The sequence below is a fragment of the Crassostrea angulata genome, chromosome 2 (genome assembly GCF_025612915.1).
Source record: "Crassostrea angulata isolate pt1a10 chromosome 2, ASM2561291v2, whole genome shotgun sequence".
In the NCBI taxonomy this organism is placed as follows: Eukaryota; Metazoa; Mollusca; class Bivalvia; order Ostreida; family Ostreidae; genus Magallana; species Magallana angulata.
In genome coordinates, this window is record NC_069112.1 from 54118388 (window position 1) to 54345002 (window position 226615).

General features: G+C 34.1%; 16 protein-coding genes, 1 long non-coding RNA gene and 2 pseudogenes across 25 annotated transcripts; 8 read left to right on the forward strand and 11 right to left on the reverse strand.

Moving 5' to 3' along the window:
• The first annotated feature begins 5582 nt into the window (after positions 1-5582).
• On the forward strand, positions 5583-44309 carry LOC128174503 (uncharacterized). Its single transcript, XM_052840044.1, has 42 exons — positions 5583-5611; positions 5887-5975; positions 8528-8755; positions 9416-9670; positions 10200-10337; positions 11888-12022; positions 12963-13100; positions 15820-15957; positions 19123-19260; positions 19625-19852; positions 23045-23299; positions 23693-23827; positions 24218-24355; positions 24475-24606; positions 25138-25275; positions 26211-26348; positions 26836-26973; positions 27436-27567; positions 28012-28149; positions 29250-29381; positions 29519-29656; positions 29751-29882; positions 30754-30891; positions 31158-31255; positions 31829-31938; positions 32422-32450; positions 32630-32889; positions 33499-33586; positions 33813-33886; positions 35000-35036; positions 35588-35685; positions 36333-36461; positions 36866-37014; positions 37477-37612; positions 38726-38872; positions 39480-39573; positions 39744-39817; positions 40053-40187; positions 40559-40678; positions 40866-41011; positions 41276-41411; positions 42250-44309. The coding sequence occupies exons 1-42, from the start codon at positions 5583-5585 to the stop codon at positions 42325-42327; spliced, it is 5538 nt and encodes a 1845-aa protein (XP_052696004.1). The 3' UTR covers positions 42328-44309.
• Positions 44301-49923, reverse strand: LOC128170560 (U6 snRNA-associated Sm-like protein LSm7). Its single transcript, XM_052836346.1, has 4 exons — positions 49833-49923; positions 49578-49683; positions 47380-47451; positions 44301-46196 (listed from the first exon to the last, which is right to left on the reverse strand). Exons 1-4 carry the CDS (start codon positions 49857-49859, stop codon positions 46060-46062), a joined length of 342 nt encoding a protein of 113 aa, XP_052692306.1. The 5' UTR covers positions 49860-49923; the 3' UTR covers positions 44301-46059.
• Positions 49924-52085: 2162 nt separating this feature from the next.
• On the forward strand, positions 52086-64954 carry LOC128170495 (uncharacterized). Its single transcript, XM_052836270.1, has 5 exons — positions 52086-52988; positions 57454-57510; positions 58178-58367; positions 58716-58888; positions 62624-64954. The coding sequence occupies exons 1-5, from the start codon at positions 52719-52721 to the stop codon at positions 64574-64576; spliced, it is 2643 nt and encodes an 880-aa protein (XP_052692230.1). The 5' UTR covers positions 52086-52718; the 3' UTR covers positions 64577-64954.
• On the reverse strand, positions 59459-61507 carry LOC128170546 (complement C1q-like protein 4). The gene is made up of 3 exons (XM_052836330.1): positions 61175-61507; positions 60111-60350; positions 59459-59838 (listed from the first exon to the last, which is right to left on the reverse strand). The coding sequence occupies exons 1-3, from the start codon at positions 61425-61427 to the stop codon at positions 59657-59659; spliced, it is 675 nt and encodes a 224-aa protein (XP_052692290.1). The 5' UTR covers positions 61428-61507; the 3' UTR covers positions 59459-59656.
• Positions 64955-66658: 1704 nt separating the features above from the next.
• On the forward strand, positions 66659-69997 carry LOC128170496 (RING finger protein 207-like). Its single transcript, XM_052836271.1, has 2 exons — positions 66659-68949; positions 69290-69997. Exons 1-2 carry the CDS (start codon positions 67094-67096, stop codon positions 69546-69548), a joined length of 2115 nt encoding a protein of 704 aa, XP_052692231.1. The 5' UTR covers positions 66659-67093; the 3' UTR covers positions 69549-69997.
• Positions 69998-71464: 1467 nt separating this feature from the next.
• LOC128170556 (filamin-B-like) lies at positions 71465-74111 on the forward strand. Its single transcript, XM_052836343.1, has 4 exons — positions 71465-71675; positions 72110-72314; positions 72598-72768; positions 72915-74111. Exons 2-4 carry the CDS (start codon positions 72167-72169, stop codon positions 73073-73075), a joined length of 480 nt encoding a protein of 159 aa, XP_052692303.1. The 5' UTR covers positions 71465-71675; positions 72110-72166; the 3' UTR covers positions 73076-74111.
• Positions 74112-74993: 882 nt separating this feature from the next.
• LOC128170498 (kelch-like protein 24) lies at positions 74994-82623 on the forward strand. 2 transcript variants are annotated; one of them, XM_052836273.1, is made up of 2 exons: positions 74994-75160; positions 80171-82623. In XM_052836273.1, exon 2 carries the CDS (start codon positions 80267-80269, stop codon positions 82055-82057), a length of 1791 nt encoding a protein of 596 aa, XP_052692233.1. In that variant the 5' UTR covers positions 74994-75160; positions 80171-80266; the 3' UTR covers positions 82058-82623. The 2 variants fall into 2 exon arrangements, with proteins under 2 accessions (XP_052692233.1, XP_052692235.1); XM_052836275.1 differs by lacking the exon at positions 74994-75160 and adding an exon at positions 79856-80009.
• Positions 82624-85592: 2969 nt separating this feature from the next.
• On the forward strand, positions 85593-91485 carry LOC128170491 (slit homolog 2 protein-like). Of its 2 annotated transcripts, none has more exons than XM_052836264.1 (3): positions 85593-85786; positions 86737-87046; positions 87729-91485. In XM_052836264.1, exons 2-3 carry the CDS (start codon positions 86780-86782, stop codon positions 91110-91112), a joined length of 3651 nt encoding a protein of 1216 aa, XP_052692224.1. In that variant the 5' UTR covers positions 85593-85786; positions 86737-86779; the 3' UTR covers positions 91113-91485. The 2 variants fall into 2 exon arrangements, with proteins under 2 accessions (XP_052692224.1, XP_052692225.1); XM_052836265.1 differs by lacking the exon at positions 85593-85786 and adding an exon at positions 85793-85825.
• An 823-nt stretch (positions 91486-92308) lies between these two features.
• Positions 92309-96184, forward strand: LOC128170510 (sodium-dependent glucose transporter 1-like). Its single transcript, XM_052836290.1, has 4 exons — positions 92309-92434; positions 93020-93315; positions 94280-94571; positions 94863-96184. Exons 2-4 carry the CDS (start codon positions 93079-93081, stop codon positions 95888-95890), a joined length of 1557 nt encoding a protein of 518 aa, XP_052692250.1. The 5' UTR covers positions 92309-92434; positions 93020-93078; the 3' UTR covers positions 95891-96184.
• Positions 96185-100364: 4180 nt separating this feature from the next.
• Positions 100365-107170, reverse strand: LOC128170499 (sodium-dependent glucose transporter 1A-like). The gene is made up of 4 exons (XM_052836276.1): positions 107041-107170; positions 102633-103094; positions 101858-102149; positions 100365-101497 (listed from the first exon to the last, which is right to left on the reverse strand). Exons 2-4 carry the CDS (start codon positions 103080-103082, stop codon positions 100452-100454), a joined length of 1788 nt encoding a protein of 595 aa, XP_052692236.1. The 5' UTR covers positions 103083-103094; positions 107041-107170; the 3' UTR covers positions 100365-100451.
• A 4135-nt stretch (positions 107171-111305) lies between these two features.
• Positions 111306-151452, reverse strand: LOC128170549 (COMM domain-containing protein 4-like). Of its 2 annotated transcripts, none has more exons than XM_052836334.1 (9): positions 151445-151452; positions 131601-131672; positions 131086-131151; positions 130603-130642; positions 130085-130204; positions 129264-129344; positions 128907-128968; positions 127628-127742; positions 111306-111471 (listed from the first exon to the last, which is right to left on the reverse strand). In XM_052836334.1, exons 1-9 carry the CDS (start codon positions 151445-151447, stop codon positions 111431-111433), a joined length of 600 nt encoding a protein of 199 aa, XP_052692294.1. In that variant the 5' UTR covers positions 151448-151452; the 3' UTR covers positions 111306-111430. The 2 variants fall into 2 exon arrangements, with proteins under 2 accessions (XP_052692294.1, XP_052692293.1); XM_052836333.1 differs by lacking the exon at positions 151445-151452 and adding an exon at positions 132860-132920.
• LOC128170506 (uncharacterized) lies at positions 139904-162345 on the reverse strand. 5 transcript variants are annotated; one of them, XM_052836283.1, is made up of 3 exons: positions 161974-162345; positions 150902-150953; positions 139904-143323 (listed from the first exon to the last, which is right to left on the reverse strand). In XM_052836283.1, exon 3 carries the CDS (start codon positions 143245-143247, stop codon positions 141562-141564), a length of 1686 nt encoding a protein of 561 aa, XP_052692243.1. In that variant the 5' UTR covers positions 143248-143323; positions 150902-150953; positions 161974-162345; the 3' UTR covers positions 139904-141561. The 5 variants fall into 5 exon arrangements, with proteins under 5 accessions (XP_052692243.1, XP_052692244.1, XP_052692245.1 ...); XM_052836284.1 differs by lacking the exon at positions 161974-162345 and adding an exon at positions 153726-154133; XM_052836285.1 differs by lacking the exons at positions 150902-150953; positions 161974-162345 and adding an exon at positions 148563-149039.
• A 4520-nt stretch (positions 162346-166865) lies between these two features.
• On the reverse strand, positions 166866-169447 carry LOC128170502 (uncharacterized). Its single transcript, XM_052836279.1, has 2 exons — positions 169321-169447; positions 166866-169139 (listed from the first exon to the last, which is right to left on the reverse strand). The coding sequence occupies exon 2, from the start codon at positions 169137-169139 to the stop codon at positions 167382-167384; it is 1758 nt and encodes a 585-aa protein (XP_052692239.1). The 5' UTR covers positions 169321-169447; the 3' UTR covers positions 166866-167381.
• Positions 169448-173801: 4354 nt separating this feature from the next.
• Positions 173802-175249, reverse strand: LOC128170518 (uncharacterized; annotated as a pseudogene).
• An 8635-nt stretch (positions 175250-183884) lies between these two features.
• On the reverse strand, positions 183885-185656 carry LOC128170505 (uncharacterized; annotated as a pseudogene).
• A 4425-nt stretch (positions 185657-190081) lies between these two features.
• On the reverse strand, positions 190082-192639 carry LOC128170501 (uncharacterized). The gene has a single exon (XM_052836278.1). The coding sequence runs from the start codon at positions 192592-192594 to the stop codon at positions 190831-190833; it is 1764 nt and encodes a 587-aa protein (XP_052692238.1). The 5' UTR covers positions 192595-192639; the 3' UTR covers positions 190082-190830.
• A 5362-nt stretch (positions 192640-198001) lies between these two features.
• LOC128170517 (uncharacterized) lies at positions 198002-201005 on the reverse strand. Its single transcript, XM_052836299.1, has 2 exons — positions 200908-201005; positions 198002-199896 (listed from the first exon to the last, which is right to left on the reverse strand). The coding sequence occupies exon 2, from the start codon at positions 199465-199467 to the stop codon at positions 198130-198132; it is 1338 nt and encodes a 445-aa protein (XP_052692259.1). The 5' UTR covers positions 199468-199896; positions 200908-201005; the 3' UTR covers positions 198002-198129.
• Positions 201006-207346: 6341 nt separating this feature from the next.
• Positions 207347-213504, forward strand: LOC128170573 (uncharacterized). Of its 2 annotated transcripts, none has more exons than XR_008241858.1 (3): positions 207347-207361; positions 211540-212195; positions 212592-213504. It is a non-coding gene; the product is annotated as an uncharacterized LOC128170573 (long non-coding RNA). The 2 variants fall into 2 exon arrangements; XR_008241857.1 differs by lacking the exon at positions 207347-207361 and adding an exon at positions 209308-209322.
• A 3412-nt stretch (positions 213505-216916) lies between these two features.
• Positions 216917-218933, reverse strand: LOC128170504 (protein wech-like). The gene has a single exon (XM_052836281.1). It carries the CDS (start codon positions 218931-218933, stop codon positions 217179-217181), a length of 1755 nt encoding a protein of 584 aa, XP_052692241.1. The 3' UTR covers positions 216917-217178.
• Positions 218934-226615: the final 7682 nt, after the last annotated feature.

Here is a 226615-nt window from a genome sequence, read left to right on the forward strand (position 1 = left end):
TTGTCCCGGTTATATCTCTAGATACAACAATTCAAAGTTCTTTATCAATCGAAATATGAAACTGATGAGGCAGAAGTTTAATTGACAGGTCATATGGAGAATTAACTTGAGGAAAATGTGAGTAGAACAATTCTTTTCTTTCTTTATACAGTACGGCGGCGTGTTAGGAGCAGGCTCATAAAATATATTTGTTTGGAGGAATTACAAACTTGTTGCCAGTGATAATGAAGCATTTAAAAGATGATATAATATTTAATTGTTTAATTGTTTTTTTTTTAAAGGCAACTCACCACGATATGATTCATTTTTTCCGATATTATTTTTTTTTCATAGTGTTGTGATTAAAACGATTTCCTATCATCATTGATAGTGATTTAACATTAACCAAGTACTTTCACACCATTAACATTCCGGGGAGATATTATATTAAAATCTGGGATCTACTCAAAGCCACATATATTTTTATCTGCATTTATTAAATTTGTTTCTTTCGTTACGCACAGATGTTCAGGGTTACTTTTGACAATGTGCAAACTCGTTTCGATGTCTTAGAACTAAAAAGTATTTAGTCAGATAAAATAAATATTTTTTTTAACAGAATATTATTACCCGATTACTTATTTTGCGACTCCACTGTTTTGTATTAATCGTGATATATAAAATCGAGAGCACCATTTTTTGTTATAATGTAACTTACTATGGATCAAAACTGTCTAAAAAATAGAAGTAAGATTTTAAAATCTGCGCGGATTGCCTGGATATCAATTCCTCACATTTAATTAGGAATCTTCAGTGCTGAAACAAATAATCTTATCTAATTGTTTGGAAAATGATTTGTGTGGAGGAATTGTGATTTGTTTGGTCATGTTGGATTTCCTTTGGGCGAAATACACACATATCAAGATAAATTTTAATGTCTTATTTTGGACTCAGATCATTATCATGGTAATGCTTTAAGATTTGAAATTAAGTTATGAGATGCCCAAACTAGCTAGGCACCACATGCCAAGGGTTTTTTTTTCAACTTAAGTACGTATTTCTGCACTTATGATGAGATCAATGAGGGATAATATCTGTCTTTTCCTGTGTTACATAATGTTTGTTCTAGTCAAACGAACAAATCAATGAAATGTGGCGATAACGAACACTGTTATAAATTAGAAAGCTAAGTAAGCATTAGATACTTTTGGTTGTCGTCGGTCCTATTACACACCAAACGTTAGTCATGTATGATAGTTTGTCTGCACCGCTTGGTCTGTTTGTTATAGGACCGACGACATCCAAAAAAACCCATTCAATGAATATATTTATATTTTTATACTGATGTCTATTTGTCTGCAATATTGTCTGTCTCACTATAAAGCCATGACATACGCTCTTTCGGGGATATGAAACACATGTAGAACGGCCAAATCAACATGCTATCTAGATCGGTACCGCTAAACGTTTTAAAAAACAATCTTTTATATTGAGGAATATATATGATTTATAGATTATTTTTCTTTAGTACATATCAAATTGGCTACGTAAGTTTGAACGTTAATTATTTTTCCATTTAACATTCACAAAAAGCGTGTTGACGTTTATATATATTTTCCTGGCTCGTGAATTCGCTATGTGTACTCACGGGAAATTGAATGTCGCATATTTCCAAAGCAAGCATAGGTGGAAATATACACTGAATGAAAATATAGGAAAATTACAAAACAGGAGTAGAGCAAATACAGATCTCTACAAAAATTAGAGGTAGGAACTTGTACCATGGAGAGGTAATTATCTCTGCTACATTATCTATTAAAGTGTATGAACATTTAGTCAATTATGATAAAAGAGACGGTAACAATTATTCGCTATGGTAACTAAATTCAGACAAATGTACATGACAGTTGATACACTAAGTTGCATACAGACACATTTCTACGCCCAATAATTTTATTCTGTTTCTGTAACTATTAATATCGCCGAAAAAAATAGTCAATTCGTATGACAAAATATTTTTTTTTTCGTTCAAGCAGTTTTACTAAAGGAAAATTCACATATTATTTGTCATCAACACATAGTTTGTGCAAAAATATAGCTTGTTTGTCCAAAGAGATAAGCAGTGGGACCGAACAGATTGCTCGTTCATCGAAACAGTTAGTTCGTCCAAACAGAACGCAAATCTATCTGAACAAGTATCTGGTTCTTCCGACCAAACAACTAAATCGTCCGAGCAAGCTTTGCGTGTATAAAGTGATTGTTGCGACATTCGAATTCTCAAAATGACGTCACAGTCACCTAAAACAATAACTGATCTCTTATCATCTATTGCGTACCAGTTCTACGTCACTCACTATACAGTTTAGGTGTGCATGTAATGGCTGACTTTGATAGAATTTGACAACATAGGTCACGCTTTCAATTTTTTTTTTCATGCACTTGCTTTATTTGTAATTAATTAAACATATATATCTCATTCCACATATATTTCAGCTGGTAGCATTTTAAATGTGACACTACAAATGATATATAAATATTGTCGGTATACTTAGAAAACTGTCTGGCTGAGCGGGTTATCACTTTTATTTAAACTTTGGTTAATGGTCGTTTTCCGCCAGAAAGAAAAGATTGAGAGACATCTGGTAGCATAAACACAGAAGACATTTTGATTTGAATGAGGAAGCAAGTACATTTTGTTTATAAACAAAATGTACATTTTTATTGATAACACTACATTTTATTTTACATCAGAGAGGAAAAAAATCATGAAATTGAACTCTGAATTTGTTTTTTTTTTTTAAAGAAACTCTTGGGTCGAGAAAACTCTGTCCCGATTTTTTCGATTTATATTATTTGAAAGGTTTTTCAAATTAGCTTTTGAAAGTTTAATGTAGAGTTTTTCATAATAATTTGTAATTCTTTATGTATAACTAACGATGACACAAATGAAAGGTGCTTTATAAAATGTACAATAAACAACGTATTACATGTATCATTGATACGGATTTTGCATATGCACAATTTGTTTTATTGTAATCATTTTGTATGCTTAAAAAAGATATAAAAGAAATATCACATTACTTCTATTTGTTTTTGATAGTTATATGCCTTATTACAATGTAAGTAGTCTGGTTTGTTTACATGCAAGATCGGTGCCCAAATGAGAAAAATTGACACAATTTATAAAGTCAGTGAGAGTGTTTAAGGAAATTTGTGTAGTGATACAGCATCTACTGATAGTCTTGTTCCGGTTTTTAAGAGAGAGAGAGAGAGAGAGAGAGAGAGAGAGAGAGAGAGAGAGAGAGAGAGAGAGAGAGAGAGAGAGAGAGAGAGAGAGAGAGAGAGAGAGAGAAAGAGAGCGAGAGAGAGAGAGAGAGAGAGAGAGAGATAGAGTACCAATTTGTTTTAAAAACACAGCTATAATTGCCTTTTGTCACTCTTTTCTATAACACAATCGGTTTTAAACTATAAATTCTGTACTTAATGAGCAAAACTAATCGCTCTTTACTGTAAAACACCGATAATGAATTTTTTGACAGTGACTCCTAATCAACGATCCACCATAAGTCTAATATAAAAGTTTGTTTGAATAGAGCCACTTCACTATGTACATTTACAAGAGCCACACTTTATATAAGCATGGAGTAGCTCTAAGTGAATGGAGTGGGATACTTTACAGTGTGTAAATAACTTCCTTGTTTTATTTCACAATTAAATACGTGCCTATATTTCTAAAAGGAAACATGCATGCGGATATCGTACGGGTTTTTAAAAAATCTTTTTTCATAGTTTTTTTCATATGTAATTAAACATATGTTTAAAAAGTATAGTTATCAAGACTTTGACGTCATATTTAGAATGATTTAGAATTGATATTTGTATCTAATTAAACATGTATTTAATCACCATGTAGTATTTGCAAGTAGTGTAAAAAAAAATGCTAAACGTATCCTTGATCACGTTTGTCATCTGTATATTGGTCTAGGAACTTTTAAAGAAAATAAAGTTGAGTTTTAGCGGCATTTGAAGAAAATTATACACATAATGACATGGAATAATCATCAAATGTTGATAACAAAAACCGAGTTATATACAGTTAGATTTTCAATTGAACCACACGGTGCTAGGAAGACTAAACTTGGGAAAATGATTAAAATCTGTATGTCTAATTTAAGTTTATGTATCAGTAGCTGTATATGATGTTAGACATCTAAGTCGTCTTTACAGAAACAACTTATATACTTTAATTTTTATATTTATCAAAGTGAATTTTGAACGTTCAGGGAACCTTTGCTTCCATCCTGTAAAGAGAATTTCATTATAACTATGAAATTAATAGTATTTTTTATGAAACTAATACATCAACTATGAAATATATACACATATATCGGAGTTAACAATTTAAGCAACATTTTTTAAAATTAAAAACAGAACACAAGATAGATAACATAGCTTTATTGATAAAGAAAAATAGCGTGTGCTTATTTCACGTGATACGATGTCTATATTTACTGAACAGTGTACATGGCATAAGTACTTTAATATAATGACTCTGTACGTATAAGTGTTATCTTCAATCTTCTTATGACATTAAATCGACAAACCGTCTCTTATATAGGGAAGGTTTACTTATAGTTCTCCCATCTAAGTGTGCTACAACAATGCAATATATTCACAGTGTTTTATTTAATTCGATCACAATCTAGACCTCTATACGGATCAATTATTGCACATCCATGCAACTAGAATTGCATTTCAATATAAAGTACAATATTTTAGACAGGAGGGGAACCGGGATGGATATCGTCAATAATAAGGAATTAAAATTAATCTTTATGATTAAAACTTTTTTTTCTTCAAATTTCAAAAATAGAGATTATAAACTTGACATAAATTTGCAAGAAACACACATGTCATGTAGTTTTTCCTGATAAATTACAAGTAAACATAAATGTAATAAAGTTGAGGGTCCAGCAAAGGAGGAAGAAAATGTTTTACTACGTTGTAATATTGTCATTAATGTAAAAAATGTAATAATGTAATAAAGGAACAATGAAAGTGTAACTTGAGAATGTGTATCTTGAGAAAAGTGTAACTTGTTACTCGTTTGACAAAAAAAAAATTGAATGAATTAAATAAGTTTAAATTTTGAATGAGAAAAAAATCCGATTTGTGTCTTACAGATTATAAGTAGGGAGAAATAAGATGAATAGAGGGCGCAACAGATGAGGAAGAAATCCCGAGTTACGGTGGCTAAAATTAGCATCAAATTATCTAGTTTTCTAAGGATCAGTAAAATAAAACTGAAGTGTTCTTAACCCTACACCAGCAAAGGGGCATTGTTCACACAAGAGGATGAATCGTGGCCCACAATCTAGGTTTGACCAATAGGTTTTCTAAAAAGTAGGTACGTATTGTGCTCAAATTATGTTGTCAATATGAACAGAGTTTGTATATAGTATATTTGAAGGAAATGAGCTTGGGGTTTTGTTTGTAATGTAAGTGTGTCTTTCTCAAAGTTAAATATAACTTCCTTGTTGAGTCTTATGCATTTGTTTCTAGCGGCAGCAAGACATGGCGGCAGTGTTCCTTTGTGTCGTAATATGTCTGTTGACATGTTGTTCCGCTTATGGTAAGTAAAACTTTAACATAAACTGTTTAAAAGCATATTATTGTAGTAATCACCCGGGATGTTGATTTTAAATAAACAAACCCAGAGTATATTGGCTTGCCGTTCACTCTCTAACAGCAGTGATGGTTTAGATTTTGAGTGTGATATCGTTTTCGTATTACGTAAAATATGTGTGTACATATATCCATCATATTATGGTCAATAACAAAGTTAGAAGATATTTGTGTTTAAAATTGACATAAAATGTGACTTTCAACTGAGGGTCTGAACGACAGGACCATTCTATTCAGTAACAGTTTAAAAACCTTTGTGTTTGCTGGTGCTTCATTTTGTAAACTGTTCAAGTTTGACCAAGAAAGAAATGGTACACTCAGCTGTTAAATGGTCGTGCAGTGCATTTATTAGGATATATCAGACAAGGTCTGTTTGCAAACTGCCATTTGTGTCGGGATTGTAAACATAAAGATCTTCTTCTTCCCTAACACATGGTATGCTTGTAATTTGAAACAAGTTTTTGTTATATGCATGACACTGTACCCACATTAATATACATGTAGATAAGAATTATATTTTGTATTAATAGCTTCAATACCCCAACATAATGAGATTCAAAATATACATGTACGGTTTCGCCTTGAAGTGGCATACTCGTATTAGTTAATTCTACAGCTAATGGGCTTGTTGTAATAAGACCGAATAAAATGACAGCATTTTATTTTTAGCACAAAACAAGCTTGGAAAATGCTTTTCGTAAAATGATATGCTGAACTTTTACCTTAATCCTGTTATCTCCAGGTCGACCCTGTCAAAGTAATTAATAAAATAAGGGATAATTTTACAAATGATTTCTTTCCCAATATTGTTACCAAACACCAATGGATAAGAGAGTTTAAATTTCGCTGGGGTTAAAATATTTTCCGAATTTTGAAAATATATTTTTGGTCAAAATCTAAAAACTTTAAATTGGTAAACGTATTTTAATTAAAATGTACTTTTATACACATTATCATTGAAATATATTTCATACCACCTTCACTATTTGTTAACGTAAATAGAGATCAATTTAGCATATTCTGTTATTATGAAACCTGATTCGTTTTCCTTTATAAATAAGATAGTCTAGATAAACACTGTCACAAAAATTTAAACCAGTTATTTCATTTTTATTTATTTTTTCTACATATATATTATCTAGTAAAACTCCTTAATTTATAATGAAAACCTATTTATCATCCATTAAAAAAATTCGTACTCCCATTTAATCTTAACATTCATTATAATGTGAAAGAAATAATCGATGATTCGCACAGTTTCATTTAATAACAAATAACAATATTCAACAGCAAAACTGAATTCAATGGCACGAGTATTAGGTAACGCTGTTTCGTACATTGCAGATATACGTGGTGTTTTTAATGACACTACTTTAAGGACATTTTACATTGACATAAACAACAACAAATGCTTATTAGGACTTCTATTCTATTCTATTAACAGGAACAAAAGGGTTTATATAAACGTATTGTGATTGTACATTCTACGGTCTTCTTTATATGAGTTACTTTCCGCGTTTATAGAAATAGTTTAAGATTGTATGGCTTAATTATTTATTAAGGTTATCAAATAGCAGAACAGATGGGTTGCTATCTATGTTAAATCCGTAACCAGGGAAACAAAACAGCGAAAATTTACAGTTCTGAGTGGGAAGAAGATACGTTCTTCAATTGTTACGTAAAAACATATCGATATGTTTGGGGTAAAGTTTTGTACTTTGTTCATACAATGCTAATTTTATTTCAGATATACATGAATAGAATTTGTTTTGTTTTGGGTGTTTTTTTAATCTTTTTGATATGTTGGCCTGTATGCGAAAAAAAAATGTTGAACTTGAGTACACATGCTGGTACTGTTAAACTTAGAAAAGTACTGGGAAGAAAACACAGTAGTGAGAAACCTCGGCATATTCATTTACTGGCCCAATTTTTTTCTGACGTCACTGAGAAACCTACAAATACTCTTTAAGTGTTGATAAGTGCACTGATTATATTATATTTTGCATTGAAAAATGACAATTTTTTTTCATAGCATATATTCTGAACTTAATATCTTGTTCTTCAGAAAATGTTTATCTAGTGATTTTCTTCACCCAATGTAGAAGGACATATACACAGAGCCGAGTGCGTTCCCCTCGCAGCTTCATAACGTTATCAAACAGGCTCTACCTTTCACCTGTATTTACCTGTAGTGAGGTTTTACCGACCGGTTGAAAAAATTGGGGTCTTTTTATTCGGACAGAATTTATACCCGAGTAATACAAATGTAGTAATCGTTCTCACTAAATATATACTCAAAAAAAGAAAGCATATTTTTTTAATTATCAAAGAAATTTTAAAAATTAGTATTTGCAACAACTATTCACTTTTACATGTATCATTTGATAACCGTTACTGTGACCAATTATAAGATCAACAAGGATATATAAAACCCAAGAGTCCAATTTTTTCGCTTAATTAGCCACCTTTTTAATTTGTAAACAATTCGGTAAATAATCGTGCACATGTCAAACAACTTCACACACTGATAGAATATTTATTTCTGTATTATAATTACCTAGCTAGGATTTTTTTTAAACCCTAACTTCGTCTTTCACCAATAGTTTTTCTAAAAACTATTCGATACTGGCAAATATTCGTTTTTCGGTAAAACGACTGTATTTCATCGCTGTAGCTGAGATGTTTGTCAAGAGCGAAAGATTCTCTGGGTTAAATTGCATGATTTGATTTGGATCATCCTGGTAAATTATTTTTTAGAGAACTGAAGAATTTGTCACTTGTATACAACATACATGCATGATTATTCTTACGTGTATCTCAAAGAGGAACATTAAAATATGCTCCAACTTTATTATCTTAACAGAAAATTTGGCACTACATAAACCAGCTCATGAAGAGAACCCATACAATGCCTTTAATACTGACGCCAGCAATGCTGTTGATGGACAAAAGTCTGATCTGCGAGGTCTTGAAGGACAATGTTCATTATCAGCCTCAAATCAACGTACCTCTACCTGGTGGGTAAATCTGACCAGTACCCGCAGTATCCACGACATCCGGATCTATTACAGGACAGACAATGTACATTGGGGTATGTACCTCAGAAATGTCTAACCAATTAAACCGATTTAATTACGTTAATTTTCATTCATTGCCGAACCTAAAACAAAGCTTGTCTCACTAGCTGTTATAAATAATATTAAGAGAAATAATATAACCTCATTTCATCTGATCATTAGATGTTTCTGTTTTTGAAAATTTTTGTTTTATTTTATTTTATAATATTATTATCAATTTTTTTTGTTTTGTTTTTGTTTTTGTTTTTTTTTTTTTGGGGGGGGGGGGGGTCAAAACTCACGTTTTTGGACGTAAAGTGTTTTGTTAGGATTTTGTTAAATAATTAGATCATTCCTTTCAATTTCTATGTTTTATTTGTGGGCTTTTTTTAATTGTTAATATATTACTAAATTTAAAAAGATATTCTAATATGTAAATAAAAAGAACAACAAAAGTAATTAGAAGAAAAGCTAAAAACATTTGTTATTCATTCAAACTATATGAACAACCGGATTAAATTTAATTTGCCTGCCAGTTTTCTGTGCACAGAAAACGGAAAATAAGATCATTTTTAGTTTTAAAAAAAATATAAAGTTCTAAATTCATCTGGTTACATGCATATTTTATCGTAGAAAACCATACAGAATCGACAAAATTCGTAAATATTGTAAATAAAAATTATTGATTATTTTAGATGCAAAAAACGGATTTACAGAAAGGTTTCTTGGATTTTCAATATACATTTCAAACACAACAAACAAGTCGAAGGGAAAACTTTGCTACAAAGACAACAACTTCACAAAAAGCACGATACCAGCAGTATTTAACACTACCTGCTTTGAACATGGTCAATACGTCATTTACTACAACGAGAGACTAGCAAACGTGACCTATCCTAGTGGTTATTCTGACTACGCCTATAACGACCTCTGTGAAGTAGAAGTCTATGGTAAACAATTTAATGTATACTAGTTTGTATGTAATACAAGCATGTCTATCACACAAAATGTTAGCCTAAACTTAAATGATAAACTCAAGATATGTGAGGTTTCCTCAAATGCAACTCTTGTCATATAAATCTCTCTCATACAAATTACAATGAAAAGTTTACACAGTAGACTACTTTTATCACTAATTAACGTTTTAGATTTTTCAAAAGTAAATGTATGCTTTTGATAATCTGTCGTCTTTTTTTTTCATTTACATGCTAAAGCGAGTGATTAATGTTGAAAAAAAAGACTGTCGTGTTTGCATATTCAAAATTACAATAACATATTCATTGTCGAAAAAGGCCTCTCCTGCCATCATTTTCGGTCAACTAAAATTGAATATACAAACATTACTCTTGCCATCATATTCAGTCGATAATCAAAATACAAACATAACCATTGAAATATTTCAGAGAACTATTTAACTTTATTCATACCCTGTGATTACTCAAATCAAATATTACTTCATATTAAATCATACTTTTGTAGGATGTCCTTCACCTGGTTACTATGGTATCAATTGCACTATCCCCTGTCCTGACGTCAACTGTGGATACTGTCACATCAAGACCGGCACCTGTCAGGGGGGATGTAAACCTGGATACAAGGGACACCAGTGTGAATTGGGTACACAGTTATATTTGAAGTCTCTAAAAATGCCTTCGAAGTTATGTTCAATTATTATTATCATTTTTGAAGGGTTATCATATTTCAAATAGCAAATCATCATCATCATCATCATCATCATCATCATCATCATCATCATTTTATCATCAACGTCATCGCAGGAATTAGAATTAAAGCGATTTTTATTTATTTCTTTGCAATAATGTTGTCATCTGTATTATCGTTAATGTTTTTGTTTTGTAATCAACATTTTCCTTAATCAATACATATGTACTGTTACGACAATCAAACAAAAACATTACTGAGGATCATCACTGCACTTTTCAATGAAAGAAACGTTCAAGCTATTATTATTCATAATATACGGATTAGTGTCGTTCTAAGCATATCCTATAATCGTAAACGACAGAGGAAAGATTGGCCTAGATAAAAAAACAAGATTGAAAACTTTTAGTGAATATTTTAATGAAGGTTTAAACAACAATTAACATATGTTAGTAATCTGTAAGAGTTCTTAGGGGTTTTTTCTGTTTTTTAATCTGTTTACAAAGCTTTTCAATTCAATGTACTCGACAAATGGCAATTACAGCATAGTTGTATATGATTTCTAAACACCTCTTCGTAGAATTGGAAAAAGAGTTAAATTTTAAAGAAGGCTCGAATATTAAATTTTGCAAATTTGTCGATAGTAAGTAACTCAACATCATTAAAAAATATGCCAATAAATTTGTTAAAAATATTTCAAAGATAAAAATGCCATGACATGTTGTGTCAGGAATTGGATATACTGGATTTCAAAGTTTATAAAAAAGACAAAAGGTCAACTTTGCTAACAAATAAATGAGATTTAGTTCTTCATTGGTTTTAAGAACATGGCGAAATTCAATGCGAGGAAAAAAATACAAATTACACATGTACATAGCATTTGGAAGATTGTTAAAACAGCTGAATCATATCTTACACCTTGATATTTCAGAACTGTATGTAAAAATGGGAAATCGATCGGTAATTTAGCTCTTTGGCTCGTTGATACCAGCTGTATTCTAAATCTCGCTGCATTAATTAAATTTAAAATACATAACATATTTAAGCTTTCCGTTTAAGTTTTGCGTTTCGTGTAGAATATATTGTTACTGGTTTCTGCAATAAAGGATGTTATTCTGGATGGAAAGGAAATTATTGCCAATATGGTATGTTTCAAATCGGAGTGAGTTGATACATAGAATGAATGCGTTTTCTGCAGTCAACTGAATGTAAATTGAAAGGTTCCTAAAGTGACTGAATGTGAGAGCATTGCCATTCAGTCACCTTTTAGATATTATTCAATTATTCCTTTCTGACTCTTGTGATTTTCAAAGAAGACATATATAACTTATATTTGATAATATATTTATCAGACTATTTTTAGTAGTAAATGACAATTATAAAACATACCGAATCTTAAATTTTCGTCGCAGTAATCAGTAAACCTTATTTTCCTGTATAACATTACCTGTTGTGGGTTTTTTTTATTCAATCAATACGCATTCTTCTATGAATATAAATTTTAGAGTGTGATGGTAATATGTATGGACAACACTGCAGCAAGACTTGCGGCAACTGTAAGAAAAGTCAATGTCATCACATTAATGGGTCTTGTATAAATGGATGTGAAAAAGGATACCAGGGCTTAACATGCGACAAAGGTATTTCTCAGAAAACAAATTTGCATACGTGTAAAAATAATGGCCCCAAAGCATTTGTTCTTCTAGAATACGTGGATCAGAAATTAAAAATCAGGGATATTACATTATAGGATTAATTCTCTCACAGACATACGAACACATTTGAATTATTTCCTTTCAAAAATGTTCAGCAAAGAACTATTAAAAATTTGATAAAAGTATCGTGAGCGGTTTTGTGAAAATTGAGAGAGTTTCAGACAAAAGCACACATCTTATCAATTCTCAACAAATATAGAAGTGCGTATAATTTGCAGTTACATCAATTTATTGTTTGCATAAAAAACTCTACACTAATGAAAAAATAATGTATAGTTCCACCTGTTGATACATCATATGGCATTTGTACAACACGCATTCTTTTTGTTGGCTTGCACAGCTCAAATAATATAAAATCGAAATGATAACTATTACAAATAGATAAATATCAATTGGAAATTTAGTCATTTACTACATATAATACATACAAAGCACACTCGTTAACAACATTCATTGTTTTATATTATCTTAAATATATTAACAAATATACTGGTAGTCACCCCTTCAAGCAAATAGAAATGGTTTTATATTTGCTCTATTGTTGAATCGTTTTTTTTATAAAATGTTTGAAAGCGCATAAAACACTGGCTCATTCTTGAGACTGCTACTCACTAAATAAAACTTTAAAATTATTCATGACAAATAACGTACGTGTAATTAAGATTTTATCTCAAAATTGATGGCAAATATAATATCCTTTGTAAACAATATTTACTTAAAGTTAAGACAATCCTTAGATAGGAGGGGTACCTGTTTTCCGATCCATTGTTTATATACATGATTAGATGCTTGATTGGTTATATTTGAATATTTTCCACTTGTACATGGGTCACCCTTTTCTTTCTATTTATTTTTTTTAAAATAGAATGTGGCAATAGAACATATGGAGGAGAATGCGAAAAGAAATGTGGACATTGCGTGAACATGACTCAATGTTACCACGTAAACGGGACTTGCTTTGAGGGATGTGATCCGGGATATCGAGGTTCTCGGTGCCATCAAAGTAAGATGTTCACTCGTGCAGATTTATAACTACTCTTTGATCAATATCAAAGAGACTATGTTGACAGTTCTCGTAGCATTTGGTTCCATAGACCAAATGAATCTTTTTTATAATTATGATGTTTAAATATCAACTACAATGAAAAATAGGAAACTAATGGAGTAGTCTGTAAAAGCAGGCGATATGTTTCGTGCATTGTACAGTAAGTTTATTATGCTTTAGTATATAATGTAACTATCAAGAGGACGATATTTACCCTTTCTTTTTACTTTTAGGATGCCCCCTTTTTTTTTACTTTTAGTAAGGCTCTTCATCCGCTGCAATTATACATTTTTTACAGTTTTGTCAATTTATTTCAGCAATATCTTGCTTGCAAAATGAAATAATATCAACATTTAATAACCTTTATGCATTAGACACGAGAGCCTTTATAATCAAAGTTGAGTATTGACTGATTGCTTTCGAAAAATTCGGACCACCTCAAATTATATAAACAAGAGTTGGGGCACATACCCTGCTTTTTGGTTCAAAATTAGAGATATTTAGATATATTTCATCATTCAAAAAGTCTTCTACTGTGAAAGGTCAGTGACCAAAATTTTGAAAACTATGCTCTTAAATTGGTATTATACAACTAAAAGATGATATTAACAAACTGTCGACTATCTCAAAAATCAATAAAACGAAGTACAAATTCAAAGCATAGCAACACGGACCTCTGAAAAGATAGAGGTAGGATCAGGTGCCAAGGAGGAGTAAGTTTCCCCTGCTGACCGGTCACACTCGCCGTGTGCCCAATGTCATATCAGTGAAAATGTCATTATCGGGGAAAATGTCGTAATTTGGGAAAATATCGTGATCGGGAAAAACGGAGAAAATCACCTAATATATTTCAACCGGTGTAAACGTTTTGCTGCTGACCGGTCTGCCTGTCCAGCATAAAAATGGTTAGTCACTTATGTTACAAATAATAAGAATATTCGTTCAATCTGCTGGAATGTAAGTGGCTAGTGACTACACGTGTACTGAACATTACCCTTGCATCTGTAGTGAAAGGTTTTACAAGACAGTTGTTGACTAGGTATAAGGGGAACATATGATTAGTTGGGCATGGTCTTGGGTTTGGGTTTTTTCCCAGAAATCATATTTCCCCTCATACCCAGTCATTAGTTATGTAAAAAAAATTTGCACTGACTTCATATAAAATTACAATAACAGATATATTAAAATGCAAGAACGGATTTTCATAAATATTAATAATAATATAACGGATAAAAGTATGCTGATTATGCTGAGTCTTAAATTTGATAAGATTACAAATGCAAACTTAAAACAAACTAAATAGTATCGTCATATTTCATACATTACATTAAACCACTTAGATCAAATATGTTTGTAATCACGTTGAACTAGAAAATCAACATCATTTTAATTATTTTGTTATACATGTCAACTAGGGATACATGTATATTGACGTTTCTTTTCTTTTAACATGTTAGGGGTGACTACGGAATGAAGATTTTTGTATTTTCATATACTTAATGGTCATTATATTCCCATGTTAACAAGTAAATAAAACAGCTTTGACATCCTCAACAAACATCAGAATTATTTCAAATAACAGCTTAGACTATGTTTTCAATCATAGATTGTACCAATAACAAGTATGGAGATGGATGCCAAACAGACTGCGGACATTGCTTCAACATGATCCAGTGTCACCATATAAATGGAACTTGTTTTGACGGCTGCGATCCTGGATATGATGGCACAAAATGTGATCAGGGTACGTTATTTAAAACATTTGCTTGCAATGCTTTTCTTTTGGGCCATTAATACTTTTGCTAATTGTTATCAAAATGTCGGCTCGATTATTTACCAGTTAATTGTATTAAAATACCCATAAATAAACGAATTTGTTTTTTCTTATCATTTACAAGTAAGCACTTTCATTTTTAAACATAATGTAGAAAAAAAAGTTTGAATTAATTAATCAAAGAAAAGCCTATCAAAGTGGTTAGTCACCTATGTTACAAATAATATGAATATTCGTTCAATCTGTTGGAAAGAAAATAGCCGAAGGATGTGGAACGTAAGTGGCTAGTGACTACACGTGTACTGAACGTTACCCTTGCATCTGTGGTGAAAGGTTTTACAAGACAGTTGTTGACTAGGTATAAGGGAAACATAAGATTGGTTGGGCATGGTCTTGGGTTTGGGTTTTTTCCCAGAAATCATACTTCCCCACTCAAAAAATTGCACTGACTTCATATAAGATTATTATAACAGATATATTAAAATACAAGAACTAATTTTCATAAATATTAATATTAAAATAACGGATAAAAGTATGTTGATTATGCTGAGTCTTAAATTTGATAAGATTACAAATGCAAACTTAAAACAAACTAAATAGTATCGTCATATTTCATACATTACATTAAACCACTTAGATCAAATATGTTTGTAATCACGTTGAACTAGAAAATCAACATCATTTTAATTATTTTGTTATACATGTCAACTAGGGATACATGTATATTGACGTTTCTTTTCTTTTAACATGTTAGGGGTGACTACGGAATGAAGATTTTTGTATTTTCATATACTTAATGGTCATTATATTCCCATGTTAACAAGTAAATAAAACAGCTTTGACATCCTCAACAAACATCAGAATTATTTCAAATAACAGCTTAGACTATGTTTCCAATCATAGATTGTACCAATAACAAGTATGGAGATGGATGCCAAACAGACTGCGGACATTGCTTGAACATGACCCAGTGTCACCATATAAATGGAACTTGTTTTGACGGCTGCGATCCTGGATATGATGGCACAAAATGTGATCAGGGTACGTTATTTAAAACATTTGCTTGCAATGCTTTTCTTTTGGGCCATTAATACTTTTGCTAATTGTTATCAAAATCTCGTCTCGATTATTTACCAGTTAATTGTATTGAAATACCCATAAATAAACGAATTTGTTTTTTTCTTATCATTTACAAGTAAGCACTTTCATTTTTAAACATAATGTAGAAACAAGGTGTTAATTAATCAAAGAAAAGCCTATTAAAGCGGGCAGTTTTATGTCAAATTAACAGCTATATTAAGTAATACCAAGGACAACTCTCCCTTCACACAGTCTCAGTTATAATGTCATGGTTTCCACCTTTTATATCCGACAGCTAAAATGAGCTTTCCTTATCACAATTTAACTTACATGCATACGTTCGTCAGTATTTTTTTTCTCATTCATAAATGTAGTTTCGATATCGTTTTACTATTATTTAATCAAACCTGGCAAAAAGCTTTGTGTCTATTACGCTTTCAGCCATTTTCATATCAAGGATAAAAAAATAAAAACAATAAAATGGTTTATCTTGTGGTTTAAAGTTCTTTTCAAATACCACATTTAAGTTATAAATCACGTTGGCATGTTTTATAAAAAAAAAACAATTTTGTATGAATCATTTTGGTACTTTGAATATTAGAATATCATCAAACAAAATTGCTATGACCCTTTCAAAGACTTTACTATCAATATTGAAATAAATAAAATTTAAGTGTAACTGTTTTTAATATTTCATATAAGAATACAATATACATTGTACATGGTAAGTTAGAATCGAGATTCCTCAAGTTCAAAAGAATGTGTTGGCCATAGGCGATATTTTGATAGTGTTTGGGGGTTTGAGGTTGTAACCTGGTTACATTTTCTACTTCTTCACCAATTATTACTTAACCAGTTTAGACCAACGCATCTACTAATAAAGGATAAAATAAAGTTGATGTATTATATATGTTCTTATCAAGGTTTTGATCAGTAATTAGGCTGCAATCCTAAAACTTCTCATAAACTGCATGAATAAGTTCAAGAAAAACTCACTCACTGGTGTTAAGCCGATATGCGTACCATTTGGTACGCATATCATAAGATGGCGACGATCTCTGCAGGTTCGTAAGTTTACACAACTCTTTTAATCTATTCAGATCGTATTTCAGCGGGTAAAACATCAGTGTTTGAAGAGCTACTGGGTCTTTACATGCAGCAACCTATAAAATAAACCAAAACTGCATATTAATTGATAGTTTCTTCATTAATGAAATTCCCTATGATATGCGTACCTACGGCATGTTTATGTTTTTGGATATACGTACCATATTTTGATGATATGGGTACCAGCTTCTTTCCATTGTGTTTTCATATTTTCATTGAACTGTGCGGTTTTGAGACGTTGAATGCATTTTTATTATATTGTTTTATTATCGTTATCCCCAGAGCATCAGTATGTTGAGAACTTGGACATATATTATTACTTTTTATTATACTTTCATGTAAAATACTGAAATCTCATTGGTTTAGACGCAGTTGATAATCCGTTCTATTACCCTCAGCGTTAGCAACACACTTAGCAACGGGTAACACAACGAATTGTTACATGCGCATAAATTATGCGCGTACGGTTCCCCGTGGAATTCACATCATTTCTATATAAAAGCAGTAAAAAAAACTTCTAAAATAAAGACATTCATTATAATAAAATATATAGTGCCTGTTTTGGAGGATAACAGTTGAAATTGACACCCCTCGAAAACCATTGTCAACTTCCGCTTCGCGTCGGTTGACAATGGTTTCTCGGGGTGTCAATTTCAATTGTTACCCTCTCAAACAGGCACTATTTATATAATAGTAGCGGGAAATAAACATTCAAATTTCCAATAAGTCATACTAATTGATCTCTTGTTTTCAGTCGGTCGGTTCAATCGGTTTTGATAAACTTTTAATAAAAACCTCGATTATGGCAATACATTTTCAGAGAATTCAGAAACGATAATGGATGAATCCCATGTAAGTAGATAATATTCAAATAGTTGTCAAGAAATTATCCTTCTTTTTAATGTCCATTGTTTTTAAAATGATAAATACGCCGAGTATTAATTGTTCCATGCTTTATCATTTGAACAAAATTCATCATTAAACGGTAAAATTTTTAATAAAATATTCTTTTATTTGTTTATTGTTTTATTCGTTCGTATACAATTTCTAATTTTATATTTATAAACAAACTCGTTTTTCAAAATTTGAATAATATTCTTTGAGAAAGAAATTGAAGGACTCTAAATATCTGTATCGTTCGGACTTAAATGTTGAATTTGGACTTACAGTGAGATTTCGGTAATCTGATGATAAAAAATCAGGCAATCTAAATCACCTGTATTTCTTTCTTAAATATTTTTTTTTATAGTTTTCATTTAACAAGTTGTTTTTTTTATACGAAATATAGTTACATAAATTATAAATGTACAATTCCCGTAAAAAAAAATCAATTTTTATATTAGTGGTACGTTTATCTTACCGATGGTACGCATATCCAGAAATTCTAATTTGTTTTATGGTACGCATATCTATTTTTGTAGGTACGCATATCATCGGTATTTTCATTAATGAAGAAAATATCAATTAATATGCAGTTTTGGTTTATTTTATAGGTTGCTGCATGTAAAGACCCAGTAGCTCTTCAAACACTTATGTTTTATCCGCTGAAATACGATCTGAATAAATAAAAAGAGTTGTGTAAACTTACGAACCTGCAGAGGTCGTCGCCATCTTATGATATGCGTTCCAAATGGTACGCATATCGGCTTAACACCAGTGACTCACTGTGGTTCTAATAATCAGGACCAATAAAAGATTCGGTATTTGTTTTCAAATATACAGAAAACAACGTAAATGTATGCTCTTGAAAAACTTCTGAAAAAAACTGTTGTGAGAAATTCATAGATAGGTGATTCAGATTTATCCATTTGTTTTTCATTGACTGCAAAAATTGAGAATGATTGTACGAAGAGGATATAATTTTTTAGTATACTTAGTAACAAGCTAGTTATATCTTTTGGTATTGAGGTTGTGTTGCTCTTGGGAACGATGTTACCATTGTGTTTAAAATATTTTCTTTCAACAACTCTACAAGTTTGCACCAATTGCTTTGTACTTTCATTTTTTTTTCTTTTAAAGAATGTCAAAATACAACATATGGTTACCGATGCCAAAGAAAATGTGGACATTGTTTATACAGCTCCCAATGTGACCACGTTATTGGAACGTGTTTACAGGGATGTGAAGAGGGTTATGGAGGACGCACATGTAACCTAGGTTGTATTTTTAGTTACTTGCCACCTTGTTTTAAGTTCCAAATACGAACAACGTAAAACGGATACCAAATCTCCTTAGAGATATGAATATGTAAAACTGCATGTGTATGATACGATTTAAGGAGAGTAATATGTAAATGTGCGTAACCTTATTATTCTTTTTTATTATTATTTTTTGGTCTAGGTTAGTATCAAATTTTTGTATGATGCATAATAACAATGTTGTTTTATTTTGGAAATTTACAAAAAGCGAGATTTTATATGCGTTCTTAATACTTCTGTGATACGAAATAAGAGTTCAACATTTGTGAGACACTTCGTTTTGCTAAAGAGCTCAAATAGTAATGATCTAAATAATTTTACAGTTAACTTGGCTCTACGCAAACCGGCATATGAGGAGAACATATACAGCCATGCTAACGTCACTGCCGGAAATGCTGTTGATGGACGCAAATCAAACTTGCATGGTACTGGAGGAGAGTGTTCAATATCTAAAAACAATGAACGCACCGCCACCTGGTGGGTTAATCTAGAGAGCATCTATAGCATCCATAACATTCGAATCTATTACAGGACCGAGAATTTAGCCTGGGGTACGTACCAATATATCAGTATTATTGCCTGGGGTACGTACCAATATATCAGTAATATTTTTACTACGTACCAATATATCAGTAATATTTTTACAACGTACCAATATATCAGTTATATTTTTACAATCGTAATTCATTTGCAATAGTTCTTTTTTTATTTTATTTTAATGATACAACTGCTGATATATCATAACTATCGTTTTAGCAGGTAAAATGACCAAAAGAAATAGAAGATATTGCTACAAAAAATGAATAATCATTTAGACAGCGATCATATTTGAATACTATCTGTTTTCCAATTTTTGGTGTAGTGATCACACTTTCAGACGCCATATGCCAAATGCGACGGAATTAATTTTTCTCAAAAAGGGGCAATAAATTGAATTGAATTGTTATGTTATCAGTACACAAAGTGTTTATGCAAAGAATTCAAACGTTAAAAAGCAAGTAAAAAGTGGGGTTTTTTTTAAATGTAAGGGCACACGTTAAATTTTTTGATTAAAAAATGATATCTTAGAGAGCCATCTATACTCGAGGAACAATTTCTGCAGAGAATTACCGACTCACTACTGCAATATTTGTGTAAGCACATGGAACACTTTTAATGATGCCCATAACGCCAACAAATTTGATTTCGAATTGTGCTGATAATAAAATACAATTTTAATATACATGTACTCTATATATACTCACAGTATAACACTCATGTATTATTTCCAGATTTGTTATTACCTGCAAAATAATACGGAACATTGACATAACTAATACAAAACTTATTGCTTGTTAAGTCATTAAGGAAGTCACATTTATAAGTTATTTAACTTATATTTGATGATAAGTCAGGGATTATGGTCAGTTACTCATACTGGTTAATCGATATCATTTTAATATATAAAATTTAGGAGAATTCCTGAAGTTGAATTAAATAAGTTAAACTTTAAAGAAAAACTGAAAAATGGAGGAGGATGCCATTAGGAGTTGGTGGCCTAAGTACATGTACGCATTCTGATATTTGATATGCATTTGTAGTCTGTCCCAAGATATTTATGCTGCACAATTGGACGCTTTTTTAAAAAAAACACATACCTGTAAAAGAAGTTCAATTGAAAATGATAAAAGGGAAAATTATCAAGAAAATTTCATTCACACTTAATAATATTTCACTCGGAAAAATTAACAGGAATGAAAACCAATTTCCTACGGAGAAATATAATAAGGAATCTTTTCTCTATTCGGACGTCTCTCGGAATACCTCGCGCAGTTTGTCAATGTTATCATCCGGGGTTGCTTCAATACAAAATCCCCGTAGACATCACATTTTTAGCCGAGTGTTAAAACCTGATAAGTTAACGGGCGCGTTTCAATCAAGAAGTCTTGGAAATTGTTCATACTCTGGAATGAACATCGTTTGAACCCTGAGGTATTTAAAAATATAGAGCCATTAGGCAAAATGTGAATCGAGGATATCTTGGGACAGAATATAGGTTCGTCTTTAGAATTAAATTTTTGAGAGTATTAAAGAGTGAACGTCTTTTTGTTACACATACTAGATTTGGAAAAAAAACCTGAGGATGTATCAGTACATGAACTGAACTGAACGGAACTTATATTGATATCTCTTGTTGGCATTTATCCCAATCACGTACAAAGGCCTAAATGTTATATTTCTTATGAAAATTATTGCTTCATAAAAATTCATATCATTTTTCAGAAATATGAAAAGTATTTTTTTTTGGCAATATATTAATTACGAAAAGGTTTTTGTATCTTCCTTGCTTTGAAACACCGTAAAGTGGTATGGTACATTTCAATGTTGTGACGTTTAAACAATAAATAAAATGAAGTTTATTTATAGAAGTATTTTTTTTACAAATATTGTCACCTAACAGCGTAGCGCAGTGGGTTAGAGCGTTTACTACAAATCTGTAAGTCATGCGTTCGAATCCCGCTCGGGGTTTTACAATGTTTACCTCTCCATAATTTTTAAAAAGCTGTTTTCGGTAAGATATTGTAAATTTTGAAATTCTAAACCGGTGAAAGTATTTTAATTATTAAGGGCCGCCGGAAGGCGGTCCGTTATTTGATACACATTTAAATATTGTTACTGCGTTTCTGCGGGATAGTTCATTTTTAGTAGAATTAATACTATGCTTATTTTTATGAATTAAAAGTAAATTTGTATGTAGAAATATGTTTTATGCCTTTTAGAAAATATCACATATTTTTGGTCTTACTCGTAAATGAAAAGTAGGTCATACTTAGTAGATTGTCGTATTTGGCGCGTTTTTATCGAGACTATAATCTATTCGGAAAATTTCGGAGTTCTTCATTCTTTTCAAAACGGTATGCAGGACATACTAAAGACCTGAATGTCATTAAATTTTACATAAATGATATATTTTAATTTCTATGTGTCGTGTCAAATGAAATGACTTTTGTATTTATTATATTTCCATGTAAAATGTGGTAGAAAATATCATGAAATGACATTATATTAATTATTTACGCAAGAATAAGACAGAAATGAAAATTTGAATTTACTGGAAAATTTGAACTAATCCATTTTTATTTTATTATGAGGTCCCTTGAAATCATATATTAAGCTAATGCATTAAGTTTTCATTCAATACAATGCAACAACAAAAAACCCAAAATGGTTTGAAATACATAATCTCCAAGAGAAATTTTAAATGATGAGTTGAACTTTGTATTAGAGTAATGTACAAATCATTGTGTTCACCACTACTTCATACTATGGCAATGATCATACAATTTCCGTTAGAAATGCTTACAGTAACGAAATCGATTCTTTGTGATAATAGTAAAATGTTAAACTTCAAAACAAGTTGCTGAAAGTATATTAAAATTGACCATAAAAATTAGTACAACCAATTCTTATTTTCCTCTATGTGGTGTGTTTTTCTGTAAACAACCAATGATTCATACAACAATTATATATTTTGCGGCCCATTTGACGCTTGCGTCAATATGATTTCTTGTAATGTACTTTAATCCACATTAATATCGACATATGTCCCATACCACCTTAAATTTTTTTTCGCAGATTGTTTTGATCTAGCTTGCTAGAAAGTAGTTTTGAAACGAGTGAATAGTTGTTGTTTTTTTTCTTGCTTTTTTTCTGTTTATTCATTATGGTAAGTTTTATGATCAGAAATCATATTTTTATTGAAGTTCCATCAAACGGGCATACAGCGAGATTTCTGGGATTCTCTATATACGTCTCAAACACAACAAACAAGTCGGAGGGAAAACTTTGCTACAAAGACAGAAACTTCACAAGAAGCACGATACCAGCTGTCTTTAACACCACATGCTATGAACATGGTCAGTACGTCATTTACTACAACGAGAGACTAGCAGGAGTTACTTATCCTAGTGGATATTCTAACTACTCCTATAACGAACTCTGTGAAGTGGAAGTCTATGGTAAACATGTTTTTGTTGATAGTTTCGTTGTAGAATGTGAAATTTGCATTTTTAATCAACTTATAAAGATAAAAAAAAATTTAAAAAACACAATTTTATTACACTTGCATGAATTGTTATTAATAGGGTTGTAATAATTTCAGTAATCTCATCTCATTCATTTTTAAATTTGATTAAATTGATCAATTTACAACACTCGTTAAGTTTGAATTCGATTAACCGGAATACTGGTATAATGTATCAAAGTGTTAATAGTGACATGGCATAGTGAAAATGCCGTTTGCTTGTTATTGTCAATTAGCAATTGAAAATACGTTCTCCGCAATGCACATATGAAGACAGTAGACAAAATAATGGAAACGTTGAATGAATACAAGTTACGGTTATACATAGGTTGTCCCAGACCCGGATACTATAGTATTGACTGTAACACAACCTGTCCTGACGTCAACTGTCGGTACTGTCACATCGAAACGGGCGCCTGTCAGGGATGTAAACCTGGATACAAGGGACACCAGTGTGAATTAGGTATAGTATAGCAACACTCAATTCAGAAATATTATAGTTTTCTCCTTTTATTTTAAATAGACCTTCTTTATAAATAATTTATTTTCATCGTCATTTGTTTCTAATATTGTCATTAACTTGTTTCTAATATTGACATCAATTATGATATAGATCAAGATGTAAATAAAAAGAACCGGATATATTTTATCATAAACTAATTTATTATTTATCATATGTCATAGTATAAAGATTGTTTTAATAATGATTGTTATCTCTGACTTCGTAAATATATACATTATCACAATTATTATCACGTGATTGGAAAAAAAGTCATAATTTTGTTTTAAAAAACTTCTGTTATAAATTTTATTTCAAATACATACTACTGCAATTTTATGATTGTGCTCACAGAATGTGACAAAGGTTGGTATGGAGACGGATGCCTAAGACAATGTGGACATTGTATAAATACGACACAATGTGACCACGTGAATGGGACTTGCTCACAGGGGTGTGAAGTGGGATATGAAGGTCAAACGTGTGATCAAGGTCAGTTGATAAACCTTAACACTCTGTTCCGTCTGTATATTTCATTGTTAACTCAGACCAGATTGTTTCTTTAGTTGAATTAGCATGCACAGTTTTATTTTTTTTCTTCATTTTTTTAGAGTGCCAAGACGGATACTTTGGTGAAAACTGTGCTCGAGAATGTCCTGCTAATTGTAACAGCTGTAATAAAAAATCTGGACTTTGTGATCTTGGATGTCATCCGGGATGGAAAGGGGCACATTGTACAGAAAGTATGTATCGCGATAAATCATTAGGTAATAAGAATATTCAAGCATAAAACAATGATATTCATGATTTGGAACTACACATTGATATTATATGTCTAAAGGCACATATATTAATTAATGCATTTTTATTACCATTGTGAGCTCATTTAGTATCAAAAGCTTTTAAACTGATAGACTTGAAATATTTAAGTCAATTTATCGTATTAAACCAAGAATGGCAAGAGAAATTTTTACAATACATAAGATATTGAATTAATATCTGAATTATTTGCAATGTATCTTTAAACTGTTTCTTTGCTCTTTATAAAACGTGTTGTCCGTCTGCTTTACACACAATCTGATTTGGAAGAAAACAACGTTATACTTAGGGTACTTTATTTCGTTCCTTGGATTTAAAGCTGAACATCGGTCGTTTAACACTGTATAAGTTGTATAACATTCATGATATATGATTTGAAACCGCACTATTATGAGCTTTATATATTATCAAATACATTGAGACCCTTTTAATTGGAGTTACTATTTTATCTATAGAATGCGATGGTGGGCTTTTTGGAGCGAACTGTAGCACACCTTGTGGACACTGTCTTAATAACCAACAATGTCATCATCTGAACGGCACATGTGCAAAGGGATGTGACCCAGGGTATATGGGAGACAACTGCACGGAAGGTAGAAATACTTTCTTTTATTATTAAGTTCATTATGGATTACATGAATAACTTTGGAAATTAGGGGAACAAGTGTATGTTTTATGAAAACGAATAACTTCATAACACTTTGTACAAAGCACTTTGATAAACCAATGAAAGAAAAAAAATTTAAAAAATGTTTTAACATGTACTTTTACGCGATCATTTTTTTAGGATAAAATTGAGGGTATTTCTCTCAAAGAATCAGTGACTCTGATTAAAGATCAGGCACTGGAATTAAAAATATCTGTGACGTCTTTAAAGTCTGCAAACCTTATCAATTTAAGAAAATGTAGCACAGGAACCTTAATCTAAATGCACCATTAACGACGTAAAATCTAAGTTTAGCGTTTCGCCTACAAAGTAAGTTTTGAAGGTTTTCGAATGAAAAATGATAAAAACTGGCAGATTAGTTATTGCATAAATGCATAATTATTGCATGAAAAAAGATAAAAAAGATAACACCCAATGTTGGGATAACCAATTTATTTGTGTGCTATTTTCACAAAAATACGAATGTTCATAAAAATTATACTCTGTATCAATTGTTAGTCGAACTATTTATTGTAAATACAGCTAAGTTTAGAAATTTTATCATGTCGCAAATTATATCTTTTAAACTATTTTAATTTTAATATTGCTGAATAAGAATTGATATGAAAAACTTGGCCCGTGATTATAATTGAACTTTCATAAAAAAAATAGTTTTGTAAAATAGAAAAAAACATCATTAAACGTATTCTCAATAAGTCATCACTATCATTTGATGAATTTCATCGTGGCTGCGTGTTTCACAGTATAGATTCTAATTCGTTCCAAGTGAAATAAAGCCGAATTATAAGCCAACAAATGGGATTTAAAGTTCAACACTGTTTAAGTTGACAATTTACAATATTGATTATATATATTTTTCAGAATGCGATGACTATAAGTACGGTAAAAATTGCAGTTTTACATGTGGAAACTGTGATGACAATGAAAAGTGTTATCATATTGATGGAACTTGCACTAATGGATGTGATAAGGGGTATCAAGGCGCCAAATGTGATACAGGTATTCAGATAAACAGTATTGTTACAGATCAAATTTCAGTTACAGTTTATGATATATTTATCGTATACTCTTCAAATAAACATATAGATAATAATTTTTCATAATCAACTGAACAACGCTTATTTTTGAAACAAAACCATGTGAAAGCTTTCTGAAAACGAAGTTATTGTTTTTAGAAAGGGTTTTAATGGATTATGACAACATTAGTGTAGTGATCCGGAAAATCGGACCACAGTTTGTAAAATAAACTATGTAGGGAAAACTATGTATTAAAAATAGGTTATGAGCCTTTGTAGATAAAGAAACTACATGCTTATCCATGAATAAATTTTGCAATTTTCTTTGAAATTTTTTTTACTGTTTTTTTTTAGTAAGACTACAGCTCTTATCTCCAAATTGGGCAACATTGAACCGAAATTTACACATATTTATATTCCTTTATTAAAGTATATTTAACTAGCCGTTTTCATGGCGATTAACATTTCAGAGTGTGATGATTACCGTTTTGGTAAGAATTGCAGCAAGCAATGTGGACACTGTTACAATAATTCATCGTGTCATCACATACATGGAACCTGTGTGGATGGGTGTGACAGAGGGTACCAAGGCACAGAATGCATGCAAAGTATGCAGAGATTATATTCATATTATTTTAACGTATATGTTCTACATGTGCTGGATCGATATTGTAGAGCAATCTCACAAAATGTTTACCTTAAAATTACTCTATCAATAAAAAGTTTGGGCTATTGAAATCAATATTGGTTGTAACAATGTTTATTGAATTTGGCGTATTTTTTAAATGGTATATTTAGAATTATGATGCGGACTTCTTCATCTAAATATTCTAAATATATTTACACAGATGTATATATTTTTTACAGTTTATTTCTGTAAGCAGAAAGTAACAAATTTCTATTCTATGATACACTCATATAACATTTCAACGCTTGCTAAATTAATATAATTTGTTGTTCCTCCTCAGTTTATCAAAAAAATTAAATTCAATAATTTAAACAACAGAGACCATTAAAAATGAACAATTAATATTTTTTAAAAAACATTTGTCGTTTTGATTTTTTTTCAGAGTGCTCAAACAACACTTTTGGTCGTAACTGTCAGGAAAAATGCAACAGGACGTGTATAACCTGTGACATAGTTACTGGAATCTGTGACAGTGGATGTCATCTCGGTTGGAAAGGAGACTATTGTGAAAACGGTATTTTATCAACCCAGATTTCAGTAGAATTGTGTACTGTTGTTTCATAGACAACAGTTGAATATATTCGTATACATGTTCGTAGAATACAAATTTTTATGGATTTCAGTGTCGTTATTATTCATGAAATTGAATAAAGTGCAAATTTTGTTACAAATTGTGATAAAGGATTATTGGTAACAAGTAAAGGTTGCTTTAAAATGGCGAGTTAACATAATATTCTACAGAAGAGTTGCCTGCAAATATCAAGAAAGCACAATAAGAAATTTGATGAATTTCGTTCAGCGTAATCACAATTCTACTTGTTTTCATTATGCAGCAATGCTTAAAGAGCATTGTAATGTGTTTTTTTTTTACAATAAAATGCAAATGTTCTGTGGCATTAGCTGTTTTTCAGGTTTGCTTAAAAATGCATAGCATTAATTTTATTTTTAAAAATCGTAGCATGCGATGGCAATTTCTACGGAGCCAATTGCAGTCTACCATGTGGAAAGTGTAGGAACAATACACAGTGTCACAACGCATACGGAAATTGCACGGGTGGATGCGCCAGTGGGTTCAACGGCACCAAGTGCGACACAGGTATTGTATACGCGGTTATATTAAACAAAATGTTGAAAAAAACATCCTTCAAGAAAGGTAACAACAATATTTTTGAGCTTCCTTGTGATATCACTTTCTTATGTCTGAAAAAGGCCCTGTCACACCAAGTTGCGTTCAACGGCGTATTCACGGCGTTGTAAAATTCATGGCATCGCCGTAGAATCGCAAGGAAAATTCAGGAAAACTTGTACAATTGCCAATGTTCGAGTTTTTGTGGTCTGGATGACAACGCACTAGAAACGCCGTGGGAGTGCGGTACAAACGCTAACAAATGCAGAAGAAACGTAAAGAGAGCGCAATGAACACAGCAACAACTCTTTGGGTCACTGTGTAAACACAGCCAAATAAAACACAACTTGTTCAAACGCTGTGGATGCGCAGTGAGAGCGCGATAGAGACATAGTGAGATCTCAAAGAGCTTGGGGTCTCTGTGCGAATGCAATTGACTTATTTCTACGTCTACACTGCGAATAGCTGCGTTTCTTGAGCGCGCCAACGGAGATTTAGTGGCTCTGTTGGAGACCTTACGGCGCTGTCACGGCAACCCCCTCCGCTTCTACGGCGTGTTTATCAGAACGCAGAGACACGACGCATACTTTGTGCATAATCAAAGTGCGCGCCGTCGCATGGCGTCCTAAAATGTTCTAGGCGATCCCACTGCGACAAACGAAGATGCCGTTGCGTTGTTATGGCGCTGTAGGAGACTCTACTGCGTTTACCTTGGCGTTTTGGCGTTTTATATTATTTAAGGACGCAGCGGGATCGCCGCGAAAAAACACAGCTCCGGTGTGACAGTGGTTTATGTTAACAATAGGACTTCAAACTAGGGTAGATTAACCTAAGTAAGTTTAAATGTTTTTATACAGCCAATCGTTTTACCGTTTTGTTAATACTTAAAAAACAAATGATTCCGTTGCAAAGGGTCATCCACCACTAACTTGTGGAAGTAACACGTACAACACAAGGCCTTTCACTTATTTAATTTGTCCAACAAATATGTATCATTTGAAATTTATATCTATTTTTGAAAAAAATCTGTATCATTTTTTCTACACTAATTTTCCGTTTACTTTTTGTAGAATGCCATGATGGTTATTTTGGTCCAAACTGTCGTGGAGCATGCAACGAAACGTGCAAAAGCTGTAATAAGACCTCGGGTGTCTGTGAATACGGCTGTAAACCAGGATGGAAGGGTGACTTTTGTGAAACAAGTAATAATGATGTTATCTAGATAGTTATGCTTTCATTTTACTGCATGTAAATTTTCTGTGTAACAATATGTTTATAATTAAACTTTTAAACAACAAGACATATTCAAGATAAGTAATTTTGATGATATTCATTTCAGTTTGTGATGAACTTTTTTATGGAGAAAATTGCAGTGTGCCGTGCGGGAATTGTTTAAAAAATGAGCAGTGTCATCACTTGAATGGAACGTGTTTTAATGGGTGCATGAGTGGCTTTATGGGCTCAGAATGCATAGAAGGTAACAATTTTTAATGGTGTTGCTTCCGAGATCTAAACAACAGACAATAATGTTTATTGCCCAAAATGATTGCTTCTTTGTTTTCCTTTTTTAGAGTGCCAGGATGGATATTTTGGAGAAAACTGTATACGGGAATGCCCTGATAAATGCTACAGCTGTAACAAATCTTCTGGTATTTGTGATCTGGGATGTCATCCGGGATATAAAGGGACATACTGTACAGAAGGTAATCAATCATAAGGCCAGTAATTATTCAGGCAAAACACTATCGTAATTAAATTGTGCCGTAAACAGCAAATATGATCATTTTTTTATTTGTTGCAAACGCAAATGCCTACACACATACACACCTTTCCTTTTTTTATTGTTCTTTTTCATTCATATAAATATGAAATGAAAGGTAAAACACGAAATAGGTTATAAATTAAACCACAGATAGCAAGACTATTTATCAGAGGGAAAAAATATTTGAGTTGATAGCTAAATTGTTGTTCGTATAATTGCATTGCGATTAAGATAATCAAATTGATAGGAAATGATGATTAATGATGCTGTTAGATGATTGTTTTCACAATAACGCATTCAGGTCTTTTGTCTGGATGTTTTTAGTTCTAGATTTAAAACCATAATGAATCACTAATACAACTTTGAAGAATACATCATCAAAGTTGTCTTGTTAGTTGTCCGATGATATTCACGGCATGTTTGGCTCGGCTCTATACATGTACATGGTGGCCTTCTGTAAAAAATAAAGTTTTCCGTTAAGATCACGTATGAACAAAATTGTATTTCCTCTACAAACTTATTGTTTATGTGCTAAAAGAAACCATCTATTTTAGAGATGCATCATCATATTTCGCTTGAAAATATTCACGAACATTTCATGTTTTTTGTTTTTGTTTTTTTTTTTAGTTTAATAAATATCAAGAATCTGGCATTTTCGTCAGTACTTTAGTCCGTCGTTCAAGAGAGAGGTCAACCATTGTTTAAGTTGTATAACATTCAGTAAAGATGATTTCAAACCTCACTATCTGTCGCTTTATATCTCTTCAAATAATTTTATACCCTTTAAATTGCATTTATTCTCTTATTGATAGAATGCGATGGTGGACTTTTTGGAGTGAACTGTAGCACACCATGTGGACACTGTCTTAATAACCAACAATGTCATCATATAAACGGAACATGTGCAAAGGGATGTGACCCAGGATTTATGGGTGACAACTGCACGGAAGGTAGAGATAATTTCTTTTATTTTTAAGTTGATCATGGTTTGCAGGTACTTTTGGAATATAGTGGAACAAGTGTTTGTTTTATGAAAACGAATAACTATAGATCACTTTCGGCACATATTATTAGATCATGTTAAAAATCCACTTTTGTTTTCATGCTTTATATTTCAGTAAGATTTATTATCGGAACATACTTAAACAAAAAATTGGTATGCTATAAATAAATCTCAGATTTCTATATATTCATGTATATGTATTTTCTTTTGCAGAGTGTACGAAAGGTCGTTTTGGCCACGACTGTCTTAAAAATTGCAGTTCACTTTGCGTGAACAGAACTTGTGAAAAGAAAGATGGCAGTTGCAAACAGGTCATCAAATCAAAGCATGAGATATTCGTGTGTAAAGTATATTTATGTATCATAAAGTGTATCACTAAAATGGCAATGGAACTTAAACTTATTGTTTTATAAAGAATAAATTTCAATACTTTATCTTTAAAATTTGAACAATCTTTTATACCTTTATATAAACTCATTGTCTAAAAGAGGTAAATATAGCTTTTAAAATGGCCACGACCATCTAGCCATGACTGAATGATATACTGTAAACCAACTTTTATTCGCGACGAGAGTATTTCACAATTTACCGGAAAAAACTAAGGTCACGACAATTCTTCATCCAGACTTGTGTTGTTATAACAACCATACGAAACGGACTGGTTTGCGGCGAGAAATATTCGCGACGATGAGGCTCTCGCAAGCCTCCAGAAAATTTCTCGCAAGCGAAATATAGGTGGTTTACAGTAACTTAGCAGTAACTTAGCAACCAGTCTCTTCTCCAGACCTTTCAGTTAAGTTTGAGTTTACTGTACGGCAGAGTTTTAGCCTATAAAAATTACGTGATTAAAACAAAAACCTATAAACCGTTCTATTTTGTTACAGATTGCAACACAGACAAGTGATTCCAACAACACTTCCCCATTTGTTGGTGTAGGGGTCGGATTGCTCATCTTACTCATTGCTTCGGTTCTCGTGTTTATTGTCGTTAAAAGGTATAGAGCATTATACACTAAACAATTATTCTTATTGAAGTAGATATTGTTTGGTGCATGATATTCAAACCAAGTATGAAATTCAAAAATTCTGTTTTAAAAATGCAAAATTTTTTATAGGCTTATATACCTATTTAAAATGGGATTGTAAAATTATTGTTTCGTTGTTCTAACAATGTTGCATATTAAAAATATCACAAAATTTCTTGTATATTTTGATTTGTACTTTCATTTCTAAAAACATTGGTTATTCTTGTCTTTAAATAGTTTAACAAATAAAATGTTTTTAAAAATGTTTTATCTAAGTTATTATTTATTTAAATGCTATTTGGAAATATTTTATATTCAGATAAATAACCAGTATGTATATACATGTATATTAAAAAATGATGGCTCAAAATGTGTAGTGGTTGTGTTAAGATCTAAGATATTTTTTTTACCAACAAATCTTCATTGCGTTATACAATTTTTTTTTATTTTCAGGCATCGAAAGTCTAGTCCACACGCCCAACGTAAGTATAATAATGCATTTCTTGGAGGTTCATTTCTCTATTCAATAGTAATTTTTAATATTTAGGAAAGGAACGTGTATTATAATGCAGACATGAATTATTATTGGGGTTTAACGACATTTAGGGGGGGGGGGTTGTAACATATCATGTTGTAAATATTCAACAATAATATTTTAAAGCGCTGAACAACAATCGAAGGGATGATGAGATGAAACTTACAGGACAGGGTAACTCGAAAATAAATACTCCAGGTTCAAGCAATGGTCGCCCAGCCATTGAAACAACACCTTTGAGCGAAGGCATGAATGGAATGATAGTCGAGGATCCCGAATATTTTAACGTAACCAAGACGACGCCCGATATAGCTATTGATAAGCTTGAAGCTGCTATTGCTGAGAAGGGAAAAAACGAAAACGAAGGTTTCCGAAAGGAATATGCGGTAAGGGTCAAAGAAAACCGTTTATCACAGAACGTGTTATAAAATAACCCATTAAATGAAAAAAAAAATGTTGCTCAGTCTTCGAGAAATAGTAAGACGGCATCAATGTGAATATCTGTTTAATGTTGAAAGATTGTTAAAATGTGTCTTTTGAAGCAGTAATCTTTTATCAAAAACTTTTGTGTTGATAAATGAAAACTGCTCACTGCTTTTACTAACGTTAATGAAAAGATACTTTAAAAAATTGAAACACTGTACTTTATTGTGGTCTCCTTTTACATCTTAAGAATGCAAAAGTAAACTGAGACTGTTTTGTATCCTTTTTCATTGATTCTATTAATATTTACGAGCCAGTAACTAAAGGAGTCAATATTAAGATAAGAGGTGATTCGAAATTAAGAGGGGGTGACATAAATTTTTCACCCCAAATACATTTTCGATGACTTCAGTATTTACATTTTTGCACTAATATAAAACAGCATTTGGGGAGGGACAATTGTATTTAACTTGACATGAGGTTTGGCTTAAAGCTTAATAAATGATTGACCCGAAAATTCTTGTTATTTGTGATAAAAAAAAGCAACTTTCTAGATAAAAATTGTATTTTAGGCTCTTCCAAGTGGTGAGCTACACACATGTGAATTTGGAAAGAAACCTGAAAATGTTCCTAAGAATAGATATAAAACAACTTTTCCTTGTAAGTTTTTTTTTCATTTAGAATTTTTATTTTGCATGATTTCTATGAATTGTATGTAATTAACCCCATTTATCGCCATTTCATAAAATTTCAAATTTTAGACTGATCGTTACATGTTATTTTAAGCATCAATTGAAATCAAGTGAACATAGTTAACATGGTTTTTTTATCTTTTATTTACATAGTTATGCATTACAAGAGATAAAAAAAATAAATATTGTTTTAGATGACCATTCCCGAGTTGTACTGGACACCCAAGGCGGTGAAAAATCAGATTATATCCATGCGAATTACATAGAGGTTAGTAATACGGTATACAACCTCCATATTATTTTTGCCAATTTTGACCCCGTTGTCAGCGGGCTAATAAAAAACTCGACTTATTTCAATGTCTCGATTCTTTTTATTTAAACACAACTGTGTCCAGCTAATTCAAAACAGGGTGAAATTGTTTGCAAGTGTAAAGGCGAATGTTACATGGGGCAAAAATTCCATGGTGCAAAATACATTTTGTGGTTGTGGTGGTAACTGGGTAACTGTATTTTGGACATCAGCCAGCCCGAAATAAATTATAAAGTATGTAAATATTTGGTACATAGAATAAAAAGCTTTAAAAAATGAAAACTCCTGAGAACTTACTTATGATTCTCGAACGTATAAGATACAAGTAATACAAGTAATATAGTGCTGTTTTAGTTGTAAGGTGAAAAGCACAAAAAACCCAGCGTGATATAAAATTTGTGTATTTCTATCAGCTGGACATGCGTCATCTTGACGTCATATTTTGAACGTTACTGTGCGCCGTTGTAAGTCTTTTGTCAAAAGCTAATTACATGTATATCCATGCTTATTACATAGAGATTATTAAAATCAAACCTCGCCTGAACTTGGTCTTTTACCCAATAATTATTTTGTAGTTGTTGCTGGTGTTGTTTGTTTTTTTAGACTTTATTTAACTTTATTATGATTTTACGCTGGGTACTTGTATTTTAAGCTTGTGTTTATTAAACGACCCTGAAATGCAGTTCTTAAATAAATGTAGATCATCTTTGACACAAATAGCCATAAAATGAACTTGTTTTCAATTATAAACAATTGTGTTTAACAGATTTAAACAATATGTATATGTTTATAAAAGTAGTTCACCAATCTCTTGGTTTTGTACTATCGGTTACAGAACCTATGAACGGTTATAAATATTTCACAGGAATTATTCTGTATTTTCTACAAAAAATGTATATCGCTGTGTATTCTACATTGCAAGCCCTCGCCAATACTTTATATTTTTAAAAATTAAAACTGCGTGTAATGGCTGTGAACAAAAATCTCTGCTCTGAAAACAAGCACGGTTCCCAAACGTGTACTGCGTTTTTGGGGGTTTTTTTTTACATTGTACTTTTGATTTCCTTTTAGGGTCCAAATCGGAAAAAGGAATACATCGCTGCTCAAGGTAATTTATACTAAAAAAAACTTTGGAGGAGTTCTATGAAAGTAGGCAAAAGTAAGAGCAATGTGTAGTAAATTTCGGCAATTGTTTTATATAAATCGTCTTGATTTCGTCAAAGTGCATTTATTTTGCATTTTCATTTTCCGCAATTTTAATGTGTATGTCGGATTAATCATGTAGAACAGAAATAAATAGAGTACTTATATATGGATATAAAACTGAAAAAAAAATCTTATACTCTTTTATACGAAAAGGCTATATGTGTTTTAAAACGTTAGGGTTCTAAGTGCTAGTATATGATGTCCTTACATAATCTATGAAACGCACATTATAATATAAGTTTCAAAAAGTATATTGTGTTCTTTGTTACAATGTATTATACATACAGATTATATTGCCTTTTTGTTGTAAATTCTTAAGAATATCAATCCATGAATGACAATTAAAACATTTTACATGTAACTAGATGAAAACATCTTAAAAACAATATGAAACAATTTTAGAATTGCTGTTTCATGGTTTAAATCGGTATTAGTATTGTTCTTGTTTTAAAGGACCGAAACCAAACACACTTGGGGACTTTTGGCGTATGATCTGGCAAGAACGTGTGACTACCATCGTCATGGTGACAAACCTCAAAGAGGGTGAAAAGGTTCGTTTATTTGCGGCGCATCCATACAAAAACAATGCGGAGAGTGTGACACATTTTATGGTTGGGAACACATCTAAAAGTCTGATATACAGCTAAAAAAGGGACTAGGCGTTAACGGAAAGGAAAAGTTAATTAAAAGTTTTGATACCACTTCATAAGGGATGTTAGAGTCCTTTGTTTAATCAAATTAACTATAGAATTATGATATTCTTTTCTTTAATTTATTTATCGGTGATCATGGGTATGTGTTATATTGTTGTATTTGTATATTGTTTATGTTTTAAAAGAGTGTGTGTTTACGATCAACCATTATTACTGTAAACCAGCTTTTATTCGTGACGACTATATTTCGCGATTTGCCGTCGATAAACTGGTTCGCGACGATTATTTTTTGTGACCTTTCTTTATCCACACTCGTTTTGATATAACACCCATACGTCAAAGACTAGTTCGCGGCGAGAAATATTCGCGACGAAGAGGCTCTCGCAAATCTCGCAAAAATTTCTCGCACGCGAATAAAACTTGATTAGCAGTTTTTGTTTTGCGTGTGTGTATTTATTACCCTTTCATTGTATTCCCCATTTAGGGATATATTGCTAAACAACTCCAAATTTCATAAACATTACATATCTTATTTTACTTTTCAGCTCAAATGCATTAAGTATTGGCCCGACAAAGACAAGCCAGCGACGTATGGACCAGTGCTGGTTACGCTCTTGGAGGAGAAGGAATATGCATTTTACACTACCCGCCAACTCTCCGTGTACAACAAAGAAGTATATATTCATGATTTTTCCTCATTTTTATTTTTTTTTTACTTTAAATGTTTGCTCGTTTTTACATGGATTTCTTTTTATAAGGAGGCTGGGGGTTTCATCTTGGTAACATTTTCCAAAAGCACTCAGTTTCAAACATAAAGATAACACCAGACTTCTCCTATGTTATTTGCATTTTCTCATAAACAGTATTGAGAATCATAATGGCTTCATTGCATCTTTTACTGTTTAAGAAAATAATGATAAACAACAATAATGAAGTTACATTAAATTTTTCCAATACGTTCCTCGTTTTGTTTCAATAGTTCATTGTTTTAGGGTTTTTTTAACCAATGAGATGATTGCAGTATGAATCTATTTAATTAAAGACAATATATTGACTTAAATGTGAGTATACTCTTAAGCTTAAGAACACACGTGTAGTAACACAATATCACTACACTGCCTGGCCGGATCACGGAGTTCCAGAGCCGCTGGGTTTGCTATCATTCCATAGCCACGTCATGAATACATCAGCCAACAATAGTCAAGGTCCCACAACCGTACATTGCAGGTAAACAAAACTATTACTAAAAACCAACAAGGCTTTCTTTCAAATAAACATGCGCAAACTTAGTTGAGGCCGGTGGGGGGGGGGGGGGGTATCTGCCACTGGCCACTGGAAAATTCATGTAACATGTAATTCCTATGGTAAAATTTAAATAAAAAATATCCATAGCCTTTGGATCACTATGTAAGGTATGTAAACTATATACACAGGGTGAAGCTCTGCCATTTAGTCAAATATAGGTTTGACTGAAATGTAGCTAAACAGTGACTGAATGACATAGGAATAATGTAATTTAGTCAACTTTTTAGACCTTCTAATTAACATTCAGTTGACTGAATGGCAGTGCTTTGGTTTGTAATGCTTGACGTTATAAATCATAAGTATCAACGATATATATGATTATGAATAATCCATAAGCGGACTGCTACTTGCTTTTGCCCTTTTTAATATACTTTTTTTACTTAGCGCTGGTGTAGGACGAACGGGGACCTACATTGCTTTGGACGCCCTGTTTCAGATGGGCAAGGGAAAGGGAATAGTAAACGTGGCTGAATTTGTAGCGAAAATGAGACAGAACAGAGTTTCTATGGTGCAAACATACGTAAGTCTGGAATTTAATCAAGTTAAATTGTATCTTAGATATTTTTTAGGGGTACTGCATTTTGTTGTATTTTTTAAGTTTCATCTCAAACTCATTGTTTCGTATCAGATTTGATTTGTTAATGAAATTGTCTGTTAAGGTAATTAAGTATGCATGTACATGTAGAAGTAGGGGAGACGGAGGTTATTAAATATACATGTAGAAGACGGAGAATCAGATACAAAAATGTGCTAAATGTAAAAAAAAAATTGTTTCTATCTGTTTGAGCACGTGATAAATTCAAGTACTTATTTTCAGTGTTGTACGCAAATGATAATTTATAACATATTCCAATATAGCTGCAGGACTGTAGCTCCCGGTCTGAAAAAATTCGGATGGACGACCTGGGAGCTACAGTGCCTCCCATAGTAAAAAACTGCAATTTACGGCGCACAAAAAATTGCGCTAGTTTTGGACTTATTAACCTTATTTTCACACAAATTCTGTAAAAATAATTAGAACCATTAAATTCTTCAGCAAATTTACTACTCCTATCGTCACTTTACTTGCCTCAGACTTTCTCTTAAACATGATAACCGACCTCTGAAAATGAAGTATGTTAATTTACGTCGAGATCGAGAGTCGCCATTTTTAAATGTAAACAAACTTGCACCACTTTAATTTACAGGGCTGGGGATGTTGTTTAAAAGAATATCAGAGGCAAGTGAAGTGACAATATCTTTAGTAAATTGTCCGAGGAATTTTTTGGGATTAAATATTAGTACAGAATGTGATCGAGAATGAGATTAATCAGTCAAAACCTAGCGCACTTTTTTGTGCGCCGTAAATTGCAGTTTTTTACTATGGGATGCACTGTAGCTTCCAGGTCGTCCATCCGAATTTTTTCAGACCGGGAGCTACAGTCCTGCAGCGAATTCCAATATAGTCCTTTATGATCAAATGTTATTGATTTACTAAACAAAATACACAGATTTCTTGAAATGTTTCAAAACAACTGAACAGAGGTTAGTGTTAGTCCCCGCCTAGTGAAAGATACTGATTAATATACTCATATAACTAATGAAGGGTTGTTACACTGACTACACTGATGTATATACATTTCTTTTTATTCAGGAACAATACATCACTATTTTTCTTGCTTTAAACGAAATTTTTAAAGCACCCATTAAGGCGGACAGTATGGCGGAATTTTCTAGTAAAGCAAATAAAGCGGGAACGAATATTCCAGCCAATCAAAATCCAGCTCGCAAAGAATTCCAGGTTTGTTAGACACTTGTATGATGCAAACTATGTTCAAAACTATACTTTGTTTACCCGTCATGTTAAATGAAGTCTAGTTTTAAATTAATAGGATTCATAAACAAATAATATGATTGAAATAATGTTAAACAAATAATCCCAGTTGCATGAGCAATGCTTTGAGTTGTTCTCAAACAGAACAATACAGAATTGAACACAGTTGACACCTGTTCATGCTTGATTAACTCTTTTCTATTCTGTAAATATATTGATGACCAAAATAAAATCAACTTATCCTATCTAAGTTCAGTTACATGCATCTTTGACAGTTTAAACTTCTGAAAATTAGTTATAGAAATTTCATGAATTCGCTAACGCTAACAGTGTTCATAAATTAAAAAAAAAACAGTAATAACAAATAATGCGTAAAATTGTATCATACAGTTTTAGATCTATCGCAAGATTAAGTGTGGTGTTTGAAGGGAAGCATTAAAAAATTCTTTGTAAATGGATTTTGTAAACATCAAATGGAGGTTTTAGTACTAAAATACCATGTAAAGAGAATGTTGTAACGATTGTACCTTATGTGATGATATTGTAGTTATATTCATCTTCAATTACTTTTCAGCTTCTGTCAAAAATTCGGCCAAATTATACAAAGGATGACTACAAATTTGCCATGAATTCTATAGCAGACAAGCAGGGTGGTGAAATTCTGCCTCGTAAGTACGAGTTTCTCAGATAAGGTACTAAGTTTTATTAATAATCATGAAACTGCAACGTTGTCATTGTTCAGATGAAAAATGGTTTAAGATTCCCTTCTAATTGTTAATGTTCGTGTTTTCATGTAGATTGATGAACCAATTGTTTCGTGTAATTTGTTCATTTACAGTTGACAAATACAGTCTGCATCTGTCCACTGGTATTCCAAAACGAGGCAGTTACATCAATGCTATTACCGTGTCGGTAAAGTGTTCAAAACATTCTTATCAGAATTACATCTGTTACTTTTATTTTTTAAAAACATTCTCATCCGGGTTTAGTAATTTTGTCATTTTACCAGTAGAAAATAGCATATTTGTTCTTTTTATCTGTGGTTGAGTGTTAATGTCAAAAGTCAAATTTATAAAACTATAGTTTACATATTGTTGTTCATGTACCTTGATTGCTTCACTGACATTACCATGAACTCTGCTTGTAGTCATTTACCAACTCACAGGGTTTTATTGTGACGAAATATCCAGCACCAGAGGACGCTGTAGACCTTTTGCGCTTGCTAAATGACCATGAATCAGATACAGTCGTTTCTCTGCAACCACTGCGATACATAGAATCGGTATATTTTATAGCTATGTAAAGTTATGTTTTAAAAAGCATACTCCTGCGATTTAAACTCTTTTCAATGAGGTTAAATTCTACAAAACTACATAACATGGTTTATATTATTTTATTTGTTGGTTTTCACTTTTTTTTGTTGCATTCACAGATGTGTAAATGTTTAGATGAAAATTGAAATAGATAAACATGTACTAATAAATGTCATTTTCATGGTATTAAAGCCACTGGGTTTTTTTGTTTTTGTTTTTTTTTTTTTTGAAATTTCGTATTTTTTTTTTTTATGTATTGCTCCCATCAAAAAAACAAAAGATCATAAGTGCATAAAATGTGACACGTGGCTTATTTCTTTAATTTTTGTTTTTGTTTTAGAGTCATGCATGGTTCCCTGCAGTATCTTCTTCCCTGAGGATTCCACCATACTCTGTTACTCATCAATCAAAATCACATACTGATATCACCTCTCACGTGATCCAAATACATAAAGAGGGAGTATGTATGAAGAGCGTATTTAATGTCCATTTATTTTAGCAATTTGAGTGTAAAAGCAAAATTGTAATAAGATTTTTTTTTCAAATTCTTTTGTTTCATCAATGACAGTGATAAATATCTATTTATTAACAGTAATGAACAAAATATTCAAAATGAAAAGACAGTCATGATTCTTACAATTTTTAAGGATGAAGATCATACTGTGACGGTTATTGAACCAGATGCTGAAATACATTGTTCAGGAAAGTCCTCTGTTGACACGTCCCAGCTTCGGAGTCTTGTTTCGGCAGTTCTTAATTTAGAAACCAAAAACCCAATTACCATTTTAAGCAGGTAAAACATGATGCAAAGCCATTGTGATAAGATCTAACTTCTTTTTGCTTCATTCCCATATCCCTGTGGAGCATTCACTGAAATAGTTTTTTAATGAAATCTATTGTCCTTTATTTTCGAAATAGGCATTTTTGAAAGATGTTTTCTTTTAGCCCAGGCAAATTAGGATTGTGTTAATTCTAAAACATTTCACATATCATAAGATGATGACACACTTTCTCTCTCTCTCTCTATCTCTCTCATAAGTTTTCTTTTCATTACCAGTGACGGTGCCTCCCTTTGCGGATTGTTTGTCGCCGTCCATAACGTCATCCAACAGATGAACATGGATGACAGAGTGGACGTATTCACCGCCGTCAGACAGCTGCAGATCAGACGACCGGAGTTTTGTGCCAAATTTGTAAGTTTTCTTTCAAAAGGTGTCCAACATGTATTTGGAATGGGTAAGAGAGGGTATGTTGCAACATTTTTTTTATCAGTTTAAAAGTCAAATGGGTGGGTTTGGGAAAGGAAAAATGATTATGTTTCTCCACCTTGTAAGTCGGGTAAATGTGTGTTTTGTAAAGTGAATAATAACTTCTCCTGGGGGAAGGTTGTCGTTTGGGGGAGATTACTCCAGATTTGAACGTCAGTGATTGGTGTGATCAGAAAGAAAGTAAGAAGGACTAGTCTTGTTTTGTAAGGGAATAAATAAATTGTGCTTGGGAAGGGGGAATGTATAATCCAAATTTCCAAGCCAAGGATTGGTATGTGGCAGATGGGGGCTCCAAACTTTTTTAAGTCAATGAACGTTTTTCTGAGAAAGGGGAGAAAAATGCTACAGAATTGATAGTCAGAGAAGGTGGACGTTTGATTTACGTGTGGGTGACAACGAGGATACTAGAACGTCCGATAATATAATACTCTCTGTATATTAGAAAAGGGATCGGGTGTGTTATTACAAGAATTAAATGAAAAAAAAATTACAAAGTATTACAGTAATGTAATCATTTGGCTTTCTTATAAATGGTACAAATCAATGATTTGGAAACATCATATTTTGCATTTTAACGTATATATTATTTTCAAATCAATATACATTCTTTTCAAACATCTATACCTTGATAGTTTTTCAAAATTATCCACAATCGTAGCTTACTAAGAATTTGATTCTAGCATATCAATATGCATGTGACGTCTAGTATTTCCCAAATTCGTTTCCCTTTTCACTTCTTATTATATTTTTTTCCCTTTCACAGGAGGAATACGAGATGATATACCGTACTGTTTTGGACTACAACCAAAATGAATCGGAAAGCATATATTGTAACCAATAAGAGATATGTCACTATAGCAGCATATATTGTACCCGGGGAGGTACATTTCAATATAACAGTATGTCCCCCCTTAAACCACGAAAAAGATTTTAAGATGGAAGCAGCCGCTACCAAATGTACATGTATCTCTATACTTCCATATAACTTTATTTTTTTTTTCAAAATATAAATAATAAAAAAGATGTTGAAAAAAAATATTTAAAATAATGAAAGTGTCAGTATAGTTAAAATTAATTTTCAAATTCAAACGCATTTTTTTTTTTGTTAAAATTTACAATTTCACCGTTATTTAGGAAAGGATATATCATATTTCTCATTTAATTTCAATGTAGAAAGGTGAAGATTTGTAAAGAATTGAGTAATAATGATAATTGTTTAAGAGAAGCAATGATAAAGCATTTTTTTAAATGCTAAATTGTGTAGAAAGACATAAAAAATTGGAAACACGCCATCATGATGTCAGTATTTAGGTGTTGTAGTCTCTTACTTCCATTTTAACAAAGTAATGGAGGTGAGGTGGGTGGGGGCACGGATCTCATACCGCAGTATTATGTATGATAATGATAAATCAGTTGTTCATTATGTATGATATCTGAGCTACCAAAAGTCATCAATGCAATGAATATGCAATGGAAATTTATACACACTTCCGACTTTGTATTCAAATTATAGATCAATTTTTTGTCAAGCTATAAACGTTTTTATTATAATGATATTCTCATTGGAAGGTTTTTTTTCTACAGATTCACTATTTTTACATTTTTGTTCTACTTGCCAATTGTTATAGTCATTTTTTTTTTATTTCAATAAAATTTTGTTTTTGTTTCATGTACAGATTATTTTAAAATCAACTCTATTTCTTGCACTGGGTATTTTTCTTACGTTGATGTACATGTATGTACATTTAACATTAAATTTATAATGATCATGTTATGTAGACTAAATATTGTTTCTTTTAATAATCAGAAATTCAACTGGATTTTAATGCCGGTACAAATATATTTATGTTAATTTCAATACATGATTTATGATCAGATAACTTGGATGATGTTAACGAAATAGTTTTATAGGAATTATTTTTAGGGGGTGTATAGGGGGGGGGGGGGGGTATTACTCGATGATATCCAAACAATTTTTAACAAACTATAAACGTTTTTATTATAACAATGTTCTCATTTGATGTGGGTTTTTTTTTTTTACAGATTCACCATTTTTATATTTTTGTTCTACTTGCTAATAGTTATAGCAATATTTTTTTATTTCATTGTTTTCGTTTCATGTACAGATTATTATAAATTCAACTCTATTTGTTGAACTGGGTATTTTATCTTGAGTTAATATATTAAATTCATAATGCTCATACTATGTAGACTTGACTTTTTTTATGTTCTTACATTAAATATCTGAAGTTTGTCGAAATAATTGTTAAAGGGTACCTGCAGCCAAATATCTCGAAAACTACTTATGCGATCGCTGTAAAATTTTCAGGATAATGTTTTTATACATAGATCTTCATTATATCAAAAATTGACCGGCACTGCAGGTACCCTTTAAAATAAATAAATTGTCTATAATGTTTTTGTTCAATACATAGCTGTGCATGTTTGGTTTCTTTTTTTAATTTCAATTTTGAATAATAAAACTTTATTACTTTCAATTATCGGAAATTCAACTGGATTTTATTGCAGGTACAGATAATTATGTTAATTTCAATATAGGATTTATGATCAGATAACTTTGATAATGTTAACGAGATAGTTTTATAGGAATTATTTTTAGGGGTAGGGTGATTACTCAATATCTGAACATTTTGAAAATACTAGTACCCCGCAGAAAAATCCAGTAATGTGCTGCATATATGTTTTTTGTTTATATATACTAGTATATTTTTAATTTTCATTTTTTAGTTTTGTTCAATGGAATTTTCTTTTTATGAACACTGTCTTATTTACTGACAAAAGTAAAAAGGGAAATAAAATGGATCTTGTTTTATTTATTACGTCGAAATGAAATACAGTACAACAAATATTGGTACGTGAAAAAAATGGCAAATTTTGTTTCGCATTCTTAACACATGTAGTTCATTATTTTAATATTTATACATGATTAAAATTTCTCTCTAACACCTTTAAGAATATAGCAAAATTTTATAAGTTCAATTTTAAAAGGATTTTTAAAAATTAAAATAACCCTTTTTTAAATGGGAGATAAAGGAATATCGATTTGGTTGAAAGGTATTCAACAACATTTAAGTCGTATTCTACCTCATTACTGCCACAATGGACCACCTCTCCCATTTTTCCATCTTGATTAGGCATGTTGTTGTTTGTGCGAGAAAACACTGAAAAGTTTGATAGAGTGTTAATATAACAAAGTTCTTGAATACCTATCGATGAAAAGTGATAGTTACATCACCACAGACAATCAAAGACAACTAAATTTAGTTTCCACATTTAATTTAATATGCTTTACAATTATATTTTCCCCTAAAATACAGTTATAATTGTCCAATTTATGACATAAAATAAACGTGTTCTAGGAACCTAATGAGCTAAGAGAGGAGAAAAAGGTATATTACATGTGTTATACCTCCAACAAACAAACATTTGCTCAAAACAATAGTTGGTTGCAAGAAAACAAGGTCTTTCCTGTTAACAAGCAGACATTTTAACTTTTTTGTTAATTGATCAGCTGCTAAATGTTGTCTCGTGTGCCATCAAATCTATTGTGCCATATAATGACCAAAATGACCCATTGCTAAAATAATTTTAATAAATATATATTTCCCTTCAAATTAGAAACCTTCATAGTACATGTACCAAGTTATTAAGGTGGTATGGGACACTTTCACGTTGTGACGTACTATTCATCGAAAATAAACAACAAAACCATGTGTAATTTTACAAATAGTTTCTTTTCCCATAATTGTCACCTAACAGATAAGCACAGTGGGTTAGAGGTTTCACTACGAATCTGAAAGTCATGAGTTCGATTCCCCCTGGGCATTTTAAAATTTTTAACCTTTTCAAAAAATCTTAAAACATTTTGTTTAGTGCAATATTGTAAAATTTGAAAATTCTAAACCGGAGAAAGTACTTAAATAATAATGTACTTTAATTAACATTAATATTGACAAATGTCCCATACCACCTCAAAATCAAATAGTCCCAACTTGACGGGTGTGGAAACCAAGAAAAGATGACATATATGTAACATCAATGTAACATTAGTACTATCTGTTTGTTGATTTTGTGAGAATTATCTTTTGCCTGTACTTTTTTCAACATACGTAAAGCACTGTGAAAACAATGAGTATAGATAAGAAGAGACAATGCGCACCAACTAAATTCATACAAATTACACAGTCATAATGTAAAGTGTTACATTGATGGACAAAAAAAAAAATAGTGAATAATTTGGGCGCGTGTATTTGGCCTTCATATAGAAACCGATTTTATCACTGTGTGATCTGAAAACCTTTTACTCTTTTATGCTGTGTCTTGAAAAAATGAAAAAAAAAATAACCTGACAAAATAACCTTTTTCTTACTGTACATGTATGTCTCCCAACAGCATAGAATGAAAGAAAAGTTAACTTTATGACAAGTGTTTGATGACAATATTAACACTTCAAAGTAATTTTTCACGATGTCATCATCTCAACGTTTGCTGCCAAGATTGTACAAAACTGAAAACAACTTGTCCTTGAACTCCTTTTACTTTCACTTTCCCATCACTCTTGTTGAACGAAAGGGTTGGCAATGGCTTCCATTCCGTCGGCTGGACAGATAAGAACTACAGAGGTTCCTCTACATACAACCAATCCCAGAGTTCTTGTGTCCTCAGTCAGTTTGTATGGATCGTCTGGATCTGGAAAAAAAAGATTTAGAAGATAGAATTTGAAGCAACAAATTCCAGAAGTCCTGGTCCTTAATTAGATTATGTGGGTCCAGTGGATCTGATAAAATTGAAAACTTGTAACCAACAAAATCCCTAATTTCATTGATTCTCTGTCAGTTTATATGGAACAAAAAAAAGAGGACAGAAATTCTATTCAACAAATCCCAGAATTTATTGCTCCTTTGTCCATTTACACTTGTTGTCTGGATCTGGCTCTGGGGCCATAAAACTTAGAGGAGCTCACACTTGATCTCAGTCTCACTTTACAACTATATGTTCCATTGGTAAAAGTGAGACTGAGATCAAACATGAGCTTGTCTAAGTTGAATAGCCCGGGGGCCTGGAAACAGTCAAATCTCATGTAAAATTCTTAAAATCACAATCTAAGTTTTCAGTCTCAGTTCGTACATTTTTACAAGGACTATTCTGATCTGAGGAAAAAAATATCGATAATAACAAAGAATACACATGCAAATGTAATACGATACATGCACAATAATTTGATCCAAATTTAGAAAAACAGGGGAAGTACCAAAATTATTTTTTTTTTTATCACCAAACTTTGGTATAGATCATCTAGATCTTAAGATTAGGCAAGAAGTGAAATAGATTTAAATGGAGAACAAATGTCAAGTTGTGAATTTTGATCAATTAGTGTATTTAATATTCTGCTGAATTTGAGAGTTTGTACAAGGTATCAAAGTTTCCATTTATGGTTTTATGGGTTTTTTATGTTTGTAGGCAATTCTTAAAGAAAACCAAAGATAGAGCATAATTATTGTATAAACAATTCAAATATATGTGAGAGAGAAAGAGAGACCCAGAGAGAGAGAGAGAGAGAGAGAGAGAGAGAGAGAGAGAGAGAGAGATCTTATGTTTAAATTAAGGCAAGTCATTAAAGTTTAACTTTGTTATTCACGAGTAAGAAATTCTTGATAAGACCATTGACGACCATTCAATGTAGCAGGTAAGACCATTTTTCATATTATTTGGGTTTGTTTTTATCATAACCAGACAATAAATTGTCTACAAGTAAAAAGAAATATTAAGTTGTTTTTTTTTCACATAAGTCGAAATGTGAGCTGTTAATCGATATAAACACAATTTAAGCCAAACAAATTGCAAGTGACAAAATCAATGGTTATGTACTCACCCCTGAGGTATTCTGTTGTGTCATCCAGTACCAGATTCAACAAAGGGTCATAACCCTTTAACACACCAGCAGCTGTCAAAAATAAATGAACAGGCTTAGAATACTATAAATTATAACATTCAGATTACTCTAAATTAAATAAATTCAAGATTGATTACTGAGATTTGCTTCTTTTGAAATTAAATTTTTGTGTGTTTCTGATTATCATGATTAAATTTTAAAAAAACATTCTTTATCTTTACCACCATGAAGTTATTTTATTTACAAGAAAAGGTCCATGGAAAAAAAAAATCACACAAGTTAACTTGTTCTTTAGTTAAAATCTTACGCCTAAGTAAAAAATACTAGTTTGTTTTCACTTTCCTGACCCACACTATATGTACCGTTGACTACAAAGATTTGTTTTTTAATGGAATTTTACTGAGTGACATCAATTTTCATTTTTATCTGAGGTGGAAAATATTTGACTTTGAACATAAAGGTCTCAAAAACTGTTGTTTTCTTATTAAATTAATGTAGCTCAATTTTTTTGTTTTAAAATGTCTGTACATCTCCATAAGAGCTTGAACATCAGTTTGTTCAATGCTCTCATCAATAGCATTATCTGAAGAAAAATCTGATTAAATTGTTACTTGTTTCTTGTTTCCATTTTGAAATAAATTAAAGTCACCATTTTTTGTACTTTATGAACAAACGAGTTCCCTAAAAAGCTTGACATCAACTCTACTGCATCAAACCTCCAAAAGCTAATTAGGAAAAATATACAAGCCATATAATCGTCAAATAATCAAAATTTAAGTGTAAAAAATGCAAATTTTATTCATTTAAAAAAAGTTTTAGCTGTAAAACTGAGGCTCCCAAGACTTGCAAGAATAACAATTTTAACTGTGGCAAGCAAGTTTTACTATTAATATTTGGTCAAGGACGCAGTACAGTTAAGGCGGCCAATAAAAATATGGGCAAATTTTTGTGATGAAAACACGTATACTTTAGTTAAACTGGCATGTCCTTTTTAAAATCAATAATAGTCACTCAAATGCAATATATTTCTAAAATATATATATAACAGTACAATATTTTATGTTCATAGTGGTCACGTGATATGGCAGTCGCATGGTACAAGCAGATGTATTTGTGGTTTTGAGGTCATTTAAAAAATTCAATATTGCAAGGGCATAATCATGTCAAAATTCACAACTGAATTATGAAATAATTTGATGTTATATCGTAGATTTTGAAAAACGGTGCGAACTTTTTAAGAGAAGAATATTTGTTTACTTAGTAGAAACCGTAATTTATAATGCATATGTTGAATAATTTTTAAGGTCACAGGGTTAATTTCATTAAAAAAAAATTAATTTGTAAGATTTTACAAGGATCGTAGTAGTTTTTAAGTTACATAGCATATTTCAAATTCACATGTAAAAGTTTGTCGGGATCAGGTAAGTGTATGCCCTTGCAATTAAGTGATTTATTTAGGTACTCAGATTTTAGATATATGATATTTTATACAAAACCGAGGTGGCTTCTTTATCCGATGCATACTTTTAACAAAATGAAAATAAGACTATATAGGTAGCATTCTACTAAAAATAATTTTAAACAAAATATTCATTTATACTTTTCCGTTAATGTATGACATTTATTTTTCTTCGCTATAAAACTGCACGATAGCCTTCAATGATTTAACTTAATGCGTCATTTTGAAGCATATGACGTCATATTTTGTAGTACAGCGAGAACGACATCTCGCTTATTTTTCAGTGTGTACGATATAATGGACATCAAAATTGTAAGTAATAGCATTTGTTGTTTTTAATTAAAAGATTAGTATAAGTTAATTTTACTAATAAATAGATTAATAAGTACTTTCGAGGTTTGTAATATACTGTGATGTCATAATGCACATTTCCCGTACTTTTTGTCTGAACGGAGTTTATTGACAGCCTTAACTGTGCTGCGGAGTGAGACAAAATATCAAGTTGACGTAAATCCATAACGAACTTATGCCCCATTCCCCTTATATTTCTGTCCAATTTATTTGAAATTGATTGTTCAAAGAGAAAAATTTACAGGCTTGGTCTTTAACATGGCTGCCAAGAAAAAAAAACTTAGAAGGAAAATACTTCTGTCTTCTGATCAAAAGAAAGCATCCACTGTAAACTGCTCAGTGGAAACATAATCAGGCGAGTACCAACCTTCTCTTCCACCACTAAACTTCACTCTGATCGTCTTGTCGAGGTATTTCGCAAGGTCTAAAATCGTTTCCTTCTTCTTCTTTTCCTTATCTTTGTCTCCTCCTTGCTACAAAAGGAAAGTACATATAAAGAGATGAAAGAGGGTGTCACGTTAACTATGATGAATTTTGACTACAAAGTTGTTTTAAAACATGATAGCATTAGTCAAACTGCAAAAAATAAGATAAAGTACAAAGTGTTGAGTATGAAACAAACCTGAGTTTGCTTTGGAGCCTGTGACATGCTTTTTTGTGGTATTTTTCAGAATCAAAAACGTGCCGGGAGCGTTCACTCAAACCGGAAAAAGATTTTGAAAGGAAATTGCTAAAATGGTTTGAGTAAAGTTACTCTTTCCGGTAAAATTTCGCTCAACCCGAATTTTTCCGGAAAACATTTTGCATGTTAACATATCAAACAGTTGTAATTTTGCTAGCTTGAAAATTATAAATGCATTCTTACGAGACCTATTCTAGGCAATGTTGCTACTTGATCTTTTAAAATTAATGTATGTTTAAATAACCGGGAGGGGGAGGGGGGGGGCACTCTCCCGCATGATCTCACTATAGATCTGCGCATCATGTGATAATTGTTTATAAAAGTTAATGTTATCGTATATGATAGTCATGTATGTATATTCGATATTCGTGTTAAAATTGCTTGATCTCTTTAAGTATAAATTAAAATGAACACACGCCATGTTGTGTGATCATTAAATAAAACATCTATAGGACATGGACACGATTCTCCGAAGATGAAAGGGTCTCGGCATTCAAAATAAACGTGTATGTTACCTATCTGTAGGATCATTTGATGAGGCATTCTTGATTATTGATTAACAACATACATGGATAAAAGCTGTGAAGAAGGAGATGTTATAATATGTGTGTAGTACCACAGATGGTCTAGCTAGTTATCAATAATGCATAAATGTTCGATCTTTTTAGTCTCTTACAGTGTATATATGTTACACAGCTATAGTCAAGATGTTCTCAGGACAGTTTTGCGCTGATTCATTGTACATTTAGATTTGTTTTTATTATGACGATATGACACTTTGAATGATCGCGACGATTTCAGTGAGGATGTGTTAAAGTCTAAAACGTGGCAGGCACCTTTTAAACCAGTAAGTATTTTTTAAAGTTTTATCATTCACTTAGAAAGAGGGAAGGAGATGACGGGAGATGGATGTAGAGGGATTGAACATGTTTATGTTGAGAGAGAGAGAGAGAGAGAGAGAGAGAGAGAGAGAGAGAGAGAGAGAGAGAGAGAGAGAGAGAGAGAGAGAAAGAGAGAGAGAGAGAGAGAGAGATCAACCTTGAGGAAATCAAGAATGCTTAACAAAGTAAAGCCCCCCCCCCCCCCTTCCAAACTCTAGAAACAAATATTTTGACACAGCAAAAAGGGCAAAATTTAAGAAAATCGCTTTGCCATTGAAATAAAAAAAAAATAGAAGTGTACCTACCGGTCCTAACCCCATTCCCAAGGACAAAGAATATTTTAAACTTGCATTGTCGTTGTCGTCGGTATTAAGTTAACTGATGCATATTTATACCTCATCCTTATTACATATTTGATTGTAGTGGGTTTAATTCTTGGAAGGGGGTCTTTTGTAATTATTGGTTAGTTTTTTTTCTGTGATTTGTTTTGTTTGTTTGTTTGATTGTTTGTTTGTTTGTTTGGGGTGGGGAGGGGGGGGGGGGCTTTCAGGTTTAAATGTCAACATGTAGTGTGGTACCCCTCCCTCGTTTTATTGAAAAACGATACGATATGTCTGATCTCTATCAATATTTGGCTACCTAAATCCCTGAATACATGTGATGGGGACTCGTTGGAAGGTTGGGGGTTCACGATTAAGTCATCGTTTATAATGTGTAAAAATCTGTAAAATTATATAGCGTGAATTTGAGATTTATTTAAGGAAAAAGGAATCATTCTTGAATATTATGAGGTGATAATTTCGGTCAGGCCGAATAAAGCCCGAAGTAAAGATATATGTATAGAAACAGGATAACAGTTATGCATACATTTTTTTTCTGTAATTTAGTTTAAGTCATTGTGCATTTTGAAATATGACAGTGATAAAATTTCATTGGATTTTTTAAAATAATTTTGTTGAAGAATTACTTAGGGGTGACCGAGGAGGGGGCATCGAAAAAATCGGTCGGAAGGTTTCTATTATTTTTTTTGAAAAGGGGGGGGGGGGGCAAATAATACTTTTTGACGAACAGGTTCTTTACTGGTATTGCCAGTGTATGTTTGTGTTAGTAGCTTCTGTATTTGACTCAAATTTATCATTAAAATGTGTAACAACATTTATCGGTATATATATAAAATATGAAAGTATCATGGCAAAGCTCAATATTCCGATGCATTTATTTTTGGTTGATAAATTCTTACAAAGGAAACCCCGCCGGGGGCCCCCGAATCGGAAACCGGTGAATTTTAATTTTGTAAACACGATAGGATGGCAGAGCTCTGCACTCCACGTGTAATCTCCCCACACACAAAAGACCACGAAGTTTGCGCTCCGAGGATACAGTTTCAATTTTAAAAGCCAAGTTTTTATACAGAAATGTTTTGTGATATAAAATATCGGCCCACTCGTGAAGGCAACATGTACGTTACTGTTGTGTGAAATAATAACCTCTCCACACTGTTGTTTGCCTGGACCGATATATTTTTATTTTCTCTCGATCGTACATTTTTTTGACACATGGAGTTAGTGTTTCGGAACGCTATGTAGTGAAGAAAAATATATTTCTGGAAGTCAATTATTGCAATTCATGAAATATTTGTTTGATATGTCGTTGAGTTGGAAAATGATGGATTTGGTGAAGTGAACGTTTTAATACATGGCTGAATAATCCTTCAGTTTTTGAATTTATTTGTGAAGTCGACCACTGTAGTTCAGTTTTATTCCACACAAAAGACCGAGAAAAGAAAAGTTTTTAAAAGTGTGCTGAAACTTTAGACCAATGGGTCTTAGTGGTTATTTTTAAGTGATTTTTGGCGAAGCTGGTCATAAGTGAATTGTTTCTCTTATATCAAGTTTAATATCGACGTTTTCCCGGTGATGCCAATGTACATAAATGATGGCTATCTATGGATGTGACGCAACCCAACCACCTGAAAAATGACGTCATCACAGCATATTCGCCTTTTATGATGTCATCAAAATGCTCGGACCTCGGCCCCTCCGATAAGGCCCCGGGCGGAGGGCCATGTGCCCGGAGGCTATGGGTTTTCTTAGTACTCGGGGCCCTGGATATAGTATTTGGACTAGTGACTGTAGGTCTATACTTCAACATTCAGGCTGTCACCACGTCCAACGGACTAACGGAAGTGTTTCCCGGATATATAATATGTCTGGTGGTGAGTAGGTGAAAATAGCCCATTAATAACCATCCCCCACCCCCACCCCGCCATTTTTTAACACTCACTTCGCAAGTTGTCATATTGTGGTAGAGTTGTGTACATAACATGTATATATATCATTAGTGGCATTCCTAATGACTCTGGCTATTAATGTGAGTTAACGTGTGTGCTAAATTTGTATATGTGCTAGAGGACACGCGTCCGAACCACACAGCAGATGCAAAACACTCTAAGTGTCTCTGTTACATTCTGTCCGTATGTACCAAAAGCTGCAAGGTTCTCACTCAATGGCACACGTCATTTGCAATGTGGTCCAAGTGAAAGATCTTCTATGGTATTCGTCTAAAATAAATGCCGATTTCCTTATCATTCAATTACGAGGAACAATTTAAGTGTGCAAAGATTAAGATCCGATTATGACGGAAACCATCTCATCGTATGCTTTTTCCGATGCCTGCTGGTCCTGTCTTTTTTCCCACGACTCTCTCTCTCTCTCTCTCTCTCTCTCTCTCTCTCTCTCTCTCTCTCTCTCTCTCATAGTTCTGGGACATAACGGTGACAATAGTTCGAAATGCCATTAATTTACAGTTTTAATACCACAATGGCTCTATCTCTCTCTCTCTCTCTCTCTCTCTCTCTCTCTCTCTCATAACAACAAAATCCAAACAATGAAAACATTAGCAGATAGCTGTTATCAAAATTCCATCAGATGTTCTCGTCTAGATCTAGGTGAAAACAGATGTAGCTATAATGTTAGTTTGTCACTAACCCCGGAATAATCTCCCCACCTGATCAGACCAGATACACGCACAAGCTGTCTAATACACATTACTTTGGGGCAGTCATGAAAACTGTTCCGTCTTTGTGACTGTGCTGAAAGTGAAATGGATAGATACTGTATATAAAAGCGTAGCAAGAGTCTCTTAGTTTAATAGGTATAGCGCCATGTACAATTTAGACTACTCTCTCTCTCTCTCCGTCTCTCTCTCTCTCTCATTAACGAAGACCACAATGACATTCCGTTACAGTCAAAGAAAAAAAAAGGTCAACCACGCCATTGTGACCATTTGCTGCGTCCGGAGGACTTCATTTATCATCCTGACAAATGCCCCCCTTACAATTCACCCCGGAACTTGGTCACTAATGGTGATCCGTGTCGACAGATTTCGGACACAATAACCTTTGTCGCTCACCGAGCTCTGGAATGTCTCTCCCTCCCCATCTCCATTGTCTACGGTTCCCCCTTCTCTGAGAATTCATCCCCCTTCCCCTTTGTGTCCCGCGCCGGTCTCCCATTGACGCTTTGTCGCAAACCACCTGTCGAATTTTCCACGGTTCGCCGAGCTCCGGAGACGTATATTACGACAATTATACCACAAAATCCCACTGCTTCTATTCATAACGTGGCTTTAGATGTTTGTATACATGTGTGTGAAAGTGTTAAGATGAAGAAAGAAAATTCTATTTCCTAAAATGAAAGATCCCTATCTCAAAGAACGGAAGGGAAATGTATACCAAATGCCACCAAAGTAAAAAGATTTGTGTTGAGTGTGTGTTTGATTATTGGAACCCCCAAATCGTACCCTCCCAATTATAAGGACCCCTGCTTTTCTCCCTCGTTGAAAATTTGCGATTTTCCAACAAAAAAAAAAGGACATTGTGTTTTTAATCCCCAATCGATGCCCTTTTTGTTAAAATTTAATCATATTTTTTTATCATTTATGAATAAAAAATTTAATGGCATTACTATGAATGAAATATAATAATGGTTCAAAGAAGTGAAATATAATAATGGTTCAAAAAGTACATTTCTGCACGTGAATCACATTCAGCATTTGAACTTGTCTGTCTCACAAAGGACACACAATTTGACTAGTTTCTCAAAGTTAAGTTCGGAGATAATATATATAAGTCTCTGGATGTACGTAATTTAGTCTTGTTACATAGATGCCAATACAGACGCATGTCAATTTATCCTCCCCGCCCTATCTTTTAACCCCCTCCCCATGATTATAATACAATGTATTAATTAGCGAATACGACTACTATAGTATTACAAATAATTTCAGGATTAAAAGTTGTGTCTATTACTATGCAAAAACCAGTACACATGCAGTCTACATATGTAGTTAAATTCATTAGACTGGTACATATGTGAAATTGAATATATATGTATAACATACCCCCCCCCCCTCCATCCTCTGGCTGTTTCTAGTGTCCTTTCTGACATATTTCATTTTATCAAATAAAGTAGTCATGTTGTATATTTTATTTGATAAAATGAAATATATCAGAAAGGACATTAGGCTTGATTCTAATCCAGTGTTTTAATACAACTGCTATATAAAATAATTGTATGACCAAAAAGCTGTGTCTTACACTATATATATATATGCGGAAATCATCAGACTGGTATACACGTACATGTAACGACCTCCTGCCCCCCCCCCCCCCTTCACGTGGCCGCTTCCTGGCTGACACACAATGCCGACTTTTTTGTGCTGATCTCTATCAGTAACCACCATGAGAATAAGAGCGGTTCCATCGCTTTGTCGCTTGTGAAGATTTTATAAGTGCCAGACTCATAATTTCAACAGCCACCGATATTACGCGTAAACGTTCCACCGACCTTTTTCTACAGAGACCGTGGGAAAATCGCATGCACGCGCGGCGCTCTCAATTTTTCACCGGGGTTAACAGTGTACGTTGGAATTTGGAAAACAAATAGGAAAAAACAATGGTTGGGCGTCATAAATCTGAATAAATTGTTCATTCTTATAATATCATACTTGTTGCACTACAACAGTAAAAAGACATGATGGGCTATGTATTACATTCTACATATTCAGTTGATAGTTTTTTGCCATCATCTGAAGCAACGAAACGACCGAACTTTATTAGAAGAGATGTACTTGACCAACTGTTTTCTCTGCATGATAAAACTTTACCACCACCCCACCCCCTCCCAACCCCCAACCCCCAACCCCGAATACACGTATATATACTACATATACATGCAGGTATTACTAGACTAAGTAATAGTCTCTAGCCTAAGGTCTGTTTACTAGATTATGTGTGTAAAAAACTCAAAAACAGTCGAAATGTTATATACATGTAGGCCTACATAAACATGTATTATCTACTACTGTAAACGACATTCTTTCATGAAGATGTTTGCACATTTTGCTCTAACAACCAAGCTCATTTTTGTAATGAAACTCTAAGAGTCATTTGGCTGATACCGCGCTGATTAAGACTGAGGCTCCATTTGTACAACTTCCTCGTTACTCCCGGTGCCCGCTGATGAAGTGGGAAGAAAAAAGAGTGACATGATAAATTCGACATCTGTTTTAAGTTTAATTTAATAAACAACCTTCGATGGTCCGGCAGATAAAAACAACACGTGGGAACCGCTATCGGGGGCCCACCGAAGGGAGGGGAAAAGTGAAAGTTGAACAAGTTGATAACAGTACAGCACGTGCAAAATAATCACGTGTGGTTTGGGTTTTTTTATATATATAAAGATTGGTTAATCAAGATAACGCCAGGAAGTCATATCTTTATTTTTAGAACGAGAATTATTTGATCTTTCATTCTTAATCTCAATCTAGAAAAAGAAATTTTAACCTTCTGTTCTGGATCACAATTCTAAGACGTATTTACTCTAAATATATTCTACAGAAAGAATTCGATATCAACCTGTGAAGGAATTTATGCAAATAATCTCAGCATGCACGACCTCTTTCCCCCGACACTCGTGTGTTTAATCAGGCGTGGCCATTGTCGCCTTTTATACACACTTTTCGTCACGGTTGGATGATCAGACACGGGGTTTATCGCGTGGAGAGCATTCATTTTCGTCGCAATTCAAGCGCATCTGAGCCAATTAAAATACTTGATCTTAAAGAAATTTTTTTTCGTCAACCATCAAACATGAAGAGTGAAAAGATAACGATAATTGTAGTGGTTTAATACTCTACACCATTATTTGGGGGCACCAAAGGAAACTCGAATACATTTATAGAGTGCCTAAACAGGGTTGTAGGGTACTACTATATGGTAAAAAAGTTAAAGACTCAAATGTATCAATTAAAGGAATCACTTACATGTATCTATTCTGCTTTATATTTTCGTCACATACCATATTATACCCCCCCCCCTCCCCTTTAACAAGTTTATCGGATTAAGTAATTAAAAATTTTACACATATAAAAGTATAATATCACAAAACGATAAAGTATTCCGATCATTATACATTTTAAAGAAGAGAAAAAATATGAGGAGGAATTTTTTTTTTTCATGTAAAGGAGTGTCATGAAATTAAAAATATAAAACGAAATGTTAAATAAATCAATAGAGGTAATCGTGGAATGTTAATAAAACTGATTTAATTCGTTATATTAGAAAATTTTAAAAGTGTCACATACATGTGTATATTGAATCATTTGTTTTTTAATTACAGGTGCTTATAAAAGGTGCTATTGTCCTCGTTCTATTTTGGTGGCGGCCATCTTGTCTGGTAAGGGCATTTTGTGATTTTTATAATTTTTCATCTGTGATATATTTTTAAAATATCTGGATTTTTTGCTGTTGTTGTATTCATAGAGATTGTCTATACAGAAAATTATACAAATTGTAATAAAACGACATTCTTTTAAAAGTGGAACGATTTCTCATTTTTTTTTACACTATAGGTACAAATGAAAGGAAGAACCTAGCGATCTACTATCCATCTTTCATATTTTTTCAAGCATCCGTCAATTAAACAATAAATTAATCAAACTATCGCTCTAAAATATAATCACATAATATGCCAGTCAAATGATTACTCCATTGTCGAATCAATAATATAAATCAAAACAATCAATAATCAATCAATCTGTCTTTTATTAATTTTCAATCTAAAGTTGAAAATGATTACATGACAAATTTGTCATGGAGAAAAACTTACAGTTTTTCAATATACTTATTCATCTCTGAAATATGTATTTAGATTTAATAATTCAAACAGTTAAAATTTCATTTCTTTGAAATATATTTTAACTGTTTGAATTATTAAATTTAAATACATATTTCAGAGATGAATAAGTATATTGAAAAACTGGAAGTTTTTCTCCATGACAAATCCATCCATCCATCCATCCATCCATCCAATAATCAATCAATAATCGATTTATCTATTGTAGATCTTCGTGTGTCTGTCCGTGGCCGTGGGGTGCGGACTGCTGTGTGTGGTCTCGGTTATCTTGTGCGCCACTCACGTGCTCTCCCCCATCAAGAACATCGACTCGTGCACGTACCGGAAGCAGGAGTCGGTGTGTGAATGTCAGACTTCCTACAGGCGGGACGGTCTCAGCATCGAGTTTCTCCCCTCGGGTAAGTTTTTCAGATAAGTCTTTAATCAAAGTACTGAAAGTACTCAGCTGCACAAAATCTATGGTCTTCAGATTCCTTTCATTATTTCTAAAATATTTGACTATAAGTCGAGTTGACAGAAATATGTTTTTGTATGAATAGGAATTTATGAATTTTTACAACAAACAGACAAATGCGAGTTCATTCGTTTTATACGGATTAAATACTTAAGTTACTCTTAGAGATCTCAGTAGACTTTTAACTTTAAATAGTTGATACATGTAGTGAGCATAAAAAGCCATTAATATAATATTAGCCTAAGCTAAATATTGTTACATTTTAAATGTAGTTATTTTTTCATCTTTTCAGAAAAAGTGAAAATTGAATTTGAGAGAACAAACAGCTGTGACGTAATCGAATCTATACTTCCGGTGCTGCTTTATGCGGAGTGCGCCCTCTATCTGTCAATATTCATCGTGTGTACAATTGTTGCTGTGCTTACATTCCTCATCATAAAGTTGGAGAAAAGAAAAATTTTAAGAGTAAGACTCTCTCTCTCTCTCTCTCTCTCTCTCTCTCTCTCTCTCTCTCTCTCTCTCTCTCTCTCTCTCTCTCTCTCTCTCTCTCTCTCTCTCTCTCCCTCTCTCTTACACACATTAAACACAGATCACCACGGATGATTATTAAGGTATTCTGTTTTATGCACCTTTTTAATGCAGCTGTTAATTTAAACGTTTTATCGGGATAATAGTATCGTGTAGCAATTATTTAAATCGTATTAATTTTCTCATTTAAATTATGAGTATCGCAAAACCATATTAGCATAAAAGAGGAACTGTTTTAAAAAAATTGTAATAGCGTAAATATGACAAAAGATCACATTTCAATGATGAATGCCACCCAACACTTGCTAATGGGATAGATCATATGGCAAGTAAACAGATGCTACACCTTTTCATGTTGACTGTAACTACTGTTGTTTTTTAAGTCGGTTAACTCTAAACCAGATTGCGTCCAACCCATAAACATCTATTTCTCGCTCCAGTACTTTGATTATTTAACCAAACCAAAAAAAAACCAATACAAAACAAAACAAAGACCAACAGCGATAATTTTCTGTAATAGTACATGTATTTTAATTCCTGTCAACTAATTTTATAAAAGAACCGGTTAGAGACTTATTGCTAGCATTCAGATATCACACCGTACAACATTTCCACAACGAATAAACTTAACTAAACTAAAACCTGCCATTCTTGTTAAAATGCAGAGAAAATTCGAACTGGCAGTAAAAAAAAAATGAAGTTCATTTAGTAGAGCTGGAATCCGGAAAAGGAAGTTCGGTGCGTGTTTGAGCTGAGAACACTCCCGTGTATGGTGACCTTGGGGTTTGAGCGCACCTTGACCACGTCCCCCTGGCTGAGTTGGGCCACCACCATCCCTGTGGTGGTGTGGTACTCATTGTTTTCCTGACTGTCTGAGATTACATTGCCTGTAAGAGAGGGGGCGTGGTCATGATTAAATATTCTTCCTTTTTATGTAAATGTCAATCGATAGAATGAAAGCTTATAGCCTAATAAGTTCCTATGGTTGACGTTGGTAGAAATTTGATGCTGTAATGAACAATTCAAACAGAAGTGAATACTTTTAATTGCTGATTATAAATAAGTATACCCCAAAAATGTATGTCATCCTCAATTTGCATGTGTTCTTTGTATAACGTAAAACATGTGAATAAGAAATTGCGTGAAAGTATTAACTCACCCATCGCCACGTTGTTAACGGCGAGTTCCGAGAAGACAAACGAGGTGGAATCCACGACCACAGTCCAAGCGAACACGAACGTTCCAGCATGGGGAGCAGTGAAAAGTCCCGTGGAGTTACTGTACCCGGAACCTACGTTTGTACGGACGGTATCGAAAACGAAAGTGCGATCCGGATGGGGATACTGTAGATTTGTGCTCATGTAGGCGTAGAATGCGTTATGATTGGAATTTCCTTGACCTAGACAAAAAGTTTAAATCTGACATTTAGAAAAAATTCTATTATGGACTGCGCAAAACAAAGTTTGGCTGTTATACCTCATGTCTTAAACTGTGGCTTAAACAATTGCAAAGTTGACCTTTGATAACCGAAGGGTCGTATTATATAAATAGTGCCTGTTTGGGAGGGTAACAGTTGAAATTGACACCCCGAGAAAACCATTGTCAACCGACGCGAAGCGGAGGTTGACAATGGTTTTCGAGGGGTGTCAATTTCAACTGTTATCCTCCCAAACAGGCACTATTTATTTTGTTATACTGAATGTCTTTTTTAAAATTTTTAAGAAAATTTTACTGCTTTTATATAGGAATAACGTGAATTCTACAGCGAACCGTACGCGCAGAATTTTCGCGCATGTAACATTTTTTAATGTTACCCGTTGCCAAGTGCGTTGCTGGGTAATAGAAAATATTATTAACTGCGTCTTAACCAATCAGATTTCAGTATTTAACATGAAAGTATAACAATTTTTAATGTTACCCGTTGCTAAGTGCGTTGCTAACGCTGAGGGTAATAGAAAATATTATTAACTGCGTCTTAACCAATCAGATTTCAGTATTTAACATGAAAGTATAACAATCTAAAATATTGTATATGAATATGTATATGACTTCTATTTTCATATCAGTCATATCATGCGACAAAAAATAGAAAGTTGTACACTATACTATGAATGATCCTCTATGTTGAGGAGATAAAGTTCATGTATATTAATTAAGTAACAATTAAAACCTATTTTTGCTGGGAAGGGAAAAAATACGATTAATAAAAATGTTTGAATTTACGTTTGGCTATTCCTGAGTGTTCTGTATCACACTTTTCCGACAAATCTTCGATTCTTGCCCGCATTTCCTCCCTCTCTTTCTGCCCATAGATGGCGCTGGTTTCCAGTTCTTTCACACGACTTTCCAGCCTCTGAATCGTATCCATCAATCGACCAATCAGATCCCCGCTTTGTTGATGCGCGGCTTCATTACAGTTAACGTAACTTACTAAACAGAAACATACAAGGGAAGCTAGGATGACATGCGACTCCATGTTGTAAAATGGCTGACTGCAGTGGAATTGGCCTTATCGGAGTTTTAAAAATGACCTACCGGGGACTCTGTCTGCATAACGTCCCACTATTGTACAGATTATATAGAGTAAAACGTCATCAAGTTCAGTGTCAAAGATAAGAGTCTACACTAGTATGCCCGCTATAGTACTTAGTATTCTACAAAAATAGGTAAGAAGTAGTTGTCGTCTGCTGAACGAAAAATGATTTGTGACGTCAGGTTCATATAATGCACTTGATATCAACACGCACATCCGATGAACTGTACCCAAGGATCCGGGTTGAAAGAAGGAAAGGGTTACAAGGATTTTTTTTCCCTAATAGTTACTTCGCAATTGACAAGAACCTTTGGGATATTGTTTTGTTTTTGACCCCTCCTCCTTTTAAAAAAAGTTATTGAGTATGGTCGTTAATTTTATTCTTTCATCATTAAGTTTGGATTTTGTTCGTTTTGTACGTATTCAACTCTGGGGGGGGGGGGTTTACCACGTGATAATGCATTTCGAGAGACAAACATATAAGACGTTCTGAAATATCCGACCGATATGGGGTTTTTGTTTAAATTTCTGAAAACTAGTAATTACGTTAAATACTGTTATGTTTGCAGTTTGTGTTGTAATTTTAAAATAATTTAATATATTTTAACAAAAGAGATACACTTACAATTTACTTATTCAACACTGTTCCGGATAATTATGCCAGTGCCAAGGTGGCATTTTGCACCCGCTTAAGATGCAATTTGATTCAGACAGGTAGTTTTACCATAGGAACTTTAGATTATTTTACTGTTGGATTTTAAAACCCTGTGGTTGTTTTGTTTATATCCTATCGGAATTTTATTCCTATAGGTAGTTCTTTTATTCCAGTAAGAAAATCAAAATATTTTATAGAAAAATTATTTTCCTGTAAAAATTAATTTATTAAAGGTAAATATCTCACCTGACAGGTGCGATACATTAACAACAAAGATGTTTATGAACTTCTTAAGCACTGGTCTATCATGTGGTGTTATTGTATTTTTTGGATACATGCAGCTTAGATGGGTCTAAAAATGCCATTTTGGCACCGGCATGATAGTTATCCGGCACAGTATTATTCGATTTTTGTGAACTAAAGCTACAAGCTACCTTTAGTAAACAAGTATACTAATTTGTTTCCTTGTTTTTTTTAATTTCAGAATGAAACATATGAAGAGATCTTCACCGTCAGTGGAGGATCGTCCTGCAGCGACAGTGACGCCGAACCGGAAGTAGAGACTACGCGTACCGGAAGTGTAAGTCACACTAAACCGGATGTTTACAGTCAGTTTGACGGAAGAAACACCTGTCCGCCCGGGATCTTGAAAAATCAGGACAAACACGAAATTCTCGTTGACAAAACCTTATCTCGGTCAAAATCTTGTGATTCCATAGACTTGATTTATAATTCATCCGAGAGTGACAAAGTTAAGAAAGGGCGCTTAAAAGAACATAGGAGAAGAGATAGACGTGCAGTGACCTTGAATAATTTGGACACCAAACAGCTATTACTGATTTTGGATCTGCAAAAGAGATACCAGGAAGAAACTCGATTGTTAAAATCTCAGGGAAATCTTGATACAATAGCAGCGGACGGTGCGACATCAGTCGCTACTTCCGCGATCCAAAGGAGAGCGATAACTCCGCAGCCGTACCGGAAAGCCAATCCGAACACGATTCCGCGTTCACACACGCCTCAACCGCGCAACGTGTATGGAGGTAACTTGACAATGGTTGAACTGGCGCGCAACTTACAGGAAAGCCTGAAAGAAAAGCAACCTTCATCACCAAATAAATTCATGCCACCAAATAAGGATACGGATAAGAAGCCAGCGGTGGCGAATGAAGGTTACGTCTATATGGCGCCAAAACCCAAAAGTAGGCCATCCGCCCAGAAATTCTTCCTTCCACCTCAACCCATCCAGAGATGCAGATCTACCTCTCCATTTTCTGGTCCTCGCCAAAGGAAGAATTCCCCTCGAGAACTTCCTTTACAGCCCATTTCGCGCCCGCTAGATTCATTCAAACAGCTGCCGCCGGCGCCAATACAGCGTGGTGGCTCGGCCTTCCAGTTGGTCGGACACCCGTTTGGACCTATGTACAACCACGGGTCCATGTCGCATGACGTCATCTTCCGGACACCGGGAGAGGTGTTTTGCGAAAACGCAATACGCGAGAACTTCAAGCTGTACTCAAGTCCATTCATTTTACAAAACACAAAACAGCGGCGGACGGAGGCGGGTGCCAGCTGTTCCCAGATCCCTCCCCCGTATTCGGGTCCGCCTTCGTACACCGACTTTCTTTCAAGAACGGATTCCGCACCAGATTCCGGATCGGAGCATATATACGAGACGTACGAAAATATTCCAGAAACCAAGGCGTCCTTGAAACCGTTCTCGTCGCCGAAGAGGAGTCCGAGGAAAACGCGGGAACGGATACAAACCACGGAGAGTGAGGATGACGTATTTCTACCAGTCAGACTGTCACCAGGTGGCGCTCTTGGCTCGCCAGCGCATCCGTTTATTCCAGGAATTAGCGATGCTAGTCGCCGGAGAAAGCCAAAGAAACGCAGCGGGAGGCAAAAGCAACCGTCCAATGATGTTTCCGCAATGAGTCACGTGAAGCCTGGTCATAATTCGATTCAGTCTCGTGATTCGACTGATCAGCAGCCGGATTCGGAAGACTGTGACAATGTGTATGCCGTTAGCGCGAAAGCAAAACCAAAGTCGGAGACCGAATCTGAAGATATTAACAGAAAGCTCGAGAAACCGAAAGTAAACGTTCCCCCCAAACCCTCATCCGACCCCAGGAATACAACAAGAATTGGCGTCGTTAATGAAAAACTTATTAATGGTAATGGTTTTCTCGAAAACGGGGCAATTATTCCAGACAAAACTCGTCCTGTTCATGTTACAAAAATCCGAGGTTATTCTGAACGTCCTTCGGAGAGTTCCGGATGTACGTATGAGGACGTTGAAGAATCATCATTAGGTGTGTCAAGTCAGACTTCCCTAATCTCGAGCAGTGACGAGATCACGCGAGAGTTTAACAGCGCCATTGACGAGATCCATCCGGGACTTGGAGATCCGAGGGTGTTAGAAACTATGATATAATGCGCATGCGCGTTTTAGGTTTTAGTTTATTCCAAAATTGTATATATAGAGTATTGATGTTACATGTATATGATATTTGTGTATTCTTTTTACTCCATTTACCACCCTTTATTTTAAATTGTGTTCAGTTCAGTTATTCCCATGTGTTGCCATCCTTATTTTAAACATACTCATGCGGTGATTTATTTTTTTTCCTTTTTATTTTTGGTGCATCAAATTTGTGTGTTTCACGTGTTCAAATGCCATGAGTCATATACATAACCTGTATACGTTATATAATTATATTTTTCTATGAATTTTCCCCCTGAAATTGAACAAATGTAACTGATATGAAATATGAAATAAACGATCTATGCACATTTCTTGTCGGATTATTAATGCAGACCTAGAACTCAATAAGTTTATTAAAACGTACAAGTTTTTCATGTACTGGTCAGCCCAAGGAACACGTGTCATTTCATGATCATTATTACCTTATCTCCATTACATGTAATGTTAACATGATGTCAACAATGCATCAACACTCTCATCATCATTCGCATCGTCATTAAAAATACGAACAAGCACTTCACCATGAAAAAAAAAACTTTTGTCATTTCGATGTGTGATTTTTACCAGGCATATACAAATACCATATGGCTGATTTAAGATGAACTCATTACATATGAAAAGTATTTGTCGCGGAATTATTTAGTAGTCATGCAAAAACATTGATGTTATTTAGAACTCATACATATAAGATAGAATCTTACATCTGATTTTAGACGTAAATACATGTATACATGTACACTGGGGCTTCAGATATTCGGACGCCAGATATCCAGGACTTACTATTCTTTAGCACGCACATTCAATTTAATGTGGATAGGGGCACATTAAGATATTAATGTGGATAAAAGTACAATGTATAATCATTTTAAAATTTCGTAAATATTTTACCGGGAAACAAATTGCAAGGTTTTTTGGGGTGTTTTTTTGGGGGGGAGGGGGGGTTGTTGTTTTTTTTGTTGTTTTTTTTTTTTGGGGGGGGGGTTAAAGTCATTGAATCATTGAATGTAATGTTAGTCTCTATGGCGTTTGAACTTCGGACTTGTACACAAAGTTGTTAGAGTTACCGTTCTTATATTGCTTATCACATCAGAAGTAGATTGAAAGAAAAACTGCTAGTAACAAAGCATATTTACATTATCCAGTGTCTTTGTATGTGATAACACTACGTATCAATTTTGTACTATATAACCCATAACTACAAATTGGGGCGCCAGTGGGGTTTGCTTATTTATATTTAAAGATTTAACCGTGCGATGGCCTAAAATTATATAATTATAAGTAATAAGGAATCATTCTTTGAATATTATGAGGTGATAATTTCGGTCGGGGCGTGATCAAATCTATCATAAAGCCCTTCGGGCTTTATTGGATTTGATCACGCCCCGACCAAAATTATCACCGCATAATACTCAAAGAATGACTCCTTATTACTTATGTAATTCGCAGAAAAAGAATAAAGCCATTCAACGTAAAGAGCCTTAATTTACTATAAGGATGCATGTAAAATATCCGTGGCACATTTGCCATTGCATCATAGTAAAAAAAAAAACAAAATCCTGCGCGCATCCAATTTTTCCCCCGGGGGGGGGGGGGGGGGGGGGGGGGGCGACTCCATAGCCCTTCACCCTTCTCTAGATCCGCGCAGGACAAATCAGTTTACATAAATAATAAAGAAATCAAAATATCATCATTACAATTAACTACTTGGCTCTAATTAGGTGATTCAATATACATTGTCCAAATCGAAAAATAATTTTTACATGGTAAACAACTGATAATATGTTTTGATAAAATGATAACATATTTTTCTAAGTACATGAACATGTATATTGCATTCTTTAAAATCATGACGGGGGTAGTTAGATTTTATTTCCCATGGTGTACTTTTATAGTTCTCGATAAGACACTAAGTCTTTAATGGCCCGGTGTTTAAAAAAGATAGATATTCAATGTCGGTCGTGCTTATTGTCTTTTCTCAAAGATTTTGTTTAAAGCCGCGGACAAATAATTTAAAAAGAGGCCCACAACGGGGAAACATATTGTTATAAATGGTTACCAATGGAGAAACGAATTCGGAATTAGTAAATAGAAAGGGTATTAAAGCAATATTGCGCAGGATCGATAAATATAAGATTTGTTTGGATAAAAAACCATAAATTATTCACACAAAAATGCGGACAGTGCTTTTTTTTTTACCATTAATTGTATTTAAAGGTATTCGTTTAAGTAAGATTGCCCCCGACATGATAAGTACGTGCCCCAACTTTTTTTGTTGTGTATTCACGGTTCCAGTTTGGACAACGAAATGCACATGCTTGCAGTTTTCATTACTGAACAGTCTTAAAGGAGAAATTGCAAAATATCTCAAGGTTAGTTGGAGCTATTGAAGTTCTGTTCTAAACAGGTTCGAAAGCCATTTCCTTTTTTACAATCGGAGCCTTTTAGAAAGAGGCTGCAGCGTTGGACATGAACAACGGATCTGTGACGTCATTAAAAAAAAATAAAAAGGACCCGGATGCAGATATTGACGTTTTCACGTGCCCTCTCTGCTTACGTCACTACAGCGATCCCAAACAACTGGACTGTCTTCACAATTTCTGTGAGGGATGTCTCAATACGTACATCACGTCCAAGGAAAAGAAAGACCTGCTCGATGGGAAATTCACATGTCCAATTTGCCACATCCCGACTTCCATTTCCGTTCCCGAGTCTAATCCAGAGACTTGGACAGGACAACTTCCGGATAATAGTCTAATAGCATCCCTTGCGGAGGGAGTTCCGTTGAACAGCGAGACGCAGGTATGTACGCCGTGTAAAAGGGAGGGAAAGACATCGGCTGCGAAACATTGGTGTAGGGATTGTTTCGAACCTCTCTGCGAGTTTTGCAAAGGAATACATCGTAAGATTAAGCAGATAACGGGCCATCGCATCATTCCTCTTGAAGAGGCCCGAAATAAACCCGGAAATCGCCGACTAGAACCGAAAACTGACGAAACATGCACAGAACACAAGGGCAAAACTGTCGAGTTGTTTTGTCCGGGGCACCGGAAGCTTTGTTGCGTAGTGTGTTTTGCTACGAATCACCGAGAATGTCACGGAATCAAAATGATTGACGAGTTAGTTACAGACATCAAGAGCACGGGGGAGCTTGCGGAAGTCGTAGACGCCATGACTGAAATCGTACACAGAGCAGACGAACAAATCGCCGACAAATCGCAGGCAACGACGTTACTGAATCTCAAGTACGCCGAGCTGACCGAGAAAATCGAGCTTTTGACTCAGAAGGCCATCGAGCGCCTCGAACTTCTCAGAGAGGAATCGCTGCGTCGTTTCGAAAAATTCCACATCAAAGAAACGAAGGCACTCGAACATCGAATGTCTGTTCTTCAAAGCTCGAAACTTGCAATGGATCTCGATCTGAAATACTTGGAGGCAGTGGCAAAACACGGAAGTAGCTCGATGTTGTTTATAACGTCAGAAAGACTGCGTCATCAAATTGGGTTTCATCGCGAGATTCTGACAGTGGATAAAGAAAAGGCCGAAGACTTGGACTACAGATTTGAATTCAATGAACACTTTTTGGCAACGGCTGAGAAAATCACGTCACTTGGAAAACTTAGAGTTAAACGATCTAACGTGGAGGAAAATAATCACGTCAATGGAGAACAGGGCCTTGAACGTAACGCTCCAGTCATAGATCTCGCCTCACGGAGTCTGGAAACGTACACGGTCATGTCCGGGAAAATCCCGCACTCGATTATGGGAAATCCGGAACCGTTCAGCCTGAAGCTGATCAAAGAAAAAGACTACAACGGATCGACTCCTAACGAGCGGCGGATCGTCTGGTTCACTGGAGGAATGTTCATGGCGGACGGAGTCCATTTCCTTATGGCGGACTACAACAACCACAAGCTGAAGAAGTTCAAGAGGGATGTCTATTACCCCGTAATGGAATTCCCGCTCGATTCGGCGCCTTGTGACGTCACAGCAGCAAACAATGATGACGAAATTATCGTTACTCTACCACACGTCTGCAAAATAGTGCATTATCGTATCAACAGTGAGGGACTTAAGTTGCTGGGCGCTATCACCACGCACTCGGCTCCGGAAGGCGTGGCGTCTATGGGAGACAAGATTGTCGTGTCGTTTGGGGACTGTATCAAAATTCTCGGGGAGGACGGGGTTGAGATCCAGACGATTCCGACGCTAGAGAGCTTTACTTACACTGCCCCTGTGGTGGTGTCACGTGATAACCAAAAGATCTATCATCGGGATGGAGAGGCTATCGTGTGTAGGTCAACTGAAGGGGAAGAAGTATTTAGGTAGGTAATTAAAGAACAAACTTAATATAGCTTTCAATTTGGATGAAGCGAATCTGAGACATGCATCGAAATTTCAGTCATTCACCAAATAACAGTTACTGAATATTATTCTTGGATTGACTTGTCCAAAGATATTATCAGAATACTATCAATAAGAGTTTGAAATAATTGTACTTTTAAAGTAAAACGTTTCTTAACTAATTACTAATTTTGATGCCACATTAGAACTGAATGTGAAATGTTACATACAAATGAGAAATACTATGTTATTTTCTTTGCATTTTATGACACTTTACTCCTAAATAAATGCATGTCTCTTTTCATTTATGTGTTTTATCAGATATCAGGACCGAGCTCTGAGAGAACCGGCTGGGTTAGCTTTGGATTTCGAGGATAACATTTACGTGTGTGACTGCAAATCGAACACCATTTTCCAGGTGACGTCAGACGGATCACGTGGTCGGGTCGTCCGCTCCGCTCGGGTTAATGTCGGTAGTCCGGTGGGGATCGGATTCGATCAAACCGGAAGAAGATTATGGGTCACAGCCAACATAAGGAGATCCGGGCAACTGCTGACCATGTTCTACTTAATAAATTGAGCACTCAAAATACCATTTAAACAGAACCGCCATCGAAAAGTGTCATACATGTTGTATGCCAGATTATAGTGTAATACGTGAATTCTTATAGTTGTATTTAATTTATTCAATAATTTATTGAAGTTGTGTTGTCAGTGGTGAATGATTGTATACTGTAAACCATTTTTTATTCGCGTGTGAGAAATTTTCGCGAGGTTCGCGAGGAACTCGTCGTCGCGAATATTTCTCACCGCGAACCAGTCGTAGTAGAATGGTTGTTACAACAAGACGGGTCTGGATTAGGCTTGGTCGCAAACTTTAGTCGTCGCGAACCAGTTTATCGGAAGTGTATCGCGAAATAAAGCCGTCGCAAATAAAAGTTGGTTTACAGTATTTTTGATAGATTCTAGAATTTTTAAAATATTAGCTTTAACGAATAGGCATGATTATATTTTTAATATATTTCATTTCGAGGGGCGGGGTTATTCTTTGTGGCATTGGGGGTTGGGTAGGGGTTATTTTCTTGGTTATTTTGATGAATTCTATTGTCTCTTTATGTGAATTTTGTGACTTAGTGAGTGTATCTAATAGTATACACTGTGCGAGAATGTGTTTAAGAGTGTATGAATTTATACATGTAGCTCGACGTGTAACACATTTACTACAAGCAACAGTAGATGTAGATTTGATTTTCTATATATAAACCTTCATAATTTGATTGTATCGAGATGTTTTATTCTCTTTTTCTACTTTTATTTCCTTATAATTTAATTCTGGTTGTAACGCGCTTTCTGATTGGCTAAAAAATTATTTTATATCGTATAAAGAATGTTGCCTACGTCATAGTAAGACTAACGTCAAAAATGTATTAATACGCCTGACGTTACGTTTGAATTTTGTACAATTTAATGTCATTTTAAGGGTCAAATGACCGTTTTTATCTACAATTAAGAGTAAAAAAATTAAATTAGAAGCAATGAATTCAATATTTATTTGTTTTATACGATATAAAATGGTTTGAAACAGTTTACGCTTTTTTATAAACCGCTTTGCGGTTTATAAAGCGTAAACTGCCCCAAACCATTTTATATCGTATAAAACAAATAAATATTGAATTCATTCCTTAATTAACCAATGTATTTCATACACAATTCACTAAGCGATATTTCGTTGAATGCTTTTTGTATTTAAATCTTTAACTTTTTTATATGAAATTAGAAATGAAGTAAAGCATTACCAATTCAGCTTTGTTAAAAAGATAACGATATTTTATGTATCAGCATTATCAGCTAACGGTACACCGAATGTCGATTATTTGATACATGCACTATAGAAAATTCCGTCGACTGTCTCAAATACATTGATATATTTCACAAGTTTTTAACAGATCTCACGCAACAAAATTTGAATTTTAGTAAATTAAATAGAAAATTGCCCAATAAACAAAAATGGTTAAATTTCCAAGTTACAGTTGTCGCTCTTACCGAAGAAATCTATGAATCTCTATATCTATACAAACATTTAAAAAAAAGAAAAAGAAAGAGGGACATTTAATAATATACCATCCTGGATACATATTGTGTCTAGGATTTTAGTTTATTGATCGCTATTTGTCAACAGACGCAATGTTTGGAAACTTTAAATCAAACTTGTTCAAACAATCGCGTCGAAAAGCAAACTGATCTCATCACAATGTTTGTTCATTCGTATGGTGTGTTGAGAAGCGTATAGTTCATTAAATATCGTTTTAATCATTTTCTGCGTTAGTGCATGATCATTAAAAAAACTCCTCAATCAGCAATGTCTTCAAAACATGCTGTTGTCAAACTTCCTGAATATTTGGGTACATGTGTTGATAGTAAATAGCTTGCCTCTGCACGCTTGTTCTAAATTTTTGCAGTCCTCGCTTTGCTTGGCTGAACATGACTTGATGTTCCACGTAGAGTTTAGGGTCCCACGGACGTAAAAATAAACATTTTAACTGAAGAATGAACATGAAAGTAGGCATTACAGTGACATAATTCATTAACGAGATGTGTTGGGAATGTCATCAGTAGATACAAGTCTGCACTAGATACACAGACCAATACCTGGAATCATTTTGATGAGAATCGTATGACTGTAACATTGTAAAAACAGACTCAAAAGGTAAGTGTATAGTAGTCAGAACATTCTGTGTTTAAAGACTACACGACTAGAGTCGAATAGATTAATTAACAATATGCTAGCATCGTGAGTTTCTTTGACCAATGTCACATCGACGTATTTTTCATTACGATAATTGGGGAAGAGGTAAGGATGGGCGTTTGACCATTTTAAAGTAAGACTTTATTTAGTAATTCGACACAAACAACTACCAGCTAAGTACAATATAAAGTCACTAGGTATACAGGCGCGTGTGATAAATATCAGTCAAAAAACCACTACTCCTTATTTCACGGATAGCGATGGCTAGGTGCATCAGGGCCACTTGGTTTGAGTTCTTTTGAAATATGAGAGTTTACTAAATTCGGACAATTTAATTAGCTCAATATGTAGTCAATACATACATGTAGTTAATACATACATGTATTTGTTTATAGGTTCAGCTACACTAAAAAACCATTCAGATGAGACATAATCGGAAGTGAACAGAAATTATGTCATGTGCAGAGTGTACTTCCGGTGAACTGGCTGTTGATTGGACGTGTCTGAAGTGCGGAGTCTGTCTGCATGACAAGTGTATAGAACGTCACAGGGCGAACAAAGCGGAGACAACTCATTCCATCATCCCAAAGATGGACGCTTGTATGGCACTAAATTTATAGATGATTTAATAAGCATCTGAGAGAGAGAGAGAGAGAGAGAGAGAGAGAGAGAGAGAGAGAGAGAGAGAGAGAGAGAGATATTAACTTTATAACTTAAAAGCATTTGTATGCCGCCACTGCTATCTACCTGCATTATTTTAATGAGTTTTATAAACTTGAGACTTCACTCGCTGACTTGTTGTAGTCTAAAATTTATATAGTCAACATTTTATTCGAATCGACCAAACTAATATAATAAAGAGTTTTTATTATTTTATAATCAGTGTTTCAGGCCCCTGCTGGTACGAGTAAAGAATCCAACCCTGACAAGATCGAGGTCCATGGGCCGGGCATTGAACCAGAGGGGGTACTGGGAGAATTCGATCCGACATTTAACGTTAAAACACAGGGTGCCGGACCAGGAAGGCTGGGAGTAAATATCCGAGGCCCAAAAGGTTTGGAAACGATGAATCATAGATTAAAAGTCAGCCGGGCTCATAGAAATCATTACGATGCCATTTTGCCGTCTATTCTTTTTTCATTAATTTACAATCAACATTATTAGAGTGTTACAGACGTTTTTAGATTTTTTTCCTTTTAGGGTCATTTAACGTCAAGATGGAGAAACACGCTGAAGACAAAACTATGATCGTCTGCTCTTATGAAGCCAATGAACCTGGTGATTACGTCATAAGTGTCACGTGGGGTAATATTGAAGTTCGTGGTTCACCTTTCAAAGTGAATTTACAGAATAAAACGTGACAAGATGACACATTTTTCTGCTCAAATACTTTCCTTGATGTTTTTTTTTTCATGTATATCATAGAAAAAACGCCTGTTTCCACAACTGTATTTTCCACAATGCATGTTCAATTTTAGGGCAGGAGTCAGTCTCCTTTCCCTATTCTCTTCCGTCTGTTTCCATTTTCTCTTTGCTAGAAATTGACCCTGTTAATGAACTTTGTGCATGAAAACATGCATGTTAGTTTCATTAGAGTCAATAAAGAAGTCCATGTACCTTATTCTAATTTTCGATCTTTTTTTGAAGTGTCCGACTCATTAATGTACATTATTCCTAAAACCAAATTGGGTTATGTTGTGTTCGAAACTAATTACAATTGGGAGAGGTTATCTTACCTTCGCCAGCAAAGGCTAGCTTTCCACTTCTGTTACCTTTTGCATCTGATCGAACTCAATAGTAGCGGATCCTGGATTGGCAGCCGATGGAGCTGTCTTACGCCCGCCCATTTTTATTTTCAAAGTGAATACAATTATATCTCAAAAATCCCTTTAGAAGGAGAGAACTGTTACATATTCACATGTTTCATAAATTTTTATATTATTTATGATTGACTTTACAAGTGAATGGTCCGTCTATATACTAGATGTTTGTTTTATTCTGACTTCACAATTTGTTTGTTTGTTTGTTTGTTTGTTTGTTTGTTTTCTCTGGGTTTTTTTTTTGTTTTTTGTTTTTTGGTCTTAATTGTAATGTAATATAATATCTAGTTCATATGTACCCATTGGTATAAATATTTATATATGCACTGAATCTTTTGTCTTAATATATTTCTCCAAGATTATGTTTCATTGTCTTATAAACCAAACCAAATCAGTTGCGATTTCCGGTGCAATTTATGAACGAGTGAACAACACACCGAATCACTCCCAAACAAAATAAGCCTCCACCCAATTCAATTCGACATCAGTAAAAACCAGTTTTTCTTGTTTCTTATTCATTGTTTATTGAAATGCATGTACTTACCTTGCAAATAAAGATCGATTGTGTTGTACGGTGGATTACTTTTCAAGTTATATTTCCATGTCGGGTTCTTTTGGAATAGTCATTTGTCTTCTTATACTTGAGCCGACATTTGCTCAATTTTTGTCTCGAGTTTTCCTTATTTCGTTATATCTGTGTATTTTACAGGTACATTTTATATAGCATTAATTTTGAAAGGGAGGAGGGAGACCTACCTCAAATCTTAACGCGCAGATTTAAAAAAAAACATTCTAATTACTATATTTGGTAGCTGAAAGGGATACATTGCATGTACTTATGATAAGGCAAACCACAACGTTTCTAAAGGTTTTTTTCTTCTTTTAATTCTGCAAGCGCAACTACAGTGTTATGTTAAGAGAAGTTGACCGTGTTTTCTCGGTACACTAGTGTATAAAATAACATTTAGAGGTGTATAAGTAAACGCCTTGGGCTCTGTTTTTCAAGTTTTAAAAGTTGCCTTTGTGCATTTTTTTAAGATATAAAAAATGAAGCAAATAAAATTCTTCAATATATACTTTTTGAAATTTCAAATTCGTTTAGAATTAATATGCAGTTACATTAATTTGTACGAATGTTGTAATTAAGTAGAACTAAGTGCTTTTGAATGTTAACAAATTGGTTCCGTTTCGCCATAAAACAGTTGTTTAAAAAGTGTTTTATTTCTACACTCAAGTCTTGTACTTTTATAATTAGTTTGGGTGTTGGTATACATTATAATATCTGTGTAATTGTTACAAGGAAATGCACGACTTATATGTCTTTTGTCCGCCGTTTAAAAGCCTTATACAAGCTGTTTTCACGGTCTAGTGGACAATTTAAATAAAAACTTCAACAAAACTTTACGTACATTAAATCACGTTTATTAATTCCTCCCCTTCGGCGGTCCTCGAACAGGCGGTCTAAAAATAACCCGTGTCAACTAGAGAGGGAGAGAAGAGAGAGGCGATATATACACACACAACTAGCACACGTTGTGACAGTGTCGATTTCATGTGTGTTTCTGTTTGAGCAGGAAGTGGGATGAAACATGTTAATACCATGATGTGAATTTCTAGCTGGTGATGGTAAGTATTTTTGACTTGTCAATGTTGAGTTTCATGTATGCATCAGTAATTGTCATTTGCTCGTATCTTTTTTGTTGACATCTCTTTGACATTCGGGACTGATGTACTGTACATATCGGAAGTGCAAAATGTATGAATCACCTGTGTTTATTTCATACTGTTATGACTGCATGTCATGCCGGTGTAGGGACTGTCGTACGCTCATAACGCTGATTAAGTTTTCAACTGTGACTTTGTTGACATTCATGCTTTAATTCGACATTGAACAGTTGAGAATGCAAAAAAAAATGTTGACCGTTTCTCTCTTAAAGCAGTGTTCAGTTTATGTGCATAGTCAGTAAAATGGCCTGCTCTCTAATCAATCCCTTACTCCGCCTCAACACTTTAAGGACCCCTCCATAAATTCCCCATACATTCTCAGGTGTGTACGAGAATATCATTGAGAGTGTGTCGTGTATTGATTTATGTACCGTGTACCTGCTTGACACAGCCGGTTTTATAGTCTGATCGCGACTGATAAACATTCGAACAGGTTAAAGGAGTTATGAATTGTGATGGTCAAGTTTTCAAGTTTTTAATAATTTTTTGTTCGGTTTTATATTGTCATATTTTTTTTTTTATTACCAAGATGAAGTACAGCCTAAAGTTTAGACGGGCAATAAGTAAAACATGTTTCTGCAGGTAGTTTTAAGTGAATAAATATAATATCTTGTAATACAGACTAATTATTTCTCTCTCTCTCTCTTTCTCTCTCTCTCTCTCTTACCTACACACACACACAGTTGCTACAGATTCAGATGACAACCCCCCACCACCACCACCACCACAGACACACACACATAGACAGTTTTTGAAAGTTCGGTCTGTCGATCCATTTTTCATTGAAAGCCTTTGAAAATAAGTATATAAATCACCAGCTGTTTTCCTAAAGGAGTAGTGCATATTAAGTAAATGTATATGTATCCATTCTCCATCTTTCAAAGAAAAAGCAATGGCCTTGCATATAGTATGTTGACTGTTTCAGTACTATGCGTAAAATTGTTAAGTACTACGTAACTATAGTACCACTTTACAATTATTCAGATTTATTTGAGTGCTCTCATCGTTAGTTTTACATTTTACAAAGAGGTTGTTTACTTATAACCACTCTTAACTGAAAAGTACAATGATTATGTTTTCACAAGAATTTTAAAATGTTTTTAGTTGTTGAGTTTCCTTTTGTGGTTATCGCCTCGTAATCTCGTAGTTAAGATCAAACAAAACCACTTTCCCATGGACAGATTTTTCTCTTTGATCTCCAACAAAATATAAGTCCCTATCAATGTTGATATTAATATACTTTATAAACCCATTTTGTGGACAACCTTCACCGGTTCAACCTCATTAAGATAAGAAAAATAACATCATTTCTTTAGGTTGGTTGACCTGTTGTGAAAGACGAAATGAAAATTAGCATCAAATGTGACGTAGGGGTCATGTGGAATGAGGGGACAAGACAAGGATAATCACACCCCTCCCGGTTCACCTCCTACACGAATACTTCTAAGATTCTCATTTGGTCTTGTCTGCCTTCATCTATCCCAATTATTTTGCCCCCCCCCCCCCCACCGGTCCAATTAAATTTAAAATAAAAAAGAATATTAACTTGTTAAATAAGGTGTACTTTTGTATGCCTGTATTGTTTACTGAATTTGAATTTTATAATTTTAAAATAAATTAAATCAAATACTTGACTTTTAATGAAATTCATTGAACGTGTAACTATGTGGCTTGTCCTGGCGCTCAGCAAGGGGTGATCTTACCCCCTGCTCTTTTGCTTGTCTCATCTCTCCTAGGCATAGAAACCCGGTGTGACAACAATAAAAACAACAATACAAATGATGATCTCCTAACAGATTACCAGGTTTAAATCCTTTATCTTATTTTTTTTAATCGCATCGATCGTTTATGATTTTTTTACCCGGTTCGAAAAAGAATATAGATGCAAAGAGGATTTTTAAAATCCAGTATACAAACTTCAAATTTGAAGGGCCCCTCTGCTGTAATGGTTGACTTTCAATCTTCAATCGCTTTTATCTGATTTATTACAAATACAAATCCGCAAAATCTAACCCATTGTGGCTACCCCATGAGACGAAAACTGTGGTTTTCGTTTATTTTGTTTCGAGTTTTTTGCTGTTTTTTCCCCTAATTTCGTTCATCTAAATGATATTAAGTGAAGGACATTGAGTCTCAAAACACTCCGATCTACGACTTGCTACTTTCTGTTTAAGACCTACGGCTTACAACTTCGGTAGAGAAAACTTTATAACTTACGACTTAGGACTTAGGACTTAATTACGACTCCAGTAAAGACAGCCAACGACCACCTCACTGAACGACATCCAAGAGCATACGATCTCGACAGTTTAGACTCTTGCACTACCAAGTCGCAACTGCAACGGAATAAAATCTTGAAATATGCATTTATATGTACATTCCTATAAAATGTACATGTACATGTATATTCAAAAATTCGAAATCTGACGCCAGATGCTTGTTAATAGTACATAGTACCTCTGAACTGTAATGTATAAAAAAGAATATATAATTTGAATGAATTACTATTAAACTGACCATGAATATTAATGTGGAGAGAGAGAGAGAGAGAGAGAGAGAGAGAGAGAGAGAGAGAGAGAGAGAAGGGGGTCGCTTGTTTATCAAAGAGTTTAGGTTTGGTTTAGCCAAACAAGGATGAATCATCCACAGAATAAGTTTGTCAAGTACAGACATTTAGGGAGATTTCGGTCTTTGCGGTAAACCCTTTATTCCAAAGTTCAGGCCGTGGGCAAAACATACCGCATACATGTATATCATTATATATACAAGCTCATTTCTACCAAAGAGAGGATGAAAACAGTTCAACATGACTTTCCAAAACTTTCAACTTGTTTCCCCCCCCCCCCCCCCTCTCTCTCTCTCTCTCTCTCTCTCTCTCTCTCTCTCTCTCTCTCTCTCTTCAAGATAAATTTTACTCAACAACTCTTGAATTGTACTTTTATCATAAGACATAAGAAAAGAATAAAGTTTTGGATAGACGGGTGGGGAGGTGTAGATAGCCTGGCTTTGTTTCAATTTCCATTTATCCCAGTCAAGAGTATTCGGCACGGGCAGTTTTAATTACATGTTAATTAGAGACGTTTCCTGTCCAATTAACAACGTCTAGTCTTATTAATACCGTGTTTGGGTCTTTTAGTTACTGGCCTCGATTTAGATTTTTCACGATGCCGATAGCAAAGGAGAAATCTCTGAGATAAAATGTGACTGGTGCATGTCCTTTGTTTTTGAGTACTTTTATAAGGAAAAAAAGAGGAAAAACACACAAGTTTATCACATTGCTCGGAATCGGAGATAATTGTAGCCGTGATTTTGATTTAGGTGAGATTCGATGTTTAAATTTCCTGTCCAAAAAATAACACTTATAACATTTAACGCAAATTTTGCCTGTTTATATAGATTTGCATTTTTTAAAAAGACAAATGAACTTTGCTATTCTGAAAATTGTAAACAGAAAAGGGCGGATAGGGGGGGGGGGTTGAGATTAAGTTAAAGTTCATTTAAGTGCAATATTTAATACATTTGTAACATATTGTATTGATTGAATCATTAGCCGTTAAAGTGTAGTTTTCACGAAACCCACGAAAATTGATACCCACGAATATAAATGAACACACAGTTACTTTATTATTCCGTAAATGAATGCGATGAGTCCAAATTTCGAGGTACAATTTTCTACAGAAAGATATATGATATATATACTTTTTTTTAATTTTCAAAGTGCTTAACCTATTCTAATTAGAATACACGATTAATTCACCGGCTCGACATTGATATGTATTATTTATGTCTTCACTCTCTCTTTTTTCATTTTTGTCTGCTTGTACAAGTATTTCTTTGTGTCCACGTTTTTAATGTATTAAAGGAATTATTCATTTCACTTAAATAGCGCCAGCACTTTTGAATATTTTATAGATTTTTATCTAAATAAATCACTAGTAATATACTATGAATATGCAAGTTGGATTTATTTGTTATTATCAAGAATTATTACTTTTTGAGTTATGACATTTTAGAACAGATAAGTTGTTAAGATTTGAAAATAAAATGGGGGGGGGGGTGGTCGTAAGAAGTACTCTAGAATTATTATAAAACCTGATTACCAATGGAAAAAATAAATTGACATGCGTTTTATTGTCTGACCCCTTTACCAGAATCAAATTTTAAACTCTCTCTCTCTCTCTCTCTTTCTCTCTCTCTCTCTCTCTCTCTCTCTCTCTCTCTCTCTCTCTCTCTCTCTCTCTCTGCAAAAACGTCGCCAGTTTCATGCTAGATAATGAAAAGGCATACAAGTAACGCTTTATTTAGGCCAATTAAAATTTCACAATTAAACTTATACAATTAATGTAAACAAACCGACAAAATACGTTTTTTACAAGGAAGCAATTATTTCCCGACGTACTCGCGGAGTGTACTTATTTTCTCATCCGGGTCCCGGTACTTATGGTACTTAAGGCGTGTGCATGTCGACGACAAAGGGGGACTACGCACGTGCACTCAGTTCTAGATACGAGTACTTCCTTTTGGAGACGAACGCTGCATGTTGAGGTCTGATTGGCTCCCCTCGGTTCTGGATCAAGGATCAAATTAGCCTTGTGTTTTGTTATGTAATTTTATATTGATTACATGTTTATTGTAAACAAAGGGACATACCGGCTTTTGGGAGAGGTCTATTGTTTGTTGTTTATTTTGTGGTTATGGACCTGCGTGTTCGTCTACATGTAGGATATGAGAAAAAGATACATGTATAAATGTACGTTTTCAAAACATTTTTTAGATTTTTGATTTCAGCGTTCCTCAAATACTGCGAGGTTTTTAACTTTTATTTGCACATGTACGTATAATGTAAATGTCGTGCGATCTTTGTATTTGAATTTGATTTTCCTTAAGTTCATTTTTGTCCTTTGCTTTCAGGAAGTATCTGAGAAGAAAACACAACCGGCTTCGACTTTGGAACACACGATGTAGACAGACACGGTCCGTTTTTTTATAGCACTGGACAAAGTCATCATGGCAGCAAAGTCACCTGAGATGGTGTTAAACAAAATCTATCTGGACCTCTTGTGCGATTCCATGAAGAGGCTGTGGACCACGGGTGACCATTCTGACGTCACAATCGAAGTGGGCGAGAAAACCTTCAATTGTCATAAAAGCATCCTAGCAGCAATGTCGCCATACTTTGACGCCATGTTTAGCTCGGGCATGCGCGAAAGCATTAGTGGTCAAGTGACGTTTCCGGAAATGGACCCTGATCTGTTTGAAATCGTTTTGAGTTTTATGTACACCGGTAAAGCGGAGGAAGTGATGACGACTGACAACGCCGTGGAGCTGCTACACATCGCGGCGGTGTTGCAAATCAAAGCTTTGCAGGGAATCATTGAAGAGTTCCTCCACCCGCATCTTACCAACGAAAATTGTCTGAAGGTCTGGCGATTGTCCGTCTTGCACGATTGTCACACACTGACGGAGAAATCCGTTCAACTGATTGCCCGGAACTTTAAGGAAATCATCACAAATGAGGAATTCTGGGAGTTGGACGGCCGTGAGGTGGCGTCCATTATTAAGGAGGATACGCTAGACATCGACAGCGAGGATCAGCTCTGTGATCTCGTCATCAAGTGGATCGAACGAGATGTCGAGAAACGGAAGGAGAGCTGCGGGATCTTGTTCGAACAAATTCGGCTTGCCTTTCTGACGCCGGAATACTTGGTGAATCTAGAAGAAAAACACGAGTTTCTAAAAGAAGACCTCGCGTGTATGAAATTCATCAACGAGGCAAAGTCTTTCAAACTCTTACCCGCGCGGCAGCAGGAGGCACAAGGGAAGCAAACGTGTCTACGCTTGACGGCCAGTCAGGAGGAAGTGCTAGTGCTACTTGGTGGGTGTGAATCGACCACGCCCCCCTATGTTCGTTCATTAGGAGTGATATGTTACAGTTTTTACAGAAAAGAGTGGTTCTCCATCGCCGCTCTGCCGTATGATCCCGGCATCGAGTTCGCCTCCTGCACCTATCAAAACGACATATATATAAACGGGGGCGGATCCATGCAAAAGTGTCTCTTGTGGTACGACAGCAGCAAGAATAAGTGGCTCCAGAACGAGTGCATGGGGTACGGACGACGCCGCCATGCGATAGTCGCTGTCACCGGGGCGCTTTATGCGATCGGTGGCTATGACAACAAGCTTGACGACGGACATCGTATGTTGTCAAGCATTGAACGCTACATCATTGAAGAAGACCAATGGGAGATGGCGGGCGACCTGCCTATTGCCGTCAGTTCCTTCTCGGCTGCTGTAGTGGGCGAGTCTATTTACATCTTCGGGGGCGAAAAGAATGACAGAAAAGACACAGCATTTATTCAGTGTTACGAGACGCGCACAAGACAAGCGACGAAAGTGGATGCCAAAATACCGATGGCGTGTAAACTGACTAAATCCATCACGTGTGATAAGCGCATTTTCCTGATTTTCTTCGACGGTCGGGTCGTTGAGTATGTAAAAGACAGGAAAGATACGGCTAAGAAGCCGTTCTGTCGAACTGTGGGCCGACTGACAGCGTTTCAACGGATTCACTTCGGCGTGATACAGCACCGGGGAAACGTCATAGTCTTGGGCGGGGAGATCGACAACGCAACACTATGTAGCGATCTGATCATGTTCGACCCTTCCACGACAGGATGTACGAAACTGAGGGACACCCTGCCCAAACCGAGGCTGATCGACGGCTGCGTGAAGGTCGCTATTCAGAAGAAGTATTTACAGACGCTTAAGGAGGATTCCCCGAAATCGACTCGCAGATAACGCACGTTCCCCTCTGCAACGTTTGCAGTTAATGTCGGTGCGCGTTATATAAGTCGCATTTTCTAGTACTTGAAATTGTTCAGCTAATAAACCAAAAAAAAAAAACAAACCCAACATATTATTTATCGAAATCAGGTCTGTTGGTATTCATTAAACATGCATATTTTTGTACCACACGACCAGTTATATTTTTTCAACTTCAGTCAAATAGAATCATGTTATCGAAGTTGTACTTGAAAATGACTTGAAAATGTATTAAACTGTTACAGATCTTCCAAAGTTGTATATGTACGTCTGTTGTCTTCAGACAGTTGTTTTTTAAGTTAGTTCAACTTTAAAGGCTGTGAACATACAAAACATCTTTGGGTTTATATATATAGATATACATTGTACATCTGTATTTTATTTATTTTTATTTATTAGATTTTGCCTAGACAAGCGATTGTTGGTATGTTTAATCAGAGATGTGTGTAGACTCGGCTAAACAAACACTCTGCCAAGTCTGTAGTGTTATTATATGCCTCTGTATTTTATTTTTTGATAAATAAAACAAAATATTACAAGTATACATGGGATTATTTGTTTTGGTAGTATGCAATTACAAATCATATGTTACATGTGAACATCACATGTTTACCGGAAAAGCTAAGTGTATCCGTGTTATGAAGTTTTTTACTTTTACCATCTCATTATGAATATATCTTCAAGCAGATTAAAAATTTGAACTTTTTTTTAGCTAAATTGGATAGGTTAAAAAAGTTCAAAGCTCTTATCCCCTCTCAATTTTTTCCGACAGTTCTATTCCGTATTACCACTTATGAAGCTTTTTTTTCGTTGTTGCTATGAATACGATTTGAACATTACAAATAGTCCTTTTACATAATCCTCCTGCTCTACGACTGGGCAAGACTACATTACAATAGGATGTTCATTATTTTGATACAGATAAAATATCTATACCATAAAATTAAGTTTAGATTTTTTTTAGATACTTTTAATAATAACGAATGTAGGTAAACCAACGACGCGTGACGTCTTGATTAGAGGGAATTACATGTACGTGATTAAGGATTAGAGCGGCGTAGCACGATTTGGACGCTTGATAAAATGAGAAATCAATTTCTTATTTAGGAGCGCATGCTATCGATATTCATGATGCAAGAATTTCCCTGTTCTTTCTTTTTTTATCAGTCATATATGACTACATGTATTTATCTTTTCTTGCAAAAAAGTGTTCGATTTCAAATTGATTTCCATTGTTTCATAAGAATTACAACAACAGAAACTAATGAATAAAATATACAGTAAAACACAGTTATAGTGACCACGCTTATAACGAATTGACGCTAACAGCGAAGTGATTTTAATTCCCCGGGACTTTATTAAACGTTATAAACTTGACGGATATAACGAATTTTTTTTATAACGAAGCTAAATCACCCGTCCCTGGGACTTCGTAATAACTGCGTTTTACTGTACTGTCTCTGAAAGTATATATTTTAATTAACCTTATAATCCCTTTGTTTACACTGGAATAATACATGTTTAGACCCAGACCAGTTTTTAACTTACTGCTCAGATATAATCAATTGTTAAAAAAAACTACAAAAGTCAGGGGGAAAAAATGTATTGCATATATATATATATATATATAATGGTCTCCGATTTTCACCTATCTTTACCATTTAATTATAAGGATAGATTTTGTTGAGTTACTTCTATCAATAACGAATTCTTACTACCACAGAATATCTACACCAAACGTGCGAGGAATTTTTAAAGGGTTTTTTTTAACCTTAACCCTTTATTGAAATATTTAGTCTTAGATATCATTTTTTCCCTTTTGTAAATACGAGTATAATACGTCTATTTTCATTTAACTTTCCACTAGAAATAAAACTGAAATGGATGATACAATTAATGTACTGCATTATATAATTACCAAGTAAAGGAATAGGGATTGCATAATGTAATATCGATCCCGACGGAAAAACGGAAGTAAACTACTCTATAAAAAAGACATAATCGCATGGCAACTTATAATTTTTCCTTGTACTCGTTTAAAACAAGTGAAAGTGATATATTTACACAAACAGGACCTGCATAAATGATGTATGATATAAAATTTGATAAAAATCTTATGTCATGTTTACTTTTTCGACAGAATTCGAGGTTATATAACTTAACAACGGAAAACTGCGTATCGCAAAAAATATAATATTAAAAAAATGAATTGATTCGAAGTTCAGATAGCCTGAAACTGGCGTTATTGTCTTTTCTGATATATTTCATTTTATCAAATAAAAATATACAACATGACTACTTATGTTGTATATTTTTATTTGATAAAATGAAATATATCAGAAAGGACATTATATACATAAATACCTTATATAGGGTATTTATTTTTATTAAAGGAAAATTTAAAACGTCAGGTATGGGGTATTTAGTTCACTTCTGTAATGAGGTTAGCAATAATTGAGCATCCAATGATCCAGGGAGAAAAATTTATAAAAATTGATGCAAGAGGAAGAGTAGTGATGGGGAAGTGAGTTTTAAAAAAAAAAACCAACCAGTTTCCAAGTTTTTAGAAAAGGGAGACTTGATGGGCCACTTTACATGAAGTGTTTCACTTTATCAAACCTTGGATTAAAAACCCCTTATCTTTCTATTTTAGAACATAATTATACATGTAAAATTCGTCAGAAAACAACCATTTTTTTTTTTTGGTAGAAAAAATGTGACTCGATCATTTTGATGCATATTTTGAGAGAATTTGTCATTGAAAAAAAAATAGTTTATATTTTTTTCAACGTACACAATAACCTGAAAATAAAATGCCAACTTAAATTAGAAAATCTGAGAGAGAGAGAGAGAGAGAGAGAGAGAGAGAGAGAGAGAGAGAGAGAGAGAGAGAGAGAGAGAGAGAGAGAGAGAGAGAGAGATGGTAGGAGGAGTTGTCTTCCATATAGGCAAAGTTAATGTATCCGAGTTTTTGTACCGTCATGATCAGTTATAGCTCATATGATCATATATAGCTTTACATTATGTACGTCTAAAAAAAAGTTGAGAGAGAGAGAGAGAGAGAGAGAGAGAGAGAGAGAGAGAGAGAGAAAGAGGGGGAGGGAGAGTCAGAGAGAGAGACAAAGACAGAGAGAAATTGTAGGAAGAGTTATATACCTTTACACAGTTCTACACAACAATGTATTTGACCTATATTTTCACTGACCGATGAATAGTACAGGTGAAATTTTATCTGTTAAAGCCGGTCCTTTATATTTGAAATATCTTTATCAACTGAAAACTACACAAGCTTGTCATTACGGTCCGTAAATAAAATGCTCATTTTGAGTTTGCACAAAAACGTCATTACAGTTTACATAATTATATGCAATAACCTTAATATCACATATATATTTCATTATTCAAATATGATAAAAATTCAAAAATAAGAAATTCTAAATAAAAGACTTCAGTACCCTTGTCGCCCATACTTCTACTAGACAATAGTTCAACTACACAACAGTACAAAACTGATCTGCGTGCGCGGTCAACCAGGTGTAAGGAAGCAAGTACTAACGAAGCCAGGCTATAAATATATATACACCTATGACGGCGCGTGCCCGGGACCCCCGGGGGGTAATGTCTTCCGTCTTGTAAGTTGACATAAGGGAAATCGGGCCTGCCAGGTATATGTTATGCAGGTAGAGCGATGTGTTCGTTACCCAGGTATGTTACTTTAGAGGTAGATTTTCGAACATATGGAAGGTAGGGTGAATATTTTGTATCTTGTATACATAGAATTATTTTGCTCTTCTCTCTCCTCTGTAATTTTATTCATTGTCGCTTATTTTGATGTCTCGTCTATCAAGGTCTCACGTTATCACTCTCCATTGTTTTAATTGTTAGAATTATCGTGGCAGGCGCTCCTGTTTATATATACATGTGCAAATAATTAAATCGTTTCTTACAAGGAAGATAGTACATACGTACAGATTTGTCTTCGTTTTTTTGTTATGAAAACAGCTAGGGTTTAACAACAAAAAGAACTTGTGTAAGTTGTCCTAAAGGTGGATTATGTTGCTTCGGTTAACCTAGAAAACATTAAATTGGATGACACAATCTCTCTCTCTCTCTCTCTCTCTCTCTCTCTCTCTCTCTCTCTCTCTCTCTCTCTCTCTCTCTCTCTCTCTCTCTCTCTCTCAGTTGACCCCCGATAACAATTGAAAGGTTCATTGTCTGGAAACAAAAATATTTAAAAAATGTGGTGTGTGTTTGGGGGGGGGGGGGGGTGAGGGGCTTGTTTTTACAAAACGTGCACATAAATTCCAGAAATACAATATTCATCTATAAATACAGCTTTGACAATGGATATTTTTCTATACATCAATACACTTTAATCTATCGTCAGCAAAATTCGTATTTCTTTCTTGGCCTAATAAAACGCATCATGTTTCATAACCTGGGAGCTTGATTTAGCTTTATAATAGTCTTTTAAATACGTCCTTGAAACTATGCCCTTAGATGACCTTATGACAGCAAACAATCAAAAGTCCTTCATGCATCAATGATTTTCATATTACCCCAGTGTCCAATTATCTGTTTTTTCAAACGATTATTATAAAATTGTCGTGTAGCGACCAATTCTTACAATTTTTCTGGTTTTTTTTTATTAACAGCTAGCTTCGGGTTTTGAGAAGAACATACTTAGCAGCTACAATTATGTTTGGCGTTCGACAATTATTTCTACTGGTCTTTCTCTGGAAATTCCTCGCCATATTTGCTGGGAACTTTACGGTATCGGTGGAGTGGTATCCAGAGAAGTTCCGAACGTACAGCTTCAATCGGAACATCTTTGGAGAGTGCATCCTTTCTCTGCAAGAGGATATGGTCCGGTGCATGCGCAATCACCGTTTCCAGGAAATCGAAGATCAATGGCGCTATAATCCAGAAAATGTTACATATCTGGCTGTCAACTGTTTAAAACAGGTCAGAATTATAATATTCTTAATTTCTTGTTTCCTAAATAATAATAATTTAATAAACTTTACCATTTTGATTTTTTTAAACTTGGTTTATAAGTAATATCTACGCTTTCATCCTTTTTGATCAATTTCAATTGCAAATTATTAATACATGTACATTGTACATTTGTATTTGTATAGTTGTTTAAAATATCAAATATGAACATAATACAACTGAAAATTTAACGTGCATGCGCAATGATATTATAATCAAATTATTATCAAATTCCATTTCGACAGAGTAAGACATTGAAAAGTGTGAATTACTTGCAGGAAAATTGTCATATTGAATGTCGCATATCTTTAAACAGCTAAATGATGGCAGTAAGGGGTGAGGGTCAGTAACGATCTTGCAATTGAAAGTTTTTATTTCTTTTAATAAGAGTAAATAATATTGTCTGAACTCTACCAGTGCTAATACATCAATCTCTATACATGTAATCAAATGATTTTGTCAAACTTCACATTGCCAATGCCCATCTTGCTTTCAGTAACTGTATGAAATGATCTAAAATTTATTCAAATTCATTTTGTATTTAAAATAGGGTTGTATTCAGTTCGATGCATATTTTTTTTTTTAAAGTATGGAACACAAAAATTGAACACACAAACAACATTGATGGATTTTATTTCTTTTTTTTTTACAGGAATACTATGCATCTCCAAAACACGTTTGCATGTGTAAAAAAGGAAGCAACGCCGCCAGCCCTCAACATTTCCGGCAGTTTGACGACCATTTCTACTGCCAGCTCCGGAAACTCCCGAACAAGATGTTCTCGTCACTCCGGAACTTGGAAGTCCTGGACCTCTCGGACAATCTCATCGCCATCGTCGAAGGGGAAGCCCTCAGATCCCTGACGTCACTGAAGTATCTGGATCTGAGTAGGAACCCCTTGAAGACGTTGGATGCGGGGTTTCTTTGTGACGTAAACGGACTTGAGGTCTTGTTAATGCAAGGAACCAACTTTCACAATTTCCCGGTCCACATGTTTGACTGTAGAAAGAAACTGGAGAACCTGACTTACATTGATTTTAGTGATAATCTCATTGACTCTATTCCTCACAATGCTTTCAAAAGCATACCTAACGTTGTTACATTAAACCTGACATCAAACAATATCAATAACACTTTGATTCAACGTGACGCGTTTGTCGGCCTGCAAAAACTACTCACCATCGATTTCACAGAAAACGACCTTACTTCTATACCGGAGACGCTCTGTGAGCATGCACCGGAAGTCCAATATTTACACATGGGCGAGAACAGGCTTAAATCGTTTGAATTCCAAGCAGTGGAGGTTTGCGTCCATCTCTTGCTGTTGGATCTGTCCCATAATGACATCAAGAGTTTGGTTGGCGACATTGATCAACCGTCTCCTTTACAGACTCTGAAAGTATCCCAAAACTTAATAAAGGAACTGCAAACACCAGGTTTCCTAAGAGGAGCGCAGAATTTGACAACACTAGATTTCTCCATGAACGTTATTCACGAGATTGGCCCCACAGCTTTCGACGGACTGTCTTCTCTTAAAAAGCTAGACATCTCTGACAACATGCTGAAGAACTCATCCATACCACTGTTCTCCCAGCTCCGATCACTAGAGGAGCTAGACCTGAGTGTAAACAACTTTATCAAAATACGATCGGGGTTCTTTAGAGGATTAGAAAGTCTAAAGGTCTTGAATCTCTCACGAAATGACTTTGAGCTTCTGGAGGATCGTGCATTTGAAGGCCTCGGAAAACTGACCGTGCTAGACTTAAGACACAACCTTTTGGCAACTTTCCAAGATAATGTGTTTTCAACCATGTCGAATCTCAAGTCTTTATTACTGTCTCATAACAAAATCTTGTCTCTTGATAATGTAAAGTTTCCGAACTCATTGATCCTGTTAGACGCTGAAGAAAACCGAATGGAACATTTCCCAGCCTCTCTTTCAAATTCATACGTAAACAAAGTAATTCTTGATTCTAACGATATCACTACGTTATCCATTTCAGACTCGGGGAATTTCTCACAACTCACCTTCGTTTCTTTGTCAATTAATAGAATTCAGACATTTAACGAGAGAGCCTTTCAAACATTTACCAACCTGAAGCATTTGAACATTTCAACCAATCAACTTTCATTGAATTTATCACGTGGTTATTTCGGCGGTGCCGATTCGTTGGTTACACTTGACTTATCACACAACAACATTGAAGAGATTAACGGGATGTTTGCCACTTTTCAATCCCTTGACCATCTCCAGAATTTAATTTTGTCTCACAATCCTATCACGCGCATTCACAATTTGATTCCCGAACTGCTCGACATGAGCGCATTCAGAGAACCCAACTTGCAGAACATATTCCTTTCTTTTTGTAATATTTCGTATGTTTCCGTCGAGGCATTCGAGGGTTTTCCGAATCTAAGTCTAGTAGACCTTTCTCATAACAGATTAAAAGAGATCAAACCATTTAAATTATTCAATTCCAAACCAGTTTTCAATCTCACAAGCAACGTTTTTGAATGTTCCTGTGGAATGCGTTGGATAAAGGAACCGGAAATTGAAATGGGAGACCAATATTTTCCGACGAACCATTACAGAATGGACGATTGTGTTGTACTTCCCAAACACTACAAGATGAAAATCAGAGACGTTCCGATTGGCGACTTTTTGTGTAAAACGCAAGATTCCTGTCCCGAAAATTGTCAATGCCTTGGAAATTCGGAGGCCAGTCACACGACCGTGGTTAGGTGCTCTGACGTCACGCAGGTACCGGAAGGGATTCCCCGCTCAGCCTTACGGATATACCTTGACGGCAACGCCTTAAGAAATTTAACATTCTCGAAGGAAGTTAATACCGGAAGTTTCCAAACCCAAGAACTGTACATCAATGGCAGTAATGTTAGCTTTTTGACACAAGACTTTTTCCGACCGTTCCAAAGTTTGAAAAAGTTGGATTTAGCAGAAAATAGAATAGAGAATTTACCAAGTGACGTTTTCGCCAACTTGACTTATCTCGAAGAACTGTATCTCAGAAACAATTCTATAGATGCATTTGACTCACATTCTTTGCCAAACTCTAAAAGCTTGATGTTGTTAGACATTAGTCATAATAACATTAAATATCTCGATGCCGAGGTCCTCGAAATGATTGTTGATAAACCGCATCTCCGAAGAATCTTCATCGGAAACAATGCCTTCGTCTGTAAATGCAAAAACAAGGCACTGCGAAATTGGATCGACGAACACAGGAGCAGGATTTTCGACCGCGAATCCATTCTTTGTGAAAATAATGGAAATGAAATGATTCGTGTTGCACCGAGATATTTCAACTGTCTAGGAAAAACTGCTGCTAGATCCTCCGATCATAAGGGCGTCATTGTGGCCGCAGTGATCTTGTTGTGTGCAGCCTTGCTGGTGTTCGCATCCTGTATATACTTCCGGCGTGACATCATAGCTGTCTTTGGAACGAAACTCAACATAAAATGCTTTCGTCATCAGTACGAAGCACACAGCATTTATGACGTTTTTCTTATGTACGATTTCAATGACGTCAAGGGGTCCGACTGGGCGAATAAAGAACTGATTCCAAGGCTTAATCAATTCGGCCACAAACTAACGACTTCTGACTCTACCGACCTTGCCAACAGTCTTCTTGAAACTGAAAATTCCAAGATCAAGGAAAGCAAATGTGCGCTGTTTGTTGTGACTAAATATGTAGGCAACAACCAGTACTACATGAACTGTTTCCGGGTGGCGGCCAAGCATGCGCGTGAGCATAGCCAATTTAAAGTGATAGTCGTTGTTGTAGGGGATATAGATTTTACCAGTTTGGAGCCTGGATTAAAAAAGATGTTGGTAAGCGGAAATTACATCACTGCGCGTTCCCGGTGCGCCTGGGAGAGATTAGAGTACGAACTTCCAAAGAGACGAAGCCGTCTGGAGCCCTTCTCACAGGACAGTGAGATCGGTATATGTGACACCGAGACAATTATATATAATGCAGCGAGGAAAGACAAGGGCGACGAATGTGATGTAGATTAGGATAGAGTAACTTGTTAAAAATGTTGTCGAAAGCAGTGAGAGGGGTATGCAAACAGGGAATTGATAATGAGTCTGTGGAGAGAGAGAGAGAGAGAGAGAGAGAGAGAGAGAGAGAGAGAGAGAGAGAGAGAGAGAGAGAGAGAGAGAGAGAGAGATGCATAACATTTTACAGGAACGTAATGCATATATATACATTACGTATAACATTACGAATTATTACAAACAAGCCTTGTAAGTAATTCATGGATTGTATATAAAACATTGGAAATAGTATTCTTTGCACGAATTCAGAAAGATACGCTGGTTGTATCTTCTTATATTGTTTATCATGTGTTAGGATCGATTCATACAAAACTAAAGAAAAATTACACTATTGTGTGTTTTCTTGATATTCTTTTAACCCAATTATTCTCATTCATGGACAGTAGATTGGCTACAATTGCATTATTCATTGGCGGCGGTTGGATTTGTGTAATACTTTTACAATGAGTAAGATACGGTTGAGGCCAGATATGATCTAGCATAATCAAATCGATTGCTTATAATAGCAGTTTACAAAAAAACGTTTTTTTAACAAAAGCTTGGACTTTGCAATTTAGTTGTGTCCAACAGCAATGTGACGTAGGCATGTCTATTTCAATGTTGGTCACTCAGTCATGGCTCTTTGAAATCAATAGGATTTGTCTGGCTTTTGAGCTAAGACTACGCAATCTTTATATATTTTACTTGAATCCAGCGTCATTTTTAACATTTTTGACGCAAGTAATAGGTAGTTTCGTCCTACCGAAAGCCCAAGGTCTTGTTAGAATTGTCTAAACCTGACCTTGAGACAATTTTCGTACTTTTTCGTATGAAGTAAATTGCACAATAAGTTTTTTTTTCTAACAAATTAATCAATTAATTTAAAATATAATCGTTGACAAAATCAGGAATGTAAAAGGTAAAATTATTAGCCAAAAATAAAGAAACCTTTTAAACGATATGGGAACTTTAAGATAAGCCTGTATATGAACGGTGAGTCATTTATCGATTGTAACTTCTACCTTTTTATGTTAAAATCCATTCAGGATAACTTTAAGATTACGTGAAAAGAAAACAAGAAAGAAAACAACAGAATTCATAAATTTCTAACCCTTTATTGTCCCCCTAATCAGAGTGTATTTCATTTTTGTCCGTCTTGTGTCCAAACGTCGGTCCTAATATCTATACCTGGAAAGGCCTCATAACATTTTATCTCAACAGAGAGGCTATCAGTGAATTCAAATACATTGTCCTCTCCTACATGCACGATTGAAGGAACACAGATTCGCTGAATCACGCATGTATGTATAAAACCGTTTTACTTTATCAGTTTTTTCCCCAAATTCATATCAAGAAGGCGTTTATAAATTTATTGACGAATTGTTTTATGCATTTATTAGAACATTACCCAATTTTTTCGTCCAATTAGCAGTTGCTAAATATTATATTAAGTGATGTTTCTAATCGTTAAGAATATTTCTGTAAGTTCACAGTGACGTCACATTTCGATTGACAGCTAAGAGAACCGTTAACAAAAGAGACATACTATCTGATTGGTGCAGAACTGTTGATTGAAAAAGTGGGTTATGTTCTTTGCCCCCTTCTTAATTGTGTAAATTTTATTTAATATTTAACAAAACAACATGCAACCTTCTGCAATATTTATTATACCCTTTCTCCTCGTTGGGTCTCACAGATTGGATGTAAAACAGGTTAAAATGTGACCTAAAATAACCACAAGCACCTCTCGTAGATTCGTTTTACACTTTCCAAAGTTGGGCTGATAAAAACGATTAAGTAATGCAATTAAATGGTGTGCACATATACACATTCATTTGCATAAATATGGGCATCGCATGGTTTTTTTTTTTTTTTTTCGAAATTAGGAATCTACCACGAAAAACAGGCTATGTGAGAATACGCGAGATCAGACCGGGCTTCAGAAATGGACGGAACAGGGTTTGACGAAAAAACGGAAAATGGTCCATCTGATAACAAGCGAGATAAAAACAAGGGTTCAAGTAAAGATATCTCGGAAGAAGATGACACTGAAGTAGAGGAATCAAAAGGCTTGAGACAGACGGAAAAAGAAGGGAGTATATGGCTGCGACTGAAGCGAGATAAGCTATACAGAGAGAAATACATTTTGACAATGGCGTACTTTTTGTCCTTCCTCATGCTGGTATGTTTTAACAAATATTGTTTGTAAACTTGAAATTAATGGTTTTCGACCTGCAAAAAAAAACAACACAAAAAAGGGGGGATTTCATATAAAATGTATGTTGAAATTGTGACATTTAGTACCTAAAAAACTTATAATAAATTATTGTTTTATCTTAAAGATATATAAAAATTTCAACACGTGTTCTACTTGTATAAAGATCTAGATGACGTAATGACTTTCATTTAATATCATAGTCAACATTCATTCTTTTGAGACCCTTTGTAAACAAGACATTCAGGTATCCGATCCAAAATGCATTACAAATATGTATGGGCTTAATTCTCAGTATACTTAGATACATTTTCATATGAAATAAGATTGGTATGTGTCCTTATATATGTCATTTCCTGTTTTTGAATTGCTGTCCCTTCGCTTTTAATTTATAAAAATCAATTCTAAAAAACTTTCTTCAGTATATAATTTGTTTTCAATATTTTTTTTATTTCTTACGATTAAGTACATCTTCCAACTAAAGAGCATTTATTGATATTCTTAGTATTAATTTTTTTACTCTCAAAATAATTGCTTGTGCCCATAGACATTAATGCAATCTTTATTATTGCATTACGACTTAGGTTATAACATTTTTGAAAATTCCTCTTGGTATATCCTTTTCTACTTTAAATACTTTGACTTAATAACAGAGTACTTAATACATGGTGGATATTTAAGGTTAGAAAATTCAGTTTTGATATGGATTGGATACCTTAAACATAATTTATATACAGTAATAGCGAACACGCTTATAATGAATTGAGGCTTACGGTGAATTGATTTTCATTCCCCGTGACTTTGTTACATGTTGTAAACTTGACGGATATAACGAATTACGCTTATAACGAAGTAAAATCGTCCGTCCCTGGGACTTCGTTATAAGTGTGTTTTACTTTACCAGGTCCATTCATTAAACATTCTATTGCAGGGATGGGCAAATGGAATAATTGGTCCCACATTTCCTGACATCTTACTCGTTTCCCACACTTCCCTAGAGAAAGGTTCTCTGTTCTTTACCATGGGAACACTTGGATACCTGATCGGATCGCTCATTATGGGATTTGTCTTGGATAAACGGATCTTGGGCCGGAATTTACTCATGTTTTTGCTCCTGGCTGGTCTGGGCGTGTCCGCCGCGGTCGTACCGTGGTGTAGTTTGTTTGAGGCCATGATTTTTATACACGTGATGAAGGGGATCTTTAGCGGTGGACTGGACACGTGTAAGTAATCAGACACGTGTGTAACACGTCAATAGCAAAGGTCAATAAAAGTAGAAATGAATCTAGTATGTATTGTTTTGCTCATAACTGTAATTTAATTCAATGGTGTATAAGAGATGCTCATTAGAGTATAATTCCTTAATTTGGAAACTTTTACAAAAAAGCTTACATTTTTTTTTATTCTCGATTCAATTTTTCATGGTCAGTCTAGAGTACTTTATCTTGACAGTTCTCGAAACAACATTTATTACTTCCTGCAAATATCTTACTACTATATTGATTTATCAACAGGTGGAAATGCTGGTCTTGTTGTCATCTGGGGATCGGAGGGCCCTGGCTTATTTAGCACTCTGCACTTTTTATACTCTTTTGGTGGAATTCTCTCTCCTTTGGTGGCCGCACCGTTTGTGATGTCATCTGACAATGACGAAAGCAACACTTTCATCAGTAAAAACAGCAATGTGACTTTCACTAACATTACGAACGAAGTCAGTGTTAATATGACAAATCTAACCAATGGTTCACAAATCGAACAGAAATCCCAAATTTATATTCCTTACACCATCACCACGTGCCTTTGTATTCTTACGTCACTTCCATTCCTTGTCTTTAGTTGCATTTCTTTTCAAAAGACACTGGATAGTAAAATAACAAATTCTGAGATAAAAATAGAAAGACAATCAAAGACACGTCTCAGACTTTTCGGATTCATAAACATGGTTTTCTATATAGCCATGTATGTAGCGGTAGAAAACACCTTTGCTGGATTCCTCACAACGTTCCTAGTGAAGGAGCTAAACTGGAGTAGTTATGAAGGTAGCTACATCACTTCCGGTCATTGGGCAGCGTTCGCTACGGGAAGATTTCTAGGGATATTTCTCGTGCGATGTGTCAAACCATCGAATCTGATTTTCGCCTCGAGTCTAACAGTGCTTCTCTCTATGCTTGGTTTCATGATGACGTCAATGCATGACGTCATGATTGGCGTATGGATATTTTCATTGCTTCTGGGAATTGCAGTGTCCGTGATTTTCCCAGCTGTTATTTTGTGGACAGAGCTTAGGTTCATCAGGGTCACGGGGAAAATAGCGTCCATATTTGTGATGGCGGCGTCTGTAGGTTTCATGGTTAACCCAATATTTCTTGGTTTACTAATGGACGCCTTCAGTCCTATGTGGTTTTGCTATATTCTCTTTGGAGAAACAGTTCTGATGATGTTTTTAAATTTTACGGGTGTATGTATATCACGAATTATTTCGTCACGACAACTTCATATCCAGGCCGAACATGAACTTGTTATTTTAAACGAAAAACAATAACTATTTCAAAAACTTCAATTTGTCATTCAGTCAAGCATATCATTTTTATGACAAATGTTGTCTATTCTTTTCAATAAATAAGTTTTTTAAAAAATTACCAAGATTTGCTAATGCATAGTTATATTCTTTTTCTACCAAATCAAAATACTGTTTTTGTGAAAAAAAAGAAAAAAAAAGAAATGGCTTACTCTGTTGAAGGTTTACAGTTCCTTCTATCAGCTTTAAATTTTATTGATATCGACTGGTGAGTGTACATATTTTTTCATGACGCATTTGTTAATTATTTTTTTATTAAACGAGTTTTGCGTTGTTGTTGTTTATTTGTTTTTTGTTTTTTACGTGTACTTTTTGTATCCATGAGCCTTGAACATTTACACGAATATTATGAAGCACACGAATTGGTTGGAATTTGAATTACATATATCAAAACAAATGATGGAAGGTTATTTTTATCACTTGTAAAATTCCCATGTTATTGTCCCTTTCACGGTAACTTGCGGTACTGCTCTTTTGCAGGGCAAAATGACATAGTTTGGTGAAATATGACGGAACATCAATTGTTTCAAATACGTTTTTTTTAACTATCTACCTACTAAAACGTCGGCAAATTATATCAATTTGCCCTGCAAGCGATCAGTACCGCAGTTATCCCGAAAGGGTCTATCAATAAATGTATATAATGTTTTTTCAGTATGAAGGACCCTTCTGTCTTTCAGTAGGAATGCTTGAAATATATGACTATTGCATTGGAGACTAGCATGAGATAAACACATTATATTATTATACTTTCATGTTAAATACTGAAATCTGATTGGTTTAGACGCAGTTGGTAGTCCGTTCTATTACTAGTACCCTCAGCGTTAGCAACACACTTGACAACGGGAAAGACAATGAATTGTTACATGCGCGTAAATATGCGAGTACGGTTTACCGTAGAATTCAGTTCATTTCTATAAAAAAAAACAGTAAAATTTTCTTTAAAAATAAGACATTCAGTATAATAAAATATATAGTGCCTGTTTGGGAGGGAAACTGTTGAAATTTACACCCCTCGAAAATCACTGTTGTTGACAATGGTTTCCTCAGGGTGTCAATTTCAACAGTTACCCTCCCAAACAGACACTATTTATATAACATCGCATATCGAGACAAGCATGAGATGTATACAATGTACATTAAATTACCGGATATTGAGACAAGCATGAGATAAATACTTTATATTTCATAATTTCCACACTTGTCTAGCCTATGCACGTGCCAGCCAAGGGTTAAAATTGTGAAACTTTCTTATATATTTGACTGTTGTTCGCGATCATCGCTATCTTGTGAGCACATTTACGATACGGAATCCTAGTCGAGGTTTTATCCACACAAGTTTTGATGCCGCTTAGTGGAAAGGAGACTTATTATGACATGTGGATGCGTGGAATTTCACTTGAAACTTTAAAAGTAGTAAGTTTGCAAGTCTAGTATGTAGAAGTAACACGCAGAATAGAAATTCAAACGTTGGTTAGTTACCCTAAATAGAAATGATATTGTTAAACAAATTCTGATAATAACATGCTATGTCTATTTTTACTCAGTGTTTTTTATATTATTGCGCAACTATTAATGTTTTGTTATGCTCATTTTCCAATGGTCTAATAAATATTTCTTTGGTAATTGTTCATTAAAATACCTGTTCAAAATATTGTGTACAGAATCGCGTGATATCTTAATTCAAACTTCTTTAGTTTTTCATGTGTGGAGTATTTAACGATCAATCCATATCATAATAATATTTATCACATGTATATATTAAAAAATAGAGAACTTTTTTTCACATATATCTTTATACCACAACTTGTTTAAATTATATCGTTACTATTCTGAGAAGTAATACATATATGTACATATATACTTTATATCAAAATATTGATTATATCTATCAAACAAATACTATAAATTTAATGTATATGTATACATTGCAACATATATTTATATCAATGTTTATGCTATGGTATGTGAATATGTGAAAATTCAATAAAAAAAAAAAAAATAGAGAACTTGCAATGATTTTGGAATTTCAAATACTCGTATAAAAAAGGGATAATGAAAATATTTTTGGGCTTTTCAATGTACGTTATAAATTGATAAGTAACCAAAATACAATTACTGTGGAATCATTAGATTTCGTGGTGGCTCAATTTTCGTGGAATTCGTGGCTACCTCTCATCCACGAATATACACCCGCACGAACTAATAAACTAGGGCTATAAAGTCATAATCTTTTTGTATGTATACGAAAATACACGATATTACGTCCCCTCGAACCTGTAAAATTTAAGCAATCCACGAAAATTGGCCCCCACGAAATTTAATGATTCCACAGTATATAAAGGAACTTGAAGATAGATCAGTATAAATAAGGTTATTTAACTGGGTTGATTATTGCATGGATTTTGACGGCACCATGATACGGCTATAGTTCTGTATACCGCAATGCCCGGGGCCATCACTGTCATTTCTGTATGAACAACATGAACAGAATTTTACTACACGCAAAATATTTATCATTTTCTTGGAAAGTCGATTTGAATTCTTCTTTTGGTCTGATCTTTGGAGCAATGATGCAGAAGAGTGTAAGAATGAAGTTAGGCATCTTTAATTCTATAAAAAAAAAAGGGTCAATTACGCGTAAACTGGAAGTGGGCGAAAGGATAGAGGAAATATGCCTCTTTGCAATGATATTCAAAATTACTAAGTAAAAGTTTTGTTGTGAGTAAAACATACAGTGCATGTGTATCTAGCTTGTATCTATTTTCACGATCCCCTGACCAACTTTTTGGATTTATTTCTTTTTAATAATTGAACCTAAAATCAATAACTATATCTTTTCATAATTTAATTGAAAATCTATACTTTCATTTCTTATTCTACACAGATTTGCACTGTTTTAAGAAACTAACTAAAGGTAAAAAAAACACCACATTCAAACATATGCATAATTTAATATCAATTTACATGTATTAGCATGAATAATAACTGGTAATCTTTACCCCCCCCCCCCCCCAAATAAAAAACCAAGAACAAAACTGAAAATTTTGATCTACTTTAAGTTTATTACCTAAGGCCAGCATTTTTTTATTTTTAGGTTTACAAACAACAAAATGATAAAGTTCCGTAGGAGGAGGGAATAAAAAAAAAATAAAAATCTCTTTTGACCTAAATTCTTTTTATTTTTAGGTTTACGAACCACAAAATTTTAAAGTTCTGTAGGAGAAAAAAAAACTTTTATGACATCATCTTTATTCTAATAATATAATGAATGACAACTTCATGATAGTGGTGTGTAACTGCATCAAGTGTAGCATGTGAAAAGTATGTCATCTGTGTAACATATCACTGAAATAGTACAATAGAATATTAGACATACAGCTTTGATATTACATGTATATATATAGCAATGTCAGGGGTGTGCAATTACAAAATTTGGCCACAAATTTACTAGCCCAAGATTCAAAGTTACTAGTCAGACTATTGTCGGACATGTCAACATTTCATTTAAAAAAAAAACCCTAAATTTTATGTACATAAAGTCATAATGTTTTCTCCTGTATGATACTAGTATATAATTATTAATATACAAAATATTTATTACTTTCATGTTTTCTGCAGTTAAAAAATATTCAACTTCATTGATCTCTCACATTTTATTTACAAAATTGGTTTGGGTGTTTATATGTGAGAAAACTCAAATATAACATTGTGAATGTGAACAGACTCTATAAAATCACTGCAACTATATGTGTGCATGTATTTTATCCTGTTGAATTTCCATGTACAAAGTACAATTATGCAATTAATTATGTAATGGTAAATTTTAATTGAAAATAACGAAAAATGCACAAAAAATAATATGATTTTTTTTTTTAATTCACTAGGCAGGTCACTTTAAAATGTGTTCATGAGAATAGTTACTGCAGAAATTTATAATATATCTAATACATCGCTCTCTCTCTCTCTCTCTCTCTCTCTCTCTCTCTCTGTAAAATAAATTTTTAAAAAGGCCAATGAATACATATGCCAATTCAACACAAAATGAAAGGGAATCATTTTACAGTGATATACTTAAAACAGCTGCACAGGTAACTATCGAAGCCAGTTCAGTGAGGTGGTACTATCTGTCTAGCCACTGGTCAACACTGTCGGTAAAACTTCAAAGTATGAAACTTACAGCAGAGGGTTTGTAGAAGCTTCTCTGAAGAATGTAGCACGAGAAAAAGATGCGTAACAAATTTTTAGGCTATCATGACACAAAAAGAGCAGATTTTATGCCTCTGTGATAACAATAGCGATACACTTTTCCTACTAGGAAAAATTTGCTGTCGGGGAGAAAAAAAAGATCTTTTTTGTAATTTTATTTTTTTTCTAAAAACTCAGAAAACCGAGCGGCGGGTTTGTAAACCTAAAAATAAAAAAATGCTGGCCCAAAGATACAACCGGGTATTAATGAGGAAAAACACCGGTACATTTTTTAGAGTGATGCTGCATTATTGAGATAAAGATAAGCTGAACAAGGTTATTCCCCTTTCTCGTTCAAAATTGAGATTTCTTGCTCCGTCTGGACCGGTTTTATTGAGGAGATTTTCCGTGATATACACAAACCCGTAAAGAATAGAGACATCAACAAGAAGGTTTCTCCAAACAAGAGATAACTGAACCACATTGGACTGAAGGTTTCCATCAGCATGCCAAGAAATAGCGGATTGACCATGAAACCCACAGACGCCGCTACAAGGAAAATGGAGGCTATCTTCCCCGTGACCCGTAAAAACCGTTGTTCCGTCCACATGAACACAGTAGGGAAAACCACTGACATGGAAAAGCCAGTAAGCAATGTAAAAGCCCATACACCGACTACAACCCCGTGTAATGACGTCAGCAGGAAGCCAAGTAGTGATATAAGCATCATCATGTTATAGGTAAAAATCATTTTCGCTGGGCTGAAAAATCGCACAAGAAATATCCCTAGAAACCGACCCGTCGCAAAGAGTGCCCAATGGCCGGAAGTGATGTAACTGCCTTGAGAATTGGTCCAGTTCAGCTCTTTAACTACGAACGTTGTAAGGAATCCGGCAAAGGTGTTTTCCACCGCAACGTATACGCTAATATAAACTACCATGTTTATAAATCCCACAATTCTTAGACGACTTTCTGATTTGCTTGTTGTTTCTTCTTCGGGGTTTCCTTTCTGTCTTTCGATCTTCTTTTGCAAAGACATGAATTTGAAGACAAGAAAAGGAAGTGACGTCAGAACACAAAGGACTGTTGTCATGGTGTATGGAATATAAATTTGCGATGTTTGCTCATTTTGTGTTACTGCTGTCAAATTACTCATGTTGGACTTGGTTTCATTTAACCACGTATTGTTGTTGTTGTTGGTAAAATTCATCATGGAGTTATTTCCATCAATGAACGTATTGTTTACTTCGTCGCCAAATGACATCAGATATGGCGCAGAAGCCAAAGGAGACAGAATCCCGCCAAAAGCAAATGCAAAGTGTAATGCACTGAAGAAAGAATCGCCCTCTGAGCCCCATATTACTACAAGACCAGCATTGCCACCTATAAAGAGAAAAAAAGCCAAGTGATGTTTACCTTAAAATTTCCAGATTGAATGAAATTATGGCATTATGAACTCCAAAGAAGTTCATAAAACCTTGCTTTTAAAACATTGTTTATTAAAATTGCACTCTAAAATCCAACATTTTGACCATTAACAAAACTTATTAATAAGTCAATATTTTGATGAATATATCTTTTTAAATACTTTTGATAATAAAATTATTAAATTGTTCCCTGTGGTTTGGTATGGCTAAAGAATACAAAATAAAATTAATGATCTTTATTATTAAACATTTATATTAGTATTTGAAGAAAGAAAATGTATGTTGAGCTTTCCTAGAGAATTCATATTCGGCTTACACGTGTCTAATCCGCCTCCGAACGCTCCCTTCATCACGTGTATAAAAGCCATGGCTTCAAACAGACTACACCACGGGACTATAGCGATGATAACCCCGTAACCCATCGTGGCTAGAAACATCAGCAAGTTCCGGTCCAGAATCTTTTTATCAAAGACTACGCCCATTATGAGTGAGCCAATCAGATAGCCGAGCGTTCCCATGGTAAAGAACAGCGATCCTTTCTCTAGTGATGTGCGAGATATCAACAGGATGTCAGGGAATGTTGGACCGAATTGACCCTCCACCCATCCCTAGAATGAAAAAAAAAAATGGAATAAATAATAGTTACTGTATACAATGCAATTTTCGCCCCGTGCAATTTTCGCCCTTCTACACTTGTAATCAGTTTCGCTCCTTCGTGAATTCGCACCGTCACAGTTGTGTTTTAAATTAATTAATATAAGACTTTGAAAATCGCCATGTCTTAAATTCGTCCGCTGACAACGAGGGTGAAATGAAAATTAAACGGAGTCGTATAATTCCCTGTATACAGTATTTACTTAGTGTATTGTCCGTGAATTTTTTTCTTTAAGCACCAAATTAAAATATTCAATATATTTTTTTCATTGAATAAATATTTTGACATTATATACATTGTATTACTGTTCAAAATTCATTACTGATATTATTAACTAAAAGTAGATTCGTTTTCATGGGAATGTTGCCGATCAAATCATAGAATTTACAAACAACCATGATATCCAAAAAATATATATACTCATCTGTAAACTTACTAGAGTGAGAAAGGACAAAATATATGCCACAGTCAAAATATACTTCTTTCTGTAGATTTTGTCTCGCTTTAGTAGGAACCATAAACTCCTTTCGTTTTTCTTTCGAGCATTTGTCTTTTTATCTTCTACGCAATCAAAGGTCGAAATATCTTTGCCTGAATTCTCATTCTCGTCATGATCTCGTGTAATTTCACTACTTCCTGTCTTTTCTTCTTTAAACAGCTTGACGTCCCTCTCTTGACTTGAATTCTCGTCCAGATCTCGTTTAATTTCACTACTTCCTGTCTTTTCTCCTTCAAACAGTCTGACGTCCCCATCTTGACTTGAATTCTCGTCCAGATCTCGTGTGCTCTCGGGCGAACTTTTTCCTGTGTGGTTTTGACTCTCATCTATCTGGTGGTTTTGTGATGGTACGTCTGTCTGAACATTTTCTTCTCTTCTTTCACTCATTCTAGGTTACCTCTGAAAGCAGTTCAACCAATTATTGAGGGAGTGCACACTCACGCGCCTATGGTTATAATTAGATTGTACTCAATAATTATGCAGGTTTTTTTTCAACCCAAATATAAATTTTCTACTTCAAACACTTTGAATAGATAGATAATATAAAAAAGATATAAAAACTTTCTGCACGCAGAATCCAGCACGTTGACAATGACTTCGTTTTTTACCTATCAACCAACACATCTCAATAGATGGTATACTTTATTAACTCTCAGTTAAAAGATCACTTTTTTTGAGAATGGTAATAAAAAAAACCAGCTGTTGTTTCTACTTTTAGAAACTGCTATAAACGAGTTTGAATGCATGGGACTTTTATATTGAACAAGCTAACGTTATGTAGGAATATAGCCCTATCAGTTGCTAGATTCAAATGTCGTTTATATATACAGTAAAACTCCTTTAGTACGAACACGGATATTGCGAATTTACGGATATAACGAAGTCATCTTGGATCCCCAACTATGTAAATTTAATGAATTTCTTATACGGTTATAACGAATTACGGATATAAAGAAGTAATTTCCTAGGTCCCAGTGACTTCGTTATTTCCGAGTGTTGCTGTACCAGGGTTGTATTCAAATATCCAAATAGGATGATGCATGAAATTGCGGATCTCAGGAGTGGGTGAATTCATACTGTTTTAATTCACTTATAATAGGCATCGACACCACCCTTCCTTTAAGCAAACACAATAATGCATCGGACCCCCCCCCCCCCCTCCATCGGACCCCCCCCCCCCCCCCCCCCGATGAAATATTCTGGATTCGCGCCTTATTCAGGGTATGGTGAATAATAAATCTCTCATGGCGATAGAGACCGTGATGAATAATTTTCTCTTCCTCTGTAAATTAACCAGTATCAGTCTCTATATAGTGCGATTTTTTTTATTTAATCAGGTTGATTTTATTCCTGTTAAGTTATGCATGGTTTGACAATATGATTATTCACCCCTCCCCCAACATTTTAAAAAGAAGGTGTTGCAATTCCTATGCTAATTTTCCCTAAAGGAGTTGCAGATAGAATAGAAAAATCAAAGTTACAGAATTCGATGTAAATCTTTTTTTTTTTCATGCAACGTTGTACATAAAGCAGTGTAGAATTTTATTTGGAAAGTTTGTACTAACTTATTTAAGACCATGAAATAAATTTGAAAATGGTTACACAATGTGTAGAGATAATTTAAGAATGTCAGAATTAAGTTATTTAAACTCTTGTTAATGTAATATTTTGCATGCCTGCTTATTTTGTTTTCAACATAACAGTGTGAAGTCCGCGTTATAAACTTGAAAAACATATATATCATCGGGATTTTCATTAACGAAGAAAACATCAATTAATATGCAGTTTTGGATTATTTTATAGGTTCCTACATGTGAAGACTCGTTAGCCCGTCAAACACTGATGTTTCACCCGCTGAAATACGATCTGAATAAATAAAAAGAGTTGTGTAAACTTACGAACCTGCAGAGGTCGTCGCCATTTTATGATATGCATATCGGCTTAACACGAGTGACTCTAGTTAATTTGCAAAGGTTCATGAAAATCGACCGTCTGGTTCTTTTTAAGGACCATCTCAAAATAGAGGTACATTTACTATAGGAATATATAGGAAACTGTCATTTTCCGCACATCAAAGCAGTTTTAAAAAAATAATACAATTATAGCTTTTTTTCTCAATTTTTTATATATGATTAGTAATATCATTTCCTACCTTATATGTAAAAAACACAAATTCTACCGTCTGGTTTTTAGTGGGGGCCATCTCAAAATATTAAAATGCACCAAATTTTGCTATATATTTGGATCATCACGAATGATGATTGGTATAATGGATTCATTCCAAAAATTAGGAACATGTCCTCGAGGATAGCATCATTCTGTATTTAAAATTTCAACAGCGTACAGTTTTTACTTTTTCTTTTATATTATTTCTTATAACGTACTCTTACAAAGCTTCATTTTATCATAACGTCATAAAAGCGCAATGGCAATGCTCCCCTACCGCTCATCGTAAAAATCGTGTTAAAAATTAAAAAAAAAATTCTTAAAAATCTAATTATTTTTATCTGTATTTTGTTTATTGTGTTCAATTTTATAAATGATATCGAAAAAAAATCATAAGAAGTATAAATCAACTGTATTATTTTAGAATGCGCAAAAACATGCGCAATGCAAACTAGAGTCGGCCTCCTTAAATTGAATTTGACCAAAATCGTGACCATGCCCCTTTAAAGGCCCTTATCACTTTAGGGAATAGTCCCATTGTTTTGCAATACCTTCTTTTCCAGATTTGCGCCTATTTTAAATATCCATTATAAACATTCAGTTGTTTTTTTTTTTAAGATATGTCTTTTTTTCTGTTGCCAAGAAGTAGGGTTAGTGGAACATTTTATATTCATTGTAATTTGATCCACGAAATCTGGCTATATCTTTTCTTTTTTAATTTGAAAAATAAGACAGACTGAGATAATGATGATAGGCAATAACATGTGATCAGAAAAGCTTACTCAAGCTGATTATTCGAACAAGCTGAAACGAAAGAAAATTACATTTTCTATAATCTAAGTATCAATTCAGCAGCCAATGTACGATTTAGGACACCCATACGATAGGATTCATACATGATACGATAAGATACATACATGATACGATAAGATACAAAGATGATACGATAAGATACAAACACAATACGTAGATACACCCACGATATGATAAGACACACACACGATATGATATAGGATACACACACGATACGATTTAGGACACGCATACGATAGAATACACACGTGGTACGATAGGATACAAACACAATACACACGATATGATAGGATACACATGTACATACGTTACGATATAGGATACTTACACACACGATAAGATAGGTTATGCAAATGATATGACATGATACGCATACGTTAAATACAACTATACAGAATATGCATCAAAGAGATATTAAAAGCCATTTTATTTCTATTTAAACAGTTTTGTTTTGAATTAAAGAAAATTAATAGTAATGTCCTTTCAGATGATAAAATACTTTATTTTATCAAATAAAGCAATATATAATGTCTATATCGATAAACTAAAGTGTGACAGGAGGACAGCAGTTGAAATATCGTCTTAATTAACATAATATTACTGTAGTATAGATTCTAATTAAAGCATCATTGAATCAGATAATTTCCTCTGTGTTTGGTTATTAGATAAAACGTTACGATGATCCCGAGTCACGTGACATAAAAGGATGTTTTAGAGGCTATAAAAGGCTGACGCTCGATTGAACGGAGTTCAGTTGGCGGATTGCTGCAGAGGCGAAAGGAACTCTACGGGTAAGAATTATAGGTCTCATTTGCGGTGTCTCGAATTAATGCAGACGGGCCATTTGAGATTTATATATTCTTCGGTACTGTACTAGTAGTTAAATACAAAGCCAAGAGAGTGATTGTAGGCACTAGCTTTCAGACTGCGGCCTGGGAGGCTTTGGTTCAGCAAACTTGCTGGAACGTAGAGTTTCAGACAAATAAAGGTTTCAAACACAGAGGGTTAAAAGGAAAATTTATTATATCATTCAATCAGATTTGTGATCAAAGTGAAGTGATTTTCATTTAATTATAATAATCAAACTAAACGTAAAGAAAGGTTAAGAAAAATTAATATCATTCGTGGTTAGAACCCACAAAACACATTACACTACTTATGATATTGTAAAAACAGATTTTGTAAGCGGTATTTGGTGTTTCAATCAATATATATACCATGTTTTCTCTGTATAAGAATTGACTTTGTAAAAATGAGCCGCACGGTTTTCCATCCTTTATAAATCGATAAGCGCCATGTCACGACCTCGACTTCCTTGTGTAATATTAGATGAGGTGTTTTTTTTTTTCGATGTTTTTGTACTTACGTGGTTTCTGTAGAATATTAATTTTCCTGATTACTGGACGGGCGATTCACTTTAAGCCGAAAACATTTTTGTTAGTTGTTGAAATGTTTCGCTGTGCTTGGAATTGGTTGGGTTCTTTAATTATCTACGGCACGAGTGACTCTAGATAATGTATGAAAGCCTAACTCAGCGTTTCATTAGTAGTTCATGATTTATTTAATAATAAGCGTAACAATAAAGAATTAATCAAAATTCACGTGCAAAAATTAAAAAAAAAAATACTTTCACTTTTTACGAATTTTCAAATTTAGCATTACATGTGTATGACCAAAAAATATGTGTTTAAAAATTTTTGGAAAGGCAAAAATTATAAAAGCCCCTGCAGGTTTCCAACTCATGAATTACAGACTCGTAGTTATAACACTCGAACCCACTGTGCTATCTACGCTGCTGGATAAATCAAAAAATTAATTTTCGGGAAAGAATTTTTTTAAAAATTATAATCGATTTTATTATTATATTGTTTATTTCGATCGGATATACGCCACAATATGGAGATGTTCCATACCACCTTAATTATGGTCACATTGTTTATATTTTGTAATTTATCGTGCAGCTGTACATGTATTGAAAATCCAAAGACACCAATTTTAGAATCGTAAAACGTGTAATATAAGTTCCAAAAAAAAAAAATTATATTGCTTACCTTTGGACTGAATCACAAAATGTATGATGGTTATGTGCTACACAAAAATTATAATAAAAAAATTTTATTCATTCTTTTCGGGGTTTTTTTCGGAGTCTCCATATACTTAAAATAAACAACATTGCACAACTCTGCTGCAAGTCAAGTATGCATTAAATCATCTTACCGTGACAGTGTCTTTAAATATTTACATTTTCCAGTGTCCTTGCCTGTGATAACACTACGTATCGATTTTGTACTATATAGTCCAATAACTTCAGATGACGTATAATTGGGGCGCCAGCAGGGTTTGCTTATTTATATCTTTAACATTAAATCGTACATTGGCTGAAAATTAAATAAATATAAGTAATAAGGAATTATTCTTTGAATATTATGAGGTGATGATTTCGGTCGGGGCGTGATCAAATCTATCACAAAGCCCTTCGGGCTTTATTTAGATTTGATCACGCCCCGACCGAAATTATCACCTCATAATACTCAGAGAATGATTCCTTACTCCTTAAATAGAGAGAACACACGTTTGTTTTGTGGGATAGGTTTATGAAATTTATAATGGCACAGACTTTTTCTTTGAATAATAATTAACATCTGTGTCACCATAAGTTGATTTTTATTTGAATAAAAATAAGGAAAAAGACACACATAAAAAATAAAAACTGTACAATTTGATTAGTATGCAACATTGCTTTCTAAAAAAAAATGTGGAAAAAATAAATTGCATTACTGTAGATTTTTGTGGAAAAAAAATACTTTCGAACACTTTTAAACAGTGAGCGCGAATAGAAAGCATGTAGAGCTGTATATATAAGTATAATGCGAAACATTGTTAAATCAATGACGCAGAAAATTCCAGAGGACAATATTGAAATTCGGAGAGTCAACAAAATCCAAATTTAAAGTGATTCGTGAGGTGTCCCAGATTTAACTCCAACGGTTAATAATTTTGTTTTTTTACTTTTATAGAAAGTTTAATTAAGGTGGCTAGATTGTCAACCAATTATCCTTCAGATATAACCTTAAACTTTACCTATGATTTTTTTTTCAGCCATATACTACATATATGTATTGAAAAGAGAAAATACTAATAGTTTAGCTACATTTGAATAGTTTTCTATAAACAGCGCTCAAGAGTATCCTATTTTGTCTAAAAGCAGGCACGTAGCATCGTTTATGAAAGTGGGAGGGGGGCCTAAAAAATCTGGCTAGCAAAGAAAAGGCAACTTTCCAAAATCTTCAAAATCTTAATCTGGGGGGGGGGGTCATTCAATTTAATTTCACTCTTTATTTCCTCATTTTCAATTCAATCCAATTTTTTAACGTACTCCCAAAAAAGTGGGGGGGGGGCAACTCCATGATAATTCCATTTTTTTTACGTAAATTGAAGAAAATTTGCTGCTGCGAGAAAAAGTGGGGGTGCCAGGTGATATAATCAAAGGCCTGAAGGGCCATAATGGCTTACGGGTTTGATATGACTATATTTATATGGATCGAGTATGATTCCCTCTATTTCTTACGGAAACTTTAGTTTATTTATAGCTCTATAGAAAGTAACTAGCTACATGTAATTTTATAGATCTATAGAAACTAACATAACCGATATCAACATGCCCCATTTGTTGATTGGTCGAACCTTAGTGACCGAAACAGACAGGAATAAAATCTAGACGCCTCTTTTATCAATTTGTTGAAACCACCATGTTTAGGAAAATCATAGACTGCATGAAATAATTATAATGATGTCAGACTCAAACTCCAATATCCAACGACTGAAGTACATTAACTGTAAATTCATTCAACTATATAGGACACAAAAACACTTAAAACCAACATATGCTCTCAAATATCAGTTTACCTTGTATTCCTACGCACTATGAACTTGCGCGAGAGTTGGTGCACGGTGCGACGTAACAGCGCCACAGCCAGCGCGAAATCACTGCGCGTAAAAATAATATAACCAAATGATGAAATGTACTGCATGTTATGTACCATAATTAATGAATTCTCGTGAAATCTACACCAAAAAGTATTATTCCATTTTATTTGTATTTCATAAATGTCTATTTATTAATATTTTTCTGGGTTTTTTTCCACTTTTTTAAGAGGCTGACCTTCACAAGCTTTTATAAGAAATATAGATATACCAGGCAGTTCTAACACCTTCTGCTTTATTTTTTTCCCTTTGTACAGAGATAAACTCTTTGGAGGGGGGGGGGGGGGGGGGGGGGCAAGAAACAGGCAGAACTATGCAATTACAGCAAACTTGTTTTGACACCAAATTTAATTAAAATCAATTACTGCACTATAACTTTGCAATCAGTCTCTCTTGACATGACATGTGTACACAGTCATTTTCAGAGGCATACAATACCATGCTATACGATGTCTCTATGTTATAGTAATGTGACATCGCTTCCGTATATGACTTGCAATCAAGCTTAACTGTATATTGTTTTCTTATTTGAGTACATTTGGTCTCAAGTTTCCAATATTTTTACGACAAATAAACAGTTCATTCATAGCACAACCAAGGTAAATCCATCGAGGGAACATTGTGCTATTTTTAGATTTTGGAAAATCCCCAACATTCGATAATGGCGGAGGTGTCGAAGAAGGCACATTATATTAACACAAGTAGTAATTGCCCCTCAATTTATGCATTTATTACCGATTTATAATCCCAGTTTCAATATATCTCAATCATAAGTTCAGTCCTTTAACCGTTAAACACTTTCCCCCTTGCTGAGATCAATGTCGATCGAAGTTAGCGACGCTCTCTGCGGGTGCAAACGTTTTTATGAAGATTGAACGAAATAACGACAACTTTACATTTACTTATCACTGTTTGGATCTGAAATAATTGGGAAAAGATTTTTTGCTTATAATACATGCAAGTATGCATAGCGGAAAGGGGCCTATACATTGTACCTCTATGCAAAAACGGCCTAGGGAAAACACTGCATTTAATATTCATTCGCGTTATATTTCGAGTTTATTTAAATAAAGTCAATTCATATTGGTTACAATAACAGAAGTGATAAGAACATATGGAAAAAATAATCTTGCTTAAAGATATTTATTATGAACAACAAACAGTTAACTTTGCAACATTCGAATAGAACTATTTTTTGTCGCGCATGTTCAGATAACTGAACTCTTTGCCGTAAAGATTGTCCGGCAACTAGATGGCCGTAAGCCATAAAAAGTAACTCAACAGATCTGCATTTAACTGGGAAAGGTCATCAGGCATTCGCGTCAGCTATTGTATTATCAATATTGACCAATTCACTTGAGAACAGTTAATCTAGATCGAAGACAAGTGGTCATGACAGTATAGAGAAAAGCTGATGCCATTTAATAATTTCAATAAGATTCGATGATCATCGCTATTTTTATATAATCAATCATTACCTCATATAGAAGGATAGCTTTATATATTAAAAGATACTGGAAAATATTTCGAAACTTTTAAACAAAAAGGAATTTTCTATTTTATCAAATAATAGATTATAACCGAAGAAAATATTTAAATTCTAAGGTATATATGATGGTTAAATTGTTGACCATCCAATAACCTTAAATGGAATAATGTTGAAACAATATTGCTATGTATACATAAAATCTATTGGAAAATATATTTGGTATATTGGTATAAAAATCATAATTGCACATCTCAATGTTATTTTGTCTCTGCATGGTCCATTATCACGTAAAGTTATCCATCATCTTCTCTGCTTGCCGTAATTCTGTAAGTAGAAACAACACAAACATAATGTTAATAGTTTATAGCGAGCGCAGCTCGCCGGCGCGCAGCGCCGGCGCGAAGCGAGCTCTCTACCGGCAAGGCGTGTGTGAATAGAAAATTCGGACTATTTTCACATTCATTCAACGGATTTTTTTGGCGTCAGTAAATCGGACCAGTAATGCCTTGTTTTAATCGTCCCAGTAGTTCCCTGTAATTATGGTTTCCCGTTTCACACTCCCACGAGAACAAGATAAAAGACTATGTACATGCATTGTAAATAACACAACGCCAATTTCCATTACTTTTAAGAGTAACGGAGTTATCGTCCTTTCGAGTGACGTCACAATGGATTTCTTGCACATTGATCCGACAGAATTTTTCGGAGTCAGTAAATTTCGACCCACAATGCAATTCCTCAATGTCGGCCGATCTCACTAGACTGGATACCATCTCGCGAGAATCAAAGTAAAACTTTTGAGAAACAGATAAATTGTGTAATTTCCAGAACATCATGCTTTTTAAGTAAACAATCAATATTTTTCGCGTAGTTTTTTCTAGTGTGTTTTCAAAGAGACAGACTACACTTGACCGACGTGAACTTTGACATCACAATAAGGGGAAACAACTCTAAGTAGTTATTGTAAATGTGCTGAAATATAAATACCAAAATCTTCTCAAAATCTCGCAGAGCTAACGAATCGAGACATTTCTTCAGAGATAGGAAACAGCTGTAACTTGCTCTCATTTGGATGAATGCTCACATTTATTTTATTCACTGTATTTACGGTAATTTCCAGGAACGTTTTTTTGGCGTGGGGCGTGGCAACATCATTCAAAAAATCTTCACAAGCAAAAAGAAAAATAAAATTCTCAAAATCAGGAAAATTCTAATCGGGGTGAGGAATGGGGAGTGCGTGGTATGCCTTTAGCTCTTTAGCTGCTCAAAAGTGTCTTTATTTTCACTACTAATATATACTATATGTGATAGTTTGACTTAGTTTTATTTTTAGCATTATTTAGTTATTCATTCATTCACTTTTTCCATCTTTCACTCTTTGCGCTGCACTAATACTAACAAGTGTGTAAACTTAAACACCCCTATTATAAATAATGGTATAGCCTGTTTAGGTTATTTATTTCAGTGGTTTGGATTATTCCATTTGAAGATAGGTATTTTTATATTTACGGTTTGTGATTGGTCAGTATTGGTCACTACTGATAGAGTTTGGCGGGAGATATTCTTTTGTATTCTGGTTCTGTAATTCTTTAATTGCAACCAAGACTTCTAGCCAGACAGGTGTGTTTCAGACTGAGACAAAGCATACAGACTCAGACCTGTAAGTTATTCTTTTAAAACATAATTCTTTAAATAAATACAATTCTAAACTAGATTAAAATAATTAATAAAGTTAATATATAAGTATGATTGTGTAGAGTGAACGTTTTGAATACAGTACAATGTAAATATCGGTGAGCAGTATATGTCTTATATATTTAATTGTATAGTAGACAAGATCTTATATATATTGTATAAATTATAAATAGGTCAAGTCATATAATGAGCCTGATCCGCTGATTGATACTACGTATATATGCAGTGTCGTGCACCTAGTTCCATAAATTGGTAACTATCTGTTGAAATTCATTATTGTAAATAGTTTTCATATAATCTATATATTAGAGTGATGTTTCTAAGAGTTGGAAATATTATTTAACATAAAATTCAGATTATCGTGTATTGCGATTAAATGTAAAGTGATATAATTGACCTATAAGTAAATGTATGTTATACATGTTTGTGATGTCTATAATGTTTGTGTTGTTATAGTGGTGTGCTTATTTGTTTTATGTATTGTTTTAGGGTGAAACGATTAATGCGACGTAACGCTCAGAATATATAATATAGAACCCTACAATCGTCTTGGTGTTTTGTTTTATTCGTCCAAGAACGGTTACAAAAATGGCGCCCAACGTGGTTTAGGATCAACGGCAATCTGGTGGACGTCCCCCGCACGCCCATTCCCGTGCAAGGACGGAATTCCAGACGAGAAAGTATAGGCCGACGAAGACCCGCCAAAACAATCCGTGGAGTTTCCCGCACTTTGGTGACGTCATCTACCGGAAGTGTTTATTCGAGGAGATCCACGTGTGTTACTATTCTCGTCCTCGTGTGTGTTGTGTCTTGTGTTTTGTGAAATCTTTGTAAATGTGTTGTGAAATGTATATGTTGTGTACATGTTCATAAGGAATTTAAATCATTGATTGGTAAGAAATTTCTATTGCGCACCACAAACTAGTTGTATGTTGAAACGTTGATATATATCACGTGATTGCGATCAGCTGTTGTCTACTTTAGTAGGCCAAACTTGTGTATTTTTTTGTCATATTTTCTCAATTTCTTTGGCCATATACTTTTTTTTTAGTCATTATATATATAATCAATTGTAAACAAAGCAAGAAAGACGTACGAAAGAGCAAAAATTTATAAAAACTTTGCTTAAACTAAAATCCGGAAATATCCGAAATCTTAATTTTTACAAATATCATACTTTGACATTCGACCTTGACACTTTGTAATAACATCCGGTGAAAACAAAGTTGACAATTCTTGGTGCAAGTCTGGTGTTTATTTGATAATCAGTCATTGGTATTGAAGTTCTGGCTGGTCTGTTCGTCTTCTTCAGATAAGAACTAATCAGGTTGATTTGAATATATCACAATAAATAGTATATCTTGTTTTACAGCAGCTTAAACTTGGTATTACTCCCTATACCCTGTGTGAAAAGAGTGTTTACTAACATTGCACTTCATTTCAGCTCTCTCATTTATCATTGATTATTAGAGTATTATAGAGTAACGGTTTATTTCACATTATCAGTTCATTGAGTTTGTCTGTCTGACTTCATCGAAGGTAATTATGCCTATCATGGAGTAAGGAGTAAAGTATACATGCAATTGGTGTAAGATATTTACAAATCTATTGGGTATATTTTGTGTTTTGATATTCAGATTATTTGACTTCAATATTTAAGTAAACGTGTCGGTTTCTTTATATTAATCAACTCGTGTCGGTTTCTTCTATTTCGTGTCTATTTCATTCCGCTTTTGTTTTTTTTCATATTAGGATTTATTATTGGGTAATTATTAGTAATCAGTACTTAGATAACTTAGTTATTTATTTAGAACTTAGTTATTTAGTTAAAACTTACTTAAATTTAGTTAAATTTTTTTCAGAACTTATTGATTGAATTTGACTTATTGCTCTTAACTTTAAATTAATTAGTATAGAATTATTAATTGGTCTAATTAAGTTATTTAGCAGTTAATTAGTTTATACATTTTTTTCTTTTTCAGAGTTTATTTTAGAAACTTAGTTTATTTATCCAATTAAGTTAATTTATCAGATTATTCAGGGTTATCGGCTTAGAATTTAATTAGAATAGAAACTTATTAAGTTGTTAGTTCAGTCATATAAGGTGTTTAATCATCATGTCAGAAGAGGACCTTACACAGGAGGAACTGCAAAAGTTAGCTAAATCTTTCAAGGAACTTGGAGTAAAACCAAAACTAAAATCTGGAGAAGAACTTAAATCCTGGTTGATAAGTTATGCAAATTGGGCAGCACCAAGGACATTGCAGATGGACATGCCTCAGGATAATGATGCATCAAGTAGTCCAAAAGAAACAACATCATATACCACTAACACTCCGAAACTGCCATTCTTTTCTGGAGATAAGAAAGGCGAAACATCATATGATTTGTGGCGTTATGAAGTTGAGTGTTTGATTAGAGATGGCGTTAAGACATCAGCAGTTCTGCAGAGCATCAGAAGATCACTTCGAGGAAATGCAGCAAGAGTCCTGATGCGACTCGGAACAGAAGCATCCATTGATGAAATTTTGCAGAGATTTGACAGCGTCTATGGAATTGTTGATGACAATGAGAATCTTTTGTCCCAGTTTTACAGTGCATCTCAAAAAGAAAATGAAGATGTTTCAGAATGGAGCTGTCGATTAGAGGATCTGTTAAATAAGGTGATACAAAATGGTGAAATTGTTCCAACAAATACAGATCAGATGTTGCGAAACATGTTCTGGAATGGACTTGCAGAAAACCTAAAGGACATAACTGGCCATATATTTAAAGAGTGCATTGACTTTGATGAATTAAGAAAGGCAATTAGGAAGGTAGAACAAGATAAGATCAGACATAAAGATGCCAGTAAGAAAGCCACTATCCAACAGACTGTTACCAGTGATTCAAAGATGGATGAATTGAAAGCAATGATTCAAAAGATGGACACTAAAGTGAATCAGATGAAAGAAGATATTGATGTTGTACGTCAGAAATATCAAACTGAGAAACCACATAATTCAAGATTTCAAGGTCAAGGAGGATATTTTCAGGATCAACAATATCAAGGAAATTTTAGAAACAGAGGAAAAGATTACCCACAAGAGAGAAGAAATGAGGGAGAAGTTGTTTGTTATAGATGTGGACAAGTTGGACATATACAATATGGCTGTCGTGTTCGCTTGGACCACAAAAGAGATTTAAACTCACAGCAACCTGCTTCGAGACGCGGACGCTAGGTTGTACTGATAGACAGCGTCAAGTTCCAGGAATTATTGGAGATAACACAGAAGTAACGATAAGAATAAATGGAATACCTACAGCAGCATTGTTAGATACAGGATCAACAGTTTCCACTATTTGTGAATCTTTTTATGAACAAAATTTGCAAGATGTAGAAATTCAAGATATCAGAGATTTATTTGAGTTGAAATGTGCTGATGGCAGTAATTTACCTTATAAAGGTGCGATAGAGCTAGATGTCATATCAGAAGGATTAGGAGATGACAGCAAGTATACATGTTTATTCCTGGTAGTTAATGATACAGATTATCACCAGAAGGTTCCAGTATTACTAGGGACAAACATTCTTAATTCCATAATGGGAGGAATAAAGGAATGTCATGGAGAAAGATTCTTACAGATATCAAGACTGCATGAGCCCTGGTATTGGACATTTCGATGTTTAGCATTAAGGGAAAGAGAGTTAGTGAAGAATAAATACAGATTGGCAGTAATCAAGTCTGCGGAAAGAAATCCCATTACTATCCAACCAAATTCTGAAGTGACAATAGAAGGATATGCAGACAAGATGTTTCCTTATAAACAGACCATGGCAATTATTCAGACAACAGAGAAATCAGCAATTCCTGCAGATTTAGACATCATCCCAAACTTAGTGGACTATAATCCCCAGAAGAGAGAGACAGTGTGGGTGACTGTAAGCAATGTGACAACAAGGACTGTCAGGGTACCACCTAGAGCGATTATTGCAGAAATTCAGCCAGTCACTGTGGAGGACATACCAGAATTTCCTGCAGGAGACAACACGTCCCAGGCAGTAGACTTTAATATTGCCCAAGACAACCTGACAAAGGAGGAATTTGCCATGGCCAAAGAGGTGATAGCGAGAAATAGAGACATTTTCTCCTGGGGTGAGACAGATATTGGCCACGTCACCACAGTCAAACACAGGATAGAGATGACGGATAATACACCTTTTAGACAGCGTCACAGGCGAATACCCCCATCCATGTTTAAGGAAGTCAGAGATCACATACAACAACTACTGACAGCAGGAATCATCCGGAAATCCAAGTCGCCATTTTCCAGCAACGTTGTCTTGGTGAGGAAGAAAAATGGAGATTTAAGGATGTGTGTGGATTACCGACAGTTGAACAACAAGACCAAGAAAGATGCCTATGCCCTTCCAAGAATTGAGGAGATCCTAGACAGTTTATCAGGCAATTCCTACTTCACAGTTCTAGATGCCAAATCTGGATACCATCAAATAGAAATTGAGGAGAGCCACAAAGAGCGCACAGCCTTTACTGTTGGCCCCTTAGGCTTCTTCGAGTATAATAGGATGCCCTTTGGCCTTTCGAACAGCCCGGCTACATACCAAAGACTTATGGAAGACTGTCTTGGAGAATTGAACCTTAACATCTGTTTTATTTTTCTTGATGATATTATCATCTTCTCAAGAACATATGAAGAACATCTAGATAGACTTCAACAAGTATTTGACAAGTTAAGGGCACCAGGATTGAAGCTTTCCCCTAAGAAATGTAATTTCTTTCAGGAAAGAGTCAGGTATGTAGGTCATATAGTTTCTAATCAAGGTATTGAGACAGACCCAGAGAAAACGAACAAAGTTCTTAACTGGCCCATACCTACAACTCCAGAAGAAGTTAGGAAATTTTTAGGTTTTGTCGGTTATTACCGCAAATTTATCAGAAACTTCAGCAAGATAGCAAGACCTTTATCCGAGTTGATGCCCATACCAACAGATAGTAAGAGATCAAGCAAGAAGAGAGGAAAAGTCTGGAAGTGGGGAAGTGAGGAACAGAATGCTTTTGACAGATTGAAGGAAGCATTAGCAACTCCACCTATACTCGGTTATGCTGATTACAGCCTGCCATTTGAACTGCACATAGATGCAAGTAAGATTGCTCTCGGTGCAGTTCTATATCAGAAACAAGGAGATGTGAAGAGAGTCATCAGCTATGCCAGTAGGAGCCTCACTAAACCAGAACAAAACTACCCCGCCCACAAACTTGAATTTTTAGGACTGAAGTGGGCAGTATGCGACAAATTTAAGGATTATTTACTAGGGAGTAAGACTAAAGTCTTGACAGATAATAACCCTCTTACTTACGTATTGACCTCAGCCAAGTTAGACTCTGCAGGTCATCGATGGTTGGCTTCTTTAGCTAATTTTGATTTAGATATTCAATACAGACCTGGATTTAAGAACTCAGACGCAGACGGACTATCAAGACTAACTGAACAAACTAATGACATGTCTTCTATTTCAGATGAATGTATGAAAGCATTATGTCAATCTATTCAGTTAGAGATTCCTTTTGTAGAGAATTTATCTGTAGATTCAGAATTAGTTAATCAGTTAAATTCTGAAATTTCCCAATTTCAACAGGTTGACTGGAAAGAAGCTCAACACAAAGACCCAGTATTACAGAAGTGGATGCATTATGTCAAATCAGGTAAGAGACCCCGAATGAGTGATCTACCAACCTCTGCTCATTCTTTAGCACTTATTAGGAATTTTCATCTATTAATTATGGAAGAAGGAATCTTAAAGAGGAAAGTTACCATAGATGATACATGCATAAAACAGATAGTAGTTCCAAGGGATATGATTCCAGTGGTGTTGAAAAATCTACACAATGATTTTGGACATCAAGGACGTGACCGTGTAACATCTCTGGTCCGCGACAGATTCTACTGGAACGGTATGAATTGTGATATTGATAGATGGATCAAGAATTGCCATAGGTGTCTACGTAGAAAGGTTCCAACTAACCAGCGAGCCCCTCTCATGCCAATCCAGACATCATACCCCCTTGAATTGGTGTGCATGGATTTCCTGACACTTGAACCATCTAAAGGAGGCTTCCAGCATATACTGATCATTACAGATCATTTTTCCAGGTTTGCTGTGGCTGTGCCCACGAAGAACTTTACAGCTAAAACCACAGCAGAGGCTTTCTACAACAATTTCATTACCAATTATGGCATTCCAGTCAGAATACATAGTGATCAGGGTGCAAATTTTGATGGAAATATCATCAAGGAACTATGTCTGATTACAGGGATGAAGAAATCAAGGACCACTCCCTATCATCCCATGGGCAACGGGATGTGTGAGAGATTCAACAGGACGCTACTCAACATGCTTGGAACTCTCCATCCAGCCCAAAAGACCAACTGGAAGAAGTACCTTTCTCCCCTGGTGCAGGCATACAACAGTACCAGGCATGAGAGTACAGGACAATCACCGTACAGATTGATGTTTGGCCGTGAACCACTTTTGCCAGTTGATGTTGCTTTCGGGATCAACAACCAAGAGAAAAAATCACTTACCAAGTACATAGAAGACCTCAGAACAAGAATGAAGACAGCGTACCATCTGGCGAGGAAATCAGCTGATAGGTCTAGAGTGAAACAGGGTAAGTATTATGATTTAAAGGTAAGAGGTATAGATCTTCATGAAGGAGATAGAGTTCTTGTCAAGGTTGTTGCTTTCGATGGTAAGCACAAGATAGCTGATAAGTGGGAGGAGGAAGCATACATCGTATTGCGCCAGCCAAACAAAGAAGTACCAGTCTATGTAGTACAGAGAGAGGATGGAACCGGAAAGAAGCGAACTCTTCATCGGAACCTCCTATTGCCAATAGGATGCATAGACCCAGAGTTTCAGGAGAAACCAATTCCCAAACCTAGAGCCAATAAACAGAAGGACACAACACAGAATGAAGAAGAAACAGAGTTGAAGCAGCAAAATGATGTGGCAGATCTAGATATCAGTGATAGTGACTCAGAATATGAGATCCAAGTTGTAAAGGTACCTGTACAAAGAACTCCTATAGAGATTTCTAAGGAACCAGTTAGAGTTGTAGAAGAAGAGGTTACACAGCCAGAAAGGGAAGCCGCGGAAGACCCTGCACCCCAAGATGAGGAGGGTGATGGCTCTGAACCTGGTGATGAGATAGGGTTAAGGAGATCTGCAAGAACTAGACGACCGCCAAAGAGATTTGCCGATTATCAGCTGTATCAGATTTGCGACAGGCGAAGAGAAGAGTTGAGTATTTTGAAGCAAATTTTAGAAAACACAAATCGGTCAGAGGAAAGAAATATTTTATTAGGTTGCATTTCAGACATTATTAGCAAATTGTAGATATATTGTTTTTTATGATCATAGCTATTTCAGTTTCAGTTGGAAATGACGAGGACGTCATTTCACAACTGGGGGGAGTTTGTGATAGTTTGACTTAGTTTTATTTTTAGCATTATTTAGTTATTCATTCATTCACTTTTTCCATCTTTCACTCTTTGCGCTGCACTAATACTAACAAGTGTGTAAACTTAAACACCCCTATTATAAATAATGGTATAGCCTGTTTAGGTTATTTATTTCAGTGGTTTGGATTATTCCATTTGAAGATAGGTATTTTTATATTTACGGTTTGTGATTGGTCAGTATTGGTCACTACTGATAGAGTTTGGCGGGAGATATTCTTTTGTATTCTGGTTCTGTAATTCTTTAATTGCAACCAAGACTTCTAGCCAGACAGGTGTGTTTCAGACTGAGACAAAGCATACAGACTCAGACCTGTAAGTTATTCTTTTAAAACATAATTCTTTAAATAAATACAATTCTAAACTAGATTAAAATAATTAATAAAGTTAATATATAAGTATGATTGTGTAGAGTGAACGTTTTGAATACAGTACAATGTAAATATCGGTGAGCAGTATATGTCTTATATATTTAATTGTATAGTAGACAAGATCTTATATATATTGTATAAATTATAAATAGGTCAAGTCATATAATGAGCCTGATCCGCTGATTGATACTACGTATATATGCAGTGTCGTGCACCTAGTTCCATAAATTGGTAACTATCTGTTGAAATTCATTATTGTAAATAGTTTTCATATAATCTATATATTAGAGTGATGTTTCTAAGAGTTGGAAATATTATTTAACATAAAATTCAGATTATCGTGTATTGCGATTAAATGTAAAGTGATATAATTGACCTATAAGTAAATGTATGTTATACATGTTTGTGATGTCTATAATGTTTGTGTTGTTATAGTGGTGTGCTTATTTGTTTTATGTATTGTTTTAGGGTGAAACGATTAATGCGACGTAACGCTCAGAATATATAATATAGAACCCTACAATCGTCTTGGTGTTTTGTTTTATTCGTCCAAGAACGGTTACAAAAATGGCGCCCAACGTGGTTTAGGATCAACGGCAATCTGGTGGACGTCCCCCGCACGCCCATTCCCGTGCAAGGACGGAATTCCAGACGAGAAAGTATAGGCCGACGAAGACCCGCCAAAACAATCCGTGGAGTTTCCCGCACTTTGGTGACGTCATCTACCGGAAGTGTTTATTCGAGGAGATCCACGTGTGTTACTATTCTCGTCCTCGTGTGTGTTGTGTCTTGTGTTTTGTGAAATCTTTGTAAATGTGTTGTGAAATGTATATGTTGTGTACATGTTCATAAGGAATTTAAATCATTGATTGGTAAGAAATTTCTATTGCGCACCACAAACTAGTTGTATGTTGAAACGTTGATATATATCACGTGATTGCGATCAGCTGTTGTCTACTTTAGTAGGTCAATTCCAAACTTGTGTATTTTTTTGTCATATTTTCTCAATTTCTTTGGCCATATACTTTTTTTTTAGTCATTATATATATAATCAATTGTAAACAAAGCAAGAAAGACGTACGAAAGAGCAAAAATTTATAAAAACTTTGCTTAAACTAAAATCCGGAAATATCCGAAATCTTAATTTTTACAAATATCATACTTTGACATTCGACCTTGACACTTTGTAATAACATCCGGTGAAAACAAAGTTGACAATTCTTGGTGCAAGTCTGGTGTTTATTTGATAATCAGTCATTGGTATTGAAGTTCTGGCTGGTCTGTTCGTCTTCTTCAGATAAGAACTAATCAGGTTGATTTGAATATATCACAATAAATAGTATATCTTGTTTTACAGCAGCTTAAACTTGGTATTACTCCCTATACCCTGTGTGAAAAGAGTGTTTACTAACATTGCACTTCATTTCAGCTCTCTCATTTATCATTGATTATTAGAGTATTATAGAGTAACGGTTTATTTCACATTATCAGTTCATTGAGTTTGTCTGTCTGACTTCATCGAAGGTAATTATGCCTATCATGGAGTAAGGAGTAAAGTATACATGCAATTGGTGTAAGATATTTACAAATCTATTGGGTATATTTTGTGTTTTGATATTCAGATTATTTGACTTCAATATTTAAGTAAACGTGTCGGTTTCTTTATATTAATCAACTCGTGTCGGTTTCTTCTATTTCGTGTCTATTTCATTCCGCTTTTGTTTTTTTACATATTAGGATTTATTATTGGGTAATTATTAGTAATCAGTACTTAGATAACTTAGTTATTTATTTAGAACTTAGTTATTTAGTTAAAACTTACTTAAATTTAGTTAAATTTTTTTCAGAACTTATTGATTGAATTTGACTTATTGCTCTTAACTTTAAATTAATTAGTATAGAATTATTAATTGGTCTAATTAAGTTATTTAGCAGTTAATTAGTTTATACATTTTTTTCTTTTTCAGAGTTTATTTTAGAAACTTAGTTTATTTATCCAATTAAGTTAATTTATCAGATTATTCAGGGTTATCGGCTTAGAATTTAATTAGAATAGAAACTTATTAAGTTGTTAGTTCAGTCATATAAGGTGTTTAATCATCATGTCAGAAGAGGACCTTACACAGGAGGAACTGCAAAAGTTAGCTAAATCTTTCAAGGAACTTGGAGTAAAACCAAAACTAAAATCTGGAGAAGAACTTAAATCCTGGTTGATAAGTTATGCAAATTGGGCAGCACCAAGGACATTGCAGATGGACATGCCTCAGGATAATGATGCATCAAGTAGTCCAAAAGAAACAACATCATATACCACTAACACTCCGAAACTGCCATTCTTTTCTGGAGATAAGAAAGGCGAAACATCATATGATTTGTGGCGTTATGAAGTTGAGTGTTTGATTAGAGATGGCGTTAAGACATCAGCAGTTCTGCAGAGCATCAGAAGATCACTTCGAGGAAATGCAGCAAGAGTCCTGATGCGACTCGGAACAGAAGCATCCATTGATGAAATTTTGCAGAGATTTGACAGCGTCTATGGAATTGTTGATGACAATGAGAATCTTTTGTCCCAGTTTTACAGTGCATCTCAAAAAGAAAATGAAGATGTTTCAGAATGGAGCTGTCGATTAGAGGATCTGTTAAATAAGGTGATACAAAATGGTGAAATTGTTCCAACAAATACAGATCAGATGTTGCGAAACATGTTCTGGAATGGACTTGCAGAAAACCTAAAGGACATAACTGGCCATATATTTAAAGAGTGCATTGACTTTGATGAATTAAGAAAGGCAATTAGGAAGGTAGAACAAGATAAGATCAGACATAAAGATGCCAGTAAGAAAGCCACTATCCAACAGACTGTTACCAGTGATTCAAAGATGGATGAATTGAAAGCAATGATTCAAAAGATGGACACTAAAGTGAATCAGATGAAAGAAGATATTGATGTTGTACGTCAGAAATATCAAACTGAGAAACCACATAATTCAAGATTTCAAGGTCAAGGAGGATATTTTCAGGATCAACAATATCAAGGAAATTTTAGAAACAGAGGAAAAGATTACCCACAAGAGAGAAGAAATGAGGGAGAAGTTGTTTGTTATAGATGTGGACAAGTTGGACATATACAATATGGCTGTCGTGTTCGCTTGGACCACAAAAGAGATTTAAACTCACAGCAACCTGCTTCGAGACGCGGACGCTAGGTTGTACTGATAGACAGCGTCAAGTTCCAGGAATTATTGGAGATAACACAGAAGTAACGATAAGAATAAATGGAATACCTACAGCAGCATTGTTAGATACAGGATCAACAGTTTCCACTATTTGTGAATCTTTTTATGAACAAAATTTGCAAGATGTAGAAATTCAAGATATCAGAGATTTATTTGAGTTGAAATGTGCTGATGGCAGTAATTTACCTTATAAAGGTGCGATAGAGCTAGATGTCATATCAGAAGGATTAGGAGATGACAGCAAGTATACATGTTTATTCCTGGTAGTTAATGATACAGATTATCACCAGAAGGTTCCAGTATTACTAGGGACAAACATTCTTAATTCCATAATGGGAGGAATAAAGGAATGTCATGGAGAAAGATTCTTACAGATATCAAGACTGCATGAGCCCTGGTATTGGACATTTCGATGTTTAGCATTAAGGGAAAGAGAGTTAGTGAAGAATAAATACAGATTGGCAGTAATCAAGTCTGCGGAAAGAAATCCCATTACTATCCAACCAAATTCTGAAGTGACAATAGAAGGATATGCAGACAAGATGTTTCCTTATAAACAGACCATGGCAATTATTCAGACAACAGAGAAATCAGCAATTCCTGCAGATTTAGACATCATCCCAAACTTAGTGGACTATAATCCCCAGAAGAGAGAGACAGTGTGGGTGACTGTAAGCAATGTGACAACAAGGACTGTCAGGGTACCACCTAGAGCGATTATTGCAGAAATTCAGCCAGTCACTGTGGAGGACATACCAGAATTTCCTGCAGGAGACAACACGTCCCAGGCAGTAGACTTTAATATTGCCCAAGACAACCTGACAAAGGAGGAATTTGCCATGGCCAAAGAGGTGATAGCGAGAAATAGAGACATTTTCTCCTGGGGTGAGACAGATATTGGCCACGTCACCACAGTCAAACACAGGATAGAGATGACGGATAATACACCTTTTAGACAGCGTCACAGGCGAATACCCCCATCCATGTTTAAGGAAGTCAGAGATCACATACAACAACTACTGACAGCAGGAATCATCCGGAAATAAATTTAATAAATTTTCATTTTCCAGGGGGGGTCGGGACCCCCCCGACCCCCCCTCTAGATCCGCGCATGGGCTGGAAGGACTTTGAAAGCATTGTGTCATGTATCCATTCATTTTCTGAAATACTGGTACTCAGGAAGATGAATCAGAAACTATATTTGCATAGTAGAGGATAATTTTTTTTCCCGAACAGTCGAACCCCGTTACTCTTTGTTGGTAAAATGGTTTATATGGGTATATGTTACAGTTGCAGTCTTGAAGCAGAAAGAATACTTTGTCCTCATTTTATTTCAATAATCATTTAATTGTTATTTCCCTATAAACTAACAAATTTAGCATCATATTGTTTACATATAATGTATGTGACATATGTTAAGATAATAAACCAGTATACTTCGACCTTTGGCATATCTCCAACAATGGTCAAGTCATGCAGATCGAAGGCTTATTATTGATTTTATTCAGTTTTAACAGCTGGAACTATCTTGATGCATGCATGCAAGATTATAACCTGATTATGAGCAAATATAATAGCGAGCGCAGCTCGCCGGCGCGCAGCGCCGGCGCGAAGCGAGCTCTCTACCGGCAAGGCGTGTGTGAATAGAAAATTCGGACTATTTTCACATTCATTCAACGGATTTTTTTGGCGTCAGTAAATCGGACCAGTAATGCCTTGTTTTAATCGTCCCAGTAGTTCCCTGTAATTATGGTTTCCCGTTTCACACTCCCACGAGAACAAGATAAAAGACTATGTACATGCATTGTAAATAACACAACGCCAATTTCCATTACTTTTAAGAGTAACGGAGTTATCGTCCTTTCGAGTGACGTCACAATGGATTTCTTGCACATTGATCCGACAGAATTTTTCGGAGTCAGTAAATTTCGACCCACAATGCAATTCCTCAATGTCGGCCGATCTCACTAGACTGGATACCATCTCGCGAGAATCAAAGTAAAACTTTTGAGAAACAGATAAATTGTGTAATTTCCAGAACATCATGCTTTTTAAGTAAACAATCAATATTTTTCGCGTAGTTTTTTCTAGTGTGTTTTCAAAGAGACAGACTACACTTGACCGACGTGAACTTTGACATCACAATAAGGGGAAACAACTCTAAGTAGTTATTGTAAATGTGCTGAAATATAAATACCAAAATCTTCTCAAAATCTCGCAGAGCTAACGAATCGAGACATTTCTTCAGAGATAGGAAACAGCTGTAACTTGCTCTCATTTGGATGAATGCTCACATTTATTTTATTCACTGTATTTACGGTAATTTCCAGGAACGTTTTTTTGGCGTGGGGCGTGGCAACATCATTCAAAAAATCTTCACAAGCAAAAAGAAAAATAAAATTCTCAAAATCAGGAAAATTCTAATCGGGGTGAGGAATGGGGAGTGCGTGGTATGCCTTTAGCTCTTTAGCTGCTCAAAAGTGTCTTTATTTTCACTACTAATATATACTATATACGGTATTACATGCTACCGGGGGATCCATTTTCCTTATGTGATCAACAAATTTTTTTATACGTAAATTTGATTTCTTTTTAAACGGGGGAGGGGGGATTCTGTGATAAGTCAATTTTTATTTGTTTAAGAAAAATGTCTGCTGCAAGAAAAGAGGAAATATTATGTTAAAACATTATGTTAAAATCTTTATTATTCAACAACATTTTTTCTGAGATATTTCTATACTGGCGTGCGACCAGTATATAAACAATCTGATCAAAATCAGATTTTTGATCCGCTCCGACAAATTCTGATGTCGCTACACTTTATTCAGCGACTATCAGAATTTCGGAGCGTTATTAAGATCTGATTTTAATCAGATTGGTATATAAATAAATAAAAAATCTTATGAATTATGAATAATAAAAATTTACTGGAAAATTGGTATATTTATTTTATTTTGCATTCTTCATTTACGTGTACTTTACGTCACTACTTTTATTTTTATTGATTTATCATAATTCATTTTTGATCACCTGCTGCGCTCGCCCCAACGGTCGCACCGTAAAACATATTAATTTCATGTAGATATTAACTTAAAGATATTTCCCATTGGAAGCCATGTTTGAAGTAAAAATCCACAATTTCTTCATTAATACTCCAATTTCGAATGGCTTCTATAAAAAATCTTTTTTTTTTTTTTTTTTAATTCTTAATGCTCTAACCTTACCCCCCTCCCCCCCCCCCCCCCCCCCCCCCCCGAAATTCATCATTCATACAATTTTCTTTCACAGCGTTCAATATATTTATATTTTATATTTAAGAAAGAAGATTTTTAATGTACATATTTTCAAGTTAGATAGTTTGTGATAGAAAGTTCCTCAGATTTATGATAGAAAGTTCCTCAGAAATTATTATCGCTTCATGTAAGAATTCATATGAAGATGAAGACAATTCTCCTGGGAAGGGGGGGATGAGATCCAGTCAATAACTGCGTTTACCAGAGGTTGGTCCCAGGATTTTATTTTTGGTAACTTTACTATGTGTGATCTAAAGACGGATTAAAAATAAATTTTTAGTTGGGGGGGGGGGGTGGTTCTGACCCAACAGCCCCCCCCCCCCCCCCGGATCTGCACATAATATATCAAAAGCTCTTAACATACCATTTAGAAGGATTCGAAATTTATCTATATCCACTGTGAAGGAGACCGGAGTTGTGGTTCCTGAATCTGGATTCCGAACATGGAGCTTCATCTGGACGCATGGCTCATTCACTTCCTGTAGAGAACCATATCCAATGATTAAACTTGAAAATCTCATTTCATATACAGGTGTCATAGAATATTTTGACCCCCGCTAAATATAAAACATGGGTTCAGACAATCACATGATATCTTAAACATGGGTTCAAAATTTTGTGGCATCAAAACATATTATTATTATAAGATACTGGTACATGTACATGTATCTATTATGAAAATGTTATGCGATAGAACATGATATATATACTGACAATACCGGTATTTCAATAGTTTGCAGGGCATAATATCCCTTGCATGCGAGTCCTGTAAAAGGACCCATTCCCAATTAAAAATTGACTTGTTTTTTTCCCAAAATCTAATTAAAAATTCCCCAAAAAATTGTGTCATATTGTGTTATAAAAGATAAGGTGGAGAATTTGTAACTGCTGAGCGAGACATCCTTAAATGTGTAAACTGAAATATCTTAGTGTTCTGTTAAGTGTGGTCTATAACGATAAAAAAAACCCCATTAATTTAATGATTACATGTGTAATATGCAACCCAGAAAACTGTATTAGAATTTTTGTTTTTGCTAACTTGCATTTAGTCATATTTGTTAAAAACTAATTTTTCCCAAAAGAGCAATTTTCCGACAAAAAATTCTCCAATGAAAGGGTACAGGACCCTGTATCAAAAAGAGTCAATTAAGCCCTGTGTTGTAGTGCAAGTGTTTTACATTCTACTTTTTCGACAATCAAAAAACTGTTTTGCAGGCATGAGAGCAACAAATTTATGAACTACTGCACCCCTAAAAATTTTTATTCGTGTGCCAAAAAATTTCTCAGCAAACCAATACTTAAATGTCTCTGGTATATTATACTCCATCAAAATCTTCATCTAGATTGCAAAAATTATTAGCAGCAAATACTGTGGTTTCATTAATATTCAAGGGTATCAATTTTCGTGGATAAAGTGAAAATCACAGTTTCAAGGATACATAAATTCGTGGCCAATGACCCTATCAATGTAAAATGTTAATAGAAATTGTACTTCAATGAACATTAAATTTCGTGGATCAACTTAACAACGAAATCCACAAAAATTGGTATTCAACGAATATTGATGAAACCACAGTAGTTGATTTATAGTATATATATCACCAATAATTGAGCCAGTGTTCAAAGTCATTCTATGAACAAACCTTTAGTTCACTAGAACTCAGGATGTAGTCTACTCTCCACTCTGTCTTCTCCAAATGTGATACTAAAAGGGAAAAAAAAAATAGTTTTTGACAAAATTCTATTCTTTTTATCATCATACTGCTGGAGTTACATTCTCTGCAAAAGCTCGATTTCCTTGAGTTGAAAAATTCTATATTATTCATCAACTGCCATGTATGAATGTTTTTTTTTTAAATATTAGAATATAATAAATATCATCAATCATAAATATTTTAAATTTTAAACTAGAGATTTTAACAAGATTAAGAAAAATTATCATTTAAATGTTTTCCTGAATATTATCTCAGTAATCATCTTGTCACTATCTCTTTACTCACATCTCAAGCTGGTGGTCCTGAGATGAGCCTGTAGTCTGTCCGAGCTGTCACTGTAAGACCTGCAGAGAGAGGTGGCGTGTTCTGTCAACAAAGATAAAGCATTGTGTTAGCCACCGTAAAAACAAACATTTTTATGTGCTAAAATATAGCAATTTCAATTGCCTTTATTAATTGAAAGCAAATGCTTCATTTACTGGACTAAATTTCAGTTGTTACTGTGCAAAATGGTACTTTGTACAGTAGTATGTATACACAAAATACTGGTATGTGTTTTTCTCATATTACATTGCAGTACACTTTCTATACTATTTGTGTGTTAACTAAACTTAATTAAGACAGAGTAAAATTTCCATCTCTGAATGTCTGCCCTATTTAGTGAAAATAACGGTTTCTAACATTTTTGGCGATCAACTCGTAAACAAAATTCAAGCAAATTGGTATATGTACTGTGGAATCATTAGATTTCGTGGTGGCTCAATTTTCGTGGAATTCGTTGGCACCGCTCACCCACGAATTAACATCCTCCACGAATAAATAAATTAGGACTGTAAAGTCATATTTCCTTTTGTAACTATCCGAGAATACACGAAATTACGCCCCAACGAACCTGTAAAATTGAAGCAATCCACGAAAATTGCACCCCATGAATTATAATGATTCCACAGTATATGCTGAACTGAAGTAAAACTACAGCATGAGATGTTGACGTACCCATGTAATAATTATCAGCCTTTTTAGTAGTGTTTTGAATTCTCTCTCTCTCTCTCTCTCTCTCTCTCTCTCTCTCTCTCTCTCTCTCTCTCTCTCTTCCTCCCCCCAACCTTTTGGAAGTCCAAGCTGCTGAAGTTCATTAGACACAGTTTCTCCATCACAGTTATATTTAGCTGCACTGGACAAAATGAACGTCAATGCTGCAATTGATGCTTTCACATCACCAATCTCTGAAATTATTGAAAATAAGTTTTGAATTATAACCAGTAAATTAGAAAAAGAGAAAATGATTTAGAACACTAATAATATTACTTCTTCAATTATCTTAAATGAATTCAATGCATCATGCTTTTACATTTTATATTGATTTATTATCTCTTTTGATATACTTTAAAAAAAAATAACAAAAGGTTTTTATATCCATTTTGATCAAGAGGCTGGCACAATTGAAAGATGGATTTATTAAATAATTCCTATTTTTGGGAAATGTTGGGAAGATCATATGATAATAAGGTAGATGAAAGTACATATTCAAAAATATTCTGTTAAACCCCCATTGAGTTTCGTACAATCAAGACCCCTGAATACATAACGTACCAGTAATTTCATGGTTTTTAACAATACTTACCAAATTTGGCATCCTGGGTTATTTTATAGACTTTTTCATACTGAAAACAAATTAAAATGTCTGTATTTAAGCAAATTAAAGTCAAGTTCTGGAGCACAAACTGTGTTATAGGGGTACTTTTATGAAAACAAATATATATTTACATGTATATGAACTTAATTTCAAATAATTGGCTTATGTCAAAGTGGTTCAAGACAATTTTTATCATGATTAAAACATCAAGTCATCATGTTTATGCATTACAGTATGCATCTGATGGTTTGGAATGACAAATGCTTTATTCTCAGATTCAAATAAATAAATGTTGTCTAAAGCAGTTAACTTTTTCAATCTTTCCATATATGCATATTAATATGATTAAATGACTACAATTTATATTGTATTAGTAAGAATAAAAATACAGACTAATCCTAGCAGCATTTAAAGTCTTGTCAAGCCATCAGCCACTAGATTTTTCTTTGAAAACTTTTGCATTTTACTTACATCAATGCCCTCGGATAACATGTCCTTGATCACTTGTACACACAGCAGTTTCATTTTTATGGATGTCTATCAAAAAATAAAAAATGAACATTATTTTTCATAAATGACAATCATCAATTCAAACATACACAAAAACTGTTTTGTATTGTGGAATAGTTGTGTGAAAATTAAATTGGTATCTGAAGGTCTGGAATAAGATAATCATGTGCATGGATGTGAGCCCAACAGATCAAACTGAATGTTTTACCCCTTATTTGATATGAATTGTATAATTTTTTTTCTCTTTTCAATCAATATATGTAATGTGATGAGAGAAAAAATGACCAAATAGACCAGAGTTTGACCAAGATTTGAACCCGGGCCCCCTGAATTCTTTAGTCAGGTGCTCTACCATCTGAGGCTTAGAGCTACCATTACATTATGTATTTTAAAAGCAGAAAATCTATTATTAATCAAAATAGTGAGACAGTTTTATATTACTGATTTTATTTAGGTTTTTTTTTAGAATAATTCACCATCTTGGACAGGATGCTGATCTCAGCAAGGACCCAGTCCGGACAATCCAAATCTCCGCAGAATCGGAATTTCTGAAAAATGAAAAGACATCAACACGACAACAAACATTTGGCCATTCTATTTCAATTTTAATATGATAAATGTAACTGACCATAAGTAGTAAGTACATGTTTGGTCTAACATGTCTAGTAATTGATCTTATTTTTCTATCTCTCGATACTACTCGCCCTCAATTTTGAGTACTTTGAGTAGGGTATAAACCCATATCCACAGGGGTTCATCAAGAGCGTTTTTGTCTTATTACTATGTGACCACCCATATACTATAAAACGGTCACATAGTAAGAAGACAAGATGTTTGTGATGAGCCTCTGTGCTACGGTGTACATATACATGTAATACAGAATGTAATCAGGTTGAATTACAGTCAACCCGACTCGCACCCAAACCAACTCGTACCCAAATATTTGAGTACGACTTCACTAGTCAACTCGTACCCAAGGGGAAAAAATATATTTATACTAGGAAAATAAAATGAATGGCTTTTATTCGTATGTTGTTATGTTTTGTATATTATCGATAACATTAATATGCCAATTGTATAACAAATTTAAAAGAATTTGTTATAAAAATCTGGTATACTATAGTTCTGTACTTGAATGCGGATGGATCATGAATGGTTATGAGCAGGTTAACTATCATCAATTAAAATTAAAATTAATTGCTTTATGTGAATCCGTTCAACCGATCAACCAATGAGTTTGTCAGCACAAAATAAACATGCTGCTCATAATTAAGAAGAAACACACATTTTCATCACTTTTGGTAGATCAACATGGTTCGAAAAAGGTGTGTTTCCTGCAAGAAAACGGTAAGTAAATCACTATATTAGATATTGTTTTATAATTAAAACATATTTTTTGAGTAATCAAATGGATTAGGCAACAGGCAAAGTTAATTTAAAGTTAAATAAAACATAAATAAAAAAACATAACATATGAATGAAAACTATTGTATTTTATTTTCCTAGTATAAATATATTTTTCCCGTGGGTACGAGTTGACTAGTGAAGTCGTACTCAAATATTTGGGTACGAGTTGGTTTGGGTGCGAGTCGGGTTGGGTACGACTTAACTTGATTCCATCAGGTTATCATTTTTGACGTTCCATTTTCGCTTTTGAAATCAGTAACCATGAAAATGGTGGATAAAAATGTTTGACATAACTGCCTTAAAATCTGTAAACCCCCCATTTACTTACCATTCTTTAAAATGTGGCGAATACGGTTTAATTTCTCATAAAAACAAAATGAACGCCCCTTTGATACAAAATAATCATGCGAGAAGTCCACTGCGCTGTGTAAATTTAAAAAAAAGAGTGCAACAAACTTTTTCCCGGAATATTGAGAAGCATTAAACAAAAATGAATTTAATATAATGGAGATTTTTAAAATCATTTCTTATGTCATCTCTTCTTTTTTTAACTACGAGAAAACTAAGTTTCCCATGATATAGAGCCAAACTTAAAAAATAAATGGAATAAGAAAAAACAAGGTATTTTGGTATAATGTTTGCACTGAACAGGTGTACTGTTGATTTTATGGTTAAGTTTATTTTTTTCAACACATAAATTGGCGTTTATTCTGTTATTAATGATTTTTTTTTAAATGAAATAGGGATCACGCAATATTCCATTTCTGAAAGCTTCCTGTACACTAACCTGCAATTGAATACCTGCAGGTCTATAATTATGCATGTTTCATATATTACGTGAATTTATCGACTTTTTAAACAGTATATCATGCACATATGCTCGTTATTTATGTATAATGATGACAGCAGGTGTAAATAAACAATTGTTATTAATACTTTTGTGGCAGCTACAAGTATTATTTCACCGCCGTTGATGATAATTTTCAAATGCTATAGTACGTCACATGGGCGGATCCAGACAAATCCCCCCTCCCAGGAAAAATTTTCTAATCCGTGCATGTCAAGCACATGTACTAGCATTTAACACTAAATTGCAGGGGGATCCGAGGCATGTTTTCGGCAAATTTTCTTTTGATGTAAATCTAAGAAAGAATTTTCCAGGGGTCGACCACCCCCCCCCCCTTTTTCACGATTCACAGGTGCATACATCAATATACCACAGATCATATATATTTTTAACGAAATTTTAACAAATCAATGATACAAGATTACTTAAACACTATATAAAACATAGACATAAATAAAACATAATTTCAAAAGTCAACTGTGCAATATAATTTGAATATTTAAAACACTTGTTTGTAATGCATGTTTCAAGAATTTGATGAAATTAAAAATAGCTATTTTGAAACAAAACTAGCTGTACAGTTAAATGAAATTAGAAAACTTCTTGAAAAATATCATAAGAAGGAACATCTTAAAATCATAAAGATAAAAAAAAATATAGGGGTACATACATGTATATACATTGTATAAAACGTTATAATGATGTATATACAAAATTAAAATTCATCTACTTGTTGTGTATCTCTAAGGCGTAAATTTATTGCTTTGGCATTTGCGTGCATCAACAACAAAGTGTAACATTTCAGGATCTCTACATGCAGCTGCATATAAATGCACCACATGTATAGAAACATAATATTAATTTATATCTGTTTACGTTTTGTTAAATAAAAAGTTGAGAGAGAAAAACCAGCATTTGCGACAATGGGGCCAAAAAATGCATTCCTTATTTTCTTGGCGGCTCTGATCACGATTTTTATCTGTGTATGTATAACTTAATATTATCTAAATGCTATATTAATGTCTTTTTATCTATATGAAAATAACTACTGTTTAAATGCTCCTACATTGTAGTTTGAAATTAGATCATAAATGTTTATGTATCTACAAATAAAAAAAAAGATGTACCGTTTTATGAGACCTTGAATTTTGTAAAAAAAAAAAAAAAATGTTGAGTAATCTTCTGAAACTTTTAAATAGCTACCGTTTTATACATGTAAAACCGAAACCTGGGACAATTGTATTTTATTGCAAAGTAACAAAATATTTTCAATTTCCAATTTGAAAAGAGAGAAAGAAAGAAAGAAAGAAAGTAGAAAGAAAGAAAGAAAGAAAGAAAGAAAGAAAGAAAGAAAGAAAGAAAGAAAGAAAGAAAGAAAGAAAGAAAGAAAGAGGCAGAGAGAATTTTAATTAAAAAAATACTTTGTATCTCTTTTATACAGTGTAGATTTTAACAAAATTGATTAATATAAGTATTATAATGCTAGTATGAGGTAAAACTGTCGACAACGCCTTTGTCCAATAGAAGTTTGCTCGTATCACATGAGACAATATCAAATGAGAGTTTTAACATAATTATAAGCTAATAGACTTAGCCGCATATTGCCTCTGCTGTCGTTTGAACCCGGGTCCTCTGAAATGTAAATCCAGCACTCCTCTGATCGAGATCTTATCATAAAGGATTAACTAAATTAATACCACAGCTTTAGCTTTTTACTTATATATCTCTCCATTCCATGATGATAGTTTTTGATTTTGTTTTTCAATTTTCCTTAGTCTTTTGCGGAGGCAGTCGACAAACCGGCTATTTGTTATCTCCCCTGGAAACACGGCACCATGTGTCGCGCCAGACTGGAGCGGTGGTGGTTTAACCCGGAAACGGAAGTTTGCCAGAAGATGATCTATGGCGGATGTGGAAAAAATGAGAATCATTTCTTTGATCGAACTGAGTGTGCCACAAAATGCAATGAAAAAGGTTTATTAGCTTTTCTAGGTCAATACCATATAACTTAAACGTGATAACTTGATTAAGATATGTAGGCCTGGGGCAGAGTATTAAAGCAGTGTAAATAGTTTACAACTGTAATTGTAACTTTACTTTCCGAAACTGAAAGTGAATGTTTAACCTTAAAAAAGGTTCATGTTATTATCTCTGCTGATGCAGTACAAAATATTTGCATTTTTGAAAAGATTTCTGTGTCACGATTTTTTGGATGTACATATAATTTTAAAACATGCAGTTTATTGTTGCTTTGATGATAACTTGAGATAAATATTGATTTGACGGTAGGTGTATTAAATATATGCCTATATTCACCTATAGACGACCTGTCTATTCCGAAACCTATACCGTAATGCTAACAAAACCGTCAAGTAGAAGATCTAAACTGTTTTTTTTAAATTATAGATTGAATTGATGAAAAGTGAATCATAGGTGTTTGTATTTTTGACTGCATTGTGACTTGGTTTGGATTCCCCGATTGTTTGTTGTCGAAGTTGTTGCTATGTTATACCTACTTGATCTTATTGGCTTTGACAGTAACGGTCTCCTTAGTCGAGTGCTATCAGCCCAAAGACCAAGGTGACGGCGATCGATGGTTGATGAGATATTATTACAACTGGACAAAACAGAAATGTTTACGATTCATCTACAAAGGATCGAGAGGTAACACAAACCGTTTTGAGACCAAGGGGGAATGCAACAGACGCTGTGTGCTGTAACGAGGTCAAGGACAATGGGTCAGTTGCCTGAAGATCAAGGTCATTGCTTGATGTAAAGATTGCTGCTGACTATAATAAAAATTTATAAAATCGAACATATGTTTTGCATTGTGTAATATTCTATGACATGAATGAAACATAATTTGTTTATTTTCATTTGTTTTTAATGTCCATCTGGATTTAGCTAGTATTTAATTTACAAGAATCCCTCTTTCGCTCTCTCTTTACATTATATTTATAAATATGAAGCAATTTGAGTTATCCCCCTTGGAATAGCTCATTTCACTACGTAAACACATCTACTCTCTCTCTCTCTCTCTCCTCTCTCTCTCTCTCTCTCTCTCTCTCTCTCTCTCTCTCTCTCTCTCTCTCTCACCCTTTGGCAATGTTAACTTGATTATAAATAATGGATAATTTGAATATATGTATATATTATAGTTCTTCATCTTGAACTAGCTCAAGCAAAATACATTAAATGATGAGGATAACCTTGGATCCGTTTCTCTCCCTCTACCACCTAAGAGTCTCTCTCTCTCTCTCTCTCTCTCTCTCTCTCTCTCTCTCTCTCTCTCTCTCTCTCTCTCTCTCTCTCTCTCTCAGGCATCCCGTAAACCGACACATTCTTCCACCTGTGCAGAAACAGTATCTGCATACATAGATGTAAACTGATCGAGCCCGCTGACAACTCGTGTATTGAAGGTCAGGAAGATCCATCTTTAGAAAAAGCTCCCCATTTCTACCTTGATCATCTTCAGGTGCGAAAGGCGACACCGTGAGACGAAAAAACGCTCGCGGTATTTAAACGACACTCATCACTCGGCGCGGTCTCACCTCCTTTTTCATGGAGTTTATTGAAAGATTTCTTCAAACATCTGAAATTTAACAGTGTTTTATTTATCTGCGCTGATAACACGGACAGATACATAAATTGTCTTTTAATGCGCTGCCTATTTACCTAAGAAAATGAGGTCCCGATCCGAGGTAGGCCGAGGCAATTACGTTTTTCGGTTGTAAATATCAATATGTGAAGCTATGATTCTTCAGTAGTTTAAATTCCTCAGGCTTCACGTTTGTCGATCATGTGATTTTATTACAATATTGAAATTGAAAAATAAGTACCAAAGGTTTTAAAATTGTCGATACGTGCAAATTTTTAATATGAACCCCATTTCTGGATGTTTGGTTATATGCCTAAGTCATGCATTCTGTTAAAATGGTTCGAGATTCTTTAATAAAACAGTTTTATAACAATTTTGAAAGATGAACATTATTAATACCAAAACTTGTTTTATCTAAAATTGAATTGTGATTCACATTTTGTAGCATTTGAACAACAACAACCCCCCTCCCCATCTTTGGGATTGGTGTTTCAAGACACATTTGCTCTTCTTATTACCTCCCTCCCATAAAATGATGCTGCATTTGAAATTCGCTGATCCCGTTGCCTCCCTCTATGGACGGTGCTACATTACCGGACTATAGCTAATTCCATTATCCCGGACGATCACCAGTGGTTGAACTCTCGTCTCAATCTCTCGCAGAACTCTTTAATTATCTAAGTGCCCGACTCCCCCCAATAACAATGCTTAAGTGATTTGGTGTCATTCAGATTCTATAAAGTCTCCGGCGGCAATACCGGGGAAAAGGCTTGTGGTCCGTAAAAACTGCTAATTTGCGCAGGATTTTTTTTTTTACGGGAAATGAACGAAGGGCAAAACTGATGGACTTCCATGCCCATGTAGACTTTCTTGATATCTTGCAAAATCTTATTTCAAACAATTTTCATTTGGATACTAGGTAATCGATAGTGGAAGGAGAAATGCTTCAGTATTAGGTTCTCCAAGTTTGGGAAGCAATGGGAATTTTTATTATAACCATGTGATTATCCGTTAGAGGAACCTATTACTTTCACGTCTCATAACTTACAAAAGACACGTGTTTCTTTTTTTATGTGAAGATTGATTGTATATCCTTCTATATAAATTCGATGAATAGAGTTAAATCTATATGAATTGTTGAATGTAGATGGAATTTTTCCAGTCTTTTTTTTTTCTTTTAAATAAGTTAGGAGCTCACGATCATCATTTCAAGATATGCACTCACGTAATCACGTAACACATCACGCGTGTTTTTGATTTCCGTGGTTTGGTTTATATAGGAAAATTCGAGTTTCAAAAAATGCATTAAAATATTGGTTCCTTTTTAATTAGTCGAATAGAAAATTAAAAAAAAAAAAATAATCTACATTTAAATTTTCTCAAATCTATATTAGAAGAATGTCTAAATCCGACAATAAGACTAACATGAACAATTTTTCCACGTAGACAAAACACAAATGTATAGATCACCTTGGCCTTCTTTTGTAAAAGATTCGACAGAATGATTGAGAACGTAGATAACATTGGGTCTCATAAACGTTTATTGTCGAGGGCCAGTCATACGTGTTACACAAGACCTGAAAGAACCAAGTTCTCGCCAAGGCATGCCTCGACACTTTAATAAAGATTCAGGTGAAATGTCATACGTCTCCTGACTGCAAGATTGTTAACAAACGTTAGACTCTTGAGAGGAAACAAAAATGTCCTGAAAAAAAATACAAACCACAGAATCTGTCCTTGTTGTTATGCTTATTTTTACCAAAAAAAAAAATGAATGACATTAAATACACGTGTATGCTATTTATTGATATAATCGACAATATGGTATACTTATTAAAAAAATGAAACTTTATATAAGAACATCTGGACAACCCCTTTTGACACAACAGAGAGAGAGAGAGAGAGAGAGAGAGAGAGAGAGAGAGAGAGAGAGAGAGGAGGTGTCTGTTCATTGTCTCCTGGGCCGCCGGTAGTCTTTGAATCTTATGGAAATAGTGAAAAACAAAGAGAGATGTGAATGTATCCCTGTCTTCTGCTTTAAGTTTGATAAAATGATCACCTAACTAATAGCAAGTTTCAAAAAGAGAGGAGAGTTTTTCAAATGAGACAACATGTTTATTAAAAAAAAATCCAATTTGAACATTTAATACAAAAATCAATATTTTGCAAAATGAATTTTCATACTTGATCTGCGTGACGGCAACACAGATGGCAGAGAAGATTTCCCTATGAAAAGTGTTCATGAATATTCATGAGCAATCAATGGGTTCTGATGTATTTTTTTCTCTCATTTCATTTCTTGACACTCCATATATTTTTTTAATAGAAAATCATAGCTATGAAACATTGTATATTACACTAGAAATTCAAGAGTGTGTGAAATTGAGTTCATAAAATACATTTCATGGGTTATGCAATGTCATAAATATTTGATTTCCCCATTATTGGTCTAAAAAATTGTTGACATCAATGATGTTCACATTTATATAGCTAGGCAAGTAGCAGCAGGGATGGGGATTGGGGTCAGCCCTTGCACATTTTAAAATAAACGAACCTTCATCCTTTCCTATACATTTATATATCTATGTAAACAAATGTTATAGTCAATTAGACCCCCCCCCCCTCCTTTTTGTCTGGTCCCTTCAATTTATTGAGCACTACATGTATATGCCTGATAATGAATTATGAATTACATAGTCTTAATCTGAAGAAAAAAGATTAGTAACAATTTTTAAACTTCTATGTTCAATAAAAGAATGGACATGTATTCTCGTTTAAGACAAGTACTGTACAAAAACGAAACCCCCAGGCATGGTTTTTGTTTTTTTGGAAAGGTTGCAAAAATTTACAACCGAATAAAACAAAACCGCCATCTTACAACTCAATTCAACGCTGTGCCATTATCAAATAATTAATGAAAACAACCATTTCTTGTGTAACTTTTTTATTATTGAATATCAAAGAGGTTATAATAATCAATAACATTACAATAGGAGGCAATGTTTGTCTGACGAAGACAACCATTAATGAAATATTATATCAGTGTTGTAAATCGCGCCCCCTGGCGATGAACAGCAAAAAACAAGATCAGATAACAACGAATTGTATCATTATGATGAATAACAAGGTTGTTAAAAAAGACATGTTTTGCTTTTAAAGACAATGAACATTGGTTTTACAGTGGGATGAATAAATAACTTCATTATTATCTCAATTAATTCCAAGTTAATTAAGATATCGGCAAATTGATTGAATCTTTAATGCTTATTTTTCTCAACGGTGAATACTAATAGGACTTTGTTTTTCTCTCTTTAAAAGTTTTCAATATGTAACGAGCAAAACTTGCTGTTTAATTAAATCATATTTTGATAGATGGTTTAATTAATTCTAATATAAAATGCATCAATAAGCCTTATGTAAATTCTTACATAAGCGATACGAGGTATATTATATAGCGTTTTAAAACTTTGGTTCGAATTCGATGTACAATTAAACAAAATCATTAAAAATATATTTCGTATACTTCTAAGCATTTAAAAATCTATTTATTGCGATGGACATTTTTAAAATCGTTTTCTCTTTTAAAAATAATTCGCATAGCTAAAATAAAATCGAAGTTAAACAGTCCGAATAATAAAAATGTTTCAATCTTAGATTATTCATATCGATTTTAAAAATAATGCTTTTTTAAATTCTGGAATTTTTTAAAATATGAAATACATGTACAAATATTATCGCCTGGAAGACATAATTATGGTTGTTTTGAGAATGACTCTGCATAATAGTTCATATTGCTTATGTTTAAGTATAGCTGTACATCAAGTGAGTTGAATTTGTGAATGAATGATATTTGTAAAACGAAATGCATTAAGAAACCATACACATACATACACAAAACCCATTCCAATCTCTCTCTCTCTCTCTCTCTCTCTCTCTCTCTCTCTCTCTCTCTCTCTCTCTCTCTCATTTAAATGTAGAAATAACATAATAGTTCAGAGAGTCGCAAAGTTCAAAACGATGCAAAATGCTTAGCAGTTTGCACTTGTCAATAAGTATGGTCTTTTTGATTCAAAAGAATGTGAATGACTTTGCAAAATGGTTTTTGTGATAAGTCAACAATAGCACTATTAGCGTAAATATTACTAGTTTTATATCCTTTATTTTTTCGAACAAAAGATACATGTACACTGACTTCGATCTGTGTTCACGTGGCAAACTTTGTCGTTGTGCAGGGAATATACTTGTATTGCAAGGTTCCTATTTCCATCCCCTGTTCACTTCTCCAAAGTAAACCGAAAATAAGAACTTTCTCTCGATTAAACACACATTTTAAGCTTAATATGCACTGGAATTTCCTGCCAGGAATCCGGAAGCACTTTTCCAATCCTAACTTCAGAGTCGATCCCACTGATCTTACAAGAAATTTTTCCGTAAATACGAAAATAAAAAGGGTAACTATTTTATTGATTCTCTTTACATACCGACCATCTTATGGTCTTAGGATCAGAAGTTAGGAATTCACGGTTGTTTTGAGCCACTAAACAGAAATCTCATTCCAAGTTTGTTTGTTGCTATTGTCGGCTAGTCACGCCGTAGTCTCGAACTGCTGTATCCTGTAGGCATCATGCAAGAGTTTGGCAACATTTCCGTTCGGAACGTGTGTGCGTCCGTTCGGAAGGTTTCCATTCGGAAGATGAGTTCTTCCGTTCGGAATCTGCTGGGTGTCACTTATTGTTTTATCGTGACCTTGGTATGTCTGAAGCTGTAGAGGCTGGCCGTTCGGAACACTGTTTAGCTTTGGGCCAGCGGAGAGCTGTCTTTTGAATGCTTGGCTTGTGTGGCCAATGTTGTTGTTGTTAATATGTCCATTCGGAATGTTTCCGTTGGGTGTTCCGTGAGAAGATGGTGAAGTGGGCTGAGACGATCGAGATGGATGCGTTCCGAATAGAACCCCGTGAGAACTCGGATAGATCGGCGTAGGTCTAGCGATTGCGCCGACATTGTCGAAGTGTACGGGGGCGCTGCCCGAACGGTTACCACTGAGGTGTACCGGATGATTGGTCGATGCTGGTTCCGTTTTTTCTCCAAGTTGCAGTCCAGACATCGAATGATGCTGCTGGTGAATGATGTTGGTAGAAGGTGGAGGCTGTCCGGAGGGATGCAGCTGCATCGGACGTCCGTTCGGGATGTTTCCATTAGGCGTCTGCTGCTGTGCTGTTTGAGTTCCGTTGTTGTTGCCATGGTGACCTCCCGCGTGAGATCGGTGGTGCACGCCGCCATTTTGTTGTCCGCTAGGTGGCTGGTATGGAGGAGGCGGGTAGTTTTCGAGGATGTAGGGAGGAATGTTTGGCGTTCTGTGTTCTCGAAGATGATTTGGGTTCATCGAGACACCTCGGACGTTATGCCCGTGCATAGCGAGTTGAGTATTGATGCTTTCGTAGCTCCGTCTGTCCGGAATGACCTCGTAATAGTTCTCCGATCCGCTTGACTGACTGTGACTGTACTGAGAATCCGAGTGCTCCCTGTCAGACAACGAAGGATTAACGTAAAATATATCCTGCGTCATCGTTGCTTGTGATGACGTCACTGAACCCCCCTTCTTTTTCTTGTTCTTTCTCCTTATTCTACCGAGAAAGAACAATACGGCAAACACCGTGGCGGTGATGGTGGACAAACCGCACAAAACACCCAAAACTACCACCACCACCAGATCCGGTTCAGATTTTATGAATTCCGGATAAATCGTTTTCGAAAGCGGATCTGCTTCGCACTTGCCGTAATGTCCTGTGACATTGAAGTAATAGTTCATGTTCAACATGCCTTGGTTCTGAGAAGCGCCACATCGACTGATTGCGAAATACCACGTACGCGGTCCGTTCGAATGCAACGTCCTGTCACCTGTGCATACGACAAGGTTCGTCCCTTCGCTGTCAGGGTATAGAACGCACCCTTTTGTCGCAGTCTTGGTGGACAAGGGAATGATTTGGTAATTGTCTTTAGGAAGCACATCCACGCGTTCTTGACACGACATGGATTCCGTTAGCTGTGAGATTTGATCGTCATAATAAATCAACAAGTTGGCGCAGCATTCTTTCTCTGGATACGTGATCTGGTATTCGACTCGAGCGTCATTCGTTTGGAAGGTTTTCTGCAGCATGTACCCGTACCATTGCAGCCTCGTGTTGACTTGACCTTTGATGACGCACTGCTCCGCGGCGCACAGGGCGATGCAAATCTCGCAGAAAACGAGAACAAAGCGTGAGGTCTCCATTTCCTAACCGGATGCAGAGTTCCTTTCACTTTCAGCAGAATTTTTCAGGCTATGCAACCCACCCACCTCATGAGATCTGTAAAACAAATTATAAAATCATTATAAACGTGTGTACACAAATACTATCTTATTCTTTTTTCGGTCAAAAGAAAAAAAAATTAATACGACTAGATTAGTCGTGAAAAGGGATCATAATTGTGATAAAATCTTTCGGGCCTAATCTATTTTAATCCCTTATTAATTGCGGAGCTTAACGGACGATACAGGTATTTTTTTTTAAAAGAGAAAGGAAAATATGACGACATTTGTTGTTGAGATAGATCTCCGGTAGTTTTATCCGATTACCAGAATTTTTCCCACACAAGTGTAAGGAGCAAAAATAAGAGCTCGGAATAATCCGGAATTACGTGCCTCCATTCTATAGGTGACAGGCCCATGCCGTGTTAAATATGTGACGTAATCCCAAGTTATCTCTTCAGTGGTTCATAAGACATCGCAACGTTTTTTAAATCGCGTAACCCCCAAAATAATAATAACTTCGTTTTCATTCACAATACGGTAAGGCTTAAGAAACTCTCTGACACATCAAAAAGAGCTTAATCTGAGGTTTGATTGAAGGATGTCATAAGCAAATTTTTCTTTCTAAATTTAGGCATTCCGTTGATTCGGTTACTACTTAACATAACCTGTGCTTCTATTCCTACTCACAATTTTCTATATCTGTGAAAAAAGATACTTACTTCTTTTTTTTCAACTTAATATTCAAAAAGTGTCATAAAATTTTGAATTGAAAAGGAAGCACATTTCTAATAATAGGTTTTGGACTGTTTTACATGAACATTAATGTTTCAAATTTTGTAAAGAAATGTAAAAGTAAGAACTACTGTTTTTCGAATGCAGAGTAATTTTCTCAACTGATTCCCCAAACCACTGTCCAAATTTCTAAATATGCGCCCCCCCCCCCTCACCTTTTCAGCTTAATGAATGTACATGCTTAAACGTTCCTATTACTTCTCTCTGTAGATACATACATAGATATTGTCTTGTTCTAGGTCGGTCGTTTGTCAATGCCCGTTAATTACTCGTACTGTGATTGTCAGATAATTAATGACTGTCTATATACATGTACATGTTGCAGTTTAAGCCCCTTAGGAATAAAAATCTTTCGCCGCGATTATCAACATGCTCGTTATTTTATATACATGTATGCACGATCTTGTCTCTATACAATGCCTTTTTCTAAAAACAAAAACAAAAAATATGTAAAATACCGTATCTTTCAGTTCAAAACAAATTAAAATTTCAGAGATTATTTGAAGAAAAAAATAAAGACATACAATATTAATGACATTTTACCTGTCTATATAGAAACAAAAATCCGGTTCACAGTTTATAATGTAAATTAAAAGATGGAAAAGCAAATACAGCTCATGTACCTCCCAAAAAAGACGTCTTCACAGAAAATAACCAACGTCTAGAAAGTTATACAGACATCTTCACCGAATGATGATAATCATAAAACAGGCGAAAAAGAGAGAATAGAAAAAAAAATAGATGTCAATAGGTCACGTGTGACCGATAAGTCAATGGAGTGTGACCAGTCTGGTTCCACATGGCTGAAGGGTCAGTCGAGTCATCGATCCATCACGTGGGTAATTTATGTGGACAGAGTCTGGTTGTCACAGAACAAAACATCCCCCCCCCCTCACAAAAAAAAACATGGGCCAATGAAGACCTCCTGCCATTACGGTGTATGGAGACAATTGACATCAAAACTAATGACCCAGATTGTTGTTTGCATCGTCTTAACATTTTACACGTTTGTCCATTGCGTAATAGGTAATAGAGCGAACAAAACCTTAGGATATACAGAAAACAGGAAATTTTATACTTTGTTATAAAATTTGAATCGATCTCTCTCTTCTCTCTCTCTTTCTCTCTCTCTCCCAGAGCAAAAAACCCTAGAAATATACATTGCCACCATTTGACCACCACCAACTCTCCCCCACCAAAAAAAACCCAACCTGTCCTTAGGAATAACAACATACGGACAAATATGACAGTTTCAGTCTTGCCCGCCGTTAGTTTTTTAACATAATTGTAGACAAAACTTGTTTCACAGCAGTGCATTCGTGACCTCCTACATATCAAGTACAACCAGTGGTTTCATTCAAAAGGGGCAGCGAAGCAGTCATAAGCGCATTACATTGTAAACCCCTTTAAAAAGAAAAATAAGGAATTATAAACTTGGTCGGTAAATTTTGAAAAAAAAAAAATTTGACAGGTCTCATTCAGTGCAAATTTAGAATCCCTCCTATATTTAAGGCATACAAAAGAATCTTGATATATATCTTTCTAATATGATTCTTATAATTTAGCTTTGCAAATAACACGCCGAGATATCGTTTTGACGGTTGTCATTAACTATGTTTAAAGGTTTCTTGAAATAAATAACAATTAATTCGTTACTTATTTACTTGAAGTATAATATTATGTAATTACTAGCTAAAAAACGAGACAAATATATACAGTTTATAGATTAGGGTTTTTAAATTTAATCCATTCGGCAATAATTTATAAATGATAGCGCTTTATGCTCTTAAAATTCGCTTAATCAAATATTTCTTAGTCTTATCTATTAATTCTCCTATTTTGATAATTTGCAATAATATTTCCCCTTTTCTTAATTTCAATTAAAAATTTCAATAATTTCTGAGATTGGATTGAAATTTAGCAAATGGATGTACAAGGATCGAATGGAAATGTTTTAATAGCATTACTTAAAACAATTTTTTTAAAATCTAAAGTAAAAAAATCATCCTAAAATTTCACTATACCGTACGAACTGGTATAATCCGAATATCTCCACAGAATTTGACACTGGCAGTATTTTAAGCCTATCTCATTGTCAGCAGAGAGAGAAGAATATAAATTGGACTCATTGCAGAGAGCACTTTAGGAGGGAAGAAAAAGACGGCAGATAGGAATCGTTACCATAGTAACGCGGATTATTTTTCTAGGCGTTAGGTCACACTCTCCGGGAGAGAGTGAGGCGAGTAGCACTGGACATTTATGGCGGATTGACACACTAGCTTTGGGAGATGAAGGTTTTGCATGACAAACGTAATTAGTTTTTTCTCCTATAAATGTATCTACATGTAATTCTGGGTGAATAATCCTCGGAAAATTACTTTTGATTACAGCTGTAAAGGTTTTGGGGGTTATGTATGTCATTTTTTTGTATTAAACTCATTTTAAGTCTATGTTGAATTATATATTTTTTGCCATTATGTAATTCTACTGATACCAAAATTTCTTTTTTTTTTTAACGTAATGATATTTTAATGAAATTTTCAAGAAATTGGTAACTTCTTTTTCAAAGTTTATACATATAAAGCATAATTTAGATAGCAGTTCATATTATCTAATTTATTGCTTAATTTAACCAAAACAAGGCAATATTTCGTTTAATAAACAAAGAGAGAAAGCGGAAAGGGGCAGAAAAAGATTAATGTTAAAGCTTTCATCCAGAAAGGTGCAAAACGTTTTGTGAAGAGTGAGAAACAACTCAAGCTCATAACGAGCGTTAATGAGTTTGTTGTCGCCTCGGTCAGACCCTACCCCATTCACTGTTTATACCTGATAACACACGGACCTCGGTAAACGGGGTAAAGTGAGAGTGGAACCCAAGCGGTGTTTGTCGTTACATGGGGAGTTTGTTGATATAAGCGGCCCCGCTGAATACACACCGAGTTATATTGTCGTCTGCGTTGTATGTATACTTATAGATAAGAAAATTACATAAAGAAGGGGAGGTTGTAAACCAGCGATGGTTGTTTTAGAAGGGTAATGGAGGGCTTATATCTATGGACCCCCTCCTGTTTAGAAGCAGCATGATACAGAGGAGGGACACGGTGATACCGAGAACCCTTGACCCCCCACAACCCTCTTCTCCTTCCGCCTCTTCCACATCCGGCGATCACCGAAATAAAGAGAGGTACTCGAATAGCTGAACATATATACCCTCAGGATACATGTTGGAGGGGAAAAGAGGTTTCAATTTAAACAAGGAGAAACTCAAGCTATCTCTCTTATCCATCTGTATGCTTCCAAAATGTACATGACTGTATATATTTTCTCTATCACTCTTTGAAACAAAAACAAAAAATTCTGTCATGATGATGATTATGATGATGATAAATTTGATGATAATTATGATGACGACGATGATGATGATTATTATTTATTATAAAACGGATTCATCTGAAGCAATAAACCGACAACGTCCTACTAAATCACAACAACAACTATTAACAAAGAAAAAACACGACCAAAAAAATGGCCATCTATACATGGCGAACCGGTTTGCTATAATCTATCTACATGTACAGAAGAACGACAGAACCGATCTTATTTCTCAAACAGATTCTGTCTTCTTTTCTTCTTGTTATTCTCTCTTAACATCCTCTCATGCATACAAACGAGCTATTATCAAAACCCAAACTTCCCAACAAAAGCCACATTAAAAACAGGGCCCCGCTTAATTGTTATTCAATCTCTGGTCTGAATTCATGCCAGTCTGCATGCATAATTAATTAGTACACATCTATTGTATAAACGACTCTTAATGGTTCTAAAGATTTTATGTGGTTGCTTGTTTTCTTTTTTTTTTGGCCATGGAAGGTTAAAGTTTTCAATCATTTTTTTTTTAAATCTATGATTACAATAATAAAGATTCACAAAATCCTCTCTCTCTCTCTCCCTCTCTCTCTCTCTCTCTCTCTCTCTCTCTCTCTCTCTCAAAGCATTTTTCAAAAGGATGTGTTGTGTCTGAACACAATTTTGCTGACAGGGAACATCGCACGATGAGTGGACCACACAGCTCAGCCTCGATCGACCATTGTACACAGACACGGCATGTTTGCCAGAGCTTGTTAAAACGCTAACAAATCTTAGGAACATTCGAGGAAGAGAAAAATAACATGTTCTCGTTAGGTTTTCTTTTCGTTAACATTTATTCTTTTTTTTTGATTTAGAGAAAAAAGAAAAAAATTCATAAATTTCAATAGATAACATGAAACTGATATTTTTTTTGATTAGGGACGTTTTTTGATTTTGATTATTAAACAACGCCTATCTGTTAATAGAGTAGATCTAAAGAACTTTGACAGTGCGAGTTTTATAAAATGGTCTATTGCGAACTCCTCCAAGTCTACTTTTCATCAATTTAGAATTGAAATATGAGTGAATAAAACGAGCAAGACGATTTCATGGGTCATAAATATAGTTACATATTTTCAAAAAGCCACACCGACCTTGTTATTTCGACAAAATCCACACAGCTCATCAGCAAAAAAATGAAATTGTTGACGTTTTTTGACGAATGCCTTTCCGGTTAAGAACAAACACACGTACAAAGCGGCAAAACAAAAAGAAACCAATTATTCCATAAATACATTCACTTCCTGCATAGAAGATGATAACAGTACATTCCAACGTGAAGAATTAATTTTCGTCCATCTCATAATTCACCATGCTGGTCCTATATGGATGTATAAATTGTATACAAAAGACGGGTCTGACTTCGAGCCGGGGAGAGAGATTGAGAACTCGAGAAAGAGACACAGAGACAAGGCCCAATCTCCCAATCGTGTGTGTGTCATGATTTCACTAATACATCTGCGATAACACTGAATTAATGAGCGCTTCGTTCACCTTTCTCCCGAGCCATTAAAATTCCGTTTGAATCAAGACAGAATTTTTACCTGTATGGAAGGTTTTGACAGCGCAAGGGGTCACAGATACGCTTTACCGATCAGGAGATGGGCGCATACCGAACGAAGCTTTTGTTCGACACTGATCATTTACAAAGACAATTTAACGGTCGTGTGGTATGATAATGCGTATATATTCCTAATGTATCGATTTTTTTAACATCAAATTCTACTTTAATAGTTTCCATATCATGAGCTGTACCTGGTACCTTGCAAATATTTTCACCCCTCTCTTTTCTGTTTGATTTCTCGGCATTACAAAAAAGCCATGCTAAGTGAATGAGATGCTAGGTGATTTTATGGCAAATAAGCGACAGAGTCGGCTATAGAAAACTTCAATTTAATGCTTCATGTCCCATAGGCAAAATATTTAGCGTTCCGCACCAAATGCGTTGATGGTATATAGATATGGTTCCTATACTAAGCACTATACCCCCTTAAAACAACGTGTCAAAGTCGACAGTAATTGTATACCTGGCGAAATCGAGACTCGTGGTAAAAACAAAAACAAGAAGGGGGAAAAAGGGACATGCATACAAAAAAAAAAAAGAAAAAAAAATCCTCGTCTTCCCCAAAAGAAATACAATATTTTGCTGTAATGTTTTAGTAAATGAATTGCATTGGCTGTCTTTGAAAATAACTGGTTTACAAGAACTGTCGAATGGACGTACGGGAAGAAAATCATTTAGAATTCATAACCTTTGTCTGTCAAAAATTACAAATTTATTTCAAAAATCGGTCCAATGAGTAGCAATATGCCATTGTAAAAGATAAATTTAGACGTATTACGTATCATAAATTTCTGTATTTAAATTAATAACGTTCCCATTAAGTCAAAAAATTTCTTAGATATTACCTAAACTATTTAAAACAAAACTATCATTTTGTTAGGGTCTTCCGTTTTCAACGGAAGACCCTCTTGTTATTCTATTGTTTCTTTTTCATTATTATTATTTTTCTTTTTCTTTATTTTTCTGACTTTTTCAAAGCTTAATATCTCAAAAAGTTTTCAACAGATTTACATGAAACTTTCAGGGATTATGAAGCATTATTGTGCCTCAAAGTTTTAAAATTTTCAACTACAACGTCACTTCCGTTTTTACGTTACGTCAATTTTTAAATTTTAAAAAAGTAATTTTGTCCAGGGCGTTTTTCAAAAACGGTTCAAGATAAAGACTTGGAATTTTCTGTGTTGAAGCAATGATCGTTTTTATTTGGACATAAGACTGGAAATTAGTTTCCGTCACTTCCGGTCTAAACTGGAAGTGTTTTAAAATTTTCGAATTTTCGAATTTTTCGTTTTAATTTAGAATGTTTACGAGGTTTGTAGAGTTTGTTATGCTGAACACGAATCTGAAATCCGTTTGAAAATCGGACGATGTATTACAGAGATATCGGGGGTTAAAAATTGATTTTTCCGGAAATTTTGATTCCGCGTCCTTGGTTTAAAAAATAGCGTAATGTTCAAAGTAAAATTAACTCGTACCAAAAATGATCGCTAAGTCGTACTTGAACACATTCGGATTTTTTTGTTAAGTCGTTCTTGAAATCAGAAAGGTTTTTGTTAAGTCGTACGTAAAATCATTCGTATTTTGTTAAGTCGTACCAGGAATAATTCGATTTTTTTCATCTTTTTATTTTAGTTACTCTTGTTATTGGTTTAAGGGCTCTGCTTCATACAGGAACTTCCAGCTTTACTTCCGATATTAACGGAAGACCCACTCGTTGCTTTGCAACGAGCTTTGCTCTAGTTTTATATTATTTTTGTATATTATTTAAAAAATGCAAACAATGCAAGCTCACGTGAAGTAGGCTATTCTTCAAGACAGCCCATTTTCTCTTCCAAAAAATTAAAATGCAAACAAACAAACAAATCTCACCTTTATATCATGACAATGTTAAGGATATCCTCTTCTAATATTTCTCATGGACCTGAAATTATTAAAATAAGAAAATTAGCATAATGCAAAAAGAGTATATACGCTATACAAACACGTTCACAACAACACATGAATTCACAACGATTATTATGAAAAGTCGCACTTCAATCGCCTCGGAAAAATATTTGAAACGATAATTATATAAATGCTGGTGTATATCTGGGGATTTCGTTGAGAGATTCTTTTCATTCATTCATTCATTCATTCAATTCACGAGAGAGAGAGAGAGAGAGAGAGAGAGAGAGAGAGAACATGGAACTATATCACATTTGATATATGATACTAACTGGCTAGAAAACCCTGGACGTATTGATTACAATTGGTAATACAAAATCACAGAGGTGCCATATTAATTAGAACATATCATATTACATACATGTCCAAAAATGCAAAATGGGTTTTAAATCACATGTAGAATATCAACCTACAGTGTGTGACAAAAATAAATTGACATCTAACGCATATAGTTAACGATGTAAGGTACATTCTTAAACTGTTTGCCTTTTACAGTATTACCTGGGGATAATGAAATTACGGTAAGATTTATTTCATTAAAGCGTCTATATATAACTTGTACATGTAGGTTATCTAAATGAAATGGATTTAGTTTTGTTTTAAATTTTGCACGGACATAACAAAATAGATTTTTCACTATAACTGCAGTCAAAGTATATGTCTTATAGGTTAGTCTCTGGTTTCTATATACGGTACATGTGTATGTAACATGTAACAGAAATTTCACGAATCAATTTCAAATATTTAGCATTTATCATACAACTTAGAAGCATCAGAAACGTAACCATGTTTTCTTCCTTTTTTCACAAAGATGTAAAATTACATAAATTAAACAAATAAATCAATACATTTAAAAAAAAAAATTCTTACTTCCTCTAGCAGATATCAAATTTCTCATAAAGATACACACCATCACAAAAATCTAAGGTAACTGGACACTGAAGTTTACAAGACAGAAATGTCACCTTTCACATGTACCTATTAGCATTCTAAACGTGTGCCTATCTTTTGTTTGTACAATAATTTAGCTTCTTGTTTACATGTTGATCGCGGTTAAGTCCCTTGTCAACACAGGCGGGCGGGATAATCCCCGAGGTAATCCGGTGGTTTATTGTTCGCTTAAACACACTATACTCGGAACACTTTTGTTTTCGTTTGGCACTACCGTGTCATCAATAAGTAAAAATAACGGAGAAAAATAAAAGGTTCACTGTTGTTTTGTTATTTCTGTTTCACGATAACCGTTTTAACAGCTTGGAGGTAAATAGAAAATTTCAAAAGGGGAGTTAATTTCACTGGGATCACACACAAACACCCACGATGTCCGTACACAAACATGTGAACAACAGACAAACTAGAGAGAATAGAATGCATGCAGGTGTCAAAAAGTCACTTCTTTAGAAATCCGCGATGAGGTGAAAATTTGGCATGTTGGCTAAAAAAATTATTTTTGTTGGTAATATAATTTTTTTTTGGAAGGGACTTTATTTGCCGTAGTTTCATCTTCACAACGTCAAGGTTTTTGTGATTACGGAACTCCACACAAACAACTTGTGTAGAGTTCCAAAATCACAAAAACCTTGACGTTGTGAAGATGCAGTAGTTTATGTCCCTCAATGGTTAATATACAATCACTGAAACTATTGATTAAAGTAAGTTTATACGGCCATTTTTTTTTAAATCAGTACACAAAGTACATGTATGGATAAATTTTTTATTACACGAATTGATTTGAATCACTGAGTTCTTTAGTCGCTAATTGAGTAAAATTTCAAATATAACGCACGACAAATAAAGAAAGGCCAGGTAGAGAATCCCATGCATGATTGAATAATTATGTAGCGCTTAGTCCAAATTAAATTAATTAGATTCACTCATTATGAAGCAACAACAAATCTTAATTAATGAGGACTATTGTTTCTCCACTTCCAAGAAACTTACACAGAAATAAAGTTGATACATATAGGCTATAGGTATCAGGTCATCTAAGTTATTTTCATATTGATTTATCTTGTTGGAAAAAATATTCAATCTTTTTTTACTTAAGCATTTTTTTAAGCATTAGCATATATGTAGATGCATATACCGTGATTAAATTCCGTTGAATAAACAATGGAGGCGCCTTATGTTATACACGTGTGTGTTTATAATTGTTTATCCTTAATCCCGACCAAATGCAAACATCCATTGACCCCATGCCTTTAGTTCTGATTAAACAAAGAGCAAAGCAAACATCCAATACATGTTGTAATCGAAAATTAATTATGACAGATTCGTTCCTTCTGCGCTAGTGAACATGGCGGAGGATGGAGCAGACGATAGTGTTGACACGTGACTGATAGTTTTACTAATGACCTGAACGGAACAGCTGGGATTCAGATGGTGAAGACACCGTCTGTTAGAGACGAGACTTACTTAATTTCCCATTCTCCCGACTTCACGCCTTTTTAGAGATTCCTTGTTTTTAAAACTGCGTGAAAGTCATTGAGATAATCACAAAACAGATTGTTGTTTTTTAAACTAAAGGACCGAACTGCTCATTACTGACAAAAATATACATGTATTACATATGCAATCTCTTTTTCAGGTACTTTTAGCCATCACGTTAAATTAATTTCAAGTACTTTTCTCTAGTTAATAATCCACCCACTGAAAAGATCCGTAATTTTCAACTGTCGTCAGCGATATCCCTCTCTTTAGACCAATGTTTAACGTATAGAATTCACTACAACTAATATTACACACTTACAACTTGACTGTGTGAGGAAAATATGGCTCGTCGACTATCTCTTAAAAGTTTCAAGTTTAAGATTCAAAAATCTCAAATGCAGCTATGCACACACGAGGTTGTCCAGAGGAAGAAAATCCAAGGTCAAAAGAAAAAAAAAACCGAGGCAGAATCAGAGTACTGCACACCACACGAGCTCATCCGTCACGCTGTTCCGTGGTCCGCGAGTCTAACACAACAGATCCAAAATCCTACATGGTGGTCAACTTACAATTTCGGGGTGGGTGCCTATTTAAACATGAAAAACCCTGGCCTCCAATTGCCATAGTCCACGGAATACGACCATTCATTAAGCTCCATTAAAGAGATGGCCGCCTTTTTCGTGGAGAGAAGATGCCCGGAGGTTATGCGGAACTCTCGACAAAGATTGTTTCTAAATCAATTAGCGTCCAGCACCTTGTTTACTATGCTAAACGCAGTGAATGAGGTGGGCATAAAAGCCGCAAATAGCCACACAATAGGTGTATTTGTTTAGAATTGATTTAGTTAGTCATAAGCTGGACAAAAGTTTGCCCTATTTACCCGATAAATCCCCTTTAATCTTGTCGCGAAGTCCGTGTCAATGTTTGATCTATACACATGTAGCTATTTGGTCGGGATCAATATGTAATAAATTGTAAAACCATTTCGCATTCCGTCTCTTTATTACACACAAGACAGCTGTTATTGAAAAAAAAAAGTTTTATTCTGATTAGTGCAGCGGCGGACTAGCAAAGATGAAAGGAGGGGAAGATTTGCTGTAAATTTATCATCATCCGGTAAATTGAAAGAAAAAACACAATGGCGGGGATTCTGTTGTTTGCAGATAAATATCACTGTAATGTCGCCCATTTGATAGAGTGGTTGTATAATTAAAATAATTGATTAATGTTGCGTTATGTGATTTTCATGTTGAATAATTCAATATCTAAACTTCAATAGTATCATGCTCTTCCAATTTCAATTGTCCTCAAAACAATATTTAGCATGTATAATATGCAGTGTAATGATTCATAAAAGTTCCGAGAAAATAAGATACTTCTAGAGAATGTGCATAACTATGTGTCTGTTTCAAACTGATTATCAAAATAAAGATTTTATAACTCTTACAACAATGTAATATTGAATTTTGCCAATTGCATTTTGCGATGCAAGAACATAAAAGTTTAGGTAAGAAATCTGCTGATGGTTAAAATGTGCTTGTCTGTTTTAGATTGCTTTGTAAAAAAGCATGCATTACCGTATAGATGAATACCGAGCGCATTTTCTCGCGCCTGTCTTGTAGAGGACAAAAATTACGAAGCTGACTAAATGATTGATAAGTTAGGTCCCTTCTTTGGACCCCTTTTTAACATTCTTGAATCCCGATCCCGAGTTTTTTGACAGCGCAAACTAGTCGCCCATCACCAACGTTCCGCATAAATTCACTTTGATTAAATCAACGACATCAGATCTAATTTAAGATAGTCCCGAGTGAGACGAGATCCGCAACCACACGCAAGAGAGACGTGATCTTCGTAACCCCTCGTCGGTTTACCTCGATCTTGACACGACTTCAATACCATTGTAAAAAAACACCACAGGCATCCGAAGGCCATAAATCATTGCTGCTATGAATGGGTGTAGTTTTACAGTATATACCTGTTGACTGGGGTTTACCTGTTGTGGAGTTCGGTTTATTAACCGACACCCGACGATTAAAGATGCATTTTAACGACAGTGAAAACCTAATAATCAACTGTTAAGAATGCACGTTCTACGAACTTTTTCATTAGTGTTTATATAGAATGGGACTGGTGGCAAATTCATTTCGCATTTTTTTAATATTAAGTTTATTTTGACTTAACCACGAAGAAGAAGAAGATTCTGAAAAAATAATCTACTACTCCAACCCCATGCACAAAGCCCTAAAATTAGTGACTAACCCAAATTTCATTAAAACAATAGTTTGGACCTTTTTCAAATCTGGAATTCATTATTTTTTGTTGGGAACAAATATTTCAGACTTTGAAATAAGAGCCGAAGAGTAACACCCTCCCGTAAAAGTAACGTAAAACCTCTCTCTGTACCACGTGACCTATAAATCACGTCAATTACTTCCTACCAAAAAGACATTCGGTACGCAGGTGTCATCTTCTTAAGTTATCAAAGCGTTTTAAAGATCAAGACAACATTAAAACCGCGTGATTCATTTGATCGAGATTTTTACGTCCGAATTTTCTTGCAACTCGGATTTCGGGAAAATGACTCGTATTAGAAATACTGTTAATAATGGTGATTGTCTTACATTACATGTAATTATTATTTTGTAACGTGTTTTGATGAGTGGCCATCGAGCTCGTCAAACTAAAGAAATCATCAGACACCAACTTTACGCGAAAAGCCGGCATTGTCTTTGATATCACTAGCGGTCATAATTAAGAACAGGTGTATGCGATGTGACTTAATTAAAATAAAATAGGGTAGAAAGAGTGATAAAAAAGAGAAGAGAGAGAGAGAGAGAGAGAGAGAGAGAGAGAGAGAGAGAGAGAGAGAGAGAGAGAGAGAGCATAATTCACAATTTATAAATTCATCTAATATTCCCTTTTCTTATTTTTTTAAATAAAATTACGCGATACTAAAACCGAAACTGACAGGACAGCTTTATGCATCTTAATATAAAAAAAAATTACCCATGCATAAAATGCGCTTAAAAGCCTGTATGATACAAAAGCGTCGGTCATTTTTATTATTTATATAATTGACTGCACTCAGATGACCCTGTTTCTCCAGCCAGGTATATCGTTTTATCCTCACATTAATCCGGGTTCCATTTCCACGGTACGGCACATAAAATTTCCGTATTTAATTAACGCTCAGGTTCAGCCGAGTGTCAAATTAAGAATCAGAAGATATCGATTCGATCAGGATTTAGTCAAAGTCATCCCGACACGAATAAGCTGGTCAGCAGGTTGTCTTTGTGTGAACGTAGCCGGATGTGAGCATATAGAAAAAAGGGAGATAAGCCTGTGCGATTGAGGGCATCAAAGCGACATATAGGCTGCACATATATATAATTAATAAAAAAGGAGATTTGGAATATTTATTTTGATGAATTTGGAGTGCTAGGATTATATTTATTGAAAGTTATTTACAAAATGTTATAAAATGCGATTTTTTATTTCAGAAAAATCAATAATTCCTTCAGAAATATGTCAAAAGCAGACTTTAAAGCGAACACAGCGTGATAAAAAAATTCTTGACAAGTGTTTTTATTGATCGGGTCTACACTCAAAGTCAATAAAAATTAATAACAGAAATCACATGTATTTTAAAATATCGACGAAACTCGAAGTGCATTCCTTTGATGCTTGGCTACGTCGCTTTATTAATCATCTCCCGGAGAATTTTTATCCCGGAGCGAGGATCGGGGGGATTTTAAATTTTAACACATTTCATTTTCTTCCGAGAAGTTGTCGCAGTGGTGTTAAACATTATGCTCTAAGAGACTTAATAGTGTTAAGAGTTTTTTTCGTGCACTGTGACCTCCTTTTTCCGAGATAAATCTCGTGTAAATCTCGGGGGGTTCGAGAGCTAGAAAAACATTAGATAATGGAATTTCCTTAAGGAGATAAAATAAGTATATTAACAACTGGTTCCTCAAGTTATGAAGACTATTACGGATTATTTTTATCAGATTAAAAGAAACCTTCTCTGAGAAAACAGAAAGGACCTTTTATCGATTACAAGAGTCTAATGATGTTCTAAACTTGTACGGCTATAGATAAAAGGAGGGGGGGAGGTAAGAAATGAAAATGTGTTATATGTGTGTGCGGAGAGAGAGAGAGAGAGAGAGAGAGAGAGAGAGAGAGAGAGAGAGAGAGAGAGAGAGAGAGAGTATCCTGAAAACTTTGTAAAAGCAATCCCATCGTCTAGATTCACACACATTTGACCCTGGTATTCGCCTTCCAGATCGCAATTTGCTTCTCAACTCGCTTCGGTTACCTGGATGAAAGACTGCCTTTTTATTGTGGTAGGTTTATTTAAACATCTCAGTCCACACCGAACTGAGAAATATTTACTTACCAGCGCAGATCATTACGTAAGGGTGGGAAGCCTCATTTATTTTGTGCATGGACGCCTTTAGTACGATTTGTCACCGGTGGAGTGAAGAAAAGAAAAGCAAAAATCTTGCGACTGAAGTTTTATTTTTGTAACTGAATGGAAATCGTTTTCATCACAGCTACAGAAATAAATGGTCTATTGGTCTTTTTTCCTTTGAGAACACTTTCCTGTATAGTTTTGTGTATATTTGTACTATTAACGTATTCATTATTCATGAATCTTGTACCATTATTATCAAAACTCCTCTTTTGATCGGTAATGATGTTCGTTTTTATGTTTTTATTCCTTTATATCAAGATCAGAATTTAATATTTAAACCTGACAACGATCTAATTCTGCATAAAATTTTCATTAAGATCATCTCAAGATTAGAGAAATATGATCTGCATGCGACCCCAAAAAGGATAGCTTTCCTCTTTCGACCACAAAAAATGGAAGCGGATATGCCGTAAACGGTAATCTTGGCACACAATGTCGTAAAATTTGATACGAATCTTTAACGGCAATTCAAAGCATGGCTGAATATATTTAGTTTTTGATGTATCTTCAGCATTGATCATAAAAATAGGGTTTACACACAGGTGAAACTTGTGTCCATATAATTTCCCCCAGTCGCCGACCTCGGATGACACGTTTATGGTCCTTTTATTACGGAATATTTCAAGTTAAACGACACCCATATCACCAGAAGCTTTTAGTCACCATACAGAGAGAGAGAGAGAGAGAGAGAGAGAGAGAGAGAGAGAGAGAGAGAGAGAGAAAGAGAGAGAGAGAGAGAGAGAGAGAGAGAGAGAGAGAGAGAGAGAGAGAGAGAGAGAGAGAGAGAGAGACTATAATGACAGCGAGAAGAAACAAGTAAGAATGTGTAAACTCTAATGAAATAAAGAAATAGAGAGAAAGAGAGAGTTGAGTGTAACTAGAGGTTCATATTGTTGCTATTGTTTGGTTTCATACAGACAGTAGTATTGCAACGGATAAGTCAGTTTTTGTTGAAAGAACAGCAATTTTGATTTCATAAATTATATTTTGGAAGGAGGAGGAGGAGAGGACTTCTTCTTTTCTTTTTTTGAAAATGAAAAAAAATTTGAAAAAATATTTTTGTTAATGTGCTCGGTAATGCATGTAAGGAAACTTGTAGACACAGTGATAGATGTATCAGTATTGTATTGTAGTCGTTGTATTGACCACGCGGTGGTTTGTACACTGTTTATTTCCTTCCATCAGACATAGCTTACATTCCTTAATCACAACAGCACAAGTTATTTCCTGTTAAAATGAGGTTGTGCTATATTCAGGGCACGACAAGGGAAATCTTACGAAAAAAGTGGGTTTCAAAATAGATAGATAAATAAATAAATAAATAAAAATCCAAAATCCAAAATGAGAAGGAAAAAAATCAAAAATATAATTTTTTTTAAAAAACTGAGTTTAAAAATATCGAAATACAAATTATAAATTTTAGATTTGATCATGCACTTCTTCTTGAAAAGACAGTTGGATCTTGTTCTCAGGTATTTTCTAAACAATTCTCGTTTTTCAGTTTTGAAATTTATCAAGTTATGTAAATACTGAGTTCATGACTGCTCAAATAAGAAGTCATATCCAGAATAAAAAAAGAAGCATTTGAGTTCCTACACAACGAACCCAAAAATTGGCATTCACACCACCTCATATAAATTACCAGAAAGACTTTTTGTTCTTATTTTGAAACTTTTATTTTAAAAGAAAAATTCAAAATCAAAAGTAGGCACGGTTTTTACTATTAAATGTTTCAAAAAGTCTACAGTATTGATTTTTTTTTTGTGTGAATAATTGAAAAAAAGGTCAGAGGTTATCGGCGGGTACACCTAATCACCGATTAATGGGCCATAAGGCCGAGAGTTTAGGCGAGTAATTATCAGGGCTATGCAATAGAAGACCGCTTTCCTTGACGGTCCTATCTGATTACTTTTTCTGTGGGTAGCACCTTGGGTAAACGATTAAGATAAACAGACTGCTGGCTTTGAAGTCGGACTTTGAAAATTAAAGAGGTTCTTTTTTTTACTTTTATTCAGTCCTTTTTTATCTATCGTATGATAAAAAAAAATAAGATAAAAATGTGATTTTGTGATATGGGCTTAGCCTTATAAATTTTTTATTTACAATTTTCAACAGGTTACTATTATCATTTTTTGGTAGTTTTGAAACATATGTTTAATGGGTAAAGTATAGGTATATTTCAGATTCGGCCAATTTATCTTTTTCCATGTACTTAAATTATAAAGAATTTTGTCTCATTTGCTTAAAATTTCATTAAAAATCTTTATTCATTTTTTTTAGAATTAGAGAAAGATAGATTATTTACTGTCAAAGATAAATGAATTTTGAACGTGGTCTTAAAGATTTTGTTGAAGATTTTTGTCTGTTAATTAAAATAAAGAAATCAATATCAGATCAATAAAAATTATAAGAATAAATGTCCGATCAATATATCAATACCTTAAAAGGAAAATAGTTTAAGCAATTGATTGGGTTTTTTTTCAAATTCACTTCATAAAACTAGAAAAAATAGAGAAGTGACGTCTTCCTTCTTTTCTTGGATATCTTGAAAAAGGATTCTCTCTCTCTCTCTCTCTCTCTCTCTCTCTCTCTCTCTCTCTCTCTCTCTCACTCTCTCTCTCTCTCTGCTACACTTTCCCATGACACCGATGGTCCCTAACGCCCTTCAAACACTTTAAAACAACACGAAAACGCTTTACAACACAACTATGACATACAGAAAGCGAGGAGATTAAGACACTCAAAGTTTTAAATCAAACAAAAACATTTCAACAATGCTTTTCATAACTCATAATGCGATCGATATTAGCATGATAGAACAGACCTCCTGAAAAAACCTTAAAGTATGTTAGGGGTAAAATGGAAATCGACATTCCAACGTGATTAGGTAAAAATAAGTACTTGTGGCAGATGGAAAGTGAATTTAAAGTGAATTTAACACGATTAAATCAGCTAGACTAAGTGAAATTATGTTCAAATATTCCAAAAACCTACTCATTTATTCATTTTGCAAAGTGTGAGTTGGCAATTGTAATTTTTAGAAACAAAAAATGATATAAGCATTTACAACATGATAAAATAAAAAATGGTTAAAAGTTTAAATGGAAACATAACAACGTTTGAATATATATTTAATAGGGTGAAGTTTTGATGATTATTTTGTGAATTTTAGAAATATATTAGTAAATAAAACAAATTGATAGGTCAATGGCCATAAACTGATGTGAAAGAAATGAAATTATGGTGTTTTTTAATTTGAATATTTGAGGTACAAATAATAATTTAAAAACTGTCGAAACTCTGGCAAGGATTATTTAAGAATTAAACCAAAAATTGAACTTTTTTTTTACTTCGAAAATACATAAATACATGTACATCCATAAAACATTGAAACAAAAACATCCCAGTAAGAATTCATCTAAAAATATGGGTTTTTTTCACATTCTATATTTTGTTTTTATATTTCTCTTTAGTTTTCATTTTGAAACCGAAAAAAATGGTCTGACAATCTATTTTTTTACTGATGTCGCGTCATTGCAATGGCCTTATAAATTCTTAAAGCCAGACTTTTTTCTTCTTTTTTAAAAGGAATTCCACTTGTCAATGGCTTTATACATTCTTAAAGCCACACTTTTTTTCTTCTTTTGACAAGAATTTTATTAATTTGATTTCTGACAAATATTAGGAACACTTGACAAATTATTTAAAAGGGCCCAAGTATTTGATATCAACACTTTTGAGCTACATACATATGTCGAATATCTCCGTATGCATATGTTTTTAATTAATTCAATAGAAACTGTTTTATTTTTCAATTAATGTATAAACAAATAACACCGGTACGATGTTGGTTTAAAGTGAAAGATAATATATTTTTTAATATATATTTATATAGATACATACAGGTATTCGTACATAATATCTTCTTTATGATCGTGTACTTTATTTACAGTGACATTCTTAGGATCCCATTTATTTGCACCGACATGATAAAAAGAGAGACACATATAACTCAATCTCTCTCTCTCTCTCTCTCTCTTTCTCTCTCTCTTTCAGAGTAAATTCTATACTAATAGACATACTGTACCTGTAAGGTGTTCTAAATCCAGGTGTTATTTTTTTACATCTCCAAACCACCGAGCAGAATAAGTCCCTTCTCTAGTTCTCTATCTAGACGAGATAATTACGTTGTATCTAATCCAAACACATATTGCTCAAAAATCAGTCTCTGTATAGAACTTTTCTTTTCTACTGAAACTCCCCCCAAAAATGTTCGAACAAAATCACCAAAATTCCCTTCCTAGTCAAAGAAACATTTTTTTGTCAACAAATATTGAAAAAAAATGTCTCCTCAAGGACAGACTTCTTTCTCACAAAAAATACAGTCCACCGCCGTCGCGGTGTTTGACGGATTTTAATGAACTACATACAACCTAATGCCGGGCAGACGACACATTCTATTTACACACTAATCCAAGATGGCGCTCAGTACGTGCCTTTGAAATGTCGCAAAGCGAGACGAGTATTTTATTGAACAAAAAAAAAAAAAAAACGGGGGGGGGGGGGGGGTGACTGAGGTATTTTAATGTTTCTAGGCGCATCTCGAGTTCTTTTTTGTTGTTGTTGTGAAAGTCAGATAGGGTATTTGAAAAAAGGAAAGCAATGGGTGTTGTGCACTGTACATGTATATGTTAAACGTTAAACACCCGTTTATGAGAATTTCATAAGAATACATTTTTTAAAGGGTTTTTTTGTGTGTGTGTGTTCAAATTGACCTATGAAAACTTGGTCCAATTTTGCCGTAGGATCTTGTCCTTTAAGAGATTGAATAGCTTTTTTATGTTCAACTTTTCACAGCGGCTTGTCAAACTGTTTTTTGAAACATTAAATAGAGATATTTGACTTCAATTAACGGAATGTCAGATTGAAGAACTTTCTTTAAAATTATTTTTTTTTCAAGTTGCATGTGATGTCTTCTTTAATAAGAGTCGTGTCAACTCAATGTACACTGACATGCAAAATAAATGCGCGGGTCTTTATCTTTGTATACTTTTCCCCTTCTATCAAACAAATACAACTGTCAAAGAACATATAATGTACCAATTCAAAGTTCAAGTGTAAGAAAATCGGCATGCTATAATGTTGGCCATCAATACCTCTAATTTTGGAAGAAGCATTAACTGATAATACCTCAGATTATAGCAATGACAGAGATGTCAAAGCAACAAAAATAAAATAAAAATGTTCAGTAATGCAGCAAAGTATCATCATTATTACTTATAACTACATTTAAAATTTGTTTTCATGTCATGTTTAATCAGCAGCATCAGAATGAAATCAAAAGAAAAAAGACAATTTTTTAAGCAAAGTGTTTGATAATGAGGTAAGATATCACCATCAATATCACCATAACATGATGATGATGATGATGATGATGATGATTTGCATATTTTAAATGGCAAATCATCATCATCATCATCATCATCATTAACATGGTCGTGTATTATAATCACCTATTTCTCAATAAACGACATGAAGATCATCATCATCATAACTGTTTTGACAAATTCATCATCATCATCATCATCATCATCATCATCATCATCATCATCATCATCATCATCAAGCTGTTGACAACAATGATTTACACAGACAATTGATGCATGCTTTAATTATTTTCCTAAAAGCGTTTGGCTGTTATATCTAAACTGAATAATGTCTTTTATCAACTGTTTCATCGAATCTGTATTCTCAAGAGAACTTGGTGATCTTTCCGTAATCTATCTAAAAAAATGATCTCCCAGAAGACATAATTTATAACTGCAGATTGCGTGCATTATGTATAACCAGATACACAAAGCAACAGACCCCTCTCTTCTATAGTTACCGCTTATCGTAACAGGCCAGATAGATAATATGATAAGGTTAAATGAATTGCTCTGTTAAAAGGGTATTTTGCGGTAATTAGAGTCACGCTTTGACTACGTCACACAATGGCTGGCTGACAAATCTCTGTCAAGGATTATTGATGAGTGTTAATTGGGAATAAATATTGGAAATATTACACTAAATTACATTGCGATCGGGTGCAATGTATAAGTTACGCCCCTTTTCATTACTGTTTTAATTTAGACCTTTTAAATACAATTTAACCTTAAAAACAACTGGTTTTCAATGAACTCGGTATGCTCTGAATAAAACTGATACTTCCAGGACCAAATAAAAATATATTTTAAAAAAGCGACAAACATAATTGTTTTGTAATCCCATTGCTACAACTCTTCGAGTTAGAATATAAAAAGACAAAAATATGGGTTCTTGAGTCAACATACAAACAAGACTTGCGGACGAACAGTTCAATTTGAAAGTGGAAAGGAAATAAAATGCTCATGCAATGTTATGTACTATAATGTTGTATGGTTGTTAAATACATTATCCTGACCAATTTGTCTTCCAACACTCCGTGATAATGACGTCTCATTCAATATTAAAGGTACTGTTATCCCCGTTGCCGAATAAAGAAAAAGTTGTAATTTATTCAAGTAAGAGTTATCTTTCCTACCAAGTGGACATTTTTACACTGTATACTGATAAGTACATTGAAGGAAGAATTACGGCTGTATATTCATACATTTATTCAGATTCACATTTATAAAAGTAACAATCGTTTCTGAATAAGACACTTCCTGAACTTATAACATAAATTACTCCTTAAGATATGCATGTGATATTGCTATATTTAGTGTACATGTTTACTATACTTGTTGTTTAAAAGTGGGAATGTACTAGTGTACATTATATCTTAGATATGGGTGTCACATGTACTTATATATGTATGTATAATAGTACGATAGACGATACCATTAGTCATATTTTTACAAGCAAAAAAAACACAACAAAAATTCTGAAATCAAGTTATTTTAACCATTGTATGCAATTGAAAAGAGAAAGAAAAGACACCCCGGCATTGTATGAAGGACTATACACCTGTTCGGAATTATTCGGGTTAGAATAACATGACCGGTGCCTGACCTTACTAATAGTCCCGCCCCCAAATCCGCATCTTTTGAATTCTTTAGAGCTCCAGAAACGAGGAGAGTGACTTCACGGCTAAAAATGGGGAGAAAATTACAGATCCGGCGCTCTAAATGGACGACCAAGATTTCAAAGCGTGTATTATACATGTGACATTCTTTTTGCTTTAAATTCAAATCAATTTTGTCTGTCTTTTAACTATAGCACGAACTGTTTGAATAGAGCAGAAGGCAATTGCAAACCTGTTAAATGAAAAAGGAAATTAAAATAGATTCTGTACAGTAGAGTAAATGTACGTGCATCTGTAGAAAGTGTTTAAGAGTTTTTCGGTCCAGTTCAAATGAAACCGGAATGATTTTATTTTTCAGAAAAAGTCTCATTTACTAAGTAAAAGAGGGAAAGAGAACAGAGACATATATTTTGTCAGACAATTTAGGCATCAACATAATTGTTGACCTTATATTTAACAGAAGTGTATTTTTTGTGCAATTGTTTATTGATTACTTGTGTATATATATATATATATATATAGAGAGAGAGAGAGAGAGAGAGAGAGAGAGAGAGAGAGAGAGAGAGAGGAGAGAGATAGAGAGAGAGAGAGAGAGAATCTCTCATGATTTGCGATGGTATATGATATTTATTCAACTCGTTCTGTATCTTCTATTCCCAAGCCTTGGTGAGGGTATAGTAAACACACAACGAGTTGGATAAAAATCATATACCATCGCAAATCATAAGGTTTTTTTTTCTTTTCATCACATGTTCTACTACGTCAGTTTTTACAACCTCAATTGTTTCTATAAAAATTATAATTGTTAGCCACACAACATATTTACTACATGACGTCAACAACTTTACGCACGGGAAAAAGTTCCTTAAAGATAAACAAACATTTCATTTTCTCATATTTTTATCAAATCATGGAAAGAACTGCAATAATTGCTTCACATTTACAAATAATATCTTTTCAACTGCATGGTTTTGTTTCTTTTTCATTCTACGTCAATCATCCGCGTAAAGCTACGTAATGTTTCACTATGACGTCACGTGGCGCAAGAACACACAGTGGAATATTAGAAATGTATGAGTGATATATCCACTGTATATTGAGATAAACATGTGATAAAAACCAATATTCATATTTGCAGTCCTTTGTGTTTGAATAATGTCAACAATCTATGTTTCCATCTATCTTCACTATCCATAACCTTTCAAATTAAATAGACAAGTCTCTCTCTCTCTCTCTACTCTTTTCTCCCGTTGTCTTCCTTTCTCTGTCATTCATAAAATTTTTAAACGTATGGATTCCTCAACTCTACATGTACAATATAGATTTTTTATATATTAATCTAAGACACGCAAAAAACGAATCATATCAATTCTATGTAACTCTATAGACATATTTGAACATTTATATATATACGCCTTTATATAAATATCTCAAACAGGTGTAAATTGATTGTGTTTGCAAGTGAAATATAAACAGATCATCAATCTCTTTGTGGTAACATCCGGACAGTTCATGACTGTATTGATCCTTCTATTACATATATTTACACGATTTGGCGCCAAATCTTCGTTGTGTTTGCAGTAACAATTGAAGTAAAATTTTACACCAACGCATGTTTGCTTTCAAATTTTATATGGTCAGGTTTTGAGCACATTGTCAATGAAGAACAAAATTTTTTTTTATATCTGATTTCATTCAATTTGAGACGTTTGATTTCATCTCTGGATTGTACACTTGCATTTGCAAGGCCATCCTCTGCTAATAAATGCAAACCGAAGGCTCTCTCTCTCTCTCTCTCTCTCTCTCTCTCTCTCTCTCTCTCTCTCTCTCATCAATATCAATTATCTTATATCAATTAAATTAACTTAGGGAAAATGATTTTTGGTTTTTTTAAAACAATTAAACATCCATAAAATGCATAAAATCTAATTTCCAGTTTTTGATACTTGTTTAAATAATTTGAAATTGAATTTTAGATGGAATGATAAAACCCATCATATTTCCTAGATAGAAGAAAAGTTCAAGTATTGATTTAACTGATGCATTTCAGTTTGCGTTGAAAAGATATATGATGACCATATAATACAATATTCTTTCTGTAAAATCCTTCTGAATTCTGAAAAGTGATACTATTTCCTTAAAAATCTGACACCTGAAAATGAAATGCAATGTAAAAGATATAATAGTAATCATACCTATTATTTGAAATATACATGTAAAGCATTTTACATATGATAATGCAAAAGTTTTAATATATTACATTCATTACATTTACTCTTTACTGAGAGCACAAATGAATCATCTGTAATGACACTAAATTGATATAGATCTCTTGAAAAAAGGAATTTCAGTTTATGTTTAATCGAGTTTGATTTCAATGCCATATCGATGAATATAGGCTAGTAGGAATGCATGCTGATCTTACAAAAAGTACACTTCATAAATTATGCTCATTGAAGATATTTGTACACTATCACTGTGTTAGTGTCACCATATCCTACATGAAGATTGTTATCATCGTCCACACACACACCATGGGGATTCTCTTTCCCTTTTTGGGATAAGACAAGAGACAAAAGTTGACCGTCCTGATCCAGAAGATGAACCGTTTTACTGCTCGTTTCACAGACAATGATGTGACCGAGGATATCAGTACATATACCATAGGGAAAAATCTTCGACCCCTGACCTGTATAAGAAAACCTGTGTTGTCCTAATTTATTCACCACTATCACAGCATGTTTGTTACGGTCTGATACACAGATATCACCGTTGATGTTTTCCGTGATGTAGTGTGGATATCCACTATACAGTCTTTGTCCTTTGTTGTCCTGTTCTAAGCTCTGTATTTCGTTCCCTGTTTTGTTATACCTGGCGACTCTACCAATGAAAAACACGGTCATTCCAACCAGTATATCCCCGTTAATATGGGAAGTGTGTATGCTAAGTGGTACCCACCCTTTCGTTGTAATGAATCGAGTGATTGTTTTTCCAAGTGTTATTCTATTGACGCTACAATTCGTTCTGTCTGCAAAGATCAGATTCCCGTCCAGGGTAACGGTGTGGTAGCTTTCATTTTCACCGCTTGTTTTTATCATCTGTAGCTGTTTCCCATGTAGATCAGTTTGAACAAGGTTGCCACTTGCATCACTGGCCCAAAGTATGCCTGATTTGCCTCCTGATATATGACATACACTTTTAAGACCTGGTACTATGTACTCTTTGACGTTGGTGACAGAGGAAGACAGAGAAAGCTTTTGATTTACTTCTAATTCATCTCCGTCCGCTTCTTTCAGTTTTCTTGTAGGTTTCAACTGTGTAGAAGTAATGTCCATTGGTTTTATTTTTCTAGATGCTGGTTTAGTGGTGGGAACAGTTACTGTACCCAGTAGTTTAGCGACATCATCCTTGCTGTATTGACCAGCAGTGAATACTGGATAAACAGGTTCTGTCGACTTAGGTATGGGTTTAATATTAAGAACTTCTGAAAGAGAAAAAAGGATTGAATTGTTTTGAACTTTATCATAAGACAGGTAGCCCTGGAACTCTTTTACAAGGTTTTCAAGGTAACCATTGTATTCGTCATAGGCTTTGTCTTGACTCTGAAGCTTTTCCAATAGGGTCTCCTCCATTTCGTTGGCTTGTTCTAAATTGTCCGACATAGCTTTTTCCACTAGACGTTTAACTGACTCTGCTTCAGCTTTTATGGATGTTCTTATTTTATCCATAAACGCTTTCAGTTTTAAGACATCTTCTTTTATATCTCTTTTTATATCTTGTGAGGTTGGGAGATAATATTGATTTATGTTGTAGATTTTATCAAGGCACAAAGTGAAGTTTTTGGAATAAATGGTCTCCAGGTCGTCAAAGGTGTGCCCTCGATGATCTTTTATTAGACATTTGGAACATACTGCAACCTGACAGTTTTTGCAAATCATGTCAATATCTTTAGTGGGATGATCTTTACATTTCTCCACGGGTAGTTTTCGCATACGTTGGCGGTAAGGGACCACTTCATGGTTCTTATTTTCTGGAATGTTGTGATGTTCATCTCTGCATTGTTCACACAATGGTAGGTGACAAGAATTGCAGTAAAATTGGCAGTTCTTCTTACAGTCTTCATTGCCACACACCAAATAATGCTGGCCTATGACTGGTACCTGTATGTCCTGTACATCACCTGGAAATACTTGTTTGGATAACGCCATCTGAAAATTGTTTGTGTACTTTTATATGCTAGATCAGTGACTTGAAATCAATTGAATGCATGTCAAAGTGAAAGTAAATAACATCATAGATCGAGGTGGAATTGTTTTAAAATTTAAAGTGAAATAAAACTGATCAATAGATATAGTAAATTTAGAATTTATCGTCTATATTAACAATTACCTTGCTGTGGAAGTATTCAGTGGCTCGAGTATGCTTTGGACGTGTTATCGTTGAAAACGCGAGACTTAACGAGATCTGTTAAATTCACTTTCTTCTTGCGGATAAGAATAGATTTAAATCATGAAGATATGATTGTGCCCAGTTGCACAGAAACCAGACTTTAAAGTCCTATTATCATTACGTATTTGTTGTCACTGAACCTAGTCGTTGAAAAAATATTTTAATCCCAACCTCTTGCAATCATTAATATTACCTCCATTTGTTAAATACATGCTAGTTATGTTTCTCTCCGGATATGCTACGAGAAGTAAAGATTATGAATTGAATTTATATCTTAAGAGTTATCGTTCTTTGTAAATAGATGTGTTGTTAAAGTCATTGTTGTTTATTATTCAGTGATGCATTTTTTGCCATTACAGATGACAAGAGACTTCAATTTTTATGGAAAAAAGTAAATTATTGTATCTCTTGTCTATAAGTCTTTAAGCAAAACTATGCCACTACAATGTGTTTTCATACAATATTGGGTTATAGCAACAACATTACAACTATACATTCATAACACGCTGTGTTTATAAATACAAAATTCCAATTTAAGTTGAGCTTTCATGGCGTAATAGTTTTTGAGAAGAAAGTTTAAAGATTTTCTCTAAATATTCCTATGTAAAACTTGATCCCCCTATTGTGGCCCCACCCTACCCCCATTGGACCATGATTTGAACAAACTTAAAAAAAAATAAATGGCTTTTAAAGACAACATACCTCCGGTATGCACAGTATATCGCGCACCCTAAAGGGATCTTACGAACATCGATTTCTCAATATTACTTCACAAGCACTAAGCTCGATTACAAATCGCTTAAGACGCAAAACAGAGCTGCTCTATGTCATCAATAAACTTAATTGAGTACATTGACGGAACTTGAAATAATTTAAACATGCTAGAATACACTTTTAAACATTATCTAAAATGCACACATTTTTTTAGAGAATGCCACAGTACTATATTGAGTTTTATTATAGGTCAAGTTATTTATAACCATCTACATAGACAAGTTATCAATTATAGGTCAATTTATTTATAACCATCTACATAGATAATTTATCAGAGTTTGAACCAGAAAACATATCATTTATATTCCGATGCTCGAATTGAAAATCTGGTAAAACCGTCCCTTTGCTTATATTATGTTTAAAATTAAACGAATGTTTGTTGTCCAGCATATATTTAATACACTACTTGTTTTCTTTTACAAAGTATTATAAATCAAAACATTCAGTTATATATTTAATGTGTCATTCATTTGCAACATGAACTACGATAAAATTAAGTTATATATTTGGTTCTACTAGTAACTGTGAATCGAAACCGTTTTATTGTGAAACTTACATAAGCACAACGGTCAAATCACTAACCAGATAACCATTTTGTCAATTGATTAACTTAAAAAAACATATTACATATTATTATGCAGAGCATTTATATCATGTGATAATGATTATTTTTTTCTTCATAAAATTGCTCTTTTCAGATTAGTTCTCTGAAAATTTACTGAAGTATGATTGTGTGCTCTACTTGCGACTGTTTATTTAAAAGATGCTTTATGTTTAAGACTTTTAATGATCACGTATAAAATGCCTAGTTAAATAATATTACGACTTATTAATACATTAGGACTTATTACACACGGTTAGGCAAAGTTGTGTTCATATTGCACATAATGGAAAAAAAAAACATTATATTTTCTAAAAGTATACACATATAAATTTAATATCATATAATATAAAATGAATATTGAATGAAAAATCATAGTTAATTTCAATCTGTATTAAGCATAGTGTGGTCCCTTGAATTAACAGTCACGTAATGTGTGTTGATAATTCTCACAAATGGAGGTTATAAAAAAATTCAAGTTCGCAGGTGTGTAATGTAATTTAGACTAATACACATATATTATATTTATCAACTAGATTGTGAAAAAGCTGCTTCTTGATATAAAGTTGTTTTTTATTTGAATAATTTTTTAAAGAAATGAGCTTTTGACTGAAAATGTTATGACCTATGCTTAATATTTCTTAGAGGTTTTAGGAAAGCATCCACTCTTTTTAATAAGTTTTACATCTCCTTACGTTATATTAAAAAACGATATTGACTTGTTAAATGTATAAATTTGTGAAAAGCGGATTCATACTTCATAATGTTCTTTTACAGTTCTTCTTAGTCCAATATATATCATACCTTACATAAACATTTTTAGGAAAGTATGTGCGACCTTGTACCACAATTCAGCTTCAATCCAAGTTCAATGGCATCTACAAAACTTTCTAGTTGAAAGATTGGACAAACCAAAATCATCTAAAATGCCTTTTATCCAAGATACCTGATGAATAAACTAAGAGAGATTGATTAGGACTAAATACTTTATTATGGTTTGGCGTTACTGGCCGCAGTGACTTTAGGCTACCAATGGGCTGCCTCACAACAATTCAAACAAAACAACAATACGTGACGGCCCATCAATAGGCTCATTGCGAAGTGGGTGAGCGCAAATGCACAAACGTCACAAAATATAATATTCTGTACAGTGGGTAAGTGCAAATGCACAGACATACAAATGACAAAGTTATACACAAGGTTTGTGCAAATGGGTAAACGCAAATGCACAAGTTTCAAAGTTCAAAACACATTAAAATTGTCAAAGTTCTTGTGCAGCAAGTATGTGCGCGAATGCACAAGCATGAATACACAGCATTTTAAACACATTAACAGCATTATAAACACATTATATTGACAGTAAAAAACTGTATCCTATGATAATTTGAATGATTGCACTCTTCCATTGGAGTTGGGGTGCGACGATAGCGCCATAAATCAACGACAATGTCAGGAATAGAACGAGTGTCACTGCGACGATTTTTTGTTCAGAGCTGCAGGTATCACAAAGATTACGTGGGTGTCACACCGGAACTGAAGGTATCACAAAGGTTATGATGGTTGACCTGAAAAAAAAAATAATGTAAAGAAAAGCAGTATGTGGTTCTAAGGAAAGGAAATGGGAGAGGAAGGGAGGGTAAATTAATCTTAAGAGTATACTTTATTACAGAGAATTAAAGCATGTCTTACCAGTTTCAAGAAGAATCCAGAAATGATGCAAAAAGAGGCCTATTTTTAAAGCGAGTATATTCAACCGGAAAAATTCCGGAAAAACATAAACACTATTTATAGGTCCTTGGATAAATTTGCATATCTTTGACAAGCCAAGATATGCCGTATTATCCAAGATACCTGATGAATAAACTAAGAGATTCTAGTGTCTAGTGACACTTTTACGTTCTCGCCATCTCAAAAATATCTTGTTAAATCTAACGACACTTATTTGAGAAGTTTTATTTGGACTCTGAATTGTACGACTGCAAACTTGCAATTGCATAACCAGCTGTGCATCTCATTGGGACCAAGACCACCGGTACCAGGATGAAGAACACACTTATTTATACCTTCTAACTTTTAGTAATGTTTGTGTGAAAAAATGACAGTAACAGACCGTCAACTATCTCAAAATTCCATAAACCGAAATACAAAGCTAAAGCAGAACAACACGGACCTTAAAAAGTATAGAGGTAGGATCAGGAGGAGTGAGCATCCTCTGCTGACCACAGAGTGCTCTTTGTCGTAATCGGGTAAAAAACCCCGGAAAAGTCCGTCGACAATTAGGTGATTAATTATAGTCTAACAATTAGTACGAAAGGCGTCATTCAGCATGCGACCCAGTGAAAGATTGTATTTGCTGACAAGGTCGTTGTATCGTACATAGAGCTTACGAAAAGATGATTTCAAACAAGACTGTTGATAGTCCTGTCAACAGTAGCTTGCCTCGCCTTAGAAACTGTTCATACGAAGAGCATGTCCTTGCGTATCGAATTAACTGAGAGACAAAAACAACATATGCAGGTGATGAAGGTATATTGCTACATGAAGCAGTGTATAGCTATTACAAGTTTTGATAGTTAATTGAATGATTTATTATCAAATAACAGTTGGTGCTTAATGCTTCAAAAACCAATACGTATTTCTTAAATAAGTTAAATGTTCGTGCATCAACTGATACAATAAATTTAGGAATGCAAGTTAAGGATTTATTGATGATATATATTGACCCCTATATATTATTTTCCTATATTAAATCCTTTTTTTTAAGTGGTAAAAGCTTTCTTTAAAACTGGCTTTAAAATTGTAATAGAATAGTTATCAGTATAATCCTTACAATATCAATAAGTTTTAAATATCAAACATTACACATGTGTATATGCAACAATTCATTTACAAAATGTCAGACGTGTTTTTGTATTGTATACATAAATCAGATAATAATATCTAAAAGGACAATACGTAGATATATATCTCTTAGAATTGTTTTTCAATGCCATTGTGTAAAACATAAGTTAAAATGCAGATTAAAAAAAATGTCACCAATAAATGCTTATTGAAGATACTTGAATACTGTAACTGTGTTTATGTTATTTTGTCCTACGTAAAGCTTGTTTTCATTGTCCACACATACACTACGAGGACACTGTATCTCTTGTCGTGATGTGAGTAGTAAAGACAAGAAATGACCATCCTGATCCAGAAGATGAACCGTGTCACTGTCAATATCACACACCAAGATGTGACCGAGGATATCAGTACAGATACCATATGGGCAAAACTCTGACTTTTGACTTGTGTAGGAGAACCTGTGTTGACCTTTTTTATCTACCACTACTAAAGTATGTTTCTTAAAGTCTGACAAACAGATATCCCCGTTGACGTTTTCTGTTATGTGATGAGGACATGTACTATAGAGTTGGTGTCCTTTGTTGTCTCTCTGTATGTTCTGTATTTCTTTTCCATGTTTGTTGTACCTGGTGACTTTACCTTCTCCATCCTTCCTCATTCCCAACAGTAAGTCCCCGCTGATGTTAGAGGAGTGTATGCTGATTGGAATCCGTCCCCCTGTTTAAATAAATTCTGAAATGGTACGATCAAACGTTATTCTGTTAATTACGTTATGGTTTTTGTCCGTAAAGATTAGATATCCATTCTTGTTAACTGTGTGGAAACCGTCGCTTTCACCATTGGTTTTTATTACATGAAGCTGTTTCTCCTTTTGATCGGTTTGGACAAGGCTACCTTTTCCATTATCGACCCAGAGTCTGCCTGATTTACCTAGTGATATATGATATACACTATCAACACCTTGTACTTTGTGACCTTTGTGACCTTGGTGACAGAGGATGACAATATTAATGACAATGTTTGTTTGACCGCAGATTTTTTATCGTCCTGTTTCTCTGTAGGTTTCAAATGTGTAGAGGCAGTCTCAAAGGGTTTTATTTTTCTGTTCTCTGGTTTAGTGAAGGGAATGGTTATTTTTCCCATTAATTTTGCGACATCATCTTTGCTTTGTTGAGCAGCAGTAAATACTGGATAAATTGGTCCCATGGTCACAGGCATGGGCTTGACATTCAGGTGTTTTGAAAGTGAGAAAAGAATTGGGTTGTTTTGAACTTTTTCACAAGACAGGTATCCCTGGAACGTATTTACAAGGTTCTCAAGATAACCAATGTATTCGTCATAGGTTTTGTCTTCATTCTCAAACTTTTCTAATAGGGTCTCCTCTATTTTGTTGGCTTGTTCTAATTTGTCCGACATTGCTTTTTCCACTAGACGTTTAATTGACTCTGTTTCAGCTTTTATGGATGCTCGTATTTTTTCCATAACCGTTTTCATTTTCAATGCATCTTTTTTAATATCTCCTGTCATACCGTGTGAGGTTGGGAGGTGATATTGATTAATTTTATATATTTCCTCCAGGCACAGAGTAAAGTTCTTGGAATAAATTGTATCTAGATCACAAACATATGCCCTCGATGGTCTTTGATTGCACATTTTGAACATAATAGAACCTGACAGTCCTCGCAAATTACATATCTTTGCATTTTTCCTCAGGAAGTTTTCGATTACGCTGTCGGTAAGGGACTATTTCGTGGTTTTTAGTTTCCAGACTCCTCTGGTGTTTATCTCTGCATAGTTCACATGTTTGTAGATGACAGGGATTGCAGTAAAACTCGCAATTGTTTTTAAAGTCTTCAACACCACACACTAAAAAATGCTGGATTATAGCTGGAATGTCGTCTACAACACCTTGACCTAGTGGCTTGGATAATGCCTTCTGAAAATTATTTATGTTCGTTTTTTAGTTTCATCCTTGACTTAAAATCTTACAACTGAATGCATGTCAAAGTGAAAGTTAAGAATAACTGAGATCGGCAAACGACGTGGTGTTGTTTTAAAATTGAAATAAACAAATATTGTGTAATAAACAATAGAAATCTAATTTTTAAATTGTTTTTGACTTACCTTGTTTTTCATAGCTATTTTGGACGGCATTTTTGACGCTATACAGTTGATAATGCAAGGGTGGTTTTATCTGATGTTTACGTTCTAGTTGTTGATAAAAGTAGACTTAAATAGATCTGCCAGTCAACGCTTTAAATTAATTACCTGCCTACTCTAGATAACAGTGTTATTTTATTGTGTGTGTATGTGAGGGGTTCAGTTAACTGAAAGTTTTGACTTTTTAGTAATCATTAATGAAGCGTCATTGGGTTTAATCGATAATTGCAATCGTTCTTCTCCGTAAATGTTCCGAACAGTAAAAACTGTCTATATATTTGTTCAGATTTTACATCTACCGTTTATGATGAATTATGCATTTTGTTTCCTTCGGACTGAAATGTCACACTTCATTAGTCTTTACATGACACGTGACCATCGAATATAAATTTATGTCAATTCGAGAAGAATTAATTTTCGGCAATATGGCCGACACTTTGCCTACTCATCGTGACATTTCCTAATATTTATTCAATTTTTTTTTTTTATTTTTGGAGTAGTTGCCGTTTATTTTTTTTTTAGTGTACTTGCAATTTGAATTGACCTCACTGTGTTGTGTTTGGAGCTGAATAAAATGACAGCGTCGAGATTTAATCGAACTCTGTAGAGATCTACTGTGTTAAATCATTTTTTTTTAAATTTGTAATTCGTTTTCGAGTCACTAAATAACAAACTTCTCTTTATTTTGCAATAGTCTGCAATGAAAGAGTACACATTATTCATGAATTATGTTTGCATTGACTTTTAAAAAATTTCCCTACTACGAACAGCTGAGTATGCAAGTGCAGCACACAGAATTAATGTTCAAACCAGAATTATGAATAGTTTACTCTTTTTTAGGAATTATAACACGAATTGATCAATCCAACCGATCTTCAGCTATGAAATATCTTGTTCGCAGTCAAAACAATATATTTTATCAGTGTTTATTATCTATTTAAGACATTTCACTATAGCCAGGTACTCTACACACAATCGCTCTTGAAAATATAGTTCTATGAATGAGTGCAAATACAACATTACAACAAATGTTTAGAATATTGATCTACATGTAAAATTAATACATCGAAGAAAACAAAACTAACGTAAAATGATTTAAAAAAAAAGAACTTTTACCAGGAATGTTAATAAGACTGAAGTATTCATATTCTTACGTTACCGCCTCCTTAATCTTTTTCACAAAATATGTTTATGTCATTCATCGATTGACATTTGTTTTTACACCAAAGAACATTGCTTATATCATTAAAAAAATACATTACTTTTATGAATATTTTGACATGTTGTAAATTTTTAATTTACCGGGTGGCAGTTAATATAAAATTTACATGTCCATTAATTATGACACAATCTCCTGTGAGAGAGAATATTAGTTACCCAGGTTCAATCAAGGGGTGTACGGGGATTTCCCCCGGGTTCTGATTTATACACCCTGAGGCCGTAGGTTATATGGAAACAAATTGTGAATCATCATGAGGACAATGACATGGAAGAGGACGAAAATCATGAGGCAGCTGAAGAGGAACCCATTGATGTCAGTGATGATGAAGAAGAAACCAGTCATGCAGACAGAGATAAAGATGAAGACTTTGATTCAGAGGATGATATAAGTGATGACATTTCTGAAGATAAAGTATTTAAAATCTTGAAAGAAATTGAAATGGAATATGAATATGATTAAATAAAAAAATAAACTGTTTGATATATCAAAGATTGCAGTTTACCGGCACACGAAAGATTCAATGCAAATTTTGTGTGTAGTGTCTGAGTATTTATATAAACTCTCTCTCCCCGAATCCCTGCGACAACGCTTGGCAAAGAGGAAATCTATTAAGCGTGAATGTGAATTTAATTAATTTGAATTTTACAAAAGTGACCCCCTTCTAGATCTGCACATAAAACAACAGTCAAATTACGGGGTAAATAAATGTCCACTTTCACACATGCTGAAAAATGAAGAAAGCATTGTATTGCTAAATGAAACTAACTGAATATATATTTTAAAAAATCATTGGGAATTAGGTCGAATTGGATGCTGTACTGTAATGTAATTATGTAGATTATAACATTTGTTTTAAAAATAATAAAACGGAGCAGAGAGTGAAATAAACTATCGATGGCTGAAGTCCACGGGATAAAGAAAAAAATTCGAGAGATTAAGAGTTCAAGGTTTCAAGAGTTCGGAATTTTCCGGGTTCAACAACGGGTTTTATATTTAGTCTAAGCGAATGGTATGATTCAGTCTATTATTTTTGTTCAAACCTTATGCATGTGCTTTAACAGCGTTTCATTCAGTTAAATATATGAAGCTGTATATTTTACAAATCGTAATTAGATAAATATGTTGAATGAAGTCCATGATATTTATTTATTTTATGCATCATTTATGACCAGATTGATCAGTACTACTGGACTGCAAGTCTGTTTGTCGTTAAATAGATAACTGAGTATTACCAGTTGTACGGGTACTTTACTAGCTTTAAGAATTTGTCCAGCAATAATCGTTATAATGACAATGATGCTGATAGGCATTTTTTATTTTTTACATTTTTTTTAATTCACCAGGCTATGACTTTGACTCATGGTCTACGTATCGTCTTATGATTAATTTCCCACTTTTTTACCGCGTCTCTAAATTATCGTAAGACGGTTGGTGTTAATTATAGATTAGGAACGGTATGGACAAGAGAGAGAGAGATACTCGTACACTTTCACTTTGTACGTGTTATATTGTCTTACATTAAGGTTGATATCAGCACCAACACAAACAATCAAAAGATTATATATCCCGTGCTCTTCTATGAGTAGTACAGACAAGAACTGGCCGCCCTGATCCAGAAGATAAAGCTTATGTATCACTATCACAGACCATGATGTGACTGAGGATATCAGTACGTATATCAAAGGGATGGAACTTTGTCCCCTGACCCGTGTATGAGAATTTGTGTTGTCCTGTTATATTTATCACTACAGTAGCATGCTCATCATAGTCTGACACACAGAAACAGTACCTGCAACAGTTTTGTGGGTTTTTTTTTACAATCTTACCATACCCTATTGAGTATAGATCCTATAGTATTGTGCGTGCACACTGTTCTATCGGTGTTGATTCTATCCTATTTTGCGTGATTCCTATCAGGTTTATCGTTCCTGTTTTTAAACAGTTATTCTGTTTATTATATCGTGTTAATTGTTCTTTGCCTTTTTGTAAGCAAGTAATTTTACTGCAAATTTAGAGATCGTTCAGTGCTCCAAATACGATATTTTATTAAATATTTCACAATTCTATCTAGCTTTTTGTCATAGTAATTTGTAATTTCTTTAGACCAAAATTTAAAAAATATTACTTGTAAATTTTATCAGGAAATAACGGAAATGAAAGATTTATGTCAACAATCGAAGTACTTAGAAACAAGATAGCATAATTACTTGTATATGCCAAATATATTAAATCGTACGCGGATTACTGCGTGAAGATTACATTGTATGTGATATAATTTTATGCATTATTTTCCATAGAAAAAAAAATCATTAATGATAGATTCTTATCCAGTTGAAGCTGTAGTTGTATTTTATTTGAACCCGAAATTTTCCGTGTGAGTTCGGCTGAGATGTACGCAGCGATTGGCTAGGGTTTTCGATAATGAAAACAATGCAAGCAACACAGTTTTTGATCGTTTGTGGTCATATTTTTAAGTTATAAATAATAACTGGTCGTTTTTGTATGTTCTATAAACGACGCTGCTATAGGATCAAGTACTCAATTGTTGATTATTAAAGAAAATCTGCGTATTTCTTGATTAGTACGTGTACTTTATAAATTTCTGTCATTGTAGGGTTAATCGAAAAGATTGTTTAACGTGAATATACGCTTATCATGAATATCGTTTATCATTCCCCACCGTATATCAGTCGTATTGTATCGTGCATTTATACTGCTCTATCGTGCGTGGATTCTTCCCTATCGTTTATTTTTTTTAATTTTTTTTTTGGAAAATCAATAACGTTCTGGATACTGTATTACAATTGGAGATTTCTGTGTTATGTGGTATACGATTATTTAAGTTGTGTCCTTTGTTGTCACTCCGTATGACTTGTTCTTGTATTCCGTTCCATGTCGTGTACCTATTGAACTTACCCTTTCGATCATTGTTCATCCCCACCAGTCCACGAGGAAGACAAGAAATTATTCTTTAAACAACATTTACAACAAACTCCCGTCTTCTTTTTGTAGGTTTTTAGTATTTAGCATCTTTTCTAATTTAGTGTCAGGAGTTGATATTTTATCGAACAGTTAAGAGACATCATCTTTTCTGTATTTACAGACATTAAATTCTGGATATATTAGTTGTATGGTTTCAGGGATATCTGTAGAATGCATGCAGTAAGTTGAATGTGAAGTTCTTTAAATAAAAAAAGGTTTTTAAATCTGCTGGTTTGTGATTTATTAAGTAAACGTTATTTATTAACCGAGTACTGTAAGAAACATCAATTTTAATTCGTTCAGGAGGAAAAGAAACATGTTATTTAACATGACTTATTACAACTATGGTGTGACATATTGTACTGTCATATCTATAATAAGTCCCACATCATAAACATCTTTTATAAAGCATTTGTATTTAATGACAATCGTCTTTGAATAATCTACAGTCATTGGACAAAAATATTCGATCCTCGGTGACGTCAAAATGGCGGCGATTTGTTTACATTAACTACTCAATAAAAACTACTCTCCTGATTTTAATATTTGTTGTCTTACCCTAACATTTTGTGAGATTGCTCTTCATTTTAATAACTTCTAGAAAACGGGTTGGAATTGTGGCATAAAGCTGACGAACATAATCTACCGATAGGTTTTGCCAGAATCGTGTCACTTCCGCGATCAGCTGATCTTTAGACTCGATGGTGTTTCTTGTAGACTGCAGGTGTCTTTTAAGTTTCAACCAAATATTCTCAATGATATTGATATCGGGAGACTGAGCTGGCCATGATGTAGTGTTTATACTACTAGTATTTTTTCCCATATATGCACTGAGTAATCGGGATCTATGAACGGGGGCATTGTCATCTTGAAACACATAATTTCCATGAGGAAAATGTCGAACAATAAAGGCCCACAAATTGTTTTCTAATATATCAATATATTTTTCGGAGTTGATATTACCGTTTACACTGGTCAATGTTCCAACACCATCGTAACATATACAACCCCAGATCATAACAGACAGTTTGCTTTTCGATGGCGCGCACACGAGATGGGGATTGTCAACTTCGTCGGTCTTTCGCCAGATAAATACACGGTTGTTATCACATATCACTACCTGACATTCATCACTGAATATCCATTTCTTCCAGTGATCATCAACAGTCCAGTTTTTTCTATCTCTGCACCATAAAACGCGTTTTTTCCTGTTACATACTCTGACGATCATATTCTTTTTCTGCAACCGTCTATTGTATCCCATTTTAAATAATTTTCTCCTGAAAATCTTTGTACAAAAAGTAGAATCCTTTGCATTATTTATTTCACTTGTTATATCATCCAGTGCCCCTCTCCCGTTACTTTTCATGATTCTTGAAAGTTTGACTTCATCGCACACAGAGAACTTCGGCTTCCGCCCAAATCGATGCCTGTATTCCACACTTCCATGAACTTCAATTTTTTTTAATAATGTTAACAATAATAGTCCTAGGTATTCCCAACAACCTCCCAATTTCTGCCTTATTCTTCTCTGTCTTGTAAGCTTCTATAACTTTCATTCTTACTGCCACCGGAACCTCTAACTTACGAGGGGGCATTTTCCCGAGCTTTGTTTATAGAATATTTTGACAGCCGACAAAAATTGGTAACTCTGACGTAATCTAAAAACTATGACGTATTTATAGGAAGAAATTCCGAACCCTATAAATAGCGCGATACAAAAAATGCTGCGACTAATTTACAACATCAAAGGCATTTTGACGCCAACGACAAATATTTTAGTCCAATGACTGTACAGCGATTGAAATATGTGTCATATGTGTGAGAAAAGGCAAAATTCCACCTAGATTTGTATATACAATCATAATTTAATGATAGTGATGTTGGGGGAACTATTCAAAGGTAAACGGTCAAAGAAATCAATTTTTCTTGAGATGTTATTGCATTTACATTGTGTATATCAAGCTACCCAAGTCAACCTGTAACTAACCACCAACGCCATAGCCAGTTAGTTCCGTGGTTTTTCAAATTGTCCCTACGAATTCGATGCACATTACTTTTTGGTAAAAACGATTGTTATTTATTGTTTACATTTACCGGCCAAAAATGTCGACTTTGCATTGTCGTTAATGTTTTTTTTAAAAATCTACAATTGACGTTGCTCATCTAACAATAATTTGATTTTAGATTTTGATTAATGGGTTAGTTTTATTTCATCAATGGTTAGGTATCTATCTGATTTTACTCAATACAGTTTTTTTAATTAATTGTCCGTAAAAATCACCGGTACGAGTAAGATATATTTTTTTTCTCCTTGAACCAAAATACTTTGGAGTAAAATTAATAGGTCAGTATTGATACACACGCGCACGTGTGATAAGATAAAAACACACAAAGCCTGTGTATTAGACTACCGCAGATCACTCCCGCTGGATCTTCTCAACCATTTATGAGGAGGTTTACATAAAGGTAAGTGGTGGTATTTGATTTAAAATGTTTGCAGTAAATTTAATTTTATTTAAAACAATATAACCCATTCAAGACATCGACGAGAGCACAAAAAACATTCTTTTCAACAACAGCCATTCCAAAATATCAGCCCTTTTTGGGAGTTGATTTTAATCAACTCTCCTATGCACTAACTCGGGCAACGCGAAAGTGAAACATTGTTTGGAACTCAGCACAAATCAATACTTAGTTCTTGAAAATAGTCGATAAATTCGATGCTATGTATTCTGAAGCATTGTTTTTCAAAAAAAAAAACGTATTTATTAATACCATGAAAATAATAAGATTTTAAATTGTACAAACAGTTTAGATATTTTTTAAAGTCGTATGTATTCCTGTGCTAGAGTTCAATGTAATCTCGTTCAACCAGACGCTTGGCTGTCTCCGTTAATATCCGACAAAACAGAGTCTCTCTTGCTTGTCGGAGATAAACGGAGACAGCCGAGCGTTTGGTTGAACAAGACTAGAGTTCAATCATGCCTAGATCCATACAATATCTCAGAAATATTTTGATTACTGATACTACTTGCCATGCAAATTCACATATCGTTGATTTTGAATAAATGATAATCGATAAAATCAACTCTCGTCAGTACTTCAATACTTTGATTTATGTATGTTGCTAAATCCGATTAATTTAATCACTTTTCGATTTTTTTTCTTGATCTCGAGCATCAATTTTCGAACACTTTAGAAGTACAAACTCGCCATCGGTCTACGTAAGACGATGCTTCAGATTTGAAATAATATTGCTTTCAGTAATTGTCAGTACGATGTCTTAATTTACGCTCTATCATTTAAATCAATTATGATGAATAAACATCTACATGTAATCAAAAGTATTAATGACGTTGAAAAGCTTAAGATTCCGCCTTAGGCAATTTTTCATTGAGTTTTATTGATTGTGACGTAAAAATAAGAATTCAATGTTGTAACAAGCACTTGTTTTAGGTGCGCGATATATCAGCGTAAAGCAAATTAGGTCCCTGGTCCTATATTTTCAGCATTTTACCAAATAATCAACGGTATCTAACATGATAACATTAGTGTTTTATTGTTATTTATCTTAAGTACATAAACGTGTGTAAATACATACAAAATAATTCATAATTTAGATTTTTCTCTTTCAGGGCAACACAGTTGAAATTTGTTAAACACATTTTCTGCTATCTCCAGAGGTATTTTTTTTCATCTTTAATTACAGCTAGTACAACATTTTATAGATACATGTATATATTACAATCATTAAAAAAATATAAGCATGTAGAATATAAATTTCAGTAAGTATACTTTTTTTTTCTTTTAAGAAAACGTTTGTTTGAAAGATTTTGATAGTAAATATCATTCTCGTGCTTAACACCGATTCAAGTTAAAGCATCACATAGAATAGTATATGTCAGCTACCAGGGTTTTCTGATCGTTAAAAACTAAAAGTGTAGTGATCACTGCAGATATTTGTACACTGTCACCATGTTAGTGCCATTTTGTCCCACGTGAAGATTGTTCTCATTATCCACACATGCACTACGGGGATCAGTGATGTTATGTTCTGATGTGAGTAGCATAGACAAGAACTGACCGTTCTTATTCAGAAGATGAACCGTGTTAACAACAATATCGCAGACCAGGATATGACCAAGGATGTCGGTACAGATACCAAAAGGACGAAGCACTGACCCATGACCTGTAAAGTAGAACCTGTGTTGGCCAGATTTATTCACAACTAACACAGCGTTCTTGTCTAAGTCAGAGACACAGACATCGCCATTAATATTTTCTGTAATATAGTGTGGATTTCTACTGTACAGCCCCTGTCCTTTGATGTCCCTTTGAATGTTTTGTATTTCTATCCCTGTCTTGTTGTACCTGGTGACTTTCCCCTCCCAGTCCTTGCTCATTCCCACCAGTATGTCCTTGTTGATGTGAGAGGAGTATATACTTATTGGTTTCCAATCTCCCGTTTTAATGAATTCAGTAATTATATAATCTTGCGTTATTCTACTGATGACATTTTTCTTTTTGTCTGTATAGATCAATTCCGCATCTAGTGTGACTGTGTGGTAGCCTTCAACTTCCCCATTAGTTTTTATCTTTAATAGCATACTGCCCTTAAGATCTGTTTGGATGAGGTAACCCGTCTTATTACTGACCCAGAGTCTGCCTGATTGATCTGGTGATAGATGAAAATTACTGTTATCACCTGGTACTGTGTACTTCCATACCTTAGTAACACAAAACGATAGAGAAAGTGTGTGTTTCTTTCCCTTCCGTTTTTTCTGCTTCCCTGTAGGTTTCAACACTGTAGAGGAAGTCTCCATGGGTGTTGTCTCTCTGTTCTCAGGTTTAGTGTTAGGAACAGTTATATTACCCAATAATTTTGCGACGTTGTCCTGGCTGTATTGACTACCAGTAAATACAGGAAAAACTAGTTTTGTGGTCTCAGGCATGGATTTCATATTTAGGTTTTCTGAAAATGAGAAAATGATAGGATTGTTTTGGATACTATCAAAGGAAAGGTAGCACTGAAACTTTTTGGCAATATTTTCAAGGTAACCCTTGTATTCGTTATAGGTGTTGTCTTGACTCTGAAACTTTTCCAAGAGGGTCTTTTCTGTTCTGTTGGCTTGTTCTAAGTTGTCCAACGTCGCTTTTTTAACTAGAAGTATAAGCGATTCTGCTTTAACTTTTATGGATGCTCTTATTTTATCCATCTATGTTTTAATTTTCAAGACATCTTCTTTAATATCTCTCTTCATTTCTTCTGAGATTGGGAGATGATATTGATTTATGTTGTAGATTTCATCAAGGCACATGATGAAATTCTTTGAGTAAATTGTCTCAAGATCGGCAAACATATGTTCTCTATGGTTTTGTATTGCGCATTTGCAACATAATGGAACTTGACAGTTCTCGCAAATCATGTCTATATCTTTAGAAGGATGATCTTTGCTGTTCTCTTCAGGAAGTTTACGTTTACGCTGTCTGTAAGGGACCACTTGATGGCTTTCAGTTTCTGGACTCTTCTGATGTTCATCTCCGCATTGTTTACACATCGGTTGGTGACAAGGATTGCAGTAAAACTGGCAGTTGTTCTGACAATCTTCAGTACCACACACTAAATAATGCTGGGCTATGTCTGGTATATCCTGTACAACACCTGTACCTACTTGTTTGGATAACGCCATCTGAAAATTGTCATTTATTTACTTTTTAAATTTGCATGCTACTAAATATCTTATATCAAAGAAAAAGTAGAAATAAATCTTCATCGGCAAGTGACGTGGTACTGTTCTCATAATTAAAAATATGGATAATGTTTATTATTTAACAATAATGTTAAATTAAGAATGTATCTTATGACTCACCTTTCTTTTTGAAGTTTTGCAATGTTTTTGGTTTATATTGGACGTTATCTATACTACTATATTAAAATAATAGACTCGATGTTTTTTCTTGGCTTTAATACCGAGAAATGGAAAGAGAACTGTCATTTGTTTTATATATTTTAAACATTATTAACACTGGAAGATTACAAAGTTGTTTTTATTTTTTCTTAATCAAGCTTCGCTTATTAATAATCAACGAAAATTCCTTTAAAATATCCGGAAATCATATGGATTTTTTGGATTTTGCTATCTTGCGCATGCGCGTCACATTCATGCTTAATCACGGGGGGCTCTATAGTTTTTGTTTCCACAATATCACATTTGCATGGATAAACTCGGAAACGATTTTAAAAATACGTGTAAATTTTCATTGAAAATTTGTCACATATATATTCTGTTCATCAAAGGAAATACGGGAGATAACTCTAACTCAGTGCATTTAATATGAAAAATCCCGATAGTTCCGAATGTCAACTCGAAGCGAGTGAAAACGTTGCTGGATAAAGTGTTCAATTCTTCATTAATATGAATTAAATTTTAAGATGAAAGATATTTACACCCTCAAAATGGTTTATTATGAATAATTTGATTGTTATTTTCAATGCTGCTTCATTAATTTTTTCCAAAATCGTTTCGGAGCGACTCTGCAATTTGTTGCTACATTACGGGTATATGGGAGGCATTTTAACTGTGGTATTGGCATGTACCGAGACACAGTTAGATTATTCTGAGTAAGCAGAGTGTAGTGAAATTAATAGTATTATTGTAGCCTTAAAGCTTTATTATGTAAATGGCAACAATACGGTGTGTCGATGTATCTATTTCGTAAATGTCCGATATATGCACGGGTCAAAGTCTAGTACAGTTTATAAATTAGACTTCACGAGTTCTGTGGTTTTACTGCCAAGTGAGAGATAAAAAATTTAAATCCTGGAGCATGATTGTGCCGGTGCCGGAACATTAAAGCCATATGATATCAATTGATCGGGTTTAAATATTTGCTCTATTTAGTGGAACACTTGTTTAAGTTTGATGATGTTAAAATTAAAATATTCTTTGGTTTGTTTTGTTTTTATTAAACACTGATTTTTTAAGCTATGTTATTAAAGAAAACGCTAAACTACCCTGTAGATAACATACTTATTTTTTAATACCCTAACATAGAGTCTAGAGGTTTAATTATGGAAGAAAGCAATCGTAGTTCTATTTTACAAGTCAAACCACATGGCAATTATCCCCATCCCCCTTCCCCGTTAAGCCATACATTACTGAATGTGTACCAAAAAATGTCTTCATAACTGAGTTTAATTACGATCGCCGAAGATAATCGATGACGACTCACTTTACTAGGATGTTTCAAGTTAGAAAACACTGAAAAAGAATCATCAAACGTTAAAGTTTTCACTGCGGAAGAGGAAAAAGAAATGCAATAGCCCAAAATTGAATGACTAATTCATAATTTAACTTGGATCGTTTTGGCATAACACTGCATGGGGTATTCGGAAAAGGGGGTGGGGTTATTAACCATACTCCATTTGTAAGATACAATGCATGTTATTTCGAATTGCGACTAAGCAGATTTTTTTAAAACCCAGGAGTTAGTCGGCAAAGATAAACTTGAGACAAAGAAAAAATAATCGATATAAGAAAGAAGTGGATTAAAGTCCATTTATCAAAGTCATTTTATCTAGTCCTTTTTACACACTTAGGGTGGATGCAAAGTAATGTTTTGTATGTGAGATTTGTAATTGAAAAATCACAATTAATTAGTTTGTACATACGCACTGTTATTCACAGTTTCAAATCTACGTCAGATTGTACGTTTTTGGGTTTCTGTCGTTTGTTACTGTATAACTAATTGTCAGCGGGTTTACTATGACTGCAAGTATTGATGATTTTTATTCAGACAATGAGATAGGTAAAGTTAGCTTCCAGTAACTGGCTACTAGTAACTGGCTACCGGATGAAATGAAAGTTGGTTACTAGTAACTGGCTACGGGATGTAATGAAAGTTGGTTACTAGTAACTGGCTACGGGATGTAATGAAAGTTGGTTACTAGTAACTGGCTACGGGATGTAATGAAAGTTGGTTACTAGTAACTGGCTACGGGATGTAATGAAAGTTGGTTACTAGTAACTGGCTACGGGATGTAATGAAAGTTGGTTACTAGTAACTGGCTACTAGTAACTGGCTACGAGATGAAAGAAACTTGGCTACTAGTCACTAGTTACTGTCCAAGTGAAAAAACATACCTAAGATTTCTATTTGTGTTCTTAATATGTACATTGCACTATATCATCATTTACTCATATTCCTCTCATACTCTAGATCTCATCGGTAATTGGTGTATTTCGTTTAAAATATATCTATTTTAGACTATGTTGTCAATTTGACCCAAGTAGCTGCACTTATAGATTGAGAATATCAAGAAGTGATATTAGTTTTAACAATCTAATATGTCATCCGCTTGATATTACATCAAATTTACTCAGATAAATCTCTTAATCTCGTCAGCTACCAGTGCATTTCGTTTCAACTATCTCTATTTTAAAGACATTTTTCATGCAACTCAAGTAGCCGTACATAAAGATTGATGACGTGTTTTATATATTTATAATACTGGAATATCAATTAATGTTGTAAGTCGGAAGTTAAGAAGGAGATTCCTTGATAAAATCTGATGGCTTTTATCATTGCTCGTTTAGTAGACGTCAGTGTAGAATAATTGAAAACACGAACCTATGATTCATGACGATTAAAGTGTTTTTCTGCGTACTATTGTATAGTTTACGCAAATATCAAATGGCACTAAAGTACAGATATAACTTTGTAACAATTGCTACATCGATGTTGTATATACATATACCTTTCAAATGTCGTACTCACAGGAATACTTTAAAGATAATGAGCTATAACGGTGGAATATGGCTCTGTAATGATATCATAAGTAAAACATATATAGAGGATCTCTCATGATTTGCGATGGTATATGATATTTATCCAACTCGTTGTGTGTTTTCTATCCCCGAGCCTTGGTGAGGGGATAGAAAACACACAACGAGTTGGATAAAAATCATATGCCATCGCAAATCATAAGGTTTTTATTTAAATCACATGTTTTACTAAGTCATTTTTTATAACCTCAATTTTTTTCTATAAAAATTATGATTGTTAGCCGCACAACATATTTACTGCAAGACGTCAACAACGTTATACATTTCATTTTCGAGCATTATTTTTAATCAAATTATGGAAAAAAACTGCGATGAATGCTTTACATTTACAACTTTATATATAGACCTTTCAAAGTATATAGACAAGTTTCTCTCTCTCTCTCTCTCTCTCTCTCTCTCTCACTCTCTCTCTCTCTCAACTCTTTTCTCCCGTTGTATTCCTTTCTCTGTCATTCATAGAATTTTTAAACGTATGGATTTCTCAACTCTACATGGACAATATAGATTTTTTTACATATTAATCTAAGAAACGCAAAACACGAATCATATTAATTCTATGTAACTCTATACACATATTTGAACATTTATATATATACGCCTGTATATAAATATCTCAAACAAGTGTAAATTGGTCGTGTTTGCAAGTGAAATAAAAACAGATCATCAATCTCTTTGTGGTAACATCCGGACAGTTCATGACTATATTGATCATTCTATTACATATACTAACATCCTTTGTCGCCTGTATCTTTGTTGTGTTTGCAGTAACAATTGAAGTAATATTTTTTTAACCAACGCATGTTTTGTTTCAAATTTTATACGGTCAGGTTTTAAGCGCATTGTTAATGAAGAACAACATTTCTGTGATATCTGATTTCATTTAATCTGAGAAGCATTCGCATGGGCATCCTCTGCTAATAAATGCAAACCAAAAGCTCTCTCTCTCTCTCTCTCTCTCTCTCTCTCTCTCTCACACACACACACACACACACACACACACACACACACACACACACACACACACACACACACACACACACACACACACACACATTACTTAAAAGCTAAATATTAACTATCAGTGATAACCTACATGTATCATTTACTGGAATACAAATGAAAATTTGTTTTATAACTGATTACATGTATATAGATGAACAAATCAAACTGATAATGATTCCTCTTTGTATACCTGGTAGAAATATCTAATGGAATTTTTTTTTTAATTTAAATCAGAAACATCAATTCCAAACGGAAGTTAAGGGGGGAGGGTGCTTTCCGTTGACATCCTGGCAACTGAACTTTATACTCAAATTTTGTTCCTCCTCTGGCCATTTTTAAATTTAAATCTTATCCTTTAAAAGGTTTATTTTTCAACTTTTGATATTTGAAGTTTATATCAATTATATAAATTTTGGGAAAATGCTTTTCGTTTTTCTTTTTTTTACCTTGATTCTAAAACTTTCACATTAAGGGTTTAAAATTGTTTTTTTTATATAAGCATTTAATTTTCTAATTTTCGGTTTTTGATACTTGTTTAAATAATTTGAAATTGAATTTTAGATGGAATGATAAAACCTATCTTGTTTCCTAGATGGAAGATAAGTTCAAGTATTGATTTAACTGATGCATTTCAGTATGCATAGAAAAGGTATATGTTGACCATATAATACAATATTCTTTTATGTAAAATCCTTCTGAATTCTGATAAGTGATACAGTTTCCTTAAAAATCTGACATCTGAAAATGAATTGCAATGTAAAAGATATAACAATAATCAGACCAATTAGTTGAAATATACATGTAAAACATTTTACATATGATAATGCAAAAGTTTTAATATATTGCGTTCATTACATCTACTTTTCATTGTGAGCACAAATGAATCACCTGTAATGACACTCAATTGATATAGATCTCTTGACAAAAGGAATTTCAGTTTATGTTTAATCGAGTTTGATTTCAGTGGCATACCGATGAATATAGGCTAGTAGGAATGCTGCTCTTACAAATGATGCTCATTGAAGATATTTGTACACTATCACTGTGTTAGTGTCACCATGTCCTACATGAAGATTGTTATCATCGTCCACACACACACAAAGCGGATTCTCTATACCTTTTTGGGACGTATCTAGAAGAGATAACAATTGACCGTCCTGATCCAGAAGATGAACTGGTTTACTGTTGATATCAGAGACAATGATGTGACCGAGGATATCAGTACAGATACCAGAGGGAAGAATATCTGACTCTTGACCTGTATAGGAAAACCTGTGTTGTCCTGATTTATTCACCACTATCACAGCTTGATTGCAATAGTCTGATACACAGATATCACCGTTGATGTTTTCCGTGATGTAGTGTGGATATCCACTATACAGTTCCTGTCCTTTGTTGTCCCTCTCTATGCTCTGTATTTCGTTTCCTGTTTTGTTGTACCTGGCGACCATACCATTCAAATACTTGCACGTGGTCATTCCAACCAGTATATCCCCATTAATATGAGATGTATGTATGCTGAGTGGTACCCACCTTCTCGTTGTAATGAATTCAGCAATTGTTTTTTCATGCGTTATTCTGTTGATGATACATTTCTTTCTGTCTGTAAAGATCAGATCCCCGTCCTGTGTGACTGTGTGGTAGCCTTCATCTTTACCGCTTGTTTTTCTCATCTGTAGCTGTTTCCCCTGTAGATCAGTTTGAACAAGGTTGCCACTTGCATCACTGGCCCAAAGTATGCCTGATTTACCTCCTGATATATGATATACACCATTAACACCTGGGACTATGTACTCTTTGACGTTGGTGACAGAGGAAGACAGAGAAAGTTTTTGATTTTCTTCTAATTCATCTCCGTCCGCTTCTTTCAGTTTTCTTGTAGGTTTCAACTCTGTTGAAGTAATGTCCATTGGTTTTATTTTTCTAGATGCTGGTTTAGTGGTGGGAACAATTACTGTACCCAGTAGTTTAGCGACATCATTCTTGCTGTATTGACCAGCAGCAGTAAATACTGGATAAACAGGTTCTGTCGACTTAGGTATGGGATTAATATTAAGTACTTCTGAGAGAGAAAAAAGGATTGAATTGTTTTGAACTTTATCATAAGACAGGTAGCCCTGGAACTTTTTTACAAGGTTTTCAAGGTAACCATTGTATTCGTCATAGGCTTTGTCTTGACTCTGTAGCTTTTCCAATAGGGTCTCCTCCATTTCGTTGGCTTGTTCTAAATTGTCCGACATCGCTTTTTCCACTAGACGTTTAACTGACTCTGCTTCAGCTTTTATGGATGCTCTTATTTTCTCTATACACGCTCTCAATTTCAAAATATCTTCTTTAATATCTCTTTTCAAATCTTGTGAGGTTGGGAGATAATATTGATTTACGTTGTAGATTTCGTCGAGGCAGAGAGTAAAGTTCTTTGAATAAATTGTCTCTAGGTCGTCAAAAGTGTGCCCTCGGTGGTCTTTTATCGAACATTTGGAACATACTGCAACCTGACAGTTTTCGCAAATCATGTCAATATCTTTAGACGGATGATCTTTGCATTTCTCGAGAGGAAACTTTCGTATACGTTGTCGGTAAGGGACTACTTCATGAGTTTTAGTGGCCGGACTCTTCTGATGTTCATTGCTGCATTGTTCACACAACTTTTGGTGACAAGGATTGCAGTAAAACTGGCAGTTGTTCTCACAGTCTTCAGTGTCACACACTAAATAATGCTGGGCTATGACTGGTACGTCCGGTACAACACCTGGACTTACTGGCTTTGAAAACGCCATCTAAAATTTGTTCAGGTACTTTAATTAGTCACATCGTTGACTTGTAATCTTCATAATTGAATACATGTCAAAGTGAAAGTAAAGATCATTCCCGATTTAGGTAAAATTGTTTACAAATTAGAGTAAAGGAACACTGATCGATATATATATCATGGATATAGAATTTTTTGTGTATTATGACTCACCTTGCTTTAGACGGTGTTGCGGTAATACGAACTGACTTTTTACGTGATGTCGTTGATAAAGCGAGACTTCACGAGATCTCTTTTAAACGTCCTAGTTGCAGATAAAAATAGCTTTAAGGTATGATTTGGCCTGGTAGCATGGATTTAAAGTCTTATTTGTATTATTGGGTCGCCGTGACTTTACCAACATTCATGATCAGTATGATGTCAGTATCTTTCTTTTAATTATTTTAGTGGAAATTTTGACAATTTCATGTCAATGTTAGGGCATTGCTTATCTTTGAATTACATACAGTCAAAAGACACCGGTATTGTCTTTCTTTAAAGCTCCAGCAATCGATGATTGATATTACGTTAATTTAATTTAATAAACCGATACCAGTATTCGACCCTGAAGATGATTGGGCAAGTTTTGAGATATAATTTTTTTTTCGAATGAAATTTTCGCACTTCACAGCTATCAATAAAAAGATATTAGAATTTTTGTTTAATAAAGTCCGTGCCGTATACAGTTTAGTGTTGTCGAATCCGTTTTAAGATGGTTGACAGTTTTTGTATTGTCATTTTTTCATTTCTCTCAAGATTTGATTTTCTATATGTAACACAAAACCTTAGAATATGTTACAAACTTATCAAATCTTAAAAATGTGCGTAATGAATAAAGTATAATAAAAAGTATACTGAAAATTCCTAAAATTGCCTGTTTCTGTCATTTTTGTTAAAAAAAACCTTCCACACGAACATAAGCACCCCCCCCCCCCCCTAAAAAATAATTACGGTCATAACGGATTCGGAATCACAAATTTTTGGATATAGCGAACTAATTTTGAATCCCGTAAAGGTGATTAATTACGAAATTTAATATTTCTATATTATAATAAATTTATTTAAAGCTTAAAAGATTTGCACTACTATTAAACAAAATAGTTTGAATAAATGTATTTTCACATTAGTTCTTTAATTCACAATCTGATTTTTAAAGGCATCAAAAGAATTTACTTTCATTCTAAGCCTCAATTAGCAAAAATTGTAGTCTAGTGAAAAAAACCCATCTAAATAGGAATTCACTATACTCATAGTTATTATTATGAAATCGTTGTACGGATATAACAAATCACGAATATAACCAAGAAAATACGTTGGTCCCTAGGACTTCTCTATAACTGCGTTTAACTGAAATGAATTACTCTAGGAACTATTTAGTAATGCGATTCCTGTTGGGCATTAGTAAAAAAAACCTTCTTTTACAAAATTTGTGATGCACTGATTATGCTTAAAAAGTTTTAATTTATGCATTTTATTTTGATGAGAGAGAGAGAGAGAGAGAGAGAGAGAGATTGAAAGGTGTCTCAATAAATTTATTTTGGCACGTGGTCAGAGCATGGATGCTGTTATGTAATGGTTATACACACGTGTAAACACATGGGTTATTTTTCTTCAAATTGTGTTGAGTTTCTGATTTTTAATGTACCTGTCTGAATCATACAATTTTGTTTTTGATTTCAGGCAGTCTACTTATCGTAATTGTTTTCCCTCGGACTGAAATGTCACACTTTCATTGGTTTAAACATGGTACGTAATTGCCTCGTATATCTCTATGTTTGCTCCGTGAGGATTAATATTAGGCAATATGACCGTCATTGGCCGTCACTTAGCCTACTAATGTTGACATTTCATATTATATAACACAAAAACCGTGTTCCGTTCTCAAATATTTAAAGTTGTTGCCCTTTGGAGTTTATTTAAATTAGAGTAGTTACCCTTTGAATTGACGTACCATAGTGTTTGTTTCTGCTGCGTTCGTGTATAATGGCATCCAGATTTGTACTAAGCACTGCAGAGGAAAAACAGGAAAAGCGATTAAAATTGAACTGTAGCAAAACGTTACAGGTAAACAAAGGAGCGGCTAAAGTTTTCAAAGAATATTTGAAAGTAAAGGGAGAAAATGAGAACTTTCTAGACTTTGACAACGTGAAATTAGACGCGATGCTAGGCCATTTCTAAATGGATCTACGTAGAGAAGATGGATCACATTACAAAGTAAATTCTCTGGAGACAATTTGCCATGGCATAAACAGATATTTGAAGTTGCCCCCCTTCAATACAAAAGTGGATATAGTGAAGGATTCCTCGTTTACCGACAGCATCCGTGCTCTGACCACGTGCCAAGATAAATTTATTGAGACACCTTTCAATCTCTCTCTCTCTCTCTCTCTCTCTCTCTCTCTCTCTCTCATCACGGCTGTTTTAGCCGAAGCCAAAGGAATGGGGAAGGGACACGTGGTTCACCATCCTTTTATCTCAGACACTGACTTAAAATCTTTGTTTACATGTATGCATTTGTCTATTAATACAGCACAAGGTCTCTTCAATAAAGATCAGTTTGACATCCGAATGTTTTTCTGCAGGCGAGGGAATGAAAACATGCATTACATGACCAAATATATGTTCCGAGTTGAAACTAACGAGGACGCTGCTCGAAAAGTCGTGAAAAAAGTCGTTGATGAACTAACTAAATACCATCGTTTGGACAAAGAAACTTCTTTTGGAATTATGCCAGAAAATGAAGGTTTGTTTTGCTTTTAAGTATGTCTATATTTTAAAAGAATTGAGTCATAGAGAAAATCTTATCATACTTATAAATTCTTATTTAAAATCTATCAATATTTATACATGTATGTATTTGTTATCTTTTTTTGGTGGGATCAATCTACCGTCAAGTTTTGTCTTTGGAGATGTACTAATCAAAGCTGCATTCAGAATGTGACAGATAATTTTGATTGACACAATATACATTAATTTTTACTACTAAAAATTTACGTGTTTCTTGATTGGGGTTAGAAATGTTCCCTTTGACAGGCTATGACAGCGACCAACAGAGGGTTTTCTCGAATCTGATGCAGTGTGGTTCTGTAATGTCCCTGTTGGTGAAAAGAAATTGAGAAGTTTTCTCAGCTGCTTGGCCAAGGCTACTATCTTGTCAAAAGTATATACAAACCATTTCGTAAGAGCAACTGGAGCATCTATTCTGTCCAAATGTATGTATGGACCCTCACAAGTTATGTCTGTCACTGGACACAAGTCCGTACAGTGCCTGGGTGTCTATCAGCGAATTAGTGATGCAGAAAAAATTTAGATGAGTGAGTCAATCAGCGAAAATCTTGCACCAACATCCCGCTTGCCAACGTTACCAAGTTCCATGAGGCATGCTAATATGGCCAATTCATCTTCTTCATCAACGGTTTGTGAAACTCAAATAATGGAATGCGATCTTACCGGATGGCAAATTTATCAACTTTTTGCAGATTTTGAAACAAAGTCCAGTTGAAGAGAAACAACAATTCAGACCAATATGCTTCAGTAACTGCACCGTGAATATCAGTAATATCAACATTAAAACAAAATAGTTCAATAAAAGAAAATGTATAGATTTGAGTGGTTTTAATTGTTTATTATTAATTGTTGAAAAGAACTATATAATATATATGATAAGAATTAAATTTGGCCCCCATAATTTGCCATTTTTTAAGTGTTACGGGTACAAAAAAAGGTAACTTCTTTTTTAAAAGAGATGATATAAAATATATTTTTCATATATCTATTTGATTGTGTTGCTCTTACTGGCAGTATGTGACGTCAAAAGTGACGCTATTTTTTAGAATTCAATCAAAATCAGTCAAAAATTGACATTCTAATATTTTTACGAATGGGGAACATAGAGCGCATGCTTGAACAAGATAATTTTTTTTGTCACGTATTAGTCTTGGCTAGATACATCTCTGATTAAAATATTTTGTTTGTTCAAGCATGCGCTCCATGTTTTCTGAAAGATAAAGTGCTTGAAAACAAACTGTTATATGCTATAAATGCAAAAATGGCGGGAAAAGGTTGTCTTTACGATGTCATATTTGTATATTGTTGGCACTTGAATCAAAATGAATATTATGTAAACACATCACATATATATCTGAACTAAAAAATCAAAGAATTACAGTAAAATGATGATGTTCATTTTAAGGGCCATTTTAGGCCCATATCATATGTAGTCCTATAATAGTTTATTGTTGAAAATACTGTTTGTTATTGATATAAAGATGGTTGAAATTTATTTACTGTTGAAAAAATAAAAATGTGTGGAATTTAATTAATGGATGAACAGTTCTTGCGAGTAAATGTATCACTTGATAGTTCTTGGGAAAACAAAACACTTCGCCTCACCATCTATGAGATTGATCAACCCAATTTATTTCCGTAGTGTGTCAGTAACTAACCTAATAAGTAATAATATTGAAAGCGCAAATAAAGTTCCTTTTTCATATAATATCGCGCTATTTCAGATAACAAAAACCTTTAATATTTTACTTTTTACTGAAAACCATATCACATCGTGATATTTGTCTTCATCTTAAAATCTATAGCATATTTTCAAAAAATCAATCTGTGAAAATAAATTAATCGCAAATAAACGTATATTCATGATTTGCGTAAAACGTTCTATATTAAAGGCTCTTGAGAAATATTAAGTAATAGCAAACATTTTCTAGAAATGTTTGATAAAGCATTCGAATAAAATAATGTTTCAGGTACATGTATCTGAATTTTTTCTTCTATATTTTGATTGTAACAAAAATTTAAACAGAAACCAAATAGCGCCAATATTAATCTAATTAAAATTTGACTTGTAATCGTAGAGGAGTGGAATTACAAGTCTAATTTTAATTAGATTGCAAATAGTGGGTTTTTTCTATTTAATCTTAGAGACCACACATAAAACTAATAAAATTTAATAATACTATACGTATTAAAACTTGTTTAATAAATCGTTGTAATGAATATTAAATTCAGTATTCAGTACGACGATGTAAAGCGAAAATGATTAAACAACCATCACGGAGTCGCGGGAAAATACGGTACCCGCGTTGGCCGTAAAGTAAATTCTCCCAGTGTTCTTCTTATAAGTCAGTTTACTAACTTCAGGATAGGTAAGAGATTAAAATAATGTTTAACTTTGACCAAGTACATACACAGTAATGTCAAGATCAAATCAATATTTTATCACATTTAATAACTGACGTCCGATTTTTAAAACCAATATAACATTAGACAGGTATGATAAATTCAATTCAATACAGCAACCAACTATATAAAATTATGTAAATTAAAATTAAAGAATAAGATTTTTTAGATTTATATCTTTATATCTTTATTAGATATTTCTCAAATTCTGGTTGAATTTTTTTTTATATCAGCACTCATTTAAATTGATAAATCAAAAAAAGTATAATGTAATTATTTCTATAACTGGAATAGAGTTATCAATATTTTACTCTCAGTACATGTAATAGTTCAATTATTTTTTTATTGGTTTCATTAAATATTTGAACACTGTTATTGTATTGGTGTTGGACTGTCCCACGTGAAGATTGTTGCTCTCATCCAGACACACACTTCGAGGATACTTCACCCTTTGTTGTGGTGTGATTAGTAGAGACAAGAACTGACCGTCCTGATCCAAAAGATGAACCGATTTACTGTATGCATCACACACAATGATGTGACCGAATACATCGGTACAGATACCAAAGGGACGAAATTCTGACTGCTGACCTGTGTAGGAGAACCTGTGTTGTCCTGTTTTATTCACAACTACTACAGCATGATTGTTAAAGTCTGACACACAGACATCACCGTTGACGTTTTCTGTGATGTAGTGTGGATTTTGACTATAGAGTTTCTGTCCTTCATTGTCTCTCTGAATGTTTTGTATTTCTTCCCCTTTTTTGTTGTACCGGGTGACTTGACTCTCTCCATATTTTCTTATCCCAACCAATACGTCCTCGTTGATATGAGAGGAGTGTATGCTTATTGGTTCCCAGTCTCCTATTGTAATGAATTTAGTGATTGAATAATCAAGAGCTATTCTATTGATGACGTTTTTCTTTTTGTCTGTATATATCAGATCGTCGTCAAGGGTGACTGTGTGGTAACAACCAGATCCACAACTGGCTAGTATCTGAAGATATCTCCCCTGTAGATCTGTTTGAATAAGTTTACCACTATTATCACTGGCCCAGAGTCTACCTGATTGACCTACTGAGATATGATATACCCTTTCAACACCAGGTACAGTGTACTGTCTGACCTTGGTAACAGAGCAAGACGATAACAGTGCTTGTTTGACGTCAAATTTCTCTCTGTCAAGTTGTTTCTGTTTTTCTTCAAATTTCAATTGTGCAGATGCAGTCTCTATGGATTTTATTTTTCTCTTTTCTGGTTTTGTGTTAGGTGCAGTTATTCTGCCAAATAGATTAGCGACATCATCCTTGCTGTTTTGACCAGCAGTAAATACTGGATAAACAGGTTTTTTGGTCTCAGGAATGGGTTTGGTTTTTAAATGTTCGGAAAGTGAGAAAATAATCGGATTGTTTGTGACTTTATCAAATGACAAATAACCATGGATATCTTTTATTAAGTCCTCAAGATAATTGTTGTAGTTCTCGTAGTTTTTGTCCTGTTTCTGAAGTTCTTTTATTAGTGATTGTTCTATTTTCTTGACTTGTTCTAAATTGTCTGTCATCACCATGTCAGTCAGTTGTTTAAGATACTCAGCTTCGATTTTTATAGATGTTTTTATTTTGTCCATTATTTCTTTTATTTCTTTGGTATCTTCTTTTATATCCTTTTGCATATTTTGTGAGATTGGGAGAAGACACTGATGAATATCGCAGATTTTATTAACAAAGATAGTAAATCTATCTGAATAAACTGTTTCTAGGTCATCAAGCTTATGCCCCCGGTGGTTTCTTATAGCACATTTGGAACATAAAGGAACTTGACAATTCTCGCAAATGATATCTATATCTTTAGAAGGGTGATCCTTGCATTTTTCCACAGGAAGTTTTTGTCTACGATCTCGGTAAGGGACCACTTCATGGTATTTGGTTTCTGGAGTCTTCTAATGTTTATCTCTGCATTCTTCACACATCGGTTTATAACACGAATTGCAGTAAAACTGGCAGCTGTTCTCACAGTCTTCAGTGCAACATATTAAAAAATGCTGAGCTGTGACTTGTTCATCCTGGATAGTATATGGAATTACTGCCTTGGATAATGCCATCTGAAATTTGTTTTGAATGTCGTTTAATTTTTCCATCCTTGTCTTCAAATGTTTATATTTTAGCAAATGATACACTGAAAGTAATTCTAGATCTATGAAGGTGTTATCTTACTTAAAAAATGTAGGAATGTCAAATTTACTCAAAGAAGCTTAATTGAAGGCTTAAGTCGAACGATATTCGAGTACTCATTGATTTATTTGAAGCATGTTTTTTTTCTAAAAAAAAAGATATAGTTGTCCAACATTTGGTCTTTAAGTCAACACTATATACATCTAGAAGTGAAATGTAATAAGAGACTTAACATAAATTAGAATTTTCATCATAATATCCGTTTAGCAAATGTCCTGGCTTTTCCTTTTTGCTCGGTACGCTTACACATAATTGAGTAACACATCATTATCATCAAACATTTTATTTATGGCAACTCAAACGTGTCATGATTCATGCTAAGTCATTGTTTCGTCCCTAAGCAAATATTTAAGTTAAATGACTACTAAAGCTAACGCCTTGTATTAATTTTGATATTATTAAATTTTCAATCAAACAAACATCTAATACAACATTAACTGTTTTAATGTTTAACGTGAAAGAATCCCAAATCACATGATTATGAGAAAAATACTTTTTCAAACCATAATTTGATTTATATAAAGAAAGAGATCTTAGACACCTATTTTTAAGCCGCTTGAAATATTCATCTAGGGCTAACCACCGATGGAAAAAATATTACTTAAGGACCAAGAATGCCCAGAAAAAACAATGCCGTTATTCTTATTCGTAGCCTAAAAAATGCCGCGTGAAAAAAAAAGATTTTTTTAAAATTTCCATTCACTTTAAACATGAAATGAGTCATCAACTAAGAGATTTTTTGTCCATGATCGTCGTGACCAACCAATAGTCGAGTACTCGAGTACTTGTTGACATCCCTAATAAAAAGATGACATAAACTTATATTGTTTCATTTCAAATAGGAATATTGATATTGATATATTTAACTAATTATTACCTACCTTTGCTGTCTGATGTTTCTTAATAGCACGATTATTCGTTGGACGTTATACCGATTATAAAACAAGAATTTATGAGACCTGTGTTTACTTCCCTCTAGTAATAGATATAAATAGATTTAAAGCCTGCAGTATAATTGTGAACAGTGGTAGAACAATTCAACCAAATGATACCATTTAAAACTGATGTTGTGCGATATTAGTTTACGTTTGGTTATATCATGTTTATCTAATATTGCTTCTTCATTAATTGGCAATAAAATGACACTTGTTGAGCCTTGTCAAGAATGAAATATATTGGCCCGTGGGCTACATTGCTCACCTGAAGAACCGTTCCTTGTAAATTCTATTCTATAGCATGTGCTATTTCTATTTTAAACTTTGAACCCCTTTCCAGAGCCCAGTATTAGTTCGTGTGTTGGCTTTATCAGTTTAGAATCTGCACTATTTGAGGTTGTGTGCATTGTTATCTCACAAACTATATCAATGTGGTTCTTGAGAAGATTTTGTTTTTAAATTTTTCTATAAATGTTTAACCTTGAACCTCGCCCGGGACCCCAGATTTAGTTCGGTGGTCACGATTTTTACTATTTTGAATATTCACTATATATACAAAGTATTTTATAGCTATTGGCATTTCTGGTGCAGCGGTTTCTGAGAAGAAGATTTTCAAACATTTTTCTTTGTAGTTCTATGTTTTAATTTGATCCCCGCCTGAGGTCTCAGTTTTTGTTCGGGGATCACGATTTTTACAATTAAGAATTTTCAATATATATATATATATATATATATATATATATATATATATATATATATTTATATATATATATATATATATATATATATATATATATATATATACAATTTTTGTTGTAAACATTCGTATTCCTGGTGCAGTGGTTCTTGAGAGGAAGATTTCTAAACATTTTTTTCTTTTGTATATCTATGTTAAACTTTGAACCCCGCCTAAAACATCAGTTTTGGTCCGGGGGTCTCACATTAACAATTTAGAATGTTCACTAAAGACACAAGCTTTTGAGGATATTATTGGAATTTTTGTTGCAGTGTTTTTGAGAGAAAGATTATTAAACATTTTTAAATATTATTTTAAACTTTGAACTTTTGTAGTACTATGTTTTAATTTGAACCCTACCTGGGCCCACAGTCACTATTTTTACAATATACATGTAGAATGTTCACTATGCATACAAGGTTTTTTGTTAATATAGGTATTTTTAATGCAGTGGCTCCTAAGAGGAAGATTTTAAAAGACACAACACTAAACTCACTGTTTCGCAATTACCCTCTTTTAAAAAGGGTTTAGGCGTTTATTTTAACAATTTAGAATCCCCTACCCATAAGGATGCTCCGTAAGAATGCTTTGTTCAAAGTTTGCTCAGTTGTTTTTGAGAAGAAGTCAAAAATGTGAAAAGTTTACAGACAGACAGACAGACGGACGGACGGACGGACGGACATCGGTGATCAGACAACCTCAAATGAACCCTCGGTTCAGATGAGCTTAAAACAATACCACACTATAAATCATTAAAATTAAGTCAACTGATTAAATCGGTTTTACATGTACTTGTAGTTGTCGTTCTTCTTCGGATTTGTTCTGAAGTTTTTTATAAGGCGTATTGATGAACCAGTTACTGTCCATTTTTCAGGTTTGCTACTATGCCGTTTTAGAAAAGAGTGGGAGGGACTCAAGTTTTGAAAAAAAAACTAAATGTACAAAACAGTTAAGGTATATCCTTTTAATATTAACACAGATGTACTATTTTCCGGTTCATTATTCTTTCATATATTATTGATTTTTTGCAATAATATTAAAGTAACTTACTTACTATAGATATTAGATTCAGATTTAAAAACAAAAAATCTACAGAATACAATACCGATTTCCATCCCAAATATTATAATTTTCTAAATTGCTTAGCCCTGTATTATAAGCTATTTCAGGTACAAGTAACTGAGTAGAAATATATAATGCCCCAGTCACACATTCACGGATTCAATGCCGGATTAGCTACGGAAGCGATCCGGAATCATTCGTGGCGATATGTATTGACCCGTGGCTTTTCCGTCTGTTATCGTATCCAAACGTAGCAATACTTGTATAGCTGCGACAATTTTTGAACATGTTCAAAATTCCACTACGGATGAAACCATCGTAGTACTTCCTTAGAAAAACTTACTAAACCTTTTTAGAACGTAGAAGTCCGTTTTGACTCCGTATAAATCCGTAGTAATTCGTATGTAACAATTTGTATCCATTCCGTAGTGCATCCTTACTAACTCCGTATCATTAGATTTTCCGGTGTTAACCGTGGAAAATATTCCGTAATAGAACCTAGGAGTTGATCTATGAATGTGTGACTGGGGCATTAACGATTATTTGATTTTCCGGTGTCAACCGTGGAAAAGATTCCGTAGTAGAACCGTGGAGTTGATCCGTGAATGTGTGACTGGGGCATTAGGTTAAATAAAGTTGTCGCTGAGGAATTGGAAAAAGAAAAAGTGCAATTTCCAAGTCATAAGGAACAATGTTTATCTTTGTTTTAAAATCGGCGGCCCCTCATATTCATGTTTTTATTTAAAACATCAGTAAAAAGATATCACAGTTGCTAAATTCTTACATCATCAGAGTAAATCACAGCTTCTAATCTACCGTCAGAATGCTGGTTTTTAGGTATATAGAGTCTACGGATTATATTTTCATGTCAGCAAACTGTCATCAAATAATATTTATATCCATTAAGTACATTTTTCTTTATATTCTTACGGAAATTGATTGTAATTCATACTTGTAAGGCTAGAAACAAATATAATACGCAATCCAAAGCACGACCTAGTTGTCGCACTTAAAATATACACATTCTTCTAATTTTTAAACACTGCCTAAATACAGTGCTTAGCTTTTAAAATGTCAAGAAAGTTCACGTAACTGTTGTCTTTATAATTTTTCTGCATATTTGCGTGGATTATTTCTTGAAATATCGAACCTTAAGTTACATTGAGAGGATATACTTCACAGACTGACCTCGGACTTCCAAGTAGACATGTTGATATACAATGGCAACATTTACACATAATATGAAAAAATGACTGTTCATTCTGTGTAACGTTTTAATCAACAATAATGATTTTAATATCTTTAACCCTTTTCCTTTAATGAATTATTGATGAAATGATTCAAAAGTCAGATAAAACAATACAATGCTGAAGAGGGTTCTTTTGAATGTAATAAAAGGATAATTGTATACTCTTTTTTTTGCTGGTTGAATTTGTGATATATGTGCGAATTTGTTGATCAAGGTACACACATATCTCTAAAACAAGTCAGACTTGGAGATATGTTTTTCTTTGAAGACAAATTCAAGTATTTGTATAAAGCTAATCTTGTCAGATTTAACGTTTTGAAACTATTGAAGTGCATTGTTTAGCTAAATTGAATAATAACTTAAATGTGTAAGATCAGTTTTTCTTTGAATAGTTTAGTAGTGAATTTTGTTTTTAATTTTAAAAAATAGACTTTACGTGAATTTTTTTTTTTTGCTTTCTCAAGAAATCTTTTATTCTATAACCTGATCAATCGAAACCTAATTTAAATGAGAACATGAATTTTGACGGAATTGGTTGAACTATCTCATCTCTAATAGTTGCCATATGTATAGTTACTAGTATAATAGAGAATTGGCGGATCCTTCTGTGTAATGATGTGTTGATCAACAAAAACATTAATTTACGTCTTTGACACACTTCTAAACAATTGACCAAAGATTAGAGAAAAGTGCATAAACGTTTGTCAGCCAAATTACGGTATAACTATATAACTACCTTGACATGTGCATGAAAACCCTCCCCCCCCCCCCCAAAAAAAAAAAATTTAAAAAAATCAACAATTTATTTCTGAATTAAACTAAGTGAATAGATATCTAACTAAATTTTTCACATAATAAAACATCATATCTTTTAGAATTTCAAACTAGGTCATATTTTAGAGTTATAAACCTTCCTTAGGGAAAAGGTTTTTTATTTCATAACAGATAATTTCTTATTTTTAGTTCATTGTCTTTTATTGTATTCACATATTCAATTGATCGTACAAAAAGCCATTTCATTTTCGCAACATACAATTAAATACTGCATTTCATTGTTTTAAAGTTAAATTTCATCAAGACATCATTATAAATCAGTTGTCCAGTTATCAGAAATTTGATATCTGCTAGAGGAAATAAGAATTTTTTTTAAATGAATTATTTGTTTAATTTATGTAATTTTACTTCTAATGAAAAGGAAGAAAAAACAGTTACGTTTCTGATGCTTCTAAGTTATATGATCAATGCTAAACATTTAAAATTGATTCGTGAAATTTCTGTTACATGTTACAAACCGTATATAGAAACCAAAGACTAACCTATATGACATATACTTTGACTGCAGATATAGTAAAAAATCTTCTTTTTTATTTATGTCCGTGCAAAATTTAAAACAAAACTAAATTCCATTACATTTATTTAACCTACATGTACAAGCTATTTATAGAAGCTTTAATGTAATAAATCTTACCTTAAATTAATTATCCTCAGGAAATACTGTATAAGGCAAGCAGTTTAAGAATGCATCTTACATCGTTAACTATATGCGTTAGATGTCCATTTATTTTTGTCACACACTGTAGGTTGATATTCTACATGTGATTTGAAACCCATTTGTGCATTTTTGTACATATATGTAATATGATATGCTCGAATTAATTTGGCACTTCTGTGATTTTGTATTACCAAATGTAATCAACACGTGCAGGGTTTTCTATAAAGTTTCATTCTCTCTCTCTCTCTCTCTCTCTCTCTCTCTCTCTCTCTCTCATGAATGAATGAATTAATATATCAACGAAATCCCCTGCTATACACCATCATCTATATAAGTATGGTTTCAAATATTTTTCCAAGGCGATTGAAGTGCGACTTTTCATAATAATCGTTGTAAATTCATGTGTTGTTGTAAACATGTTTGTATAGCGTATATACTCTTTTTGCAGGTTTGTTCCCGTTTTGCACACATTTGAAAATTAGGTATCGAAAAAATGTGTGCGAAACGGGAATTTGACCAGGTGAGATAATTGCTTAATTGCTATAGTCTATATCACAATTCCTGCGAGGGTGATTGACAATAAGATAGGTAGAACATATCTACTCGCAATTTATATTTACATTTATTTTATCTTACAATATTACTTGCACATTTACATAATAATGCCCATCCATATTCATGAATTTCATTTCAAACATCAATTTGGTCATGAACAATTTCATTATTTTTTTTAAATAAGAAAGATTATTGCAAAAATGTTGAATATGTAGCGCCTTTGTTTAACTTTATTGCCTATAGGAAAAACATGTATACGCTAAAAGTTTGAAGAAAAAATATCATATGTTAATATCAAATTATTGCTTTTGCAGACATAAATGGAGGAGATGTGCCTAGTGAAAACGCTGCTTAATATTATTCATTTGTGTTGTGGTTTGAATAATCGAAGAAATAGACAAACTGTATGATGATAAATCGGCAATTTTATATGCTTCAAAAACTGTAAAGATTATTTCACAAAACCTATCAAATGTAGACCTAATTCATGCATTTTCAACCTTTTTCAGTTTGAGTTATATTGCATCGATATTAAAATATTATTTTTGTCAGATTTTTTAAATGTATTTAACCTCTGATTTGAAAAACTAATAAGTGACCCGCCATATACTAAAGCGGTGATGTCATAAGAACTACCGTCAAGGTCGCTACTTTAAAGATTGAAATATTTTGTGATAAAGATCTGTTTTCTTTCATAATATTCTTTCTGTTGATACCAAACAATCAATTATAAACATGCGTTTTACATAATTTGCAACTCAATTGTAAAAAGAGACACGGAGTACCCCATATGACTGTCCATGTAGTTTTCCCCTTCATCATATACGGTAACTATCCATTGAATCGGCTTCCAATTGGCTTGGGGCCAGCAATTTTGTCTGATTCATTTTGTTTTATATTTAAGGTAAATGGACAAAAATTTGAAAGTCAAATCATCTAATAATTTTTTTTTTAATCAGTGTGCAGAAATTGAAGACTTTTTAAATATATCATTATCTTTATTGAATCAAATGAAAAAAATGGTGATAATTATTAGACCTAAAATACAACAAAATGTATATATTCTTCTTGTTTTATCGTTAAGGCGCTGATAAAACACAGGTAAAAAACCAGGTAAAATATTTGACCGAAAGCAGACTATAATTGCTATCACAACACAATTCACACCTATTGTTCTATACTCAATTATCAAATGTGTGCAAAACGGGAACACACCTTTTTGCATTATGCTTATCTTCTTATTTAATTATTTCAGGTCCATGAGAAAATTAGAAGAGGATAACGTTAACATTGTCTTGATATAAAGGTGAGGTTTGTTTGTTTGTTTGCATTTTTATTTTTTGGAAGAGGATGGGGTTTTCTTGATTGTGAGCCTGCATTGTCGTTTGCATTTTAAAAATCATAGGTACCTTTTGTTTTAGTTAAGGTAATTAAAATTTAAGATATTTTTTGACTTAATGAGAACGGTATAAATTAAAATACGGAAATTTATGATACGTAATACATCTAAGTTTGTCTATTACAATGGTGGCATATTGCTACTCATTGGACCAATTTTTGGAATAAATTTGTAGTTTTTGACAGGGAAAGGTTAGGAATGCTACAAAATGTACTTCCCGTACATCCATTCGACAATTCTTGTAAACCAGTTATTTTCGAAGACAGCCAATGCAATTTATTTACTAAAACATTACAGCAAAATATCGTATTTCTTTTAGGGAAGACCGAGAATTTTTTTTCTTTTTTATTTGTATGCATGTCCCTTTTCCCCTTCTTGTTTTTGTTTTAACCACGAGTCTCGATTTCGCCAGGTATACAATTGCTGTCGGCTTTGACACGTTGTTTTAAGGGGGTATAGTGCTTAGTATAGGAACCATATCTATATAACATCAACGCATTCGGTGCGGAACGCTAAATATTTTGCCTATGGGACACGAAGCATTAAATTGAGGTTTTCTATAGCCGACTCTGTCGCTTATTTGCCATAAAATCACCTAGCATCTCATTCACTTAGCATGGTTTTTTTAATGCCGAGAAATCAAACAGAAAAGAGAGGGCGAAAATATTTGCAAGGTACCAGGTACAGCTTATGATATAGAAACTATTGAAGTAGAATTTGTTGTTAAAAAATCGATACATTAGGAATATATACGCATTATCATACCACACGACCGTTAAATTGGCTTTATAAATGATCAGTGTCGAACAAAAGCTTCGTTCGGTATGCGCCCATCTCCTGATCGGTAAAGCGTATCTGTGACCCCTTGCGCTGTTAAAACCTTCCATACAGGTAAAAATTCTGTCTTGATTCAAACGGAATTTTAATGGTTCGGGAGAAAGGTGAACGAAGCGCTCATTAATTTAGTGTTATCGCAGATGTATTAGTGAAATCATGACACACACACGATTGTATGGACCGCCTCAACTGCCTTATGTAGATAGTCTTCGTAATATAATGATACTTTAACATTACGTACTGATACTTCAACATTACATGATGGTACTTCAACATTACATGATGGTACTTCATGCATGCAGACTGGCATGAATTCAGACCAGAGATTGAATAATTAACCGGGGTCCTGTTTTTCTTGTGGCTTTTGTTGGGAAGTTTAGGTTTTGATAATAGCTCGTTTGTATGCATGAGAGGATATTAGGAGAGAATAACAACAAGAAAAGAAGACAGAATCTGTTTGAGAAATAAGATCGGTTCTGTCATTCTTCTGTACATGTAGATAGATAGAAAACCGGTTCGCCATGTATAGATGACCATTTTTTTGGTCGTGCTTTTCTTCGTTCATCTTTGCATAGTGTGATTTAGTTGAACGTTGTTGGTTGATGGCTTCAGGTGAATCCGTTTTATAAATCATCATTATCATCATCATCATCATCATCATCATCATCATCATCATCATCATCATTATTATTATTATCATCAAATTGATCATCATCATTATCATCATCATCATGACAGATTTTTTGTTTTTGTTTCAAAGAGTAATAGAGTAAATATTACATGTACATTTTAAGCATACCGATGGATAAGAGGGAAAGCTTGAGTGTCTGCTTATATAAATTAAAACCTCTTTTTCCCTTAAAAATGTATGCTAAGGATTGATATGTTCAGCATTTCGTTCAACCATTCGAGTATCTCTCTTTATTTCTGTGATCACCGGATGTGGAAGGGGCGGAAGGAGAAGTAACGACAAACACCGCTTGGGTTCCCCTCTTACTTTACCCCGTTCACCAAGGTCCGTGTGTTATCAGGTAAACAGTGAATGTGTCTGACCGAGGCGACAACAAACTCATTAACGATGCAAACAACAATCTGGGTCATTAGTTTTAATGTCAATTGTCTCCATATAACGTAATAGCAGGAAGTATATTTATTGGACTATGTTTTTGTGAGGGGGGGGGTGGTTGTTTTGTTTTGTGACAACCAGACTCTGTCCACATAAATTACCCACGTGATGGATCGATGACTCGACTGACCTTTCAGCCATGTGGAACCAGAATGGTCACACTCCATTGACTTATCGGTCACACGTGACCTATTGACATCTATTTTTTCTGTCTCTCCCCTTTCTCTTTCTCTCGCCTGTTTTATTATTATCATCATTTGGTGAAGATGTCTGAATAACCTTCTATAGACTTGTTTTTTGTGAAGAAGTTCTTTTGTGGAGGTACATGAGCTGTGTTTGCTTTCTCGGCTTTTAATTAACATTATAAACTGTCATTAATGTCATTAATATTGTATCTTTATTTTTTTTCAATAAATCTATCAAATTTTAATATGTTATGAATGGAAAGAGATGGTATTTTACACATTTTTTGTAGAAAATGCTTTGTATTCAGACATAAGAGCTTGCATATATAAAATAACGAGCATTTTGTTAATTGTGGCGAAAGATTTGTATTCCTAAAAGAGGTTAAACTGCAACATGTACATGTATATAGACAGTCATTAATTATCTGACAATCACAGTACGATTAATTAAGGGCATTGACAAACGACCGACCTAGAACAAGACAATATCTATGTATGTATCTAAAGAGAGAAGTAATAGGAACGTTTAAAGAGGCATGGTCACGATTTTGGTCAAATTTTATTTTTCGATATCAATTGTTTACAATGCTTCAGTGGGGCAATTCTAATAATCAAATAAAATTTGAGAGTGATTCGTAGAGTTATGAGCAAGATAAAGGGCTCACAATTTTTTGTCATGTGAACAAGGCTCGTGCCCTGATTTTGTTAACATATGTTCAATATACCAGTAAAAAACCTTTTTTCCAGCATATTTGTCTATCTTTTTATATATTTTAGGTATGGATAAACAGTTCCTAACGTTAAACACATTCGTTTTAAGTTTAAAACTGAAATGTTTACTTCAACGTTCAAAATATAAACAAACGCTTTGTTTACAAAGCGAAAAATTTCAAGCTCTGTAACTCGCTTATAACTCAACAAATGACACTCAAATTTCGGTTGCCTATTTAAAATGACTTTCTAAAGCATTGTAAATATTAAAATCGGAAAAATAATTTTTGACCAAAATCGTGACTATGTCCCTTGAAACATGTACATTCATTTAGCTGATAAGGTGAGGTGGGGGGGGGCGCATATTTAGAAATTTGGACAGTGGTCTGGGGATCCAGTTAAGAAAATTACTCTGCAGTCGTAAAACTTAGTTCTGACTTTTACATTTCTTTACCAAACTTATAACATCAATTTTATGTAAAACAGTCCAAAACCTATTATTAGAAATGTGGTTCCTTTTCAATTCAAAATTTTATGACACTTTTTGAATATTAAGTTGAAAAAAAGAAGTAAGTATCTTTTTTCACAGATATAGAAAATTATGAGCAGGTATGAAGCAGAGGTTAAGTTAAGTAGTAACCAAATCAACGGAATGCCTAAATTTAGAAAGAAAAATGTGCTTATGACATCCTTCCCCAAATCCCCAGATTAAGCTCTTTTTGATGTGTCAGAGAGTCTCTTAAGCTTTACCGTATTGTGAATGAAAACGAAGTTATTTTTTTTTTAGGTTACGTGATTTAAAAAAACGTTGCGATGTCTTATAAACCACTAAAGAGATAACTTGGGATTACGTCACATATTTAACACGGCGTGTGCCTGTCACCTATAAAATGGAGGCACGTAATTTCGGATTAGTCCGAACTCTTATTTTTGCTCCTTACACTTGTGTGGGAAAAATTCTGGTAATCGGATAAAACTACCGGAGATCTATCTCAACAACAAATGTCATATTTTCCCTTTTCTTAAAAAAAGATACATGAATCGTCCCTATAGCTCCGCAATTAATAAGGGATTAAAATAGATTAGGCCCGAAAGATTTTATCACAATTATGATCCCTTTTCACGAATAATTTAGTCGTATTATTTTTGTTTCTTTTGACCGAAAAAAGAATAAGATAGTATTTGTGTACACACATTTACAATGATTTTTATAATTTGTTTTACAGATCTCATGAGGAGGGTGGATTGCATAGCCTGAAAATTTCTGGTTAAAGTGACAGGAACTCTAGATCCGGTTAGGAAATGGAGACCTCACGCTTTGTTCTTGTTTTCTGCGTGATTTGCATCGCCCTGTGCGCCGCGAAGCAGTGCGTCATCAAGGGTCAAGTGAACACGAGGCTGCAATGGTACGGGTACATGCTGCAGAAAACCTTCCAAACGAACGACTCTCGCGTCGAATACCAGATCACGTATCCAGAGAAAGAATGCTGTGCCAACTTGTTGATTTATTATGACGATCAAATATCACAGCTAACGGAATCCATGTCTTGTCAAGAACGCGTGGATGTGCTTCCTAAAGACAATTACCAAATCATTCCTTTGACCACCAAGAGTGCGGCAAAAGGGTGCAGTCTGTACCGGGACAACGAAGGGACGAACTTTTACGTCTGCACAGGAGAAAGGACGTTGAATTCGAATGGACCGCGTACGTGGTATTTCGCAATCAGTCGATGCGGCGCATCTCAGAACCAAGGCCTGTTGAACATGAATTATTACTTCAACGTCACAGGACATTACGGCAAGTGCGACGCAGATCCGCTTTCGAAAACGATTTATCCGGAAAACTAGACTTGATGTATTATCTTCCAGAGATATACGGCAAGTAAAGAAACTATTATTATTGGTTTTATTTTGGTTGGGGAGAAGTATCAATTTTGTACCAAGGATGAGTCTTTTTAAAACACTATTCTTGCCCCTTTGATAATACTGAATTCACTTTTTTAAAAATTTGAACTAAAAACTCAAAGCAGTCATTTCAAATGTTTCTGTAAGGTAGATTCTAAATCCAAACATCATTAACAAATATATAAAATTGTTTATTTCCAAACTTAATCCCCAGAACTTTTTATATACAACTTATCCTAAGTTTAATTGCACATTAAATGAATATGCCTCAGAGCTTTACAAGTACCAAAAACTGGCAAAATCTATAGACCAATTAAAAAGCTCATTTGGAAAGAGAGGATCTACAATCACAATGAAGTTTTTAATTTTTCAGGTACACATGATTTCAAATTGGAGATAGATATGGCTGATGTGGATGCAGCTGAAGAATTTTGCATTTATCAAAGTGCTTTTGGGTGTTTACAAGAATTTGAAGAGGAATGTAAAAACATTATGTTTGAAAATTCACTGTTGTTGCCAATAAATCATAGTGAAGCACTTGCAAATGCTTTGTATGAATGGCTCATATCTTACTTTAAAGCATGAACATGATTGCTGATGAACACCATGTACAAATACATTTAACGATATGAAAAAGAGTTAAACAATATCATTCTTTGTAAATTGGGCATACAAGTATGTTTTCAGAAAGTTGAATTCATTAAAGTAAAATTATCAAAATAAACTTGGAATAAAGTTAACAAAGGAAACTTATCTTTAATGATAGATGATGGAAGGTCAGTACAGAATGATTTAAATTTCCAAAATCAAATTAAAATTATTTACAATTGCTCTTGGCCTTTAAGTTTCCAGTTATGTACCAACTTATCTCCCCTGCATCTTTAGTCTAGTGTTCTACCACGTACATGTACTGCTTTAATTTGACAGCGAAGCCTACATGTACTTAACTGTCGTATCTTTCTCAATGAAAGTCTATATACAACCTCAAAAAAATCTTAACCCAGTCTGGGTTATGTACATAACCCTGAAGAGTGTAACTGTTTTATGTACATATCATGATCTAGTAAATAGTAAACAAAGAAGGTACAGTTTCCTTCAATATTTTCCCTATAATTCACAAGTTGTTTAATTCTCATAAAAATACACATATGCCATCTTGAACATGTGTGTATATAAAATGTCAAGTTATACACTTTTATCTTGTTTCAAAAAATAATTATGACTTCAACACTTTGGCATATTTCTAAGATTTGGTCAAAAATGATGAAAAATGGCACATTTTCTCAGAGTTATTTGAAGAGGGAAATGTGTCCGCAGCCATTGCCCACAACGAATTTAGTATATTTTATATGATATCACATGATAAAGTTATTATGCGAGTTTCATCATGGGCGACAGCTGCGGACATATTTTTCTATTTAGAAATTGGTGTCTTCTGCTCATTTTTATAAAAAATACGGGAAAATGCATGAATTGTTTGTGACGTCACAATTAACCTTTTGAAAGTCGTACCAGGAAATTATTTATATGTAACGGGATGGGAGAAATAATGACGGACCAGACCGGGATTCGAACCCAGGCCCCCTGAATCTCTAGTCAGGTGCTCTACCAACTGAGCTATCTGGCGCTGGTATTCAAACCGGTCTGACCGTCATATTTCTCCCCCTTAAATGATCATAAGCTTCGTCCCCGAAGATCACCCCAGGCTCTTCCCCTGGTAGGAGTTCACCTGTCAGTTCCAGGGGTTGGTCAAGGCACCAAATGTAACGGGATGTGAGAAACAATGACTGACCGGACCGGGTTTCGAAACCGGGCCCTCTGAATCTCTAGTCAGGTGCTCTACCAACTGAGCTATCTGGCGCCGGTATTTGAACCTGTCTGACCGTCACATATAGATTTCTAATTTATGAGTATTATTGTGTAAATAAACGTTACATTTCAATTTCCTGTGATGTTTTTAAAAATCGCTCTAATACAGGGCCAAATATGACTGAAGCTGTAACTAATTCCTTGAAAGGAAAGGGAATATTTTGGAATTAAACCCATTAACCATGCATTTCAAGTCATTCTACAGGCCATCTTAGTTCAAGACCACACACACCGACTCTGTCAGATGACAATTTCCAATTAAAGTTATTAAGATTTGAAAACAATTTAAAGACAGGTTGTCATAACAATGTCTCCTACTCGGAGATGTTCAGCAATTTATAAGTTTGGAATACATGTATTTGATTACATTAGAAAAAGGCTTTCATCTTGGAAAACATGTTGTAATATAAATAACTAAAACCTAATTTTCCTCTAAGTAGCCGCTCACGTAGCCCCTATGTAGTAGATATCTATGTCAATTGAACAATAAGCTAGCCTAGCCGCTAGGTTCCTGCTTTGAAGTTAAAATATTTACATTTTCCAGTGTCTTTGTCTGTGATAACACTACGTATCAGTTTTGTACTATAAAGTCCAATAAATTCAAATGACGTAAACTTGGGGCGCAACGGGGTTTGCTTATTTATATTCAAATATTTTATCTATATTTGCTGAAAACTATTTAAGTATAAGTAATAAGGAATCATTCTCTCAATATTAGGAGGTGATAATTTCGATCGGGGCACAATCAAATCTATCATAAAGCCCTTTGGGCTTTATTGGATTTGATCACGCCCCGACCGAAATTTATCACCTCATAAAACGCAAAGAATGATTCCTTATTACTTATAAATCAACGAAAGAATAATTACATGTACACTGACATTATTTGATTATTTCAAACATAAATGCATGTGTTAATATTCATAATAACTATAAGATGAACGAAATATCATTAAATGATAAAATTTCATGTTTATCGTAAAGTGGTAACTAAGCCACCTGAATTTGATACCTTGTCATAAAATTTTTGGCTAGGTTTATCTTCTTAGTGGCTAGGCTACCTTATCATTCAACTAGCCCAACCTAGTTGCTATATGATCTTAGAACGTAGCCCTACAGTATAACATAATCTCAATTTTTTGTCATTGATTTGAGAACTGCAACTCATTCTTATGAAATGGTAAAGGTTGAAAATGGAATATATTTCTAAAATTGCATTATATGTTCATCAAAACAATTTTTTCAAAGACGAAGTTTTAAATTTTATTGTTCAATGCAATATTATTGGTACCCATTATTGTAAAAATGCTTCTGTTTCTCAGTATATATGAATCTTAAAAATTGTAACAAATAAATCATATTGAAAATTATACCTGCAATGTTTGTTTGCTACATCATTCAACTGAGTAAGAATTTTGTTTCCCCTCTCTAAGTGGAAATAAACATTTGCAAAAATACAAACAAACAAAAACAATGATCACAAACTAAAAACAAAAGGCCCATTGACATTTCCTAGCTTTTATCTAAACAAATTAATTTTATCAAGTGACTGTCAATTAAAGGCCCAGCAAATACCATAACATCACAGGTACAAAGGTGCATTTACAATTTCCATTTAACAATTCATGCAAATAGTGAACATCCTTATGTAAATAAGTAATTTTTTTTACTTATATATATACACTGCTTTCTCTTTATAAATCTACCGGTAAATACAAATTCAATTACCTGCATGCATTCTTATATCGTTAGTATCTCAACTCTTATCTGTGAATTATACATGGGAATATATATCACCCAACATTTCCTGATGATCTGTAAATAAACATCCCAAATCTAGAGCATTGTCCATGACCTCTTTGAATGCATTGTATGTTTCGGTGACAGGGATGCTCAAAGTGTTGAAGCATGTGTTTGCGTAATTAATATAAAGTCCCTGACTTCTGCTGTCCCTCTGTATGTTCTGTATGTCTTTCCCTGAATTGCTGTACCTGGTGACCTTACCCGTTCGACCCTTGCTAATTCCCACTAGTATATTCTCGTTGATGTTGGAGGAGTGTATGCTCAAAGGGGTCCATTTTTCAAATTTCATAAACTCAATGATCTTTTTATCCAATGTTATAATTTTATCATAGTATTTCCACTGTCTGTGTAAATTGAATCCCCGCTTTAAGTTACATTGTGGTAACCTTCATCCCCGGCACTGGTTTATTATTTTAATATAGTAGTATAGATTTGTTTAATTTTAATACTCAAGTGTTTATCTCGAAACTTTTTTTTCAAACCAAGAATGTGAAACAAAGTAAAATAACGAATAGAATGAAGGCAATTTAGAATGAAGGCATCTTCTCTGTAAGTTTGGTACCACTTGTAATTCCTTATAACAGTTCATCTATTTTGTTTTGTACTTGTTAGTGTTAATATCTATTTGAATTTGACACCAATTTAAATTTTGATATGTATGCAAAACATATGCGTATATATTATCATGTTTTTACTTAATTCACTTAGTCAAAATCCTGTGGGCGTGGCCAAATTATTGATGCATGTTTTGATCATACAATTGATACAAACCATTTTTTATGAGTCTAATGAACGAATTGTGTACTAATATACCTAAATTATAAAAAAAAAAAACTATACTGGCAACTAACATTTTTCGGCATGTTCATTTTTCTTCTATGACATACGTCTTGTGAATTTTGGATTAACAATACCATAAAGGCCTACAAAATATAGTAAGTGATCCTTTTTATTCGGTTCATTTTTATATATCATAATGAACATTTTTCAAATGCATTACAAAACAAAATATCATTACATCTGCATGCAATAAATTATTGAACGGTGTATTTTATATATAATCTATAGACTATCGTAAAATTTAAAGAGCTAATTTCTGCTTATCTAAGCATGATTAACACTTTTCTAATGCATCAGCAAATATACAAAATACCATTTCATTTTCGTTACAACATGCAATCGAATATACTGAGATTGATGTACCATAAAACTAAATGTCACAGTCATTGTTATAAACAAGTCGGGATGTGCAGATCTATAATTATGAATACTTTAAACGAAGTAATGATCACTCTAGAAACACGTACACTTTCACTTTGTTCGTGTTAAATTGTCCCACATAAAGTTTGTTATCAGCATCAACACACAAACTAACTGGCCTATGTATCCCGTGCTCTTCTGTGAGTAGTAACAACAAGAACTGACCGTCCTGATCCAGTAGATGAACGGTGTTACTCTCATTATCACAAACCAGGATGTGACCGACGATATCAGTACAGATACCAAAGGGGCGGAACTTTGAACCCTGACCTGTGTAGGTGAATTTGTGTTGTCCTGTTTTAAATAAAACCACAACGGCACTTTTGTCATAGTCTGATACACAGATATCACCGTTGATGTTTTCCGTGATATAATGTGGATATACACCATACAGGTCTTTTCCTTCGTTGTCCCTCTCTATGCTCTGTATTTTGTTCCCTGTTTTGTTGTACCTGGCGACTTTACCCTTCAATAACGTTCTCATTCCAACCAGTATATCCCCGTTAACGTGGGAAGTGTGTATGCTAAGTGGTTCGCACCCTCTCGTTAAAGTGAATAAAGCGATTTTGTTACCCTGTGTTATTCTTTTGATGACATTGTTCTCTCTGTCTGTACACATCAGCTCCCCGTCCTGTGTGACTGTGTGGTAACCCTCATCTTTACCCCTTGTTTTTCTCATCTGTAGCAGTTTCCCCTGTAGATCAGTTTGAACAAGGTTGCCACTTGCATCACTGGCCCAAAGTATGCCTGATTTACCTCCTGATATATGACATACACTATTAACACCTGGTACTATGTACTCTTTGACGTTGGTGACAGAGGAAGACAGAGACAGTTTTTGTTTTACTTCTAATTCATCTCCGTCCGCTTCTTTAAGTTTTCTTGTAGGTTTCAACTGTGTAGAAGTAGTGTCCATTGGTTTTATTTTTCTAGATCTTGGTTTAGTAGTGGGAACAGTTACTGTACCCAGTAGTTTAGCCACATCATTTTTGCTGTATTGACCAACAGTGAATACTGGATAAACAGGTTCTGTCGACTTAGGTATTGGTTTAATATGAAGTACTTCTAAAAGAGAAAAAAGGATTGAATTGTTTTGAACTTTATCATAAGACAGGTATCCCTGGAACTCTTTTACAAGGTTTTCAAGGTAACCATTGTATTCGTCATAGGTTTTGTCTTGACTCTGAAGCTTTTCCAATAGGGTTTCCTCCATTTTGTTGGCTTGTTCTAAATTGTTCGACATCGCTTTTTCCACTAGACGTGTAACTGACTCTGCTTCAGCTTTTATGGATGTTCTTATTTTATCCATAAACGCTTTCAGTTTTAAGACATCTTCTTTTATATCTTTTTTTATATCTTGTGATGTTGGGAGATAATATTGATTTATGTTGTAGATTTTATCAAGGCACAGAGTGAAGTTCTTGGAATAAATGGTCTCCAGGTCGTCAAAGGTGTGCCCTCGATGATCTTTTATTAGACATTTGGAACATACTGCAACCTGGCAGTTTTCGCAAATCATGTCAATATCTTTAGTGGGATGATCTTTGCATTTCCCCACAGGTAGTTTTCGTATACGTTGGCGGTAAGGGACCACTTCATGGTTCTTATTTTCTGGAATGTTGTGATGTTCATCTCTGCATTGTTCACACAATGGTTGGTGACAAGAATTGCAGTAAAATTGGCAGTTCTTCTTACAGTCTTCAGTGCCACACACCAAATAATGCTGGGCGATGACTGGTATATTTTGAACAACACCTGCACCTACTGGCTTGGATAACGCCATCTGGAACTGTTTATGTTCTTTTAATAGTTACAAATTGAATCATGTCAAATTGAAAGTAAAGATAATTTTACATCGGAGTTGTATTGTTTTAAAAGTTGAAAAAGGGCCAAAATTTATTTGAAATAGTATAAATATAGATTTGATTATATATTTCATTACTCACCTGACTTTGCGAAGTAATGTAGAGGTGCAAGTTAAACCAATGTGTACGTTATACTGTTGATACAATATCACTGTGCGATATCTGCTTATTTTACTTCTTAGTTGTAGATAACGTTTTAAGCAACAGAGGTATGAATGTGCCCGGTTGCAGAAAAATTGATCAGTTTTCTTACCATTTAAGAGTCTTTCGATTTTTTTGGAGTATTTTAGTGCAACATGACTAGGTTTGACTTTTTTACTTCAATGTTCTTACATTGCATGTGTTATTGCCGAAATTTTGGTAGAATATTACCATTTTCAGATCCCAATACATCTTTAGTATTCTTTTATGCTATCTACCTTTATTCCTGCAGGAAAAAAAACTAACAGAATTTTTATTTATTGTTTAAATAAATAATGTAAAAATATATTGAATAAGTTTCCTTAGTGTCTTTATGTTTAAATTGAATATTTAATTGTCTACATTTAAATGCATCTTGAAACGATTTATATAAAAAAAAACCCTAGAACATTAAAGAAAGTCAGATCTCGAACGGCAATTCAAAATGAGGGTTTTTTTTTTACAATTATTATCTGTAATAATTTCATATTCATTCTATATAAAACGAATTTGATACAAATTTAAATTCTGATTTTTATGTAAAAAAAAATATCAGTATATGTAAACACCTGTATACTTAATTTTTGTAAGGTTGGCCGATTCATTGACACATTTATTGATGTATTAATTGTGCCTCCTAGGGGTTTAAGATCAATTTTACCAGAAAGATCGATAAAATATAATTGGTGATCGTTATTTTTCAGTTAAACTTAATTTTAATTTTTTACATACTAGTATTGAAATATTCATTTCTTTAATGCACTATCAAAGAAAATGGTTTTTTTTTGCACGCAATGAATTATTTTATTACATACTTGGTATTTAATACAGGTTTCTAGCATTTGTGATACAGATGACATCACACAACTCGTATCGGCATCCGGGGCTGATACAGGTTATCAGCCCTAGGGCTGACACGGATCCGTATCTTACCCCTTGCAGAATTAATTTGCCTTTTATCATGTTGGCATTTTAATAAATTCAACGATTGTTTTATCTGTGTAGACTAAACCCCGCCTTTGTTTTTTGTGTGGTAACATTCATCTCTACCACTGGATTATATCTTCTGTAATTGATTCCCCTTAAAATCTAAATGGACGAGGTTACCATATTTCTCATTGGCCAATATTTCGCCGGACGTATCAAGTGATAAATGATAAGCTCCTTTTACATTTGGTAAAGTATATTCCTTAACTATGTCTACATAGGAAGACAAAGATGGGGGTTTTTTCACAGCAAATTTCCCTCTTTCTCGTTTTCTTTTTTTTTGTAGGTTCTAATTGAGTAGGATAAGTTTCTTTGGGTTTAATTCTTATCTTTTCAGATTTAGTGTCAGGTGTTGATATTTTTCTGAATAGGTCAGTGACATCATTTTTGCTGTGTTGACCATCAGTATATTCTGGATAGATGTGCTTGGTGGTGTCAGGGATTGGTTTGATTTTCAGAAAAGGTTTGGATTGTTTTGGACTGTATCACAGGACAAGTAACGGTAGATCGCCTTATCAAAACCTTAGATATAGGCATTGTATTCCTTGTATATATTATATTGACTCTGAATTGCCTTCTTCAGTGTTTCATCTAGTTTGTTGACTTGTTTGACATCATTTCATTCACTAGACGTTTCAGGGACTCCGATAATTTTTTTTTATTAATTCTATTAGTTTATCCATGAAAGTAATACGTTTCTTGACATCTTCTCTTATAACTTTCTTTATTTCTTGTACGGTTGGGAAAAACATTGATGAATGCTATATATTTTATCAAGGAAGAGACTGAAGTTCTTTAAATAAATCGTCTCTAGATCTTCAAACGTGTGCTCTCGGTGTTTTTGTATTGCACATTTAGAACATAGTAGAACCTTACAGTTTTCACAAATCATGTCAATATCTTTAACAGGATGCCCTTTAAGGTCAAGATCTAGTAAATGAAGGGTGCCTACATGTCTACGAAACTCAAGATATAAATTCTTTAAACGATACTCCATAACAATATTTTTGTTTCATAGGGTGTACCGGGCTTGAATTGTTGGTTAACACAACGAAAAATCATTTTTTAAACAATCAATTTGAATGAAATATGAATGATAAAAGTAACCAATTTCAGAGTTTTAGTCCATTTTTGACTAATGAAATATATCTAGAATGCCTCCAGTCTCTCCAAAAATTGAATATAGGTACCGGGATTACTTTTCCCGTGATAAGATATAGAATGTCAAATTCTTGTTTTATTTTCTATATAATTCCTTTAAAGCCGTAAAATACGAGAAAAGATTCATCAAATCAATTATGACGTCATAAATGGTTCTAGCACCAAACGAAAGTTTACTAGATCTTGATCTTAAATAGAGAAAATACAACAACACAAATCTAAAATTTGATGATTGCTTTTTTCTTATCAAAATCATTCTTGCTATCGGAATTTGTACATTGTATGCATGTAAGTTCAAGGTTTATATAAAAATATTTTCATCAGAGTATTAGATGAATGTTTATCTATAAAACATATATGCATGTCAATTAAGCATATGATTGCGCCCATGAGAAAAGGGTGCTTATGGCATTTTTTCCACATTTTAAGATTTTTACAAAATTGAATTAAACACATCTCAAAGTTGTCAAATCTAAAATTTTATGGCTATACGCTAATTCTAAGTAGAGTTTTTTCCCAATTAGAGTGATGCTATTTCATAAGGAAAATCACGACGTCGTGTTTCACATATGCAACGTCAAAAGTTTTTTAAGTAAAGGTTATCAATCATTACTGTGAATTAGTCATTTAATAAACGTAAAATACAGCACTTTGTTATCAGAATCTTATCACATTGTTGCATATAGTTATATTCTTGCATCTATGTTAATCATTTATTTTAAAAACAAAGGTTTGTTTTTATTGTTTTTTTAATCATAAATACCCCGGTAAAATGTTTCTACTGACAGCATAGTTGTCTGCCAGTGAAAAGCGATTTTTCAAAAAAAAGAAAAAAAGAAACGGCGGTTGTTTAGTTTCAGTTTCTTTTGGGATATCAACGAGAAACCATTAAGTGGAGTAATCTATGTGAACGTATTTCATGTACATAAACACTGTCGTTTCCATATAAACAATGAATAGCTAAAACAGATTAGTCGCTTTTGTTCTTTTTTAAATAAACAACATATACGATTTTCGTTAAATTATTAAATATGTCATCTTTTAGACTTGAACTTTTAAAACAATATCAGAAGTCCCGTATCGTACAATTGTTTTAATCATGATCCATTGTACAATTATACATGTAGTAGCATTGAACTATTCTTTTGAAGTTTTATAAATTGTTTCAGAAGTAACTAGACTTTAACCTGTGCATTCACAGATAAACACAGTTAAAAAAGTAGTTAATCGACCACTGCCGGGATCATGCCCTTTACACCACCCTTTCTGTTGAAAAGATTTTTCCATTCGACTTTATGCAGAATTTATGGAAAAGAGTGCCCTTTCCCTGGATCGGATGGTATTCACCCCCTTCCAATACTGATAAATTTCACATAATACAAAATGGTTTTGTGTGTATGTGGAATATTTTTACTTTCGATTCGATCACTTCTAGACACATTTTTTCAAACTACCGTGATTGTTTTTCTACAACAGTTAAGCCCCCCCCCCCCCCGTGCTTACACATTTCGGGCGTGCCCACACATGAAAATCAACATCCGGACACTTACTTTTCCACGGCAAATATGTAGGTTTAGTATTATAGAGGAAACATGCAGTTTGCAGAGATTGATTCCGTGTTTTGAATGTACACATGTATATTTCACCTTTAGTTTTAGATAACTCTCAACCGTTCATTACCCATAACCCACAGCTTATGCATGCATTTAAATACACCGTCAGTGCGCTGTAATTAGTCTCTAAGTATCCTACATTCCAAAATTATTTGTAAATCTTACACAATTAAATCAGTAAAATAATTTTATGAATCCACTCCATCGACTAAAATAAATGTGAAAATAAAACTCAGGTTCGGACGGGATCGTGAAACTGTCTGAATTTTCAAGTTCTTCAGTAATGGTCAGAAGAAAATGTCCGTCATCAAGTTTTAAGATTTGTCTTGACGATTGCAAAGTTATTGATTTATTAATGCTAATTGAATTAAAAAATAAGTCCCGATATAAAACATGGGGTAGGTTCAACGTTTGTAATATTAAACATTTTCGATCATGATTTATCGGTATTAAAGTAGAAAAGAGCGAGTCGTTAATTTTATATATGGTAGTAAAAATATGTTTTAATTATGATGTCTACATTTTTTCCAATAAATTATTACTAAATGCTCATGTTTGGAAAAATATTCCGAACTCTTGTTTCACCGTAGGTACCGGCAAGAAAACATTTCCCCCTTTTTTAAGCATACTGCGTGCGTCGTCGTAAAGAATCTTGGTTTTTTTTTAATTTTTATTTAGAAATCAGGTCAATGTATAATTAGGTTGGAGTTAACCTATAATTATATAATAGGAGTCACATCATGACTATTTTGTTTTGTGGCTCTTTATTTAAATTTATAACTTGAAATAGGAAGTTTTAATTTTCAGAAAAGGATAAGAGTATGATTACATCATTTCTGAATCATTCGACTGTTTAACACCTTTTAAACATATACAACAATATTAAAAACAAAATCGACGTAATAAGGACAAAATTACAAGCAAAATTTTTAATATTAACATAGCAATTTTCAATTAAAAAAAAATAGAAGAAATCGTCTGTTTAAAACGTCCTTTTTAACAAAAAACACGACCGATAGGAACATTAAGTGGTGTTTTGATTAAGTTGTACATTGAGTTAACTTCTTTGTTTTTATTTACATCCACCAAGTATGATTCCTTCTATTTCTGAAGAAAATTAATTGTAATTCAAATCTCTGTAGAAACTGACAGGACTGAAATCTACATTCGTTTATCGATTGGTCGAAACATTAATCGACTAGCTTTAGAAAAATCCTCGACTACACGAAAGATTCATGATGATTTTAGACTCAACCTCCCATTTAAGATGACGTAGCGGTTCCGTTTATTTAACGTATTGATGTACATTAACAATAATAAAGTTAATTTTACTTTTCCTTACGACAAATTCCTTAATCTGTAAAAAGAAGGATGTAAATATAAACAATAAAATACTTTCATTAATGATTCATGTGGGTTATGACGGTAGCGATCATCACAGAATAAAATTACATAACCCGCTAGGGCGTGTTATGTTAATTTTTATTTATTTATTTATTGCAATGTTGCCATCTTCACATCGTGCATTACTTACCAGAGAAAGCATTTCATTGTTTGATTCGCGCTTATTACACACACCCATTTTTGCCCCTCCAATTCATTAAAAAACCAGGAGTAAATCATACTTGTAGTTCTATAGAAACGTACAGAGCTGAAATCCTCACGATCTACTTCTAGATATTAAATCAATCGGTCGAAAAAAAATCGTGGGCAAAGATACAAATAATATGAGGGGAAAATAAGATTTAGCGCCTTTTCAACAAATTCCCATAGGGACTTCTAAAGAAAATTGATAACATTGAAGACTACTGAAGGAACATTGAAGGAAATCGGGGTCGCTATTTTTTTTGTTAAAGATAATTGATATACCAGTGAAACTTCATGCAGGAAATTTCATAAAAAAATATATAGGGTAGAAATAATTAGACCTGGTCTCGTTAAGAATCAAAACAATAAATTGAGTTTTTTATGGGCATATCAGATTCATTTTGTACATGTAAATGCAGCGTTCCTAACATTAGGATGTGCAAGGAAACACAAACACATGTTATCTAAACTTAGGACAAATTAAACAATACAAGTGTTTACCGGATCGGTGAGATGGGTGCAGAACTGCAGACCTTAGTCTCTCTTATTTCTAAATAGTTTTTTTTAATGTGATATTTTTCAGCTAGCTGGCTTAACAAGACATTTTTCTACTTGTTATGTTATTGCATTATAATTTGTTTATTGACATAAGCGACAGTCTGTATCAGATGGTTATCTGTGATGTAAGCATCTTGTCACGTGATCATATTCAAAAAAGAGTTTGAACACCATTTATTGAGTGTTGTGACTTTACATGGTGTCAGAAGTTCGAAGCTGCAAGGATTATGGAGCAACTGAAGCCTCCAGGCCATTTATCGATGGAAGGAAATCTTGCAGAAAATTGGAAGGAGTGGATCCAAGGCTTCGATATATACCTTACGGCTACAGGAATCGGAGAGAAGGACGAGAAAATACAGGTAGCTACATTTTTGCACGTGGCCGGCATTGAAGCACGCCGAGTGTATAACACTTTCGGGATCTCAGCCGACGATGCTGATAAGATTGATGTTTTGAAAACTAGATTCAAAGAATACTGTGAGCCACGTAAGAACTTAACATACATAAGACATGTGTTTTTCACGCGGAACCAGGGTCCGGATGAACCCATAGACAATTACGTGACGGATTTGAAAACCAAAGCGCAGCCGTGTGAATTTGGAAATTTATCTGACGGACTAATCAGAGATAGAATAGTGTGTGGAATCCATGATGAAGCGTGTCGTGCACGTTTACTCAGAGAATCGGATTTGACATTGGCGAAAGCTATCGATGTGTGTAGGGCTCAGGAAATGAGTACAAAACAGTTAAAGTCCCTGAAAGGTAGTGAAGAACAAACAATAGCGGCGATAAGTCAGTCAAAAAGTGGTCGAAAGGTCAGCTCGCAAAATTATAGTAAATATACAAAACATGCAAAACAAAGAACTGGAAATCAAAGGCCTGACAGTACTGATGGGAGGTCATGTCGTAATTGTGGAAGAAGACACATGAAAGATTCATGTCCTGCATTTGGGAAAACGTGTCATCGTTGTCATAATAAGAATCATTTTGCGAAATACTGTTTGACAGAACCATCGTACAATTCAAAGAAAATTCACGCTGTTGGAGTACCAGACGATGAAGACTCGTACGAGGATACAGAACTTTTCATTGGAACCGTACAGATTAACACAGTGAATCAAGACCAGAGTGATTGGATTGAAACCTTGACCATTAATGACCACCATATAGACTTTAAGTTGGACACAGGTGCCCAAGCTAACATTATTCCGAAACATGTCTTTGACAAGTTAAAGTTGCATGACCAACACCTCACAAAGACAAGCGTCAAGTTGGTTACATATGGCGGAACTGAAATTACACCGAAGGGTATCAAGACTTTGGAGTGTTCTGTGCGAGGTGAAAAGTATGACTTGTCATTTTTCATAGTGGATGCGAATACTCAAGCGATTCTGGGAAAGAATGCCTGCACAGAAATTGGATCTATTGTGCGCGTACACTCTGTGAGCAAGGACTTGTCAAAGGAAAACCTACTGAAATCATATGAAGATGTTTTCAAGGGACTGGGTGAACTT

What these genes read in the sequence shown, in the direction of transcription:
- LOC128174503 (XM_052840044.1), top strand. Translation starts at nt 5,583, where the DNA reads ATGTCTGTTGACATGTTGTTCCGCTTATG. An exon ending in AGGTTCTCGGTGCCATCAAA is followed by an intron (nt 13,101 to 15,819) that starts GTAAGATGTTCA and finishes TTCCAATCATAG; the next exon opens with ATTGTACCAATAACAAGTAT. An exon ending in CCAATTACCATTTTAAGCAG is followed by an intron (nt 41,012 to 41,275) that starts GTAAAACATGAT and finishes TTTCATTACCAG; the next exon opens with TGACGGTGCCTCCCTTTGCG.
- LOC128170517 (XM_052836299.1), bottom strand. Translation starts at nt 199,467, where the DNA reads ATGCAAAAGGATATAAAAGAAGATACCAAAGAAATAAAAGAAATAATG.
- LOC128170510 (XM_052836290.1), top strand. Translation starts at nt 93,079, where the DNA reads ATGGACGGAACAGGGTTTGACGAAAAAACGGAAAATGGTCCATCTGAT. An exon ending in TTTTGTCCTTCCTCATGCTG is followed by an intron (nt 93,316 to 94,279) that starts GTATGTTTTAAC and finishes ATTCTATTGCAG; the next exon opens with GGATGGGCAAATGGAATAAT. An exon ending in TAGCGGTGGACTGGACACGT is followed by an intron (nt 94,572 to 94,862) that starts GTAAGTAATCAG and finishes ATTTATCAACAG; the next exon opens with GTGGAAATGCTGGTCTTGTT.
- LOC128170556 (XM_052836343.1), top strand. Translation starts at nt 72,167, where the DNA reads ATGTCATGTGCAGAGTGTACTTCCGGTGAACTGGCTGTTGATTGGACG. An exon ending in CATCCCAAAGATGGACGCTT is followed by an intron (nt 72,315 to 72,597) that starts GTATGGCACTAA and finishes TTTTATAATCAG; the next exon opens with TGTTTCAGGCCCCTGCTGGT. An exon ending in AAATATCCGAGGCCCAAAAG is followed by an intron (nt 72,769 to 72,914) that starts GTTTGGAAACGA and finishes TTTTCCTTTTAG; the next exon opens with GGTCATTTAACGTCAAGATG.
- LOC128170501 (XM_052836278.1), bottom strand. Translation starts at nt 192,594, where the DNA reads ATGGCGTTTTCAAAGCCAGTAAGTCCAGGTGTTGTACCGGACGTACCA.
- LOC128170498 (XM_052836273.1), top strand. Translation starts at nt 80,267, where the DNA reads ATGGCAGCAAAGTCACCTGAGATGGTGTTAAACAAAATCTATCTGGAC.
- LOC128170496 (XM_052836271.1), top strand. Translation starts at nt 67,094, where the DNA reads ATGAACAACGGATCTGTGACGTCATTAAAAAAAAATAAAAAGGACCCG. An exon ending in GAAGGGGAAGAAGTATTTAG is followed by an intron (nt 68,950 to 69,289) that starts GTAGGTAATTAA and finishes GTGTTTTATCAG; the next exon opens with ATATCAGGACCGAGCTCTGA.
- LOC128170499 (XM_052836276.1), bottom strand. Translation starts at nt 103,082, where the DNA reads ATGAGTGAAAGAAGAGAAGAAAATGTTCAGACAGACGTACCATCACAA. An exon ending in TTTTGTCCTTTCTCACTCTA is followed by an intron (nt 102,150 to 102,632) that starts GTAAGTTTACAG and finishes TTTTCATTCTAG; the next exon opens with GGATGGGTGGAGGGTCAATT. An exon ending in CGGAGGCGGATTAGACACGT is followed by an intron (nt 101,498 to 101,857) that starts GTAAGCCGAATA and finishes TTCTCTTTATAG; the next exon opens with GTGGCAATGCTGGTCTTGTA.
- LOC128170506 (XM_052836283.1), bottom strand. Translation starts at nt 143,247, where the DNA reads ATGGAGACCTCACGCTTTGTTCTCGTTTTCTGCGAGATTTGCATCGCC.
- LOC128170549 (XM_052836334.1), bottom strand. An exon ending in TGAGTTCTAGTGAACTAAAG is followed by an intron (nt 127,743 to 128,906) that starts GTTTGTTCATAG and finishes GGTTCTCTACAG; the next exon opens with GAAGTGAATGAGCCATGCGT. An exon ending in ATTTCGAATCCTTCTAAATG is followed by an intron (nt 111,472 to 127,627) that starts GTATGTTAAGAG and finishes TTCTACTTACAG; the next exon opens with AATTACGGCAAGCAGAGAAG.
- LOC128170504 (XM_052836281.1), bottom strand. Translation starts at nt 218,933, where the DNA reads ATGGCGTTATCCAAGCCAGTAGGTGCAGGTGTTGTTCAAAATATACCA.
- LOC128170491 (XM_052836264.1), top strand. Translation starts at nt 86,780, where the DNA reads ATGTTTGGCGTTCGACAATTATTTCTACTGGTCTTTCTCTGGAAATTC. An exon ending in CTGTCAACTGTTTAAAACAG is followed by an intron (nt 87,047 to 87,728) that starts GTCAGAATTATA and finishes TTTTTTTTACAG; the next exon opens with GAATACTATGCATCTCCAAA.
- LOC128170546 (XM_052836330.1), bottom strand. Translation starts at nt 61,427, where the DNA reads ATGGAGTCGCATGTCATCCTAGCTTCCCTTGTATGTTTCTGTTTAGTA. An exon ending in ACACTCAGGAATAGCCAAAC is followed by an intron (nt 60,351 to 61,174) that starts GTAAATTCAAAC and finishes CTTTTTGTCTAG; the next exon opens with GTCAAGGAAATTCCAATCAT. An exon ending in CGTTAACAACGTGGCGATGG is followed by an intron (nt 59,839 to 60,110) that starts GTGAGTTAATAC and finishes CCTCTCTTACAG; the next exon opens with GCAATGTAATCTCAGACAGT.
- LOC128170560 (XM_052836346.1), bottom strand. Translation starts at nt 49,859, where the DNA reads ATGTCACAGGCTCCAAAGCAAACTCAG. An exon ending in AGGCTCCAAAGCAAACTCAG is followed by an intron (nt 49,684 to 49,832) that starts GTTTGTTTCATA and finishes TTCCTTTTGTAG; the next exon opens with CAAGGAGGAGACAAAGATAA. An exon ending in GTTTAGTGGTGGAAGAGAAG is followed by an intron (nt 47,452 to 49,577) that starts GTTGGTACTCGC and finishes TATTTTTGACAG; the next exon opens with CTGCTGGTGTGTTAAAGGGT.
- LOC128170495 (XM_052836270.1), top strand. Translation starts at nt 52,719, where the DNA reads ATGGATGTGACGCAACCCAACCACCTGAAAAATGACGTCATCACAGCA. An exon ending in GATATATAATATGTCTGGTG is followed by an intron (nt 52,989 to 57,453) that starts GTGAGTAGGTGA and finishes TTTTAATTACAG; the next exon opens with GTGCTTATAAAAGGTGCTAT. An exon ending in GGTGGCGGCCATCTTGTCTG is followed by an intron (nt 57,511 to 58,177) that starts GTAAGGGCATTT and finishes TATCTATTGTAG; the next exon opens with ATCTTCGTGTGTCTGTCCGT.
- LOC128170502 (XM_052836279.1), bottom strand. Translation starts at nt 169,139, where the DNA reads ATGGCGTTATCCAAACAAGTATTTCCAGGTGATGTACAGGACATACAG.